The following is a 288,358-nucleotide window of genomic DNA, read 5'->3' on the forward strand; positions in this document are numbered from 1 at the left end:
TGACAGTGTACCTGCTCATGCAGCCCTCTCAGTGCATTAGATTTTGGCAAAAAGCAGCATGCCTCTCTTGCCCCACACACCTTACTCATGTGAACTCACTCCACGGGACTTCTTTTTGTTTCCGTGAAGGAAGAGGGACATGAAAGGACAATGATTTGATTATGTAGAAGAGGTGAAGAAAAAAACAAAGGAAATGCTGGTCACCTATCCAAACAGATGAGTTTGAAAAATGTTTCCAAGAACGGAAACACAAATTTGACAAATGTATTAAATGTAATGGATAATACTTTTAAGGTGATAAGGTTATTTTGTTTTAAAAAAATTAAACACATAGCTTTGAAAAAAAATCAATTGTGTGTTGGGGGGGTACCCCCTCGTCATGTGCGTGTGTTTGTGTATACAGTTTTTAAATTGTGATAAATTTTCATATATGCCGTATATACATGTGTATTTCAGCTGAGTTTTTCAGCACATTTTTAATGCACTTTTTGGGGTAAAATTAGGTGCCTCCGCTGATATTTGGGTTGGCTTATACTCGAGTATATACGGTAGATAAAGAAAGATTATAGAGTATGTGCCTGAATCACCTAGGATTCCTTGGACACAGTAACACAAACCAAACCAGATGAATGAGTAGAGATAGGGCACTACTGCAATTGTCCAAGAGGAGCCGTGGGAAGTAGCAAGGGACTTGGTGAGCGATGATTGGATTCTGGATCCAGTTTAAGGTGGTGTTAGGTGCCACTGAGACAGCTCTGACCCATTGCGACCCTGTACAGAACAGAGGAAACATTGCACTGTCCTGTGCCAGCCTCACAATTGTTCCTATGCTGGAGCCCATTGATTTCAAGGTAAAGCTGAGAACTTTGTTGATGGGTTTGCTGATGAGGATATTTGGGGTGGAGGGTGTGCAGGGTAGAACTGGATCCATTGGATCCATTCTCTACTCCCTGGTGTGGTCTGGAAGTTTGACCACCACAGACCATGTAGAAGCTTTAAAGTGGCTTTATCTCATTAAGCAGCCCTCAGGGAGCTATTGTCGAGAGCTAAGCCATAAAAAAAGAGATGGAAAAAAGATAGAAACATATGCTCCAAGTATGACAAATTTACCCCTCCCTCTTAGAAGTTTATTTGTCATTTAGACTGATGTAAATCATAGATGATTAAGCTCATACATTTAACTCATCATCCCGCCACACCCAAAGGTCTGTTTACATAATAAATAGTAGAACCCCACGTTCCTGATGGTTGATATCTGAGTCAGCATACACTGGTAAGCAGATCAGACTTTTTGTGATACAGGAAGTCACTACTGTTACCCTAAGCTGCTCTTTTCCTGCTGATCCGGATTCTAGGTGTGCCAAGAGCATCTGAATTTTTTCCATTTTACAGTCTGAATCTTGAACAAATGAAGTGACTGGAGTTACTTCCTGCAGAAGCCCAGCTTGAACTGGGTCTCAGTCTCTTATATCCGTCCAGCTTCCCCCCACGTTCTCTGATACAGGTGAAAAAGAGTTAATTTGCCTGAAATATGAATTTTTTAGGTCCATGGGGTTGGAATGACTTACCTAGGCCATTATCCTGAGATATTTTTTTGAACCTTGAGACTCAAAGAAACTCAAAGAGACTCAATAGCCCAGTAAATACTTTAGTGAAGACTATTTGAGTAAAGACATTGTGTTCTTTAGAAGAATCACCTACGTATAGTCAGTTTCAAGAAAAACCTAAAGGTTACCCCAGAGTTATGGTTAAGGGTAAATTAGTAATTATTGTAAACATTCCTTAAAAGAGTATATCAGTTCTGTTCTGGCCCTGTTTCCATGGCAATGTCAATAAGCTGGAGTGTAAGAATCTCGGGAAGATTTCTCATCTTTGCAACACATTGACTCATTTTGCATATTGATTATTAAATTATCTTCAAGTCTACTTATATAAATTAGCTTATTATGATTTCTAAGTTAATACAGGTAAGAACACACCCTTTCTACTCCATCTTCCTGTGCTGCTTCCCAAGAGTAATACTTCCTCTTTGTAGACTTAGATGCTGTTGTAAATTGAATTGTGCCTATCAAACACAAGTGTTATAAATCCTAACACAAGCATATCCTAATTATATGTGAATATAATTCCATCTAGGAATGGAGTTACCATTGTGTTAATAAGACTTTATCAGTGTAGAATGTCACCAACCAATAACATTTGAGACATATTTAAAAAGTCAATCTACTAGGGTTTGCCAATCAATTTTGAGATAAGCAAACAAATAAACAATAGACCAGGCTCAGTATTCACACTAGGTAATTGAGTGTCAGCAGATACAAGGTGAATCAAAATTCATATACAATGATCAAAGTTGTTTCCAACTACCATCTGAGGAAGAACCTGATCACAGGCCACACTCGCCTACATTGCACCAACGTTGCCTGATGCAAGGAAATCCTTTGTTATGTACTGAAGTGGGCCAACTTCAGGACCTTCCCTTAGCTCAAAGAGAACCAAATTCTTAGTCATGAGCTTTTAACTCTGTACCAAGGTGACTAATTGTTAAAGAACTTAGCATGAGTCAGGACAGTCTGAACTCAGCCTCAGACCAAACATTTTATTTTACTCAAGTGCTTTGATTTTGGGGGACCTGGTTTTAGACTCCCACAAAGAGTTGTTTTTGTTGTGAGGAGCCACTGAGTAGGTTCCATTCCATCGCAACCGTCTGTACAACAGAATGAAACATCGCTTGGTCCTGCATCCTCACAACTGTTCCCGTGCCAGAGCCTTTTGTTGCCGCCACTGTGTCAGTCCATCTCCTTGAGGGCCTTCCAGTTCTTTGCCGCCCTCTACTTCACCAAGCATGACGTCCTTCTCCAGAACCAGTCTCTCTTCACAACATGCCCAAAGATCTCCATTCTTCTGAGATAGAAATGTTTTTAGATACACACTTTCCAGGCCGAAAAATGTGTTCCCCATACTAGCTCTCCATTAAGGAGCCATCCTAAGGGAGCTACCCTAAAAGACATCTCATACTTGCATCTGGCTACTCCCTGTGCCTAGAGGTTATCTGCAGATAAGAGCAATCAGATTCAACAGCCAACCCACCATAAAATGTAGCAAACCCTTCTGCCATTTCTTGTTGATAAGCACCATAGATTACTCCCCTGGGGAGGGCTCAAGGGTGTTCTAGGTCAACTAGCACTAGGTCAAGATGATGAGTCACCTCATTGCTTGTTTATTATGTTACCCACTTACGATCTTACCCATCAACTATGTAATATGTTTGCTGGATGACGTGTATGCCTTTTGAAAGATCTCTCTTGGTCCTGATAGAGGGACAAGGAGTTTCTGTGCCCTGCAGCCTGTCTGCCTCTAATATTTTCCACAATCTCAAAGTCACTCCTGAGGACCCCCACAACCATACACGCGGACCTTGACAGGTTGCATATACAGGAGTCAAAGGATAGAAAGTGATGATAGAAAAAGTCAATGTTAGCCAAAATGAGGACAGGAACCTACCGTGAAATAGAACCATCAATTACTCATATGCAAGTTCAGGTTGAAGCTGAAAAAAAATTAAAACAAGCCACAAGAGACTTCGTGTCTACCAAGTCCTTAGGGCCCCAGATGAAACCATACACAATACATTCATATATGTCATAAGAAAGCATGAAGGACCTTAAAATATTGTATTCCTGAGCCATCATTCATTGAGCATGCGCAAAGCAATAGATCTGCACCAAAGGCCAACAACTGCCAATCCCATAACATTGGGGTCATAGTCATTTGCTTCTTCGCACACTAGGGTGTTTCAGCTGTTTTTCCAAGGGATTATGTCAATTCCTTCAATCTGCTCCAGGTTGAATTTTAGGTAAATTCCAATTCTCTTAGTGGGGTTTCTACATCAAATTCTTCAGATATGGCCTCTAAAGGATGTTGTGCACCTTAAAAGGACAGAGTCTAGAGGCCCAGTAGTTTACAGCACATGGGTTGGGCCCTAATGACACTCTTAATAGAATTACCTTATGGCCCAGGGGGATGATTGATAATGTTCTCTAGCATGACCATGAGGTCTCTAAAGTGAGCCAGACACATTTATAAACTGTAAGTATATGAATGGATTGGGGGCTCTCACTTCATTTGAGCCTCATTCTAAGGAGAACACTGAGTTATATGGCATGGCCATGCTCCACGTTCACCACCATGAAGGAATTACTGAAGACATGGTGCTATAACAAAGTATAGTGAAGAAACTAAATGCTTGCTTGTGTTTCATGGATTATTCAAAAACGTTCAACTGTGTGGATCATAACAAACTATGGATAACATTGTGCAGAATGGGTATTCCAGAACATTTTATTGTGCTTATGCAGAAGGGCGTGCTGCATGGTTTACAATCAGGAAAAGCATGTGTCGGTGCTGTACCCTTTTACTCTACTTATTCAATCTGTATAGTGATAAAATAATTCCTGGAGCTGAATTTATAAAGAAGAATTTTTCACCAGGATTGGAAGAAAACTCAGTAACTACAAATATTATAATGAAATGTGCAAAGACCTAGATTTAGAAAACCAAAAAGGAAGAATTTGCTCAAATATCTTAAACTAAAGGAAAAACTCTGGCCTCAACTTGTAATACTGAAAGATGCTATGGGCAAGACATTGAATGATGCATGAAGCATCACAAGAAGATGAAAGACTACACAGAACAACTGTCCAAAACCAAACAAACAGAAAAACCCCAAACTAGTGGACATTCAAACATTTTAAAAGGTAGCATATGAGCAAGAATCAATGTTACTGAAGGAAGAAGTCCAAGCTACACTGAAGACATTAGCCAAAAACAAGGCTTCAAGAATTGATAGAATCCCAACTGAAATATTTCAGCAAGCTGATGAAGCACTGGGAGCACTCACCATTTTATGCCAAGAAATTTGGAAGATCGCTGCCTGGCCAACTAATGGAAGAGATCCACATTTGCACCCATTCCAAAGAAAGGAGACCCAACAGAATGCTCAAATTATGGAATATCACTGATATCACATGCAAGTAAATTTTTGCTGAAGATCCTTCAACAAGAGTTGTAGCAGCACATTAACACAGCACAATAACATATGGAGGCCGGATTCAGACGAGGAAGTAGAACAAGGGATATCTTTGCAGAGAATAACAGAAGATGTTTACTTGTGTTTTATTCATTCTGCCAAGCATTTGACTGTGTGGATCATAGAAAACCATGGATCGCTTTGAGAAGAACGAGAATTCCAGAACACTCGATTGTGCTCATGGGGAACCTATGTATGGACCAAGAGATGGTTGGCCAACAGAACAGGAGAATACTAAATGGCTTAAAATAAAGAGACTATGTACCAGGGTTGTATCCTCTCACCAAACTTATTCAATTTGTTTACGGAGCAAATAATCAGAGAAGCTGAACTCTATGAAGAAGAAATTCGTATCAGGATTGGAGGGAGGTTTATTTACAACCTGTGACATGAAGATGGTACAACCTTGTTTGCTGAAAGGGAGGACGTGAAGTACTTGTGGATGGAGATTAAGGACTACAGCCTTCAGTGTGGATGACAGCTCTATGTAAAGAAAACCAAACCTCACAGCTGGGCCAATAGGTAACTTCATGAGAAATAGAGAAAAGAGAGAAGTTGTCAAGGATTTTATCTTTGTTGGATACAGAATCTGTAGATGCTATACTCATGGAAGCACAGTCAAAAGATCAAACAACACATTGCATTAGGTAAATCTGCTGCACAGGACTCTTCAAAGTATTGAAAAGCAAGGATATTACTTTGAGACTGAGGTGTGTCTGACCCAACCCATGGTATTTTCAGTGACCTCATACGCATGTGAAAGTTGGATGCTGAATAAGGAAGTCCATGCAGCTGCTTGATGGTGCTGGGGAAACACTGAAATCACCACAGACTGCCAAAAGAACAAACAACACTCTGCCGGAAGAAGTTCAACAAGAATGCTCCTTAGAAGCAAGATGGGGGAACTAAACCTGTCCTTGGGACATGTGATAAGGAGAGACCATAACCTGGAAAACGACATCATGCTTGGTGAAGTGAAGGGGCATGGAAAAAGAGGAAGAGCCTTGACAAGATGGACTGACGCAGTGGTTGCAAGGATGGGCTCCAAGAAAACACCTGTGAAGGTGGTGCATTCCTGGGCTGGGTTGCAATCGGTTGCACATAGGGTTGCTCTGAATTGGAACCAACTCGATAGCATTTAACAGCAACACGGGGTTGCTATTAGTTGGAGCCGACTCTAGCAACACACAATCTCTTGGACAGGAACGTGTAATAAAATGAAGTCTGAGCAACTCTTAGGCAAACAATTCTATATGTGCCTGGCACCTCTGTTCTGAAGCTCTTATTCAGTTTTTATGCAGGGGTGTGGAAGATCACTCGAATACTAATAAAGAATGGTGCTAAACAAAAAGGCAGTCTTCCAACAAAATCTAAGTAAATATTGTAAATAGATCCAATTGCGGGTTCCTGATCTTTTCCCTCTTCTAAACTTTGTTTTCAACTGACCAAATCAAAATCCAAACTCCCTGCCATCAAGTCAATTCCGACTCACAGCGATCCTGTAGGACAGGACCGAACTGCCTCTGTGGATTTCAGAGACTGTAACTCTTTCCAGGAGTAAAAAGCCCCAAGAAAACAGAAAGTCCCTTTTGCATACATTCTACATTTTAGGTCAACATTCTTCCAGAACAGATGATAAATAAAGTTTATCATGGGAAGAAATGGGCCCAAAGTTTTATCTAGAGCTCTGCTCCCCAATACAATAGCCACTAACCACAGAGCACTTGAGATGTGGTGGATATAAATTTAGTGAACTGTTTTGAACTATTTACCTTGCGGTTAGCAGCTCAAAGTGTAACCATTACACCACCAGAGCTACCCAAAATATAAATTAGGTATTCTCTTTGGTTCCATGAGCAGGAAATATAAGCTATCATATATACTTGAGGATAAGCCGACCAGAATATCAGCCGAGGCACCTAATTTTACCACAAAAACTGCATTAAAAATGTGCTGAAAAACTCAGTTTATTCATGAGTATATACGGCACGTAGGCCCTGGGCACGTAGGCCCTGGAGGGACAGGAAATTGAAGTATGGGTCACTGTGGGGAGCAAAGTTTCAAGATGGTCGTGGCTCAGTGGGTGACCAGAAGGTAGGGCTAAAGGCCTCTATGAAGCAAAAGAACCCAGGAAGTATCCATTTCTCCCAGCCTAAGAGCCTCGCAGAAGCGGTTTATCATTCACAGCTATCTTAAGTGAGGCGGCAACTAAGTCCACATGGAAGAACACCAGACTGTGTGAGCCAGAGATGACAAAGAACAAAATCCAAATACAATTCAGGGAACGGTATCAAAGAGTAAATTGGGAACAATCAATTTTTGGAAGGCTATGGAGGACCGTGGGTGCCCCAAAATCCCTCTAAGCCTCTGATAGATCCCCTCTGACCACAGTCGACGACGGATGAGAATAACCTTGTTCTCAGGTAGAGACTATTGTAAACTTGACAATGGTGGAGAGTGCCATGGATTTCTGAGCCATCTGTCTGCCCTCCTCCTCTAGAGAATGCAGCCTACACCCCAGACATGCTTTTGTACTTATACAATGACGGAGCTAAGAACTTGGGCTTGGCATAAGGCCAGGTAGGCACTGATAGCAGATGAACAAGGAGAACTATGCAAATAAGCCTGTGAGCCTTGGGTTTGGATGGCTTAGTTCTGTGCCAACATTCTGGTAGAGCTGTTCTTGCTACGGTAAAACATTTAAAACAAGCGAGCAAAATAACTCAGACAAAAGAGGAGCGCTGTAGACATTGGGTAAGTAATGATGATATCCACTTTAGAATATACTTAATAATGAAAGTAAAGTGAAAGAACTTCAGAGAGAGAGAGAAGTGAATCCCACGTAAGCATCAGTATATTCATAAAAGGAAATTACCTGAAGCCCAGAAAAGAGCTACTTTAAAACCTAGGTAGAGCAACCTCTAAAGCTCAGACAAGCCTGAGAATAATTCCTATTCTCACAAGCCTGAGTGGAAAGCCCCACGACATCTAGCAGAGATGCCGCGGTAGACCAGGACCTAGAGACCAAAGTTTATTTGTGGTAACCAAGAACGGAGGGAGGAGGAAAGGCAGCCATCCCTGGGAGGGTGACTGAAAACTCTAGAAATGGTAATAGTTGCAAAACATAATGTAATCAATGACACGGAACTGTCCATTTTTAACTGGCAAATGTCCTGTAACATATATGTTTTCTAAAAATAAAGAAATAATACACTAAGAAAGCCCGAAGGTCACATGACTTCATCATAATAAAACCAAAAGTATGATGATTACATGGTTTTTCCCATTTGGTTTCATTACCTCTGGAAGTCCCCTCAACTTATTTAATCGTATTTCCCTTAAACCCTAAAGTCAGGGAATAATCTTTCCCTTACTTCAGAAATGTTTCAATATGTAAATTTGAATTTTACAGAGATTGTATCTGAGTGTGACACTATCTTGGCAAAATTCATTTTAGCCTGTCATATTGGTTCAGTAATTTAATTCACCAAATTCCATTAACTGATTTTTAATACTTTTATTGGCATATACTTCAAATATACAGTTTAATCATTCAATCACATTAAGAAGATTGTGCAATCATCAGCACAATCAATTTCAGTGATTTTGCTTTTCATTTAAAAAATATATATATATTATACGTTCAATATGTAGCATGTGTGAAACTTAATGTGTATTAGCAATCAGGTAATAAGACCTACAATTCACTAAAAAAAGTATTCTTAGCTAATTGAGTAATGAAGAATTAATTATACAATTATTAAATCTTTTGGAGACAGATGAACATTATGTATATATCATAAGTTCTTTATAAAACAAATAAGTATGTGATAAAATATTAAATTGTGATATCTGGAATAATTTTTAATAATTTTGTTATTATTATCTTTGGGAGTTTCTGATTAGCCTTCTCTTTATTGATTTATTCTTTCTGATTAAAAATAATTTAATAAAAAATATTATGATTTCCAGTTGAATTTTGGATACAAAATTTGTTTTCCTTCCTTTATGAAATAAGAATAATTAGAAATCTTTGTAAATGCACAAAAATAAGAGAAAGAATAGCGTTAGAATCTAATTAATCTATCAACTTAGTTTATTTTATAATATGGTCTTCAGACTACCTTGGTGTGGAGAGGGGGTGCCAACTAAAATACAATTCTACCTTAGAAATTCTGATACAGTAAGTCTAAAGTAACTCCAATAATGTGTGTTTTAATAGGATTGTCCTGGGTTTATATATATTCAATGAAGTTTAAGAAATGCCTATCTTTTAAAATAACTTATTGTATTATTTTTTTCATTAGAAATAAACAATCAGTTCCATACCAACTTTTATCTTCAGAATTTTAGTCTCTCTCTCTCTCTCTATATATATATATACATATATACATACATACATACATACATATACTCTATCTCTCTCTATATCTATATCTATATATCTATACACACACACACATACTCAAACTATAAATGTCAGGGTCCAAAAACCTCAAACGTCTCCTGCTACAGTAAATTTGCTGCCTAGAGTTTTGTGTTTCTAAATGCTGCTCAGACATCATGCTGCTCAAACAAACATGAGGCAAATACATGAAAGACTTCACAAGGCGGTGTGAAGAAGCTATGTCCAAAATAAGAGATCAAGCCAGTAGCCTAGATATAGCACATCGATCCAACTGCCGAAGAGCCATTAGCTACCAACTTTTGAACATGAGCGGATACAGCAACGGCCAAGAAGTCACTTTTGTGATGGTACCAGCTGCTCTTTGTGACACCTCTTGTGATAGCAGTGATGATATTTGGCCAGGCAGCATTCTAAGAAGCTGAGCTTTCCCATTACTACAGCACTGACCCTGCTCATCCAAAATTTGAACTGGGATTAAAATATGAATATGCAAGATCTGAAAATTGTAAATAATATAATCCAAGTCTAAAGGAGGGAATGACATCAGAACTTACATGGTGAACACGTTTGCAGAAGGTTATGGATGACAGTGGAAGCCCAGCATCCATTTGCATAGTCAACACATGGATTTCCCCTCTGGCAAAACCCCTCTGACCCTAGTTGAGGGACTTGAACTGCCCTGTTATCAGAGAGAGAGTGTTGTAAAGTGGGTTATGGCAGACATAGTTAGGTCAAAGTGTGATGTCTTATCATTTGATCTCCCTTTTGACGGGTTTCAAAGCTGTTTCAACAACAACAAAAGGTGGGGCAAACATGTGAAGTAAGCCCCTGGGGAATCCCCTGTGACCATGGCCCAGGGATGCGAATAGCTTGCTGGCATGAAAAGTGCATTGGAAAGTAGATCCCTGAAGATACAGTTAGGTAACAATGTGGCATGTGTCATTTGATCTTCCTTATGACCCACTTACATTTGTTCTAGGTTTTAATATTTTCTGCTTTTTTTCAATTGAAGTTTTTATCTGTTTTACTTTGTTATTCTCCCTAGTTTGTTGATGTTTGGTGTTTTAAAAATGTTTTTCCTGTTTATGAAATCCAGGATAGGTGAAATCTATAGAAACTCGATGAATGGTTCCCTGGGAGTATGGCAGGGGAAGTTGGGGGGAAAGGGAAGTAATAACGATAGTACAAGATGGAAGAAAATGTTCTAAAACTGACTGCGGTGATGATTTGCAGCTCTTTGAAGTGAATTGTATGACATGTGAATTATATGTCCATTAACCTGTTGGAGAATATATATATGAGATAATATATTAATACACTGGATGTATCAATGATCTCCTTCCCAGTCACTACCCACTCTAATGGGATCTATCTGCTACCTTTATTTATAGCACTAGTGGTCACGTTTGACTCAAATATTCCCAGCTTCCTGCCCATAAATGAAAGCTGGGAGCAGATCCTGATTTAAATGGAACCAGTTAGCTATTCTTTTATGAGCATTGGGATCCACATTCAGATATTGAGACTATTTTACAGAGGAACCCTGGTGGTGCGATCAGGTAAATGCTGGACTGCTAACCACAAGGCTACCAGTTCTTCTGCAAGTGGAAGACTAACAAAGTCTGGGAAATCCTCTACCGCGTCGCTATGATAGAAGTGGGTGGGATATTTCCCATCGGAGTTCTGAGAACTGGAAACATTGGGACAAATCTAACACTATGGCAAACCATGGTCTTGCATCTAAAAATTAAAACAAAAACAAAACAAACCCACGGCTAGTGCCAGAGCAGTAAAGGAAGGAAGCCCACATCCTGCATGCTATGCTGAAAAGACTGCAGCACTCCCTGTGGGGTGCAAGATGGGAAGGGAAGCTCCGACTCATAGGCACCAACAAACTTGAAGGCAAAGGACCCACAGGGTGTGCTGTGGATGATTAGGTCCCTATGCAGGAAGACTTGACTTTCAAAGAGTATTGAGATTTTACCTACACAGAAAAGGGATACAGTTAGTTTTGATAACTTGAATAGTGTCAATTATATTGTTGTATATTTTAATGTAATGTATGCCCAAATTAGGTGATGAGAAAGGTCATCTATCTGGTCCTCTTGTCACCGTGGAAGACCTTACATTTTTGCAGTGACAATATCGATATACCACTGCACAGTGGGTTTCTATCAGGAGCTGCTCCTAATTATCTTCCTTTACTTTTTCCGACAATTCCACTCTACCCTGGATACTGATAGGAATTTCAAGGGAGCAATGAGCCAGCAAATTACTAACTACTGGTTATTGCTCTTTATCCCCTAAATGAATAAAAACGCTCTCCTAACTCTAACCCAAAGCCTACTGATTATTTTTAAAAGGAGATCTGGACCATATCCAAGAATGTTTGATGGTTGTTCCCTCTCTATACTTTTTTCTCTCATTCTAATGGTAAGTTAAGTTGCCTCCAAATACATCTAGGGCGAATAATAAGGGAATGGGAGCAGAAGTGAGGTATGTAACACCTGGGCCAGGTGCTTCCCTCACTTTTGCCCTTTAAGTGAACGGAAAGAGGATGTAGTGCTTGAGCTGATTTCAGATTCAAAAAGGAAACCAGTACCCTATGGCTGGGAAAGCAAGAAAGTGGCCCCTGGATATCAGAGTTACCATTCCGGGATCTCTTTATTTCTTAGTCTCATTACTAGCTCCTGCTCTAGGCCATCAGGGTATAGACTGTTCAAATCTCTCTCTCCACCTATTGAAAGCTGACATAACTCCATGAGAAGAGCACAGAAGGTCTTTTAAGGACTGATATGTGAACACAGATAGGGACAAGTAGAATCCTGGGGAATGAGTTGTTTTTTACTGAAATCCCGTGAAGGAGCGGGTTTGAGCTCAGATACTTAGGAAAGTGAAAGCTAAGTGAGAAGAGAGGTAGGATTGTAAATAAGCTCAGTGTAAGGAAAAATAGACAAATGCACAGAAGAACTGACAAGAAACTGTTTTGGTGGTGGACGTGTTTTGATTTTTTTCCCTTCATAGGGGAGAAATTATTTGGGTTTTCCAAAAACTTAAAGCCAAGTAAAATCTATAAGCTGTTTCAAAGAAAAAAAAGCATCAAGAAACGTTTTATTCTAATTGTGTTCAAAATGTCATACCGTTACCCCTGAGAAATGATGGAACAGACTAGGAGGTGTTGGACATTTGCTACCTTTGCATTTGATCTAGTCTAATCCTAAAAATATATTAAGCACAGCCTAATCCAACACTGAAAAAGAGCCACTGATCTTTGTCCTCTGAATTAGTAAGTGCTTTGTGACTTAGTAGCATCATGAGTGCTCGGATGCTAACCTAAAGATTGGCCATTCACACCCCACCCTCAGCAGCTCCGTGCAGAGGGGCCTGGTGAGCAACCCCTGTGAAGATTACCGGCAGGTAATCCTATGGGGGCATTTCATGAATTGCAAATCAATTTGAAGGCACCTAAGAACAACAATATGACTTCATGTTGCTCCCGTTTTCACAGTTATTCCCAGTTTCCCCTTCAAATTATGATCTCTGTAAAACTTCTAACACAAATACTGATCTTTGTAACATCCTTTCCTGTTTCTTTGATCAGATTGACATTTTTAATTCAGTCGAAGGCACAGTTAATGCTCAGTAAATATTTGAATATTTATTGAATCTAGTCACACAACTCTGGCTTCTTGAAAACACGACTTGCAATCACTCAGCTGATATCTGCATCCGTCTGCATGACGCACTGCACCATGCTATGTTTAATTAGGCCTCGGGGAAGCATGGATTGCATATGGGTTGTAAAAAAGTGGAAAGCAATCACTTTTTATAATGTCTAATTTTTGGAGAAGAAATAGGGTGTCTCTACTGAAAAGGCAGGATTCCATCAACTTCTTGGCAAATACAACATAGAATGATGTCACTCTGGCAGGATGCTTTATCTCAGGAAACAATTCCTCCCTGCTGCTTCTTTGTAAGCGCTCTTCAGAACAAAGGCTTCTTAAGATAAGCAGTATGCATCGCTGAGATCACTCTAAAGAGTTGCATTGGTTGATCGAATAAAATACAAAAATGTTTCTGATAAGAAAAGTAGAACTTGCAAAAGTTAGTTATAAAATCTGATTTCAAATATAGTCTAAGATAGTCTTCTGTACCTTTTTCCTCATATCTCTTAATTAACCACATATTAAATAAATATTTTAGTACTTATTCAATAGATTTTATGTTTTTTTCTTTACTGACATAGGTACATTTCTCTCTTAAAAAATAAAAGTTACATACATGGAACATGGGGACTTGGTCTTATGTATTTTGTAAATAAAACAACTTGAAGCAGGTCTAATTTGAAGAGGCTCTACTGGGTCCTTGGAAAGGGAAGAAGGAGAAATGAAGGAAGAGAGAAATAGAAAGATCACACTTGTGAATTCATGGTAGACTTGAGGAATGACAAAGGAATCAAGGCTGCCTTTTGATTTCCTTGGAGTGAGCTGGAGCAGGAGGGGACGCACTCCACAAAAACCTGTGAGTTGTCAGAGTCCATTCTGACTGACTCATGGTGGCCCCATGTCGTCAGAAGGTAACTGCTCCCAGAGGGTTTCCTCGTGTGACATTCTCAAAGTACATCTTCAGGCCTTTTCCCCCCAAGGCATTTCAGTTAGCAGGCCAAGTGTTTACACTACCCAAGAAGCCTGGGTCGGTTGGGCCCTGTGGAACTGGGAGGGTGGAGACAGGGCTGAGGTTCGAGGGGAGGAGCCCCAGCTGCCAGGGCAGCAGCGCCGCAGAGAGTGCAGTCCTGTTTGCAACTCAAGCCAAGAAAGTGAAGAAGGCCACCGATTCATGGTGCATGTAAATCATGTCCCTGTGGTCACATATTTATTAGCAGAAAACTTTTAAATGAAAGACAGAGCAATCTCCTTTTTCTACAGAGAAACAGGAAAAGGAAATTGACATCCATACTAACCACTGATGAAAAGGCAAGGCTTTGGGGTTTGCCGTCGCCTTGACAGAAATAAATAGAAAAATTATCAATCAAAAACGTATTCTCTGATAGTTGTCTGCAAAACTTTCTGCAGGATTACATCATCGGACTCTCAAACAGCTGTCGACTCTCAGGAGCATTCTGAATGCATCAATAAGGGCCATTGGTTGTTTCTTTCCCTCTAGATCCCCTTGTGCCACATTGGAAGCAAATTTCTCGACTCCAACTGTTCTGGGATTTCCTTGTTTACTAAGGAGCATTGTCAGTGCTTTGTGTTTGGGATGTAAGTAAGTGTGTTTACTTTTTAAAAAATGCTGGATGATGTCAAGGGTAAGGGGCTCAGGTAGGGTTGGAGGGATGAAACTAGAGAAATAAAACACACGATAATTTTCAGGTTCGAACATTTTAAATAATATTAAAAAGAGTAACTTTTAAATATATATTTCATCAGATTTTCAGCATTAACAAATCACAACTTATTTAACTTTAATAAATTGTCAAATAATACATTGGATGGGAATTAACATGAACTAAATAAATTTTATCTGAAATTGATTTTTCCCCTTGACCTCTATATTTATGACTTATGGCATAAGTCTTTGGTAGATGACTTCTAAACATTTTGGAAGTTTGGATACTATATGTAGAAAAAATAAGATAAACCATACTTCAGATATACACACCTTGTTTTCTTGAATGTAATTTATTTATTATAATATGCTCCCTAATCTCAAGATGGTTCATGTTAACCTAAACATAAAATATATTTATTACATATAAAATATTTCTTGGCCACTTTTATGCAGTAATAGTTTATCTGCATCAATAAATTATTATCCTGGTAATTATTTAAATTGTTAGCTAACATCACTTTTGAAGAAAAAATAAATAATAATATTGAAACTTAAATTAAAAAAAAATTGGTGTCCAGACATTCCAGGGGTGGAATGTGTAGTATCACATTAAATGTTACCTGACCCAGTACCAAGGAAGTTGACCAAAAGAAGAGTATATATCAGCATAAGGTTTAACACTGCAAGCTCTGAGAAACAGAAAGTAAGGCCATCCTATTTAGGAATTTATAGCAAGAATTGTATCACTGGTAGAGAGAGGGCCCCACTTCATCCTACTTCCATTTTACAAAGAACAACGTACTTGTTGACCACAAGAGTCCTCATCCAGCACCAGAAACTGCCATCTATTCTATATGATTGGTGAACAAATTACTAGGCGATTACCCCAAAGTGCCATGATAAGGTCAGCACACATTCAAAAAGTGCCAGCAGGATAGCTGTGTCCAAGCAACCAGGCAGGTATCAGAGATCAACTTTCCTTAATGACTATCAAAGAGATTACATAAACTTCGTAAGACCGACCAAGGGAAAAGAGGGCCTAAGAATACTGAGTTCCAGCATTTAGACAAGGAGAGGCTCTGCCAGAAATTCCTGAAGTCCTGTCATTTGGGCTATGAGGTGTACTCCATGCTACTGTGGAAGATGAGGCTATAGTAGTTATAGCAAATTTTTCTTTTAATGTAAAAAAATAGTTGGTTCTTAACATGAAGTAAGGTCCTCTATTATAAACATATTGTGGAAATATGTCCTAAAGATATCTTTCATTTTAACTTAACTTCAAATCTTAGGAGTCCTCTTAGTACTATAATAAACGATCCTGGCTGTAATCTTTGTTGATTCTGCTGTCTACCTTGTGGTTGTTAGGTGCTGTCGAATTGCTTGTAACTCATAGTGCCCCTGTGCACAGCAGAAGGAAACAGTGTCCCGTTCTACAGTCTCCTCCTATTTGCGGTTATGTTTAAGCCCATTGTTGTAGCTACCGTGTCAGTCTGTTTCCTCAAGAGCCTTCTTTTTCATTCACCTTCCACTTGACCAAGAGTAATGACTGGTCTGGCCTGATAGCATGGCCAAAGTATATGAGACAAAGTCTTACCATCCTCAATTCAAAGGGACATTCTGGTTGTATGTCTTTCATGACAGATTTGTTTGTTCTTCTGACAGCCCATGGTACTTTCAATAGTCTTTATCCACACCTAATTCAACTGCATCATTTCTCTTCCCTTGTCTTCCTTATAATTGTCCAGCTTTTACACGCATACACAACAGGCTTGGGCCTGGCCCACTTTAGACCTCCAGGCGACACATTTGCTCTTTAACACGTTAAAAAGACCTCATGCAGAAGATTTGCCCAGCCCAATACGTTGTTTAATTTCTTGGCTGATGCTTCTATGAGCATTGAGTGTGGATCCAAGGAAAATGAAACCCTTGACCACTTCAGTCTTTTCTGTTTATCACAATGTTGTCTACTGCTCCAGTTGTGAGGATTTAGGTGTTCTTTACCTTGAGTTGAAATCCATACAGAAAGCTACAGTCTTTGACTTTCTAGTGTTTCAAATCCTCCTCGTTTTCAACAAGCAAGGTTGTCATCTGTATATTGCAGGATATTAATAAGACTTCCTCCAATCCTAGTGCCTCATTCTGCTTCACAGAACCCAGCTTCTCAAGTTATTTACTCAGCAGACAGCCAGAACAGGTATGGTGAAAGGATACAGCCTGATGCACATTTTCATAACCATGTAGTATTTCCTTGTTCTGTCTGAAAAACGTCCATTTAGTCTCTGTGCAGTTTCCACATGCGCACAATTAAGTTTAGCTTAGGAACCTATATTTTCTCTTGGTTCTTTTGTTTAATGCACACGAAAACTTTAAAAGTCATTGTATATGACATCATATTTATAATTCAATTTAATTGGGGACTAATGAGAACTTAGTAACTACTTGGCTGCTAAATATACGTAAGGACTAAAGAAGTGATACCTTTGAAAGGTAGAGGCAAATAGCTATTGATAGTACGCTCACTGCCGTGGAGCCTATTCAAACTCATAGTGACCCTACAGTAAGGGGCAGAACTGCCTGTGTGGGTTTTCGAGACTGTAATTCTTTATGGGAATAGGACGTTTCATCTTTCTCCCGTAATGATATCTCTCACAATCACTGCCATCAAGTGAATGCTGATGCACAGTGACCCTCTGTGTAGTTGTCAAGACTAGAACTGTTTACAGCAGTAAAGGAGAAGCTCCCTATCACCACTTTTCCAAATTGTTATTTTGTAGTTATAAGTTTGGGTTTTAGCACAGTTCAAATGAGTAACCTGGTAAGAAGAACTTCCTGAAATATGCAGACGTGCATGATTAAAGGAGGATAATGTTGGCACGGAACGGACGAGTGCATTTACAGAACATATCCTCTGGAAACCGTTCAGAGCATTGCGAATGAGGGGGAGTGTGCAGTAGGGACACAAGGCCCATCTGTAGGCAATTGGACATTCCCTTACAGAAGGGTCACAAGGAAGAGATGAGCCAGTCAGAGTATAGTATAGCACCAATGGAACATACAACTTTCCTCTAGTTCTTTAATGCTTTCTCTCCCCCTCCCCCACTATCATGACCCCAATTCTACCTTACAAATCTGGCTAGAGCATGTTCATGGGCACATATAAGAGCTGGAAACACAGGGAATCCAGGAAAGATAGACCCCTCAGGGCCAATATTGAGAGTAGTGGTACCAAGAGGGTAAGAGGAAGGTGGGGGGAGACAGGGAGAACTAATCACAATGATCTACATATAACCCCCTTCCAGGGGGACAGACAACAGAAAAGTAGGTGAAGGGAAACATCAGTCAGTATAAGACAAGAAAAAATAATAATTTATAAATGTTCAAGGGTTCATGAGGGAGGAAGGGGAAAAAATGAAGAGCTGATATCAAAGGCTCAAGTAGAAATGTTTTGAAAATAATGGCAACAAATGTACAGATGTGTTTGACACAATGGATGGATGTATGGATTGTGGTAAGATTTGTATGAGGCCCTAATCAAATGATTAAAAAAACACCTTTCAGCGGAAAATAGGAAAAAATGATTTTTCCAGAGTGGTGTAGGTTTACTTTTATTCAAGACAGAAAGGTAAATTAAGTTATTATGCACCCCTCCGTATCAATGATACAATATGCATTTGTGTTTATAATGCTAGAAAATAAAATAAACTGGTTTTGGTAAACCGTTTTTTTTGCCTTTCACAGTATTTACAAGGTCCCTCTCCTACAGGAAACCGCCCCAACTGATTCTAGGGATATCAGCAGAGCAGTGAGGGAGGAAAGAACACAGAGTAACACTGACACATCCAATTTTCCCCTTTCCAACAAACTAGTATCTTATGTAAGTAACAGCATTACTGTCGTTCTCACTCACCCACCAATCTGCTCATTTAATCAAATGAACAGAACAACCAAGTGTTATCCACACCATGGGTGCTTTGGACCCACACTGCATATCAAGCTGTCGTTACGAGGAAAAGTTGAATATAAATTGCATAGAAAACTAACCCCCAAACCACCAACTTATCTTGCTTTGTGCACGTCGTAAAAACAAACAGGACAAAACACCAAAGAGTAGCACTATTTCATGGAGTTTTCTTGATTATAATTTTTCATGAAAGCAAATGGTCAGGCTTCTTTTTCCTCTGGCACCGCAGGATGGGGTCAGTTTTTCCACCTTTCGGTTAATAGTCCGACCACTCAACTGTCAGTTTGCCTCAGTGTCGTGGCGTTGTGTTGCTGAAAGCTATGTCACCAGTATTTCAAACACCAGCAGGGTCACCCATGCTGAACAGGTTGTAGCAGCACTTCCCAACAAAGAGCAGCGTAGGAAGAAGACGGATTGGCACAGTAACTCAGCCCTAAAAACAATAGTGAGGATGGCACAGGACCAGGCAGTGTTTCAGTTTTCTGTACACAGGGGCACAGTGAGTCGGCATCTCCCAACAACAGGCCCTTTGGGGCACTCCAGGACCTGTGCTTGTTTGGGCTCCCTTTATCAGTCTAGTTCTGCTCTCCTGTCCACCTGGAGGCAGCTTGGGCACTATTTGTTTCTCTCTCTCGTGGTAGAGTGCACCCACAGGTTTATAAGCTCTACTGGATAGACCGCTTCTGGGTGTTTTCACAATGTTCTCCATGCCACCTCAATGTATCTGTGCATTACGCTCAGTGGGACCCAAACAAGAGTAGGTCTGAGGCCCCAAGAAGATTTTCAGAGTTTTCTGCTCTGCTTGCTCAGTAGCTTTTCTTTCATATACTTTCTAGTGTGTGTGGGGGCCGGGAGGGGAGGGGAAATGCATGAGCAATATTTATACCTCTGAAATCACCAGTCCAGTTGGTCTAAAATCTGGGTCATTAAATGCCACCTGCATTTCTGACCTCTTTCCTAATTTCACATTTCCCTGTGGTAGGCAGCCTGGCTAAACGGAAGCCTTGAAATGAGGTATCAAAAGAAAGAAAAAGGAAAGAGAGGAAGGGGAGGGGATAAATAAGAGAGAAAAATAGTTTTGAAATCCAAGTTATACTTTTTAATGTGAATTGTATGGGAAAACGATAAATACTATAATATGGGAACTGAAGACAAAAAGTATTCAAAGAAAAAATGTCATTAAAATGCCAGATTTGTCATTAATCAAAACAGAATAGAATTCATTCCAGACATGAAAGGTGATAAAGGGCCAGAGCCTCGGGGTTCCACCAGTCTCCATCTGACCAGTAAGCTTTTTTTTAAAAAACAGTTTTATTGGCACTTAATCCACAGATCACACAATCCAATAGCTCAATCATATCATGAGTTGGACAATCATCACCACAATCAATTTTAGAACATTTTCTTCCCCACCTTCCCCCATGGTCAAATTGCTTTTAAAATCAGTTGTGTAACCACCATCAGTTCTGGTGCTTCCCCGGGCACCCCTTCCCACATACACTGTTTGCTCCCCCAACACCCTCATCCTTTCTATCTCCCACTCCACCCCCTCCTCCCCTGCAAGCTGGGTCTTTTTTATGATTGTGAGTTTTGTTCCACATTTTTTCTCCCACTCTTTCCAGGCCCTTCTAAATCGCTGAAAAGAAAATTGGCCTGTTTGACCTTCACCTAATTCACAATAAAAGTATTTTAACCTCCCTGGCGGTCTAATTGTGTCAGTAATTTTATACCCAAAGTGGTACATTGTTTTGCATAAAATTTGTTGTTTTATATTGTACGCCCATAATTCTTAAGAAATTACTCATTTTAATCTCTTTAGTAGACATTCCAGGTATGATCAACTTTAATACACAAAATCATAAATTATAATATAATGTAAAAATAATATAATTTTCCAATAATGTAATCAAATAAAAAACACTGCGATTTTTCAAAAATGGTGCACCATCAAGGGTGCATTCAATAAAAATCCTTGGTGTGAAAAGTTTTGGAACATGGGACTGTACAAAATCCGACGTCACAATCAGGACAATGGACCCTGGTTTCCTTTTGTATTCTCTTTCCATCGCCATCTCGCTTTGAGCAACAAACCACACACATCCTTGTCGGTGCTGACTCTTTTTCAGTTGGTGGGATCTAGTCCATGAAGTGATGACCAGTCAGGCGTCTGGGTTGACAACATCAACAGTGCATCGTCCATGTGTATTCACAGCCATTGATGGTGTTTGGTGGTTCACAAAGATCCGTTCAGCAACTTTCCAGATGAAGCCAGAATGAACCAAAAGCTTGTCACTCTTTGCTCTGTGCAAAATGTAGGCATTCCGCAAGCATCGCTCGAGAAGATACCTGAAGATCTCCTTGTAGTATTTCTTTCGCTGTTTCCGCATTGCTGGGTAGAATGTTAAGTGCTTGGTCGGCTCTGTCGACACCTCCCATGCTTTATTGTTGTCTAGCACTACTTGTGGCTTCACGATTCTTTCCCACCTTCCTTGCGCAGTTGAGGGATTATGAACTGTGCTCATTAGGCACACATCTTTCCTGTCACACCACCGCAGTACCGTCATCTTGCCTTTCTGCCAGGCAACCATTTCTCCAGTTTTTACCTTCTTCTTGCCAAACATCGCTGGCATGTCACGCCAGTTAGCCCTGATGGTTCCATAGGCATTGGTTTTGTTTTTTATAAGAAACTCATAAAGTTCAGGGGATGTATAAAAGTTGTCAGTTGTAACGCAATAGCCCTGATTTAGCAATGGCTCAATGAGTGATAGAACAGAAGATGTTGCCATGCCATAGTCACTGTACTTTGCATTGAATTTTGTGCCTTTTCCAGTGTATATGACCGAACTGCACATGTAGCCAGTTGACGATTCACAGAGCATATAGGATTTTATGCCAAACTGTGCTCTCTTTGATGCAATGTGTTGTATCCAGCTGAGCCGCCGCTTACAGGTCAGTAGACTTTCATCTCTGCTGATGTCTCTTTCTGGCACATAGGTCTGCTGGAAGTTCTTTACAATCATTTGAGATACTTCCCAAATTTTCTTTAGTTTTGGTGCCAGATGAGTAGTTTAATCAATTCTTGTTTGTGAAGTGAAAAAATTTCATAATCAGGGAAAATCTGTATTCTGACATGATGGTGCCAAAAAATGGAGTTGCAAGTAATTTATTGGTGGTCCAATACCATTTTCACAGGGTTTTCCCACCACTTCCTGAAGTATTATTAGGCCCAGAAATTTCCAAATGTCATCTTTGGTCATTGGTTCCCACTTTCTGTTTCTTGAAAACTTATAAAGCAGAGTAGCAGATTGTTGCTCTTTGTACCCGTTTGTCTCCGTAACAATTTTTTCAATGACCTCATTGGTCAGAAATAATTGTAGGTACGCCAAAGGGGTGTTGTGGTCAATGTCTACTTTCATACCAGTTGCTCCAGTAAATGGGAATCTTCGGGGAGCTGCCTGATCCGGACCGCAGACAATAGAGCACCAAGTTTGCACATGGCTGAGTTCCGGTGCGGAATCATCACTGTTGTCACTTATCTGATCAGTGTCAGTGTCGGATGATGAATTTCCCCATGAACTGCTATTGCTCAATTCTCTGAGTAATTCTAAGTCACTGTCGCTGATCTGGTTTAAAACTCCTTTCCTGCTAAAGTGACACTTTTTTGATGCCCTGGACAAAAAATTTCCAGGCAAAAATTTTTCCAAATCACAGTAAAAGGGCAGGCAGGGCACTGAGGTGATTTGCTTAGATACAATGTAATCCTCACAGGTTACACTGTATCACTCTGTGTGTGTGTGTATGTGTTTGTATGTTTCTTTTAGACTTGCAGTTTGGAAAATACCGCCCCCCCCACAGTTCCGCACCCCCACTCCCCCTTCGTGCGACACTGCATGCAGAGAACAGAACACAGAATGAGGAAGTCAGATCGCTCTGCGGTCACAGCAGAGGACACTGCTGGAACTGCTGGACGGGGAGCAGATAAGGGACTTCTCTGCAGTGTAATCGGGCGGGTCACCGCTTCTGACAGTTAACATTGACCCCGAGCCACATTCAGGATTACCACCAGGGAGGTTAAACAAACAGGAGACATATTCTCGGGTTCATTCTCTAGAGATATTATAATAGCCCATGGAACCCCCCTCCCCATATCAGATGTTGTATAAAATGACTCCCTCTGAAAAAAATGTATTGGAATAAAAAACCCTGTGGTACTTCACCCACAGACTGCCATTGAACTGATTCTGACTCAAAGCAATGAGTTTGATATTTAAGTACCATTTTTCTAAGCCCTTTAGAAATATTATCCCATTTAATATCCAACTCGATGAGATAGGTTTACTATCTCCATTTTACAGATGAGAAAACTGAGGCTGAATTATAGAGAAGTTGAGTAACTTGCCAAGGACACATGACTAATGAATGTTGAATTGAAGAATGAATATGTTTCTTAGAAATGGGACAAAGGTTGGCTCACGATTCCTTCCTGTGCCGAGCCCAGTTTACAGTTGGGACTCAAATATTTACTAAGTCACCATCTGGTAATAAAAGCAGTAAGAAGGAAGTCTGAAAAACCCTGATTGTGGATCATTTAGTTTCCAAAATATAATTTTTCTTTACTGAAGAGAAATATTACAGTAAACATCTGTTGTGATGAGGCTAAAACTAAATTAAAAAGAATTTTACCTTTTTCTTGAAATCTCCCCCATAAATGCTTGACAAGAAATAAGTAAAGGGATGCTTTGATTACATAAATTATTTTCAACTTTTTCTTTTCTCCAACAACAACAGAATAAAATGAGAAAATGTTTCCATTGAAGTCTTTTTGAGAATCAGATTTCACATCAGTGGTTGTATTTGTCATGAATCCATAAGCATGGTTCCTCCAGCTGATGTTTCCAAATCAGTACCTGTAAGGAAGGACACTAGGTTGGCATTCAAATCCACTGGCCACACGGTGATGAAAAGGTCTCAGAAACCACACGGGGCAGTTCTACTCTGTTTTATAGAGTGCTTATGAGTTAGAACTCACTTACAGGGTGATTAGAGTCAGAATCCACCTGATGACCATCTGTGGGTTAAAGTGAGTTCACATTCATTGTGGATTCAAGTCTGGAAAGCTGTGTGATCCTATTTTCCTATTTTTTACTTCTCCTCACTGAGCATGTCTTTCCACCGTTAGTAACAAGTAAAGGCCAGTTGTTGTGAGTTGATCCCAATTCATGGCAATGCATGCATGTTGGAGCTGTGTTCTATAGGGTTTGTAATGTTTGTGAACTTTTGAAAGTAGGTCATCAGGCCTTTCTTTCGAGGACTCTGTGGCTGAACCTCCAACCTTTTGATTAGCAGCCAGAAAAAGACTCCTGACAGTAGGTAAGAGGTCTTCTATTACTTAGTAAGTGGTGGTTCCTTCTTTCTTGATGTCTTGATGATGGGTTTCAGAGCCTTACTTTTCTGATTACCCACCTGTGAGGATGTTAACGAACACATATTTGGGAGAGCATTAACAGAATCCTTAAGCATAGGCAGATGCTAAAGGTAAGTAACCATAGTGACAGTCAATCATTTGAAGAAATAAAGACAGAAAATTTCCTTAATCTGAGAAAGGATGTTAACATACAAATGCAATAAAGTCCAAGAACTTCAAGTAGGATAAATCTGAAGAGATCTACAAAACACATCATAGTCAGGTCTCACTGCTTGGAACCAGTGAGAAAAAAAGGAAACAGTCACACACAAAAGATCCCCAATAAAATTGAATGCAGATTTCTCCTCAGAGACACTGGAGGCTGGAAGGCAATGGAAGGATGTATTTAAGGGCTGAGAGAAAAAAAAAAAAGTCAACCAAGAATACTTCACCTAGTAAAACTGTCCTTCAGGAATGAGGGTAAAATTAAAAGAATTCCAAACTGAGAATTTATGTTCACCAGACTGGTCCTACAGAAGTAACTAGAGGGCGTTCTGCAGATTGAAGGAGAAAGACATGAGAAAATACTTCAAAGTCATATATAAAAAGAAAACCTGAATGCAGGAAATGGCACAGAAAAGAACTGTTTTTGCTGAGATGCTATTGAGTTAGTTCTGATTCATAGTGACCCTATGCACAACAGAATGAAACACTACCCAGTCATGCACCGTACTCACAGCCATTGTGTCATCCCTTTGTGCCAGTATATCTCACTAAGGAGCTTCCTTTTTCAGCTGACCCTGTACTACAGATTCCTCCTGATGACAAGTCAAAAGTACCTCAAAGTCTCACCATTCTTGCTTCTAAAGAGAATCCAGCTGTACTTTTCCCACAACACACTTGTTAATTTTCCTGGCAGACCACAGTATATTCAGTATTTTCCACCAATACCATAATTCAAAAGCATCAATTTTCTCTGGTCTTCCTATTGGTTGTCTAACTTTTGCATGCATCCCTGTTATTGTTGTTGTTAGGTCCCATTAAGTCAGTTCTCACTCATAGTGATCCTATGAACAACAGAACGAAATACTGCCCCTTGCTACACTATCCTCACAATTGTTATGTTTGATCTCATTGTTGCAACCATGCCAATCCATCTCATGAGTCTTCCTCCTTTGAATTGACCCTCCACTTTGGCAAGCATGATATCCTTTTCCAGGGACCATCTCTCCTGATAACATGTCCAAAGTACATGAGATGAAGTCTGGTCATTCTCACTTCTAAGGAACATTCTGGTAGTACTTTTTCCAAAATTTGCTCTTCTGGCAGGCCAGAGTACTTTCAATATTTTTCACCAGTATGAGAATCAAAAATGCATTCATTCTCCTACGGTCTTCCATATTCATTTTCTGGATTTCACATGCATATGAAGCCATTGAAAATCCCATAACTTGGCTCAGGAGCACCTTAGCTCTCATATTCATACTTTAAAGAGCTCTTTGGCAGCAGGTTTTCCTAATGGAACACATAGACATTTCTTTTTTGGGGGAAAATGTTTACTTATTTATTGATTGATAGTTTTATTGGTAAGCATGGTAAACTTTAAAGTTATGAAGTCAAAGTTCCCCTCATTGTCCCAACCCCACTCTAGCTCCTTCCGTAACCCCCACCTCTACTACCCCTTGGGTGAGCACTGTGATTTCATGTTAAATATAATTAAAAATATAACTTTCTGATATGAGTATATTTCTCTCAGTACAAATAGCCTTTTTCTAAATGCAGCATATATGAGGTAAGTCAAAGAGTATTGCTACAAAATCATAGGCGATTTAAAAAAATCATTTTATTAACTCATACAACTCATCACAATCCACACATACATCAATTGTGTAAAACACATTTGTACATTCATTGCCCTCATGATTCACAAAACATTTGCTCTCCACTTAAGCCCCTGGCATCAGCTCATTTTCCCCCTTCCTCCCCGCTTGCCCCTCCCTCATGAACCATTGATAATTTATAAGTTATCTTGTCATGTCTTACACTGTCCAACCTCCCCCTTCACCCACTTTTCTGTTGTCCGTCCCCCCAGGGAGGTTATTTATATGTAGATCCTTGCAATCAGTTCCCCCTTTCAACCCTATCCTCCCTCCACCCTTCCAGTATGGCCACTGGTCCTGAAGGGATCATCTGTCCTGGATTCTCTGTTTTCAGTTCCTATCTGTACCAGTGTACATCCTCTGGTCTAGCCAGATTTGTACAGTAGAATTGGGATCTGATAGTTGGGGTGGGGGGACATTTAGGAAATAGAGGAAAGTTGTATGTTTCATTGTTGCTACACTGCACCCTGGCTGGTTTGTCTCCTCCCCACGACCCTTCTGTAATGTCCAATTGCCTACATATGGGCTTTGGGTCTCTATTCTGCACTTTCCCTTATTCACAATGATATGATTTTTATTGTTCTGATGATGCCTGATACCTTATCCCTTCAACACCTCGTGATTGCACAGGTTGGTGTGCTTTTTCCATGTGGCTTTGTTGCTTCTTAGCTAGATGGCCACTTGTATACCTTCAAGCTTTTAAGACCAAAGACACTATAGCTTTAGATAGCCAGGCACCATCAGCTTTCTTCACCACATTTGCTTATGCATCCTCTGTTTTCAGCAATCTTATGGGAAGGTGAGCACACAATGATATGATTTTTAGTTCTTTGATGCCTGATAACTGATCCCTTCGGCACCCTGTGATCACGCAGGCTGGTGTGCTTCTTCCATGTGGGCTTTGTTCCTTCTGAGCTAGATGGCTGCTTGTTTACCTTCAAGCCTTTAAGACCCCAGATGCTATATCTTTTGAAATACAGGCACCATCAGCTTTCTTCACATTTGCTTATGAACCTCCTTTGTCTTCAGCGATTGTGTTGGGAAGATGAGCATCATGAAATGCCAGTTTAATAGAACAAAGTATTCTTGCATTGAGAGAATACTTGAGTGGAGGCCCAATGTCCATCTGCTACCTCAATATTAAATCTATACATATATGCACATAGATCTATTTCCACATCCTCATATTTACATATGTACATGCCTTTATTTAGACCTCTATAAATGCCCTTTGCCTCCCAGCTCTTTCCTTTATTTCTACTTTCCTCTTGTCTCACTATCATGTTCAGCCTTCATTACGGTTTAATTCCTTTTGGTTATATTACCCTTGGTCACACCCTACCAAGCCTACTACACCCTCATCACCACCGATTTAGATCACTTGTTGTTCCCTTGACCCTGGGTTTGTTAACACCACTTCCTTTCCCCCCACCTCCCCCTCTCCCATGTGCCCCGGAACTGTTGGTCCCATAGTTTTCTCCTCCAGATTGTTCAACCAGCCTATTTTATTTAGATAGAGCTGTGAGGATAATAACATACACAAAAACAAGACAGAGCAAAACCAAGCAACAAAAGAAAACAAGCCAATGACAAAAACAAAACAAAACACAGTAAGAAAGAAAAGCTTGTAGTTAGTTCAAGGACTGTTTGTTAGCCTTTAGGTATGTTTTCTGGTTGAGTCTGATGGGGTGCCAAACCCTGGCTCCAAAGTCTATTTTTGGTATTCCCTGGGGATTTCATTGTTCTGTTCCCCTTGCTGTTCTGTTCCATGCCCTTAGTGTTTTGCCTCGGTGTGGTGGGATCAGATTGGGTAGAATTCTCACACTGTGCCTCCAGTGTTGTCCCCTGTAGGGCTATGGGTCAGTGAAGGGTATCATGTCTCATAGTGGGTCAGGTCATATGGTCTTCTCTGTGGATCAGCTGCTCTGAACGGAATCTCCTCATCAAGGCTTGGTGGGCCAGTATGTGCTCCATTCTCTCTTCCTCCCCCTTCATTTGTTCACATGTGCTCTGATCAGACATGTCCCTCTCCCAACAGGCGATTTTACTAAACAAAAACCTCACTCAAGTTACTGCTTCTTGCCAGTATCCCCCATCTAGGCCTAATCACTTCTTTCTTTTTCTTAAAAAAAATGCAGTTATTTAATGTTTTGAATTAATTAAAAATTTTTCTTTCTTTTGTCTTTTAAAAAAAATCAGTGTATCGGGGGCTCGTACAACTCTTATCACAATCCATCCAACTATCCATTGTGTCAAGCACATTTGTACATATGTTGCCATTATCCATCATCATTGTCAAAACATTTGCTTTCTATTTGGTATCAGCTCATCATTTTCCCCCCTCCCTCCCCGCTCCCCAGTCTTTTTAGTTCTTTTAATTTGAGAACTGCTAAACATATTCTTCCCTTTTCTTTTTTTACATTTTATCAGGGGCTCATACAACTCTTATCATAATCCATAAGCCTTTTAGTTTTCTAACTCCAAGTTTTGACTTCTCAATTTGCCCTTTTAAATTTTCAAAAATAATGGTGATAATCTGTCGATGTATTTTGGACATGTCATAAGGAGGGCCAATTACAGTGTTTTATTTGGTTGTATATAAGACTCAGAGTTCACTCAACGGCACCTAAAAACAGCAGTATGCTGCATATTTTCTCAAAAGTAAAAATAAATTACAAATAAAAAATACAACCAAGGGACAAATGAAAAAGACTAAATATATAATGAAATTGCACCTCTTAAATATGTGGTTACACTTTAATTGGGTCCCAATATTCATAAAAACCATTAAAATGTAATTACCATTAGACTCATAAAGAAATTAGAAAAGGTTATACATGAAGATGCTCACTATTTTATTTTGTTCTTTTAACAGCTTTAGTTTTTTTTTAAACATTTTATTAGGGGCTCATACAACTCTTAACACAATCCACACATACATCAATTGTGTAAAGCACATCTATACATAAACCACCCATAGAAACTGAAATTTGACCATTTTTAGTGTATATATAGAGCTATGCAAACATCATCCTGTTATGACATATTGGTCAACTCAAAAAGAAACTACCATTTTGCTATAACCTCACAATCATGTATCCTTATGCCTACCCTACTCCTAGCCCTAAGCAACCACTCATCTTTGTCTCTGTAGATTTGCTTATATTGTACATTTTATACAAAATGAAATCATACTTGTATAAGGTCTTCAGAGATTGGCTTCTTTCACATAAGCATTAAGGTTCATTTATGTTCTAAAAAATAACAATGATCGTGAGGATACCAGACTGACAGGGTTTTTCTGGTGTACACAGAAACACTTTAAGTTGGCACCTAACAAAAAGTTCCAACACATATCAGAACTTCCTTTATAAACCCAAATAATATTCCATTGTTTAGATATTCCACCTTTTGTTTCTATAGTCATCAGTTAATTGACATATGGATTGCTTTTACCTCTTGGCTATTATGAATAATGCGGCTATGAACATTTGTGTACAAATTTTTATGCAGATGTTTTCATTTCACTCAGGTATGTACCTAGGCATAGGATTTGTATTACTTACATAGGAATAAAAACCGGAAGCAATTTCATGGTTTAACAATTGAACTATGCTACATTTTCAGGCATATTATAGGGAAAAATGTTTGCTATGGGAAACAAAGTCTATATAGTAATGTGGAAATTGTTATAATGAGAAAAGGAGGATGCCATCCATTTAGAATCCTCTGGGGCCTCCTAGTCCCTACCTGTACAATGGAATCTGCCCCTTGCCTTTTGATTTGGCCTCTGCTCACTTCTGAGGCCTGGATAGATACACTGGCTTTCAGAGATTTGTAGACTGCCTCAGCTTTCAGGGCCCTTTTGTTTGTTGTCCCTCTGCCTGTATTAGTTTTTCCCAGCTTCTGTGCCCTGTGGTTTCAAGTCTCTTCTTAAATCTCACTTCCTCAGAGAAGCCTTCTCAGATATCCCTATGTAGGACACGGTTAAGTGTTTCCATAGCCACCTGCAATTTTCCATCTTAATACTTTTGATACTAGCAATTATTTATTCAGTCAGTAATCGAATCGTAGGAAGCTTTTATAGGCAAGGATGCAGGGTGTAAGAGTGCATACAAGAGTCCTGCCATTGAAAAGATTATATTCCAGGGAGGGGATAAAAGGTAAATAAATTAACATACCGGGTAATTTTAGATAAAGATCATCAAGTTCAATGGTTATTCTCTTCGTTTGCATTATAAACAGGGGACAGAGCAATGTCTGTCTTGGTGACTTAGTTTGGGAGAGCTTGGCATTGAGTGGCCTGCTGAATAAGCTCAATAATTTCTCCCCACTGACTGTTAAGATAGATTGATAAAAAGTAAAAATGCAAACATTAATGAGACTACTTCTGTAAATGGCTGAGTTGGGAGTCCCGGCTTCCCCCTCCCCCTGCATCCCTTTCAGAACTTTCTGTAATGCAACAAATTCCTCCCATATTTTATTTTCCTCCCATAATTTTTTTAAAGGAACAAAACCTAGCACAGGTAAGCAAAAGATGCCAAATAAAGACACATTTATATGTCATCACACACTAGTTAAGGAATTGATAATAAAGCTCACGCTGAAATACTCAAGGTGTGTTTGTTAATAGAATTCCCTTGGCGTTTGCACAAAGCGATTCTGGAGCTCAGCTGCACAAATTACCCTTTCAAATGGGGCCTTAAATACCTAAGGAGGCCCCTAAAGATATGATCCGCAACCGCTTCTATTTCCATTCTTACAGGGCTACATATCGGCCTTCCACTCATGTTAGCGAAAAAAAAACCAAAAACAATAACCCCCCACACAAAAACCTCCGCAGATCTACTTACAGATCACTGATAAAACAACAACAAGAAGGAAATTTTTTGGTGAGGTCCACAAAGAATGCCCTGTCTTTAGAGAACGGACAACCAATCAGGTTGGGTAAAACCAGGCGGCTCTCGGACGGCCAAAGCAGCAAGCGGAGGGCGAAAACCCAACCCCCAAAGCGGGCCCGGAGCCGCGTCTGCTTCTCCTCCCTGCACGCACGCGCGGCGCGCTCTCCGCCCACCGCTCTCCCCTTCCCGGGTGAAGGGGCCTTTACGTCATCAGCTCGCGGTGTGGTGCCCTTCCGCGCCTCCAAGGAAAAAGAGTCCTCGCATCTTCGGCTTTTCTTTGTCCACAGTAAACGCCCGGACGTCTCCCAACCCAGCCCCCACACCTTCATCCGTCTCCAGCTGCCCAGATGTTGTCTGGCTTTTGCTGTATGCTCGTTAGACTGGGGAGGCTGCAGAGAGAGAAACGGGGAGGGGGAAGGGTGCGAGAACAGGGCTGCGTTGTTTACAAGGCGTGTGATAAAGTCGAGATCGGTCCGCGAAGGCGGAGCCGAGGAGCCGGCACTTCTTCCTCCCTTTCCCTCCCTCCCCAGCGGTCCCCGCGAGCAGAAGCGGCAGCGCCTCTGCCTCGCTTTTTCTTATTTTTTCCCCCTTTTCCCCTCCTTTTTTTTCTTTTCTCTTTCCCCCTCCCCCCCTTTCACCATTTCCCCTCGGAGGCACATCCCCCGGGCAGGGGCAGAGCCGGTCTCCCCCTCTCCCCGGCCCCCGCCGCCCTATGGCGAGAGGGAGCCCCCTCCCCACCCGGGCACAAGCGGCGGCGGCGGTTGGAGTGGGACCGGCGGCGGCGGCGGCCACAGGTTTGGGGTCATCATGGAACTAATTCGCTGACTGACCCGGCCCCCCAGCCGCAGCCGTGCGCCCCCGCCCGAGCCCCTGCGCCCGCGTCCCCGGCCCGGTTCCCCCTCTTCTCCCTCTTCAGTCGGCCCGGCCTGGTCCCGCGCGCCCCGCCGCCGCGCGCTGAGGAGAATGAGGTGGTAACGGGCCCGCGGATGACCCCGCGTCACCACTGTGAGGCCTACAGCGCTGCCGGGGAGGAGGAGGAGGAGGAGGAGGAAGAGGAGGATAAGGTGAGAGGGCGGGGGGACTCGACGCGTCGCGCTGCCCGGCGGTGGCGCGTGCCGCCAAAGCGCCCCCTCTTTCCCCACCCCCACCACTGGCCGCGCGCCTCCCTCGGCGCCTCGGTGACAGCGACTCGGCGGAACCCCACCCCCGGGGGCCCTGTCTTCCCTTCAGAGGCAGTCTGCAAGACGCCCCCGCCCCCTTCCGCAGCCAGCCCCGAGCGCGGCACCTGCCCCGCTGGGAGACGGCCGTCCGTCCGTCTGTCCGTGTGCACTTTCCGCTCAATGACCAGAGTCCCTGCTCGGTCGTGCGTTCTGCACCGTCCGCCAGGCTGTGTGGGACACGCCCCCGCCCACCCCCAAACTAACTCGGCTGGGTCCCGCGGGCGCCCCGGAAGGTCGTGGACGCTGCACAGCCGAGTGATGCTAAAGAAAGGGCTGGGGCGTGGGGGCTGGACGTGGTGGGATTAGAGGTCCACCCGGAAGGGCAGCTAAAGAAGCGGATTTCTGAGAGGAAGGCAAAACTTTGGTCCACTAGGGGTTACGGAGGCAGATCTCGGTAGGAGTTGAGTAGTTTTCCCTACATAGGATGGAATCGGACCGTTAGGGTCTTTTGAATATCACCAAGTCTTTAGATGTTACGCTGGGGCGGGGCGGCTGCACGCTAGGTCAGGAGAATGCAAGAACAACGTTATATGATGATAAATGACGATAACAGGTGTTGAGCCCTGCCATCGGCCAGATAACGCTGGTAAAGCGCCTTACCAGTCAATCGAGACAACTTCTTGAAACAATGTGCACCACACAGATGAGGAGGTACAAGTAATTTTCACCGTAGACAACTCAGAATGCTGTAACTCAGTGGTTCTCAACCTTCCTAATGCCCCGACCCTTTAATACAGTTCCTCATGATGTGGTGACCCCCAACCATAAAATTAATACCTTTGCTACTTCATAACTGTGATTTTGTTACTATTGTGAATCGGGTGACCCCCAAAGGGGTTGTGACCCACAGGTTGAGAATTCCTACCGGGGCAGTCCGACCTCTTTGTTATGTGGGTGTGTCTCAGAAGAAATTAATTGAAAATAGGGTAGTGTATTTGCTTTTACTTTACCCTCGTCAGTTGTATCTGAAGAAATGGATGGGCAGGACTTAGAGTCTGTCAGATGAGTGAGATCTAAACCCATGCACTAGAACAGTGGTTTCTTAACAAGTACCCACTGAAGGACAGACCAGTAGAGAGACTACCCATGCTGGGAAAGGGCAGTACAGGTGATTTGCAGCTCCAGCTGTTATTTTATGTGACATTGGGACTTTGAATAAGTTAGAATGTAAATAAAAATGTGTCTTGCTCAGGAATGGAAGGCAGCTAAGAGTGTATTATTTTATGTTCCAAAAAAAACAGTAAATTGCAACCTTCTGGGCATATTTTCTCACCTATAAATGGAATTGGTCCTTGGGTGGTCGTGCAAATGGTTAATTACTTGACTACTAACCAAAAGATTGGCTATTCAGACTCACCCAGAGATACTTGGGAATTTGCTTCTGAAAGGTTGCAAAGCCTTAAAACCCAGTGGAGAAGTATGGGTTTAATCAAGTGAATTAGAATTTACTTGAAAGTAACAACAGCAAAATGGGCTTAATGTTAGGTTCATTGGGGTTTGTGAGGATGAAGTAAATATGGCATAACACTTTGAATGTTTGGCCATGTAATAGACACTGGTTTTGCTTGTTAACCACTTAAGTGTAAACTATAATTATCAGACATAATATTAACCTCTGGGTATTGTTTGCCATTGCATAACTAAAGGTTAGAAGAGGAGGCTGGTCTACAAATAGTCATCACTGAGCAGTTAGCGCAAAAGTAAAGTTACAAGTAGAACCCCTGACCTTGACGCTAGTCCATTCTAGAAGGAGCATCGACATGGGATACATTCATGTTCTGAATCAATTTTTCCCATAAGAAATAACAAAACACATTAATCTGTTCACAACCACCAAGTTTTTACCCTAACCGTGCCTTTTTATACAAAACACTACTCAGAAATTTCTAAATACATAAGTTCAGAGTTAAATAATATAATTTAAATAAGAAAACATTTAAAAAGTTTTTAAACTACGGTATGGTCCACACCTTGAGCTTTTTGAGGCTCAGGATCTGTGGACACGGATGTGGAGAAGAGGTATAGACAGAGAATCATTGTTTGTAAAGGAAACCCCATTCCATAAAACCAACTGCTAGCTGCTTTTCAGGAGTTTTCCCCTTTCTTTTACTTTTTTCACTAGGACCTGCCTGGCCTTCTCTAAAAAAATTAATCTGTCTAATGTGGTCTGCTATTGGCATTTCCTTAACTGTTTTCTAAAAGGGTTTACTAAATGAACAATCTCCGTAACACAGTTAACCAGTTCCTTATCATGATCATTCTTCTCAAAAACCTTTTTCTTAGGACCCATGTTTTTATCTAAGAACAGTACCAAAAAACCACAGAAACTAAAATTTACAGCAAAAACTCTTGGAACACAGCCACAAAAGATTTAAACAATGTGTACTAACAACGACTGCCCAGTGACCAAAACCACAAACTGCTTTTGTGTCAAAAATCACATGCATCAGGTTGGATTCTGATGTTTTTGTTTGAGCTCTGATGCAATATTTTGTGAACATTTCATGTTGAAATCTAATTATGTCGAGTACTGATGCGGTCAAGTACCAGGTTCTACTGTATATACAATACACCCTGGGAAGAACTACCACTTCAAAGAAGAGTAGGCCTTAATGATGAGGATATGTTGGATAGAATAAAGCTTTTGAGACTTTTTTTCTGATAAGGCATGACTCAATGTAAAGCAAGAATTAAAATATTAAATGGAATGTGGGATATACAAAGTAAGAACTAAGAAAAATTGGAAATTGTCAGAAGTGAAATGGAATACTTTGCGATCACCATCCTAGGCATTGGTGAGCTGAAATTTACTGATGTTAACCATTTTGAATACAGTAATCACATAGTCTATGTTGGTTATGATAAATTGAAGTAGATCAGACTGGTGTCACATTCATTATCAAAAAGAATGATTTCAAGATCTCTTCTGAAGTACAAAACTGTCAGTGATCGGATAGGAGCCATACAGCTATAAGAAAAGCCAGTTTATTGGGCCCGTACTGGCTTTTTTCATATAACACATGTAGATAATGAACAAACTCATACAATGCACGTAACTTTTTTTAATATAAATCATTTTATTGGGGCTCATACAACTCTTATCACAATCCATACATACATCAATTGAGTAAAGCACCCTTACACATTCGTTGCCCTCATCCTCAAAATTTGCCTTCCATTTGGGTTCCTGGAATCAGCTCATTATCCTTTTTTCCCTCTCCCTTCCTCCCCGCTACCCCTCCCTCACGAACCCTTAATAACTTATAAATTATTACTCTATCCTATCTTACACTGCCCAGCGTCTCCCCTTACCCACTTTCCTGTTGCCCATCCCCCAGAGAAGAGGTTACACGTAGATCCCTGAGATCAGTTTCCTCTTTCTACACCCCCTTCCCTCCAGGTGTCGCCACTCTTACCGCTGGTCCTGAAGGGTTCATCTGTCCTAGATTCCCTGTGTTTCCAGATCCCTACTGCACCACTGACAATGCACATAACATTTAAGGTAACTAACATTGGAGGAAGTTGTGTACTTAGCCCCAAAACAAAAACAAAACCCTACATAATAACAGCATTTTTGTGTAAAAATACTGTATTCAAATTTACCCACCAATCATTAATGCCAAAGATGAGGATTGAAGATTGGAAAAATTAAAAAAAGATTTTTGCCAACTTTTGTAGTCTGAAATTGATCGAGCATATAGTGAAGCGACATTTATTATTACTGGTAATTGGAATGTAAAAATTAAAAGCAAATTCACTGCCATCGAATCATAGCAACCTTATAAGGCAGGATAGAACTGTTCCTGTGGGTTTCCAAGACTTTACAGAAGTAGAAAGCCTTATGTTTCTCACTTGGAGCAGCTGGTGATTTTGAACTGCTGACCTTGCAGTTAGCAGCCCTACATGTAACCACTATGCTACCTGGGCTTCTTGTAAGCAATTGTTGTGAGATCTTACTACTTTCAGACCAGCCAGATGTGGGCTTCTTGAAGAAGGATCAGCAGATGAAAAATGTGTAGCGGGTTACACATTGGGCTGCCAATTACAAGATCAGCAATGTGAAACTAGCAGTTACACCACTACTGTAAACAGTCTTGGAAACCCACAGAGGCAGTTCTGTCCTATTAGAATTGACCCAATGGTAGTGAGTTTTTGTTTCTGAGTGATGATAGAAAGGATTGGATGATAAAATTCTGTAAGACCCGTGACTTAATTGCAATTACCCCTTTCAACAATATAAATGACAACTATACACAACTTTGCTGGGTGTGATACACAAGAATCAAATAAGTCCACAGGAGCTAAAGTACAACCTTGAGCAAATACAGCCGTAAGAGACCATGTTAAGGATTCCATACATTGAGCCCAAATGACAACACTAGACAATTGTGGGATAGCACCAAGAACAACATATCAATTGTGGGATAGCACCAACAACAACTAGACAATTGTGGGATAGCACCAAGAACAACATATCAGGAGTGAAAGAAAAAAAGACTAAAGTGGATATTAGTACATATGCTGAAATGTGCTTTTGAACATGGACTAGCTAAAGTGAATGGAACAATTGGTAAAGTGAGATTACAAAAGGTGGCTCAAGAAGACAAAGTATTATATGCAAAGATCTGGAATTAGAAAACCAAAAGGGAAGAAACATGCTTAACATAGCCCAAGCTCAAAGAACTGGAGAAAAAAATTTAAAATTGATAAACAAAATGGAAGGATTCTGTGGCCAAATAGTTGAATAATGTAAGAGGCATCCGAAGGAAATGGAAGAAATATAGAGTCATTGTAACAAAAAGAATTGATCTACATTCAGCCATTTCAGGAGATAGCATATGAAGAAGAATTACGGTATTGAAAGAAAATTCCAAACTGCACTGAACGCATTGGTAAATACAAGACTCCAGGAATTGACTGTATACCAATTGAAGTCAATCAACTGTTGCAGTGCTAGAGGCACTCATTCAGTCTAGGCCAAGAAATTTAGAAGATAGCCACTTGGCCAGCTGACTGGAAGAGATCTATATGCTTGTTTTAGAGAAAGGTTGTTAAGCAATGCCAAAAATGGCAAGCAGTATCATTAATATTATACCAAGTAAAATTTTGCTGAAGATGCTTTAAAAGTGGTTACAGCAAAGCATCAACAGAGACTTGCCCAAAATTCAAGCTAGATTAAGAACAGGACATGGCATGAGGGATCTGATTGCTAATGTTAGATGGCTCTTGACGAAGAGGAGAGAATACAAGAAATAATGTTTTTATTAGGACCGTGCAAAGGCATTTGACTGTGTATCAAACCATAAATGACATTTTGACGAGTGGGAGTTCCGGGCCAACAAGCTCGAGCCAACCATAAGTTCAAGTTGAAAACACCAGCTGTTCCAGGGGGGAAAGGCTTCTTAGTCCTATAAAGAGTTATGGTCTAGTAAATTCATGCCACTGTAGGTTTTTTTGTTTTATTTTATAAATGTGCTCGTGCTGAACCTGTACATAGACCCAAGAGGGTGTCATTTGAACAGAACAAGGGAATAATGGGTGGTTTAAAATGAGGAAAGGTTTATTTGTCAGGTTGTATCCTTTCAGCTAACATACAGCTTTAGACATATTTTGGACATATAAAGAGGAACCATTTCCTGTAGAAAGGACATCATCCTTAGTAAAATAGATGATCAGAGAAAAAGAGGAGGGCCCTCAGTGAGATGGAGTGACAGTGATTGCAACAAGGGGCTCCTGACTGGGTGGCACGCAACAACAGTAGTTAAAACTCTAGTACTAATAAAGATCAGAAATCATGTGGTAGGAGAAACAATTGAGCACGATTTAAAATTGTATTAGTAAGGATAATATTCAGCATTCAAACATTTGAAGGATTGGCTTGTGAAAGGGACATTAGAATTTGGCTTGTGTTTTTGTTGTGGTTTTGGTGTTTTGGAATTGAAACGAACTATTGGTTGAATCCTTGTTTGTCAACATACTGTGCTGTGGGCATAGTGATAAAAACATAATGGTAGTTGTAACCTCAAAGGAATTTGTTTTAGTGAAATAGACACATAGACTTGCAGGAATTCACACCAGTTTCATACGAGGATGCAGAAGCTCTCTCTTTTTTTTTTTAAACGTTTTATTAGGGGCTCATACAACTCTTATCACAATCCATACATATACATAAATCAATTGTATAAAGCACATCCATACATTCCCTGCCCCAATCATTCTCAAAGCATTAGCTCTCCACTTAAGCCCTTTGCATCAGGTCCTCTTTTTTTTCCCCCCTCCCTCCCCGCTCCCCCCTCCCTCATGTGTCCTTGGTAATTTATACATCGTTATTTTGTCATATCTTGCCCTATCGGGAGTCTCCCTTCCCCCACTTCTCTGCTGTCCCTCTCCCAGGGAGGAGGTCACATGTGGATCCTTGTAATCAGTTCCCCCTTTCCAACCCACTCACCCTCCACTCTCCCAGCATCGCCCCTCACACCCCTGGTCCTGAAGGTATCGTCCACCCTGGATTCCCTGTGCCTCCAGCTCCCATATGCACCAGTGTACAACCTCTGCCCTATCCAGTCCTGCAAGGTAGAATTCGGATCATGGTAGTTGGGGGGAGGAAGCATCCAGGATCTGGGAGAAAGCTGGGTTCTTCATCGGTACTACCTCGCACCCTGACTGACCCATCTCCTCTCCTAAACCCCTCTATGAGGGGATCTCCAGTGGCCGACACTTGGGCCTTGGGTCTCCACTCTGCACTTCCCCCTTCATTCAATATGGTGTGTGTGTGTATATATATATATATACACACACACACACATACATACACACACACATATATACACATATACACATACATATATTCTTTTTTTTTTTTTTGCATGATGCCTTATACCTGGTCCCTTGGGTACCTCGTGATCTCACTGGCTGGTGTGCTTCTTCCATGTGGGTTTTTTTGCTTCTAAGCTAGATTGCTGCTTGTTCACCTTCAAGCCTTTAGGACCCCAGACACTATCTCTTTTGATAGTCTGGCACCATCCGCTTTCGCAGAGGCTCTCTTAAGAGGAGAATTCATCTAATCAAAAAAACAAGAGTTCTTAAATTACCTTTAAAATGGGCCTGTATGCTTTAGTACTATTTTACCTCTCAGTTGCTTACGTTACCCTTCCTTAGTATCAAAATATAGGAAATTTCTAAAAGCTCAGAAGGTTATAGAAAAAAATAGTTCACTGAGGCAATGTACAGTAAATTGAAAGTAAGATGCAGTATGTGGTGGAGTGATAGAGGAGTGAAAGTAGTAGCTAGAGAATTAAAGGCAAGATTTGGTGTTTTTGATTTTCATTTTGTTAAAATTCTTCAATTTTATATGGGTCTGAAATATCAGCTTAACACATGTATGATGTTGAAAATGTCACATCTTTTTATGAAATTTATAATGAAAACAGCATTCCCTTTCTATAAGTCTCCTTTACCTTTCTCTTCCTAGAAATTAATCATTCTCAAGTCTCAATCTGTTTCTCTTGTTTATGTTTATATTTCCAATTAACCTGCCCTACTATTTTTTTTCCCAGAGTGAGATTGCTGGAAGGATTAGGGGGGATGTGTTTGAGTATTGAGAGTGGTTAGACTAAGGGGCTAAATATTTTTCATCTTTCATGATAGGGAATTCCTAAGTAAAATTTAAAAGTATATTAAAAAATTATTAGATCATAATTGATATTACTAATTATTTCGCTGCTGTGAAATATGGCCCTCATTTTGCCCTCTCCCAGCACCCATGACCCTTAAACATTTTATCACAATGCTGGTTGAAATATGTATTCAGTGACTTTAATGCCTTGTAAATATTGAGATACGTTAATGATTGCATCTACTTGTATAATCATTTTCTGAAATTATCTTTTCATTTGCTTCCTATTGATCAAATGTAGCTTATCTTTTTCCTATTCTTCAGTCTTTCAATTTTCTACATATAGTCAACTCTTATATCTATAGTTTTTTTCTTTTTTATTTAAATAAAACCTAAAGAAATCTCTCTCAGACCCTTGGTTACTCTGCTTTGATTTGCACTGTTACTCTTTTGATTTGGTTTAGTTGGAATCCTTTTTTTTTTTTAACTTAGTTGTAATCCATTTCATCATAATTCTAGGAATTGCCTTTTTCTCCTGGGTTGGATCACTGTTTCCTGGATTTTGTGTCTTGATATGCTCTTATTTTGAAAGTTAGACATTCTTCGGTAGTTTGTTAAGAAGAGTATGCAGAAAATAAAATTTGAGATCTTGTGTATCTGAAATTTGGTTTTTTCTACCCTGTCTTTTCATTGAGCATCTATTTGGATATAGAATTTATTTTAGAAATTTTAAGGTAGAAATCACTTTCTTTCAGAATTTTGAAGACTTTGTCAATTTGTCATTTCGCTTTTAGTATTACTATTGAGAAATCTGATGCCATTCTGATATTCCATCATTTTATGCTACATATTTTTGTAGATTTTTTTTTCTCTTGACACTGGGAACTTTTAAAGACATTTGTGGTCTGTTATACTACAGTAAAGTGCTGTAATATGGATCTTTTGTCATTTATTATGTAGAAAATTTCATCTGAACACTGCCTAAAACCCATGGCCATCAAATCACTTTGTGACTCTTCGTGACCCTTATAGGATAGAGGAAAACTGCCCCTTTGGGTTTCTGAGACTAGTTTAGGAGAGCAAATACCCTCATCTTTCTTTTCTTTTTTTATTTAAATCATTTTATTGGGGGTTCATACAGCTCTTAATCACAATTCATCCATCCATCCATTGTGTGAAGCACATTTGTACATGAGTTGCTATCATTTTCAAAAACATTTTCTTTCTTCTTGGCCCTTGGTATCAGTTCATGTTCCCCCTTCCCCACCTTCGTCCCTCATGAGCCCTTGATAATTTATAAATTACTGGGTGTTTTTTATATTTTATACCAACCACTGACTGTTGTCTGTCCCCCTAGGGGCGGGGTTATATGTAGATCATTGTGATTGGTTCCCCGTTTCTCCCCCAATCTTCCCCTTCCCCTCCTGGTATTGCTGCTCTCATTATTGGTCCTGAGGGGGTTTATCTATCCTGAATTCCCTGTGTTTCCAGCTCTTATCTGTCCCTGTGTACTGCTCTGGTCTAACCAGATTTGTAAGGTAGAATTGGGGTCATGATGGTGCGTATTATTAAAGAACCAGAGGAAAGTTGTATGTTTCATTGGTGCTATACTGCACCCTTGACTGGCTCTTCTTTTCAGCCTCTTTCTCAAGAGTGGCTGGTGGGTTCAAACTGGTAACTGTATGGTTAGCAACCTTGTGTGTTAACATACTTCACCACCAGGGATCCTTAAATGGTGATGAATTATTTATTTTCTAGATGATTTCCCTTCAGTATGTTTCTTGACTTTTCTTTTGGAGCTAAGATTAATCCAGATATACTGGAACTACAATTTTCTTAACTGTTACCTTTTATATTTTCATTTATTTGTTTTTTTGTTCTACCTTCAGGATTGTAGTAAGTAGTATTTTGGATAACTGATTATTACAACATTGTAATATACATTTTAAAGAGCTGTAAATTCTGTACTGTCTCAGAACATTGTATTTTATGAATTGCTTAATATGTAACAATTTTTATGTGTGTATATATAAAATACTAATTCTATAATTAAGGGCATTGTTTGATTTTTATTTTATAGGTAGCTACATCAAACTGGGTGACAGGCAGATCCAAAGGATATCATGAAGTTTCCAGGACCTTTGGAAAACCAGAAATTGTCTTTCCTATTGGAAAAGGCAATCTCGAGGGAAGCCCAGATGTGGAAAGTGAATGTCCCCAAAATGCCTACAAGTCAGGTAATAATTTCTCTCTTTACTCTGTATTATAGGTTCCCAAACTTATTTGGCCTACTACCCCCCTTTTAAGAAAAAGAATTACTCAGTACCTCTTCTTCTCCCTGACAATTACAAACTTGTACTATAACACACAGTCCAGGTTAAAGTGTTAAATTCACAATCTTTTACAGCCCCCCTTTGTTCCAGTTCTTTCCAAGGGGTGGTATTCAGTTTGGGAAACACTGCTGTAGATAGTTTTATAAGATATATGTACCATATATATTTGAGTATATGCCAAGTTTTTTCAGCACATTTTTAATGTAGTTTTTATGGTAAAATTAGGTGCCTCGGCTGAGATTTGGGTCGGCTTATACTCGAGTACATACGGTATTTTTTTATATGGGCTTATACTCATATACATGGTATGTATTGCCAAGTATAATATCTTGGCAATGGCAGCAGAGGAATGTGTGCTGTTAAATAATATGCCCTGTTAGCCATTTCTTTCTGAAACAAAACATGAGTATGCTGCTTTGTCTGTCTTGTTTTCCGAGTTACAACTTTATGAATAGTTTTTCTCCTTTATCATGGTCTAATACTAATAGTAGTAAGTTTTCTTTATTTCTAGATATATATAGTTAGTTATTGGCTTGAAACAAAACCGGTACTGTCGAATTGATTGACTCATAGCAATCCTATAGGACAGGGTAGAATTATCCTGGAGGGTTTATAAGACTAGCAGACTGTCATGTCTTTCTCCTGTGGAGTAGCTGATGGGTTCAAACTGTCAACCTTCTGGTTAGCAGCTGAATGCTTAACCACTGTGCCACTAGGACTCCTCTTTAATTAAACCAAAAACTCAGTACCAATGAGTTGATTTGACTTATAGCAACATGTATCAATATTTATAAGGTATTGGCCAATGTTGAAAACTTTTTGAATGATATCTCACCTATGAATTCCTATTGGTTGTAGGTCTTTTTAAAAATTTTTTTTACATTTTATTAGGCGCTCATACAACTCTTATCACAGTCCATACATATACAGACATTAATTTTATAAAGCACATCCGTACATTCTTTGCCCTCATCATTTTCTTTTTTTTTTTTAACAATTTATTAGGGGCTCATACAACTCTTATCACAGTCCATACATATACATACATCAATTGTATAAAGCACATCCATACATTCCCTGCCCCAATCATTCTCAAAGCATTTGCTCTCCACTTAAGCCCTTTGCATCAGGTCCTCTTTTTTTTTTCCCCTCCCTCCCCACTCCCCTCTCCCTCATGTGCCCTTGGTAATTTATACATCGTTATTTTGTCATATCTTGCCCTATCCGGAGTCTCCCCTCCCCCCTTCTCTGCTGTCCCTCTCCCAGGGAGGAGGTCACATGTGGATCCTTGTAATCAGTTCCCCCTTTCCAACCCACTCACCCTCCACTCTCCCAGCATCGCCCCTCACACCCTTGGTCCTGAAGGTATCATCCACCTTGGATTCCCTGTGCCTCCAGCCCTCATATGCACCAGTGTACAACCTCTGCCCTATCCAGCCCTGCAAGGTAGAATTCGGATCATGGTAGTTGGGGGGAGGAAGCATCCAGGATCTCGGGGAAAGCTGGGTTCTTCATCGGTACTACCTCGCACCCTGACTGACCTATCTCCTCTCCTAAACCCCTCTATGAGGTTGTAGGTCTTTTCTTTTAGAAATCTTTATGTTGTATTATAATTATGGTTCTTTTTATAACTTAAGGTTCTTCCCTCCAAAACATATGCCTTACACATCTTTTTGGCACTAGTTCATAATACTACTTTTGACTTAGAATAGTGGTCATATGAAAATATGAATGAATGACAGGTGTCTTAAGTAGCTCTTGTGTTGGTTTAGGCAATTTTTTCTCAGGTTACTGAAGTCTGTATGAGCTCCTTTGTTTCTATAATTCTTTTGCACAATATGTAGAAGTTGGTTTTGTATTTATTGTCATTAATTTGTCATTTAGCACATTGAAGACCAGTTGACCTGGATGAGTACCTTCTATGCTAGGAGTATTTACATGTTGTGCTGTGTCATTTAATGCATGAGATCTTTGACATTAGTTGTAGGGTTCATAGGCAGTAGAATTTTGCTCATGGTTTTAGTGAGTACAAATGGTGGTATCTTGTTTCCATCTCAAGTGGAAGGCTTTCAGTATTTCTCTGTTGAATATAAGTTGGTTTTTCATAGATGCCCTGATCATCTTGAACTTTCCTCCTATTTCCTATATGTTGAGTTTTGTTTGATTTTTTTTCTTTCAGGAAGGGATGTTAGATTTTACCAAATTGGCCTTTCTACATTTTTTTCTGTGTGTTTGGGTTTTTTCTTAGTTGAATTGTGTTTTTTTATATAGATTTGTCTAACGTGAACTATTGTTTTTCTAGATTAAATTTCACTTCATCACGGTATGCAATTCATCGAATAGGTCTTAGGATTCTATTTACTAGTATTTTGTTGAGAATGTTAGTATCTATAGTAATGAGTGAAAACTTTTAGTATCTTTGTCTGGCTTTGGGAGCAGGTTAATGCTTTAGTTCTTCCAAGTTGGACTTGATTTGGGATTTTTTTCCTTTTTCAAGTAGGTGTTTATAATTTATGTAACTGTATCTCATAGATTTGGATATGCTGTGTGTTCATTTTTATTTAACTTTTTAAAAATGGGCTTTAAGGTTTTCTTCTCACTCTGGATTTCTTCCTGAATCACTATCTAGCCAATAATAGTTTTACAAACTGGTCTTAGAAAGTGATAATCTAATAAGATATCTTGTTATATAATTTGTATTGCAGTATATTGCTATATTACCACCAATCCAGTGTGTTTCTATATGTGATCACATGATAGTATCACAACTTCCAAGAAGTAACAAATCATACTTAGTACTTGAAAATGTGTATTGGTTTGCTCAACTGAGGATAATAGCTAATGTGGGGTTAGCAGTAAATAGTTTAATCGTCTTTGAACTTCTTAACAGAGTAATTCCAAACGATGCTTTTATGTTTTTGTTCTTACTCCTTTTTGTTCCTCTGCCACTCTCAGATTGGCCTTTTTCTTTCTTTCATTCTTGACTGCTGGCAGAAGAGAAAATACAGTCTTGTCCCCAAATAATCCATGTATATTTTCCCAACTTTCCTAATTAAGGTGTTTTTTTTTAAAGTGTTGATAAACCAAAACTATTCCCATCAAGTGGATTTCAACTTGGATGAAAAATGAAATGCTTTTAAGCTTCTTTTTTTTGTGTCTTTTTTTAGAGCCCCTCCCCCTTTTTTCTTTCCTCTACCTGAACCCTACTGTGAGATCATTCTTAAAGAATTTAATCAGCACCCCAATTTGAGAACCTTGGTGATTCAATTGGGTAAAGTATGACCAAAGGTCAGTAATTAAGCTCACCAGCCACTTTGCAGGAAAAGATAGGACAGTCTCTGCTTTTAAATAAAGATTAAAACAAATCCCCAAAAAAGCACTCATTGTTGGTCAGTTGATTCCAACTCCATAGTGTTCTATGGAACAGGATTGAACTGTTTCCTAAAGTTTCCAAAGCTATAATGTTTTATAGAAGCAGACTGCTACATCTTGCTTCCACAGAGTGACTCCTGGACTCAGATGCCAACCTATCAGTTGGTTTCTCTTAAATTGCCCCTAGGACAATTCTGCCTTGTGCTTTAGGGTTGCTAAGTCAGAATCAATTTGACAGTGGTGGGTTTTGTTTTGTGGGTGTGCGTGTGTGTACACATAAACACCTAGTACAGTGTGGCCAAGCCAAGAGTATTACATACCTACCACACAACCATTCAAGAGAAAAACAAGGCTTTCTACTCCTAAAAGGAGTTACAGTCTTGGAAACCAACAGGGGCTCCTGCCATGAGTCAGGAGCAATCCTACAGGACTAGATGGCAATGAGTTTTGAGTTTTTTATTTGATCACTCCCCTTAAAGAGGTAATGTAGTGGGTACAAGTTAGGCAGCAAACCACAAGGTCAGCAGTTTGAAACCACCATCAGCTCTAAAAGAGAAGGACAAGGCTTTCTGCTCCTGAAAAGATTTATAAGCCTTGGAAACTCTTGGAGGCAGTTCTATCCTATATGGTCACCGTGAATTGAATCAAGATTGGCTCAATGCCAGTGAATTTGTTCTTGTTTTTTAGTTTACCACGCTCCTTATATGTGTTCCTGTAATAATTTTTGCTTCCCTGAAGGTGATAACATTTATCACACAGAAAATTTGACTGTGAATTCCCTTGGGGAATAATTTTTGTTTACTGGCATAATAGACTTTCAGTCACATTTGCTTAGTGAGCATTGAATTTATCCAACTTTCCTATGTTACTTGGCATTTTGAGTTGACTCTAATTCAGTTATAATATGGGACAGAGAAACTGCTCCCTGGGGTTTAGAGACTATAAAACTGGGAGCAGACAGCCTACCTTTCTCTAATAGTTCGACCCACTGACTTTGCGGTTAACAGCTTAACCTATTCCACCACGAGGATTGTAAATTTGTACGTCAGTTCTCAATAATTGCAGTTGTGGAAAGTTCACTGTAATCACTAAATTAGAAAATATTCACCCATCTCCTAATTGGGAAATACAGGTTTAGACTCCTGTGAACCTCTAGTCACATTATTTTTATTAGCTCATCAATACATTTGTACTTAAAAGAAACTTCCTGTAAATAGTCATATAGTGTTGGTCCATTATCATTGAACTCATGACCTGTGTCACTATAATTCATGGCCCAACAAAACTTATCTAAAGCTTTCTCTGTAAGGCACATCACAACCTTCTTGGACTTAAGAACACAAGACAGCAGTTTAGTACTGTGCCTGTGGTTCATTTTAAAAAGCAAAATCAACAACAGAAAGCTAAAGAAATGTGGAAACCATGGCATTAAACAGACTAGGAAAAAGAAAACTTGTTTATATCATTAAAACAAAAAAGCTGCTCAAAATTTTTGCCACTGAGTGCATGACTGCAAATGACTTCAAAAGCCCTACTGACACAGTACAGCCTCTGAAAGGTGGCACCTATGCAGGCTGGGAATTTACCCGGAAGGAAAAGTACTTTCCACTAAGGTGATTACTTTATCCTGGTGGACATTTTCTGAAAGTTGGAACCTGTGAGTTGTAGACAGAAGCAGAAAATGTTGGTTTTGCATCCTGATTATGAAGAAGGGCAAATGCAAAAGTGGGAAATAGATATAGAAGTCAGAGGTGAAGGCTCAGTCTTGTACTTCTTTTACATTATTGTTGAGTGAATTATCTTTTTTGAATAGTGTGTGTATACTTATGTAATTTGTATAAACATGCAAATCATAAAAGTGGCTTAGTTTCTTTTCTCATCCTATAAAATATAAAACTTTTAGGTTGGAAATCTTGTGATATTTGGAAAATCTCAGCAGCCCCATTGAGTTTGCTCTCAGGTTTCACTATACCGATTTTGGTGTTACAAATAAATTTCAGTGTATAGGTGAATCTACAAGTAAAATCCACAAATAATGTAAACTTGAAGGGAAATTTAAAAGATCAAGCCCTACACAAATTGATTATATAATCTAAATAGCAAACACATGCTACACACACTATTTTTTTCCTCTTAATTATGTGAAAATTATATATAGTCTTCCACTTTGCATACATTTATGAATTCACAGACTTGTCTATTATTTCATGTACTAAAACTAAAAAACTCACTGCCATCAATCTTATGGGGCAAGGAGGAACTGCCCCTTTGCGTTTTGAGACCCTAACTTCTTAGGAGGAGAAGACCTCTTCTGACCACAGAGCAGTTCATGGTTGGAATTGCTCACCTTGTAGTTAGTAGCCCAAAGTATAACCCAGTACCCTACCAAACTCTAAAATTGGAAATTTTAAGTATTTTTGGCCCATTCTCCTATCTTTAAAATTATGATTCTTACCTAATACATTTGGACTGTAATTTTGGGATCATTTACAGATTGGCTAAATAAATCCTTTTTCCCTCTAGGCTTGGTTTTTTTTTCCCCCCACTTGTTTTATTATATAGGAAAATGCAAGTAGCACTTGTAACCGCCACTTTAGGCTGCATGCCAGAAGTCCTTCTTGTGGCTTCTTTTAGTCTACCACCCTCACCCCCTTAGAAGGAGAGCCTCATAAAATTTATGGAGAAATTTTATTATCTTTTAATTCCAGTGTTCTATTCCACAAACTTCTGAAGCCTTCTGAAGCCTCCTTATACTTATTAAAAATACTGTATATTTCTCCCACTACCCTGCATACACTTTGATATAGATGGAGTTTTTCTTTACCTGTTTCTGGAGCGATTTTTCATTCAGTAGTCTGTTTCCCTCTTGGATAGTTAATACCTCACTGTCTTAATATAACATATGCCTTTATATTTGGTTAAATAAATTTTGTTCTTTATCTTTAAGATTACCTTAGCTGGTTCTTGACCTTTTCCTCTTCAGTATGCAATTTAGGTTATACTTGTTACCTTTCAAATAGATTATGAGAGATTTGGGGTTTATTAAATCTGTAGGTTGATTTGAAGAGCAACTACTTTTTTCCGATGTGAATCTTTATCAATTGGTGAGCATAATCTATTTTTTCTTTTAATTGGAAGCACAGTCTTAGTAATTGATAGTTGATAGTTTAGATTTATTCTTGGGTAATTGAATCTTGTTGAATCAGATGGTATATTACATTTAAGTTTTATGATTTTTTTGTGTGCTGGTATATAGAAGTAAAATTAATTTTTATATGTCTATACCAAATTAAAGGAGCCCTGGTGGCACAGTGTCAAGCGTTGGGCTGCTAATCTCAAGGTCGGTGGTTCAAACCCATCTGCCACTCCACAGAAGAAAGATGAGGCTGTCTGCTCCCATAAAGATGTACAGTCTTGGAAACCCTATGGTATGGAGCAGTTTTCCTCTGTTCTTTAGGGACCCTATGATTTAGAATTGGCTCAACAGTGGTGGGGTTTGGATACTGACTTATTACTAGTAGTTTGGATTATGGTCATGTCAACTGAAAATAATCGTAGCCTTAATTTTTTCTTTCCAGTTTTTATGTTTTTTACTTATCTTTTTAAAAAACTTAGCTAGGACCTGCAGAAAAAGGCTAATGTAAGTGAGTATAGCAGTCATATTTTGTGTCGGTCTCAATTTGAGTGGGCAGACGTTTTTACTATGCTAATCATTAAAAAAAATATTTGCTAGGCATCTTTATATTTTAGGTAGCCTTTATACTAATTTCTTTCTTGTTAAAAGATATTAAATGGATAGTGAATTTTTATACATTTTTTTATTCTGTTACTATTTTTTCTACTATTTCAGCATTTGTGTTAATGGGTCAGATTGCTTTGTAATTCCCTTTTCTGGTTTTTATGATTTGATTATGCTGACTTTAAAAAATAAGTTGGGACTCTTCCTGCTTATTTAATGTTCTCAAATAATTAGTTTAGATTATTTCATAATGAATTATTGGAAGGGCTTCACTTGGGGAAATCATTGCAACTTAGAGGTTTATTTGTGATCAATGTTTGATCCAATTTCTTTGGTTAATATGAAAACAATCAGATATTTAAAGAGTGTATTTCATCTACGTTGTCAAATTATTTTTATAAAGCTGTTTATAATAGCCCTTTAATATTTAAGGGTCCAAAGTGATGTTCTTTCATTTCTGAGTTTATTTATGGTCTTGGGTTTTGTTTTTTCATTACTGAACAATCTTGCAAAAAGTTTGTCAATTTTATTAATCTTTTAATACACAACTTTTGATTTGATACTTCCTGTCATGCATGGTTGTTTTTTTAAATAAATTTTTAAAATTTTGCTTCTTTTTACTTTATGCAATGATCTGTTCTTTTTCCTGAAATATATGTTTAAATGTTTGATTTTTTGCTTCTCTTTTGAGATTATACACACTTAGTTCAGTAATTTTTTTCCTCCAAAAACTATAACTGTCCTGCATCCTCATCTAATTCATTGTTACACCCACATAGTGAGTTCTTAATTTCAGTTCTGGGGTGTGTTGACCCCTCCCACCCCACCCCCAACATACACTTAAAAAAAAGTTCATTGTGGAGGTTTATTTTCCTCTATAAGAGGGTTCAGTCTTCCTTCTGGTGGGCAGAGTTAGGAGACTTAGCATTGACTGACTGAGCTGACTGGAAGCCAGGTTGCAGTTGGGTAAGGCTTTTTATCTGTTTCTGCTTGCCCCAACTCCTAGAGTGAAAGCCAGAATTTGAGTACTTGGAATGTTCACGCTATCAAGTGTAATGTTGAACTGTCTCCTGCACCATGAAACTCATTTGAGCCCTTGTTTTCAGAGACTTTGTGCTTAGCATCTTAAATTTCTGCCCTACCCAACTTCAGAATTTCTGAAAGCTTTTGAAACTGCCCTAAAAGGAAAATTAGCTGAGTATCAGGCTGGTCTGCTCTGATTTCCCATCAAAGCTCACATTGTTCTACAGTATAGCAATACTCCTCAAAGATCTATTGGTTTCTCTGCCCCTTTCAGCACTATCCCTGTCCAGACTTTCAGGATCTTGCCATGTTCTCAGAATGGAAAAATGTTATAAGAACTAAGTACCAAAATGTTGACTCATCTCTTCATATCCCTTCTCCAGAAACTTGGCTCCTCAGAGCCCATTCCCTTTGTAACAGTTTTTTGTTGTTATGTTTATCCTCAGCTGGAGACTAGATTTGTTGCTATCCCCCCTTCATCATAGTAATGTAGAAAATGTAATTTTTAAAAGGTTTAACACAACTGGTCCGACATAGCAGACTGAGAACACAGAAAAGTAGTGACCATAGAAAAATCTTGAAGGCTATAAATAATACGGCAGGTGCAGAGTGTATTCCAATTAGAAGAAATGAAAGAAACAAAAGAACAGTGATGTAAATGAACTATAGAGCAGGGAAGCAGGGAGGGAAGGAGAGAGAGAGTATGTGTGTGTGTGTGTGTGTGTGTGTGTGTGTGTGTGTAGGGGGGTTGGATAGTTAACTACTATTTACAATGTGACTTTAAGGTAGAAAGGTAATAGAAAGAGGCTAGAAAGTTGGGTCAAAGAGGTTTATATATGCTATGCGTGAGCACTATATTTAAAATTTCAAGTAATGATGAACATTTTAAGAGTTTAAAGTTGAGGAATTGTATTTTAATGGCCATGCTAACAGCATGTGGAATATAAACCTTGTGTTTCACCATGTTGAATACGTCCGTTAGGAAGTTCTTTCTTGGCTTAGTTTCAACTAATTTACTAAATTATACTTGAGCAATCCTTAAGAGAGAGAACAGACCTCTTGATGAAATCAGGAAGTATTGTTAAAACATTCCTTTTTGATTGGTTGGTTTCAGGTTAAGAGTGGAATTTCATGTTTGAATTCATTTTAGAAAATAAAGTGATACTGGATTTTCATTTCATTAAGAATGAGCCAATCTATGGAAGAACACACCAGCCTGTGTGATCACGTGGTTCCGAAGGGATCAGTTATCAGGCATCAAAGAATAAAATAATCATATCATTGGATGCACACCTCCATGATATGATCGCTGAGGACAAATGGGTGCATAAGCAAATGTGGCGAAAAAAGCTGATGGTGCCTGTCTATCAAAAGAGATAGCATCTGGGGTCTTAAAGGCTTGAAGGTAAAGAAGCAGCCATCTAGCTCAGAAGCAACAAAGCCCACATGGAAGAAGCACACCAGCCTGTGTGATCACGAGGTGTCAAAGGGATCAGGGATAAGGCATCATCAGAAAAAAAAAATCTTACCTAAGTGAATGAAGGGGGAAGTGCAGAGTGGAGACCCAAAGCCCATTTGTTGGCCGGAGATCCCCTTACAGAGGGGTCTAGGGGAGGAATGAGTCAGTCAGGGTGCGATATAGCACCGATGAAGAATACAGCTTTCCTCCAGTTCCTAAGTGCTTCCTCCCCCCACCAACTATCATGATCTGAATTCTACCTTGCAAGTCTGGATAGAGCAGAGGCTGTACACTGGTGCAGATGGGAGCTGGAGGCACAGGGAATCCAGGGAGGATGATACCTTCAGGATCAGGGGTGTGAGTGGCGATACTGGGAGGGTAGAGGGAGAGTGGGTTGGAAAGAGGGAACCGATTATAAGGATCTACATGTGACGTCCTCCGTGGGAGATGGACAACAAAAAGGGGGTGAAGGGAGACGTCAGTCAGGGCAAGATATGACAAAATAATAATTTATAAATTATCAAGGGCTCATGAGGGGGGAGGGGGAAAAAGGACCTGATGCCAAGGGCTTAAGTGGAGAGCCAATACTTTGAAAATGATGAGGGCAATGAATGTACAGATGTGCTTTACACAATTGATGTATGTATGGATTGTGATAAGAGTTGTATGAATTCCTAATAAAATGTTTAAAAAAGAAAAAGAATGAGCCAATCCATCAGCTTGTCTGACCACAAGGTGTAGAAGGGACCAGTTATCAGACATCAAAGAACTTAAAATCATATCAGTGGGTGCCCACCTTCCTGATACGATCACTGAAGACAAACGTGCGTATAAGCAAATGTGAAGAAAGCTCATGGTGCCCGGCTATCAAAAGATATAGCATCTGGGGTCTTAAAGGCTTGAAGATAAACAAGCGGCCATCTAGTTGAGAAGCATCAAAGCCCACATGAAAGAAGCACACCAGCCTGTCTGACCATGAGGTGTACAAGGGGCCAATAATTAGACATCAAAGACCTAAAAATCATATCAGTGGGTGCCCACCTTCCTGATACGATCAATGAAGACAATTGTGTGCATAAGCAAATGTGGTGAAGAAAGCTGATGGTATCCGGCTATCAAAAGATATAGTATCTGGGTTTTTAAAGGCTCAAAGATAAACAAGTGGCCATTTAGTTCAGAAGCAGCAAAGCCCACATGGAAGAAACACACCAGCCTGTGTGACCACAAGCTGTCGAAGGGATCAGGTATCAAGCATCAAGGAACAAAAAAATCATATTGTAAATATGGGTGAGTGCAGAGTGGAGACTCAAAGCCTATCGGTAGACAACCGGACACCCCCTTACTGAAGGGTTGTGTGGAGGAGATGAGCCAGTCAGGGTGCAGTGTAGCAACGAAACATACAACTTTCCTCTAGTTCTTAAATGCTTCACCCCCCCCCCCCACTATCATGATCCCAATTCTACCTTACAAATCTGGCTAGACCAGAGGATGTACATTGGTACAGATAGCAACTGGAAACACAGGGAGTCCAGGACAGATAACTCCTTCAGGACAAGTGGTGAGAGTGGTGATACCTGGAGGGTGGAGGGAATGTGGGGTAGAAAGGGGGAACTGATTACAAGAATCTACATATAGCCTCCTCCCTGGGGGATGGACAGCAGAGAAGAGGGCGGGGGAGACGTCAGACAGTGTAACATATGACAAAATAATTTACGAATTATGAAGGGTTCATGAGGTAGGGGGGATTAGGGAGGGAGGTGGAAAATGAGCAGCGGATATTAAGGGCTCAATTAGAAGGCAAATGTTTTGAGAATGATGATGGCAGCAAATATTTGTACATATGTACTTGACACAATGGATATATGTATGGATTGTGATAAGAATTATACTAGCCCCCAATAAAATGATTTTTAAAAAAAGAATGAGCCAGTCACACTAATCTTTCAGGGTTTCTATTGGTAGTTTTGCCTAATAATACTAAACATGCAGAAATACTTTTTTAACCCTATCCTACTCTTAAATTTTAAATTAGGATATGCTAAGGTTCAAAGATACTGCCATGATTCTTTTCATGACTAATTGTATATTTAAAACAACTCGTGTGTGTGTAGTATGGTGGTGTGGTTATGCATTGGGCTGCTACCTTGCAAGGTAAGCAGTTCGAAACCATCAGCTGCTCCATGGGAGAAAGGCAATGGTGTTCTACTCCTATTAAGATTTAGTCACAGAAACTCACAAGGGCAGTTACACCCTGTCCTATAGGGCCACTGTTAAGTCAGCATTGACTCAGCAGTGAATTTGGTTTTTGAGTTATTAATATATAATAAAATTTTACAATTTTTTCTGTCATCAGATCATTGTTATTTTGAGAGATGAAAAAGTAGAAAACTAATATTTAATCTAAATGCTTTACATAAATTATATCATTTAGTTATTTTACATTATATTATTCTCCATATAACTGTTACTGTTTAATGATATACATCAAACAATGACATGAATGTAGTCTGTCATTTGGGGACGTTTTCTCCTCCATGTCCTCATGCATCTAGAGGTGGAGTTAGTTGTGATCTCTTCCTCATTACTATTCTAGATACATTTGCTCTCCACATAAACCCCTGGTATCAGCTCCTCATCTTTTCTCCCTCCCTCCCCACTTCTTACAGCTCTTATAACAATCCATATATCACTTGTATCAAGCGCATTTGTACATATGTTGCCATCATCATTTCCAAATCATTTTCTTTCTACTCTTTTTTCCTCTACCTCCCCACCCTCGTTGACCCTTGATAATTTATAAATTACTGTATACACTCGAGTATAAGTTGAGGTACCAAATTATTACCAAGGAAACCAGAAAAACTGATTGACCTGAGTATAAGCCAAGGGTGGAAAATGAAGAAGCTATTGGTGAGTTTCAATAATCAAAACAAATGAAAATAAAATTACTAAAAATTGGGACATCAGTGGGGTAATGTATTTAAATACTTATTTTAAATAAAAAACAAATAAAAGGACAGGTCATTTAACATTAGTAAACCAGCACAGTAAGTGGAAAATAGGTTCAACAAAAACAATAATTAAGGTATCAACAATGATTCCTTAAGAGTACTATTCCCTGAGCTCAATCAGCAACCAATCTAAAATGTAAAGAGTTAAAATCCTTCAAAACTGGATTCCTCCTCATCATCCGTATCCCAATGCAGAGCTTCAGCTGGTGTGAGGTCATCATAGACGCTGTCCTCACTGAGATCGCTGTCATCACCATCACTGCTGTCATTTTCATAAAAAGCGCAGTCTTCACTGCCATCCATAGCATTACTGATACTACATTTCTGTAAGGCACATCACACCATGTCTTCTGGAATGTCTTCCCATGCATCTCGAACCCACTTTGCTATTAACTCTAGTCAGGCTTCATGAGATTTCCTCCTTTTGTTAGTCGGGTTTGACCAGATGACATCCATTCATGCCACATCCTTCGCACACAGTCTTTCAAAGGCTTATTCAAAGATACACGTCATACATAGGACGGCCCTGATTAGTTAGATGTGAGTAAACAAACATTCAAAACCCTGCAGTGTCAGGGGGATTTTGAATGAACAGCGGAGCTAGCAGAGCAACAGCAATCACCTGCGAGATAACGGGTGCTCTTCCCGTTACCTTGGGGGGGGGGGCGGGCAGCGGCAGCGAGATGTTATACCTTGCTGGGGTACCACTGACCCGTGTATAAGCCAAACCCCAGTTTTTTAGCACAAAAAATGTGCTGAAAAACTCAGTTTATACATGAGTATATATGGTACTTTCATTTTCAGATTTTACAAGGTACACTGTCTCCCCTCACCCATGTTTCTGTTTGTCCCCTGGGGGTGGGATGTTGTATGAGGATCATTGCAATCAGTTCCCCTTTTCTCCCCCATCTATTTGCCTGCACTTTCCCCTTACTGCATTGTTACTCATTATTCATCTGGAGGGGTTTATCTATTCTGGATTCTCTGCATTGATAGCTGTTATCTGAGAACTGGGTTGATGATAGTGGTGTGGGTGGGGGCAGGGGAATGAAACATGAACTAGAGGAATGTTGTGTTTTCTCTGTGCTGTAATACACCCTGGCTGGGTCGTCCCTTCCTGTGATCTTTCTGTGAGGGGATGTCCACTTGTCTACAGTAGACTTTGGGCCTCCGTTCTGACCTCCCTCATTCTCAATGAAATGGCTGTTTGGAGTCTTCTGATACTTGATCCCATTTGACACCTCATGATCACAACGGTTGGTGTGTTACTTCCATGTGGGCTCTCTTGCTTCCTTCCTAGATGGCTGCTTATTTATCTTCAAGCTTTTAAGACTCTTTAGACACTATATCTTGTAATAGCTAGGCACCATCAGCTTTCTTCACCACATTAGCTTATGCACCCATTTTATCTTCAGCGATCGTGTCAGGAAGGTGAGCATCACAGAATGCCATGTTATCAGAACAAAATAGAGGCCAAATGTCCACCTGCTATTTTAATACTCATCATATAAATCAGGAGTCCTCAAACTATGGCCTGCGGGCCACATGTGGCTCACCAAGGACATTTATCCAGCCCGCCTCGTGTTTTTGCCCCGTTTGTTTTTTTTTACTTCAAAATAGATATATGCAGTGTGCATAGGTATTTGTTGATAGTTGGTTTTTAAACTATAGTCCAGCCCGCTAACGATCTGAGGGACAGTAAACTGGTCCCCTGTTTAAAAAGTTTGAGAGGACCCCTAATACAAATATATGTACATAGACCTATATACCTACTGTTTATATTAATATATTTACATATGCATGTTGACAGTAAACATGTAAATATCTTTGCCTCCTAGTTCTTTCCTCTATTTCTTTATACTTTTTCTCCTGTCTCACTATTACGTTTGACTTTCATGTTCGACGCTCTGTGCTTCCTCGTCTATATTGCACTTGATTGAACCCCACCAGGCATTCTGTTCCTTCCTGGCCATCAATTTTAGATCTCTTGTTATAGATCATGATTTCTTTCACCTTTCTATTAGTTGCCCATTTCATAAGATTATACCACTACCTTCTTCTGTGAATTTATTTCCTCTTTGATTTGTTTGGCTGCCTTACTAAGCATGACTTTTCCTTGTTTTGACATTTTAGATTAAGGAGCATGCTAATAGGAATTTCATTTCTTTTGAATGCTTATACCTCTCTTCATCTTGAAAAGTTTTGTAGCCACCTTTAACCTAGCCCCAGGAATCTTTAGGGATTTCTAAAGATGTAGTGCATTATGAGTTGGCTGTTTATCACAATGTCACCAGTGCAAACCTAACAGTTGCTCCTCAGAAGAAAGATAAGGCTTTTTTCGCATGCTCCTAAGGATTTACAGCCTCTGAAATCCAAGGGACAATTCTACTCTGTTCTATAGGGTCACTATGACAATGACTATAGCCAGTGAGGAGTTTTTGGTGTTCTTTTTAAAAAATCTGGAGCTGGTATTTTGGTGGCACTGTTGCTTAAGTGTTGAACTGCTAACCGCGAGGTTGGCAGTTTAAACCCACCAGCTGCTCCTTGGGAGAAACATGAAGCTATCTTCTCCTGTAGAGTTACACTGTCTTGGAAACCCTAAGGAACTGTTTACTCTGTCTTTATAGGGTTACTATAAGTTGGAATAACTTGTCTGTGGTGGATATATTAAATTGTGAACGGCCTTATAGCAAATGTGTTTGTCTCTTAGTACATTTCTCAGTGTATCAATTTCTAACAATTTCTTCCACCACCCCTAATTCTATTTGTAAGTTGGAGGAACTAAACATACGTAGTGCCTTGAAGTTGATATTTCTGTCTTTCAGAGAAAAGTTTTAAAAGGTAGCTCTTTTTCCTTGCTTCACAGTGCAGTGACAAACTGATTGGTTTACCTTTCTCTTGAGTTTTGTGGCCACTGATAAAAGAACAAGAGCACAGTGCTTCTGTTTCAGCTTGTAGTTTGTTGTCTGGTGCTTAGAATTTTAAAAGTAGTTATCCAGGACACAATATTTAGTTTCTATTTACTTCGAGCAACTGAGGAAAAAGCAGTATCAGGAAGACTCCTTGCCGAGTTGGTTCCGACTCATAGCAACCTTTTACAGAAGCAGACAGCCTCATTTTTCTTCAGCAGAGTGGTTGGTGGGCTTGAACTGCTCATCTTGCAGTAAGCAGCTGAGATGGTTTATTGTGCCAACCTGGCCGATAAACACAAGTGGGATTAATTGAAGGGAGGAGAGATAAATGGCTCGATGAGCCTTGCCTTTCTTGTCTCTCGCTCTTCAGTCATCGGACCAGTGGCTGTCTTGCTTTCTGTGCCTCAATTTAAAGGGGATACTACCTGTGGGACGCCTAGCCTGTGGACTGTGTCGCTGTAAGTTGAGGTCCCTTTAAGACCACACAATTGAAATTTACATCTCTGGAGCTAGGGACTGTGGGTTGGTGACCTGGCTGAAGGTTGGTGACCTGCCTTGCTGTTTGCTGCCTGTGCTGGGATAGCCTAGCTCTCTGCTCTCAAGACTTGAAGGACTGCCAGTGTCTCACAACTCTCACAGGAGTGAGTTGCACTGAGCCACTTGTACCGCTTTATAATTTAACTGTTCATTTATTGTATTATATCTATCTGTATATAATTTAACAGTTCATTTCTTGTGTTATCTCTATCTTTATACATACATATATATATATATAATTATCAGCAATCTGGTTTTATCTCTCTAGAGGAACCCTGTCTAATACAGCAGCCCAACACCTAACTTACAGCACCACTAGGGCTCCTCTTGTGTGGATAATTGCCTCCAGGAACAACTCCCTCCTTTGCCGTGATATTAGAAGACTTGGATGATGCACAGCTACCATTACTGAACATTTTGTCAAAGATGCTGTCGTAGAATCCTGGTCAAAAGGGGAAATTCAGTGTGGACCTTCTAAAAATGAAGCCTATTCTCAACAGTTAAGATGTAGAAAGATTTAAAACAACAGTCCTATCTTTCTGTGTTTGTGGAATTATCTTTCCAAATAGTAATTTAAGTTAATATTTTGTTGAATTTACCAGTAACTGTAATCTATCAGTTGTCCCTGATATATTTCATTTATTCCTTTTTTAGTTTTGTGTTTAATAGACCATTATCCTGTTCTTGAAGTATATCTATATTTCATAGGATAAATTAATGGCTATCTGCTGACTTATATGGGGAAGCTTAATTCCCCTTTTCATTGAATAATAGTGTTACCTTATCTGTAAAATGTTGTATCCCAGAAATAGAGTGCTGTCAAGTTGATGCGACTCAATGACCCTAAAGAACAGCAAAGAATTGTTTTCTATAGTGTTTTCACAAATCATAAAGTTTGGTAGTTGGATCATATTAAGAGTTGTACATTAATCACCACAATCTGTTTCAGAACATTTTCTTCGTGCTTGTACTCATTGTTATAAGCTCCCCATATTTAAACCATGGAATTCCTAGCCTTGTGCTTGCTTCAGCAGCACACATACTAAAATTAGAATTACCAGCCTTGTAGTTAACTTTCTGCATCACCAGAGTTCCTTAAAGATTTTATCATTAAGAAAGTAAGAGAATTTGGATATAGATATTAAATGCCATATCTACTACATAAAGTTTTGTTTTCATTTATCTAAAGGTAGATTTCCTGATAACCTTAAAGACAATTTTACTACACATATTCTATAATATTTGCTAACATTTTATGAGAAAATTCTACACATTGAAACATTGTTCTCTTTCATTTTTATTTATTTATTCCTTATAGAATGTTTCTCCATCCCAAAGAGATGAAGTGATCCAGTGGCTGGCCAAGCTCAAGTACCAATTCAACCTCTATCCAGAAACATTTGCTCTGGCTAGTAGTCTATTGGACAGGTTTTTAGCAACTGTAAAGGTAAATATTTTAAGATAATGTGCACATAATGTTTTGTTTGAAAGCTTACACACCAAACCACGATCTATTGGTAAACATTCTACAAAATAGAAGTGGAAAATCTTCCTGGAGAGTGTGTGTGCACTACAAGATATAATGCCTTTCGCTATGGCTATAAGTTCTCAGGAGTATTTCTTTTAAAATGAGTATTCATAATTTATACAAAGTCTTGATAATACATTTTTAGCTTCTTTGTATAAATTATGAATCAAGTTTTTATAATAAAATTTTAATCTCTTGATTTTAATAGAGATCATATAGCATGGCGGTCAGTCTTTTAGTAATTTCCAACAGATCAATATTTCAGATGTAGGCAGTGAATTCAGAATAGGCAAGTTTAGACCTATTGCATATTTTTTGTGATTGATTGATTGTCCATAATCTGTGGCTTTCCAACAATATATAAATACTTTATAGGGGGCATGCATTTGGAATAGAACGAGATGAACTTTGTCACATTTTTGTTGAATGACAGTCTGTAAATGCATGAATAAGCCTTCTGTTGTCCTTATTGGAATACATAACATTGATTATGTAAAACTGGTGGTAGTAGACACCCATGAGGTCTAAAGCAGAAAATCATTTATTTAACGGCAGAGTATGAAAGAACAGAAAAACAATTTAATTATAATCATCTGTATACCCAGAAATGTGTAAACTGAGAGAACTGTGAATATAGTGCTTAGGATACTATACTACTACTTATTGCGCATAAAAGATAGAGGTCAAAGAATTAAAGAATAGAAGAATGGAGTCTCTTAGTTAACTTGTTATTTTAAAGCTGTGTTCTTAAGAAACGTAAACCCTCTTCACTAATGTATTAGTCAAGGTAGACTAGAGAAACAAATCCATAGCCACTTGTGTATAAGAAAGAACTTTGTATACAAAAGCAATTGCATATTGAGAAGACAATCCAGATCAAGTCCATAAGTCTGATATTAGCTCATATGTCCAATACCAAAGTATAAAGTCCTCTCAGACTACATGCAATGACGCCAAAAGCAGGAAGATCACTGGCCAGTGGGTGGAAAGTCTTTGGATCCAGTGGCACTGGAAGCATATCAGTGCTGGTAAAGGTCTACAGGTGGCTCTTCCAGCTCCAGGGCTCTGGCTCCATCACTGTGTCTCCATGTGTCTTGTCAACAAGAATGTCTCGCAGAGAGTGAGTGTGTGTGTCCCGCCTCCAGGGAGCTATTTATCTCCTTAGCGCCTCCAAATAAGGTCATCAAGCTGTGACCTGATTGACAGGCTAGACTCCATCCCTTCACTCTTAAGTCTCAAATTGACAACTGATTTGTAACTACCACACTTACCAATGCATCGTGAACCCTGTAGGACATAAGTAGAATTGCCTCATAGGATTTCCAAGGCTGTAGTCCTTGCGGTTGCAGACTGCCATTTCTTTTTACCATGGAGTGGCTGGTGGATTTGAACTATCAATGTTTTAGTTAGCAGCTAATGCTTAACCACTATACCATTACCTTTATTTTTGATAGTAAGATCCTGAAATCTAGGTGATCTGAGATGCAAACTTTGATCTAAGCATCAAACCCCCCTCTCTTCCCACTGTCTCCCTATCACAGCTAACTTTCTCACAGTTAATTTCAGAAAAATTAGCTTAAGGTTAGTATGTTTTCATGTTATATATCCAAAAATTATTTATTAACACAGTTGTTTCTGTTATAAAAATATTATTTTAGACAAATTGAGCATTTATAGGAACAGTTAAAAATTCTGCCAAGTCTCATGCTTCAGGTTTATCAGTATTGGATACCCTTACTTAGAGATAGGAGATAGTCAACATAGGGATGGTTTGTTTATATAAAGAAAATCAAGGTAGAATAGTTCACTCCTTTCACAAGGAGTCACAGTCCTAGCTGTACAAAGAAACTGTGTGAAGCTTTTCACAGCACTAGAATCTGGACCCTGTCATCTAGGAGGTGAGATCTGGATGTGTCAGTATTTAAAGAAGCAATAATAAATTGTACAGGTAATTGTGACATACAGCTCAGGTTGATAACTGGTTTGTTTTGTTAAGCCTTTGCTATTTGATTCTCTTTATTACTATACATTTATTGATACTCTTAGTTTAGAAGTGGAGTTTAGGGATTGTATTGCTGTTAGGCTCCTGCTTTGTAATGAATGTAGATGACTTCAGGGATGGGGGTTTCAGATTATCTGCATACAAGGGAAATAAGGGAGCCTGGGCAACTGCCTTAATAATGACTGACTTCACCATCTAGATCATTTGTGGGGTGTCACGAAACTTCTTTGAGACTGTCTTATTAGGTAATAGATAATTATGAAAGTGTTTTCTAACTATAATACTTATATTACTATTAGTAATTTCAAAATGTTGATAATGTACTAGCTTTTAGAAGGAACCCTTGTTAAGGCAGTGGTTAGAAGTTGAACTGCTAACCACAAGGTAAGCAATTCAAAACGATCAACCACTGCTTGAGAGAATGATAGGGCTTTCTACTTCTGTAGAGTTTCAGTCTCATAAACTTGGAGGGGCATTTCTACCTGTCCTATATAGGGTCACTATGAGTCGACATCGACTCAATGGCTGTGAGTTTACTTAGGCATAATAATTGTTATGTTTGTTTAAATGTTATCTAATTAAGACTATATTCAGGAACGCATTCATGATTTAAGTTGAAATAAAATTGAAGTCCCTTTTATTTCTGTGTGTTAACTGTTACCTGTGATTCAATATAATTGGATTAAATTGTTCTAACTTCTCTGAAACGATGTTGCATTGGCCAAACACATTAAAAGTGAGTCTACTCTGTTAGAGATAACAGGCAAATTCAAACCCTCCTGTATATTTGAAAGCCAAGAACTTTTTTTAAAAGACTGATTTTGTAACAATTTAGGGAGCCTTTCATTATTACAATGAAACTTGAATATAGGATTCTTTAGTAGACATTTAATCATTGGATAAGTTCTATTTGCAAGTATCTCTACATAAGCATTTAAAATACATTCATCTTTTCATATTTTTTTCTCTTGAATCCCCTAGCACCTAGTATGTTATCTTCTGATAATTTGTTAATAGGTGAAGAGAGCAGTAGTTTAAATGTGCAAGTGTGAGCATGCACAAACACACACACGTAAATAATATGTTGTGTAATTTTGAGAATATTATTTATTAAATTGAAAATATCTAAAATCAATCTCTTCTCCATTGGATAGAACTTTGGCTGACATTGGTTGAACTTCCAGCAATGTAATAAGCTTTTTTCTATAGAATATCATATGGCAGCACCTAACAGCAGCATTGTATAGATAGAGCTGTGATGCTAAAGGTTAATTTAGATCTAAAGATCTAAGGATGGGCATCAGATTAATCAAATCCCATAGAATTTTGTGCATACTTAACTCATCTGAATATCAATTTTTAAAAAAAGTACACATTTTAAGACTTACTAAAATTGCTTTTTTTCCTCTTCAAAATTTTAGGCCCACCCAAAATATTTGAGTTGTATTGCAATCAGCTGTTTTTTCTTAGCTGCCAAGACTGTTGAGGAAGACGAGGTAATGTTTTTTCTTTAATGATTAGTTAATGTCACTAATTTTAATCAAATTGTTATATGTTTGTCAAAACAAAATTGAAAATCTGTTTATTTTCTCTTCTCTCCCTCCTGGCCTTATCTTTGAGCAGAGAATTCCAGTTCTGAAAGTTTTGGCAAGAGACAGTTTCTGTGGATGTTCTTCATCTGAAATTCTGAGAATGGAGAGAATTATTCTGGATAAATTGAATTGGGATCTTCACACAGCCACACCATTGGATTTTCTCCACATTGTAAATATACCTGAGAAGTCTTTACATTTTTTTTATGTGAATGCGTAGTTGTGTTTAAGTACCTTGAAATATAGACTGCCTGCTCATTTGTTTTGTCTTGTTACTTAGGAAAAGGAAAAACTATTGAAATTATTACTGCAGAGGTGTCATTGAGCCCGTTTTAGTTCATAGCCAAAGAAAAGATGAAGATTTCTGATACATGTCAAATCCCTGAATTGCAGGTTTAGGAACTGAAAAATGCTTCCAATGTGATATCAGTTTCTGTAGACAGTTTATTTTGGTGATGAAACTAATACAGTGTTTCTGTAATTTTCAGTTCCATGCCATTGCAGTGTCCACAAGGCCTCAGTTACTCTTCAGTTTTCCCAAACCGAGCCCATCTCAACATTTGGCATTCCTTACCAAGCAACTCCTCCACTGTATGGCCTGCAACCAACTTCTGCAATTCAAAGGATCCATGCTTGCTCTGGCCATGGTTAGTTTGGAGATGGAGAAACTCATTCCTGATTGGCTTCCTCTCACAATTGAACTGCTTCAGAAAGCACAGGTGGGTCTTAATCTAATTAAATAATGTTCATTTTATTATAGTACATAGACTTACCAGATAGTTTATGGTTATAGGATTAGGATGGATAATTTCTTTAAAATTTTATGGATAAAACCCTATAATGGCAAATCATAAGAGGAGACAAAAAGAAATTAATGAAAAAGTTATAGCTTCCAGTATGGACTACCATTTGCTTTGACATAAAATAAAAATCTTGTCTACTGGACCAAGAAAATACATCATGATAAATGGAGGAAAGATGGAAGTAGGCAAAGATTTCATTTTATATGGTTCCACATGTTGATTGTAAAACCAATCTATTTTGTAAACTTTCATCCAATTACAATAGTAAGTTAAGGTTCACTCCAGAAAGGCTTGATAACTGAATCTAGAAATATATGAAGGAATGCATGAAAACCCCAACATTAAAACAAAGTATTTTATTCCTGGTTTTGTCAAGCTCACTTTTTTAAAATCACAAGCTCATTTTTTAAAAATAAAAAATATATCCTATCAGAGGTTCTTACTTATTGTTATAAAAATGAATGAAACTACTCTAATTCTTATTCTACCTTATCCCTGATTTTTAATTTTTTCTTCCTTCTGACCTTTTCCCTTAATTCCTGCTCTTTATCTCTGAGGGAGCTCTAGTGGCATAGTGGATACACATTGGGCTGATAACTACAGAACCACCAGCTACTCCTTGGGAGAAAGATGAGGCTTTCTGCTGCTATAAAGATTTACAGCATCAGAATCCAATAATGACAATTCTGCTCTGGCTAGTCTGAATCAGAATTGACTTGATGGCAATAAGAATCTCCACTGAAGAGATGAAACAGAGAGAAGGATGTAAAGACCCTCTAAACTGGAGACCAGACTGAACAAAAGTAGACATTGGCTTTAAAGTAGTGAAAAAAAGAGAATGTACCTCTTCTCTTACCAACTGCTTCAATACTTCACACTTATGATAGTTTTTTAAATTTTATCTATTTTGTGCATCAGCAAAATTGACAATAATAAATGCCAAGATGTGTGTGTGGCAAGAGTAATGCTGACTTTTTGGTTATGTGTCATCTTGCTTGGGCTTGGATTCTCAGTGGTTTGGCAATTGTGAAATGAAGTAATTTGACAGTTCATAATGATATAGTCATGCTCCCTTTTGTGATCTGTTTAGTTATCCTTCACTTTCCCTCAGCACAAATTTTGTATAACCTTGTTTTTGGAATTTAAACATGTCAATAAATGGGGAGAGGGTAATCTTTCATGGCGATATACAGTGTGTATTTCCATGTAAGAATTCTAATTCCAAGGAGATTATATTAGATCTACAGATATAGGCATAATTAGTAAGAACTTAGTAAGTAGGCTGGAGAACTATGTGCGTTTGAAGTAGAAAATGTAGGGGGAGAAAGGGGAAATGGTTTTATTGAACACAAGGTGAAAGTGGCCAGCACGGACGACAGAGAAGCCTACATTATCAACTTTGTGCTGTTGTTTTGTTTTTGTTTCTCTTTGTGGCTCAGATGGATAGCTCCCAGTTGATCCACTGTCGGGAGCTGGTGGCACATCACCTTTCTACTCTGCAGTCTTCCCTGCCTCTGAATTCCGTTTATGTCTACCGTCCCCTCAAGCACACCCTGGTAACCTGTGACAAAGGAGTGTTCAGATTACAGTCCTCCTCTGTCCCAGGCCCAGATTTCTCCAAGGACAACAGCAAACCAGAAGTGCCAGTCAGAGGCACAGCGGCCTTCTACCATCATCTCCCAGCTGCCAGTGGGTGCAAGCACACCTCGGCTAAACGCAAAGTAGAGGAAATGGAAGTGGATGACTTCTATGATGGGATTAAACGGCTCTATAATGAAGATAATGCTTCAGAAAATGTGGGTTCTGTGTGTAGCACTGATTTATCAAGGCAAGAGGGGCATGATTCCCCTTGTCCACCTTTACAGCCTGTTTCTGTCATGTAGTGTCAACAATTCTTACCTTCTAGTGCAAAACTAGAATAGGACAGGCTATTCTGGGAATGGGAACATGCAAAACCAGGAAAGGATATATATAAGGGATTAATACCTTAAGAGGCTGAATTGAAATGAGCCAGACGGGGGGGAAAAGCCTTGTTTACTGTGTGGCTAATTATTCAACATTTAAATACTCAAAAGACCAAAAAAAAGTATAAAAAATTTAAGAAAAAAATTTATAGTGATTGCCAGTTCTTCTGTTTTCTCTGCTGACATAATATTACTTGCCCCATGTCACCAAGTCATGATTCATGTTTTTAAAAGTTCCAAAACTTACAACTAGCAAACCTTATACCCAGCATCTTAATGTAATTATCCTCTTTGCTTTCTTCTTCGTTGAATACTTAATCAATTTTATGCATGTTTATCTATATACCCTGGCCTCCACTAAGCAGAAAACAATCCCCCCATTTTTTTAGCAACTTAGTGAATAATTGTTTGGATGACTGTCATAAATAATTCATGATTCAAATCTAAATTAGTCTGAATAACTTTGAAATTGTTTTATTTGAATCAGGTGATAAAAGAAAGACCCATAATAACCAAGTTGATTTTTAGTGTTTATCACATTTCGATTTCTAGAGTCTAGAAATAAAATTGATGCTTTTATTTTTGTTTATCTTAAAGTGAAACTTAAAAGTGGTATGTAATAAGGACATGTTTAGATTTGTTGAAATCTTTTTTTTGACATTTGTATAAAATTATTTGTGATAAAGTTAATATATCCAGGTGCTCACCAAAGAAACATGTATGGAAACAACTGAGGTTAGATTTTGTAATTGATCAGAATCCCCCACCCCCAAATTTATAATCAGTAGAAAAGACTGTCTAGATGTTGGGGCAGTTCTATGATTTGAATCTGTAACATGTAATAACTGAATTCAGTACCCAAATTTTATGTTGCTAGGATTTTCTCTATAAAAGTTATTCTCCTTCCTCCCCAGTCTGTCTATATGTTTTTCTGAATGACTTCTGGATCCTGGGCTCTCTGTGCAGTCTGAGAAGGTATTGCAGTCACAACCATGGCATGATCGATGGTAAAAAGCCTCTGGTAGCAATAAAAACGTTGTCCTTACTATTGTATCTGCTGTGCTTTTTTGCTTATGAAAAGGGGAAGAGGATCTTGATTGCTGCTTAGGTAAAGGAAAATGATAGAAATCCTAAGAATATGCATACTGAAAACAGGCAAAAAGGATTTGAATATGACTGAGGGGTTTAAAGGCTTTTTAGAAATAAGGATTTTAACTTTTTGATGTTTTCTTGGTGGACTATGGACCTCCCAAACAGTAAATTCTCGTCTTTTGGGGTCTGTTTATAAGGGTTGTCAGAGACTATGTCATTTGTTAGCCTGCTTTGCAAGTTTATCAAAAGAATGCTGAGGTCAACATTTGATTTTAATTTTGGTTTGAAGTAGCTGCCATTGCAATCCAGTTTAAGGAAAATCATTTACCCATATGAAGAATGAGGGGTCAGAAGGAGTATTAAAATTGAAGATGTGAAGCTCAGGAATTGGTTTAAAAAAAAAAAGATGCAGCTACCCGAGCACAATTGGTCTTACTCTGAGCAATAGAAGTTGACCCAAGAATAGGAGAACATGGGATATGTGTGGCTAATAAAAAACTTTATGAACATGAGACCAGAAGAGTACATTTTGATCATTCTGTAGAGGAATCCTGATAAGTGGGGTGGGGGTGGGGGGGATGTTCATGGACTTTCAGACATCTCCTGGAGCCATGAAGGCTGAGTGAACTGAAACTTGCTATGAAGTCATCTTCACTAAAACAAAAATAAATAGTTTAACCAGTAAAGACTATGTTGGGCATTGTGCTATTTTAAATCTCATAAATGTTCACTTTCCATCTTCATTTAAATTCTCCTTTATAATAAAGAGAGGAACTGCTCCTGCAATGTTTAATATTGCATGGTATTTAAGTCTGATATTAAACTTACTGCCATAGCAACAGGAAAAATGCTACATATAAAATTGCTTATCTAGGGAACTGAATTTTTCTCCTGGCATTTATTGGGGGGGATGGGGGTGGGGGAAGGACAGTGCTCCCAAATGCTAATGGAAAGGTCAGGTGTAACAGGTGTGTCAAATGTTCTTGACTCCTGGCTCTGGCTTTGCAGGGTGGCTGAGAATCTAAGCCTACATCACCATCTTGAAGGGAATTAGACATTGGTGTTTGCCTCTTTTCTCCTATATTGCTAGAACCAACCACTTCCTGGTGTCCTCTATGTTTGCTTCAAATGCTGGGATTTTGAAGCTTCTAGATCATTCATTCTGGAGTTCTTGAAGAAGGTAGGCTGTGCTTGAGCACGCCTACCCAAAGTAGCTCAGTGGCCTTTCACTTGAAATATGGTTAGGCCACTGATGATAATCAGCCAGAGTGGCAGGGGTGGGAGTGAGGAAGTAGATCAACCTAAAGCAAGTCATGCATTTGCAACTTTAACAAATGTTCTCACAGCCATCCCAGGAAATGATCCACCCCCCCAACCCCCCAGTTTACATTAGCAAATGGAAGGTTAGGGGAGTTGTCTAATGCTGAGTTCAACTCTTAAGATCATTTCAAGCTTTTATTCTTCCTACTTGACACCTGTTCTAACAGGCTATAAAGCCGGTTTGGTCTAACATGTAAATGTTACATTTATAAAGCCTTGATTTTATGTGTGTATCTGAGTGAAAATTAGTCTTTATAGTGTGTTAATTGGAGGCTAGCTCCTAATCTATTAGTGCTTTGAGTTTTGGTCACTAGATGGTGCTCCAAACTCCTTGGTTTTCCTGTGAATTCCAGTGCATTGTGTGACCTTTATAGGACAGTGTAGAACTGCCCCTGTGGGTTTCTGAGACTCATTCTTTACAGGAGTGGAATTCTAAGAGAAGATGAATTGTTCAGTATCTTAAAAATTGATGACTCATTTTTTATTGCTAAGCCAACATACCACATACAATGAAGTTTGTCACAACTTAGGGGGCCTGTATGAACAGGGCTGATCTTTCAAAGAAAACCCCTTGGATGGGATAGAGTTTGGGGCTGTCAAGTTGGTTGGTTTCAACTCCTGGCAACACTGGCCAGCCCTGCACCTCCCTCACAATTGTCACCTCTTGAGCCCCTTGTGGGAGCCACTATGCTTGTCTCTCTCACTGAGATAATTGCTGCTGGTGATTAAATCTCATACAAAACCAGTTTTACAAATTAAAACCCCATGTGAACTGTACAGTCCTAAAAAGCTAGCTAAAGGACAAGCCCTCAAACCTACCTGTTTTCTAAAGGAATTGGATTTAACCAATTATTAGGGCAGAAAAGATGAAGTGCAAATGAATAGCACGTTAAAGAATTAAATCTCATCCTCACAGCATGATCAGCTTAAAGGTGGTTACTATGTAATACGTAAAACCTCTATCAGCAGAGATATAATCACCCTTGAGAAATGTCTTGATGATATATAAAAGTGTCCTAAAAGATAACCAAGACTTCCATTTCACTTAGTGTATCAAGTATAAACACTTAGGAGCTCACAACTCAGGCAATTTATTTCGCAGGAGCTACAGAGTGAAGAATGAAGCAAGGGGACCTCTCAAATTCAAACTCCCAGTGGATTAACAATGAGGTGGCTAGAACACTGGGGCCACTGTTTTCTTGGGCACTGAATTATTTTGTTAAGATGCTCCAAAAAGAAGGGTGACAGTAGGCAAGTCACCTGAAAGGTGATGGCTAAGGCAAGGGGATCCTTTTTCTTTTCAGTAGCATCTCTGTTCCTCGGACAACTTGGCACAGAAAGGATTTTTCTTTTACTCTAATAAATGTGCATATGGAAGCGGGAGGGCCATGAGCTGATACTAAGGGCTCAAATAGAATATGTTTTGAAAATGAAAATAGCATGTAGAAATGTGCTTGACACGATGGATGTATGTATGGATTGTGATGAGTTATACAAGCCCCTAATAAAATGGCTTTTAATTGCCTATGAGCTATTCAGAGAGCCGAATGTGATTCACAGGACAAGGCTCCATCCTAAACACCTAACCTAGGCCTGGTGCGGAATACAGAATCAGAAAGTAGTAGAGGCAGGGGCTCGGGCGGGGCGGGGCGGCGCGGGTAGATGGACATGAATAAAGGTAAAGGGGGGCTAAATTTTCAATCCTCGAGTTCTCAAAGCATTGAGACAAGGCCTGGGTAAGCCCAACTTTGTAGGGTGCCTACCCCTCATTTCACTTATTCTGGTGGTGGGACAGAGCAATCTTTTATAATAGCTTCTGTCTTCCTGATCGAAATAACCTATTTGGACAAGAAGATTCACTAGTGAACTGACAGCCAAACTATTTCATCTTAGAATCAGCTACTAGTCAGAATGCCATCATGCTTGGATCCAGTCACTGGTCATGGAAGCAGCAGTCAGGAGATCAAACGGTGCATTTTATTCAATGTGCTGTCCCAAACCTCTTTACAATGTTGAAGAGCAAGGATTGTTATGTGGAGGACTAAAGTGTGCCGGACTCAAGCCATGATATTCAACTGTCTCATGCTTGTGAGATATTGAATAAGGAAGACCAAAGAACAATTGATGCATTTGAATTGTGTTGGTGAGGAATCTTGAAAACACCAATGGACTGCTATAGGAACAAACAAATCTTGTCTTGGGAAAAGTACCGCCCGAATGTTCCTTTGAAGCAAGGATGGTGAGAATTCATCTCACATACTTGGACATGTCTAGAGAGACCGTCCCTGGAGAAGGAAGGATAGCATACTTGTTAAAGTAGAGGAAGATTGAAAAAGACTCTTGGCAGGATGGATTGCTTGGCAACAGTGGCTGCCAACCATGGGCATAAACATAACTGGAGGTGGTGCAAGACAGGAGGGCAGTGTTTTGTTCTGTTGTACATGAAGTTGCTATGAGTCACAACCAATTCTACAGTACCTAACATGTAGGTACTAACACTAGTAGTCAGAAAGAGGGAAATTGGAAAAGGAGGTGAACTCACAATTAAGCACATGTCGTCTCTGCACCAGCCCTGAGCTGCAAACCCAGAGGTACATGGTTTCAGCCTACCAGCTAGCTGCTCTGAAGGAGAAGGATGTGACTGCTGTAAAGGTTGAGTCTTGGAGACCCTGAAGGGCAGTTCCACTCTGAAAGTATGAGCAGAAACTGGCTTGATGTCAGTGTTGCTTTAATACCGTGGCCTTAATTCAAGCACAAGAACCTTGGCAATAAGCCACATTGCTTTCACTGTCAGCCTCCAGGGTGGGAAGATGATAGAAACCTGTCCAAAAATGCTGCTGTGGCAAAACTAGAAACCTGTACCTGATGCTCCATCTTTGAAGGTTACACACTCCTGGAGCATGTTCCCATCTCTCCAACCTCTCTTGCAGAGCCCTGCAGGCTGACTTACACCAGGTCAAAGCAGCAGCTGTGGCATCACGGGACTCATCATTTCAATGTTGAATTTGGGACAAATGACACCTGAAGAAGTAAGATCCAATCAAAGTCTTATAGGACGGTCTTTGCTATCTTCAAGAATGAACAAGAACATTGTCATAATGGAAAATAATTCCCTGGCACAACTTTCTGGTCTTTTTCCCACCAATGTAATTTTCCATTTTCTCAAGCCTTACAGTCAGCCTCTGTGGGCATTGTGTGTCCTTTGAGATCTATCAAGACTACCCCCTTTGGAGCATCTCAATAGCTACCACAATCTGAGCTGAACTCTATGCCTTGGAACTTAACTGGCCCAACAAATCCCCACCTTAGCCGGTTTTGATTGGATCTTTTTTTAAGGCACCCTAGAGAGAATAAGACAAGCATACTACTGGAAGAGCTTGTTTGTAGCCACCCATGGATCTCAGAGACATGCTTAGACATGTTTTGTTTGGGATACTTTCATCCATGTATGACCTGGAACTCCAGTAGCAATACTTTTTGGCTTGTCTTCGTAGTCATGAGAAGTAAAGTATTCTGTGTAAACCATCATTTAAAATGATTCACCATCATTGACATAAAGTGACACTGTGTACTTTTTCAGATATTAACTGCTTATCCTACCAATAAGCAAAAATACATACACTGAGAAGAGAAATGGAATCAATTTTTTGGTCAAACATTGAAAGATGACCTATTTTCCTCTACTCCGGCTCAGTGCAAACTGACTCAGCACAGTGCCAAGCTGAGCGACTCGACTACACCTGTAAGCAGGCAGGCAGAAACTGCACTGAAAGTGGTGTTTTCTAAAGGCTGAAAATTTAAAAGTCAGTTACCAATGCAACTGGTTCAGATGGTTCATTTCTTGCTTTCTTACAACTGATGGGATAAGCAGATTATCTTAATAAATTTAAAACGATCCGTGGAATGACTGGTCAGTCAAAACTCAAAAGCCTAACACCATCAACACTGAGAAAATGAACCACCTGAGATAAAATGGCAAGTCCATGGTAATCCATCCTTGGAGAGGTGGCAATCCAGTTAGCCGGTGGAGTTCATGACCAGCTCTTCCCAAGTAACTGCAGAGGCCAGCCTGCTTAATAGAACTTCTGCCCCACCTCATTCCCATCAAGATAATGGCTATACAACTCCCTCTAACCTGGCTTTCTTCTGTGAAGATTTACAGTCCTGTCCTACGGGATCGCTAGGAGTTAGATTCGCCTCGATGGCAGTGGGTTTTGGTTTTAATCTGGACTTAAGGAAAAACAGTAGGAGCTAGATCATACATTTCCCTACCTTAGAAAGGTAACTGCCAGATTCCTAACTACTACTACTACCAAAAAAATACCCTTACAATCTGATGTGGAATTTGGAGTGTTTACAATATATGATAGGATAAGGTTAGTACTAAAATGAGTGTTAGAAGACAGCTCACCGTACTTATTCACACTGTCATATGAAAGGGATGGATGGCTCTTACGTTTTGATGACAATGTTACAATTAAGATTTATTAGGTTCTGAGGAGAGAAACCTTGCCAGCTTGCTCCTCTCCAAGATCTTTCCAGGAACCAAATGATTCACGGGCAGGACTCGTGTCTTGCTGCCAACAGAGGCATGCCACCATTCTTACATAGAAATGCTGAGGATCGTGACTCAATGCAACCCCACAGTGCTTTCATGACACCTCAACCACCGGACTGAAAAGGGAAATGGGAAATCGGCAAAGATTATAGAGAAGCAATGGAATGAAAGGGTAACTTAAGCAGCAGGTGTATGTTCTAAAGTAGGAATAGGAAAATTGGTTCGTAACTCTGAATTCCTCAGCGGTTGGTTCGTAACTCTGAATTCCTCAGCGGTGACTGCTCAGTAAAGCAGCGCTGAATCTGAGGCCTCTGAAACAGAAGTGCATGATGAGAAAGCAGACTCCTCTAACTGGCAGAAAGGGGGGTGGGGTGGTGGTGGTGGTGGTGGTGGTGGTGGTGGTGGTGGTGTGTGTGTGTGTGTGTGTGTGTGTGTGTGTGTGTGTGCGCGCTTTCAGCGGTCTCATCATAAGACTGATTTCTAGCAGGGTTTCCTGGGTTGTGGTCGTTTCCAGCTCTCAGAAGAAAGCTATCTGTGGACTGAACAGACAATGCGGGTCAGAACTAGTTAGCAAGACTGCTGTGTGGGGCAGGAGGTGTTCTTGTTCAGGGTTCATTGCCTATGGTTCAGGACGCATCTGTACTGAGTTAAAAAAAAAAAAGACACAAGAGAGAGCTACACAATAAATAAAAAGGCAGGGATGGCCCAGGATGTTATTTGAAGGTATCTTTAAATATAAAGTGAGCCCTGGAGGCAAGAAAAAGACTCATCTATCAACATTGACACAATTTAAACATGATTAAGACTCGTAGGTCAAAACCCCAGTGACGACAAAGGGATTTGTTGTATCTGAGATGGAGCGAAATCTTCGGCATAATTCTGTCCTGTAATGTTCACTTACATTTTCTCCTGGAAGTGAGCTTAAGATGGGCAGAATTTTAATACCAAAATTAAATCCGAATAAGCAATACATAAAACAGAACTGTCTGGCTAGATTTCTTTTTCCTCCCTCCAAAAAAAAAAAAAATCCCAGACCCCAAACAACTTATAGAAGGATGGATGTGAAAAAATAAAAAGTCAACTACAACAACAGAGGTTCCCGAATTTAAAGGAAGGATGCCCACTTCTCTGTCAAGAGGCAGATGGTCAGCTGAAAAATAAGAACATTGCATCAGTAGAACACTCCAAACTTAGGGAAAAAGGCAGTCATCTGTTCATGCAATACTACGTTTTTTAAAAGAAACCCCCCCCCAAAGATTCAAAACCACCCCTGAAATCTAGTGAAAGGAAAATTTTGCCCAGAACTTATGATCTGATGTCTGAAGATCCAGATGAGGCTATTCTGAGAGTCGCTGCCATGGGGCCGAGAGGTGTGACGTCAGCATTAGATCAAGTTTATAGGCCCTATAGGGGTGACCAACTCAGGTTGGGGTACATGCTGTCTTCGGTCCCTGAGTTCTTGGACAACAGCTAAGCAAGAGACCTCAGTACACGACTACTTTAGGTCTACTCTTAGCCAAGTTCTTTGATTCAATTTTTTTTCTCCATTTAATTACTATCATGAAATGAAACTATTTTGGGTAGTGAGAAGACCCTTCAGTATCCACTGGGGGCAGTAGTTTGTAAACATGACAATTGACAAATGCGAACAGTAGTGCAATATTCAACCCAGACATTAAAAGAATAGGCGATGGTGGAAATGAGGTAACTCTTCCCCAACACGTGTGAACAGACAGCTCCTGCTCTTCTAATGCTCTATGTCCATTAGGAGAGAGTAGGGCTTGTCAACAGCATGGTTACATAAAGAAGAAGCTACAGAAGAAAAAAAAGAAAGATTCAGATTCAAATTTGATTCTTAAAGTCTTAAAAAAAAGTCAAATTAAAAAAAATTTTAAAGGAGAGTTTCTACAGTAAGCTGTGAACGAACAGCAATGTGTCAGTTACAAGGGCAATGGGACCCAACAGGGAAGAAGGGGGTCCCTCAGCAAGCCAGGGCAATGGGCTGTCGGGGGCAGAGGATGGGCATGGGGAAGAAAGGGTGGCAGAGGTGGTATGTGACACACAGAACACCACAATACAACTGTTTTGGAAAAGTGGGGGCTGCCCAGAGTCCCATTTGCGGTCCTCCGGGTGAGGCAGGGAAGCAGGAGACGCACGCTTAAACCGGCTGCTTTTCCCCAAGACAATCAGCATGTACCCATGCCCATCCAAGCAGCAATGCAAAGAACTCACAAACGGGCACACGGAACAATGTTTGGGTAAAAATATATTTTCCCCGACTTTATGTCTTGGCACTATTGATAAATGCATAGGTTACCTGTCCATCACGCTCCTACCTTAATAGACACCAAATTACTAAGCTCATTTGCTAAATGATTACTTCCATACTCGAAACAATGATATGTTTCACATCAATACAATTATTTGTTTTTTTTTAAAAAAGACAAGTCTAACATGCAGCTTACATACATGAAAATTCTGCATTAACATTGAAAGTAGATTATACAAGAGTTTTAGAAAACACAATGGTTATTTCCAAACAGTAAAATGACAATGATCTACAACTACAGTTTAAGGCATATCCGCATATTTGAAAGTAAGAAATGGACAAAGTACTAAGGCTGTTCACAGCTTAATGTTCAATTTGCTTTTTTAAAATTTCCTTCAAGACCTACATTCACTCTAGACATTGTAGGTCATCATTTCCACTAAAGAATCATCCCATCTGGGTCTTGTCAATGGAACTAGCGTGTTGGGAAACTGAGACTTGATGATTAACACACTTGCAAATGGCAACGCAGAGAGAGTTCTGAGTGGACAGTTTGGGTCGGACCACACAGACAGTACAATGTGGGTTGGTAGCAGCTGAAAAACCTAACGGACCAGTTTGCATTTGAAACACCTGCAGATACGGCAAGAAACCAAGTCTACTCTTTTGAGGTTGCCCCCAATACGGAGGAAGAGTGTTATTGCTGGTGTGATTCGAAGCAGAGTAGGAGGAGAATAAGTAATCGATGCCCAGTGCCACAGTAAATGACCCCCTTGGCTGGGATGCCCTTTCTTGACCAAACTTTGGCCAAGAGAGATCCTAGGCTGGGAAAAGGGTCTCTGAGCTGCCAACCAGTTCTCATCAATGTTTTCCCGTCATGCCCTTCAGCATCCAGTTGTTATCGATAGCTAGGCTATAGTCCAAAGCAAGTAAAAAAGGTGGCCTTTTTTGTTGAACAAAAGAACAGAATATGGGAGGGATGGGGAAGGGGGTGATCACTGCTAACAGCACAATGGAGAGGTCATTACGATCCCCAAAAGTGTATGTAGTCAAAATAGCAGCCTTGTATTAAAAACAACCAACCAAGCTTGCCTCTGGATTTCCTCCAGTTAAAAAACGCGCTTTCTGATTCCAACTTTATTTACATCACCAACCACGGTCATTACCAAGACTGACTCTGCAATATCCACTGTTGCCCAAGACACTGTGTAGAACGCAGGCGGGCAGTAGTAATTTCTGACTCACATTGATATCAAGGGAAAGATGACTCTGTGGTTCTTATGAAAATGATATAAATGTGGTCACTTTAAATGTATTTAGTTGGGGCTCTTAAACCATGGCTTCCTAAACCCCTTCAAAAAAGGAAAAAGAAAATCCACCATCCCACATTTGTTCTTATTTTTAAAAGCAGAGAGATCTCCACGGTTTCTCATACCGTACTTACATGCAGAGGCGAAAGCACATCCAATTAGCTTTGAGGGGATCATTTATTCCGTGCAGAGCCAAGGACTACTGTGAAGAAAGGCACAGACACAGAAAGAAAACGAGAAGAGCAGCAATAACAAACTAAACAGGGCGGGGGGGAGTGGTAGAAAGAGTTTAGAAGGAATATATTAAAAAACTAAAAAGGAAAGAAAAAGTATATCTTTCTTTTGGCTTTTTATTCCCTGGCTCTCCACGAGACTTATTATAAAAACTTAATGCAAGAAAAAAAAATGCAATCAATTAATAGTCATGGAATCAAAAAGTCAGTCGGATGCCTTCCGCTGCTAGGCCCATTTGAAAAAAGGCTTTAGTGGTGCAAGAAACCATTTCCAAGTCTGTCTCCCGGGGCAGGGGCACCAAAAAGCTCACGCAAGCAGTGACTGGAACAAGCAAGCAAGCCTTCAAGCTTTGGGCTGGTGCACAGCAGCGCAGGAGCAGATGCGGCCCGCAGTTCGAATCAGCATGCCACCTCACACGGGGCCACTCCAGCGCACGCCTGAAATCACGGAACCAATTTGGTGGCGTGACTCCCACGCCCATCTTGATTTCACTATCGCTAAGCAGTATAGTGCTTCTGCTTGGCCATTTCCATCCCAGTTTAGGTAGGGCGTCACTGAAACGGGGTTCCTGATTGTGGCTACTCAGGCCCACATCAGTGGATACGAGTGTGCTAGAGAACAGAGGCAATTACTGTTGTTTTCCAGCCGCCACCTTTGGGGTGAGCACGCGAGCAAGTCATGAAGAGGGGCAGAGAGTGGCCGCGGAGTGAGCGGATGGGCCAGGCACAGGTGAATTCCACCTAATTTGATGAAGCGCTAGCCAGAAGAAAAAAGGCAGAAAGTCGGGGTGAACAATCAGGCTCGTGAGCAACATTATCAGTTCGAGGTGATGATGGCGGAGTTGGAGAGTTGGTCTTGTTTGTTGACTAAGAGACCAGGCAAGGATAAGCGTCAGAGCGGAGTGACAGAGAGAAGGGGGATGTGCAGGGGCTTCATCGCCCACCCCTACCTCACCCCCCAAAAATGGATGGAAATGGCTCCTTATCTTTCAATTCCATTTTCCTACCCACTTTTGGAAACTCTCTCCCATGCCCTTCTCCAGACTAATCAGTATGGAGTCTACATCTGGCTGTGTGCAGACCATGATGAATGCGGCAGCGTGATGGGACGAAGGCTGGGTAACATGGCATAACCTTGCTGTGTGGCTCTGTCCTAACCGCCTTGATGAGGTTCCAATGCTTCATTTCAAGCGGCCTTGGATGCAAAGAGCAAGCGGGGCAGGTTGTGAAGGAAATGGTGTGGGAAATGACCAGGTTTGATTAACCTGGCTTTTCTACTTCTCTTTACAAACCCCAAGGGAGCTTGAAAAGGTTCGTGGAAAAATGCAATGAAGAGATCATGGGATTTTCCTATGAACTTTGTGAAGCTCTCCCCACGCCCCCTTCCCCCTTCCTATCCCCCCATATGGAATGGGCATGAAGCAAGGACACTGGATGTGAAGCTCAGCTTCCCACTTGCTGGAGTTGCTGCATTTGTTCTCATTTCTACCTGAAAAGACAAGGTCTTCCCAAGTGTGTGCTGCAGACGACACGCGGAGTTGGAGAGCTGTCGTCTAAAAAACCTTTTCCATGGGAAGAACTTATGGAAATGTTCTCCCCCGTGTGTAGGGGAACATTTGATTAGAACTTGTCCTGACTGCCTGGGCTTCCTCACAAGGGCCCTCTCCCCTCAAGCCTCTGGGAACCAACTCAGCTGTGCGGATGAAAGAGTCCTTCTCTTGGGTGACCAGTGGGCTCTGGAAATGCCATCAGCCCTAAGAGAAGCTTCTTCTACTAGGCAATTGTCTATGAGCCTCTGATCCGTGAAAAGATCAAGGTTGGTTAGTTCATAAGGGAACGCAGTCACATGGTTTTGTGGGGGGCAATCCTGCCCACCAGGATTTGTGATAGGGGTTCAGCTACAGGAGAACTGTTTAAGGAGATGATTGTGAAAAAATCTATAAATCCAGGCCAAATACTGCTCTTGATAAAGTCAAAAACCTCCCAGCGCATGTCAAATCTGCTTCTGTACTGATCTGCCTACGGACAAATCTACCTGTGCTTGGGGGCAAGTGGCAATGTGCATTCGGGGATTGTGCGTTGTCGGAGAGGAGCGATGGAGAAAATGCAAGATGTTGTCAGGACTATTCAGGTGTTTGAGTTCAGCTGCTGAGGGCTGAGGCATTTTCACGGTAGAGGTACCTCCTGTCCTCCTCCAAAGTCACATACTAGTGACAGGCATGCACAGCGCTGCCACTCTGAACAGGCAGAAGAGGCAAATCATTTGCATTCCAGTCCAGCCTCCCAGAGCCTCTGCTGCCATTCTCTCCGTCTACCACGTGCCGCCGCCCAACAACATCCAGCTCGAGGGGTTAATCGTTATTGGCATTGGGGGAAGGGGGAAAAAACACAAACCAAACCCAAAAGAAGCCATGTCTAGATCTATTGTAAAACAAAAGGGCACAGATGGCAGACACAATATTACTGCAAAAGCAGGTGAATGCGGGACCATCCTTGGCTTGCCAGGCTTTATGTGAAGCTTGCACTGCAAGTTAAAAAACAAAACAAACGTTAGAAACAATAACAAATAAAAAGGAAAGGAGAAACTCAGGGCGCCAGCACCAGCATTCAGTGACGGTGAATGCCCATGCAATGATGATGGAACGGACGGAAAACTTAAAAAAAAAGAATCCAAGGCGCCTGTTCTACGTGACAAGCAAAAGCAAAATTTTAAGATTGAATTAAAGGCCACGTGGTTAGTTTTCATTCGCACGTGATTTAGAATTCCCCCGTGACTTCTTGAAACCAGTGTATGGTCCTCAATGGGAGGATCCACTGTTGGATTTTTTTCCCCCAATATATACCATTATTTATTTGGACCTCTCCATCTTCCACTTCTGAAAGAGCTGCTGAAGGAGTCAGGGAATAAACAAGCGCACAGGAGAAACTGCAAAAGCCAGAACCTGTCAGAAAAGGAGATCTCAAATACTTCCCACAGGGAGAGAAGTGGTCAGCCTGGACCCGGGTCAAAGGCGCGAACCTCGAGACCCAGGAAAACACAGCAGTCCCATAGCGGCTGCTGCTCCCACCGGCTGCACTGCCCAGTAAAGGTCTTTGTGCAGTTAACGTGAAGGGATACTTTAAGTAGCTTGGAGATTGAAAAATAGCAGATGGAAAACATGCTATTAATCTACTTGGGAAGGGGGAAAAACCACAAAAGAGAGAATCATCACACGGTTAAAGCTACAGCCGTGGCAGGCGCCGTCTTCCTCGTTTAGGTAGAAAGCAATGCCAAGCCCCAGTTCACAGCATGACGGGTTCTAATGGTAGGCTAGGTACAAAACATGCACCTTTATTCCTTAGCAAGAATCAAACGACTTAAAAGAAAAAAGATGAGTGGATGGCAGAGCAAACGGCAGTTACTGGATGCTGGGAAGAGTTTTAAAATGATGTGTTTTACAACTTTCTTTTGGCGTGGATGCACTGTCACCAGCAGAGATCTGCAGGTGCCTGTGTGGGCCGTTTCCAGGGCGGATGAAGGCTGTCCACTGGACAACTTACCCTTGGCCAGAGCCACCACTTGCTGTAGCCGAATCAAGGGGAGTGAGTTGGTGGGCAGAGGTGGCAGGAGGTGGGGGCTGGCTAATGGCAGTGCCAGGATTAGTTCTCCTTGGTCTGTAATCTTACAAAATGTTACATGCTCTCAGGCCGCTACAGGTCAAGTAGAAGGGTAAAGTCTTACCTACATTAAAAAGGGAGCATTTCATTAGAACAGAAGGGGGTAGAAACAAAGCAGACTTTGTAAGTATTAGAACATCTACGTGGAGATCTGAGGGTGAAGCAAAGCAGGGAAATGTCTCAGCATCTCCTTTTGTCCCTTCCTAGCTAGAGCAAAACTACCCCCTAGGCGGCGCAGGTGGTGACTCTCGCGAGCTTCTCTTCCAGCTTAGCTCTAAGCTGCGCTGGTTACCCTGGTTACTGCCTTTCTGTGGTCCTCTCGAACCCAAGCGCTCCAACTGGCCCTGGCAGTAAGGAGTGCGGTTTTTAGTTTCCTTTCGTACCTAAGGCCTCCAAAGGATGTTTGCTACTTCCACGGTACAAATGGAAGTGTGTCTAACTAGAAGCCTAGAAGTTACACTTAAAAATGTTTTTAAAAAGAAAAGTGTTTGCTATCATGTGCCAGGCCTGTAACCTGTTTTGAGTCAAAATATGTTTAATTACATTAATTAGAAAGGAGACAACACATGCCTCTCTGTGTGTGTACGCAGGCACGCAGGCATGCATGCACCCATCTGTCGTTATCTTGGCTGAGTTTGGATCTTAACACTACAGTGCGCAATGGCAATATTTAGAAGTGGGCTTTCATGTTTTCCGCGCTGTTCCTTCTGGACCCCTCTGCTCGAACGTCAATTTTAGTCTCCAATACCCTCCCGACCTGTGTGGCTACCAAAGACTTCCCTGTACGGGATTAGAGTCTAGACCCAAAGTGGGTGGTGCTGCCCCCTGGGGGTGGGGCGCTGGAATGATTCCCCGGGGCTGCAAAAGCAGATAACACCCTGTCCTGCATTATGGGCTATTGTACAATTAAATTGCCAGGAGCATGCTGAGTAATTGTTTTTCCCTGAAAAGGGGTAGTAGACCAAATAAATTTGGGAACCCCTAATTTAGACCACAGGTCAGCAAACTGCGGCTTGGGCACATATATGTGGTTCTGAAGAAAAACAAGATGAAAATAAAACTATAATTCAGATCATGGTACTCTTATTTGTTTGTAAAAATGTATTTATGGCTCTCCAATAATTTTGGAATTGTTGTGAGGAACAGGTTTGGCTCTTCTGTCTCCAAAGTTGCTGGGCCCTGATCTGGACGTAACTCTCTGAAGCAATTCGGCCAGCAGAACTAAATGTCAGGCCCTTGGGCCCCTCTGGACACATTCCAGTCACACCTTACCCATCCACACCAACTCCCTCCATGACTGCTTGGAAACCATGCCTGCCCCCCTGCCCTCTGACACACGCTTGGTCTGCTGGCCCAGGCCTGGGAATGTCAGAGTCTGGAGGGCAGAAGCTAAACTTTCCTGGGCCTGTCCTAGTAGCCATGCATTTTGGCTTTGCCCATAGTGAGGTCCTGCAGGGGAGCTTCCTTACTGCACCCTAACCAACGCTACCTGTGCACCTGCTCCCCTGCGGACAGACTCCATCAACGTGCAGAGACTCCAGCCTTAGGGATTATATTTTTCAAGAATATACTCTTCTGCCTGCCAGAGTACCATCGTTTTTGTTGTTTATAGTGACCAGCTGTTTCGCTAGACCCTTAGCACACATGAGGAGGAAGCGCAAGGAACCTGCTACAGGTTGGAATTGCTTGATAGCTGCCCGAAGGGCACCACCCTCGATGCACACAAGGTCGGGCCGTGTGTCCGGCCGTGCCGCTGGGACCCTACGGAAGTGGTTCTCCACTGTGTCCTACTGCTCGTGGTGTTGACTCTCATACCAGTCGCCAGTGCCATCGCACTGCACTTCAGCCTTTAAAGGTGATTTGGTTCAGAGCTGCAAATCACAGGAGAATTTCAGGGACAGCCAAATCTCCCTCAGGATTCAGGGAGCTGCTCTTAGAGGATCATATTCAAAAGCAGCATCTGACTTTTTGGCACAATACACCAAGGCCGTATTTGAAAATACATGCATGTGTGCATGCGTGCGTGTGTGCATGCGTGCGTGTGTGAAGTGTGGCTGGAGGTCTACTGGGGGTGGCCTAACTGAAGAGCCAGTTTGTTCTTTGTTTGACAATAAAACAAACCATCATTTTGCTGCTTTTAATGGAAAACTAGTGGCCATTAGCAGCTCCTCCCAATATTTCATTTGGGGAACAAGCTAATTTTGAATGCCTGACTTTGCAAGCCTTATAACACAGAATAAGACAATGATTGGAACAATCACAATCTTAGGATGTTGCGTTAGCCAGACAGCCGGGAGCTGTGTTCAGAAGCAGCTGGAGAGAAATGGACCTGTCTTTTCAGAGACTCCTAGTGTTGGTGCAGCCGGTGCTACTGGAGAGGACAAACTCCTCAGTCCGGATTGCTTGGTCAGTGTGGTCAAAGTTTTATTATTGAATGTTTGTGTACCCTTTAAAAATATTTTTAAAAATCTTTATCGTGTTCCCTCCACTGTAGAGAAAATACTTGTTTTCACCTTTTTGGTAATAAACCAGTTTCCAGTCTCTAAATGGGGAAAGTAGAGACATGCAGGGGGAATAAATGGTTCGGGTCCCCAATACAGGGGGGTGACACCTGCTTACTTTTTCTTATCCTTGTCCTTCTTGGTTTGCTGGGCCCCGGACTGCTGGGCCTGAGGCTGTAGTAACTGAGCTGCCGTCTGTTTCTTCTGGAAGTTGTTCACTTCCTCCTCCAGCTCTTTCTTCTTTTCTTCCACTTTCTTCTTCTCCTCCTGGTGTGTCCGCTTGAGGAGATCAAACTTCTCGTGCAGCTGGAGAGAGGGAGGAGACAGGCTGGGTGAAGGGCATGGGCATTTTCCCGAGGTAATGCTAACTTGGGTCTGTTAAAGATAAGCTATGCAGCAGGATATCCTGTTGACCTTGAGAAGAGGAGTGAACTATCGTCTGGGTCACTTATTGGAGGAGGTAGGCTAAGATGCTGAAGAACACTCCTTGGATTTTTGTGTCAGATTTGGGTTCTTTGGGTCTGAGGGATTCCTTGCATGTATATATTTTTTTCTGATGATAAAGTACATACTCATTATTATTTCTTTCTTTCCACCGCCCCCCCTCAGGTGAGTTAGTGCCCAGCTTCCCCAGTGCCAAATACTCATTGTTAAAAATATAAATTAGAACAATAAAAGGTAACCCGAGTCATACTAAGAAATTCACCTGAGTGGTAAAGGTAGCTCTCTGCGTAGTCCTTTTTTGAAAGGCATCAGATACATTCACTTGGAAACACCTCCAATGACCACGCACATAGGCACACCTTGTTGTCGTTAGTTGCCATGGAGTTCACGGTGACCCTCCAACAACACAATGAAACCGGCCCAGGCCTGCGCCACCTCCCCGGCTGTGGGCTGCAGCCACTGAGGATGGTGTTTCCCATGTAGGGGCTCGTCTATTTTCCAGCCCTACATTGAACCACTTTCTGTTGTGATCCTGGGGCTGTAACGGTTTTGTGGTTGTGTTTTCAGAGACACTGGTTACCTTCTTCACAACGCTAGCACACTCTCATTATTTCTATTCTCACTGTTTCCTTAAGCCTCGCTTCCTGCCTCCTTAGACCGGAGGATGTCTTTTCGAGCAATTGCTGACTGTTTGGTTTCATCTGGATACTTCTTAAAAGAGCATAGCCCTTGTAGGTCAGACTCACTGTTTTGTGGGTCAATCTGTTACTGAGCTACAATGTGACGTCAGGGGTGAGTTTGGGTTCACGGTTGGAGGAGTATCTTGGGAAATCATCTCAAGGACTCCTCCATTCTCAAGAGTCCAGTAAGGTCTCCTTTTTGCTTTGATTTCATAGGAAGTTGGATTTCTGTTCCACATTCTTCTCCCATTCTCTCGGCCCCATCGACGGTGGCCCTGATGAGCATGGTCAGTAGTGTAGCCAGGCACCTCGAGGCCTTCTGCTCTCCAGGCAGAGGAGAACCCCGCCCGTGCTGTTACTGCATCAACTACCTTAACACTCAGGACTAGTTTTTAACATTTGGAGAACAGGGCTAACAGTATCTGGCCCACTTTTCTTGCTAAGTTGGTCTGCCACTCATGGAATATAATGTATGTATATGTTGAAGTGCTCCAAGTAGGCAGTACTATGAAGAATTAATGAAATCCAGGAAGTATTCATACAATCTATGGCCACTGAATCGATTCTGACACATGGTGACCCTTCCCTTGAGGACAGAGCAGAACTACTTCTCTGAGTTTCTAAGGCTGCAAATCTTGACACGAGCAGGAAGCCTCTCTTTCTCCTGTGTGGAAGCTGGTGAATTCTAGCCACTGCCCTTGCGGTTAAGCAGCTGAACATGTCCCTCATCCCGTCACCTGGGCTTTGTGAAGCCTTAACAAAACGCCTCCTTTATGCTGGGCTTTCTTGGACGAGGAAAGACTTACCTCTTTCTCTGCCTCTTTCAGTTCAGCTTCTTTCTCCTTCACTCTCATGACAAACATCTGTCTCATTTCTTCTTCTTTCTTCTGAAGTTCCCCCAGGAATTCATTCCTTTTTGCCTCGTATGTCTCCTGAAGACTATTTAAAAGATCAAACACACGAGCGTCATGATAAGAAATGCTGTCAGTTTATATAATTCCTACCTCATCATATTCCCAATGACTTACTCCATCATCACCAGATAGTTGCACAATGTTTTAAGCTATCCAGTGGTGGCAGAGAAAAAGGGTATCAGCACCAGGGTTGCGTCAATAACCAAACGCATGGTTCCTCGAGCGGACCTTCCTCTGATGGGTATTCATTGAGAGACGTCTTGGGCTGAGCATGCCCGGATCCTCCAGAGCCGACACAAGGCAGATGCCAAAGTCTGGCTTGAGAATTTTAGGAAATGGGGAAAGCATGATATAGGGGCAGGTGGGGGTGGAGGGGCTGACTAGGCTATAGAATCAGGTAGATCAAGGTTTGAATTCTGACCAGATACCAATTTAATGAGTGATCAATTTGCTCACGTATTATATACATATAGTATTGCTTGCCTTCCAAGAATATTGTGATCTAAATAAACTGGTAGAAACATGAGGAAAGCCTTTGACATCCAACCAGTGTTTAATCAATGTTACTCTTGCTCCCTTTAGCTCCCTCCAGGACTCAGATTCAGAAATTACATTTGGTGAACAAATTAAAGAGACGAGAGAATCTTAAGGGGTAGTGTCCAGAACTGCTACTTTTCAAGTGACATTACCAAGTACAGATAGGAAGGAATTTGATTTTCTTTTTCTTTCAGCATTCCTCTTTCTACAACTACTTCTTCCTTCCATTTTCTTTTTGGAATGTGATTTTTATTGACAAGCCCCTCTTCTTTCTGACTGTCTACAGAACTTCGAGCCACATATTGTCAACTACAAGCCACAACTCAGGTTGATCTCTAAGGCAGAACGAGCATTTTTACAGAGCAACACAACTCAAGAAAACACATAAACATATGCTAGTATTTTATAAGATGCTATTTCTATTTTGTTTTTGTAATTTCTCTAAACAGTAATTGTTGAAAGCACACATCAAAGCAGAATTATCCAGTGGTCCCCATGAACCAAATTTATCCAAAGGGCAGGCTACCGGCTGGATACCAGCCTTAGGCGACTCCAGTGCCACATGTCCCTTCAGAGGGAGGAGAGCAAAGGGATAGTCCAGAGGGCGGAAACATAAGTTCACATAGATACACAACTGTATAAAGAACGATGCCATCAGGAAATGTATTCAAAGTAAAAGCAGCGATCAAAACTTCAGTAACTTAGAATTCCCCGAATGAGTGTAATCATGAAGACTTTTTTTTAATTAAAGAAACCTAAATGTGGATATATGTTGGGTAATGCTACCAGAAGAATGGAAAACGCCCACAATGCGGCTGCCTTTTCCAGTCCCAACCACCAGGTACCTTGTGCTCCAGTTTCCAGAGACCACTTTTCATGGGTCTGAACCAGGATGTTAAAAGAAGGAGGTTGACAAGACTTGAAAATACCAGTGTATGGTGCAACCAATTAAGAATAGGCATTTTTTTGTGAAAAGTATCTATTGGACCATGATTTAAAAAAACAAAACAAAACTGTTTTACGAAGAAGGTGGCGCTCTGATGTGAGAAAGCCCATCCTTAGAAAAATTCTAAGAATCGACTCTACTGTTGACAAAACAACCTTCAGTTACAAATCTAGTCATTGTTTTGTTACCTTTGCCCAAAGCAGGAAAATGGGCTGCAAAAAATACTACTTCAGGAGTGCAGGTTGTGCAGTGTCAGACTACCCACCAAGTTCAAACCCTCCAGCCACTCCATGAGAGAAAGATGAGGCTGTCTGCTTCCATAAAGATAAAGACGTAATTTCTATAACCATAAGGAACACCTCCACTCTGTTCTTTAGGGGTCACTATGGTAGTTACATAGTCTGGTGTCAATTTGGGACTAGAGAAAATTAAGAGTAAAGGGGTGGAGTCTAGCCTGTCAATCGGATCATAGCCAGTGAGGCCTCTGTGTGGGCGTGGCTTCCTCCTGAGGATTCTGGGAACTCCTGTAGTTCCTGCTTGGAGGCGGGAGACAGACCCTCTCTCAGTCACTCCCTGGGAGCCATTGCAGCTGACAAGACACATGGCACTCTGCTGATGCCCTGAGGTGGAGAAGCCACATGGACCTTCCCTGATGCAACCAGACCTCTGAAACTGGAGAACCCACATAGAGACCCTGCCGGCGCTGAGATGCTTACAACACCACTGGATTCAAAGACTTTCTGCCCACTGGCCTGTGACTGTCCTGCATTCGGCATCATTGCATGTTTCCTTAGTCTGAAGAGGACTTTACAGATTGGTATCGGACATATGGGCTTGGACTAGACTGGGTTGGGATGCCTTCTTAATGTACAATTACCCTTTATATAAAACTCTCTCTTACACATGAGTTCCAATGGATTTCTTTCTCTAGTCGACCCGGCCTAACACAGTCACCATGAGTCCTAATCAACTCAATGGGAATAGGCATTTTGGAAAACTCTGTCATTTTATCCTAGAATAGGAACCCGTTTGTTAACTCTGACACTGGGAATGACCATCAGCAACAGAAGAAAAAGAACTCCACTTTCACCCTCTGTAGGACATTACTCACTAGGAACCCGACCCCCCACAGATGGCGCCCAGAGTTCCCCAGGCATCTCTGCCATAGGAGGTAGGAATTAGGCACACTAGACCTCCTCACTAAGGTTTCCAATCACTATCCATGTACACAGATACCAAATGAGCATGATTTCTTTTGCAGTTTTTAGCTCTTCCGACTGAATATTTTTAAAAATCATTTTATTGGGGGCTTGTACAACTCATGACAATCCACACATCCATCCATTGTGTCAAGCACATTTGCACATCTGTTGCTATCATCATTTCCAAAACATTTTCCTTCTATTTGAGTCACTGGTATCAGCTCATTTTCCACCCCTCCCTTCCTTCCTCATTCTCCCTCTCATGAAACAATAATTTATAAATTATTTTTTCATGCCTTACACTGAACAAAGTCTCCCTTAACTCATTTTCTGTTGTATGTCCCCCAGGGATGCAGTTATAGGTGGATCATTGTAATTAGTTCCCCGTTTCTCCCCCCACCTCCTTTCCCTTACCCTCCTGGAATCGCTACTCTGAATATTGGTCCTGAGTTTATCTGTCCTAGATTCCCCGTGTTTCCAGCTCTTATCTGTACCAGTGTACATCCTCTGGTCTAGCCAGATTTGTAAGGTAGAATTGGGATCATGAGAGTGAGGGGGTGGGTGGGGTGTGGGGGAGAGGAAGTATTTAATAACTAGAGTAAAGTTATATGTTTCATCATTGCTCAACTGCATCCTGACTGGTTCATCTCCTCCCCAAAACCCTTCTGTAAGGGGATGTCCAATTGTCTACAGATGGGCTTTTGGTCTCCACTCTGCACTACCCCTCATTCACAATGATATGATTTTTTAGTCTTTGATGTGTAATACCTGATCCATTGACACCTCATGATCACAGCGGCTGGTGTGCTTCTTCCATGTGGGCTTTGTTGCTTCTCAACTAGATGGCCACTTGTTTATCTTCAAGCCTTTAAGACCCCAGATGCTATATCTTTTGATAGCCAGGCACCATCAGTTTTCTTCAACATATTTGCTTATGCACCCGCTTTGTCTTCAGCGACCGTGTCGAGAAGGTGAGCATCATGAAATGCCAGGTTAATAGAACAGAGTGTTGTTCTTGCATTGAGGGAGTACTTGCATGGAGGCCCAATGTCCATCTGCTATCTTAATACTAAACCCATAAATATATGTACACAGATCTATTTTCCCATCATCATGTATAATTATATTTAAATATGTACATGCCTGTATTTAGACCTCTATAAATGCGCTTTGCCTCCTAGTGTTTTCCTCTATTTCCTTTTACTTTCCTCTTGTCTCACTATCATGTTCAGCCTTCATTTGTGTTTCAGTAATTTCTCTTGGTTATATTGCCCTTGATCAAGTCTTAGCAGACCTCCTACACCCTCCTTGCCATCGATTTTAGATCACTTGTTGTTCCCTTGTCCCTGGATTTGCTAACACCCACTTCCTTTCCTCTGTTTTGCCCTCTCCCGTGTCCCCCCAGGAACTGCTGGACCCCTTGTTTTCTCCTCTAGATTGTTTATCCCTGAGGATGATAAAGGGCTGACCCCACTACAAGACATGACATCCCTCACTGACCCACAGCATTAAGGGGGACAACACTGGAGACACAGTGTGGGAATTGTGCCCAATCTGACCCCGCCACACTGAGGGGAAACACTAAGGGCGTGCAACAGAACAACAAGGGGAGAAAAGCAACAAAGTCCCGAGGGAGTACCAAAAATAAATTTTGGGGCCAGGGCATGGCACCCCATCAGACTCGACTTGAAAACACTCCTAAAGGTCAACAAACAGACCTTGAACTATTTACAGGTTTGTGTGTGTGTGTGTGTGTGTGTGTGTGATTGTTGTTTTATTTTGCTGTCTTGTTTTTTGTGCATATTATTGTCTCTGCAAGTCTATCTAGATAAGATAGGAGTGATAAACCATCTGGAGCAGACTAAATTTTTTTTTTTTTAGCAGACTAAATTTTTAATGGCAATTAGCAACACTCTTCTAAGTGAGAAAGCTATCATTTTTCTCACAAGATTTGATAGTAGTTAGAAACTGAGATTTCTATCTTTTCATTGTCCTTTACAGCAGTGGTTCTCAACCTTTCTAATGCTGTGACCCTTTAATACAGTTCCTCATGTTGTGGTGACCCCAACCCTAAAATTATTTTCATTGCTACTTCATATCTGTAATTCTGCTACTGTTATGAATCATCATGTAAATATCTGATATGCAGGCTGTACTTCCAATGCTACAAGTTGAACATAATTGAAGCACAGTGATTAATCACAAAAACAATATGTAATTACATATTATGAAATAGTTCTAATTATAAATAGATTAAATTTTGTCTGGAAGCACGGTGTAGCATGGCTAACAGTCTTCACACTGGGTACTTGTATATGGGTGTATCTGCATGTGGGCGGACCTACCTGGAGACAGACAGAGGAGCGGTATCTTGGTTCCTGAGACCATTGGAAAGATGTGTTTTCTAATGGTCTTAGGCGACCCCTTTGAAAGGGTTGTTTGACCCCCATCAGGGTCGTGACCCACAGGTTCAAAACTGTTGTCTTACAGCATTTGACAGCGGCACACTTTTCTTCTGGAAGCCCAGGGAAGGGAGAATAGACACTTCTGTTGACCACGCATTCTGGGATCTCACACAGGCCAATTACCTCCCTCAGAATCTCCTGGAAAACCCAGTGGAGGGCATGCGTGGGTATGAACCTCACCACCGGCGACCTTATTTAATCCTCACAACAACTGAGCACAGCTGCTTTTACCATCATCTCCGCTGTGTCAGTGGAGACACCTGAAAGCCATCCAATGGATTCCTGTGCACAGAGAGAGACCCCTTGTGCCGGAGCAGAATGGCACCATGAGGTTTTCTTCACTGTACTATTTGTGGAAACAGGTAGCCAGGTCTGTTTCCCCCGGAGAAGTTGAAAGAAATTCAACTTCTTGAATGAAAGTTGAAATGCAAAACAAAACACCAGTTCTCAATAATTGGGATGAGGGGAGGCATTCAGTTTTTTAGGAGTTCTACTTTTCTCTACTTCTTAAATTTTTATAAAGGGAAGAAAGTAAAAAAGAAAGAAAGTGGAAGCATTGGTAATAAATCATATAGATGTACGCATGTGTGTACATGTTGTTAACTCAACTGCGACAGAGTGAAACTGCCCTGTAGGGTCTCCTAGGCTGAACTCTTTACAGGAGCGGATAACCACAGAACCCCTGGGCCTGGCTGCAGACCAGGCAGTCAATTGCTCCTACGAAGTGCAGGCTGAAGTTGAGGAAATGAAAGCAAATCTACAAGGTCCAAAGTGCAAGAGAAGCTTCCAAATGTTTGTGAAAAAAAAGCCATTATCTTCAGTGAACTTTTTTGAAATCCCCTTGAGCAACCTGAGTACACTCCACCCGAATTTAGATATCGTCTTAAGAATAAATTTGACACATTGAACACTAATGACTAAAAACCGGATGATGTCATACATGAAGAAGCAAAACAAAAGGCCAGTCGTTAAAAAGACAGGAAGAAAAGAAATCACCGAAATGAATGTTAGGAGAGACTGTGGAACTCGCTCTTGAATGTAGACGATTTAAAACATAAGTAGCAAACCAAAGAAAAGAGTGGGAACATTTCAAAAGGCTCCTCGGGAAGACTGCAGTGTTATAATGAAATGTGTAAAGACCCGGAGAACACAGCTAGCAGTTCTCCAGCTAAATGAATTGAAGAACAAGTGCAAGCCTCCAGTTGCAATACTGAAGAACTGTATGGGCAAAATTCTGAGTGAGGCAGAAACAGCAACAGAAATACACAGAATCACTGTACTAAGACTGGTACAGGGGTTGACGTTCAACGAATTCAGGACATTGTATGGCCAGTAACTGAAGTTATTGAAGGAAGAAGTCCAAGCTACACTGAATGTGTTGGCCAAAAACGAAGTCCAGGAATTATAGAAATACCAATTGAGACGTTCTATTGATATGCAAATGCACTGGCTATTCCGATCAGAACAAATTATAGTTAACAATTCAAAGAAAAGGAATTTGAGACTCTTTCATTGTGCCCACATAGAACCGGTATGTGGACCCAGGGGCAGTTGAGAAAGAATAAGGGGGCTCTGCACTGTCGAGAACTGGGAAAGTGAGCAGCAGGGCTGAGAAGTAGCATTTCATACGGTCGAAGATGTCTGTCTTACAAGCTCCCTTGGCGGGATTTAAGGAGGCACGCGCCATTGGACTTTCTAGGCCTTTGGGACGGCTGGTTTCCAACAAATACACGGGTGCCCACTGAGGAAGCACTGCAGCTGGGCACCACCCCATGCAGTGCTGCACCACCTCAAAGGGAACGCCAAGGAAACGCATGGCTCTGGCCCAGGGAGACAGCATAGCTGTGCTCTCTTGTGTCATCAGCTGGCTCCTGGACCTCAGTGTGAAGTGGAGGGGCTAGCTACCGAAAAGGATGACAACTGTCTTCTCTAAGAACTGTGTACCCCGATCACTTAATGGAGACACTGGGCCAAGAAACGGTTCTCCATTCAAATCCCCAATAGGGGGCAGCTTGGGTTCAGTTCAGATAAGTGTTCCTCTTTTGTACAAGGAGGTGGTGACCTGGCCTGACAACCCCCGTTTCCACCAGGTCCCAGGGCAGTCCCTCCATTCACCAAGCCTGGCCGCGGAGCAGCTATCCTGCCCTCTGGGTGTTACAGCTAGACATCACGTTCTCGGTAACACCCCCATTCTTCCTCTTCCATAGCCTGTCTCTCATCTCCAGCCATCAATTATGTGGGAAAGACATGTAAGATCTTTCTTAAAAATCATGTTTTCCCACGGATCCATTGGCGTTAGAATCGTACTGAACTGGTAAGAGCGACGACGAGAACTTCAAAAAGTTAGACCCCTGAGATCTTCTACCTGCTGGGTGAAAATGAATGAACAAACTGTGCTCGGCAGTGGAAGCTGTTTACAGGCCCCACGCCTCTGAAAGCTTAGTGGCTAACAGCCTGGCTCAGGAGCCAGGACTGCGAGGGCGCCAGCACTGGCTGCGCTTATTACCTGTGGGAAGCACCTGGGGCGGGTCATCTGCGTTCGCAGTGCCTTCCTCATCTCCCCTCTCAAAGGAGAATGATATTGGTGGCGTCTGCTGCATCCGTTGGCTCAGGAAATGAAGGTAGCTATCACAACGTTTGGCAATGCTTGCTATTAAGAATCCATCTTCCCCACCAGCTCCTTCATCATAGACAACCCCAGAAGGCATTTCTGTCATGCGCCAAGCTGCCACTCCGCAGGAGCCTCATACCTGAAGGGCTTGCTGTCAGGATCTGTGTCCTTGAAGCCCATCTCCTCGAGCTTACAGCGCCGATACAATTCATAGTGGCGGGTGTGCGTCTGCTCCCGCAGGTCTTCCATGTTCACCCGGATCAGCATCTCCCGCAGCTTCACAAAGTCGCAATGGTTTTCATTCTCAACTGTGAGACGGGAAAAGACAAGGGAGGCCCCGCAAATCAGCAACGACACTTCCTAGACGTTGCCACTGTCACTCCTTGTCCTCAGAGCCACCAGAAGGTCTTGTAACAGAACCACCCTACATGTCCTCAGTGGACCACGTGGACTGTACCGCAGATGGTGACATGAGTGACACGAGGGCCTGCTCAGTGCAGGGCACGATGGGAAGAACCCCACCGAGAGACTGCTCTTCACTCTGCAACAAGCCTGCACGCGGGCCTGGCGGCCCTCCCATGATCAGCAAGCCTCCGGTGAGTGATAGCAGAATGTGCACTCAAACATCGTTACAGCTGGCTCCAGACAGAGCGAGACCTATTTTCCAGTAGTCCATGCTGTCTGGAAATGATATAAGGTGGTTTTACATGTAATACCACCTTTAAGTTTTCGATAACCCTGCGAGGGAGTTTCCTTAGTGTAGAGAAATCGATATGATTCTGAAAAGTTAAGCATACTTTCCTGTGGCCGTAAAGGTGCTATGTGCCTTGGGCTTTATTAGAAGGCCCGGGCGGCATTGGGTTGTGTGCCGGTCAATAGTTGGAACCCGCTGGTCGCTTCTCGGGAGAAGGCTGAAGCTTGCTTTCCTCAAGACTTAAAGTCTCAGATAGTTAGGGAGCAATTCCACTTCATCCTCCAGGGGCGCGGGGCCAGAGCGGACCCAATGGCGGCGGATTTGGTTTTGGAAAAGGAAGGCTGATACGTCTTCAACCAGCGGGGCACTTTCTTCAGTTATGCACGGGTAGGTCGCAGGGTCTGTACCCTTCAAAGTAGCAAACGGGGAGCTTCTGTAGGTTAGAGACTGTGGTTATGCTACTCCGTGCCAAGTATTCGTCAGATATTCTCATAATGCTCAAACATTTACTGACACAACATTGAATTGGAAGATGTTACCAGAGATGGTGGAGAAACAAGTACCTTCTTGTCTGCCCAGAGCTCGGCTGTAGCATTCTCCTAGCTCCCTGGTGGAATGGGGAGAACTCTTTCTGGATTGCCTGCCGAACTTCCCACACCCCATCACATTCTTGAAGGCTTGCCTCACCGGCATGGGGGCTTTGCAGTACTTCTCTCCAGAGCCAACTATCAGCTCATCGCTTCTTTCTTCCTACCCCACTGGAACACACCATTGCCAGGTGTGCAGCCCCACCACTCCGTCTGCCCACCCACCGCCGAGGACCTCCCCCCAACAGGACAGGGAGGAAAGCAACGGGAACACTGATCACACAGATTAGTATTGCCCGTGATATGCACATACCCTGCACTACACCCCAAGGGTACTGTCGGGCCTTTGCCATCTTGTTGCCGATCTTCACCTCTTCGGTGCTGCCAACCACTGCGAAGGGGAGATGGACCTGCCAACCAACAGAAGCACAGAGAGCAGTTACCATCCTCCACTCCACCAAGGGCATGTCCTTCCCCAGAGACCATGCTCCCGCCCTCCTCCTGCAGGTTTCCGCTGCGTAGCCAGAGGAAAATGACAACTAGGAGGCCCCCCAATCTATGAGGGTGCACTGTACGTAGCCTACCCCCTACCAGCAAATACAAAAGCGATTCCAGGGGAAGCCTCGGTAAATACATGCCGGGGCATCAAGAAATTCATGGGGGGAAATGGAATGAAAAAATAAGAGGTCTTCTGCCAGCTTTTAGAAGCCCCTTTGCATGGTAAGCTTTAGACCTGTCCTGCCTAATATAGAAAGAAGCCCGGGTGATACAGTGGGTTAGGCAATGTGCCACTAACCTAACGATCAAAGCCAGCTGAAACCCGGGAGAAAGATGAGGCTACAGACTCCCACAGAGATGCACAGTCTTGCAAGCCCTCTGTGGGGAGACTGTGAGTTGGAACTGCTCGGATGGCGGTGGCTTGGGGTTGGGTTGGGGTTTTTTTTGGAGTGGGTGAAGGGAGGTAGCCATCATGGTTATTGATTGAGTACCTGAAATGAGACTAGTGGAATTGACTAATAAAATTTTCATTTTAATTAATTTTGTTAGTTTATATTTAAATTTAGAAACAGAAACCTATAAAACACAACTTTGTGGTTTTCCTAAGACAGTATTTCACTCTGCTTCAAAGTTATAGAAAACCTCCTGAAATGGAAGAACCTACCTTGTCAATGTGGATGGAAACATTGGTAGTGAATTTAGCACAACTGGGTATGTGAATCCACTTTTTCTATTGTAATCTGGTATGCATGTAAATGCAAATACAGATCAAGTATTTAAAATTAAAATTCAGCAGCATAATAGAGAAAGACTAAGGTTTAACACAAATGCTCAGTATAAATTAGATCCTGGATTTTAAAGGCCTGACATTAAAAAAAAGGATTTAAAATAGCTCATTACTTTTCACATTGTTTTTATTATATTAATTAAATACTGGAATGCTGGTACTATGGATCTATTTTGTGGAGTAAAAGAAATCATTAAATCCATTTCATCTGTTTCTTTTGACTGTTTTAATGAGGTTACAAAACAATGAAAGTTACTTATGTAATGAGTGGTAAGAGGCCCCAATAAAATGACAGGGGAAAAAAAGTTAACGTATGTAGCTTTTCTTATATTTCTATTGGATAATGCTGCTTTGGACAGCTGGTCATTGACAAAATCTAGTCAGAAATACATGACCCCAAATTCCTGGCTCAAGCCCTGAGCCGAGATTGACCTCCAACAAAGATAGTGTTCAAGACAAGTGACACTCCCATGTTGATTACAGGGTAGCTCTGGCTACGGTATAAGGGAAATATATACTAATTTCATATACATGAGCAGGTACACCCCCCAAAATGGAATACCCCCCAAAGCTATGTATTTAAAATTTTAAATATTTTTTGTATTTAAATTTTTTAAACAAAATAACTTTATCACCTTCAAATTACTCTCCATTACACTTAATACATTTGTCAAATCTGCAATTCCATTCTTAGAAACATTTTTCAAACTCATCTGTTTGTCTGGTTCACCAGCACCTCCCTTGTTTTTTCTTCACATCTTCTACATCATCAGATCACTGTCCTTTCATGGCCCTCTTCATGCACGGGAACAAAAAAAGTCCCGTGGAATGAGTTGAGGGGAATAAGGTGTGTGGGGCAAGAGAGGCATGCTGTTTTTGCCAAAAACTGGCTCACTGAGAGGACTGCATGAGCAGGTGCAATGTCTTGGTGGCAAAACCAGCTCCCATCTGCCACAAATCAGGCCTTTCTTGCCATCAGGCCTGTTTTGCAATCTTCTTAGAACCTCTAAAGAGCAGCTGGATTAACAGCCTGACCTGGTGGAACGATCTCAAATGCACTACAAGTCGACATTTTCATTCATTCAGAAAGCTGACGCACATCCAGAATGAGGTTTGTCACCAACTAACCTTTCACCTTTTTGGAAACAAGAAAACCACTCATACACTGGAGTCTTCCCATAGAGCTGGCCTTGTAACCTGTGTTCAACATCACAACTGTTTCTGCAGCACTTTTCCCAAGCAGGAAACAATTTTTTATAGCCGCACACTGTTCTCTGAAATCAGCCATCACAAAAAACGATGTTCGAGCAAAACTGCTTTTACAAAAAATTCACTGTGACCAGAGAGAACCTTCCCAGGAAACACCACTGGGTACAATAAGTCAGAGAGAGTTGTCCTACGCTTGCCCGGCGGGGAAAGTGCGTACTACAAAAGCTCCACCCAGCAGAGCATTTTCCCATTGTTTTGTTTTGTTGTTGTTGTTGGGGTGGATTCCAAATCACACGATAAAGAGCAAGCTTAGTTTGAATGTCAGAGATCTTCAGTTCTACTGAACTAATCAAGAGAGAAAGCACAGAGGCTCACAGATGTTTTTCCTTCCACGGTGTTTAACACAAGCATAGTTTCATGCCCCTAACCGTCTCTATCTATCTACATGGGTGGGGATAGGTATACAGGGAAAAGTCAATGGTACTTTATTTGTGGTATTCCCTGGCTCTATACTGACACCCCAAAATCAGTCCTGCAGTAGAAACCACAAGCAACAGCTAGGCCTGAGCTTCTGGCCATGCTGTCGGGTAGTACATGTAGCTCTGTGTGGGTGGCACGGAGTGGAAAGGCTGAGAAAGTGAGCTCTAGGCCCACCTCCACTCCCGAGAGCTGTGTAGCCGCAGACACTAGCCCACAGCTCCTCGGGGAGAGCAGGAACGGTATCTGTCGATGGGACTGTTGGGAAGGTAAGCTACAATGGCCTTAAATAGTGTCCATGCATAAGAAGTGTTCCACAAATGTCAGGAACTATTATTTTGGAAGTTCAGTAGTGCTCAGACCCAAATCCCTCCTGCTCTGTTGCTCAGTAGTCTTGGTCCTACCTTTTGAATAATTCTATTCACTCTCCCTTTCATAGCCTCTCATACCTTCTATTTCCCAGGAACCTGCTCCCTGGTTTCTCCCTGAAAGCCTTTGTGAGCCAAGACTTCCAGGGACTTGAGTGCCCCATGAGTGTGCCAGAGGGGCTCACAGTACTCACAGGCCTGCTGCACTAGGGCCGAGCGAGGCTGTCCCACCTCCGCATTCACAAGACCCGGGCTTTAAACTCCATACAACAACAATCTCAGGGAAGAGGGGCTTCAAAAAATTCATGGGAAAATTCCCTTTTTCTTTCATTCCATTTTTCCACGAGCTTTTTAAAGCCCTCATTTTATACAGGGACCAAGTGAAGGAAGACATTCCCCTGGAGGAATAAAGCGCCTTAAGGAAAAGTTCAGATGCTGAGCTGATGGAACAAGCAGCAGTGTTCTTGACTGACTCTGATTCTCCAAATTATGACAGCAAACCAGACAGGGCTGAAGACTGGGCTCTCATGACTGCTACGATCCATCTGACTTTGACTAAGTCATTTAACTCTCTAGGTGTAATTTAATTTATATGAAATATCTGAAATAGACAAATCTATACAGACGGAAAGTAAATTAGTGGTTGCTCAGGGCTAGGGTGGTGAGAGATGGAGGGTGAAATACAGCTGACTCCTAAAAGGTAACGGAGTCCTTTTCTAAGTGATGAAACTTTCTACAATTAAGGGTGCTAATGACTATGCAAATTGGTGAATACGCTAAGGTGGCTGAATTGTTTGTTTTTAAATTGGTGATTTCTCTATTGTATCCATTATATATCAGCAAAGGGGCAATTTAAATAAAAATGAAGTGTTTTATTATATTTAATAGTGATTGGATTCCACACAAGTTTTCATGATCGTATGTTCTGAAGAAAGCTAAACATATCTCAAACAATCAAAAAGTTGTAAAAATCTCTACTGGCTTCCTCTGTCACCATAGCCCACCTCTCCATCCTGATTCAGCTTATTTGGAGGGAATGCCAGGCTATTTCACAGCTTCTAATGGCATTGCATCGAAGCTAACCTTCAGTTCTAAGAATTCTACTCACCAGCCAATGGTTCTACCAAGTGCGGAGAACGGTGTATTTATAAAAGCTACACACTCACTCACTCACTAATGAACTAACTACCAAACAAGCTAACTCGCTAATGATATATAAGCACAACGGCTGCGCCAGACATTAAAAGGTCTCATGGGAGAAGACCCAGGCCTCGGTTGGCAGGAAGGGGCTCAACGGGAGAGATCATGGTCACAGGAGTATTTCCAAGAACTGTTGTCATATTGAGCGTTTCTCTCGTGTCCTGTTTTCTGTGACATGGAGAGTGTGCTCTCAGTGGCTCCTCGGCCTAATTCAAGAAAGAGCAGGAAAGATGGACACTCGCCAAGGAAGCAAAGTGAAGTGGGGGAACAAATCTCTAGGCAGAAACCACCAGAATGGTGTGCCCAGCAGGCATTCTCTCCCCATGATGTTCCTGGAAATCCTGTCAGGGCCCACAGGAAACCTGAGAGCGTCTTGTCTGGATATTCCAGGAACAGACGGGGAAACTGGAGGGCAGGGTGGTAAGTGACTTGAGGGAGCGACAGAGCTGGACTGCGACCCGTGACCATCGGCTTCCAAGTCTGCTCGGGGCTGTGTCCACTTGGCGATGCTGCTACGAAGCAAAGGCTTCAGGACCCGCCCTGTGGGCGCCCTCCTGCTGCAGGACTTACACTCATGGTGGCATTAATCTCCGCCACCGTTTCTTCATCTGTGGGGAACTGGTATATCTGGACGCCATTGCTGACGAGCTCACTCATGATCTTACTCTTGAACTTGTGCAATTCGTTCTTGGCAATGGTGTCAGCTTTTGCAATGATTGGAATGATGTTCACCTGTAACACAAACAAGTCTATTGTCCCAATTGCAACATTAAGGAAAACTGGACAAATGAAGAAAATGCACGACACAAAAACAAATGGCCAAACCTCGCTGCAAAAGAAACAAAACAAAGGTGAAAACCAGGCTTCTGACTAAGATGTGCAATTAAGGAGGCAGGCGATATTTGCTTTTGTTCCATCCCCACACGCTGACTTCCTCCAAGCCACCTTGTGATTTCCTCTCCTGTGCTACCACATTCTTCTTTACAGAGAGCGAGAGAGAAAAAGGAAGTGCTAATGTTTTCTGACGAATAGCAGTAACCAAGAAATATTTTCTCTGAATAACCAGCCATTCTCTTGGACAGCACCTAGCTACTCTCTAAATCCAAACGTATTGCCATCCCGTCAATGCTGACTCACAGCGACCCCCGCGGGTTCCCAAGACTGTGACCACGTCTTTTTCTGCAAAACTGCTGGTGGTTTCGAACTTGCCGACCAGGCAGATTGCAGCCCAGTGTGTAACCACTGCACCCCAGTGCTACCACCTTGTTCAGGTGCTTGGTTTCTGGATAGGCTAAAAGGTGTAACAGCCCAGTTTCATCAGTTGCCACAGTGGAATCTTCAGCACCCTTTGCAGGACAAACCCTTTCTTTGGCCGCCCATTCTGAAAATGACTGGGAGAGGGAACCTAAGCCCGAACAACAATAAAACCCGAAACAAAAAAAAACTAGCCACTTGGAAAAAAAAAAAACCCGAAACAAAAAAATGTTCCAAAACAAACAATTGTTTCATCTACGTTATTAGTTGTGCCAGCATGAGCCCTACTGCCAAAGACAGGGTTCAGTTTCAGAGCACAGGTTACAAAGAGCAGGGGAGAAGCCAGGATGTGACAATACTGTGACAAAGCCCAGGGACCCAATTCAATACAGCACAGGCTCCAAACTCCAAGGCAGGGCAGGCTTTTCCCAGCGCCCCAAGTCCCAGCTCTTGGATGCATTCTACCAGCTGATGTTTTAAGATGAATTCTCTTCCACTCCCTGGGAAGAGAATGGTTTTAATAAACTGCTACTCACACCAGCTACTAGGACTCTGCTCTCTACCAGGCTCAGTGAAAAGGGGATAGCATTTGGCGGGGAGGAGCAGTCAGGATGATTTAGGGAAGAGGGGCTGAGGTCATACCTGCATACCCCTGCTGCTTTTCATCCCCTGAGCCAACTCACAAATCCCTGACAAACAGGGAAGGGTGGCAAGTTGACAGAAAAGCTTATTCTTCAACCTATGCCTCAAGCCACTCTTAATCTCACCACACCTGGGCTTCCCTCAAGAAAGGTGTCACTAAGAAGGGCATTGTGTGGGCTGGGAGAACGTTTGAATCAGGACCCACAGAATGAAGAAGCTCCATTTTCTCATGCAGGCCATCTTTTGTACACATGGGATTCCATCACTATCAACAGACCAAATGGCAGAGACTCATCTTTGACGCGTGGCCGATATGATGAAAGCAGGCCACTCAACTCAGGACTGTTGATCCACAGTCTGTTATTCCTCAGTGGCGGGAGTTGGAGAGTCTCTTTCTACGATTATCATGCATCTGCCTTAAGTCTTGACCTCAATTGCATAAGTAAACCTTGACAAGACTTCAGTTGCTAGTTGGCTATCTGACCCTACTGGTATTAATCTTTTCAAAGATGAACTTGCATTGTGGGTTGTTTTTTTAACTTATATTAATTCTGCTTATTTTATTCCATTTCAAAACAATTTTACTAAGCGGAATCACCCACCACTCATCTGTCCATATGTTGTACTATGGTGACTAATGTACTGTTGGGGTACTCGAAATTAGGCCAACAATATTCCAAATACCATCAGGGTCATCAATGATGGAAAGCTTTCAGACTAAGACAGACTAGAAAGAAGGACCAACAAACAAAAATGGCAGCAGGACATTGTCTGAAAAGTAAGATGAGCCTCTCAGGTGAGAAGAGGCTCAAACTAGGGAAAGCACTACCTCCTCAAGGACAGTCCACTTTAATGACGTGGATGGACCGACCGAGACTTTTACTTTCCCATGTTGCAAAATGAGGAGAAACAGTTGCAAACATCCATTAAGAATTAGAAGGTGGAATGTATCAGTATGAGCTATAGAAAAATGGAAATCGGTGAAAATGAAATAGAACACACAGATCAATAGCCTAGGCATTAGTGAGGGGAAATGAGCAGTATTAACTGTTTTGAATCTGACAATCACATAGTACCCTGTGATGGAGATGACAAATTAAAGAGGAATGGTGTCGAGTTCATCGTCAACTAGAACATTTCCAGGTCTTCCTTGACGTCCAATGCTATCTGTGATAGGATAATATCCATATGCCTACAGGGAAGAGTAGTTAATTCAACTAGTTTTCAAATTAAAGCACCAACTGCTAAAGCCAATGATGAAGAAATCGAAGAACTCTCTCAACTCCTACAGTCTGAAATTGATCACACATGCACAGGTTTCTGGTGACTGGAATGTAAAGAGGGGAAACAGAGGGCCAGTGGCTGAAACCTGTGGCTTGGTGATAAAAGGTAAGCTGGTGATCACCTGAGAGAATTTTGCAAGATCAATAACTTATTCATCACAAGTACTTTTTTCAATAACATAAATGGTGACTGTACACATGTACCTAGTCAGGTGGAATACACAGGAGTCCAATCAATTAAATAGTTTGGAGAGAGACCATGGAAAGTTCAATACCAGTCAGAACAAGGCCAGAGGCCAACTGCAGAGCAGATAAGCAAGTGGTCATATGCAGAACAGGTCATCAACACACACAAGTTCAAGTTGAAGCGAAAGAAAATTAAGACTAGCCTACGTGCCAAAGGATGACCTTGACTATATCCCAACTGAATTAAGAGATCATCTGAAGAACCGATTTCATACGTTGAATCCGATGACCGAACAGCAGGTGAGTTGTGGGATGACCCCAAACACATTATCCAAGTCAAACGTAGAAAGGCACCAAAATGACAGGAAAGAGACCAAAACAGTTACAGAAGACGCTCCGAAACTTGTCCTTGAACCTAGAGTAGCTGAAATGAAAGAAATGATGAAGTCAAAGGACTGAACAGACGCTTTCAAAGGGCGGCTTGAGAAGACATGTGATAATGAAATGTGCCAACGACTCGGGGTTAGGAACCACACGGGAGGAGCACAACCAGCATCGCTCAAGCTGAAGGAAAGGAAAAACAAAACAGGAAAGAAAGTCAAGCCTCAAATTAGACGATTGAAGGAATCTGTGGGCAAAATATTGAATGGTGCAGGAAGCATCAAAGAAGGTGGAAAGAATCCAGTCCCTGTTCCAATTAGAACTGGTACACTCAACCAGTTCCGGCGGTGGCGTGTGATCGAGAGCTGACAGTGGGAAGGAAGATGTGCAAGCTGCAATAGAGGCATCTGATCAAAACAAGGCTCCAGGAATTGACGGAAGACCACTTGGGCCATTTTCAACAAATGACTGCAGCACTGGAAAACAGCTGCTAGAAGAAATCCATTCGTGCTATTTCAGGATCCAACAGGATATGAAAATGGTTGAACAATATTATTATTACCACACATAAGTAAAATTGTGCTGAAGATAATTTAAAAATCATTGCAGCAAAATACTGACAGGAAACTGCCAGCAATTCAAGCGAGATTCAGACGCTGTGGAATAAGGGATGTCACTCACTGCTGACATCAGGTAGACCTTGGCTGAAAGCAGAGAGTGCCACAAAGATGTTTACTTGTTTTCTATTCACTATGCAAAGGCATTTGACTGTGTTGGTCAAAACAAATTGTGGCCAGCACTGGAAAGCCTGGGGATTCTAGTACATCTAACTGCACTCATGTGGAAACTGCCCATAGATGAAGAGACGACCCTCAGTTGAGCAGAACAGATGGGCACTGAGTAGTTTAAAATCAGAAAAGTTATGTTCCTGTCTGATATTCTTTCACTATGCATACTCAATTTGTATACGCAGGCATTCACTCAAGAATCTGGACTGTGTGAACAAGAACTGGGCATTAGGATTAGAGGAAGATTCATTAATAACTTGTGGTAGCCAAATCAGATACCCTTGCTTGCTAAATGTGGGTGAGTGCAGAGTGGAGACTCAAAGCCCATTGGTAGCCAACCTGACACCCCCTTCCTGAAGGGTTTGGGGAAGGAGATGAGTCAGTCAGGGTGCAGAGTAGCAATGATGAAAATGTAACTTTCCTCTAGTTTTTAAATGCTTTCCCCCCACCTCCACTATCATGATCCCAGTTCTACCTTACAAATCGGGCTAGACCAGAGGATGTACATAGGTAAGATAGCAACTGGAAACACAGGGAATCCAGGACAGATGACTCCTATAGGACCAGTGGTGAGAATGGTGATGCCTGGAAGGTGAAGAGAATGTGGGGTAGAAAGGGGGAAGTGATTACAAGAATCTATGTATAGCCTCCTCCCTGGGGGATGGACAGCAGAGAAGAGGGTGGGGGGAGATGTCAGACAGTGTAACATATGGCAAAATAATAATAATAATTTATGAATTATGAAGGGTTCGTGAGGTGGGAGGAGTGGGGAGGGAGGGAGAAAAAGAGCAGCCAATATTAAGGGCTCAATTAGAAGGCAAATGTTTTGAGAATGATGATGGCAACAAATGTACATATGTGCTTGACACAATGGATGGATGTATGGATTATGAAAAGAATTGTACGAGCCCCCAATAAAATGATTTTAAATAAATAAATACATTTTTAAAAAGTGAAGATGGCTTGAGGTACCAGTAAACAAAGAAAAGATTGAAGGTGTCAAGGATTTCATTTTACTCAAGTCCACAATCAATACCCATGGAAGCAGCAGGCAAGAACTCAAATGACAAGGAAGAGAAACAGAAAGTGTGCCTCTTGTGAATGGAAACCAGGCCAGAATGTCCTGCATCACCCTCTTGTTCAACACTGTGCTGGAAGTCTTGGAGGGTTCAGCACGAAAAGGCATCCAAGTTGGCAAAGGAGTAAAACTTTGCTTCTCACAGATGGCATGACCCTATACATAAAAAACAAACAAACCCCAAGATGTGGCAAGCGAACGAATGGAAAGATTCAGCAAAGTGGCAGGGTACAAAATCAGTTAGCTCCGTTTCTACTACCAAGAAAACTCTGAAAAGGACAACCAGAAACATAATACCACTTACAAGAGCCACCCAAAAGGTGAAACACTTAGTACAGAGGAAACTCAAAACGATACACTGCAGTGGGCAAATCTGCTACAAAAGGCTCCTTTAAAATTTAAAAGAGCCAATATGTCATTTTGAACACTAAGGTATGCCTGACCCAAGCCATGGTCTTGTCAATCGCCTCGTATGAAAACATGAGCTGGAAATAAATAAGGAAGACCAGAGAAGTGACTCATTTAAATCAGGATGTGGTGGTAGAGGATTGAGTCCCACAGGCGGCCAAGGAAACAAGCAAATCTCTCTTGAAAGAAATACAGCCAGAACGAATGCTCCTGAGAGTGACGATGGTGACAGTGTGTCTCACATACTTTAGGCATGTCACCAGGAGGTTACCAGTCCCTAGGACAGCGGTTCTCAACCTGTGGGTTGCGACCCCTTTGGGGTTACCCCACAGGAGTTGCCTGATTCATAATAGTATCAAAATGACAGTGATGAAGTAGCAATGAAAATGTCATGGTTGGGGGGTCACCACTGCACGAGGAACTGCATGACAGGGTCGCGGTCTGAGGAAGGTGGAGAATCACTGCTCTAGGAGGACATCATGGTGGGCACAGTAGAGGGGCAGACATGCAAAAGAGGGCGCTTTTCAAGGCTATAGATTGCTAGCCGCTGGCTACAACGAGCTCACACGTGGCCACAGATGAGAAGCCGGTGTAGGGCTGACAATGTGTCAGGCTGCTGTACCAAGGGCCATCGTGAGTCCGAACTGACCTGACAACACCGACCGGCAGCAAGCACACACCTTCCCTGCTTGGGAGTCAACTGGCTGAGGGGCCACACCCTCTGCCCTTCCTTCAGAGCACGCTGGCGTTTACTTCAGGTTTAAGATGATTGCTCGCACAGGTCCTTTCAAGGTTTTTGGGTTTTTTTAGAACACTTTGGATCCAACATTATTTTCTATTGTACAGACCGTGCTTCATGTGTCTTGTAAAAACCCCAGCACTACAAAAGTACACGAAAGTCAAACTAAGGCCATGTTGGAACATGACCCTTCTTGAACCATGAGTCAGAATCGACCTAGTGGCCACCAGCAGATACGGAAAGACTCTGGTTTCCTAGACCAATCTTAGGTTGTTCTTCTCAGGCTTGTGTTTGGAGCTGCTTCCATCAAAGATCCTAAACAAGCATATCCTCCCAAAATTAAAAACTGAAGAGAACACCATCATGAAGTTGTGATTTCTGGAGGCAGGTAAAAAGAAAAAAGTTTTCATACTTGGGGAAAACTGGGTACTCCAGGAAATAGGGGGTGCTGGCAGGGTGAGGTGGCCCTGCTTTCCAAGCCAGCAGAAAGACCAGGCCCCCCGCTGGTGATTCCTCCCCTATGAAGGCTGAGCACGCAGCCCTGAGGTCTGAGTCACAAGGGCAGGAGGAGGGTTTGCATTTATTCTCCCAAGAGGGCTCTCTAGCCGCCTCAAACCCTTCAGGCCACTAGAATCTGTTTCTGTTAGCTAGCACTTCTGAGCGTTGTGGCTGACCACGCCAGGTCCCTTGGGCTCCTTCAAGCAGGGGTCTTTGCACAGGCTGATCTCCAGAGCATGCCATCCTCTCACTATTGTGAACCCTGGACAAAAGACACTAACAAAGTCCCTTTAAAAACTCAAAGTCCCTTCCCGTCCACCTGAAAAGGGGATTTAAGGGAAAATGCCACAGCCTGGTTTGGGGGTTGGCAATGGTTGCCATTTGATTCTTTGTTATTTAGAATGTGTAGACTCCTCTCTGTTTCAAATTGGAAAATCAAATGAATTGCAAAGTGGAGCACAGAAGTTTATCAGCTACATCAGCAGTCCATTTCCTTCAAGTGTTTTGAAACAGAGAGGTGATAAATGATAAAATCCCAGGGCAGCAGGGGGCAGGGAATGGGTCAAAGTGAAATGAAAACTTCTTTTGAACAAACATGTTCTGTTCGGTTTTAAAATCCAAGAAAGTGCATTGTTCTTGTCATGCAGTGGGGGGGGGGGCGCCCTTTTCATTCTGAACTCTGAACTAAAGCCAAACTTTAAAACCACTTTTTAAAGAGAGATTTAGAGAAAGTTAAAAAAGACACCCCCACTTCCACCCCCACCCCCCTCCAACAATAACCTCTTGAATCTTTATTTCAAGCTCTTGAAATTTAACCCTTCCCGTAACTATCTTGGCATCTTCTGGAGATAATTCCCCAAACCTATTAAAAGGAAACAAATTGTGTGCTAATTTAAGAGCTAAAGATATGTCATTTTTAAAAGCCACGTGTTTTGTTTTGGTTTTTTGCCTACTAACATTCAGAAATTACGAAGCATTTTTCTCACGTTGCTAGACCCCATGATTTCTAAAAACCAAAAGAGAAAAGAAAAAAAATTATGTTGAAAGCAGAGACTAAAATAAGGACTTGGAATGAAGATGGCCTAAAAGCAGTAAGCAGGCCAGCAGCGAGTAGTACCTTACTATCCAGCTTTTTCATCGTGACCAGGTCCAGGGACTTGAGAGAATGTCCGGTTGGGGCGATGAAGTAGAGGCACGCGTGGATCCTTGTGTCATGGTAATTGAAAAGCGAACGTTTGATCTTCAACTCCTCCTGCAGGTAGGCCTCAAATTGGGCGTCAATGTATTCCACTATTGGCTTATAGCTAGAACACAGAAGAACATTTTAAAAATACATTTTCAAATCAGCATGTGTCTAGTCTCTTCATGCTGAGAGATGAAGCCCAAGCTCTTTAGTTTGACCTCCAAGACCTTCCGGATCCTCCCACACCAGGTTAGGCTCACCTGTTGTCTCAAGAAGGCACACCGTTGGAGTCGCCCTCACTTGCTTCTGCACCTTTGCCTCTCTACTCTACCTGGACTAACATCCCTCTTCCTCTTATCCTCCTGGCTAGCACTAGTCCTTTCAAATAAAAATTATAAATATTACACGCTGGAATTCCCCTATGCGCATCCAATCACACCATTCTTTCCTGCTAGGTAAAAATGAGCCTCAAAGTCCTTCTCAGGAAAGTGATTTTGATAGACCCTACCGATGAACTGACGTTGGTGCACGGAGCCTGTCTCCACAGTTCCTTGTCCCATCCCCATTAGATAGAGGCAGGTTCTCTGGGCTCCACTGAAGCTCTGTGGCACATGGTCAGTCCATCACTCGATGAAATTAGATGCCTGGATTGTTGTGACCTTTTGCAGTCACAATCACTTCAGCTCCACAGGTGTGTGATTTAAAGGTAAATGTTACAATCTCTCCATCTTCCCAAGTCCTAATTCAAATCTGTTTTGGATCATCCTGGCTGATTCTATTAACTATCAACACAGTCATGAATAGGATATTGGAATCATATACACACGAAATTCTCTGGGGAATAAACAGTGAGTGCATTAGAGGTCACTGTCAAGAGCCCAAGCACTTTTTTAAGCTGGCAAGGGAATACTCAGGTGACCTTGGTCTACTAGGAATCCAGAGGGCCATTCATCTACCCCAATGCACTACCTTGTTGGGGAATGATTAACGCTTTAAGAAAATAAAAAGGCTTCCTCGTCCAAACCCAAGAATCATAAATTAAACCAAAATCCCTGAAAGAGAGTTACAAATCTTTTACAGCAGCAGCGATCCTAAGAGAGAGAAGAAAAATTATGACCAGAACTAAAAGGAGTCAGAGAAAGAAAGGAAGAGCTTGCTGATTGATTCTTTTTCTTTGGTTCTTTATCACCACTCATTGGCTCGATTGGAGTAGATACAATCTCTGGATGTTCAAAAGAAAAAAAAATCCTCTGTAATAAAAAGGTTTTATATCATACCAAGCAAAAGAGAAGATTGAGTGGCAAGAGTTCCAATTTTTCTGGGTGAAAATATAAGTAAGTATTACATAATAATTGTAATAATAGTGATACTGCTAAGAGTTCTATAGGATGATGGCTAGAAGGGTGAATTCAAAACAGGTTTCCTAAGTCCAAAACCCAGCTCCACAACTGAGCTGGCTGAATGAACTTTGGGCAAGTTACTAAACCTCTCTGTGTCTCAATTTCCTTAAAGGTCAAACAGGAACAAACACAGTACCTGTACCCAAGTAACTACTGTCACAAGCAAATAAATGAATAAATGTCAAGGACTGGCCCATAATTAGCGAACAAATATTATAAACAAAAGAATATTATGGCTGACTTTTTAAAAAGACTGAAAAAAAAAAAAAAGGAACTTGACACCCACCAGTTCTGTGGTAGCTGCTCTGCCACTGAGCTGTGCCCTCTAGGGCGGTGACCAGGCCACTCCCGTAAGGTCCTCCCAGGCCCTTCCGTGCTGCAGCTGAGCCTCCAGTCAGTCCCCGGGTTTTGTGGCAGATGTTTGGTAGAAGTGTCTTGTAAGACAAGGAGCTCCAAACACCCACTTTGACCTGACTGGGGGATGTGCAAGGGCTGGGGAGAGGGTGGAGAGGTGGGAGCTCATAGGCAACAGCTCCTTCCTGCTTCCCCAAGTTCTGACTGTCAGGTCCTCAACAGTTCCTTAGCACAAGCCCAGGTCTGTTTCTTGGACCATTTACATCTAGTCTTGGAAAGCAATTTTTTTAAGTCACTATGCTCTATAGAAAAGATTTAATTCCATTGATGAAATTGTTTCTTTAAAATAAATTCTTAGTTTCCAATCATGCTTCTTCCTTGTCTCTGGTTTTGACTGTTCCTCTTGAAATAATGGGAGGTATAATTCAACCTTTACCCTGAATTAATTCACTACAGCCAAGGAAACCCTCTTATATGAATGGAGGGGAATTAAAAGATAAGGACATTTTTCTAGGAACTTCTTGAAGTCCTCGTATCTTGGACCCCCTTCTGTTTGCTCCTCTTAGGTAGGGACCTCTGGCCAAATGTTCAGTCGCTCTTCATTGGACCCTACGTTGTCTCCTACAAAAACATACTTATTCCCACTTCCCAATTGCCATCCAACTGGTGACTCTTCACACATATTGACCTCTAGTCCAGATCTTTTTTTTAAAAAAACATTTTATTAGGGGCTCATACAACTCTTATACATATACATACATCAATTGTATAAAGCACATCTGTGCATTCTTTGCCCTAATCATTTTTTTCCTCTTTTTTTTTTAACATTTTATTAGGGACTCATACAACTCTTATCACAATCCACACATATACATACATCAATTGTATAAAGCACATCCATACATTCCCTGCCCCAATAATTCTCAAAGCATTTGCTCTTCACTTATAGTCCGGATCTTTCATCTAAGCATCGGATCCATCACCCAACTGCTTACTAGATAGTTCTACTTGCTCCTGTAACTAAAGTTAGTCTAAAATTGAACTCCTCCTGCCCCAAGACCCATAATCCCCCGTAGCTTTAGTATGATGAATGGTAGCTCCACCCACCCCAGTGGTCCATAATGGTGGCCCAAATCTCTTTCTCTCTTCCTTCCCACATCCAGTCAAGCACAAAATCCCAACCACTTTATCTCCCACACCATTATACACACATACCCACACACCTATTCCTGGAGAGTCATTCCTAAAACTCACTATTCCCTCTCTCAAAGATTTAATGATACTGATGAACACAAGCCAGCTAGCGGATTTTGCGTTCCTCTGCACAGTTTTCAGAACCGATACTCTCCCTCGTGTGCTAACTCAGCGGTTCTCAACCTGTGTGTCGTGACCCCTTTGGGGGGGTCAAACGACCTTTTCATGGGGATCACCCGATTCATAATCTGAGGAACTGTATTAAAGGGTCATGGCGTTAGGAAGGCTGAGAACAACTGGTCTACCTCCTTTCCACTACCAGTCGTAAAGAAGAAGAAAGCTTAATCCTGAACTTGGCATTTGCTAGTTTCTATGCCTAAAGGAAAAACATGGGTTTATATTCCATTTGGCCAATTCAAAATTCTCTGGATTGTCATGCTTTTATTCAGAGGAAGGGGAGCAAATAAAACCTGACTCTTACATATTCACACAGTTTCGAAAGAAAGAAAGAAATTAGCAGCAAAATGACAGTTAACCCTGTAACTGATGAAAAATGCACTAGGGAAAGTTAAAATTAAGGGGAAAATATTTTATACAATGTTGTCTACACAATGTATTTACGTGAAAGAACTCAAACTCACTGCCATCACGTCGAGGCCAACTCATAGCGATCCTATAAGACAGAGTAGAACCGCCCTGTGGGTTTGGGGGACTCTAGCTGTCTACAGGAATAGGAAGCCTCATCTTTCTTGCAGGTCACAGCTGGTGATTTTGAACTGCTGACCTTGTAGTTTGCAGAGCAAGGTATAATCGCTCCACTGCTGGGGCTCCTTTTGTGTTTACTAGTCATTCTTTATATAATGTCATCTTTAGGGACTGACTCTCCATTATGACCAGTTAACTAGATTTGCAATTAGCCGTGAACAAAAAAGATTGGTGGTTCAACTCCAATCAGTAGCACTGCAGAAGAAAAGGCCTGGTGATCCGTCTCTGTAAAGATTACACCCTGAAACCCCCCTGGAGCAGTCCCACTCTCTAACACCCAGCATCATGATGACTGTGGACCACCTTGAGGGCAGCTAACGGCATCCACAGTGTGGTGTGCTCTTGCTGTTAACCAAAGCCAATTTTCTGAAACCGTGGCCATCCTCAGCAGACAGTGTGATTAAGAAAAGAAGACGTTTAGAATTGAAAAGTCAAGCTGTCCACTTCCCAACTGTTTTAGAACTCCGAGAGACATTTGGAGAGTGTGGGGAGTCTTGCTCTGTGGACTGCAGTCACCCAGGCGTTTCTGAACTGTGACCACAGTGGGCCAGGAGCTGCCTTTCAGAGCCCGGCTCTCGACTGGGAGGCAAACTACAGTTGGTGCTTTCCCGCTGGGCAGGAAAACTTGCCCTCCTTCCTTAGATCCCTTTCCTTCTTCACTAAAAGTACAGACTGGCCAAACCAGGAAGCCCTTAAACAACAAAGAGTTAAATGTGCCATGACACATAACAGGAAACCTTACCAGATTTCTCTTCCTGCCTCCTTCTAGCTAGCCTGGTCAGAAGCAGATAAGGATGCAGGAATGCTGACGTGTCCGAAGCCTACAGAAACACACTGGGACTTTCTTGAAGTCGTCCATCTGTGGCAGAGAAGCCGGCCTACTCCCCAAAGTGGGTAAAAGTAGTGCTGGGTGGAGGGGAACACCAGCAAGGCCTTTCCCACACAGTGGAGGGCAGACACATGCAGGCAGACCCACGCCCGTTGTTTGATAGTAGTCGAGACCCTCTGGGCTATTTTTAAGCAGCGGTCGTCTGGGTTTCAAGTCAACCTCGTCAGCGGTGCCTTCTGAGGGACCAGGTAAAACCTTCCAAAATGCCATTTAAAAGGTTATGCAACAGCCGTGAAGACATTGCAGAAGGAAAATGGTATCTAGGTTAGGTTAATATTACACTTCCTCTCTTCGAAGTCTCCTTGGAAACTATTATTTGACCCAAATGAGTCAGATCACTTCTTAAAGAGCCCGACCAGCTGCAAATCGGAGGCTCAGCTGGGTAGGAGCCAAGTGCTGCTGGCTCGGTGCTGGAGGGAGAGAGCCCAGACTCGAGGCAGGGCAGAATCGCATCTCAGCCCCGAGGTGACCACTTGGAGCCGGCACAACACCAGATGCTGCACTAACAATAAGATGCCAGAGGGCATGTCTCATGCCTGCAGGAAGGGACCTGGAACGGATCCTTGCGGTCAGAGAGGGCACAGCATGACATGATCTCGAAACCCAGGGAGCAAATCTTTAAGGTGTGTGAGAGGCGAACAAAGCAGGGGGCTGGATGCGAGGGTATCAGTGACCGTGTAGTCATCATGAGCCCTTGCCTCTCTCCCCGGCTCCCACAATGCACCTGTCTTTTCTCCTGGGTTGCTGCTTCACTCACTTCCCTTGGCATTGCAAGCAGCCTTCAGGCAAGCACTGCCCCATGAATCCTTTGCACTGAGGTCCTAACTCAGTGGTTCTCAACCTCCCTAATGTCGCGACCCTTCCATACAGTTCCTCGTGTGGTGATGACCCCCCAACCTTTATAAAGTATTTTCATTGCTACTTTATAACTGTAATTTTGCTATAGTTATGAATTGGGTGACCCCTGTGAAAGGGTCGTTTGACCGCCCAAAGGGGTCACGACCCACAGGTTGAGAACCATTGTCTTAAATGAACACCTGCTCAGCGGCAGCAACAGGACTCAGCTGCCCTTTGCCCGACACCATATCCAGACAGTCTACTTTTCCCAGATGCAAAAGCACTCTTTCTCGTGGCTCTAACAACTGCTCCCCTTACACCACAGGGCGATGTGCACTGAAGGGCCTGCGCAGAACTCTGTGGACAGAATACAAAGGGGGAGGCTAGGCAAGCAGGTAAGTGATTCTCTACGACGCCCATGAGGCATGAGTTATCAGGGCTGTTGGCTTTAGTGATGGAACGCCCAGCTAGGCACTACACGTTGCCAGACAGAGCTAGTCCAAGTTCCTCTGTATAGAACACACACGACAATGCACTGCCACGGGGGCAATCCCAACCCCAAGACAGAATAGAACTGCCCCTCAGGGTTCCTGTGACCTAAATCTTTATGGGAGTACAAAGCGCCGCCCCCCCCCCAACCCAGATGAGTGCCTAGTGGGTTTGAACTGCTGACTTTGCAGTTAGTAGTCCAATGTATATATCCTACTGGGCCACCAAGGCTTCCTACACACATCCGAGGGGGCTTCAAGTGTTTATGGGAAAAGTTGATTATCTCTTCATTCCATTTTTCTGGGAACTTTTTGAAGGCCCGCCCATATAAACGGTTTCAAGGGAAAACACACAAGTTAACAAACACATCAGGAGTTGGAGGGAGAGGGAGAGTCAGGACTCAGTGGACACAGTGTGTGTCAATAGTGGTGGAATAACTAAGCAGACACAGTGATGAGGAGGACTACACAACATGACAAATGGCATCGGTGTCACTGGGTGTACATACGAGGCACTGAGTGGGCAAATGTTTTATATCTTTGACCACAGTTAAAAATAATAATTACCTTCACATCACCGTGAATGAGGAGGAGTGCATGATGGGGACCCAATGCCCATCTGTAGACAGCTGGACATCCCTTCCAGAGGGGTAGTGGGGAGGAGATGAGTCACTCAGGGCTCAGTGAAGCAACAATGAAACTCAAATCTTCCTCTAGTTCCTGAATGCTTCCTCCCCTCCCAATTATCATGACCCCAATTCTACCTTGCGGACCTGGTTATACCAGAGGATGTACAGCGGTGCAGTAGGGATCTGGGTTAATTTCCCAACCTCTTGTATGCAGATATTGTACCAATGAATCTAGAGTCTTTGATACATCCTCCTTAGTGGGTCCAATCAGCATAATGCCATCAATATAATGGACCAGTATGACATTTTGTGGAATAGACAGGTGATCAAGGTCCCTTTGGACTAAATTATGGCATAGGGCAGAAGAGTTGATGTACCCCTGGGGGAGAGTTGTGAAAGTATATTGTTGCCCCTGCCAGGTGAAGGCAAACTGCTTCTGGTGGTCCTTCGAGACCGGTATTGAGAAGAAGGCATTAGCCAGATCAATAGCTGCATATCAAATACCAGGAGAAGTATTAATTTGCTCAAGCAATAAAATCACATCTGGAACGTCAGCTGCAATTGGAGTCACCACCTGGTTAAGTATATGATAATCCACTGTCATTCTCCAGGATCCATCTGTCTTCTTTACAGGCCAAATAGGTGAGTTAAATGGCGAATGTGGTAGGAATCACCATCCCTGCATCTTTCAAGTCTTTGATGGTGGCACTGATCTCTGCAATCCCTCCAGGAATGAGGTACTGTTTTTGGTTTACTATTTTCATAGGCAATGGCAGTTCTAATGGTGTCCACTTGGCCTTTCCTACCATGATAGCCCTATTCCACATTTCAGGGATCCAATATGGGGTTCTGCCAGTTACTAAGTATGTCTATTCCAATGATGCATTCTGAAACTGGGGAAATAAACACAGAGTGGGTCTGGGGGCCTACTGGACCCCAGTAGGAGGAGGCCTTCAAAGGGACCCGGCCTCCTCATTCAAGGGGTTGTGGGTCTGTAAACTGGCTCAGTTCTGGGAATTGATTGAGTGATCGTGACTGTCTATTCTTCTGCCTGTATAGATCACGTAAATATTTAGTAGGTTTCCCATCTATTTCATTCCTAGGGACACCTAGGCCAATGCCATAATTCCACATGAGACAGGTTGCTTTGATTACTACAGAAGCTTTGTTGTCTAATATAACCATGTCCACCCTGTCTAACACATTTTGGTACCAGGAGTGGGGTATGTCTAGATATTCCTACTAAAGTGAAGGATAAGCTATTGCATTTGGCACTTACAGGAGGTATTAACTTTGCTATATTATGTGCACCAGGATTAACAGTGGGCACTGACCTAAGCGAACTCTGACATTTGCCCACAATGGGGCTGATTGGTCCCTGTGATGGTAGAGGGCAGGTGTCAGCACTGAATCAACAGAGGACTACCTGGCGGCCCTCAAGACTTGAAGGACTGCCAGTGTCTCACCACTCTCTCCCAGGACTGAGTTGCACTGAGCCATTTGTACTGCTTTATAATTTAACTGTTTATTTCTTGTGTCATATGTCCATCTATCTGTATATATATACATATATAATTACTAGTAATCTGGTTTTGTCTCTCTAGAGAACCCTGTCTAACACAGGCTGCTACCTAAGGACAGTTGTTCACACACACACACACAGCTGCTCTTCTGGGGAAAGAGGAGGCTTCCTGCTCCCATAAAGGCTTATTTAGAAATCCCAAAGAAGCAATTCCATGGCATCCTAGAGATCGCTGGAGGTCAACATCAACTCAGTGGCCATGGGTTTGGTTTTTCTATCATGTTTTTTTTATTTTAATGAATGGATCTATCAGATTAATTTGTAGCCTTGATCTATACACAAATTATAGGGCAAAAGTTTACGGAAAAAATGTTGTACTTTCTTAAGTACGTCAAATGTGCCATGGCTTTAACATATACAAAGAATTTTATTGGGTATTTTACCTAATTATCCTACAAAACTCTGAACAGAGAGAGAGAGAAAAAACTTAACTCTAAATCAGGGAAGGGGACTGTTGGGGCCTCAAGCCACATAAGACCAGAGAAATAATCGGGACCAGCCAATGTCCTACACCTCACTGAAGAGAAGCTGTTCCACCCACCACACTCTCACTCAGTGCTGTGGAGTCGATGCTGCCTCATTGTGACCCTATCAGACCGGGAGAACCACCCCTGTGGGTTCCCGAAACTGTAACTCTTTTTGGGAGTAGAAAGGCCAGTCTTTTTGCCATGGAGAAGCTGCTGGTTTCTAACTGCTAACCTTGCTGATCAGAGCCCCACGAGTAACCACTATACTACGAGGGCTCTTACAGCCATCACCTTAGGGGTGCGCTAATTAAATGTTTGACCAAATACAGCAAGTTCATTTTTAAGTTGATAATTTTGGATGGCCCCCAAATGAAGTCTTCAATACCCAAAAGGCCCTTGGCAGAAAAAAAGGCTTCCCACACCAGTTATGAATCAACCTGAATGCTTGAGAAGGGGTGACAGAAGTCACACTCATTTAGACTGAAGGGGGGATTGGACCCTAGCATGCAGCCTAACTCTGGTGACCCCAGAAACTTCACAATCGACCCCCAGTGCCTTGCACTGCAGCATGAACATTGATATGTAGAGCTGGGGCCACCTAGCAAGTAACTAAGATTCGCCCAATAAATCTTCCATAAAATACGGTTTCCTCACTATAGGATTTCAGGAGCTGAGCGTCCTTCTTTCCTAGGTCTCCGCAGACGAATAGGATGCTTCTAAGTATCACAGCAAGTTCAAGAAAGGGCCATGGCCCCACAGCGAGCTGAGAAATCCCAGACTATACACAGAGTCTTCTCGTTCCCAGACAACATTGGGCTTTTCGTACAAAACCATCCATTCAGTTTTCACCGAGCTCCGTAAGCACGAGGGCATCGAGTCAAATATTCCAATCTGCCACACAGAAGGAGTAGGGCTTATTCTCATTTCAAACTACTTTTTCCTATGATGCCTCTTAGGTTGTCAGGTGAGAACTCGGGAAACCACATTGCCCCGCCTTTTCTTGCAGCTGGTCCTCTAGATGTGACCTAGCTTCCACCTACCAGCGAGCAGCCACAAAACACCTGGCAGTAAGGAGTGAGCAACATAAGGTCACCCACAGAGACAGGGAAGGTAAAAGCATTTGGTTCTCTGGAACAAATTTGGTGGCAGTTCTAGAGACTTCTCCAGTATGTTAGGGAGAACCTCCAAACCTGATTCCATGACCCTCTTGAAAGAATATCATAAGCTATCCCCACTTCTACCAATCCCGTTTCTGCTGAAATGGGCGAAAATGGATTGTGTTGTCTGATTCCAATACAAGCCCCATAACCACTGACCACACAAACAACCCTTGAATTGACCCAGGATGAATTCTGCCACCTCCTCCTCCATTCACAGCCCCATAAAACCCCGAGATGCACCTGTCATCTTTGTTGATCTGGTCTCCAAAGCCCACGGTGTCCACGATGGTCAACTTCAGCCGGACGTTGCTCTCCTGAAGCTCGTAGCTCCGGGCTTTCAACCGGACGCCTGGCTCATTGTGCGTAGCTGGGTCACTTTCAAATTTGGTGTTGAATAAAGTGTCCATTAGCGTGGATTTGCCAATGCCTGTTTCACCTAGATGAACCAGGAGGGAAATATAAAGATGAGGCAGGTTATTGCCTGGTGGACATCACTTCATCCGCATTTTTTCCAATCACAGCTGCAACATTAAAAAAAAGTATCACCAGAAATCCTACCACACGTGATAATTAGCTCCTCATCTCAGCATCACCCATGGAATAAAGACCTCCCTGGAAATGCTGTAATAAATTCCAGACTCGATGGTGCTGGGGTTGGAATTTTATTTTTGGTGTGGAACGGAAGAGACCAGGCAAGATCGTTTCTTTACCTCTGGAGGGAGAAACTGCTCCTCCAGGTGTGCCTGTGGCCCGTTCACACACTGCAGCAGCGTGCACTGGGCTTCTCTCCTTCCACATGTTAGCATGTGAGTCTTTAGTGTCTGCTCCATAAAGAAGAAATGGATTCCATTTGCATTGAGATAAACATCTGGTGTTACCCAAAAGGATGGTTTCCCAAACAACACTCTTGACAACCACAAGATGTCACACCTTAAACTCACCTCCCTCGCAGTGTCTGTCCCACCCCCAGTGGAGTGCTTACTGAGCTAGGTCCTGTGGGAAAGCTGCCAATGCATAATCTCATTGAAATCCTACTACCACACACGCCCACGAAGTAGGGACCATTGCTTTCCCCACCTTACAGCCGGGCCACTGGGGTTTACATCGTGTTTAAGCAACGTGCCCAAAATAACACAGCCAAGTGGCAGATTGATGGCTCTAACCCAGGACCCCACATTTAACCAGCTCAACCTCTTGACTTTACTACCGTGGCGAAGACTGGTTACCAAATATTCCCCCTCGGTTATGGTGAGAGGTCTGTAGAACTCTGTCTCCATCCTCTCCCAATCCTCTCTCCCTCAGGTATGTAAAGGTTGGGAATTTGCACCTACCCAGTGGCACCAAGGAAGAAAGTCCTAGGGATCGGTTTCCATAGATTACAACCACTTGGACCCCGTGTAGACGTCATTCCCGCCGTACTTGCCCAGGACCTGCTGTGTACCGAACATGGTGCCAAACACTGTGGGGATGGCATTGAACTAACAACTGTATTCTCCCACAGCGTAGAATCTAGCCTAGAACATGCATGAATTCCAAGAAGGTTCTAATTGATTAGTATCCTAAGATATTCCAAGTATCTGCCATAACCACATCCGCTTTTAGGCGCAAAATCAAAATCATGCCTTATAGCCTATGGCCTTGCTGGTTCACTACAAATACTGAGCAGAGCTGGGTCTGACCAAGAGGCAGTCAAAGAGGCCTGACTATTCTTGGCAAGGGTAAGCCAAACTGAGGGTGATCAGTCTGTCTAATCAGTTGGGAAGGAGAGATACTCAATCTGCACATAACAAATGGTGACTTCCAGTAAAAAACAGAAGCCTACACCTACAATACAATGCCATTGAAAAGTTGGGCAGAAAAGTGTATGCGTAAGCGGTGAGCCGACTCCTGTTTTATCTAGAATAGCACTCCAGAGCCCCACCAATAAAAGCAGCATACACTCTTGTCTGCTGCCCGACCATTGCTGATTCCATGAGCCCGAGGTAGAGCGGTGCTCCCATAGGGTTCTCAGTGGCTGATTTTGCAAAAACTCGACTGCCAGATTCTTCTTCCCCGGAGCCCGGTATGTACTCAAGCCTCCCCTCCTCCCTTTGAGTTAGCAGCTGCCGAGCACTTCAACCATTTACTCTCCCCAGGGCAACCTAGCCTAGTGAACCTAACCTTAACCGATATCTCCTCTAAGCTCTTACTTTTGATCCGTGGCTTAGCAAATTCACTGAGCAAAACAAATACACATATGTAATGGATAAAGAAATAAAACACGGCTCCCACTTTCAAGACACTTCAAATCTGGTACACAATTCAATCTATAGAAGGCACACCGGTAGCCAATGTCCTTTCGGGAGTTATCTCTTTCCAGGAAAGGACAAAGGGGCACAGCAGAGCTAACTTATAATGTCCTCTCGGAGCAGGCAATGGTGTTGCTGTAGAAAACGGCCCATGTAACTTTCATCCCTTCCCTGAGCAGCAGCAGACGTAATGTCCGTGACAAGGATTCCACACTGGCTGGACAGGACTGGAAGGACCATCTCATCTGACCAGGCTGACCATCACTGAAGAACATACGGATCAGGAACCACCATGATCTCTTTAAAGGAAAGTTCATGTTCATCGTCATTGGCACGAAGATAAATGACCGGTAGATAAGGTAGAAATGATGGGCCATTAACAAGACAGGCCCTGCTTTAGCACAGGGCTCATCAAAGGATCACACAGACCATGGTTGCTCTACATTTTCCAGTGCTCTGCTTTCCATTTCTATCTGCTGTGCTTTGGAAAGTCATCATTTGAAACAGCAGCCGTGCGAGCGGCATTGTGGGTCACCCAAAGCAGTCCAGTAAGAAATGACAGCTTTTAAAATAAGAGACATGACAGGACCAGGGATTTCACAGACCAATTCTTATTTCCTTAATTTCTTAAAAGCTGCTGGAGACCCTTAGTGCAGCCATGGTTCTTCCTAACGAAGTAACTGATGGCTACAGGACCCAGGTTCCAATTCAGACCCTGATGCTGTTCTGAAACAAGGGAATGCCTCCACGAACTTTGAAGCATTCCAAACTCCTTTGCAGAGCTCCTTGGTACAGGGTGGGCACTTACCTTAAAAGCTGCTTCCAAAAATTTTAAATGATCACGGTGATAGTTGATACTGGTAGATATTGGTAGGTTCCTGATTTATCCGCGTCTAAGTGTATCTGCCCAAACACTCCATTGCCGGAGTGATTAGAATTTCACCCTGGGAGCTGCAGCTGCAGCTTCTGTTTGAGCTGTTCCTGCCAAAGCTGGTGAACACGCCGCCCACATCACAGTGGAAAACAGCCCTGCCTTTGCCTTTTTCTCTCGGGCACATTTGACCCACATGTTCTCAGGTGGACATGAAAAAGCCCGGAAGGATTGTATTATTAATTAGGCAGTAACTGTAGATGGATCAAACAGTTTCGCTATGATGTAGCTAAATAGACAGCTTCTCTTATTTTAATTGCCAAGACTGGCTACCTGGCTAATTATCCCAGTAATTATGCATGAAGGTCTGCTTTTCTCCTCTAAATACTCTAGATTTTATTCTTGGATGGAGCCGGGGAACTGTGAAGCTAAAGTATGCTACTAGAACTTCTCACAGAACCACCTCTGATGAATCACGACGCCATCCGCCATGGGCGGGACTCGACAGGGACAGCCAAGGGACCCTTGGCCTTGCAGAGACTGACTGAACCACACAGCCACATTTTGAAAACCTATGGACAGGTATTTTGAACTAAAACCATGTTTTGCCCAGAGAAAACTACACTAACAACCTGCTTTATGTTAAACTTTGACCTTGCATTTGACGGATAATAGGTGTTCCATAAATACCCATCGAATGACTAAATAAACGCGTTGCATCAGGCTCTGGCCAACAAAAGGTGCTGCCTCATGCGGTCGACGGCTGAAAGCAGCCCTGCCTTGAAGCTCTGAGTTCTCACTCGCTCGTCCTACTTTCTCCTGATTTTCTTTGCTTCATTCGAATTTTCATTCCATTCACTCACTTTGCCCTCTAGGCCTGGAAAGCGACGAGAGTAAAATGGGTGAGACGTAATGGTAATTTCCACAATCTGTGTCAGCCATGTGATAGCACTGGCTAAAACGGTCTTAATTTCGAGTGCTGGCTATTCTTCTTCCCCATCTCCTCAAGGATGGGTGAAATGTTGCTTTTTCAAAACCGCTTTCAAAATGTATGACTAATCTGCTTGGAGTCTACTCTCAAACTTCCCCCACCCCACCCCCTCCACCAAGGCGGGGCGCTATAATATCCTACTCATCTTCCGAGCGTCACAAAGAAGGGACCAACAGTAGAAGCTGGATCAGAGTTGATGAAGCTTAGCACAGAGTTCGTCTCCTTGTGCAGAGGACGGGCTGGAGCCACACCCACGTCATGGTGAAGAAAGGCCCCGCGACTAGCTCTCCTGGGATAAGAGCCTGTGACACAGCAATGGCTCCTGTAGACTGAAGCCCAGCTTTGGGAGTGACTGGCTGTGTTGTAAGCAGGAAGGACAGTGTGGGACATTCTGCAACGCTGAGTGGTTTGTTATCCGATTTAGTATCAGCGTTCTCTTCCTGGTGAAATGAAACCTCCTCTCCTCTCCCGTTCTTCTCAGCAGAGAGGGAGGTTCCACGAACAGCCATTGACTCCGGAGCGCCTGGAACAAGATGAAGCTCACGCCAGGCTCGATTTCTTTCTCACGGTTATTCCCTCGGCATCCAATCGAGAGGCCCCGGCACCAAGCCAAATTACTTATGACTTTTCAGGCCTTTTTGAACAAATCATCTGTTTCTCGCTAGAATCCCAATGCTCTTTTTTTTTCTTTCTTTTTTTAACATTTTATTAAGGACACATACAACTCTTATCACAATCCATACATATACATACATCAATTGTATAAAGCACATCCATACATCCCCTGCCCCAGTCATTCTCAAGGCATTAGCTCTCCACTTAAGCCCTTTGCATCAGGTCCTCTTTTTTTTTATCCCCTCCCTCTCTGCTCCCCCCTCCCAATGTGCCCTTGGTAATTTATACATCGTTATTTTGTCATATCTTGCCCTATCCGGAGTCTCCCCGCCCCCTTCTCTGCCGTCCCTCTCCCAGTGAGGAGGTCACACGTGGACCCCTGTAATCAGTTACCCCTTTCCAACCCACTTGCCCTCCGCTCTCCCAGCATCACCCCTCACACCCCTGGTCCTGCTCTTTTTTATGCTCAATCCTCTTCCAAATTTTGTCACATGAAACTAAAGCAATGCTGCAGTAAACTTCACACATGTACACACTGTGCTCTTGTTAAAAGAGAAAATAAAATACCAACGGGTATTAGAATGGCAGGGCAATCACGAGGTGTCCTACTAACTTCATTCAGTGTGCCCCTCTACTCATGCGGGTGGCTGGCCAAATACTCTGAATGACTGGCATGCCTCTTTACAGACTCTTAACAATAGATGGACTATGGAAGGATTGCAAGAATTTCTTTTCGTACAGATATTTGCTGCCCGAGGTTGGCGGCGCGAGGATCTGCGTGCTCCATCCTCAGAAGAGGCGCCTGGCTGGTGCACTGGTACGTGCCCTGCTGCTGAAAGGTCAGGGGTGTGAACCCACTGCACTATGAGCCCGTCTGCTTCCCCAAAGATGACTGTGCTGGAAACCCTCTGGGCGGCTCTCTGGCCGACAGGGCACCTCTGAGTCAGAATGGGCTTGACAGCAAGAGGTGTCTTATTTTTGGCTTCATCTCTGAGGACAAATTTGCTTAATATTCATGCTGACCCCTTTCCCAAAGAGCGAACGCTGGTTCCAGCCCCAGGCTTCCGAAGGGCTGTGGGAAGATGCCCAGGACTTTCTGTAGACTTTCTGTAGATCAACTGAGAGAAAACGCAGAAGAACCTCATCAGCTTTCTCTCGTGTGTGTACAAGACCCAAAGGTAGGGATGTCATTGCGAGAGAGCTGTTTGATTCCTTTTGCTGCGTGTCTTTTCCGCCGCCAGTCTTCTGGCTCCTAAAAATCATTGACTGCACACCTCCATGATAGGATCGCTGAAGACAAATGGGTGCACAAGCAAATGTGGTGAAGAAAGCTGATGGTGCCCGGCTATCAAAAGAGATAGTGTCTGGGGTCTTAAAGGCTTGAAGGTGAACAAGCGGCCATCTAGCTCAGAAGCAAATAAGCCCACATGGAAGAAGCACACCGGCCAGTGCGATCACGAGGTGCCCAAGGGACCAGATATAAGGCATCATGCAAAAAAAAAAAAAAGATATAAGTGTGTGTATGTATGTGTATATGTATATATATATGTGTATATATATATTATATTAAATGAAGGGGGAAGTGCAGAGTGGAGACCCAAGGCCCAAGTGTCGGCCAATGGAGATCCCCTCATAGAGGGGCTTAGGAGAGGAGATGGGTTAATTAGGGTGTGAGGTAGTATCGATGAAGAACACAGCTTTCCCCCAGATCCTGGATGCTTCCTCCCCCCAACTACCATGATCCGAATTCTACCTTGCAGGACTGGATAAGGCAGAGGCTGTACACTGGTACATATGAGGGTTGGAGGTACAGGGAATCCAGGGTGGATGATACCTTCAGGACCAATGGTGTGAGGGACGATGCTGGGAGAGTGGAGGGTGAGTGGGTTGGAAAGGGGGAACTGATTACAAGGATCCACATGTGACCTCTTCCCTGGGAGAGGGACAGCAGAGAAGGGGGGAAGGGAAACCCCGGGTAGGGCAAGATATGACAAAATAACGAGGTATAAATTACCAAGGGCATATGAGGGAGGGGGGAAAGGGGAGGGAGGGGAAAAAAAAAAAAAGAGGACCTGATGCAAGGGGCTTAAATGGAGAGCAAATGCCTTGAGAATGATTGGGGCAGGGAATGTATGGATGTGCTTTATACAATTGATGTATGTATATGTATGGATTGTGGTAAGAGTTGTTTGAGTCCCTAATAAAATGTAAAAGAAGAAAAGAGAAAAAAATGATTAGGGCAAAGACTGTACAGATGTGCTTTATACAAATGATGTATGTATATGTATGAACTGTGAAAAGAATTGTATGAGCACCTAATAAATTGTTAAAATAAAAAAAAAGAGGAAAAAAAAAAAGACCATAAAGAAACTCAATATTGGGCAATGAATGTGCAAATTTGCTTTACACACTTGATGTATGTATGGATTGTGATAAGAGTTGTATGAGCACCTAATAAAATGATTTAAAAAAATGTGTCTGTTTTTCCTCTCTAGGGACCTCTCGTATGTTTGGCTGGTAGCCCCCTGTCTCCCACCCAGGGTGCACCTATGACCCAGCTCTGGACACTCAGAGGGCTCGTGGCCGTGCAGTCCTGGTTGTCAGGAAGGACTTCACACACCACAGCTCGAGGCCACCCTGCTGCCGCCGTTAGAAACCCCAACCCAAAGCCGTAGAAGCAAGCAGGACCAAGAGCCAGGCACAGAGTCCTAACCTTTGAAAATGCAGGGGGGGAGGGGGGGGCCTGGAGTCAACCTTCTCAGCCACACCATCCAGTAAATTACATTTTGGGGATGTGTTTGGGTTGGGGAAGGAGGGCGCTTAATTAAGTTTAAACTGGATGTAGCAAGCTTCCCAATGCATAGTCAATCCGAGATGCAACGCTGCCGCCAGGAAGATGAAGCAGGGCCCCGGGCCGTGGCAGGAGGAGACTACAGAAGCAGAGAAAGACAGAAATGGGTTCTGTTCTCCAAACATGCCGACTCTAACCCTGGGAGACCCAGATGGGGCTTCCAACCCGCAAAACCGTAAGATAGCAATGTTTTGTGGACTCCAGGCACCAAAAGTAATTTCCCAACACCGGAAGTTATTGAAAGTTTCTAACTTCTAGAAGGATTCTACGGCTTTATCTCTATATTGAGTGGGAATGGTGTAGATGGGGAAGGGGCTTATATTTTTAACAAAAAGCATGCATTACATTTGTTATTTTGAGGGGAAAAACAATATTAAATGCACATAAGAGTAAAACTAGAATAAAATCTTAGAATCACAAATATTACTCAAGCAATAGCAAGTAAAAAAGTAAAGCAAGTAGCAAATGCTTTACCTAAAAAACCAGCAACCACCAGCCAGCATTAATGTGGCTTGTGAGGAATTTCAACTAGTGGCACAATGATGCTATTAAACCCAGGGGTCAGTCATTGCTACCCAACTCTGTCAAGCCAGACCCTTCCAGGAAGACCAATTCCCGGGGAGGAATGTTCCCTTCGGGGTGGAGGCCAGGGCAAACTAGCGGATGTGTTTCCAAGCTGATTTGGAGAAAGAGTTTGAGGAGGCCGGGATGGGAAATCAGACTAGGAATGGGCCTAGGCTTACGATTTAGCAAACTCTTCCATAGAAAAATCCACAAACTGCCAACAATTGCTATGCTAATGAAAAGCGGCCCTGTTCTTCATTGAGCATGTACCATTTAAGAAAAAAGAGACCACTCCTTTGTCCCATTCTGAAGTGCTAGCTGCCACTCGGAGGTTCCTGCTGAATTTTAAAAGGGAAATTCATGTAGAGAGAAAAAAATGCAGGGGAACTGGCTGCCTGGCCCTTGTTTCTCTTGGGTCATTCTCTGGCCCACAGCTTAAGACATAATTCCAGACACCAGGCTGGCCTCGCGGCTGCACCCGTGAAATGCCCAGTGCAACGGCTACTCTAAGGATAACCCTGAAGGAGTTTTTTTAATGAGGAAAATATCTGCCTCCTCCAGACACCCCCTCCCCCGCAACTAACAAGAGGTGGGTCTTACATGGAACACATGCTCTTCTAAACTGAGTTCCTCAACCTAAGCACACGATGCTCGGTGCCTTCCACCTCGCCGAGGACAAGGGTGCTCCACTTGGCTAGAGGCACAATTCCACTGGGTTTGTCTCAGAGTGAGAGCCTAGGAGTATATGCCCGGGGCAGTCACGCAACAAAACAGAGCAGGCAAACTCCTCCACTGTGCAGTGGTTTCTCATAAGTGATATGGACAGCAAAGAACAAGGTCATTTCGGTTCTGGGGACAGTTTTGCTTTAAACCTGTGGTCCTCCATCTTCCTAATACTGCTACCCCAACCATAAACTGTTTCCGTTGCTACTTTACAACTGTAATTTGATACTGTTATGAATCATAATGTAAAATCAGATATGGAGGATATGTGTTCATTGTTATAAATTGAACATAATTAAAGCATAGTGATTAATCAAAAGAATGTAATTATATATTGTGAAATATTGATTTCTAATGACAAATAAAAAATTTTGTCTTGAAGCATGGTGTAGCATGGGTAACAGTCTTCACACTGGGTACTCTATGTGGGCCTATCTGCATGTGGGTGGACCCTCCTGGAGGCAGATAGAGGAGCGGTGTCTTGATTCCCAAGACCATCAGAAATATGTGTTCTCCAATTATCTTATTCGACCCCCAAAGGGGTCACAACCCACAGGTTGAGAATCGCTGCTTTAAACAAACTATCTCATTGCTGTTGAGTCTATTCTGACTCCTAGGGACCCTCCAGGATGGGGCAGCACCACCCCGGGGAGGTTCTGAGACTGTACATCTTCCCGGGAGCAGAAAGCCTAGTCTTTCGCCCTCAAACAAACAGGAGACCGTTTCTTCTATTTTCATCTTTGTTTTCTCCCCGCCTTCTTCTCCACCCTCCTCCTCTTGGTGTAAAAAGAAAACCATCAAGGTCAGAAGTCTGGGGCAAAGTACAAGGGTAAAGGATGTGAATAAAACGAACTAAAGATGTAAGCAAATGGCACCTCTTTGTCGCCTTCCCCTCCCGCCCCCCCTTGTCTACCAGGAATAAACTAGAGTCAATTTTAGGTCTCAATTTAAGGACTGAAGGTGAATTCAACAATTCTGGCAGATAATTTATTTTAAATATAAAAAGGAGCTTCAAGTTGTTTTTGTCCTAAAAGGAGCGGCAGTAATTCGGGGCTTTCTACCCCGTTAACAGTTACAGTCTCAGAAACTCACAGGCAGTTCTACCTTGTCCGATAGAGTCACCATGAGTTGGCATCAACTCAATGGCAGTGAGTTTGGTTTTTTGGTTTTGCCCTAAAAGCAAGTTTTTAAACATTGTAGTTTTATTGATGTAGTTGTGGGTTTTACTTTAGATGGCATATTTTGAAAAGATAGTTTTTTGAAAAAGATTTTAATGTAAATTTCTATCATACCATCGTCAGAGACCCTAGAAACAAATTCTTAAAAAGGTCTTGAACAACCTTACTATGAACATCTCAGTTTTTACTTTCAACTTCCTATAGTTCAGACAGGATCTAAGGCCAAAGAGGGCTCTTTCTGTCCTCTCACATAGATGCCCCACCCCCAGAAAAGGCAATGGGGGCTTTCATAAAAACAGCATAAACTGATCGTTGCACTGACAAAAATTAAAATAATAATCGGAGGATCACCATAAGGTTTACAAAGCACTTATCCAAATAGACCCCTCGAGCTTTGCAACTGCCTAACACCTATCTGTAAAGCAGGGAAAGTTCCTGGCTACATGGATGGAGCTCAATCCCATCATCTCCTTGGAGTGTGCTCCTGGAACCACCACGCGGCCCTGTCCTTGCACAGCAGTCGCCATGGCTCACTTACCCACACAAAGGATGTTAAAGCAGAATCCTTGAGAAGTAGACTTGTTGACCAACTGGTCAGGGAGGCTGTCAAATCCAACATGGCCAGAAAGGGACAAGTTTCGAAGCTCTTCATTCTGGAATGTCAGAGGGGAATATTTGAGAATCCAAGCATTACGTCACATGCATATCAGACATTACTGCCCTTAACCCTCTCCTCCTTTTCTCATGGAATAAGAGAAATCCCCCCTGTCCCTACACTACACGAGGCACCGACAACTCCAAAGCCATGTTCTTTCACAAAGTCGCACACTGCTTCCCAAAGCAGATGATATAGATCCCAGGGGGACTCATTCCCCGTTACTAGTAAGGGTACAGGGAGGTTTTGAACTTCTAGAAGTGGCTGTACCTCCAAAAATGACTAGAGTCGGTTCCTTCAGTGACACGAAGGACTAGCCATCTTGACAGCTTTAATCACTTATGCAAAGCTTTCCATTTGCTTCCAACACACACCAAAGAGAACTGAATCCACTGGACTCTTCCTGCTACATAAGGAAGCTCTGAGAAGACCACCATGGAAGACAAATGCTCCTTGCACTTTTAGAAATGTTGGAACCACCATCGTACGATAACCCTAAAACTACTCAGCACACGATATGGTTCCTGAAGACCATGGAATAACGGATGCATTTGATTTACGGCACTGGTGAAAAATATTGAAAATATCATAGGATACCAGTTGTTGTGATGTGCCGTCTCATTGTTTCCAACCCATAGTGACCCTCCATACAATAATACACAACACTGTCGTGTCCTGTGCCATCCTCACAATTGTTCTTATGTTTGAGCCCATTGCTGCAGCCACTGTGTCCATCTGCCTCGCTGGGGACCTTCCCTTTTTGCCGCCCCTCCCTTTTACCAAGTATGATGTCGTTCTCCAGGGACTGGTCTCTCCTGAGTGGGACACCAGAAGACCTAACAAATCTGCTTGGAAGAAGTGCAGCCAGAGTCTTTCCAGGATGGAGAGACTTCAACTCGCGTACGTTGGCTATGTGATCAGAGAGACGAGACTGGTCCCTGGAGAAGGACATCGTGCTTGGTAAAGTGGAGGGTCAGTGAAAAAAGAGGAAGACCCTCATCGAGATGGAGTGACACAGTAGGCTGTAATAATGGGCTCAATTGTAACAATTTTGAGGATGAGGCAGGTCTGGGCAGTATCTCAATCAATTGTACGTAGTCATGACATGTCAGAACCAACTTGACTGCTCCTATCAACCACACTAACCACCACCACCACCACCACCATTAGTTACACAGTCCCTCCCAGCCCAGATCTAGCACCGTTTCTACACTCAATAAGTCTTCTCAATAAGTGACACATGAGTTTATAGAATGGCATTCATCTTCTGACCAGTTAAATGGCAGAAATATTTGATATAAGGTAACTACAATACATTGAAATGGTGGCAAGCATCCATTACAATGATTAGATGACTGATGTCCTTCTTATAAGCTGGTACTAAATGCTCCCAGCTTTGAATGTGTCCCTGGGCTGGTAGTACCAATCTGTGACTCTCATTCCCACATATAATTCCAGGGTGTGGCTTGCATTTCGAAAAACTAGATATTGAAAACCTTTCTGGTGACAAAACTCCTGGTGTTCTGGTTCTGTGGCCATGAACTTTATAGCCACACAACTGAATTTTGGTGACACAAGGGACCTCGGTGTTTCTTTGTTCTCCCTTTTTAAATTAAAAAAGCAGGGGTGGGGGAGGGAGGTTTTGCTTAGGATCCCTCAATGTTTTCACGAGATCAATTCTTTTAGATCCACGTGTCCAAATGTCTATGCTCACTCTATCTGCAGAGAAGTGTGACTGCATAAATATATTGATTTCAATAGGACGCTTTCTGGGCGACACCATTCCTTGCCAGCTCTAAAATTCTAATTCTGCAAAATCTGACCAAAAACGACCACACTCTTAGAACACCATGGTGGCAGCTGCTGGTTCGAGGTCAAGGGGGCAGAGAACAGATGCCTCGTCTATGAATAGTTTCCTTGAAATCTGCCAGCAGTGAATATGAGACTCCAAAGTAGGCACTTCTACTGGAACAGGATGGCATGGCTGACAGCTCGCTGAATGGCTTCCAGAACAGGTTCTAGTGGGCACAGTGCTGGTAACTGGCCAAGCCTCTCCCCTCCCAACAACACCCCCTCCCCATGCTGGTACCTCCCCCTTCCTCTTCAGATACCTCAAAGATTCTGACAGCAGGTATTTTTAGGGTGTTTACCACAACCACCAGGACTTGGGGGTGGAGGACTGAAATGAGTCCTGGGTTATATTTAGAACTCTTTCCATCACAGCTGCGCGGTGGCCATGGTGTATCAGACAGGAGAAGCCACCGCACCACCTCCATGCCTGATGTGTCCCTGGCTGGAACGCTCAGGGAGGCGAGGGAAAGGCAACCGGGCAAGGAAGGCCTGTCATCCGACGTTCCCCACCCACTCGCCACACAGTCCTTTGATTTCCAGGGCCAGGAAGTTATGCTCTAGATTCCGGATGGTTGGGGATTTTAGATCCCAGATATCCCTCCATGAGCCAAGCCTGGGAAGGAATCAGAGCTAGTAATTATAGCTCTCATCCCAGAACCCAGTGCTCAGCATCTCATATTCTCACTATTTCCAAAACACAAGAAACCACCCACACACCCACCAAGTATTTTTATACCCATTGAAAACCACATGCGAAATGAAGGGTTGGGTCTTGGAATTTCTGAAATGTGCAGTTATGTCTTTGGAGTCTGTCTTCTAGCTCGGTGATATGAAACATATAGATCTGACCATGCAATTATTTAAAAAGCATAATTCTCTGATCAGGACTAATGGTTCCCTGAGAGTCCTTGCCTACTGGGACACAATAAGGAAGGGGGAACTGGGAAACACTGCTAACTAAATGCAGGAAGCCATTCTGAGCGACTAACCCCGTGACTCATGGGCAACTGAATTGGATTCCTATAGCCTCTCTCGTTCTGGAGCACTTGTGAAACTAGATTTGCCTTAGCCATCACTTGCCAATGGTTCGGATCTCTCTTTGAGTGTAGAAGCCTGTTCTTGGGGGGGTCACATATATCCCTGGGTCATAACACTACCACACATCTGGAAAAGACTCCCTGAAGTTTATCTTCAAATGGTCTCCATTTCAATCATGTGGGCAGCTCTCTTGGGGTTGTCCTGCCTGTACCTCAAACTCATGTGCACAAAACTGAAATCAAAGCCCACTACCCTAAACCTGCTCCTTCTCCAGAAGTCCCCATTTCTGTTCAGTGGTGCTTGAAACCACCCTTCCTCACAGCAATTCCTACATCTTACCGATGCTCCAACCCCCTCTCAACCCCTCTAATTCCACAGCTTCCTGACTGGGCTCCCTGCCTTGCTCCCACTCTGCTCTAATCAGGGCTCTCTGCTTGGCCACCACAGGGTTCTCAGGGCTCAGAGGCCCTCAGTCTGAACGCCCTGGCTGCCATTTCAGACCTTCCATGGTCTGAACCCAAATCTCCACTGAATGTACCATTCAGCTACTCCCCCTCCCCCCCCCCATCTTAACAGCAACAGCAACTTACCTGCTGGTAAGATGCATTACTACTTCATGTTCCTGGGACAAACCTAGGCCTCACCCTCTATGTCCACCTCAGAGTTCACACTATTTCCTACATCTGGAAAGATCTGATATTCAATGTTTATATAGCCTCACTTTCAAGATTCATCTCAAATTTTTATCTGATGCTATCTGGGAAGAATTTCAGCAACATGCCCCATACTAATAAAAGAAATACTGATTGGATCAAGATAGCTCAAGTTATCTGGTATTCCGTAATCATGCTCAAACAACTAACATTTACTGCACACTTCCACTCTTCAAGGCAAATCCTACACATAAAGGAACTAATCCTGTTTCTCTTAGCAATTCTGTGAGGTAGCAGCTGTTATTACCAACCTCAGTTTACAGATCAGAACATGGAGAGAGGTTTAGTACCTTGGCCAAGTTCAAACCAGCTGTAAGTTGAGAAACTAAAAACTGAACCCAGGAAGTCATGTTGCTGCGTCCAGAGCCCACCTGCTTAGGTCATTTCTTTCTTGCTGTCTCCCGGGCATGGAATCAACTCCCAGGCAGCCCGTGACAATATAACAATTTCAACTTCTACAATAAACCCAATATGAGTCTTAAAATGCTACAGACTAGAATGCCAACATTATAACGTTCTGGAAAAGGCAAATACAAAACCAAGTATGTTGTATTGCTTATGGCATCAAGTCAGTTCCCACTAATTTCAACCATAGAACCCAATAGAACTGTCCCACACGGTGGCCTAGGCTGCCATCTTCATGGGAGCGGATAGATCAGCAGGCCTTTTCTCCTGGATTATTCCAACTGACAATCTTTCAGCTAGCTGTGGCTCTGGGGCAAACCAGCCAGACTGTGAAAGGATCGCTGTTTCCCTGAGGTTTGGGTAGAGGGAGATGGGGTGACGAGGGGGAGCACACGATACTGACCAATACTGTACAGATAGCACATGACACGAAGTCTTTATCAGAACCCGACAACAGACACCGTTAATAATCCGTATCGGTATTGGTTCATCAAAGTGACCAATGCCCGGCACCAAAGCAACCGTGAACAAAATAGCCAACTGTGGGCAGGAGGAGAAAGCTATATCTGAGTTCTCCGTACTCTTGCTCAATTATTCTGTAAACCTAAAACTGCTCTTAAACAAAAAGGAAAAACAGGTCTATTTAAAAGAGAAAATTCGATGTCGAAGTAGAAAGAAAAAAAAAATCCCTGAAGCTGTAAACCTTGACAACCACAGAGCTGGTGGTTGAGGATTGGAATTGGCAACACGGCTGAAAGCATATTTTCTCTGGCCTTGGCAATACCAAGGGCAGGCCTGGACTCTGCAAGCTGTGGCACATGAAGCCCATAATAGAAGGCAGCACAGATACTAAAAGGCTTAGTTCTGACCATTTTGGAAACAAAATGCCAGCAGGGAGCCACTAAATAAGTAACGAGAAGGCCTGAATGGATTCTGCCCTTGATAAGCTAATCTGTTCAGTAAGGGGCTGTCCTTACTTTCTATAGCCCAGGCCATCAGAAAACAACACTTTCCCAACTGGTTACTTTACTATCTCAGCTTTCTCTCTCTAGAACTGCTCTACTATGTGGATACAGTTGCTTATTTGTCCATTCAAAAAGTTCCACAGCAGAAAAGGCCAAGGCACCCAAAAGATGTTACTTTTGTTATTCATTGATAAACAGCACTCCGGCCCTTAGGAGGTTTACAATGTTTCCGTACAGACAGACCATACATCAATGTAACAGTACTAATGATAAAAGTGATAAATGCAGGAAGCATTAACTGGTAGCAGGGGCTCTGGGCTATTAGAGGGAAGAAGGACTTTTGACTAAGGACAGTCCAGAGACAGTTTTCTGAAAGGGTTGAACCCCCATACCCCCCCAGACCTACCAGGAAAAACCAAACAGACAGAAGCTTAGCTGGTGAAAGCCTTCCAGATGCCCATGCCCAGAGATGCTTTATTATGACTGTCCGCTCTGCAGTCAATACTCAGATCGCTCAGTGGCCCCGCAGACTTCATCTGTGCACTCATTACACAACAAATGATATAAGGAGGCGTAGCAACACCTACGCTCTGTGTGCTGCTTTAAAATGCACCCAGGTAAGTCGTGGTCCACGATTCCAGATGGGGCTTCAGCAGAAACAGGGCAGTGAATTACAAGGCTTGGGTTCACCAAGATTGGTTTGAATCCCAACTTTGCCTCCTACTTCAGTCCAGTCTTCCATTTGTCAAAGGAAAGTATTAGGTAGGGCTGTTGGGAGAAGATGAGGAAACGATGCATCTGTGACAGTGTGGAGCATTTAACAAAGGAGTCCTGATGGCATGATGGTTAAGCACTCGGCTGCTAACTGACAGGTCGGCTGTTTGAACCCATCTAGAGTCTCTGCCGCTGGGAGACCTGGCAGGAAGACGAGAACTCAGGAAAGCCTGCGGGGCAGTTACATTCTTTCACAGGAGAACCCCAACAACTCCAGGGCACCAAACAGCACCAGCAGCACTGCATAGGTCCTCAATAAACCAGGGTGTTCTTTCTCCAAAGTAGAAAGAGTCAAGTTTGACATGGGAAATGAACCAGAAGCTACTGTCATTGCTGCTATTCTTCCAAGTTTGCTGAGCTGTTGGGTATCAGAACCTTTTCATGCAGGAACCAATAAAGTCCAGCCATCCCTCATTTTATCAACATCGCTCAGTTCCAAAGATCAGGGCATTTGTGACAACCGGCAGTACAAGAACACTGAGGATGACCACATCAGCTTACAGAATGGAGGATGCTTACATTTGAGTCATTTCACATCAAATAATGTCACTGCATAATTGCTAAACGACTGAGAGTCACGGCCACCCAATGTGCCATGCACCCTGAACCATTCCAGTCAAGTGTTGCTTGAGTCACATCTCTGTGTTCACGTGGCCAGCAGATGTTGTTGCCAATAGGCAAAATGGTGGGAGAGGTTTGTTTTTTATTATTGTCGGAAACTCGAGGTGTCAGATAACAAGATAGGAGAAAAGTGAGCAGTGTCTGAAATCACTATGGGAGGAAAAAGGGAAAGAGACAGAGGAATGAGGAATCCATCACAGAGAAGCTCCACCATAAACAGGAAACTCATTTAAGAAGCTGGGGTGGGGGTGGGGGAACCATAGAATCACATTACTTCTTACAGAAAGCAGTGGGGTCAATAGTATCAACCTCCTCAAGGCTGGAAACCATTCTGGATTCCTTACCTTTACCTTTGCTTTTAATTTCAAAATCATTTTTTAAAAACCTCGCTGAGTCACTAAAATGAAAAAGCCAAATATTTCTAAGTGGATTCCATTCCCCATTCTCAACAGTGAAGCCATCCACGTAGCTTCTCTTCCCTTTGAAAACCGAAGTCCTGCAGTAGATGTGGTTTTAGGTAGCCTGTCACCTCTGATCCTTATCAGCAACCGGAAAGCAAGAGCACAGCAGGTTACCTAGGTGATGTGTGTTTTCATTTCAAAACACGTAGATTTTAATTTTTATTTTTGACCACAGATGTTATAATTTTTAAAATACATCCCCTATTAGATGTATGTTTTAATTTAAGAAAAAACTAATTTTGTGGGGTTCCCCACCCCCCACCCCCCGGAAAGCTAGAGATTTCTATTTATAGGAAATGGCGATCACATTATTCTCAAAGCCTCTGGATATGAATAATTTTAAATTATATTGATCCAAGCCACTTAATCCTCAGGCTTATGCTTCCTCATCTGTAAAATGAGGAGCTTTAACCAAATGACCTCTGAGCAAAGTCTCTGGTTTTACTGCCAATTCTACGGTTTCTGGTGTCTGGAAATCAGAGAGCCGGCATCGGGGACAACTTTTCTGTGTTTTCTCTGACCAGATCAAAACTGACTACATTTGTAAGGGATGCTGCGAAGAAGCTTCCACAGGGAACCCTGGAGAACTTTGACCTAACAGACCCCCGATGTTTGCCCAGCTTCTCATTTTTACTCCCAGAATGAAAAATGATGGCTACATTTTTATCTGCTCCCACTCTACAAATGTCTGCTGAAAGAAATATCTATTTAGTTATATCTGCAACATTCCACAAGATGTTGGTGGGGGGGGGGGGGGGCAAATGATTCCATATCTCCAAAACAAACCTACGAAATAACGCCTCCATTTCAGTTAGCCCATCTTCAAGAAGCAACTGGGTATGCATGTTTTCCTTCACCCAACAAACACTTAGGATGCACCAAGCACTGTGCTAAACACTCAGAATATGATGTGAGAAACCAGAACACCCCTAGCTCTGGTGCCCAGAGATGTGTATCAAATAGTCACAATGTGTCATCATTCGGGCGCCATCCAACGTACAGGATGCTATACAAGTCGCCTAATCAATCGTTCTGTTAGCAATGAACCAGCCTGGAGTAGATTAGGGGAGGGGCTCCGTGATGATGTTGGGTAACCGTCAGCCTGCTAACCGCAAAGCCAGGGGTTGCAACCCCCAGCCACTCTGTGGGAGAAAGATGAGGCGATCTGTTCCTATAAAGATTTACAGTCTTGGAAACGTGACCGTATGGCTGAGCCAGGATCAACTCAAAGGCTTGTGGGTTCAAACATGCACATGCACCGTTAGATGTTCATTTAGTAGATCGCTCCTAGGGACAGTTGATGTGCAGGTTTTAAGTATTCAGAAGAAAGCCAAAAGGTCTTTCTCAGCTGCGCTGCCTGATGGAATGAGGGAGAAGTGATTAAGACTCGAGTCTTAAGTAAATGTCTAACTCTCTGGTGTTAAATGGAGCTATGATGGGGCAGGGGGACTTAGATGGCAGAATTCCTTTGCTCTATATGGCTTTTCCCCATAAAGAAGTTGTCCATTTGGGCAAAGAGATGGGGCACTTACCTTCCTCATCTTAGGACACGGATGTTTCGAGGTCCTGGTTGTGTGGTGCTTATACATTGGGCTGTGACCCGCAAGGTCAGCAGGTAGAAACCAACAGCAGCTTCAGGGGAGAAAGTCACAGAAGCACTTCTACCCTTGTCCTGGGGGGCTGCTAGGCTACAGGGGCTCAACAGCAGTGCACGTGGTCGTTGTTGGTTTTATTTGTGTAGATCCATCGTGCAGATGTCACCAAGCCAAGGAGAGACACCTCTCCCCAGCCAACCTCCCTCCCAAACACAAGCTTGCTGCTTCTCACTCAAAATCCTCGACTGTTTTCTGAAAAGATTCTGCCCCACAATTGCCAGTGAAGTTTTAGCCAAGTGAGCTGACACATAGTTTTTGTAAATATGTTCACTTAACAATTACTTTCTCAATTGTGTCCAATTGGTTTCCTATTGCCTAGTACAGAAAGAAAGCTTGGTGGGATGATAGGAAACGCCCTTTGTTCCCATGCAAAAAGGAAAACACTGGAATGCAAACCCAAACCACAACTATGAAGCCTGCACCAGGGCTGCTTGCAAGGCTCAGCATTGCTGGGGAGATTTTCACAGTCTAAAATGTCCGGAGCATCTCATTACCAATGGGGATCACATTCTTGCAGGATGACTTGGACAGTGTTTGCTACTCTGCTTCTCATCTATACCATGAAATTCCAAGATCTGTGCCAAGAAAGCCCCTAAGGATGTCTCGAGCAAGCAGCAGGGCAGAGGGGGCCAGGAAGAAGAGAACAGACCGGAGAGAAACCATATGGGAAGAAGAATGAGCGGGAGGGAGGCACAGTCAGGCTGCAAACCAGCAGCCACTCCACAGTCAAAAGATGAAGCTTTCTACTGCCACAACTAATCACAGAAACCCACAGGGCCAGAGGGAGGGGGCTGAGGTGGGGGAGAAAGGGCCACAGGGAGAACCCTGGCAGACCCCTGGTGGGCCTATAGGACAGGGTAGAACAGCCCGGGTGGGTTTCTGAAGCCTCATCTTTCTCACTCGGAGTAGCTGGTGGGTTTGAACTGGGATCTTTTGGTTAGCAGCCTAATGTACAGTCCACTATGCCACTGGGGCAAAACAGATGGAGATGGTACAAACTCCAAGGTGAACAGAGCCCCAACTGCTCCATTACAAACTTAGTAAAACAAACTTTTACCTTTCCCCTCACCCCGCAAAAAGCAAACAAACAAAAAACCCCAAAAAGCAAAGAACCACCCACATAAGGCAATCCCAAAACTGTAAAAAGTGGGAACACTTTTCTTACAGACAGAATGGTTTTTTTTCTAAGCCAGTGTAAACTCTGAGAGGTCCAATCTAACCAACATGCCAAGGATTAATAACGACAACAAAACGGACATTTTCCTAAGTTTCCGAAGGCATAGTCTTTGTATTTGAGGCAAAGTGATTCATGCGCCTGACAGCCTAACGCTACAAAACTGCTGATTCGCAGAGAGCCCAATGCTGGGGAACAGACAGAGGTCTGCAAGGGCATTCCAGCGACGCACTCAAATCCTGCCGCTCAGAGCAAAGTGGGGGCAGGGCGGACGCAATGTGACAAAGAGGCAAAAGTATTTAGAAAGGCCTGGTCTGATCAGAAACAGATGCGCCGCCGGCTGTTCTCACACCCGTCAGCATCCGAGCAAGGAAGAGCCGGCCTGTGCAGTGTGCCGAGCCACCTAAGAAAGCTAATGAGAAAAATATGGGCTAGGGGAGGCCTAAGAAATTGTTTCAAACCCTCCCACTTACCGGTGGGATTCCAGATGTGCCGGTTCTGCAGAACCCTATCACCTCCCTTACAATGGGGAAAGCCACCAATTGCCTCACAGTTCCGCCCTTGGGCCATTTTGGTTCCTTCTGCCCTGCCTGGAAAGTCCCTGGATGAAGCAAATGGTCTGCACTTGGCTACTAATGGAAAGGCACCACAGAAGAAAGGCCTGGCCATCTGCTCAGGCAATGGTGACAGCCAGAAGCCCTCTGGAGTTCTCCGGAGGTAGAAGGGACTCAGGGCTATGCCGTCAACGTGTGATGTATCTTTCTGACACGTTTCCCCCCCCAAAACAGAGTGACTCTCTTATGATCCAGTTTACATTTGTTCTGCTTGTTAGTATTTTCTGCTTGTTCGCCAATTGAGGTTTTTCTGTTCGACTTCGTTGTTGTTGTTAGTTGGTTTTTGTCTGTACATGAAATCCAGAGAGGTAAATCTACAGAGACAGTAACTGGATTCATGGTTCCTTGGGGCAGGGGTGGGGGTGGGGGGTGGGGAACAGGGAGTGCAGGGGAAGTTGGAGGGAGATGGGGAATTGCTGACGAGAAGCCCAAGAACAAAGAAAATGTTCTGACACTGATTGTGGAGATGATCGTACAGCTCTGCCTGATGTGGTGGAACTGGATGTGAATGATATGCCAATAAAACTGTGAACGCGAATTAAGGGGCCCGAATCCACTTAGAGGCCCCGACCCGATATGTTTGTTGTACACCGGGTTCTGCTCCTTGCTGCCAACACCACTTTCTCGGTGCTTCCTAGCTGAGAAATACTGTGGCATAGGTCACATATTTCTGTTTACCGAATGCATTAATCAGCAAATAATGAACGATGGACAGGCCACTTCCTTCCCTATGGCCCCAATTCTATCACCGGATAGAAATGAGACACTTCCTTTCAGAAGATGCCATCTGTTTCTGTCCCTCCCTGAAAAGGCAGGGGACTTCCAGTCTCTGAGAAGAAGGAAAAGCCCGTCTCCTTTGAGTCCCCTCAGCACAGCCGGCTGCTTGGCTCGGCTGACTGGGAGCACCTCTGGGCACAGCGCCCTGTTTCAGATATTTGGAAATGGAAGGCACTGTCATCAAAATGACCAAAGCTGTGGTAAAGGCGCTCTTAGAAAATAAACACCAAATGAACATTTGGCATCACTCTGCAAATATTGCTACACAATCCTGGCCCAGATTCTCCAACCTAAGACTTCCACTTCATCCGAATCCCAGCCTTGGGGACCATCAGGATGAAACACTGGTTGGCTCCAGAACTCGGGAGTGTGCACTCACGTCCAATCACCATGTCATCTATTACCACGGACTTCGTGGCATGAAACCGCACCCGCTTGTTAGCGCTCTGTTCTGTGGGTCGAATGTCTGAGCGGACTGGTGGCCAGATTCTCTGCTCGGGGTGTTGGAATTTGACATTGAAGCGTGGGCCAGTGTGCAGGCTGAACTCTCCCAGCTAGAGTGGCGGGGGCTGGGAATCCACTTGGAAGGTGCTTCAGGTAGTTGGGGGCCTTCAGTTCCCTGCAATGGTTCAAAGGGCATGATGTCCCGACATCATGTCCAAAGGATGTGAGACGAACAAGGGGGTTACTTTGAGGACTAAAGGTACAGCGACCCACGCCATCGTATTTTCAATCACCTCATATGCACATGAACGCTGGACATCGAATAAGGAAGACTGATGAAGAATCGATGCATGTGAATTACGGGGCTGGCGAAGAGTATTAAAAGTACGGTGGACTGATACAAGAACTCTGTCTTGAAAGGACAGCGTGTTCCTTAGAAGCAAGGTTGGCATCACTTCATCTGACAGACTTTGGACATGCTGTCAGCACACCATGCTTGGTGGAGTCAAGGGCATCAAAAAAGAGGAAGGCCTTTGACAAGATGGATAGACAGAGTCGCTGCAACAAGGGGTCCAAACATAAGAACAGTTGTGAGGATGGTGCAGGCCCGGGCAGTTCTGCTGTACACGGGGTCAGTATGAGTCGGAACCGGCTTGATGGCACCTCACCACCACAAGATGCTGCCCTTCCTACTGCTGTAATGATTTACAGTCTTGGAAATCCACAGGGGCAGTTCTACCGTATCCTGTAAGGTCACCGTGAGTCAAACTCAACTCAATGGCAGTGAGTTTTTGAGTGTTTCCAAACCACCAGCTAAAGATACAGCGGTTTATGACCGTAAGACCCCAAACTCAGCTCACTGCCAGCCAGTTGATCCCAACTCATGGCAACACTATCGGACAGAGTGGATCTGCCCCTTTGGGTTTCTGAGATTTTAAAGCTTTACAGAAGTAGACAGCCTCAACTTTAACTTGTGAGAGGGGGCTGGTGGGTTGGCCGTGGGGTCGGCAGCTCAATGTCATACGTAAATGTTGCTGCCTTGGAAATCCCCTGGGGCAATCCTACCCTGTCCTAGAGGGTCGCTAAGGGTCGATATGAGTCAGAATCAACTTGAAGGCACATAGCACCCACCATTATTCTTAATAACAAGGATTCCTAAGGAACTGAGATGTCTTCTAAGGGAGATAAATCATCCAGATGACAAAGAAGACAACTGCCCACTGTTTGATGATAAACTATAATACAAAATCGAGCCAGAGGTTAGATCAACAAAGGCCAAGGCAAAGAAGTACAGTTTTCTTTACAAACTCACTGCCATTGAATGGCTAAGGATTCAGAGCAACCCTATAGGGCCCTTAGGGGAGGCCACATCTGATCTGGGTCCTGATACAGTGAGAGCAGCTGTGGACAGTTGCAAAGGAGAAGTGAAGAGTGGAGAAGGGAAAGAAGTACCATGTGTCAAGGAAGACAGCAGGGAAAGCAACAGGCCGCCCCCAGGGTATCCAGACCAATGAACCAGAAGAAAGGACAGCATCATTAAGAGTGGAGTTGATAAGTTCTTGAAAATTAGTGTAAATTTGTTTTCTGGAAATATTCCTTAAAAAGAAGTGCTGCCTGTGTGATTACGAGGTGTCGAAGGGATCAGGCATCAGAAGACCCAAAATAAACAAATCAATGTCAGTGAGGGTGGTGGTGGAAATGGAGACCCAAAGCCCATCTACAGACAATTGGACATCCCCTCACAGAAGGGTCACGAAGAAGGGATGAGCCAGTCAGGGTGCAGTGTAGCACCAGAAAAACACACAACTTTCCTCGAGTTTTTTAATGCTTCCTCCCTTGTCGCTATCATGGCAGCAGTTCTACCTTACAAATCCGGCTAGACCAGAGTATGTGCACTGGTACAGATAAGCGCTCTCTACACACAGCATCCAGGACAGATAAGCTTGTCAGGAACAATAATAGGAGCAGTGATACCATGAGGGTCAGGGACGGGTGGGGGAGAAAGGGAGAACCAATCACAATGATCGACGTTTTAACCCGCACCCCAGTGACAAACAACAGAAACATAGGTGAAAGAAGACCGCAGACGGAGTAAGATACGAAGATAATAATAATTTATAATTTATCAGGAGCTCACGAGGGTGGGAGGCTGGAGGACGGGGAGGGAGGGGAGAGGGAAGGAGGAGCTGATACCAAGTGCTCCAGTAGAAAATGTTTTGAAAATGATGATGGCAACCTATGTACAAATGTGCCTGATACAATGGATGTACGGATTGTTCAAAGAGCTGTAAGAGCCCCCATTAAAATGATCTATTAAAATAAAAAAGAGAGAGAGACGTGTCATGAAAACACTGCTGTCCCGACCCTCGTATAAGCAAAGTGTAATTCAACCCTTACAGGCCCAGGATCTGACACTGGGCATTTCGGGGTGGGAGCAGCCAGGTCATGAAAGGCCTGGCTGTGCCTTTCTGAACATACCTTCCAAGCAGACCAGCAGGCAGAGGGCCCAGGGATAGAGAATTGCCTTGAAGTCATGGCTTTCTTCCACCCAGATTACTAGCCCGGGCAGCCCTCCAAGTGGTAAACTATTGGGTACAAACCTCTCTCAGAGCATTAATAAAAAAAATTTTTTTTTAAGTATCTTGCAGATAACCTAATAGGTTGTCTCCATTCGTTATGGCAGCTATGTCTGCAGATTTCCGATCTAGCTACAGCTCTAGTCTTCCCTCCTTGCTCTGGTCTTTTCAAGAAGCACCCTAAGAATGCTCCCACTGGCCGAGCAGGCAATTTTCCACCTTACGGAAAGCGAGCTGCACCCATACATACTGGTGTGCTGGGGGAAGCAGACCGGACGGGCTACATTACAATTTTCCTCTTCTCTCAAAGTTTCCTGTTGATGGACGATGGGAGATGCTGCCTTTCTTGTCTAGGTCAGCGAATGTAAAACAAACCTTCTTTCACATGCTACGGGCACAAAAGAATGTCCCCACGGTGCCCTCCACCCCCTTCCATTGTCCACTAAAAATGTCTCTTAAAGAGACATTTTCATGATCACTATGACCATAGGGAAGTTTGATGCCACCCAACCCCTTCTGAACTCCCAATCCACTCTCAAAAACTGATGGCCCATCAGGTGCCACAGCGGGACTTACATTTCCACACACGGTGTGACCTCAGGACACAGAGGGGCTGGGTAAGCCACTAGGACCTCTCAGTAGAGCGGGGCTGTGGCTGTACCTCATTGCTCCCAGATTCAGGGTAACGGGGCATGTGGGTGGGAACATGTTTCTGACCGTCTCTGATAGCATCATTACAGGGCAGCATCAAGCTGAAATCAAAACATGAAAGATTATAGCTTGGTGGAAGCTCCTTTCCGTAATTCATACATTCTGCAGAAAGGGGAAACTCCAAAGTTCAATGAAACCCAGGCGGAAAGAAAGACTGGAATTAGCGAGGAGCTTAGGCACTGAGCCAGGGAACTGCCATTCAACTCCTCCAAAGTCTAATAGTTCATTAGAATAATTATTATACCCTGGGTGAAAATAAAAGGCAAGGAAGAGAAACTAGATGATAATTATCCTGGCAAAAACAAGAAGAGCTACTTTGGCCACTTGGCCTTGAGAAGGTTCCAAGCCTCAAACCCCTCCCCGCAGAGCGGGGCAGACGGTGCACCCTCCTCCTGTAAATCATGGCTGCACAAGAGTAAAACCCGTTTGACCACAATTGCACCAACTGTACCCACTAGGTTGGTTATTACCCCAAGAGTGGGTTGAGCGCGATGTGGCAGCTGTAACCACCAGTGTAGGAAACCAAGCCTTGGCAGCTGCCCCCAAGATTCCTTCTGAGTCCAACATCCAACCAACTCTTCCACCCAGTTCTTAATAATTCAGAGGGGAGCGTGCCAGCCACAAGTCATCTTGCTGTTCCTATGCGTGCCTGCCTGTGAGAGAGGGTGCATGCGTGCGTGCGCACACACAGAAGAGTAGTTGCAAAAACAAGCAGAGGAAGTAACGAGGCGTCAGACCAGTCCCCATGGGCAGTAAAGCAGACAGAGTATCTGCAGCAGTAAACGTACCTGATGGTCCATTTCATATTCTCAGCGCAGAATGAAAAAAAAATGGAGGGGCATCTTTTACCAGTATCAGCTCAAATATGTCTGCAGCAGCTCCAGAATGAAGGTCCGAGTGCACCAACGAAGAGGAGGAAATGAGGAAATGGACTTCTCCCTCTCTCCCTCTCTCTAACACAGAAACTAAACAAAACCAAACTCACTGCCAGTCAGCTTATTCTGACTCAAAGAGACCCTATGGGACAGGGTAGAGTGGCCCCTCTGGGTTCCTAAGACTGTGACTCTATAGGATTTCATCTTGCTTGGATCCATAATCAATGCTCATGGAAACCGCAGTCAAGAGATCAAAGGACACAATGCATTGGGCCAATCTTCTGTACAAGACCATTTTTTTCCTTTTAAATCATTTTATTGGGGACTCTTACAGCTCTTATCACAATCCATCCATCCATCCATCCATCCGAGTCAAGCACATTTGTTCATATGTTGTTGTCATCATTTTCAAAACATTTTCTTTCTACTTGAGACCTTGGTATCAGCTCATTTCCCCCCTCCTTCAAGATCCTCGGTAATTTATAAATTATTTTTTCATGTCTCACACCGACTGCTGTCTCGCTTCACCCATTTTTCTGTTGTCCATCCTCCTGGGTGGAGGGGGTGGGGAGTTATATGTCTATAATTGTGATTGGTTTCCCCATTCTCCTCCCACTTTCCCCTTCCCTTTCTGGTATCACTACTCTCATTATTGGTCTGGAAGGGGTTTATCTGTCCTGGATTCCCTGTGTTTCATGTTTCCAGCTCTTGTCTGTACCCACTGTACAAGACCGCTTAAAAGTGTTGCTGAGCAAAGATGTCACTTTGAGGACTAAGGCGCAGCTGACCCAAGCCAAGGTATTTTCAACTGCCTCATATACTTACTAAAGTTGTACATTGAATAAGGAAGACCAAAGGAAAAAGAAAATCAATGCACTTGACCTATGGTATTGGCAAAGCATATTAAAAATACCACGGGCTACCAACAGGACAAATAAATCTGTCTTGGAGGATGTACAGCCAGAATGCTCCTTAGAGACAAGGATGGTGTACCTTTTTCTCATGTCCTCTGGACATGCTCTCATGAGAGATCAAGGAGTCAAGAAGAAAGAAAAGGTTTTGAAACTGTGTGGCAGCAATTGTACAATACTGCTTGATGTGATTGAACTGTGGAATGTTAGGATATCTGTAAGAGCTCCCAATTAAAAAGAAAGAGAGAGAGAGATCGGTCCCTGGAGAAGGACATGATGCTTGGCAAAGTAGAGAGACAGCAGGTAAGAGAAAAACCCTTGGCGAGATGGATGGAAAGAGAGGCTGCAACCACGGCCTCAGACGGGGAACAGGATCAGGCAGCGTGTCGCTCCATTGTACACAAGGTAGCTGTGAGTTTGAACCGACTTGTCGACACCTAACAAAGAAAGCAACAACTCTTTATGGGTGTGGAAGGCCTGTCTTTTTCCCTTGGAGTGGCCTGGGGTTTCGAACTGCTGACCTTCATTGAGGTCAGCCGCCCACCACGTCGCCACTAGGTCACCAGGGCTCATTAAACTAAACAAATGGTTCTGATTGTGTCAGAGGCCCTGGGTGTTACAAGTGGCTCAGTGATCCAGCTGTGAGCCCAAAAGGTAGACACGGGAGCTCACTCCTCGGTATCGGTAGCACCTAAGAGGAACGCCCTGGTGACCTGCACACTCCTACTCTGTCAAATATGAGCTGCAATCCATTTGATGGCAACTGGGGTCAGTCCTTTCCCCGCAATCCCTCAACCGAAGAGCAATAACTGACCGTGTATGTAAAGACCCAAGCTAGGCGCTATAACAAAAATGAACAAGACCGCAATGCCACTGCAACCACTTTAACCTTGGTTAACCTGTAAGAGTCTGAACACTACTCTCCTCCGACTCCAACCATCCCATTACCGTACCGGGCACTTTTGTGCCAGGCACCACACCTGCCCCTGTCTAAGATCTTCCCAGGCCATCCAGTAAAATGGATGGCTGGGTAATGCAGATGGGTAACCGTTCAACTACTAGCCAAAAGGTAGGCGGTTTCAACCTGCCCTCAGGCACCTTGAATGAAGGGCCTGGAGATCTGCTTTGAAAAGGTCAGAGCCTGGAAAACTCCCTGGAGCAGTTCTGGGGTGGCCCAGGGTGGCCAGGAGTCAGAAACGACTCAGCAGCAGCCAACAATACCAACCCAGTGGGGCAGATAGACTCCCAAACTCACCGCGATTGTGCGGATGCTGACCCATAGCGACCCTCTGGGACAGCATAAACTTCCCCTGTAGGTTTGAGACGGTCACTCTACGGGAGCAGAAAGTGTCATCTTTCTCAGGTGGAGTGGCTAGTGGTTTCAAACGGACTTTTTTTAGTCAATCATTTTATTGGGGCTCATACAACTCTTATCACAATCCATGCATGCATCAATTGAGTGAAGCACCCTTATACATTCGTTGCCCTCATCATTTTCAAATTTCGCCTTCCACTTGGGTTCCTGGAATCAGCTCATTTTCCTTCAAACTGCTGACTTTGTGGTTAGCAACACAACATGTAACCCACTGTGTGGAACAGTGTTGGCCCCATTTTACATGTCCTCAGTTAAATGGAGAAAGTAGTGTGCAAACCCATTTTGCCAGATTCCAAGTCCATACTTGTTTCTACCCAGACCCTAAACTGGACAACCGATGCTTAAAAGCATGTCCATCTGTGCAGTGGGAATGCCGCTGCTCTCCATTCTTCCAGCCAAATCCACTCAAGCTTAACCATTCGCGCAGAATGCTCTGGTCTTTGGTTTGCCTTCTCTGGTTCCTGGGATTGCCGGTGGTTAAGCAATCGGCTGCTAACCAAAACCTCCACAGGCGAAAGTGGAGAGTCGGCTTCTGTAACAGTTACAGCTGTGGAAACTCTAGGGAGGCATTTCTACTCTGTCCTAGAGAGGCCTGTGAGCTAGAATCCACTTCTCAGTGGTGGGCTTGGTTTTTCTTGTTCCTCAAAGGAGCTACCACTGCTTTCTACTTAGCAGTGTCTGGGCGGAGCCCTGGCAGTTCTCTGGTTACACTTGGAGCTGCTAACTGCTCTCTCCTCAGGAGAAAGACAGGCCTTTCTGCACCCGCAAAGGGAAACACGTGGGGCCAGTTCGATGCCATCCTAACTAATGAGTCAGCATAGGCTCAATGGCAGTTTGGTTTTGTTCTAGGTGGTGCAAGCAGTTAAATGCGCTAGTATTACGGTTGATGGTTTGAATCCACCCAAAGGCACTTTGAAAAACGGCTGAGTGCCGCTCTACTCCGCACTAGATGGCATCACTCAACTCACTGACCACTGGTGGTGGTTGTTGTCACCGCTGTTTTCCAGGCGCCTGCCACACTGGGACCTTCTGTCACATTCTACACCCAGTACAAGTTACGTTTTCCATCTGTCAGGTCCTCTGAAGACTGGAGGTGTCGTGAGTTCAGGCCCTGCTTACTCATCTTGCTTTGAACTTCACTTCACACAGCGTCACCGGTGGCCAGAACTGGGCGATTAGGCTGAAATGAATGCTGAGGACGCCATTCTCAGCATGAGCACCAGGGACCTGCCTTCCTTTCCTGAAGGCTGCCAGTGGGCAGGTCAAAGGAGAGCGCCCACAGCAGGGTGAGCTGCCTGGCTATGTGTGAAGAGGAGGGAAGACTTAGCAGGGGCCTTGACAAACAGGAAATGAAAGAAACCACAATTCTGGCCCTGTGTTTGGATGGTCCCTTCTTCACACTGAGAAGTAACCAACTGGGTGGGAGAGGTGGGAGGCATGGCAGTTGGGGGTCTGACATCACACGGCAGCTGCCTGCAGAAACTGTATCACCTTCCCGATCCAACCACTGTGATTTCTAGGGTTTTCATTGGCTGATCTTCAGAACTCACTAGGACTGTCCTCCTAACTTTAGAAATTCCACACCAGACCAACACACTGTCCTCCAAAGACAAACCAGTGACAGATAGGTAAGACATCCATTGGCCCAGAATCGAACCCGGGTCTCCCACATGGAAGGCAGGAAATCTACCAGCAGTGCCTCCAAAGCAGTGGTTCTCAACCTTCCTAATGCGGTGGCCCTTTAATACAGTTCTTCATGTGGTGGTGGCCCCCAACCATGAAGTTATTTTCCTTGCTACTTCCTATCTGTCATCTTGCTACGGTTATGAATCGGGCGACCCCTGTGAAAGGGTCCTTTGAGCCCCCCCCCAAAAGGGTCGCGACCCACAGGTTGAGAACCACTGCTCTAAAGTTAATGTTTATAAAGCTCTTATTAGACGAGGGAGCTTCAAAAAAATTCGTGGGGAAAACCGGAAGTAGGAGGTAAAGTAATGATTCCATGAACTTTTTTTTGGAAGCCCCTTCGAATCCATGCCAGGCGGCGCCACCCTCGGTGTTTGCCGTGGATCTCATTCATCTGTCACAAGCACCCTGGAAGACACGTACCACTACTGCTCCCGCCGTGGAGAGGAAGCCATTGAAGGAGAAGTGATAGGGTTGCCCCGTTATGCCTGCCGCACGCAGGCGGGATGGCTCCGGAGGCCCGGGCACCGCGTCGGGAAGCCGGGGAGTCTGAGGAAGCTACTTCCGAACCAGAGTGTTGTGAGCGTTAGGCACCCGGGGACCTAGCCCCGCACTGGGGGCAGGTCACCACAGGACGCATCATCGTCCAGGGTAGCCTACCGTGAGGCGCCCTGGTGGCACACTGGTGACGTGCTCGGCTGCCGTGAGGTTGGCAGCCAAGAAGACCCTCAGGGCAGTTCCACTGGCAGTCACATGAGGTTGCTTTGAGTCAGAGCCACGTCAAGGGCACCTCGAAGGAGCCCTGGTGGCACAGCAGTTAAGTGCTCGTCTGCTAACGGGAACACGCTGCAGGGGCAGTGAATCACTTAACGTCGCTCTTCAAGCCGAAGTCTCTAATTCCCACCCAAAGCACCATGCCCTGCATGGGTCTGGCGAGAAGGTGAGGGGCGCTATTGAGGGGATTCATCCACTAAGATTCCCAAGCCTGCTGTCCTGAGGAGGAGAAAAGTTGCCCTCCGAAAAGCAGAAGGAGGGATCTCATTACCAGCCAGAGGCAGGCAGGAGGAGAGCATGTCCTGTGGACCGAGTTCCCTGCAGTGCACTGCCTGGACCCAGGAGGACAGCTACAGCATGGGAGCAGCAGCAACAGAAGCGGCAGCCAGAGCCCGAGGCAGACTGATGGACTTCCCAACCCACGGAGCATGTGAAGATAGATGAGCAAGCGTGGGCAGGATGCTGGCGTGTGGAGTGGGCTGCCTCTGGGCACTTGATGGGGAAGTCGGTCTTGCTGACTTACAGAAGTGGCGCTGAGTGCCTTTGGGCTGAGGCTTTACTGGAGTGAGGCACCTTTGGACACAATTCAGGGAGCTAGGTTTGCTGACCCCCAGAACTTGAGCTTTCTGGCTGCGGTGTACAGTAGAGTGGCTATGCCTCTTTGGGCATTTATTAGCAGACCTGAAACCTCGTCACATGTCCTGGTAAACAAGCACCCTGAGCATCTCCCTGGTATCCCATCTTGTTAACTGCCTTAATGAACTCTTTCATCATGAATTTTGTCTGTGAGTTCTGTGTAGCCATCGCAATAGAGAGTGCTTTGGAGCGGTGGTGTACTGATAAAGCACTGGGCTGGGTGGCCCACCACCCTAGAACTGGGAGGGAGAAATTATATTCTTTAACCAAGTCAGAACCAGAGGTCTGCTTCGGTAACCATCGCAGCCCAGAACACTCCGTGGGAAGGGTCTACTCAGTCACGGGCGGGGGGGGGGGGACAGGCACTGTGAGTCAGCTTGTCAGCACCCACCCCCGCCCAATACCTCCCTGTGAGAGCATCCGACAATGGCAAAAGCAAGTCGGAAGTTAAGAGAAGTGAGGGCAGGAAGAAGAACGAGGAGGAAGCAGCTGAGAAGAGATGAACTCCCAGCACCAACGGCTGGGGTGGGTCTCCCACACATATCAGATAGAGGGAATGGCAGCTTAACTGAAGGCAGTGCGCACCCTCAAGTTGAGTGGCTGGTCACCATCTCTCGTACTTTCAATCCTCTAACAGGGAAGATGATTGGTCGCCTGCCCTGCTTCCCTCCAGCATAGCTGTAAGAGCCAGCATGGAGCAAAAAATAAAAGAGGACAAAAGAAAACAAGAAAAAGTGGGCCAAACTTTCAACGGAAGAGGCAGCAAACACGCAGCAGAGATATAAGGACAGGATGCAGTTAGCAATCCTGACTGATGAGAACCACATGACGAACACACCAGACATTCCTGCAACTTCCTCCGCAGCCTTTTGTTCTTGCACACCACTGAGGAGCAGATGTGTATACAACACACACACACACACACACACACACACACTCTCTCTCTCTCTCTCTCTCAGGATTCAGGAAAAGGAAAAACTTTCTCTAGTCCTACCTCACGCAAGACATTTTAGAAAATGTAATGATCCTTTTAAAAACATATATAGCTTTGGGGATGGGAGAGAATTTCCAGATTCATTTCCTTATGATATCCAGAAGGCAAGATTCTTCACCAGGCACTTAAGATGACTAAGGAAAAAAATACACGCCCGTGCAGATTGATGGATGGAACATCAACCGTGCCTGAGCTTCTGTCAAACAAATAGACCTCTTAAAATGCATGCTTTTAACCCTCAGAGAAAATAACAATCATGCTTCTAGGACTTACCGGGGCATTTGGTGGCAATTTCACTTATATTGTTTCACTAAATAAAGGTAAAGTTTACTTAGACGCCCATCTCTGAGGCATTTTAATTGCTCTCACATTCCTTCAGTGGCACCCTCTGCAGTCTGAAATGTGTAACAAACGTGCCAGCCACTAAGTACTGTGGCACCAACACTCACAAAGACGTATGTGTGGATTTCCTAACACTCCGTGAGAAATGACAAGTCAGGTCATGCAAACCACACGCAGATGGCATCTACTTAGGCCATCCTATCTCTGCCAGGGCAACAAATGACGAAGCATCCTACACCCAGCTTTAGTCAATACAGAGTTACATATCACTTAATACCTTTTCCCATTCCAGCAGAAATTGGTGATTGCTTCTTCTTGAGACAAGGAGCCAAGTGGCATCGTGGGTTATGAATGAAGTCACTAACCCCAGAGTTGACTGTTCAAACCTACCAGCAGCAAAGAGGGAGAAAGATGAAGCTTTCAACTCCTGTAAAGACTTGCAGTCTTTCCGATGAGGCAGTCCCATTTGCCCTACAGCATCGGTTCTCAACCTGCAGGTCTCGACCTCTTTGTGAGTCGAATGGCCCTTTCACAGGGGTCGTCTGATTCATAATCATCACAAAACCATAGTTATGAAGTAGCAACAAGTAATTTTGATGGTTGGGGGTCACCACACCATGAGGAACTGTTTTAAAGGGTCATGACATTAGGAAGGCTGACAACCACTCTCCTACAGGATTGCTATGAATAAGAACTGACTCGAAGGTTGTGGGTTTTCTTTTGCGACTAGAGTTCCTCTGTAGACCAAATGTGCTCTCTTCAGAATACTGCACTCTTCTCTCCCCACTTCATGTTACACTGTACAGTCAAAACAAATACACACGTACACACATAGCTACTTTAATCACTCCATTCCCCAGCTACCCATCCGACAGCACTTCCGATCCCTTTCCAGCTAGGGGCTGCTTCAATTGACGGGGCCCACTGCTTCTCTTGGTTTGGGTTCTATCACCTGTAAAACAGAGGGGGCGGCAGGCGGGAGTGATGGGGAGCGTTGAGTTAAGGTATGTAAACAGTCCTAGTTCTTGAATGATGGAATCTTCTCCAAGAGCCCCTGGGTAGTGCAAACACTTGACTGCTAACTGAAAAGTGGGTGTTGAGTCTACTCTTGTGGTACCTCAAAAGAAAGGCCTGGCAATAAAATCCCCATTACCCCCCTAAATCAGCATAATTCTACTGACTCTGACACACATGGAGTCAGTTTGAGTTAGAATCAACTCAATACAATGGTTTATTATTATTATTAATTTTCATTTTATGGTATTCACAAGGAATAAAGGAAGACGGACCTCCAGGGCGTACAATAGCAAGGATATCAGGCTTCACCTAAAACCTTTCTAGAAGCCAGAAGGTTGCTAGGTGTTGGAATTGACTGTACAACAAAGGGTTTGGTTTTGGTTTAGAAGCTAAAATATACTGTCTCCAAAACAAAAGTATAATTTGTTCTGGGTCTTTGATGCCTGGTACCTGATCCCATCAACACCTCATGATCATGCAGGCTGATGTGCTTCTTCCATGTGGGCTTTGTTGCTTCTCAGCAAATGGCTGCTTGTTTATCGTCCACCCTTTAAGACCCCAGATGCTGTGTTTTTGGATAACCGGGCACCATCAGCTTTCTTCACCCCATTTGCTTATGCACCCATTTTGTTTTCAGCGATCATGTAAGGAAGGTGTGCAGTACAGAATGCCGGGTCATTAGAACAAAGTGTTATGTTGAGAGAATACTTGAGTAGAGGCCCAATGTCCTTAATACTTAACATATAAAAGTATTTTTATATGTTACCTTAATACTTAACATATAAAAATATGTACATAGATCTATTTCCCATCTGTAGAAAATTGGACATCCCCTTACAGAAGGGTAACAAGGAAGAGACAAGCCAGTCAAGGTGCAGTACAGTACTGATGAAACATATAACTTTCCTCTAGTTCTTTAATGCCCACCCACCCCACTACCATGACCCCATTCTACATTACAAATCTGGCTGTGTACACTGGTACAGATAAAAATGTACACTGGTACAGATAAAAGCTGGAGACACAGAGAATCCAGGGCAGATAAATCTCTCAGGACCAATACTGAGAGTAGCAATACCAGGAGGGGAAGGGGAAGGGGAAGGTAGAGGGAGAAAGGGAGAATTGATCACAATGTCTGCCCCCGCCCCCCCCCCCCAGCGGGACAGACAACAGGAAAGTGGGTAAAGGGAGACATGGGTCAGTGTAAAACATGGGGGAAAATTATAAATTATCAAGGGTTCATGAGGGAGGGAGAGAGGGAGGAAGGCTAAAAATGAGCAGATACCAAGGGGTCAAGTAGAAAGAAAATGTTTTGAAAATGATGGTGGCAACATATGTACAAATGTGCTTGACCCAATGGATATATTTATGGATTGTGATAAGAGCTGTACGAGCCCCAATAAAATGATCTAAAAAACAAAACAAAAGTATAAAATACTGAAGCCAAACAAGAAGACAGCATACAGAGGGAGAAAGGTTCCCAAACCAGGCAAACGGTGGCTTATCCTTCTTGAGAAGAACAACTCTGATACAGCTTTAAGAACACAAGACCAGCCTGTAATCTAGTCAAAACAACCGACCAGGCTTTGAGCATCAGGTCAACATGACACAGAGGGCGCCGAGCAGTGGGAAGCCATTTGTCCCCCAACTACTCCCAAACCAAGATGTCCCTTTCTCTGGCCCTACATTTATGATTGTCTCAAATTTCGTTTACTCCTACAACAATTAGGTGAAGGGGGGCGGGGGGCACAGACCTGAGACCCGATGCTCGGCACAAGTTAAAGAAATGACTGTTTGGCACAGCCACAGCCACGCATCAAAACAAAACTCCAGCTCACTTCCATCAGGTCGATTGCAGCTGTCACCGTGGGTCTCGGAGACGAACTCTTAGAGGAGTAGAAACCCCTCCTCTTTCTCCCGCAGAGCAGCTGGTGGTTTCAAACTGCTGACCTTGTCCAATGTGTGCAGCCCACCATGTCACCACACAGGACTGTCTTAAATCAGGTCTAGAAAACAGTCAAGCAATCCAGCCCCACCCCACCCCACCGCAGTCAAGCAGAAAAGACTGAATGAGAGAGGGGGTAAAAATCATGGCTTTCCCCTAGTACTTGAAACCGTAACTCCGTGTCTCCATGTAGGAATGCTCCTAACATCTCCGCACCATGAATAAAGAAAAAACTCCACCACCCACTGCACAGCACTCGGTCCAAGAAGCAGAGCATTTGCCAAATGCTTGGGAGCCCAAGAGAACCCTGCTTGGTAGCCCCCACACCAAAGGCAAACACCACCCTGACTTTCCATGAAGTTACTCTGGCTTCTTTACCACGCAGCCCTAAACAGCACCATCGGCACAGTCACCAACATTCCTAGCTCTGAAATAATACAAGCCGTCTGAAGTGGCAAGAAAACCCCATGGAAATGGTGGGGGAAGGACTTTGTTTTGGTACAAAGGATGCCAACTGACCAAATGTCTCAGGGGACACTGTCACAGTCAGCACTTTGGGATGGTAATGAGCATTTTCAAATGATGCTCCATGCTGTTGGGAAAGGATTTATTCTTTAGTCCGCAGGCTGGAGGGACAAACACAAGGGCAAAAACCGTAACCCGAGCCTCATGTTACAGGAGCCTTTGAAAGGGCTCACATTTAAAAACAAAAAGCTTCATTGGCACATAATCCACACAGCACACAATTCAATGGTTCCAATCCCATCAAGAGTTGTACAATCATTACCACACTCAGTCTTTCTTATATTCCTTGTTGTTAGCTCCTGCCACCTCACCCCACCCCCACCGCAAGCCTCCCTTGCCATATCCCCAAGAAATCATTAATCCATTTATCTGTCCTGGATTTTCGTATACTGAAAAATATACAAAAAAATGACAACAACCAAAAAAAACCATGAACTTGTACAGGGCACGCCTCAGGTGGTTTTCAGGCAGATCAGAAACAAAGGCCGCTGCAAGGAGCCATGCAGTATCTTCCCAAAGGCTTTATCTCTTCAAATGGGTAACCGCCCGGGGCCTGGGGGGGTCTGAGGCCATGGAGAACGGGCTCAAATTCTGGCTCTCCCATTGACTTACCAACCCTGTCCAACTGGGCAGGTGATCTGACTTTCAAGCACTCTTATGATTACGTTTGATGCGGGAGAAAGACAGGGCTTTCTGCAAAGAGGCTCAGTCTTGGAAATCCACAGGGGAAATTCCCCCTGTCCTAGAGCGTCCCTGGGAGTCAGCACCGGGAGTGAGTGAGAGTGATTGTGACTGACAAGAGAACTTTCATTTCTAAAGCAGGAAATGACCCAAACAGTCAAAGTAGACGAGCACTCCCGCCCGCCCCCCAACCCCTCCAACCCCAATCAAGAAAATGGAGACCCCACTAGGCATGTAGGGCTCGCCTTGCTCACCTCCCACGGAGATCAGCTAATTCCAAGTTAGATGTTAATTATCTCAACAAGTTCCTTCACATCTCAGACTATTAAATAAATGCCTGCCCCTCTCCACAAGGGCTGGGAGCTCACTTCCTTGTTAGGGCCTGGGTTTCACACTCTTCCTTAGCTGGCTCCGCTTTGAGACATTTCTCATTTATTAGCTTGATGCCTCTCCCACTGGATGAATAAACTCCCGTGTTCCTTAACAGTTGTTACATTCTTGTCTTCTCCAAACCCCTGAGCAAAGGGCCAACAGCTGCTGAAACATAATTAGCCTTGGTAGTGTCGTTGTTACATGTGAACCTCATGGTGGGCAGTTTGAAACCACCAGCCACTCTCCAGGTGAAAGACTGGAGTTTGGTTTGGGTTTTCAGTGAAGAGTGAATTAGATTTCTAAAACAGGAATATAAACTACGGAGAGACGATGGCACATTTAAAGTGTATTTTTTAAAAAGTGCATGCCAGCTAGGAGAAGACTCTGACATGTATAATGAAGGATGGAATTCAGTAAGAGAAAGGCAAGTAGCAAAGTGGAGGAAAGGAAATAAGAACAGGAATAGGTTATTCAGAGAAATAACTCTAAGAGCCAATGAACAATAATTCGGATGGTAAGCCTCACTAGAATCATGGAAAACCAAATGAAAGTAGTCTGTAGACTGTTGAGTTATCATAATCAGACAGTGGCCTTTTTGCTTTCTTCCAAAATTACTTCAGAAAACATGTTCTCAAATTTTAATGGGCCTTTTAAAAAAAGAGTGATGAAAATCAAAACAATCAATCCAATGGACAAATGGACCACGCAAACATCAGTCTCCACAACCTGAGACCACAAGAACTAGATAGTGCCCAGCTGCCAACAACAACAGCTCTGAAACACATCACATAAGAAGGTCCTGGAAAGCGGGTGTGGTGGGGAGGAGAGGGGGATTGGGAAACAAAACTCAAAGTCATAAAAGTGACCAGGCGTATTGGTTGGATAAACTGGTGGGACGCCCAAGGTTATGAACGCCTGAATCATTTTCCAGTCTAGAACTAAACTCACCCGTTAGAATAAGCAACCATTTAAGATCAAAAGGACAGTATTACCCAGGGACAAAGTTTCCAGCTTAAGAAAGGAGGAGGAATGAAAACAGGAAGCCCGGGAGGAAGTGGGAGAGAAGCCATGGTCCACTGAAGGGACTGCAGCGGAGGAGCTGAAACAAAAGGTGCCTCTCGTGTTGAATGCGAAACTGCTGACCTGCTCTGTACACCTTCAACTAATCACAAGGACGCATTAAAACACACACGCAGCACAGAAGTGGGCACCATGATAACCCACTGGCACGTTCAGACCCAGGGCTTGGCTGGCTCTTCCAGACCTTCTTTTAAAATCACCGCACCCACCCAAGGTTGTGTCCACTTCAAGGTGGTTTTCTTTTTCTTCAGTTACCCAAGTGACCACTACCCTGCTAAGAGGCTCACAAAAGGCGTGGCATACTCTTATGTGTGTGCTACCCCCAGGCAAGATTCGATAGTCATAATTAAGAAGTAATTGAAGCAACCACCTCAATAATCTGTTCCAGAGCAATACATAAGATTACCTAAAAAATTTTTTCTTTTTAATTAGTGTTTCCTTTCGCCATGTCCAGCTAAGTAAGGCATGTATACAGGAGTGGATGTACCATTCTCGAATTTAAAACTTACTAAGTGATAGGTTTAGGGGGGAAATACACCATCATTAATATTTTTAAAATAATAAAGCAGCAGGGGAAAGTTTTATAAGCATTGGCTGGGCATTAGTCAGGAGTGAAATTTCCAGCTTAGCCACTTTTTAGCTGAATGACTTTGGGGCAAGTTACTTCTAAGCTTTTCTCTCTCTCTTTTTTTTTTCCCTTCTCTAATTGCAAAGTGGAGACAGACTCTACATCAGAGGTTTGTTATTGTTTTAATGAGGTCATATAAAGCACATTAGCATACATAAACTTAATATAGCCTTGCCCACACTAAGCAGTTCCATAAGAGACAACATTTAAAGTGTTCTCTATCAAGTCAGCCAGGAGCCCTGGTGGAGTAGTGTCATACATAGATTGTTACACAGAGGGCTGCTAACTACAAGGTCAGCACTTCAAACCCACCAGCCACTCCTCAGGAAAAAGAAGGGGCTTTCTGCTCCCATAAAGAGTTGCAGTGTCAGAAACTCACAGGGTCAGTTCTACCCTGTCCTATATGGTTGTTGACTCAGCATCACTCCATGGTAGCAAGTTTGAGTTTTTTTGTATCAATTCAATGTCAAGTCTTAGTCATGTAACTGTTTCTCATATATATATATATATATATATATATATATATATATATATACACAATATATATTTATATACACACAATATATATTTATACACACAATACACACACACACACACACTAGCCTCATCTAACCCACTGCCATTGAGATTGAGTCAATTCCAACTCACAGGGACCCTATGTAATGGGGCTTCCAAGGCTGTAAATCTTTCCTGGAGCAGACAGCCTCATCTTTCTCCCATGGATCAGCTAGTGGATTTGAACTACCAACCTTGCAGTTGGCAGCCTAATGAGTATCTGACAGTATTACAAGGCTCCTTGGTAGCATACACACACACACACACACACACACACACACACACATATATATATATATATATATATTTTTTAATTTAAACACTTGGTCTTCCCATAACACTTGTCTCCCACTTCCGCAGGACAAAGCCATGTAACAATAACTAATTCCCACATGATTATTTCTGAAACTTCACCAAGCGAGTGCTGGCAGGTCTGGAAGGTAACAGTAATGAAAATGAAAGCACTGAAAGCAGCCTGCAATTTCTATAGAAGAGCGTGCCAGGGGTCATTGCCGTACATGTAACTCCAATTATCAGGTGAAATCAGCCTGCGCAGAGTCCTGAAAGCAGCAGAGAGCGTCTCCCCCACTACTGTACAATGTCTTCTGATGGACACAGGGGTGAGTGACATGACAGTCAGCTCCGACCGGCATATCTCTGACTCGGACACACGGAGAGCCTGTAACCGCCGCACAGCGTTCGTTACAGAACTAGACTACATCTTTCTCCTGCAAGCAGCTGGTGGGTTTGAACCACCGGCCTTTTGATTAACAACCGAACACTTTAGCCCCCATGTCACCAAGGCTCTTTCCAATTAGTACCCTCCAAAAGAAATTGGGCTGGGGCAAGAAACGGGTGAAATGAAAAAGTGAATTCTAAAGCCACCGTGTTTGTGTTCATTTCTCAGACCTCTGAAATTCCCGGCTGTCAGATGCTCAACCATTAAATACTGACAACTGTGAGGATTCTGGGGGAAATGCAGCAGATGGTTACATTCTTTGTTCTGCAAGCTCCCTCTAGGACGCTGTGGCAGTGATTCTCACCCAGGAAGCCCTTCCACAGAGCTAGAAGCATGGGACTCCGAAGGCAGTTAATGGTAAGTTGCTTCTTTGTGTCAGACACTATTCTCTGTTGTGTTTAGGGGACACGGACACGCGCGCGCGCGCGCGCACACACACACACACACACACACTCTGAGAAGGATGGCTGCACTTACTCGAAATGTGCCTAAGATTAACGGGAACTCAAACCAAACAGCCTTGAGAATTCAGCCCGGGCCGGGAGAAACCCAAGAGGCCTGGGCAGTTCTGAAGGAGAAGGTGGAAAGACGGCTTAGGAGAAAGGCCTTGTCTGCTGTGGAAAGAAGAGAGGTGTGAGCGGATGAGAGAGCGCAAGGCCCTGGAATTTGCCTACCAGGGCTTTTGGAAAGAAAAGCATCAAGTCATAGGCCCTCAGAGGGAGTTCTCCTTTTATCCGCAGGGACAGAGCAAGCAGCCTATGGAGGGAATGTTCACTGACATACATAAGAAGTAAAATAATAATAATAGATGGATCCTCTCCAGTATCCTGTTTTCCTTTGGGAAAAAGCCAATAGACTTTTGCCATCAAAAGGACAAAAGAATTCCTGCCACCCAGAAGACTCTGTGGTTCTATGCTTTGCGCATAAGCATTAGCAAATGCTTTTGAAGAACTGGAGGAAAATAGGCAGAGTTAACTGATGGCCAAAGGGCGCCAGAAAGTGTGAATTTCGAAGGACGCAGTGGTGCAAGGGAGTGGAGACAAGCCCAAGCGGGGAGCTGGTGTTTGTGAAGCCACTGCAGTGATGTCCCCTCAGCGGTGGCAGGCTCCGGTCACAAGGAGCCACCAAGCTGCCACAGGCCAGCTTTCTCCTATCCATTGGGTTTGGGAAGACGTCTTTTTCAAACCCTTCATGAAGAAAACAAATATGCACGCATGTATTATTTCAGTCCCGATGCCTAACGTCAGGAGATCTTTCTGGGTAGCGGCCTGAACAATTCAGTGGTCACAATGTCTCTCAAATCATGTTTGCCCGAACTTTCACAGGTAAGCTCCAAAGGGTCTTCTTTCAGATTCTTTGAAGGTTCCAGAATGTTAGAACACTTCTGGATAAATCTACATCTTTTGCAAACGCTGGTTTAGCCGGGTCAATGTCCAGTGGGCTGGTTTTAGAGAAACAGCAGAACAATAGCTTCTGACATTGCTTTCCGTGGGCCGACTGGTCTGCTCATCGCCACCCCCACCCCCACCCACCCACACCACCACCACCACATCAGAGGGCAGCATGCCAATGCCACAGCAGTGTCGTCAAGGGTCCGCGATCCTCAAAAACAAGTTGTAATGTTCACAACGGCAAAGAAAACTCTTATGTGCTTGGCGGTTGGAAAGCACTTCCATCCTCAAGTGTTTCTATTGGCCTGAAAAAGCAGAAACAAACCCCGCATCTGGATCTAGCTGGGGAGTCTTTATTTTTTTGAAGGACAACAAAATGTAACACAGGGAACAGCAATCACTCCATTTGTGCACACGGAGCCGCTGCGTGTTGAACGCCACATTTCCCAGTAAAAAGACGCCCAGCCTAACTAACAGTGGCCAGCGGGGTAGGGTCAATGGGGCTGAGTGGCCAACAGCCATGCAGACTGTCAGGGAAGTCGCTCGAAGAAAAGAAAGGAATGCCTCAACATCCCTTAGCATCCCATTGCTCATGCTACTATCTCGACTCACATGATATCACCATCGTTTCCCTCTTCAGAAATGGCTAAATCTCAACTATTCCGTGCACTGCAATGCAATACTGGAAAGTTCTACAAAATTAAGGCTCCATAGGCCATATTTGTCCACGGTTCACACTCTAACTGCCATGTGCTTAGAAAAAGTAGGGAATTCTGGTCCATATTTCCCCCAAGATTTTGACCCTTAGACAGCCTGCAGAAGTGGAACGGACCCCCCCCATCCCCCACCCCACCCCATCTTAAAATCAACCTCTGAAGATCAAAAGATGGCACCGACCCAAGGCTGGGAAAGAAGGAAGGAAGACAACAGGGAATGCCGGGAGAAAATAGGATACTCAAGGGCACAGCAAGGGGATTAAAATGGAGGAACTGAAACAAAATGTGTGGGAACTGTGGATTGCAAAACTGATCACTCACTTTGTAACCCATCACCCAGAGCCCTGTTTCTTAATTATGGGCGAGTGCTCTCAAAACATATGCAAGAACAAGAGAAATGTTATCAATGAAAATTTTATTCTAGTGTCCCACCATAGAGAGGCGTGGCTAAATCCACCTCTTAGGAAGATTTTTCCTAAGTGTTTCTATTTATGAAACGTGATTTTCTTTTGCCAAGACTAATACTGTCACTAGTAGTTCCCGGGAGACACTGTCTATAGGCAGCAAGAGGAAGGGAGGGAGAGAGATCCCGGCTCCTGCTGGATGATGTCTGCCACCCTCTACACGGCTCCATGCACAACAGAACAAAGTGAGGCCCGGGCCTGCACCATCCCCATACTTCATGCCCATGACTGGTGGCTGATGAACCTTTGTGATCCATGGTGCTTTCACTGGCTGATTTTTGGAAGCAGATCATGGGGCCTTTCTCTTCCCAGTCTTAGCACCTGCTGAAACCTGTCCTCTTTACAGCAGCATGCAAGCCTCCACTGACAGAAGAGTAGCTGCACCCTTGACCAAGAAACAAACCGAGGCCACCCACCAGGAAGCTAAGAATGCTACCACCATTCAATCATCATTTCCCCTCTTATTGCCAGACAGGTAAGGGTTACTAGGGAATCTCAGCCTGATAATTCCTCAGTCCCAGTTTGCTTATTTTTAAAGCGGAGCTGGGATGAGAGAACCTCTAAAGCCCTTCTCAGCTCTAACGATTTATTGGAATTTGGTAACAGATTCTATTCTGCCTATATCCCCTTGCATTTTACATTATTTCCCTGCCAAATTCATAAATAATTTCACAGCCTGTAGGAACAGCCATTAACTGCCATTGGAGCTCAACCAAAAAGGGGGAGTGAGGGTAGGGGGGCGGGCTATCCAGCCCCACTCACTATATATAGCACGTATCTTTGCGAGGCCCATTTGCACTGGGAATAGTGCGCACGCTGGAAACCCTCTGCTGCTCTCTGAATGTCCCCCTCGCCCCGCTCCGTACAGCTCTGGTCCTACCTGCAATTCGATCTCCTCAGGCCCACATTTCTCTAGAAGCATCCTGCAAAGAAAACACAACTTAAAAGCTTTGATGCTGCCCTCGAATAACCAAGACACGCTCATACCACAGTTCAAGCAACTGGCTTTCATTTTCTCTCACTTTTTTAAAAAAGCACTTTCGCACAAAAAGCACTTTAATCCTTCTGATGTTAAAGCTTTCTAAAACGCACACCAAGAAAAACTGTAATGGCTACTTTATTCTAACACAAGAAAAATTTTGTTTTTTTTCTTTTTCTCAAAATGGAAATCAGATTGCAAACTGGCAGGCTCACCCCGAGAACATGTTTGTGTGGCCCACACAGTGTTTAAAAAATACTTGGGTTCGCTGTCGGCATCTTCAGATCAGGAAATTTCACTTTAAACTTAAAATAGCCATCTTCTCTTGAAAAATATGGCCCTAATGTGTGTTCATTTCTCCAGCCAAAGTAAAACTGCACTGCTATCAAGTCCGTTCCGGCTCATGGGGGCCCTTGAGGGCAGGGAAGAACTGCCTCCTTGGCTGTCCGAGGCTGTAAACCTTCCCGAGAGCAGAAAGCCTCATCTCTCTGGTCAGTTCGCACTGCTGACCTTGCAGTCAGTGCCCTAACACTATACACACCAGGGTGTGAGGCAACATATACTTACCGATTTGTGGCCAGTTAACTAACAAATCGGAGAGTTGTCGCTTTGGGTGTCTTTCTGCCTCAAATAAATGACCCCAACAATAAAGCTCAACCAGGTCACAGATGGTCTATGTCCTTGACCTTACCATCTTAGCTCACCATAGGAAACGCAATCAACAGTCAGAGAGCTGCCCAGTGGACCAACCCAGACAGATTTGGCAAGAATGTTGACCCAGTGTGGAAAATGGAAGTGATGCCATCGATCAGTCTGTGTGGGCTATCAAAGGGGAACTTAGCTTGCTGGGTACAACTTTCACCCAAAACACAAGAAAGTATTAGGCTTTAAAAAATCATGACGTGAGCAAGGCTACGCGTTAAGGCATCGCTCATTAACCATTTCAGAGAGGATGCTTAAGGGGACTCTCCATTACTTACTAATTCTACGGCTACATCAAGGTAACAGATTTTTCTAGCTGTAAGGCATTGTACTGGAGCCCTCGTGGGGTGGTGGTTACGCATTGGGCTGCGACCGCAGAGTCGGCGGTTCAAAACCACCAGCAGCTCTCCGGGAGAACGACCGGGCTTTCTACACCCGCAAACAGTCTCCTTCTCGGAAGACCCTCGGCCAGTGGCGATGAGTCAGCATTGACCTGACAGCAGTGAGCAATACATTCTAAGTTCTAGATTCCATGAACCCTTTACTGAGGCTGCCATTTGACGTGTGATAAAAGCTTTCAAAGCTCTGCACGTTGACACATTTCATGGGAAGAATCTGCTCTTCAAACTCACCTTGGTATGCCCTCTGCTGAAAACAGTGGCCGCATTTTCTAATCAGGTCAGTCACTTGAACACCCTTAGTAGCTTCTGTGTCGACCATACATGAAAAGGGCAGGGCAGCTTACATGACCAAAAGAAAAAGACTCACTGCCGTTGAATCAATTCCAACTGAAAGCTGGCAATAGAGGGGCCCTGGTGGGGGCGTGGGCGACAATTTGGATGTTACTAACCGAAAAGTCAGCAGTTTGAAGCCACCTGCCCCCAAATGGGAGAAAGTGGCGGCTTCTCCTCCTGCTGTAAAGAGGTAGTTTCAGAAACCCAGGGGTCAATTCTACCCTGTCCTATCGCGTCGCTGTGAGAAATTGACAAAGCGCTTCCCACCTCACACGCGAGAGACTCGGGCTGAGTTCAAAGCAGTGAACCACACATCGGCGGGGCAGGTGACGTGCTGCTATGCTGCGGAACATCAGCTTGCAGAGTGACGATGAAGGCAGGCGTAGAGATCCATTTCTAAAACAGCCACTGCAAACCCTAGGAAATGCCACGGCCTGGCATCAGATTGTGGGGATGGCCCAGGACCAGACAGCGCTTCCGTCTGCTTACCCACGGTCACCATAAGTTGGTGCCAAGTATTGTGTTCGGCCCTAGCACGAATGCACGTGACTGGCAGGGGTCTCCCAGGTGCTGATAAGAATGCTCATCACTTCCTTCCTCTCCCTCCCCCGCTATCACGATCCTAATTCTACCTTGCAAGTCTGACTAGACCAGAGGATGGACACTGGTGCAGATAGGAACCAGAAACACAGGGAATCCAGGGCGGATGATCCCTTCGGGACCAGTGGTGTGAGTGGCGATACTGGGAATGTAGAAGGAGGGTGGGTTGGAAAGGGGGACCCGATTACAAGGATCTACACGTGACCTCCTCCCTGAGGGACGGACAACAGAAAAGTGGGTGAAGGGAGACGTCGGACAGGGCAAGATATGACAAAATAATAATTTATAAATTATCAAGGCTTCATGAGGGAGGGGGGAAAGGGAGGAGGGAGTGGGGAGGGAGGGGAAAAAATGAGGAGCTGATGCCAGGGGCTTAAGTGGAGAGCAAATGTTTTGAGAATGATGAGGGCAATGAATGTACAAATGTGCTTTACACAATTGATGTATGTATGGATTGCGATAAGAATTGTATGAGTCCCTAATAAAATGATTCTTTAAAAAAAGAATGCTCATCAAGGCGTAGTATTTGTAAAAAGGGCATAAATCTTGCGTTGTGGCCAGATTAATACAGAGTGCTAACTAGCTCTTCATTATCTGTACTAACTGAAACAGAAGCAAAGCAAATTGAACAAAACTGCAGCATAAACGATGAGATTAGACATTCGCCTCCTCTCTCTTCCAGGCACGTGGCAAATAAAAGTCTCACAAACAAACGTACTGCCATGGAGTCAGTGCTGACTCCTGCTGAGCCCAGACGACAGGCGAGAGCTGTCCCCGGCAGTTTCTGAGACTATAAATTGTTATGGGAGTATAAAATCCCTCTCTCTTCTACAGAGCAGCTGGAGTTTCGAACTACTGACCAACACAGAACCACGACACCACCAGGACTCCCCAGCAAAAGACTAAGGTCCAGACTCCACTGGCGACCTTCCCCTGGAAGGGAAATGATGTTCTGTTGGGACTATTGGCTTGTAGTTCATTCAGAATATTGCTGAAGTCGTTATTAGCTCTTCTTCTAAAGCACACCGCCTTTTCCATCGCTAAGACAGCTGAACCAAAGCCTGGGAGCGCTGCTGATAGAGGATCTTTTTACCATCACAAGTCCATTCCCCTTCTGTTCTGAGGCCCTGAGCACAGGGCTCCGGATTTAGAATATACACACCCTGCAGTCCCTCATCAGGACGATTACAAAAAATCATTATTTGCTACTGAAGTTCGACAGTCACAGTTCTTGGCTCTGTGTTGTACAGGAAATAATGCACATTTAGATATCACTGATACAAGCATTATGTCCTTCAGTGTCTCCACAAGACAAAAACGTGCTTGCTACAGGGGTTTTTTTTATAAACAGAAACAAACAGGAATCAAACAAGCATTTTTTTATAATGACCTTGTTGTTGTTGGCCATCAAGTTAATTCCAACTTCTAGTAAGGAGCTAACTTCTTAGCCCCAAAGACCAACTAAACAATTCCTTTATTCTAGTAATTACAAAACTATTTCTCTCCAATGAAAGCTCAGTAATACCACAGGTAGCCTTGCATGTGTCCCTATCCACATTTCTGCTCTAAGTCATGTGACTCTGCCTAGGTAACCAAAAACCAAACCCATTGCCATGGAATCAACTCCAATTCTCCTCGGCAGTAGTCAGAATAGAACTGCTTGTGCGTCACAGGGTTGTCAATAGTAAAAGGGTCCTGGGTGATGGAACAGGTTGGCTGGAGTACTCATCTGGTGAGCTGTTCCCTTACAACCTGTTGCTGTTAAGTGCCGTGGGTCAGCGCCAACTCATAGTGACTCTATGCACAACAGAACTAAACACCAAGTGGTCCGGCACCAGTCTCACAATTATGTTTGAGCCAATTGTGGCAGCCACTATGTCAAGCCATCTTGTTGGCGGTCTTCCTCTTTTCACTGACCCTACACTTTACCAAGTGCATTAGGCAGGGCTGTCTAGAGAAACGAAACCAGGACACTTTTGATTATATATATATGGAATGCAACCGCTAATTAATCCACACAGCAGTACAGAGGGTTCAGTTCAACTCACTTCCATGGAACAGTTAATCAACTGGAAGTCTTTCAACTCACGTTGGCTGCCGGGCCCAAAGTCAAGGAAGCAGACAGCAGAGTCTGCCTTTGGGCAAGGCAAGCAGCAGGGTGGGTCACCTACAGTCAGTAGCTCAGGAGCTTGGCAAAGCAGGCCCAGAAGGGATAACAAACTCAAGCAAGTCAACAGGCTCCACCAGCCTCAGACTCAAGCAGCGTGGTGAAGCAGGTCTCGAAGGAGCCTCGAGCTCTAGGAGCCACAGATTGGCCTAGCCCACAGGTAATGCAGCTCACAGGTTGAGGCAGACTAGCTAAAGCAGCAGCACGCTCCAATCACCAGAGAGTAGGGAGGTGAGGGGGAGATGGTGGTGGGCCTTGTGGAGTCATTTATCTCTTTGTCCTCCAATCAAACTGTGAACTGATTAATTCCACGTGTTCCAATTGGCCAGGTTGGCACAATAAACCTATCACACCAAGTTTGATGTCCTTGACCAGGGACAGGTCTCTCCTAATGTCCAAAGTACGAAGTTTCACCATCCTTACTTCTAAGGAGTATCCTGGCTGTACTTCTTCCAAGACACATTAGTTTGTTATTTTCAATATTCTTTACCAGCATTATAACTCAAATCCATACAACCTAGAAAACCCTATAGAAGTTCTACTGTTATGTAGGGTCACTATGGGTCAGAATTGACTCAACAGCACCTAACAACAATAAAACCAATCAAAAGGTTGTTGGTTCAAACCCACAGAAGCACCAGTGAAGAAAGGCCCAGAGAGCTGTCCCCATACAGATTACAGACAAGAAGACCATAGGAACCAATTGTTCTCTGTGCATATGAGGTTACTGTGAGTCGGAAGCTACCCTGTGACAGTGAATCATCTAATGGAAGCATAAACTGCTAGGTCTTACTTCCACGATGCCACTTGGAGAATTCCCACCACCAACTTTCTGGTCACAAGCTAAGCACAAAGCATTTGCACCACCCAAGGGACTAAAATCAAGGTAAGAGTCGCTGTAAATTTTAACTCAGAGATTCAGTCAATCTGACAAGCGCTGATTTAACAGCAATCCCTAAGCCCAGCAATGAGCTCAATTCAAGCAACCTGGCTCTGAAACTAAGTTTTCTAAAGAGATTGGCCTACAGATAAGCTTCAGCTTTCTTACTACCTTAATAACCTGGTGAATATAGCACTGCTCATTCGATAAAGCTGAATGATAAATATTGCATACAAAAAGTGGTCAAGCATTTTAAATTATACATAATCCCAAATGTTCAATATGTTGTCACTGTTGGGGGACATCAAGTCAATTGAGACTTACAGCAACCTCACTCGACAGAGTAGAACTGACTCATACAAGTTTCTTGACTGGTAGCCATGAAAGCTGATGTGTAGGTCATTCCCCCAGGGAACTGCAGTGCGTTTGAGCCCCAGCCTCTTTGTTAGCAGCAGAGCCCATGACCATTGCTAGGACTTCTTAGATTTGATGGATACACGGTAATCCGAGCCTGCCACAGTGACACCCCATCTCTGGGTTCAAACTTGGCTTTTATAATGATAATGACATTTTATAATAATGACAGCAATGAAATGTTTCAGACACACAAAATCTCACACATCTATGATCTCATTACCTATCTTTGTCAAGCCATAACTTTGACCATCCATAAACTCAATGCAGAAGAGCCCTGGGTACTTCTCCCTAATGCCAGTGTCCTCCTTCTCAGAGGCCACTAGCTCAGCTCTTAAAGCAAAATGAGGTCAAGCACTGCCTGGGGTAGAGTTCTGTGACAGTTACATAATCTCCTGTCAACTTGAGGAATGGGTGGAGTCTAGCCTGTCAATCAGGTAGCTGGTTAATGACCTTTTTTTGGAGGTGCAACAGAGATAACTAGCTCACTGGAAGCCAGACACTCTCTCTGCTACACATTCCTATGGGAACGTTGATGCTGATGGAGCCAGAGCCCTGGAGCTGGTGGAATCCCATGGAGACCCTTTGCCAGAGCTGAGATGATTCTACCGCCACTGGATCCACAAGACTTTCCACCTATAGCCTGTGATCTTCCTGCATCGTTGCATGGGCTATGTTTGTCTGAAGAAGAATTTATACACTGGTATGAGACATATGGACTAATATCAGACTTATGGACTTGATATGGACTGAGCTGGGATGTTTTCTCAATATACAATTGCTCTTTTATATAAAGCTCTTTCTTATCCACATATGAATATCTCTGGATTTGTTCCTCTAATCATCTCAGACTAACACAAGTTTCAAGTAATCTGGGGGGGACGGGGAGGAGAAAGAGTAGAGAGAAAAGAGACAACCTAAGATTTGATAGGAATGGATTATTGGCCTGAGTGATGGGATAGGTCAGGGGTCGTTGGAGTGGACTCATGTGGCTCTTTTGGTAGCACATGTGGCTCTGAAGTAAAACTGCAATGTTTTTTTAAGGATTTTATTCAGATAATGGTGATTTTATTTGTTGGCAAAAACATATTTATGGCTCTCAAATGATTTTTAAATTGTTGTGAGGGACAGCATTGGCTTTTCCTTCTCAAAAGCTTGCCGACCCCTGGGAGAGAGGATCATATAATTTTCTCTACTTTTACATAAGTTTCAAATAATTTTTTCTAAAACAAACAAAAAGAGTTCAGACTGTACATACTTCTTAGGCTATGCTATTCAAAATGGCAGCCATCAGTTATAGCCACATGTGGTGATTTGAAATTAAATATCTTAGTTACGTTTTGATAAAAATCCAAATTCATTTCCTTGTGTACGAGCAACATTTCAAGGATCAGTTACTACCTATGATTGTTGTCAATGGGTGCTGTCAAGTCTATTTGGAGTTCACGGCAGCGCACAGAGAAAGAATGACGAGACAATCCGAGTCAAGGAAGATGCAGCATTGACAGCCTGGAGAACAGTGCTAATCTGAAGCAGATGGGCTGTCATGCGTGGGAATCAACTAGGGCTTGGTTTATTTTGGTTTAAGAATCGGTGTAACTAAGAGGCAGAAGATGTGGCCTTGGGATCATTGTTGACCAGGGACATGTCACTTCACTCAACAGGCCCAGGTCATGATCCACATGAAGGAATTAGGTCAAGAATCTAGTACACCAATCCCACAGAGCTACAAAGATCAACTTTTACCCACTGAGATCTAATCAGGGGAAAAAGATGTAGGAATTACACAATTCCTATTGGGACAGCCACGTGGGATATGGCATGAGTTTAGGGGCCAAGCCAACATGCAAGTTAGCAATAACATTCCAAAAACTATTTTTTAAAGACCAAAAAAATCCTCAGCAGTTTTCCTTCGTGGAATGGAAACATCACACATTTCAGCTTCCAATTTGTTTTCTCCACCCACTCCCTTTCTTTTGGAATAGGAAAACAACTTCTTCTACTAGCTAACACGTACTTTTCTCTTGGTTAGGATTAAAAATTAAATCTAACTGCCTATATAAGATTATTCACGGGTAGCTGGAATGTACCATTTGGGCCAAAACACCAAGGTACTTGCATAAAATGTACGCCAAGAAGGCTGCTACCAGGACTGAGGTCTGTGGGAAACAGAAACGCGAAGAGAGTGTTTGTCAGTGGTTCTCAACCTTCCTAATGCCTCGACCCTTTAATACAGTTCCTCATGTTGTGGTGACCCTCCCCCAATCATACAATTATTTTCATTGCTACTTCATAACTGTAATTTTGCTACCGTTGTGAATCGGGAGACCCCTGTGAAAGGGTCATTCGACTCTGTGCTAGTCTGGGTACTTTAGAGAAACAAATCCACAGAAACTCGTGTATAAGAGAGAGTTTTATATAAAGGTTAAGGGCACATCAAGTAAACATCCCAACGCAGTGCTGCCCAAGCCCACAAGTCCAACATTAACCCATATGTCCAACACCAATTCACAAAGCCCTCCTCCATCTCACAAAATACACACTATGATGCCGACTGCAGTAAGAAAGCCAAATCTGTGAATGTGTAAATATATCAGTGCTGGCAGGGGTCTCCACATGGCTTCTCCAGCACCCAGGGCTGCATCGGGGTATGTCCATGCGGCTTCTCCTCAGGGATGTATTGCAGGAAGTGAGCCTTGCCAGCTGAAGCAGGGAACTGGCTAAGGCAGCTGCATCCTGGTCCGACCATCACAAAGCAAGAGACCTGAGAACTAGAAAGGTGAGGCTCACCAAGCCATTTATCTATCTGCCCTTCAAGTAACCCCACATGTGCTTAACAGCCAGGTTAGCACAATAAAACTTAGCTATATCAGACTCCAAAGGGGTAGTGATCCAGCGGTTGAAAACCTCTGGTGTATGTGAACAAACTCAACATTCCTAAGTTAAGGAGTCTCGGAGGCCAGGACTCCCATGGAGGAAACCCTAACATGTGTGGGTTGGAGATGCATCTCACTCACATTCTCATAATTAAAAGTTATTCCCCACAATGCCACTCACCTCCCACCCACCCCCCACAATAATGCCAATTTTAGGGTGCTACTTGCAAGCATATGGCTGCTGCTATGTGCACTTAAAGGTCAACTACTTAAAGACTATCTGCCTAAAGGGTATTGCCATCAAAAGCAATCAGATTCTATTGTCTGTTCCATTCTAAGTAGGGTCCATTCCCTGATGAAAAGGACAATGAATTGTTCCCCTGGAGGAGAGCTCAGGACATCACAAGTCAGCTCAAAGTGATCAAGGTTAGACTGCCATCTTGATTCTGAAGTCCACCCATCAAATTATGTGTGTGACTTCCTGCCACATGTGTGTCCCTAGTCCAACCCCTTCCGATTGTGTATATACCCAGTATTTCCCCCTAGCTCCACCCATTTACGTGATGCGTTTGCCTCTTGTACAACCCCTTCCTGTTACGTATGTGGTTATTGGCTTGCATGCCCAAGGTTACATAAACTCATGAGATTACATTATTCTCTCTCTGCTCAGCCCTACATCCTGAAGTCATGACTGAGAGGTGAGCCCTTGCATGCTTTATCTTGTCTGATGCCTCTTTAATCTACCCCTCAATTACACAACCGCCCCTTAGACCCATTCAGTTGTGGGAGACTGGTCCCTTACAGAGGTCTATGTGTCAACTACAAAAAAGAGATGGCTTCTGCTTCTCCAACAGTTTGAGTACATCTCCAACTAACAGCACGTGCGTGAGTGTCTGTATCTCCAGACAAGAATACATCCCGCATGTGCTGTACTGTTAGCTTTCATGATGTGATGCTGGAAGCTATGATATCAATATTTCAAATACCAGCAGGGTCACCAAAGGTGAAGAGATTTCAGTGGCATTTCCAGACTAAAAGCAGAGTAGGAAGAAAGATTAGGCTGTCCACTTCTGAGGAATTACCCACTGAAACTTATGGATAGTATTGATACACTGCTGAAGATGGTGCCAGAAGATGAGCCCCTAGGGTTGAAGACACTCTAAATACTGCTTGTTGAAAGTAAGAAGGAATTGAATCACTTCCTGATGAAGTTCAAGGATTGTAGCTTTCAGGGTGGCTAACAACTCAATATGAGGAAGACCAAAATCGCATAGCCAAAGAATGTCGAGACAATCCGAGTCCAAAAAGATGCAGCATTGACAACTTGGAGGGCAGTGCTAATCTGAAACATATGGGTTGTCATGAGTGGGAATCAACTAGGGCTTTGTTTATTTTGATTTAAGAATTGGGTGTAACTAAGAGGCACAAGATGACCAGGATCACTGTTGACCAGGGACATGTCACTTCACTCAACAGGCCCAGGTCATGATCCATATTCCTCACATCTGGAATCATAGGTAACATCATGACAAAAAGAGAAAGGGTTGATATTTTCGAGGATTTTGTCTTACTTGCCTCCACAATTAATGCTCACAGAAGCAGCAGTCAAGAGATGATACGACGTAGTACATTAGGTAAATCTGCTGTACAAGATCTCTAGAATATGGAAGACCAAGGATATTATTTTGAGAACTTAGGTGAGCCTGACCCAAACCATACTATTTTCAATTGCCCCGCATTCATGTAAAAGTTGGACACTGAATAAGGAAGATCTAGAAGAATTTATGCTTTTGAATTGTGGGGCTAGAAAAGAAAATTGAAACTACCACGGACTGCTAAAAGGGCACATCGATCTTATTGGAAGAAGAAAGGCCAGAATGCTGCTTAGAGGCAAGATGACCAGACTTCATTTTATATACATTGGACATATTGTCAGGACAGACGAGTGCCTAGAGAATGGCATCATGTTTACTGGACTGGAAAACACTCCTAAAGGTCAATAAACAGTCTGTGAACTAACTACAAGCTTTTCTTTCTTGTTGTGTTTTGTTTGATTTTGTCGTTGGTTTGTTGTTGTTTTTCTTTAGTTTTATATTGTTCCTTGGTTTTTCTCTGTCTTGTTTTTGTGCATGTTATTATCTCAACAGATCTGTCTAAATAAGACAGGCTGGATGAACAATCTGGAGGAATAAACAATGGGACCAACAATTCTAGGGGGACATGGGAGAGGGGGAGGTGGGGGGAAAGGTAGTGGTGTTAACTAACTCAGGGACAAGGGAACAAAAAGTGATCCAATTCAGTGGTGAGGATGGTGTAGGAGGCCTGGTAGGTCATGATCAAGGGTAAAGTAACCAAGAGGAATTACTGAAACCCAAATGAAGACTGAGCATGATAGTGGGACAAGAGGAAAGTCAAAGGAAATAGAGGAAAGAACTGGGAGACAAAGGGCATTTGTAGATGTCTAGATAAAGGCATGTACATAATCAAATATATTTATATATGAAGATGGGGAAATAGATCTATGTGCATATATTTATAGGTTTAGTATTAAGGTAGCAGAAGGACATTGGGCCTCACTCAAGTACTCCCTCAATGCAAGAATCCTTTCTTCTATTAAATTGGCATGTTATGATGCTCACCTTCCCGACACAACCGCTGAAGGCAGATGTGGTGAAGAAAGCTGATAGTGCCCGGCTATCAAAAGATATTACTTCTGGGGTCTTAAAGGCTTGAAAGTAAACAAGCGGTCATCTAGCTCAGAAGCAACAAAGCCCACATGGAAGCAGCACACCAGCCTGTGTTATCACGGGGTGCTGAGGGATCTGTTATCAGGCATCAAAGAACAAAAAATCATATCATTGTGTGCTCATCTCCATGATACGATTGCTGAAGATAAATGGGTGGGGGAGTGCAGAGTGGAGACCCAAAGCCCATTGGTAGACCACTGGACATCCCCTTACAGAAGGGTCTCAGGGAGGAGACCAGTCAGGGTATGCTTTAGCAATGAGGAAACATACAACTTTCCTCTAGTTCCCAAATGCCCCCCCACTATCATGATCCCAATTCTACCTTACAAATCTGGCTAGACCACAGCATGTACACTGGTACAGATAGGAACTGGAAACACAGGGAATCCAGGACAGAGGATCCCTTGAGGACCAGTGGTGTGAATGGCGATACTGGGAGGGTGGAGGAAGGGTGGGTTGGAAAGGGGGAACCAATTACAAAGATCTACATAAAACCGCCTCCCTGAGGGATGGACAACAGAAAAGTGGGTGAAGGGAGACGTCGGACAGTGCAAGATATGACAAAATAATAATTTATAAATTAGCAAAGGTTCATGAGGGAGTGGGGAGGGACGGGGGAAAATGAGGAGCTGATGCCAGGGGCTTACGTGGAGAGCAAATGTTTTCAGAATGATGAGGGCAATGAATGTATAAATATGTTTTACACTACTGATATATGTATGGATTTTGATTAGTCGTATGAGCCCCTAATAAAATGATAAAAAGAAAAAAAAGAATGGCATCATGTTTGAGAAGGTGAAGGAGCAGCCAAAACAGGAGGAAGGCCCTGACGAGACAGACTGACATCGTGGCTTAACCAATGGACTCAGGCATGGCAACAATGGTGAGGATGGCGCAGAACCATGCAGTGCTTTCTTGTGTTGTGCACAGGGTCGCTATAGGTCGGGGCGTACTCAATGTCACCTGACAACAGGGCAAGAGAATTCCCAGACATATGAGTTGAACATCATCTGAGTCGTAAGCTCTTCTTCCCCAATTAAATGACAGGCTTCTTAAGAGTGAGACTAGTCGGTCTCCACCTGTGTATTTTCACCCGGCTAGACAAAGGAGAATCCCAAATATCTGATGGATTAACGATATACCATCATGAATGAGGCTACTAGTGGCTGACTTGTTGCCATCAAGTCAGTTCTGACCCAGAGTGACCCTAGAAGCCAGGGTAGAACTGCCCCTGTGGGTTTCCAAGTCCACAACTCCTCACAGGTGTAGAAAGCCTCATCTCTCTCCCGCAGAGTTGCTGGTGGGTCTCAACTGCTGATGGTGTGGTTGGCAGCCCAGAGCTTAACTCACTCACTGCGCCGCCAGAGCTCTTAGTCCCTTCTGAATCAGGTTTATAAAAGCAGACACACAGGAGGCGATGAGTAGACAAGGAGCCAAAGAAAATTAAAAAATGACAGAAAGGGCCCTGAAAAGAGAGATCCATCCACCCTCTCCCCTCCAGGAGGAAGTCACCCAACTGACACCAACTTGGGCTTCTACCTCCCAGAATGATGAGATAATACCCCTTTGCTCTTTAAAGTCACCCTTTTTGGTGGCGTTTTGACCCAAGCCTTATTCCAAGTCTTTGAACTCAATAATGAAGAAAGAGCATCTCACGGCATTTCTGGTCTGCTTTGGTGGGAGAGTGGGAAGGAACATGGTTTGGACATCTTCACTCATAAAGCTGGCTGGCATTCAAAAATCCTTACTGAATCAATGAACTGGAAGTAGGAAAAGCCACGGAGGACTGAAAACAAGCTCTTGATTCCAGAGGCTAGCCATGGTTTAGCCATAATCCCACCCCCTCCCATCAGCGCCCCAGACCCCCTGCTGTCCAGTCAATTCTGACTCACATGACCCTGGCCCGGCCCATGCGAAGTTCCTTACATAAGAGAATCTTCTGAGAATCCCAATACCCTGTATGAGCTCATTAAAAGCTAGTTTAAAAGTTAGCACCTCATTTTTCCAGTTTTAGCGCTCTTAGTATAAGCCTATACATTTCTGATTTTTTTTCTTTGTTTCAAGGAGGTTTTAAAGCGTTGGCTTAGGTATCAAAAACATATTTGAACGAACAAATTTATGTTCTCTTACACTCCATCTCTAGCAGGCAGAATATAAAATATGTAACTGCCATGAGATGGATATGAGTCCAGTAACATTCGCACTCCCATCCTGAGAGGCAGATGGAGGGGGAGATGGCAGTTCCCTGGAAGTAGAAACGAAAACTACAGAAAGGTTTAAGTGACGCATAGTTGTTGTTTTTGTTTGTGTGTTTTCCTTTTCTCAATCTAGGCTCTGCAAGCCTGAAATCTGCTTCCAATACATAGTTATCAAAAGCTAGGTAAAAGATCAGCTCGTTCTGGGCATATATTTATTTTTTGTATCCAGTATAGCTTAGTATATTTCAATAGTGAATTCTCATAAACCCTTATTTGAATAATACAGCAGAGAGCCCTTGGATAGTACACCAAGGGCTAATGGACTTGGTTCCAACCCACCCAGCAGAGCCCAGGAAGAAAGGTCTGGAGATCTCCTCCCACAGAGCCTAGGAAGAAAGGCCTGGAGATACCTTTCTAAAATATTCAGCCATTGAAAACCCTCTGGACAAGCTCTATGGCAACTTGAGTCAAAATCAACTCAACAGCAACTGAGTGGACACTGTCCCTTCCCTTAACGTCTGGCAGTGCAGATGAAGAATGCATGCATGTGGGCAGGACTAGCAGAACACAGTGCTGCATGATAATGAGAGGGTTTTTTAAATTTTTAATGTGCACAATTATATTTAAATTCCTCTTTATTAAATATATACAATAGTTTAAAAGAGAAGGGGACTCCAAAGCACTATGAGGGTGACCCATGAGGGCCACAGGCAGGCACTGCTACAGTAACTCAAAGAGAAGTCTCCACACACAAACGTGGAGGCTTGGTGCACAGAGAGCGTGGATTTGATCCGTGTGCCTCCCACACTCTCACCGAGCATGTCTGATTGGAAGAAGGGAAGGCTGCACTACCGAGAACGAGCAAACGCTCCATTGTCAGGGAATCAGCTCCTCTGACGGGAACAGCTAGGTGCTGATGTGGCTGCTCGTGCTGTCAAGTCAGCTCCGACCCATATCGACCTCACATGCAACAGAGCGGAACCCAGCTGGAGCCTGTGCCGGCCTCACAATTACTGTCCTGTCGGAGCCCGGGTGACAGCCACCGTGCCAGCCCAACTCCATGAGGGTCGTCCCCTTCCACGCACGGGGTGCTTTTCCAGGGACCAGTCTCTCTGGATAAAGACTGCCAAAGTGCGGGAGCGAAGCCCACGGTTCTCGCTTCCAAGGAGCCTTCTGGCTGTCCTTTCAAGACAGACGCGTGGATTCTTCCGGCAGGCCGTGCTGCTTGCAGTAATCTTCTGTCCAACCATCATTCAAATTGCAGCAATTCTTCAATCTCCTTTCTTCATTGCCCAACGTTCACGTACATGTGAGGTGAACGAAAATACCAGGGCGTGAGTCAGACCCACAACTATGTGGTAAATCTCTCTTGAAGAAAGGACTGCACCTTGCTCTCTTCCCTCCTGGCCTCTCTCCACCCCTAAGGAAAGCTAATGTCCCGGCTACAAGGGACTTCTTTAAGATGCCCTGGTGGTGCTATTGGGTAAGCATTGTGCTGCTCCCTGAGACTGGCATTTCAAAGCCACCAGAAAGATGCGGCTCTCGGCCCGGGTGGTGACTGACGGCCAAGGAGACTCTTATCTAGGGTGGCTACCAGTTGAAATTGACTTGGTGGCAGTGCTTTAACATCTGCCGGGTGGGCAGTTCTGATCTGAGCCCAGTCTTCAGTATAATTACCATGTTAACTTCTCCGCAATAAGTAACTTTACTGAGGATGTGTGTTGCAGGAGTCGCTGGAAGAATTTTGTATGTACCACCTCAATAAACCCCAGATGAGAAACAGGAGCTATACAAAGGAAGTAACCTGCCTCAGGTCACAGAGCTTGTTGGACGGCAGAGCTGGAAGTCCACAGCCTGAGAAGTCCGGCTTCAGAGCCCAAATTCTTGACCAAAATGCTACAAATTACTGCCCTTGGGGAGACGGGAATGGTGTCCTTCAATGCATCTGCTGATAGGAAGGGACAGTCTGGGAACAGTTTGATTTGGGAACATCTCAGGGGAAATGATTGTTAAGCAGCCGGAAGTCCTAATGGGCTCAAAGCCATTTCCCAGAGAGTACAGTTCCACTGCTGGGGCCACCACAGAGCAGCCCAGAAGGTCTGCCAGAAGGTCACCACCCATCACTGGCCGAGGATGCCATCACGAGTGGACAGGAGGCAGACCCACACTCTGCCTGTAATTCCTTCTGGCTGTTTCTCTCGCTCTCTTTCTCTCCCCCCCCCCCCCGCCCCCGCCTGCCCCACTCTCTTTCAAAACCACTCTAAGAATCAAGAGTAGGAAGAAGAGGAGAAAAATCATTACAGGCAGACAGGTTTGGTTGGTTGGTTGGCTGGTTGGCTGGTTGGTTGGTTGGCTGGTTGAAAGAGCGTGTGAGCTTGGCTTTGTACAGCAAATTCCCGGACTACAACGGTGTGAAATATGTTATTATTTACAGCACTCATTAGTCCTCCGTCGCAGAGGATTTGACTCGATGGCCGTGAGTTTTATGCACAGCTTCCTGTATGCTTTAAATAACTTCTGGGTTACTTACAATACCTAAGACCGTGTGAATGCCACGGGACGGCACTTTCTGCCCCCACTCGACCTTGGCGGGATCTCTCTGACCATTGCATTGCTTAGTCTTCTCCCCTGGGTGTTTCTGATTCGCAGTTGGTTGGATCTAAGGATGCAGAGCCCAAGGATGGAGGCGGCCTCTGGTGACGCATGCAGATGTGCTGACAGCAGAGTCCTTAGTTCTAATGACCAGCTCACCCGCTAATGCGCCGCACCAGATTAGGTAAGTGCCCACCTCTTTGTGCCTCGGTTTCCTTGTCTGTATCAGTCACTTCTCAGGAATGTTGTGAAGACACGGTAAATGGTCTTGACAGTGATTTGAGCAGCAAAATTAAAATGCAAGGTTCTAAACAGATTTCCTTCACCCAAAGGTTTATGGCCCAGCCTTTGTTCTCCCAACAGCAGGTCTAAACAACTGTAATGGGCACATGTCGTAAGATGCGCAGGGTTGATAATGGCCTGAACCTGGTTCACTCACTCACTGTCCTGGAGTCCATTCGGACTCATAGTGACCCTATAGGACAGGATAGAGCTGCCCCTGTAGGTCTCTGAGACTATAATACTTTACAGGAGTAGAAAGCCTCATCTTTCTTCTACAGTGCGGCTGGTAGCTTCAAACTGCTGATCTTGAGTTAGCAGCCCAACATGTAACCACCACCTCGGCAGTTCCCCAAAGATGAAAATGAATGTTAAAGGCGTTACATCTCTCAGGAGGTAGGAGGGCGAGGAGTTTATCCTAGCTTTTAACCGATGTCCGCCCTATTCGTCTAGGTCCCAATGGCTTTTCATTTTCTTTTGGGGGCTGCACTGACGGCTACCTGATGTCCAGCCTGAGAGGGGCTCCTGCTAGCGCCGCCCTCTCTAGGTCTCGCTTATTACCAGAGGAGACTTTTCAGTGCCACAGCGTGACGCAGGGCTCAGCGCACGCCGTGGTACAGGGAGAAGCGCGAGCCGGGCAATGGCCATGCTGTCTCCTGGTCACACCGCCTCCTCAGTCTTCAGAGGCTCTGCTCCTTAAGGCCTCACCCTGAGGATGAAGACCATGAACTCCTCATATTCTTCCTCGTCAGCCCCCTCTCCGCTACTGGGTCGTGACAAATTACAACCCTGCCTGCAAGGTCTCAAGATCTTCCGTCAACCAACTTCGAGGTACATACATGATGAAGAAGGAACCCTGGCTACCTTCCCCTGGAGTTCGGGGGCTGCTCTTGTGTGTCGCCAGAAGCCTTCCACTCCTGGCACCTTCACTGGTGACAGAAGGGAGCGTTGCTGGGGCCTGTGCCGTCCCCACGGTTGGCTGCAGGCAGGGCACTTGTGATCCACCTTGCCTTCAGATGAGACTGGGTGCCTTCCAAGTGGTACGGCCATTTCACTCACTGCCTTGCAGTTGCTGCCGACTCCTGGTGACCCAACAGGACAGAGTAGAACTGCCTCTGTGAGTCTCTCAGACTAACTCTTTACATGAGAAACGGTTGGTGGTTTCGAACTGTTGACCTTGTGTTAGCAGTGTAACCACTACACTACCTGGGCTCCTTGGTATGGCCACAGACTGGCAGATTATCAGAAGCTGAGCTAGCTCCAGGTCTTTCTTCCTTGTCTTACTGCGCAAGCCCTGCTAAAACCTCTTCAGAAACACACACCTCGACTGCCAGGCGGGTGGCAGTAGCATATGAAATGCAGGGCCTAGAATTGAACCTGGCTCTCCCATGGAAGATAAGAATTCTACTATCAAACTACCAGTGTCCCTGGGCACATGGGTGCATCGAAAACAAAGTGTCATGACGGGTTATGTAATAAACATGCATGTTTTAAAGAACCCACTCCATCATCTGGTCACTTCTCTCCTGTCTGCCCACTCTCTATGCTAATGTCCCAGCAATGCTCCAAGTCTTTAAAATGTTGTCCTTTCCCTTGGCATGGAATACTTTTCCACAGCTACTTTCTCACCTCTCTTCCCATGCTAAGTCCGATCACTCACTCATCTTCAAAGAAAAGGGGAGCAGCAGGGACTGGGTCTCAAGCACTGACCATTATAACTTCAGCACGTGCACATAGAAATATAAGAAATAGCTGATCATACAGTCAGATTCCTAAAAACTGAACTTACTGCCATCAGCTGATTATAATTCACTGCGACCCTACAAGACAGAGGAGAACTGCCCCTGTGGGTTTCCAAGACTGACTCTTTATGGGAGTAGAAAGCCTCAGCTCTCTCTCTCAGAGAAGCTGGGAGTTTAGAACTGCTGACTTTGAAGTAAGCAAACCTGAAAATGATTACTGATGTGTTCAAGGGTTGAGGCTATTTCGATTTTCAATTTCTAACTCTTCTATAATATTGTGATCCAACTTCTTTAAGAAACATTTAGAAATAAGACATAGTAAAATGACAACTATTAGAAGCAATTACCAGAAACAAGCAGGACCCACTTATATAGACTTTCTAGGCTAAGCATATACATATTGATCAAAGTGTATTAGTGGCTGTCAGAGTGAGTGCTGAGGGTGAGGAGGAGCCCACTACTTCTAGGATACTGAGCTTCTGTGAAGGATGATGGAGAAAAATGGAAACGATCATGGTGATGGTTTAAACATGATAAGCGTAAACAATGCCACAAATTGTACTCCTTAAGAATGCTGAAATGGCAAGTGCTTTGTGGGATATATGAGAGGCTTCAGAAAGTTTATGGAAAATGGAATTAAAAGATAGTGGACAGCCATCGAAGTTAGGCGTCAACTAAGTCCCCACGGAAGCACATCAGCCACGGAGAGGCAAGGATTGTAAATAATCTGAAGGCACAGTATCAGAGCTTAAATTGTGAACGCGCGGTTTGCAGAAGGCTAGGGAGGGCAGTAGAAGCCCAAAATCCATTTGCCAGGTCCCCACAGGGATTAAGCCTCCGGTGAACGCCCTCCGCCCAAAGTCCCGGGATATAAATGACCTTGCTATCAGAAAAGAGCATTGTAAAGTGGATATGACAGATGTAGGTGAGTTAAAATGTAACACCTTATCATTTGATCTCCCTTTGGACTCATCTGAAAGTTGCTTCAGTTTTCAATGTGTTCTGCTTTCTTTTTTCCCTACTTTTTGATTGAGTTTTTTCCCTCTTGTTTTGTTTTGTCGGTTTGCTTCCTATTTATGTTTTGTGTGACTTTCTGTAAACAAAATCTAGGATTGGTAAATCTAGAGATAGTGTCTGGATTAATAGTTACCTAGGGGCATGGCAGGGGTGGTGGGAGGGAAAGGGAGAGCTAACAGTGTGTATGAGAAGAAAATATTCTGAAGTGGATTGGGACGGTGATGGCACAACTCTTGTTAATACAACTGAATGATTAAATTGTTTGATGTGAATCATATGCCAAGAAAAGTTTTTTTTTAAGATAATGGAATTTTTTCATGAAGTTTTGAAGCCCTCTGGCATATTTACCACAACAGAAAGGGTGGGGGGGGGGAGGTGTGTGTGTGGGAAGGTGGGGCTGTTCCTTTTGGTTTGTGAAGTCTACCCTAGACTCCACCACCTAAGCCCTCTAATCACACATCACACTGTCCCAAAAGGCCACAGCTCAGCAGTCAGACTCAGAGTGCCCGACAACTCCATTTCCTGCGACCTTTGATTTGAACATGGTATGATCTCACTCACTAGCACAGAAGATCTTAGGGGCCATAAAAGTGGCTCTAAGTTGGCTGTTCAAACCCACCCATGGCATCATGGAAAAGAGTGGGACACATGGTCGTCATGCACCCGAACTGGCTCCGTGGTGTTGGTTTGTTTTTCCGCTTTTTTAAAGTCTCTCTGATTTTTCCCCAGCAGGGGATAGACTACTTTATTTCAGAGCACCCCCAAAAATTCTCTTTGGAAGCTTGTCTGCATCACTTTAGCCCAAGTATTGTGTTTACGATTAACAGCAGCGGCATTGATGGGCTGCCAGCAGGGCCTGCCTGGGTCAGGAAAGGTATTGTTTAGTTGGAAGTGAGCTTTCTGTCCATCTGTATTAAAAGGGGAGGGGGAGGGGCAGTATCAGTTATAGTGTAAAGTAGGTCTTCTTGGGAGAAACACAGAAGCTTTAGCTGTGTGGGTCTTTGTTTATATAATGGTTCAGCTTCACTGACCCGTCGAGCTGGGTCTTGCTGAGTGTCTGAGAGACAGTTCCCAACAGAATGATCCACTCCAAGAACACCCCTTCCTCCTCACTCCTGACCAAGTTTAAGGTCCTCTAAAAGAAACACAAGCCCAGAAAACTCTGATCCTAGCCTGCTCCGTCCAGAGCCTCCACTCCAAGACCATTAGCGGCTGTGGCGTCCTCAGTGCCTCTACACACTGAGTTTTTCGGCAATCAGTCAGAGCAGGCCATCCAAAATAGCGGCGTCACATTCATTCTCTCCTTTGTCTGGACACAGACACGAAGCATCCATTTCCTCCATTATTAGTGTCCAAATGGTGAAATATGGCCCATCTAGGCAGTCTGGTCTGTAATTAGATGGGTCATGCTTGCTGTAAAACTAAAGAAGTTGATGAAAATACATTAACAACCAAAAAACTGTTGTCCTAGGATGGTGAGATATGGACATCTCACCGCACTCACTGCCATCAAGTCAATGCCAACTTGTAGCAATCATTTAGACCAGAGAGCTGCCCCTGTGGGTTTCCCAGATGGTAACTCTTTATGGAAATAGAAAGCCTCCTCTTTCTCCCACAGAGCAGCTTGTGGTTTCAAACTGCTCACCTTGCCGTTAATAGCCCAACGAGCAACCCCCTAAGCCACCAGGGTTCCCTGGGCTACGGATAGTTTTGTTTTAATCACTTGATGGGATATCTACATTTTCACTATAAATAGACACAGCATTTTAAAATAAGACAGTTAAAAAGATAAAAAGTTAAGATGCCATTTTCAAGATTCAAAAAGGAGGGAATAAGATACCTCAAATATTTCTTGCGTTCCTTATGGACCCTCAAGGCATCATGTAGCTGCCACGCACTAGAGTGTGCGTCCTTTGCAGACACCCCCACCCCTCCACCCCGCCCCGATCCCTACGCTTTTTCTCATTTCAGAGACCCTCCCCTGGACCTTCTGCAGTTTCATTCATCTTTCCCCAGAGCAGGGCACCAGGGACCACACCCTCAAGTCAACGCCAGGCTTAACAAGAGGAAAGAAGGTTCCATGATCATCTGAAACCCAGAGCACCCCTCAGGAACGGTACTCTAAAATGACCAAATCATCCCTCTTGGACTCAGACACGGCCACATAATTCCCCTTTTCCCTAAAGAGCTTACATTTTCCACTGCCGCTGTCACCTTAATGCACATGCATCCCAAATCTCTCAGAAAAGAATTTTTGTATTCCTTTTTCTTTATTCGTCCTCCAGATGTGCCGAGAAGTCGCCCTTGTTGGATCACCAGCACCTCCAACAGTCCGAGGGCAGATACTCACCACCAAGTCCCTGCTGACTCGTAGCCAGGCCTACAGTTTCCAGGGCTGTACATCATTCCAAGCGCAGACAGCCCAATCTTTCTCCCAAGGAGTGGCTGGTGGGTTTGAACCACTGAACTTGCGGTTAGCAGTCTAAGGCTTACCACAAAGGGCCACACTCCCAGGGCTCTGCTGTACTTACACGCTCAATTAACAACCACACCAGCAAACTGCTGTTCCACTGAGTTGATTCGGACTGAGAGCGACCCTGCAGGGCAGCGGCGAATTGCTCTCTGGAGCTTGAAGTGTAGCCCTTGAAGGAAGCACAGCCTCATCTCCCCTCACATCTTCCTCTGTCTCCTTCAGAGCCGGTGGACGTGCCGGGCTGACCTCATGGTCAGCAGCCCAGCTTGTAGCCCACCTACTGTGCCACCTGGGCTCCTTCAGTGAGTTCCAGTGTTAACATGAGCACGTGAATGAACTCAACAGAGAACAATGAGAGATTGCTTAACAGAGATCATAACGGATGCATGGCCATTGAGTAAGTTCAAAGACGTACATTCTGCTAGAAGAGAAATAAATATTTCTGTACTTGGGAAAAGGCCTAGGCAAATGACCACCCAAGTCTGTTTAACCTGTAGACTCTATACTTTAATAAAGACCACATCTAGAAATGGGACACTAAGTAAAGGAGAGTGATCAATTACATTAGGTATCTGATTCCCAGGCTAGAGTAAATTAGGAAGCCCTGTTTAAAATAATAGCTGTCCGGGACATGGAGCCAACAGTACTAATTCATCCAGAGTAGGGAACCAGCCCTGGATGGGGGGTGGGGGAATGTTCCTATTGATCATTGATACTGGTTTACTATCCGGTCAGCACTGGTCACAAGGTCGCCAGTTCAAACCCAACCCTCCAAAGGAAGAGGAGGAGGCTGTCTGCTCCAGTAAAGATGTGCAGCTTCAGCATCTCTAAACAACCATGAACATCATCTTACTATCAGTATTCTTAAGATTACTGAAAAATGGGACTGCTTCTTGAGAGTTTGTATCTCTGTGGGAAGCACTGTATGTTCATATTCTGCCCATATGCTTTTAATCAGAGTAGTTTTAATGTGACCGAGGCTTCAAATAGTTCATGAAAAATGGCATTAAATGATAATAAAAATCTCCCACATACACAAAAAAAGTTTTACAGCTTCAGAAAACCGAACCTGGGTCACTATGAATCAGATTTAATGGCACTAGGTTTGTGGGGTTTTTTTTAGCTCATCAGTATCACTCTGGAAAGCAGCTGGGCTTATTTCAGAGTCTTCTTTGGGCCAACCCCTGAAGTGAAAAAAGCTCTTATTTTTCAGTGAACATATCCACTTAGGAAACATTAACTGAATTTGGTCTCCAGGTTTAAATGATCAGATCTACTCACAGCTAGGTAACATGGCATTTGATATCAACTGATTCTTACACAGGAAAATGGATTATTGCCCTGGGACCTAACACTAAGATGGGAGGACTGGTGGCGAAGTAGTTACAACTTGGGCTGCTAATACCAAGGTCAGCAGTTTGAAACCACCAGTCGCTCAGTGGGAGAAAGATGAGTCTTCTCTAAAACTCACAGAGGCAGTTCTACTTTGTCCCCTAGGGTCCACATGACTTCGAATCAAGTTGATGGCAGGAAGTTTTGTTTCATTCAAGAACATCTAGCACTGGATGGGGAGTCATTTACAGAGAAAGATGGCATCCTCATGGCTTTGTTCTTCTTTTAAAAACCCAACTCTAAATAAGTAGTCAAAGACATTCTGTTCACAGGTAGGTCAACTGTGGAGGCCTTCTTTCACCAGAGCACACGTCTCCCTTCTTCTGTTCAAACCACAGACCAGAGAAGAGGGCAGGAGGGGCAGAGAACGCTAAATCTGAGGAGGCTGCATAGGTCACTGCGAGCTGGGTGAGTGAATTTCTTCAGGCGCTCGGGTTGTGATTTGAAGACTTGTGGGCTACACTGAAGGTAGGCGCCACACTCAGCCAGTCAGCCAGTGAACACAGTCAACGGGTTCAACAGGTCCAGAAAAAGGTGTCACAAGTTAGCTGTCATATTTTAAAAGACCGGTTATGATAGTGGGGGGTTAAGAGGCCTCAAGGGATCAGAGGTACATTGTGTGATCCATTAGTGCTCTACTGCACCCTGACTGACTCATCCCCTCCCTGCGACCCCTAGGTGGGGGGGATGTTCCCTTGTCCACAGGTGGGCTTTGGCGCTTCACTCTGACCCCCCTCCATTCTCACCAATTCATTTTTGTTTGTTCATTTACTATTTGTTGAGAACCTTCTGATGCCCGTTGCCCGGTCTCGATGACACCTCATGATCCCACCGGCTGGTGTGCTTCTTCCATGTGGGCTATTGCTTCACTGTTGGATGGCCACTCTTCACCCACCACTGTCATGACCCCAGTGCTGTATCTCACTCTGGTCTAGACAGGAGCATGTACATAGGTATAGGCAAGAGATAAAACTCACAACCCAGGAACAGGAATGAGCACGGGGGAGTGGTGGGGCAGGAAGAGGTCACCAATCACCATGAATGACACACAACTACACACCCCAGCCAGGGGGAAGAACAACAGAAACCAAAGGGGAAGGGAGACAGCAGTCGGTGTGAGATTTGAAAATAATGAACAATCTATAATCTGTCAAGCGGTTGGTGGAGGTGGGGGGAGAGGAGCTGATCCCAAGGACTCAAGGGAAAGTAAATGTCTAGAAAAGAACGATGGAATATAGGTACTAATATATCAGATACAATTGATGTATGGATTGTAATAAGAGTTGTAAGAGCCCCCAATAAAATGATCTAAAATAAATAAATAAAGACTTGTCAACTTTGTGGTCACTTCTGGATCACCCATACTATAACGCGGTCAAAGAGATTCCTATTTTTAAATAAATTACACATAGACTTTTAAAAATCAGCTCCTCCAATCATCTGAATGAGGAGAGGTTTTACACCCGCATTCTGCGGGATTAAGCTCACATCTGGTGGACAGAGCTGGTGGTGTTGGATCTGATTATGGCCACATGCTGTTTCTATTTAACTGACATATATGAACCGAACAAATTTATTGAAAATGTGCGGCAAATTATTTCTTCCACCTCCCCCACACTCAAGAATGTGTCCCCAGTAGGTGTTCTTGAAGAAAGGCACACACACACACACACACCCCACTCCACAGAAAGGCGTCCCATTCCCACGCGTTCTCTAAGTTATCTGGAGAAGTTCCTGTTCGGAATCTGCTCCCTGGAAATAAACACGGGGAGGGGGTGGGGAATTAAGCAAATACACTTGATCTCTCTGGAAAATACAGGGACCAGCCCAGAGACTGTTACCAAGTCTGCCTAACCATGATCCACGCTCACGAAGGATCACAATTTGTGTGGGAGGAGACCTGGATTCCTAAGGGTGTGTTCCTAAAGAATAAAGACTTTGAAATGCCTAAACGCCACACCGTTACACTTCAGTAGTGGCCACTGCACATTTCTGACCCTGGAGAGGCATCTTTGAAAACACAATGGCAAGCCAGAAGGCAAAGTGACCCCAAAGACCTCCTGGTATGGGGATGGGGGTGGTAGAAAAGGCGTGGGAATGTGGGGAGGGGCTAGAAGTCACAGAAAGAGCCCAGCGTCAATGGCCTGGGCTTCCTAACTTGTCCTGGCTTCCAAAGGATTTTGGTCTACGATGACAAAACCTCACACCAGGCCACCTGCAGCCGCACAGGGAGGCCGGAGGAAGAGAAAAGGAAGACGAGGAAAGAGGGAAAGCCCAAGGACGGACCATCACGGCGCCTCCAAAGCTGATGGGCCAAAGTGGACTTTGAACATCAACAAAGAGATAGAGAGAGCACTCCGCCTTCCCTACCAGGCGCGGGCTTTTAATAAAAAGGAAAGACCACAGCAGCCGCCGCCCGGTCAGCCCCCCGATTTCACCCAGGGATGATGCGACGCACTCACTGAACCGCACCCCAAAAGTCCGGTTCCCCTCCCTAGACAGCCCTATCTCCATCCGGGACCGACTCCTGCACTCACAGCCAGCAGGCGCGCCCCCTGTCCGGCCCCCAGTTCCCAAATTCGAAGCCTGGGCCTCCCTTCCTTCTTTCCATCCCTCCCGGGCGTGGGGCACCCGATTCTCCACGCACCCGCCCTCCCTTGCCCTTCTAGGACTCCCGCCTCCTCTGCCCGCTGCCCCCGGCCTCCCAGCTTTTCCATTCCCACCCGTGCGGACAAGGGAGCCTTTTGAAAACTTTGTCTATCTGGGGCTTTTGTCCGCATCCTAGGCTGGGCAGTCGCCCGGGTCGCACAATGAGCTGGGAAGCCACCCCGGAAAACCCACCCTTTTATTTTTAACCCGCGCCCACCACCGGCCGCTCCTCGGCGTTCCGAGTGACCGGCCCCATGCCCGGCCCGCGCCCTGGGCGCCGGGAGCGCGGGAGGAAACCCCCGCAGCCCGCGCCTCTCCGGCTGTCACGAGGGGAAAGGTGTGCGCGGGCAGAGAAAGGCGGCCGCGCGGCACGGTGGCTAAAAGAGCCCCGGTGCCGGGCAAACAGCAGGGGTCCTTCCCCTGCCACCGCTCGGGGAAAGGGGCGCGACGAGGCGAGCACACTGTTGCATCGCGTCGTGGACGAGCCTCGGGGCTCCTCGCCTTCCCCGCAGCGCCGGCACGCGCCCCGGTGCCTGCACACACCCACAGCCACAGCAGCCGCGGCCCGGGGCCCCGCGCTGCCCGCCCGCACCCTCCCCGAAGCGGGGACCCCCCGCCCCCCGGCGCCGAGGAACGGGAGGCCCCCGGCACTCACAGACGGTCTGCCCACGGCCACGGCCATCCCGGCTGCGGCTCCCGCTGCGCCCGGGTGCTCTCCGCCGACACTGGCTGCTGCTGCTCGCGCTCCGCCGGCCTCCCCCGCGCCCCGCTCGCGGCTGCGCCCTGCTCGCGCCCGGCTCCCGTTCCCAGCCAGCGGTGACTGCTCCCCCTCGCGCCGCCGCCCCGCCCGCTTTATTCGAGCAACATGGCCACCCGCCCGGAAGGAACCATTGGCTTCCCCAGAAAGGGGTGGGCGTCTGCGAGACCAGACCCAGCGGGAGGGAGGAGGGCGGTGCGCGGGCTCCGGGTCCCGGCCAGACGGACCCGGACTCCCCGCTGGTACTCCCCGAAGCGACCCGCTGGTCTCCAAATACCCTCCGGGGCGCTACCGAGACGCCCCCAGCATGCGCGGGAGCCGCCACCCCTTGAGTCCAGCAAGTGCTGGAGGCCGTGTAAAAGCCTGGGCGCGGAGGTCCCGCCTCGGTCCGGCCACGCGTTTTCGCCGAGCGGGCTGCTGGAGCGGCTCGGGGGCGGCGAGCGCCAAGCTGCGGGGCGCGGGTGCTCCAGGGGCGCACCGCTCAGGCCGCTCGGCCGGGCGAGCGCACCGAGCCCGGGAGCGCGCGTGGAAGGGGCTGAGCGCCAGCAGGGAGGGTGGCGGGGAAGGGCAGGCCCGCCAGCGGAGAGTTGCCCCTCCACGAGCCTTCCCTTCCTAAGGGGGAAAATCAAAGACAGCAGCTGGAGGCTGTCACTGTGGCGTGCGGCCGGGGAAGGGACCACATGGAAGAGAAAGAGGCCGTCGGTGGCTTCGGCTGCCTGCGACCCAGCCACCGCCTGCCTGCAGGGAGACGGGAACAAACGCCCCCGCTGGAGACTGGAGGCAGCTGTTGGCTGCTCTAGAGCGTGGGGGCTGAGGCCTCCCTCGGCTATAAATGGAGACCCCCTGCTCACACTGTCACACGCGTGGGGACTCCGGGACCTTGTTTGATGGCTGGAGACAACCGACCTACCCAAAGCGCGCGCGTCGGGACAGAGTAGGGAAGGCGGCGCTGCCACGGCGCCAGGCAGGTGACCATGGGGGCTGGGGAACGCCACCGTGGGTTAGGGTTTTTCCGGCAGATGGTTGAATGTCTGCCCATCCACGTGGCCGGCCCAGGGTCTGAGGACTTGAAGGGCCAAGGGGACCAGTGTCCACAATGCTGTAGATTGCCCGCGGCCCCACGCGGGGGCCCCAGGGGAAGACCGTGACCGTGACGAGGTGATTAGGGATTTCGGCCTGTCGGTTTGAAGCGCACAATGTGTAGAGGCGATGAAGGGCAGTTGGCCAGCTTTAGCACTGCGCCCTGGGAGGGGTGGGACAGGCAGGCAGACTGAATTAGGGAAAAGGCAAACCCGCCTTTTCGCACCAGGGCGCCTCCAAGTCGGCCTGTGACTTCACACACCCGGGCCTTGTGTCTTCCGCTCCCGCTGTCTCCGCCTCCCGGGGGCCACGGAGTTCAAATGTGCCTGGTCATCTTGGCTAAGGCCAAGTAGCCTCTGGGCGGCGGCTGGTCCCCCGGGCAGATGACAGCCACCGACTCTGAGGTCCACTGGCAAGACAGCCCGTGGAGAGGGTTCTGAGGTGAAAAAAAAGGTGAGGGGTTAGGACTCAGGTGCCTGCCCCGTTTGTGGTCAGACCCAGACTTGCAAAGCCACCAACCTCTGAAGCTTCCATCAATCCCCGCCCCCCAACTGCATGCTGTGGAGGGAATGCCATTTTTTGCCTGTGTGTTGGTTTTAAGCAAACGAAAGGGAAAAGAGGAATATTGTCTTTCATCTGCAATTCCGTCTCTATTAGGGGCATTTTGTGCCTTCCCCTATAGGGGAGATTCAACAGCAGTATTATCAGTGCCCATGGTCCAAAGTCTCACGCCATTCCCAGGCAAACTACACATTTCTTGTTATATTGACAAGAGCAGACTACAGGATTTTAAAAGTATATATGCATTGACTGGTATTGTTTGCTTGTAAATGTTTATTTTGAAACTCGGTTGATTAGTGATATGGGCTTTGTGGGTAGACGAGTTTATTCTGATCACAGAAGTTTACAGTTTTCTCTCAAACTGCTAAGAGAAAAATCACTGAGAGTTTACTCTGTGTGTACCTTCACATGGACAACGAACAATGTTTTGTTTTTAAGTTTTATTGACATGCAATTTATATAACATACAGTGCAATGGTTTGAATATATTTAAAAGAGTTGTGCAGTCATCACCACAATCCATCTTAGAATAGTTCCTTCATTTTTGTACTCACTAGCTCCCCATTTTCTCCACCTCCCCTGCCATCATTCTAAGAAACTAGTAATCTAGTTATTGTCTCTATAGACTTACCTATCCTGGATTTCATGTAAAATAAAAACAAACATGCAACGCCATGAGCCTCAATAACAATAACAAAATAAAACACAGAAAAACTTTGATCCAAAAGAAAGCAGAAAATAATGACTGGAATCAATTAAAAAGGAGTCGAAAGGGAAAGATGCTACATTGTAACCTAATCATATCTGCATTAGGGGAGTCCTGCTGGCCTGGTGGGTACATGTTGGGCTACTTTCAGCAAAGTCAAAACCACCTACTGCTTCCTAGGTAGACTCAGTGATTCAAAGGAATTCAATAGAGGCTTAATCCACTGGGGAATCTGCAAATGGATTTGGGCTTTCATTGCGGTTCATAGCCTCCTGAAAACCTGGAGGGACAATGTGATGCTTTAAATGCTTTACCCTTTCCTTAAATGTCTCCCCCTTTTCTAAAAGTCCTTGGGGAAATGGAATTAAAAGATAGTAGAATTTTTTTCCCTAAACTTTTATTGAATAAAAATACTATTTAATACTTCTGGCCCAGGGAGATAATTTCAATATGCCAACTCTCATTGGGAAGTAATTGGAATACTCATTCTCCAGCAAAACTACTAGTTGCCACAGAGTCTTTGCCACCTCGTGGCGGCCCCAGGTGTGTCAGCGTAATACCGTGGGGCTTTATTGGCTGAGCTCTAAAGTCAAACACGAGACCTGAGACCTTTCTCCTGAGGCACTGCTGGGTGCCAAGGACAGCCGGATGGAACAGCTAGGTTTGAAAACCTGCCTTGATCAGTTCCTACCAGTGCAGCCTTATTGAAATTTCTTAATCTTCCAGTTCTTCAATTCCCTTATCTTTAAAATGAATTAACCGGGTTGTTAGGAGGACCAAGATAGTGCAAACAGTTTACTAAGTCCAGCTGGTAAACAGAGGGATGGAACTTCAAGTTCACTCACCTGTGATGCAGAAGAACGAAATGGTCACCTACCACTACCACCACCCCCAAAAGAAAAACCAATCACTGACAATGCCCTGGAGCACAACCCAACTCTGGCACCCACTGGTTCACCGTGAATCAGAATTGACTTGGCAGCATTTGGTTTTTAGTGATCGGGTTGTTAAAAAGATTTAGGAATCTTGGAAAATATGTACTCAGCATTGTACTCAAACCTAACCAAACCAAATAACTCACTGCCATCGGGTGATGCCAACTTATGGAGACCTTATAGGACAGGGGAGAGTAACCCCTGTGAGTTTTAACTCTGTACGGGAGTAGAAAGTCCTGTCTTTCTCCCTTGGACCAGCTGGTGGTTTTGAACTGCTCACCTTATGTTTAGTAGCCCAACCCATAACCACTAAGGCTCCTCGTAACCAACGAGGGACTAACAACTAAAAAAGCCGGGGGGGGGGGGTGGCTCTGTTATCATTAACTAGGGCATAGTCTGCTGAGAGAGTCTCATAAATAAGCCAAATCCCAGAGGGAGTGAGGGAAATGTAAATAATGGGATTATGAAACACAGCCGAAGGAGCTATTTATTCTTCCTATCAACATTGGAGAGGTTTTCTCAAGGAAGTGGAACCAAGGGAAGCAAGGTAGATGATCTAGACAAGGGAGTAGAATGAGCTCAGGCTCATCAATCCCCAGGGGGATGATAGGACTTGAAGGAGTAATCCTGTGACAGTAGGAGTCTTAAAGGGAGCCTGGTAGGTTGGAGAGAGCAAGATACTTCAGCTCTGTGTCCTTGTTAGGTGCCATCGAGTTCCCACTCATAACGACTCCATGTGAAACAGAACTAAGCACTGCCCAGTCCTACACCAGTCTCACAATTGTCACGTTGGAGCTCATTGCTTACAGCCACGGTGTCAACCCACCTCCTCCAGGCTCTTCCTTTTATCGCTGACCGTCCGCTTTAGCAAGCATGATGTCCTCCTGAGACTAGTTTCTCCTGACGACATGTCCAAAGGATGTAAGATGAAGTCTCATCATCCTTGCCTGTAAGGAGCATCTGACCATACTTTTTGTTTAATTGGGGCCTCATACAGCTCTTTTCAAAATATAAATATACATCCATTGTGTTAAGCACGCGTGTACATTTGCTGCCATCACTTTCAAAACTCCTTTCGACCTGAGCCCCTGGTATCAGCTCCTCACTTTTCCCCCCACCCTCCCGTTCTCTCCCTCCACGAACCCTTTGACAATTTATAAATTATTATTTTTTCATGGTCTACATTCACCGATGTCTCCCCTCACCCACTGCTCTGCTGTTCATCCCCCAGGAAGGGGGCCATACACAGACCATTGTGATTGGTTTATCTTTCTCCCCCCACCGTCCCCTTCAGCTCCCCGGATCACCACTCTCATTATTGGTCCTGAGGAGTTTATCTGTCCTGGATTCCCTGTGTTTCCAACTCGTATCTGTAACCGTGTACACGCTCTTGTCTAGCCAGATCTGCAAGGTAGAATTGGGATCATGACAGTGTGGGCGGGGTTGGCGGGGGAAGCATCAAAGAACCAGAGGAAAGTTGCATATTTCATCGGTGCTATACTGCACCCTGACTGGCATGTCTCTTCCTTTGACCCTTCTGTAATGAGGTGTCCAAATGTCTACAGATGGGCTTTGGGTCTCCACTCTGCAATCCCCCTCATGATTTCTTGATGGCTACTCCCATTAGCATTGATAGTAGATACAAGTAAAATGAAATCTTTGATAACTTCAATATTTAGCTGCGTATCATGATGTTATCTATAGGTCCAGTGGAGAGGAATTTTGTTTTCTTTACATTGAGTTGCAGTCCGTACTGAAATCTGAAATCCTTGATCTTCATCAGTAAGTGCTTCATCATCGCTTGCTTTTAGCAAGCAAATTTGTGTCACCACATATCACAGATTAATAAGCCTTCTCCAATCCTGATGCTGCCTTCTTCATATAACCCAGCTTCTCAGGTTATTTGCTCAGCATACAGGTTGAATAAGTATGGTGAAAAAAACAATCCTGACATACTTTTTTATTTTATTTTAAGCCATGCAGCACTACCTTGTTCTGTTGCCTCTGGCTCCATGTACAAAGTTTTGCATGAGTACAGTGACGTATTCTGGAAGTCCCACGCTCAGTGTTGTCTATCATAGTCAATTGAATGTCTTTACATAGTCAATAAAACACAAGTAAAAAACTTTTCTGCTGTCTTGGTTTGAGCCCAAATCAAGTAATGCTATCCCTCATGCCACACCCTCTTCGAAATATGGATTGAATTTCTGACAGCTCCCTGTGAATACACTACTGTTATACTGCTGTTGGGTGATCTTCAGCAAAAATTTACTTGCATGTAATATTAATAATCATTCACGTGTGCTAATTTCCACATTTTGTTGGATCACTTTTCTTTGGAATGAGCACAAATAGTCAGTTGGCCAGGTAACTGTCTTCCAAATTTCCTGGCATAGCCCAATGAGTGCTTCCAGTGCTTCATCAACTTGCTGAAACATTTCACTTGCTGTTCCATCAGTTCTGAAGCTTTGTTTTTTGCTAGTGTCTTCAGTGTGGCTTCCTTCGGTATCAGGGCTTCTTGACCATATGCTACCTCTCAAAACAGTTGGATGTCAACCAATTCTTTTTTTGTACAGTGATACTTTATCTTCCTTTCATTTTGTAATGCTTTCTGAATCTTTCAATCATGTGCCCCTAGAATAAGGATTCTTGAATATTACATCTGGAGGTCTAAATTTCTCATGACTAATCCCTCAAAAATGGATAGTTCAGTCCTCCTTTGTAGTCTGTTCTTAGTCTGGAAGTTCTGCTGAAATCTGTTCACCTTGAATGACATCCTGGATGTGGATATTTGAAATACCAGTGACATAATTATAGCCTCACAACAGCATTTGTGTCACGATGGTATGACAAACTGACAAGCAACATGGTGGTCTGACATGCAGAAATTAATTTGAGATGGCTAAAAGACCTAAATGTAAGAACTAAAGCTATCAAGCTTATAGAATAAAACGAGATTTTGTAGGACTTTGCAAAAAATGAGATTTTTAAGAAATAGAATGTGGAAAGCACTAGCCATAAAAGAAATACCTGATTTATCTAAAAAATGAATAAACTTTTGGTCATAAGGAGATACTGTGAAGGATGTGAAAAGATAAGCTGCTGATTAGATGAAGATAGTTAAAATACAAATGTCTGACAAAGAACTCATGTTCAGGGTGTGTGTGTTCAGATATCTTAATAAATCATAAAAAGGCTAGCTAATTTAAAAATTAAGCAAAAGATACAAATAATGATGCTTCATCAGGAAAACAGCCACATGGTCTATGAGTATATGCAGAGGCAATAAACATTATTTTCAGTTAGAAAATGCAAATTAAAACTACAATGCTATACAGTACACATCCCGCATCTGGGCTATATTAAAAAAAAGACTCAAGCTCTTCCTCTTGCCCCCTAGCTCACTCGCTCTTTTCCCCCCTCTCCTCTCTGGTCCTCTGTTCTGTTCCCTTTGTCCTTGCCCTCTGTTCTGTTCCCTTTGCCCTTGCCCTCCTTCCCTTCCCCCTCTCTCCAAGTGGACCACCAAGTGGCTGAGGGGGGAGGGGGGTTCATTGCATATTCCAAGCATTGTGAGACCTGGATTCATCCTGATGGTACAATTTTGTCTCTTCTCTGGAACACGGTGCACCTCTGCTAAGGGCACATTGTGCTCCTGACAGCGGGAGACTGTAGCCTTTGCCACAGAGAGACTTTTATCTTTCTGCTTTACGTAGCACCACCACCATTGAATCCATGGGCCCACAGTTGACAAACTCTTCACCAGCTTCAAAAGAGGCAGGGCACGCCACGAGAAATACATACACCTACCTGAGCATGGACAGCTATTTACTTCCAAGTCTGAATTAGTACTACAACGATGACATTACTTCTACCCACTGCTGTTTCCGTCGATGGCGTTGGCCTTGTGCTCCACTAGGTAATGCTGGGCAACAGGCCCCGCTCTTCATGACTCAGTAAAAGGAATGTCATCTAATTCACATCAAACGTCTATAAAAATTTGTAGGTTAAAATTTAGTACCCTATCGTTTGATCTCCCTTATGATCCATTTAAATTTATTCTAGTTTTTAATATTTTCTGCTTTTTTTCTATTGAGGTTTTTAATCTGCTTCACCTTGTTGTTGTTGTCAATTTTTTCTTTTACTAATGTTTTCCAGTAGATGTGATCCAGGAGAGGTAAATCTAGAGAGACTGGATTCATGTGTTCTTAGGGGTATGACAGGGGAGGTGGGGGGGTGGGGCAGGGAATCGGGAGCTAATAATGATGAGTACAAGAATGAAGAAAATGCTCTAAAACTGACTGTGGTGATGATTGCAGTACTCTCCTTCATGTGATTGAGCTATTGTATGATATGTGAATTATATGCCAGTAAAACTCTTAAGGAGAAAAAAAAGACTCAAAATACCAAGTGTTGATGAAATTGTGGATCAGCTGGTGGGAGTATAAGATGGTAAAATCACTATGGAAACTTGGCAGGTTCTATTATAATTAATGTATGACTATCCTATGGCTGAAAAATTCCCTCTTAGGTATGTGAGAAACAAGAAACAAGCTGCATATATCCATTAAAAAACTTGTACATGAATATTCAGAGAAAATTTATTCATAATCGCAAAAAGCAGGAAAATACATACAATAAATGGTCTGTGTTCATAGAATGGTATGCGGCTTAGCAACTTCTTTTTTTAAAAAGAGCATTTCTTTTTCAGTACAACATCACCTCAAAAACATTATGCTGTACAAATGAATGCATGCATCCTATGGATTTCAATATATAGGAATTCCAAAAATAGACCAAACAAATGTAAGGTGAGAATATTCAAAATAGTAGCATCCTCTAGATAAGAAGTTCTCACTAAGAGAGACCATTGATTTTTCTAGTATGATTGAAATGTTCTGTCTTGAGTGGATGGTGCTCAAAATAAGAAAATATTACTAGAAATTATACACTTAAGATTTTGGCTGCTTAGTGCATAGAAATTACATGATTTTTATAATAAGGCATTTTTTAATTAGATCATTTTGAGGGCTCTGACAGCTCTTATAACAATCCATACATCAACCGTATCAAGCATATTTGTACATATGTTGCCATCATTATTTTCTAGACATTTACTTTCTATTGAGCTCTTGGTATTAGCTCCTCTTCACCCTGCCCCACCCCCATAATGAGGTCTTTATAAGCCTGTCTAAATAAGATAGGCTGGATGAACAATCTGGAGGAAAAAACAATGGGACTGGCATGGGAGAAGGGGAAGTGGGGGGAAAGGAAGTGGTGTTAACAAACCCAGGGACAAGGGAACAAGTGATCCAAATTGGTGGTAAGGAGGGTGTGGGGGCCCTAGTAGGATGTAACCAAGGGCAATGTAACAGAGAGGAATTACTGAAACCCTAATGAAGGCTGAACATGATAGTGGGACAAGAGGAAAGTATAAGGAAATAGAGAAAAGAACTAGGAAGCAAAGGGCATTTATAGAGGTCTAAATAAAGGTATGTACATATGTAAATATATTTATATATGAGGATGTAGAAATAGATCTATGTGCATATATGTATAGACTTAGTATTAAGTTAGCACATGGACATTGGGTCTCCACTCAATGGTGACCAGATGTCCCACTTTTGGCAGGATAGTCCCAATTTTTAACAATTTTTCCCGCATCCCGCGATATTTTTTTAAAGTCCTGATTTTTGGAAAGAATGCACGACAATGTAGGGTATACAGTTTTCGGCTGCCATGTGGCTATTTTGCGAGGAAATGAGTTTTATCAATGCTGTCCCGCTGGTGTCCTGCTTTACCAATGTTAAAAGTCCCTCAATGCAAGAATAATTTGTTCTAGTAAACTGGCATTCCATGATGTTCACTTTCCCAACACAATCACTGAAGACAAAGTGGGTGCATAAGCAAACATGGTGAAGAAAGCTGGTGGAGCCTGGCTATCAAAATATAGTGTCTGGGGTCTTAAAGGCTTGAAGGTAAACAAGTGGCCATCTAGCTGAAGAGCAACAAAGCCCACATAGAAGATACACACCAACCTGTGTGATCACGAGGTGCCGAAGGAATCAGTTATCAGGAATCATCAGAACAAAAAATCATATCATTATGAATCAGAGTGGAGACCCAAAGCCCATCTGTAGGCAATTGGACATCCCCTTAAGGAAGGGTCTCACGGAGGAGATGAGCCAGTCAGGGTGCAGTGTAGCAACAATGAAGCATACAACTTTCCTCCCTGCTGCCCCACCCCACTATCATGATCCCAATTCTACCTTACAAATCTGACTAGACCAGAGAATGTACACTGGTACAGATAGGAACTGGAAACACAGGGAATCCAAGGTGGGTGATCCCTTTAGGACCGGAGGTGAGAATGGTGATACCGGGAGGGTGGAAGAAGGGTGGGTTGGAAAGGGGGAACCAATTACAAGGATCTACATATAACCTCCTCACTGGGGGATGGACAACAGAAAAGTGGGTGAAGGAATACTTTGGACAGTACAAAATATGACAAAGTAATAATTTTATAAATTATCAAGGGTTTAGGAGGGAGGGAAGAGCAAGGAGGGAGGGGAAAATGAGGAGCTGATGCCAGGGGCTTAAGTGGAGAGTAGATATTTTGAGAATGATGAGAGCAATGAATGTACAAAGGTGCTTTACACAATTAATGTATGTATGGACTGTGATAAGAGTTGTATGAGCCCCTAATAAAATGATAAATAATTTTAAAAATGAAATGGGGTAATCGGTATGGTGGTTTCAGGAATGTTTGCTTCGTAGTTATTTATTATACATATGTCATTCACTTTTCTCTGTGTTACATTTTGAATTTTTAAAAAGAAAAAAGAATTGAAAAAATAAGGAATATGATATAATGCATGACAGACATAAATAATAAATCCATTTATGTTCATATATTTAAAAACTCAACGGACTAGATTGACCTATAGCTTTAGAATTCTAATAAAAATTCTAGCAAGTATTTTTAAGTTTGTCAACAAGGAAATTTAAAATGTTGTGACTTAGAATAATAAAGTAAATTTGCAAAAGAAGAATGAAATAGAAAGTGTCACTCTGTCAATGTTAGCACTTACTTTAGAGTTATAGTTATCAAGATGTACTGGAGGAGTGATTGACATAGAGTAATGAAATCAAATGGAAGACTCACGAGTTACTGCACACATATGTCAGACTGGTTTTATACAAAGATGCAAAAACAGTTGAGTGCAGGAAAGAGAGCCTTTTCCCCAAGTGATGCTGGGGCATCTTCAGGCACATGCACACACACAAATAGCCTCACACCTTATAAAAAAATCAGATGAAACTAGATTAAGGATTTGTAACATGTAAAACTTTTAGAAGACCACATAGGAGACTATTTTCCATTGTATTGACACCAACTATGGCTCAGCACATCCACATGTCTTCAGCATCCCGCCTCCTCTCTAAAGAGTCTCCCCTAGATCCTGCCCCTCAGTTGGCTGATATTGGAAGCAGAAGTTAAAGAAAAGAAAAAGACACTATTTCATTTTCCTGTTTTAAATTTTTATTAATCATTTTATTGGGAGCCCTTATAGATATTATAGCAATCCATAATTCAGTTAGTTCAAGAATAATTTTACAATTACTGCTACCATCATTTTCAAACATTTTCTTTCTTATTGAACTCTTTGATATCAGCTCCCTATTATCCCCTCCTTCTCCCATCCTAGCCCCAGGAATAGATAGATAGATAGATAGATAGATAGATAGATAGATAGATAGATAGATAGACAGATAGATAGATATGTCCATACATATATCCATATCTTACACCATCTAATGTATCCATTCACCTACAATTCTGTTATTCAAGTTGGATTATACCAGTCCCTCCCACCCCACTTCTTCCCATACCCTCAGGAAATCATTACTCCCATTACTGTTTTTTTTCTTTATCTCTTTTGTATTTCTTTCTTTTTTGTGTTAAGAGATCATTTTATTGGGGGCTCTTACAGCTCTTATAACTATCCATACATCAATTGTATCAAGCATATTTGTACATGTGTGCCATCGTCATTTTCTAGACATTTACTTTCTATTGAACCCTTGGTATCAGTTCCTCTTTTTTTTCTCCCTCCCCCCACCTCGTGACTCTTTGATAAATGAAAAATTATTATTTTATATCTTCCACCGACTCTGTCTCCCTTCCCCCATGGTTTCTACTGTTCATCCCCCTGGAAGGGGTGTGTGTGGTTATGTGTCGATCATTGCCATCAGTTCCCCTTTCCTCCCCTCCTTGTCCCATCTCCCCCCTACTCTTCTGGTATCACTATTCCCCTTCCAGTTCCTGGATTCTGTGTGTCATGAGCTCTTATCTATACCTGGGCACATGCTCTGGTCTAGCCTACAGGGAAAGGCTGTACTGGCTTCATGATAGTGGGGGTGTGTATGTGTGAGTGAGTTAGTTTTTTGTGCCAACCTAGCCCATAAACACAGGTGGGGTTGCGTGAAGGGAGGGGAGATAAATGGTTTAGTGAGCCTTGCCTTTCGAGTTCTTGAGTCTCTTGTTTGCTGACAGTTGGACCAGGGTGCAGCTGCCTTAGCAGTTCCCTGCGTCAGCTGGCAAGGCTGACTTCCTGCAAGACATCCCTAAGGAGAAGCCACATGGACCTCCCACGAAACAACCCTGGGTGCTGGAACAGCCATGTGGAGACCCCTGCCAGTGCTGAGATATTTACACATTCACTGACTCGGCTTTCCTCCTGCAGTCGGCATCATTGCATCTGTTTTGTGAGATGGAGGAGGACTTTGTGGACTGATGTTGGACATATGGGTTAATGGATTATTGTTGGACTTGTGGGCTTGGGCAACACTGGGTTGGGATATTTTCTTGATGCGCACTTAAACTTTATAGAAAACTCTCTCTTATACACGAGTTTCTGTGGATTTGTTTCTTAAAATATCCAGACTAACACAGTAAGGAAGACGCAAAGAACCGGAGGAATATTGTGTGTTTCATCTTTGCTTTACTACACACTGGTTGACTCATCTCTTCCTTGTGACCCTTCTGTGAGGGGATGACCCACTGTCTACAGATGGGTTTGAGGTCTCTACTCCAACCCTCCTCCCTCTCAACAATATGGTTTGTTTGTTTGTTTTGGGTCTTCTGATGCCTGTACCTAGTCCTAACAACGCCTAATGATAGCACAGGCTGGTGTGCTTCTTTCATGTGGGCTTGTTGCTTTTCTGCTAGAGGGCCACTTCTTTAGCTTCCAGTCTTTAAGACCCCAAATGCTATATCTTTTGACAGCTGGGCACCATCTGCTTTCTTTACCACATTAGCTTATGCATCCATTTTGTCTTCAGTGATTGTGCCGGGAGGGTAAGCATCACAGAATGACAGGTTATGAAAACAAACTGATCTTACATTGAGGGAAGGCATGAGCAGAGACCTGAAGTCTGTCCACTACCTCAGTGTATTGCCATATAAATATATGTACCTAGGCTAATGCCTCTATTTTTACGAATTAATGTATTTACACATATGCACACCTATGCTTATGTCTCTCTCTATAGCTTTGCTTCCTAGACTGCCCCTGTTTCCTTTGACCTTCCTCCTGCCCCACCATCATGCTAGCCCTACTTCCACCTCTTAGTAATTCCTCTCAGCTAGATGGCTGTTGCTTCCCCTGGATCCTACATCCTCCTTGTTGCTGATTTTAATTCCCTAATTGTTCCCCTCTCTATGGTGTTGTTGGCTCACTGCTCCTTTCCCAAGCTTCCTTCTCCCCCAAGTCCCTCCAGGACCATCCCTATTGCTTTCTCCTAGAGCTTGCTTCCCACGCCTAACCCCCTGCAGTGGGGCAAACCAAGAAGGGAACATAACAGATGAACAATGGGAGGAAAGCAAAGCCACAAAGCCCCTGAAGAGTCCCCCATATAGACTTCAGGGTAGGAGGGCAGCTCCCAGAACCCCTCCAGGACCAGTGGGGAGATAGTCATAAAGGTCAGTGGACAGATCTGGAATTATGTATGTTTTTTTTCCTTTTGATTTCTTTTCATTTGATTTCTGTTATTGTTGGCTTGCCTACTTATAAAAGATAGCCATTACTATTTCTGAAGGGTTTATCCATCTTGGATTTCAAGCATCGAACAACCTTACTTATACAAATGAATATACACAGGTCTCAGAAGATTAATCAGGTGAAACAAAGAATATATCATCCCTTCTGTGTGACCTTTCTGTGAGGGATTGTCCAATTATCTTAGAGGTGGGTTTTGGGTCTCCACTTTGTCTCCACTCCTTCACATCCATCTGATTGCTTACTTTTGAATTTCTGATATCATTCCCATTGACACCTCATGATCACACAACGTGGTGTGCTTCTTCCATTTAGGCTTTGTTGCTTCCCTGCTAGGTGGCCGCTTGTTTATCTTCAAGCCTTTAAGACCCCAGGCACTATGTCTTTTAATAGCCGGACACCATTAGCTTTCTTCACCACATTTGCTTATGCACTAATTTTGAAATACACTATTTTTTGAGCATCTACTGTCATGGATGTTACATTGAGGCAAAGGTACACCTGACCCAAGCCAAAGAATTTTCAGTAGCCTCATACGCATGGGAAAGTTGAACACTGAATGTGGAAGGCCAAAGAAGAATCAATACATTTGAATTATGGTGCTAGCAAAGAATATGAAAAGTTTCATAGACTGCCGAAAGACCAAACAAATCTGCTTTGGAATAAGTACAGCCAGAATGGTCCTTAGGCGCAAGGTTGGTGAGACTTTGTCTTACATGCTTTGGACATGTTATCAGGAGAGACCAGTCCCTGGAGAAGGACATCATCATGGTAAAGTAATGGGGGTAGTGAGAAAGGTGGTACCCAATGAGATGGCTTGACACAGTGGTTGCATCAATGGGCTCAAGCATAAGAACATTGTGGGGATGGTGAAGGACGGGCAGTGTTTTGTTCTGTTGTGCACAGGGGTACTATGAGTTGGAAGGGACTTGACCACATTTAACAACAACAGCCCTGGTTGCACTGCTGAGTAAGCAAGGAACATCTAACCACAAGGCTGTTGGTTCAAACTCACCAGATATTCTTCAAGAGAAAGATGAGACTGTTGCTGCCTAGATTAACAGTCTTAAAAAACCGTTTGTAAGGTTGTAATGACTGGAAATCGACTTGTTGGCAGTGGGTTTGCTTTTTGGTAGACTCCCAACAGAATGTATGTTATCATTACTACATAACTGCATGAAACTCAACAAAACTTGTGTCTTCTAATAATCTATAATTACTATCTTAGATTCAGAGGGTCAGAAAATCAGAAGCAGTTTACTTGTGTGCCTCCGGCTCTTGGTCTCCTTTGAGGCTGCAGTCAACTGCAGACGTGGAGAGGCTAAAGATTCAGCTTCCAGGGCCATACACTAACATACCTTGCAAGTTTGTGTTGGCTGTTGGCGAGTGGACCCAGTTCTTCCCCACTGAGCCTTCACCACAGAAGTACCTGAGTGTCTTTGCAACATGCCAGCTGATTTCCCCCTTTAAAAAGTGGTCCAGGAGAGATGAAAAAGCAAAGTGGAAGCTGCAAGGATTTTTTTTTTAATCACCTGCCCTAGTAACATTGGGCTGCTAACCAAAAGGTCAGCAGTTCAAAAGCACCAGCTGCTCTTCAGAAGAAAGATGAAGCTTCCTACTCCCATATGGAGTGACAGTCTCAAAAACCCACAGGGGTGGTTCTACCCTCTGCTATAAAGTCGCTGTGAGCCAGCATCCAGTGGATGGCAGTGAGTGACCCTTTGAAAAGATCACACTATATCATTTCCTCAATATCCTACTCAACCTGCACCATACAATCTCATACCGTAAAGATGATTCAGATCCACAGAGCCATAGTGATCCTAACAGAAGGAAACGCTGCCCGGTCCTGCCCCATCCTCACAATTGATCCTCTGCCGGCGGAGCCCTTGTTGCAGCCATGGTGTCAGTCTCCTCCAGGGAAGAGCTGCACAGGGGCTGTTCTACTCTGTCCTAAAGGGTTGCTATATGTCAGAATCGACTTGATGGCAGGGAGTGACTTAGAAAGAATTCACCTTAGGATTTTCACCCCACCCCACTCCGTATCCCTGCTGGCGCCTGATATACCTTGTTAGCAGAGCAGAAGAAAAACCCTACTTCCCAACAAGGTCACGTTTACAGTTACAGAGGTGAGAGCTTCAATACATGTCGCAGGTGTGGGGAGGAAGCAAAGGAGGAGACGCCACCGGATTCATAAAAACAACCTAGGAATAAATTCCTGGGTGTGGGATTGGTGGCTGTGGTAGAAATTTTGAGAAAATCCTTGTTCTTTGACTGCCTCCCTCTAGCTATCACCACTCTTCAATAACTTTAAGTTTCATGGGAGATGTAGAAATAGCCTTTATTGTATGGGTTGCTGTGTGTAAAGTTTATAAGGTAGAAATATGAGAGAGCTTTAAAAAAATTGTAGGACTCTTCCATGATCTTTTAATTCCATTTCCCCCAAATATTTTGAAGTCCACTTATATATCAAGGAGATGGTTTATAGCTTTTGTATGTTTGATTGATGTGTTGGTTGGTTTAGTTCTGATTCAAAATATAGATCGACACAATGTAGCAAAACAAATATTTTCCTAAGAATCTAAGCAGCTCACACAGAAACAAACCCGGGTCAAGCCTCAGAGAGCAGGCACTATCGTTCATGCATCGCCCATACACGGGTTAGCCTGAGTTTCCTACATCCCACCTTCTGTCTTTCTGCGTAAAGCGCAAGTTCCTAAGAGAATTGACCTGCATGTTTATTCTGTAGCCGAGAGAGAAAGAGAGAGAGAGAGAGAGAGAGAGAGAGAGAGAGAGAGAGAGAGAGAGAGAGAGATCACATCCGCACATGTACCTTGATTGATCTCACCAAGGTCCCAAGCCATGGACAAGAAAATTGAAACACTTTTTTTCCAAAAGAGGGGACAAACTTGAAAACTTGTTGCAAACAAAAATAGTGAGGATTACTAAGAAGCTATTTGTATCAGAGTATGTTTATAAAGTAAGGATACAATTTTACATGTTTCTTTAAACAAAAAAGAAAAGACACATTGACACATGAGAGCCCAAGCAAAGCTCACAGGGAAGTTATCCTCGCTGCTGTTGTTGCTGCTGTTGTTGGATGCCCTTGGGTCGGCTCCAACTCATGGCGACCCCATGGACAACAGAATGAAGCATCGCCTGCTCCTGCACCACCCTCCTAAGTGCTTTAAGTTTGAGCCTATTGTTGCAGCGACTACATCCATTCATCTCCTTGAGACCTTCCCTTTTTCACATGGCTCCTCCACTGTGTTAGTCTGGGTTGACTAGAGAAACAAATCCAGAGACACTCCTCTGTATGTCAGGGAGAACTTTATATCAAAGAGTAATTGTGTATTAAGAAAACATCCCAACCCAGTCTAGATCAAGTCCCTACGTCTGATATTAGCCCATATGTCCAATACTCTTCAGACTCACTCTATAATTTCCTCTTCAGACTCACTCAACACATGCAAGGATGCCGAATGCAAGAATATCACAGGTCAGTGGATGGAAAATCTTGTGGCTGCAGTAGCGGTGGAAGCATCTCAGCACTGCCGTGGGTCTCTATGTGGCTCCTCCAGCTCCAGGGCTCTGGCTCTATCAGCATAGCTCCATGTGTCTTGTCAGCAGGAGGATGAAGCAGAGCATGTATCTGGCCTCCAGTGAGCTATTTATCTCCTTCGTGCCTCCAAATGAAGCCATCAAGCTGCAACCTGGTTGACAGACTAGATTCCACCTCTTTGCAAGTTGACAGGAGATTATGTAACTGCTACATTTACTAAACATGATGTCCTTCTCCAGGTCTCTCCTGATAACATGTGGACAGGTAGTATTGGTCCATTGGAGCAAAGGGAAAATGGAAAACCCTCAAATGAATGGAAGGTCAATAATCAGAAAAAACAGTTCAAGCATCAGGCCAGCAAGGTTCTACAGTAAGGCTGCCCTGAACAAAGTAGATCTAAACCTTGAGCAAACCAACCCAAAATGACAGCCATAGGGAACTCTCCATCTTGGCACTCCATGAAAGAAGCCCCTGCCAACCCTTCTTCTGCATTGGCCTCCATCCGCCTGGACTGTCCGGCTGTCAAGGGGCTCATTCATTGCCAGCATTCTGGTCTTCTTCCCCTCTGTTTACTCTTCTTAGCTTTTCTGTTTTAGAATCAAAAGGAGTTACTTAGAGTCATCCTACCAATTTGATTCTCTGGGAACAGACGTTAAAGTAGAATTGGGGGTACAAGGCACTTACTAGGGATCAACAACTGAGAGGAAGAGGATGAAGCCAGATTGGGCAGAGCGAGAAATTGAACTGCATGTGCTTCGGGCCAAAGAAAACCTTAGTCAACCCAGCAGTGAACCCTGGAACCGATGCTGTTCCCACGCTGAGAGAATTGTCCCACTTCCAGCAGAGATGGCCTGACCTTCATTTACCTCCTCCCTCAGTCATTGGATGCAGCTTGCCGCTGGAAGGGCATGACCTAAAGAGGGGCAGCTCTGTAGCTGAGAGAGACCGGAAACAGTGGTAACCGAGGCTGGTTGAAGTCTCCTTGAAGGGGAAGAAAGGGGGCTGTGCCGCTCATCCCTCTATGTACCTCAACACACAGTTCCTTTTTGTCGGTTTCCTTTTTCAAAGTGAATTTTTATTGTCTAACATCAAAACAAGAGCTTTGGTGGCATAGTGCTTACATGTTGGGCTCCTAACCATGAGGTCAGCAGTTTGACACCACCAGTCACTCTGTGGGAGATATACAAGATTGTCTACTCCGGTAAAGAGGTACAGTCTCAGAAATCCACAGGAGCAGTCCTACCATGTCCTATAGCGTGGCCATGGGTTGGCATCGACTGCACCATGGCAGGGAGGCCTTCGTTTGGTTTGTTTTTAAGCACTGAAATGGACTTAGAGGCTTGCTGATAGAGATAGATGACACCTGAATGTACTGATAAATATCATCCAGTAAATAAGAAGACAGTAAGTTGTCCCTGATGATTTCATTCCCCTTGGATCTGCCATGCATGAAAGCAGGAGTCAAGAAATCAGACAATGGGGAAATTGTTGCAAAAGGCCTTTTAAAAGGCAAATAAAAATGAAAACAAGGAAGAAGAAAATGCTCTAGAATTTAATGTGATAATTATATAACCCTTCTTGATATGATTGAATTTTTGAATTATATGACACATAAATGAAGTGCTAATAAAACTGTTTTTTTAAAGTCTATAGATTTTTTGATGACTACAATATGCCGTACCCAAGGCGTGGTGTTTTCTTTTTCTTTTTTTTTTTTTACATTTTATTAGGGGCTCATACAACTCTTATCACAATCCACACATATACATACATCAATTGTATAAAGCACATCCGTACATTCTTTGCCCTAATCACTCTCAAAGCATTTGCTCTCCACTTAAGCCCTCTGCATCAGGTCCTCTTTTTTTCCCCCCTCCCTCCCCGCTCCTCCCTCCCTCATGAGCCCTTGATAATTTATAGATTGTTATTTTGTCATATCTTGCCCTATTCGGAGTCTCCCTTCCCCCGCTTCTCTGCTGTCCATCTCCCAGGGAGGAGGTCACATGTGGATCCTTTTAATCAGTTCCCCCTTGCCAACCCACTCACCTTCCACTCTCCCAGGGCATGGTGTTTTCAATCTCCTTCTAGACATGTGAAAGATGGCCAATAGAAAAAGAAGACAGAAGAAGATGTGATGCATTCTAATTGTGGAGTTGATAAACAAGCCCGACTGGATGTGAATGGAGTTTCAGAAGCATGAGCAAATCCATCGGCATGCTCTTTAGAAGAAGGATGGTGAGACTTCCCTAGTTTGTTTACTTGGGACACAACGGCAAAGATGAAACCTAGGAAGGGACGTTGAGCTTGATTAAGTTGGGTCCGTGACATAAATGAGATGAATGTTTAAACGATAGCTGGCACAATGAACTGGAACATACCAAGAGTCATGATGCTGGGGCATGGTTGCTTAGAGAGTATTCCTTTCTGCTGTACACCAAGTTGCCATGCCTGGGAGCCGACTTCAGGACAACCAGGAGCAAATTATTTTTAACAAGAGTTCTGAAGTGGTTGCAGAGTTACCGAAAATTTGCAAAAATAGTAGAGACAGAGTCCATGTACTCAGTTTATCATTAACATTTTGCATTATTTACATTTTACATTAGAAGGGTACATTTGTCATAATTAATGAGAAAATACTAATATATTATTATTGACTAATGCCCTGGAGGGATTGTCGGGGAAGCACTGGACTGCTAACCACAAGGTTGGCAGTTCAAACCCGCCAACTCTCTGAGGAAGAAAAATGAGGCTATCTGCTTGTGTACAGACTTGACAGTCATGCACACCCTACCTGGAGCTGCTGTGATTTAGGATAGAAGTAGGTTTGATTAATTAAAGTTCATATTTTACTCGGATATCATATTTTTATAGATTTTATTTTTGAGCCATTTTAGGTTTATGGAAAAATTGTGCAGAAAGTAAAGCAAAAAACCAAACACTTCTATCAAATCAATACTGATTCATAAGGAACCCATAGGATAGGGTAGAAGAGCCCCTGTGAGTTTCCAAGACCATAACGGTTTAAGGAAGTAGAAAGCCCTGTCTTTCTCCCTCAAAAAGCAAGGAGTTTTATTTACCCTCGCCTCCTGCATGCACATTGTTTCTCCTAGTAACACCTTGGATCCCTGTGGTGCCTTTGTGACTATGGGTACCAGTACTGACACAGCGTTAATAACTAAGCTCTGTTTCTACATTGAGCAAACCTGGCAGCATAGTGGGTTAAGTGTTGGGCTGCTAACCACAAGGTCAGCATTTCAAAACCACCAGCTGCTCTGCAGGAGAAAGACCACTGGAAGCCCACAGGAGCAGTCCTGCCCTGTCCTAGTGAGTTGGTATTGACTCAATGGCAGTGAGTTTGGGTTTTAGTTTGGTAGTTGACATTAACTCTTTCTGTTTCACAGTTCTTATGGATCTTGACAAATGCTTCCAGAGTAATTTTACTGCCCTAAAAATGTCCTCTGTTCTACCCATTCATCTCTCTACCCTGTGCCTGAGCCCCTGACAATCACTGTCTCCATAGAAAACCAGAAATCACATGTTTGCCAGTATACCATATGTGGCTTTCCCCAGACTGGCTTCTTTCACTTAGCATATGCACATGAGATGTCTCCATGCTTTTTGGGCCTGATAATTTATCACTGAATAGTTAATTTGCCACCAATTAAAAGAAATGTTTTTAATCAAAAGATATCTTGGTTACTGCCAGTTGGGGTAATTATGCATAAATCAAATTTCAACGTTTGTGTTTCTATCTCACTTGGCCAAACCTAGGAGTGCTATTGCTATGTCAGATGGTGAGCCGATGTTTAATTTTGCATGAAACTGCGAAACTGTCCTGCAGGTGACTGACCACCACACTGCATTCCCGTGGCAGTGAATGGCAGTTCCTATGGTTCCACATCCCTGCCAGTATTTGGTGTTAGCAGACCATGTAACCAACCCACTGCCACCAAGTGATGCCAACTCATGGCAGATTTATCCAGGGTTTCCGCAACTGTAAATCCCTATAGGAGCAGATCGTCCCATCGTTCTCCTGCGGGGTAGATTTGAACCTTGGACCTGGCCACAGCACCGTGAGGGCTCCTTTTGGTGTTAACAGTGTTCGGGATTTTAGCCATCCTAATAGTGCATGTAAAACTGGTCTCTTGCAATTTCCTAGTGACCTGATAGTGATCATTTTTATACACTCATTTGTTATCTGTGTCTATTATTTGATGATATTTATATTCAGACCTCTTGCTCATTTTATAATTAGGTTGTTCATTTTCTTACTGTTGAATGATAACAGTTCTTTGTACATCTTGGCAGGAGCCCTGGCAGCGTAGTTGGGCTGATAGCTGCAAGGTCAGCAGTTTGAAACCACCAGCCACTCCTTGAAAAAAAGATGGATTTTATCTATCTATCTATTTATAAATCATTTTATTGGGGGCTCACACAGCTCTTATCACAATCCACACATCTATCCATTGTGTCAAGCACATTTGTACATTTGTTGCCATCATCATTTTCAAAATATTTTCTTTCTCTTTGTATCAGTTCCTCATTCCCCCCCTCCCTGACCCAACTTCCCTGCTGATAATTTATAAATTATTATTATTTTTTCATGTCTTACACTGATGTCTCCCTTAACTCACTTTTCTGTTGTCTATCCCCCTGGAAGAGTGTTATATGTAGATCATCATGATCAGTTTCCCCTTTTTCCTCCCACCTTCCCCATACCCTGCTGGTATCGCTACTCTCATTATTGGTCCTGAGGGGTTTGTCTGTCCTGGATTCCCTGTGTTTCCAGCTCTTATCTGCACCTGTGTACATGCTCTAGTCTAGCTGGATTTGTAAGGTAGAACTGGGATCATGATAGTGGGGGGCAGGGGGAAGCATTAAAGACCTAGAGGAAAGTTGTATGTTTCATCATGCTATACTGCACCCTGACTGACTCTCTCTTCCTTGTGACCCTTCTGTAAGGGGATGTCCAATTGTCTACAGATGGACTTTGGATCTCTACTCCACACTCTCCCTAATTCACATTGATATGATTTTTTGTTCTGGGTCTTTGATACCTGATACCTAATCCCATCGACACCTCATGATCACACAGGTTAATAGAACATAATGTTCTAGCATTGAGGGAGTACTTGAGTAGAGGCCCAATGTCTGTCTGTCTGCTATCTTGATACTTAATATATAATATATGTACATAGATAAATTTCCCTATCACTATATATAAAATATTTCTATATGTACCTGCCTGTATTTAGACCTCTATGCCCATTTGCCTCCTAATTCTTTCTTCTATTTTCTTTGACTTTCCTCTTGTCCCACTATCATATTTGACCTTCATCTGGGTTTCAGTAATTCCTCTCCATTACATTGCCCTTGATCAAGTCTTAGCAGGCATCCTATGCCCTCCTTGCCATCGATTTTGGATCACTTGTTGTTCCCTTGTCCCTGGATTTGTGAGCACCCATTTTCTTTCCTCTGCCTCCTCTTCTCCTGTATCCCCGTGGAACCATTTGTCACATTGTTTTCTTCTCCGGATTGTTTATCCCGCCTATCTTATCTAGATAGACACGCAGAGACAATAATAAGCACAAAAACAAGGCAGAGCAAAACCAAACAACAAAAGAAAACAAAAAAACAAGGCAACAACAATACCCAACTACAAAAAAAAAAAAAAGAGAAAAGCCTATAAATAGTTCCAGGTCTGTTTGTTGACTTTCAGGAGTGTTTTCCAGTCAAGTCTGATGGGGTGCCATGCCCTGGCCCCAAAGTCCATTTTTGGTATTTCCCTGGAACTTCATTGCTTTGCTCCCCTTGCTGCTCTGTTGCACGCCCTTAGCATTTTGCCCCGATGGGTTGGAAGGCGGGGCTTTCTACGCCTCTAAAGAGTTAGTTGTGGAAACTCTCAGGGGCAGTTCTACCCTGTCCTGTGGGGTCACTTTGAATCAACATTGACTCGCTGGCAGTGAGTTTATTTGTTTGTTTGTTTGGTTTGGGTTGTACATCTTGAATACAAATCCTTTCTCAGATATGTTTTTTGGAAATATCTTTGCTTAGTTATGGGCTTGTCTTTTCATTCTCTTAATGGTAATTTCACAAAGCGAGAGTTTATCACTTTTTAAAGTAGGTCATGCTTTTAGTGGTGTATCTGAAACAACATCACCAAGCTCGAAGTCACCTGGATTTTCTTCTAGAAGTTGTACAGTTTTGTGGATTACATTTAGGTTTAATGATCCATTTTGAGTTCAGTTTGGTCAAATATGTGAAGCCTATGTCTCAAGTGTTTTTGTTTTGTTTTTTACATGTGATGTCCAGTTATTTCAGCACTCATTCTTGAAAAGATAGCCTTTTCTCTATGGAATTGTCTTGTCACCATTGATGATGAGTTGATTACATTTTTGTGATCCTATTTCTGGGCTCTCTATTCAGTTCTGCTGATGTAATTGTCTGCTCCCACAGCAGTCTTCCACTGTCTTTAGCACTGTAGCTTCATGATAAGTGTCCACATCGGGTATTATCGATTTCCCAAATCTGTTCTCAGGATCGTGGTCACTATTCTTAGTCTTTTGTCTATACGTGTGGACTTTAGAATCAGTTTGCCAATGCCCACACAATCACTTGCTGGGATTTTATTGAGAATACACTGAATCTGTATGTCAAGTTGGGCAGAAATGGCATTTTAATAATAGTGTCGTCCTTTCCATGAACATGGAATGTCTCTTCATTTACTTAAATGCTATTTAGTCCATCAAAGTTCTTCCCATATTGTTATATTAATTCTATTTCCTTTTTTAAAGTTTTGGTGCTAATAGGAATGGTGTTTCCTGCTTACATGTCAAGTTCTAGTTGTTCACTGCTGTAGGTGATGAGTTGGCACTGACTCAATGGCAGTGAGTTTGGTTGGTTTGGTTTAAGACAAGGGGATCTCAAACATGTCTGCAAAAGTTCTATTATTATTTTATTCCATGTTTTCATGAATGTTCCTTTTTCTGTACTAAAAAACAACTAGCTTTTGTATGTTATTAGCTTGCATCCTGTTACCTTGCTATAATCATTTATTAGTGCCAGGATTTTTTTTTTTTGTGGAGGGGTGGTCAATTCTTTGGTATTTTATACATAGATGATCATGTCATTGCCAAAGGCAGTGTTAATTCTTCCTTCCCAATCTATGTACCTTTTATTGTATTTCCCTCTGTAATTGCATTAGCTAGGACTTTCATGTGGTGCTGAACAGGAGTGGCGAGAGAGGGCATCCCTGGCTTCGTAATTTTAGGAGAAAACAAAACAAACTCACTGCCCTGGCATCAGTCAGTCCTGACTCGTAGCCATCTTATAGGACAGGGTAGAATTGCCCTTGTGGGTTCCTAAGAGAGTAAATCTTCAGGTGAGTAGGAAGCCTCATCATTCTCCTGCCGAGTGGCTAGTGGTTTCTAGCTGGCCTCGTGGGTCGCAGCCCAATGCATGAAAGCATTTCATTTCTCACCATTAAGTGTAATGTTAGCTGCTTTGTATGTTTTTTTCATTTTATTTTATTATTATCTTTAAAATCATTTTATTGGGAGCTCAGTTATGTTAGCTGTTTTGTAGGGTTATTTTTTTTTTTAAGCCAGAGAGAGGTTTTATTAATTGTAGGTAATCTTTATCAAATTGAATGAGTTCTAGTCCTTGTTTGCTGGGAGTTTTTCTTCATAATTAGGCATTGAGTTTTACCATTAAAAAAATCATTTCTTGGGGCAGGGAATGTATGGATGTGCTTTTTACAATTGATGTATGTATATGTATGGATTGTGATAAGAGTTGTATAAGTCCCTAATAAAATGTAAAAAAAAGAAAAGAGGAGAAAAAAATGATTAGGGAAAAGAATGTACAGATGTGCTTTATACAATTGATGTATGTATATGTATGAACTGTGATAAGAGTTGTATGAGCCCCTAATAAATTGTTAAAAAATTTTTTTTAAATGGGTAAAAAAATGATCATACAATAAAGTGTTAGTTATTTAAAAAAAATCATTTCATTGGGGTCTCTTACATCTCATCACATTCCATACATCAATTATATCAAGCATATTTATACATATGTTCCCATAATTTTCTAAACATTTACTTTCTATGTAAGCCCTTGGTATCAGCTCCTCCTTTTCCCCTCCCTTCCACCCTTGTCACCCCTTGATACATCATAAATTATTATTGTTTTCATATCTTACACAGACCACCGTTTCCCTTCACCCATGTGTTTCTTGTTCAGCCCCATGGGGAAGAGGGAATTATGCATCAATCATTGAGATCAGTTCCCTCTTACTCCCCTCCTCCCCTTATCTTCCCCCTAACTTCCTGATATTGCTACTCCCATTTCTGTTCCTGAGGGAGTTATCTGACCTGGACTCCGTGTTTTTTGAGCTCTTATCTGTACCAGTGTACATGATCCAGTCTAGCCAGAAGTGAAAGGCAGGACTGGGGTCATGCTAGTGGGAGTGAGGAAGCCTTAAGGAACCAGAGGAATATTGCGTGTTTCATTGGTGCCTTTGTTCTTTTTTCTACCTAGTATCATTTTCCTATTCCAGAATCCCATCCAGAATATCACATTACAATTCATTGTCATGGATCTTTAGGTCCCTCATGACTGTGATCCCAAACCCTAAACCAAGTTCATTGTCATCCTGTTGATACCAACTCACCGTGATCCTATAGGACAGGTTGGAACTGCTCCGGTGGGTCTCCCAGACGGTAACTCTCTATGGGAGTAGAAGGTCTTGTCTTCCCCCCTTGGCACGGCTGGGGGTTTCAACTTGCTGACTTTGGTAAACTGCAGACCACTGTCCCACCAGGGATCCTCCTTGGCTGTGACAGTTTCTTAAAATGTCCTTGTGTTTGGGGATGTACTTTGAAAAGTGCTTCTCAATTGTAACTTTTATCGTGCTTTTCTCAAGATTAAATTGTGGCTATTGAGGACCACAGAGGGAAATTGCTATTTGTATCCCATCACATCAAGTGTCCATCCCAGGGTGAATCCCAAGACCATCAAGGAAAACACATGGATGAGGAGAGGTGCTGCCGGGACAAAAGACTGCATCTTAAGTGTTTTCTGATCCTGACCTGTGGCGATCTGCTTGCCCCTGGATTCACCCCCAGAACTGTGGTTATTGCCTGGGAGTTTTGTGGGGCCATTGCGACGGACCATGAACCCAGCAGGGAAGTCGAGTGCTGTTGAAGAATGGCTGGTGTTGGAATAGGGTAAAAGGACAGAGGGTGAAGGTATAACTGACCTTTGCTTTGTGGGAATCCGCCTGGGACAGATCTAGAGTTGGATTCTTGTTCTCCCTACTGAAACCAGAGAGGGTCAGACGTGGACCTCACATCATTTCCTCAGTGGTGACTACAGCCCTGGTATGAACATTTCCTGACTTTAAGCCATGCTGTATCCCCTTGTTCTGTCCGCATGACTGACTCTGGGTTTTTGTACAGATTTCCTATGAGCACAATGAAGGGTTCTCAAATGTTCATTCTTCACAGTGGTATCAGTGACAGTTTGTTACGTCCACACAGTTGAAGGCCTTTGCATAATCAATAAGCACAAGCAAGCATCTTTCTGGTATTCTCTCTCAATTGAGATCTGTCTGGCATCAGCAATTGTGGGGGAGGTCAGATGCTTAGAGACATCCTCCCTGAGGGCAGTTAGTCACCAGACTACCGGGTAGGCCTGCTCCCTGCTGCTGGGGACAATCAACTATTTCTCCTCAACCAAGCTTTCTCACCCTACCAATAATGGTCTCTATCTGTTGAGCCAGAGAACAGGCCAAACCAGCTCTGTGACATCCAAAGTTAAGTTGCCGTCATAAATCTAGGATCTGCCCATCTTGCCACATGTATGCCCCCAATCTCTCCTCTTCCTATTGCGTGCATACCCCCAGGTCACCCCCTCTCATTACTGTATTCCCAGTAGCACAGCCCCTTCCTGTGATGTGGGTCCTCGCCTGTAATTAGGGGGCTTTCATGTCCCCAGAGAATATAAAAGCCTGGGTTAGCATTAAATAACTCTCCCTCCCTCCACGTGGACCACCAAGCAGGGCTGAGGTGAGCATGCTACCATGAATTGCGTCTGACTCCATTTATTTCAATATTTCTCTTCTATCTCTCATGCTCTCTATAATTTTACTATAATCTTTACTTATTATTGCTATACAATTGTGCCTACCGGACCCATAATGATGTGTTAGGTACTGGCTTCCCCTGACAAGCAATGATATCTTTAGTTCCACAAATTCTTCTGAATCCACCTTGAATTTCAGACAGGTTCCTGTTGATATGCCGCTGCGCCTATTGTTGAATTATCTTATGCAAAATTTTACTTCTTTGTGATATTAATGATATTGTATTATTCATATATATGGGGTCACCATTCTGTGGAATGAGCACATATGTTCACTTTCAACTGTAGGCTAGCTGTCCTCCAAATTTATTGACATAGATTAGTGAGTGCTTTCAAGGCTACATCATGTTTGGGGAAACATTTCTATTCGTATTCTGTCAGTTCCTGGAGACCTGTTTCTCATTAATGCTTTCAGTGCAGCTTGGACTTCGTCCTTCAGTATCATTGGCAATTTAAAAAACAAACAAGCAACAACAACCAAAAAAACCCAGCAACAACAACAAAACCACTTTTGTTGTCATATAATTCACAAACTACACAATTAAGTGGTTTCAATACATTTTTAGAAGTTGTGCAATCATTGCCACAATGAATTTTAGAACATTTTCTTCATTATTATATGCTCCCCATTATCCCCCAAACTCCCCTAGTTACTGCTCTACAGATTACCTATCCTGGATTCATGTAAAGAAAATCATACCAAAATCCCCAACAATTACTGCAAGCACAACATAAAAAGACTTCAGTCAAAGATAAAGCAGAAGATAATAGGAATTAGAACTAATTATAACGTTACGTTTTATCATAACTGTATCTGCAGGAATCTGCTTGTATTGTATTGTTATAAAAGCTTAGAAACTTTTAGTAAGCAAATCTCTCTCGACATAAGGTTATTGTAACTTCCCTGTACTCTTCTATTTTCACCCTATGAAAATGACAGTTTGAAAGAAACATAAAGTGACAGTTTGGACAACCTCAAGAGAATCAAACTGTTAGGTCAGGAGTTCAAATCCACAAGCTGCACCAAGAGGAAACGATGAGGCTATTTGCTCCAGTGAAGATGGACAGCCCTGGAACTCCTGTGCAGGAGTGCAATAGATCTGAATTGACTTGATGGGAGTGGGATCAGAAAGAAGCCTGCAGGAGCAAGGCCAGGGTGGCAGGGTGCCGAGGTTAGACTTCCCATTGAGGTTCTGGTAGGACGGCCCTTGTGCTCTCCAGAATGTGTTCTTGTGGTGGAAGAAAGCTGCTCAGCACGACTTCCCTAGACTTTTCCTCACCAATGCCGTTTTTAATTTTCTGGATTTTTTTCGTAATAATTTCCCATGACCAACCTGTGTCCTTCAAGAACTTCTTTCAAGATTACCCTTCACGGAATCCAGGAACAGGGATGGGAGTGTCGATACCGGGGGGGGGGGCGGGGGGGAGAAGGTGGGGAGAAGAAGGGAGGAAGGGGAACCCATCGCAAAGATCGACACATAAAATGCACACCCTCTCCAGGGGGATGAACAACAGACACTGTGGGGGAAGGGAGACAGCAGTCAGTGTAAGATATGAAAATAATAACAACTTATAGCTTATCAAGGGGTCACGAAGGGTGGGGAAAGGATCTGATACCAAGAACTCAATAGAAAGTAAATGTCTAGAAAATAATGATGGCAACATATGCACAGATATGCTTGATACAATTGATGTATGGATTGCTTTAAGAGTTGTAAGAGCCCCCAATAAAATGATCTTTAAAAAAAAGAAAGAAAAGATTACGCCTTGGGCATCCCCAAGTCACCATACCCTTCCGAGCTGACCTCTTTGTCGTGAATTGAACTGGCCCAGCAGAATCACTCCAAAGTCACTGTTCTGATGGAACTTTTTCTTTTTAAGAAACCAGTTGTGCAATGGTTATGTGCTGGGTTGACATCTGCAAGGCCAGCAGCTTGAGACCACCAGCCTCTCCTTGGGAGAGAGCCAGGGCTTTCTAACCCCATGAAGTAGTTGCGTCTTTATGAACCCACAGGGGCAGTTCAACCCTGTCCTACCAGATCGCCATGAGCCAGCACCAACTTGACGGCAGTGAGCATACATATATGGTACAGAAATTAAGCCAAGTGCATCCCTGAGAGAGCTTGCTGCAGCAGCACTCCCGAGGGCAGAGACATGTCTCAGCGCTTGTGTGGTGTGTCTGTGTGTGGGGGGTACATCTGTGCAAGTATGAACAGGAACTCTAATAACAATATTTTTACTTACCCTCATATAGAGAGTAACAAAATGTTTATTTATTTGTTCCACATAGGTGGAACAAAATAAAAAAGAAACCGAAGACGGTGGATTTAAAACAAGAGCACTAATTTCACATCCAGCATTTACAGAAATGATTCTCAAAGTATGGCTCTAAGCCTTGCTGGCAGACTGTAAACTATGTTTTTAAAGTTTCCATTTTAACAGTTGTGTAATCATCACCACAATCAGTTTTAGAACACGTGACTATGATTTAAGAACACACGTTCTTTATTCAATACTTCGAAAGATGTGTAATTCCACACACTTGAATTTTCACTATCTCTGAAATGAGCTATGAAAATGTGATATTTATAACTACAATTGGCACCTATCTCGAGTGCAGTGGGGCGTCTAACTTAGCAGTCTAGTAGAGTCTGGCAGCCATGAGCAGGCTTGGTACATGGACATATGCAGGTTGGATTTCCTCTGAATTCCAGAAGGTCAATTTCTTGCCAGGCATCATCGCTCTTCCATTGAAGTAGTTGAGGTTCCAATGATAATTTTTCTTGCTTATTAATTATAATGACCGTCTGTTTAGTTTTGCCATTCTCCTTTGGTTTGGGTTGGCTCACCTGGGGGTGTCTCACAGGACAGTGACCTGCATTGAGCTCTAATGGCAAGTGTCTGTGGTAGTCTATGTACAATTTGTGTGAACTTGGTCTAGTGACTTAATTTTCCAAGTCCCAGCTTCTCCACTGAAAATGGAGAAAGGGTCACTTGATTACTAGCGGGAAGCTTGGTGATTTGAATCCACCCAGTAGCCATGATTGAAAACAAGAAAACTGGGGGATAGGGAGTCATGTTTATTTCATTGGTTTGAGGTAGGGAATGGTGGGATTAATTCATGTGCTCCAGGTTCTTCTTTTCACAGACAATCCTGGAAGTCCGTCCATGAGTCTGCCACCACCTGTCCATGTTCCTCTTCTCCTCCGCTGTTCCATAGTCTGAACCAGGGGTCCTCAAACTTTCTAAACAAACGGTCAGTCAGACCTGTTGGAGGGCTGGACTATAGCTTAAGAAAAAAACGATGAACAAATTCCTATGCACACTGCACGTCTTACACTGAAGTTAAAGGGGGGGGGGGCAAAACACCTGCGGGCCAGATAAATGTTCTCGGTACACCTCATGTAGCCTGCGGGCTGTAGTTTGAGGACCCCTGGTCTGGTCAATTGCTGCTCCGGCACCAGCCGTGGTGGCTGCCTTCAAGCTACAAGGAGGTGGTTGTTCTGACCCAGTGACCTCATTCACACCAGAAGGAAACACTGCCAGGTCCTGCACCGTCTTCACAATGGTTCCTATGCATGGGCCCGTTGTTGCAGCCACTGTGTCAGTCCATCTCCTTGAAGGGCTTCCTCTCTTTTGCTGACCCGCTTCTTTACCAAACATGATGCCCTTCTCCAGGAAATGGCCTTTCCTGACAACATGTCCAAAGTATGTAAGAGGAAGTCTCGGTGACGCACAACAGAAACATGGGTGAAGGGAGACAGTGGTTGGTGTAAGATATGAAAATAATAATAAATTGTAACTTATCAAGGATTCACGGGGTTAGGAGGTAGGGGTGGAAGGAATACAATGAGGAGCTGATATCAAGGGCTCAAGTAGAAAGAAAATATTTTGAAAAAGATGATGGCAACATATGTACAAATGTACTTGACACAATGGATTTATGGATTGTTATAAGAGCTGTAAGAGCCCCCAATAAAACCATTAATTTTTTTAAAAAGACAGAAAGTCTCACCATCTTTGCTTCCAAAGAGAAATCTGACCATACTTCTCTTAAGACAGATTGGTTTGTCCTTTTAGCAGTCCATGGTCCGTTCAATAGTTTTCTCTGTCACCACAATTCAAACACTTAAATTCTTCTCTGGTCTTCCTTACTCAGTGTCCAACTCTCACATGCATATGAAGCAATTGAAAAGACCATGGCTTGAGTCAGGCTTACCCTAGTTAATTCTCAAAGTAACAGTCTTGCTTTTCAATACTCTAAAGAGGTCTTGTGCAGCAGATTTAACTAATACAATGCATATTTTGATCTGTTGACCATTGCTTCTATGAACACTGGTTATAGATCCAAGCAAGACTAAATCCTTGACAGCTTCAACCTTTTCTCCATCTATCATGATGTATCTACTGGTCCAGTTGTGAGGATGTTGGTCTTCTTTACATTGAGTTGTAATATATTCTGAAAGCTACACTCCTTGATCTTCATCCACAACTGCTTCAAGTCCTCTTCCCTTCCAGCAAACAAGGTTGTGTCAGCTGCATATCACACGTTAACAAACCTTCCACCAATCCAGATGCCACATTTTTCTTAGCACAATCCAGTTTCTCTGATGGTTTTCTCAGCATACAGACTGAATAAGTATGGTGAGAGGATACAGCCCTGACACACACCTTGCCTGAATGTCAACCATTCCGTATTCTCTGGGACTTAATATAAAAGCAGCAAAATTTTGAATATCGATAAAAGGTAGCAACTGTACTACAGCTATGCTGTTATTATGAGTTGCTGTTGAATCATGTCTGACTCAGTGACATGGTGGACAACAGTGTCACATTGCCCAGTCCTACGCCATTCGTACAATGCTATACATACAATGCTACGCCATTTGTACAATGCTATACATACAATGCTACGCCATTCATACAATGCCATCGTTGCAGTCACTCCATCTCACTGAAGCGCTCTCTCTCTCTCTCTCTCTCTCTCATTCAGCTCCTCTACTTTACCGAGCATCATGTCCTTTTCCAGAGACTGATGACATGTCCAAAGTCTGTGAGATAAGTCTCACCATTCTTGTTTCTAGGGAGCATTCTGGATGAACTTCATAGACAAATCTGTTTGTTCTGGCAGCCCCCAGTACTTCCAATATTCTTCACCAATACCATATTCCAATAACTCAATATTTATTTAGTCCTCCTCATTCATTGCTCAGCTTTCATACACACATGTGGCTTGTCAAAAGCCCTCCACAGTCCTCAAAGAGACTTCCCCGCCCTTTCACATGTTCCAGAGGTCTTTTGCAGCAGATTCTCCTGGTGCAATTCTGCCCGCACGGGTCAGTTGGAATGGCTGGGAAGGGTGGCCTCTGCTAGGTGGACAGTTATCGTGAATGTTTGAGAGCTATTTTAGGCTTGTACTTAGCACCAGACCTTGAATATCGACAGAAGAAAGCAACTGTACTACCTTGAGGCACTTCTTAAAATGAGCGATAAAAGTATTGACATTCTTAGATTTGAGTTGTACTTAACAATACAAATGTTTTACTAATGGACACTCAAGGGACACTTTTTCTTATCAGCCTTTTCAAAGATAACGAGGCCTGGTTACCCAAAATTATTTAGAGTAAAACTGTCTGAAAGAGAAAGAATGGAATTTAAAACTCTCCTTAAGCCACAGAATGTACACAGAGTTGCTGTCGAGTTCCCTCCCAAATCACGGCACCTCAAGTGTGTCGGCGTAGACCTGCGCTCCTAAGGTTTCCCATGACTGTAGATCGCCAGGCTTCTTATCCAAATCACCTCGGGGAAACCTGAGCTGCCAACCTTTTGCTTAACAGTGAGCACATTCACATCTGCACCACTCCGGGTCTGCATCTGTCAGCCTCACTGACCAGACAGTCTTTCTGGCTGCAAAAAGTTGGAAAAATTCCATTCTATTTTAATCTGTTTTCCATGAATTCATTGACATCCCCGTGTGTGTGTGTGTGTGTGTGTGTGTGTGTGTGTGAGAGAGAGAGAGAGAGAGAGAGAGAGAGAGAGAGAGAGAGAGAGAGAGAGAGAGACGATAGATAAGAACATGCATGTAAATGGACGGGTACATATAAATCTACCAGGAGAACTAGTCATAAGGTCTTTCAGTGGCTAAGCCCTCAGAAGCCCTAAGCCTATTCCTTCTTCATGCTTGGTCCCTCTAGGACAGTGGTTCTCAACCTGTGGGTCAAGACCGCTTTGGGGGTCAAATGACCCTTTCACAGGGATCACCTGAGTCATAACAGTAGCAAAATTATAGTTATGAAGTAGCAACAGAAATAATTTTATGGTTTGGGGGGTTCACAAGAGCATGAGGAACTGTATTAAAGGGTTGCAGAATTAGGAAGGTTTAGAACCACTGCTCTAGAACAGGGGTGTCAAACGCAATTAAAACACGGGCCATTTGGTGCAGCAGGCAAGATTCATGCAGGCCACAGCACATTTATAAATTTTGTTAAATTTATATTTTGGAGTGAGGATTCAGGAATATAGATAGTATAATTTAAATGTCATATAATTGCTTTTATTTAATGTATTTATAACACTGAAATTATTTTTTACCTGAAACTTGCCAGTGCTTCCTCCTACTAGTTTTTACTTACTACTACTAGTTTTTACTTATGTTGTAACTGGAAAATATAACAAAGTAACTAATAAAAAACACAAAATGTTGGACAGCTGACAAACGTGACACACAATCGTAATGGCTTCCTTCTAAGAATGTGAACTAGCGCTGCCGCTAGGTATGATTCATAACAGCACAACCCAGAGTGCTCTTTTTAACCTTCTCGCTATTGGGATCAGTTTATATTACGTGACACTGAGAGTCCCGGACATATCGTTTCCAAACATCGTCGGAACTGAGTCAGTGCATTTTTACATGTCCACGGGCTCCCAGGAAAGGCACGGGGCCACATGGTGTATACTTGTCTTCAGTAGTTAAAGGGTTAACCGGGGAATTGTGTGTATGGCATTGCCTCCATCTCCCCTAAGTGCTATTTTCTTCATAACTATTTTTTCTACTATCATTTTATTTCAGAGCATCGTGGGCCACAAAAAAATTACCTTGGGGGCCGCATGTGGCCCGTGGGCCACCAGTTTGACACCCCTGATCTAGGAGATGGATTTACACAGTGGCTACAACAATGGGCTTGTGATAGGTTTATTGTGCCAACTAGGCTCCCGTAGGAACATGTAGGCAGAGTTTATTCAGGTTGCAGCTTGATTAGAGAGTGACCAAGCTAAATGGCTTTCCGATGCTGGCCGCCTTCTCTCTTTCTCTCTGGTGAAAGCACCAGGGTGCTGCCTAAGTTAGCTGCTCTGCCTTAACCTGTGCTGTGCTGCCTGTGGGCCATGCAGTGCTCTGCGCCACCTGGCCAAGGCAACCCATGAACCATGGTGGACCACATCACTGTGCTGTACTGCTCCGTGCTGAAACACCACCCTCCTTCTGGTACCAATCGTGTTAGGCAATTCTCTGCAGAAACATAACGAGGACACTTGGAACAGCAAACAATTGTGAGGATAAGGATGGCCCAGGACAAGGCAGTGTTTCCTTCTGTACATAGGGCCATTGTGAGTCAGAACCTAACAACAACAATCAGAACAACTCCACGGATCTATAAACAAAATAGCTGCTGCGTCCAAATGAGAATGAATGATGCTATGAAGGCAACCTATTTCCTTGAGTAGATACTTTTATTGCATTGATTTTTGGGGAAGAGTTAGTTATTTCTACACTTGCTCTGCACCTTCCGCTCGCTCCCCTTTAGTCTCCTGCATTGTTACATGCCATCCCTAGATAGGAAGAAGGACATTCTTGGAATTTCATTGTCAATGGCTGGAATACTCAGGACAATAAAAAGACAAAGAACAATCCTATGAAAAAAGTATATCAATCCAAGAGGTTGGTATAAGGAACAGCATTTTCTTGTCTTTGGAGTAGGAGAGAAAAGAAAAGGGACTGATGCTTGTAGATTTGGACAAAAACAAAGCTTCAGAGTCATTTATGTGGCCTTATGTAACAGTGCTGTCAGATAAGTGGAGGACAGCCAATTTCAAGGCTGGTGGCTCAAGCCTATTGCATGTGGGAGGATATCTGCTTCTGTAAAGACTCACAACGTCAGAAACAGCTGAGAGTTGCTATGAGTTGAAATCAACTCAGTGGCAGTGTGTTTGTGTGTTTATTTGTTTGGCAATCTAATCTAAATATTTATAAAATAAATATAAATCATGAAAGATACTTTTTAAAAAAGAAACGGCAAAGGTATTAAAGAAAAAACTGGTCAAAGTGTGCACAGAGAGGTCTTCTCTGTCAAGAACAATATCACTATGTGTGCGGCTTGGATCTTATTTAATCAGAGTTCCCAGATATGGCATTAACTCACTGGTTAAAATTTTAATAAACAACTTGCTTACTCTCTAGGTAAAAGTAATTTTAGAATTCTTTCAAATGAGAATATTTAATGTCCTTCATCAAATTAACTCAGCAGATCATATGACAATAGACAATCATGCCATCATTTTAAAAGATCATGAAAAATCAATTATTTACTTTATTGAATCTATTCTTATGGTGGTCTTTAGAGACTGACTTTTCACTAGAGAATGAACATCATTTGTTTTTCATAAAAACCAAATGATTTAATTCCAGCTGTAACCTGTTTATTTAAGAAATTACTTCCTAAGGAAAAGTTAGGCAGCAAGAAGAAATCATCAAATATGTAATTGCCTTTCACATTCCATCAGATGTGGTGCTCTTGAGACCGTTCTGTCCCCGCCCCTTCGTTCTCCTCAAGAAGGAGAACAGCATAAAGACACAGAAGCGGAAACTTCTCAGGAGTAGTTATAGGTATGACTGGGGTCAGCGTGGGGACAGAGAAACAGAAATGCTCCCGTGAGGTGGCTTCCCATCTTCCCCTCCCCTCCCTTGGTGACTCAGTTGCACAGCCGCGTGGCGTCCAGCGTGGCCATCTCCTGTGTGTGTGTGCATTGCCCGTTTGGTCTTGCTCTCCCAAAGCAGGACGGAAACAAGCAGCAAGGGAGGATCCACCGCATTCGTCAAAGTGGGCCGAGACCGCCTTTAATGTTGAAGAGACAACATGTCACTTTCCTGAAACTACAGAAACAAAGAAAATGGGAATCAGTAAGTCTATAGCGATAGTAACTGGATTAGTAGTAGACCGAGTGTTCTATTCCTGTAAAGAGCTAGAGTCTCAGAAACCCACAAGGGCCGTCCTACCCTGCCCTGTAGGGTCACTAGGAGTCGCATGAACTCAATGGCAGTGAGTTTGGTTTCAGAGGGGCATGGCAGGAGAGACTGGAGAGAAATGAGCTAACAACGTGCATCCAAGAAAGTAGAAATGTCCTAAAATTGATCATCCTAAGATGACCAAACTATTAAAATTTATGATATGTGAATTACATGTCAATAAAACTATTTGAAAAAAAAAAAGAAAATGAATTCTGTAGCGGAGCTGCTGTGGCCCTGTTCCACAGCCCTGGGCCCACTGCCCCACAGGGGACCCTCTCTGGGCTGCTGTCCTCGCCTCTGGTCCTGGGCCATTCCTGCTACCCCAGAAGCTTGCATGGCATAGAAGTAATAGGAATGTCAGGCCATCTGCCCACCCCGCTTCAGGCACAGCGCCTGCTGCCTCTACTGCAGGAACACCTTCACCAGGGAGGCAAGAGCCTTCCGGACACAATTCAGAAGCACACTTCACACAGGCCCTCAGTGGGTCCCCAGCAGGATAGGGCCCCACTTGGCTACAGCAGTAACCTGCTCATTAATTTACTCTACGTTGGCTTTTCTTGCCTCTCTGCCTCAGTTTCCCCACTCTTTCATATGTGATTCCTGGATCACTTCCTGTACTGGAGTAATGCTTTATGGTAACTTGGCTAAGGTATGGTTATCAGCACTATCTTGCGGTCTGTGATCTGACGCAAGCCCTACCCATTTTGCGATTTGATATGATTATGCTCCACTTCATAATGTGCTGTAGGGAGTTTCTTTTTGGACATAACCTGCATTCTTTTATTTATGTATACATCATTTTATTGGGGACTCTTACAGCTCTTATCACAATCCACATTCATTGTGCCACGCACATTTGTACATATGTTGCCATGGAAACATATGTTTCCAAAACATTTTCTTTCTACTTGAGCCTTCGATATCAGCTCATTTCCATCTCCTTCCCCCCTCAGGAAGAATCCTTTATAATTTATTTTTTTTTTTCATGTCTTACACCAACTGCTGTCTCCCTTCACCCACTTTTCTGTTGTCCGTCCCCTGGGAGGGGGTTATATATCAATCATTGTGATCGGTCTCCTCTTTCTCCCCCCCCCCCCACCATCCCCTTACACTCCTGGTATCGCTACTCCCATTATTGGTCCTGAGGGGTTTATCTGTCTTGGATTTCCTGTGTTTCCAGCTCTTATCTGTACCCATGTACATGCTCTGGTCTAGCTGGATTTGTAAGGTAGAATTGGCATCATGATAGTGGGGGGAAGGAAGCATTAAAGAACTAGAGTAAAGTTGTATGTTTCATCAGTGCCATACTGCACCTTGACTGGCTCTTCTCCTCCCAAAAACCCTTCATTAAGGAGATGCCTACAGATGGGCTTTGGGTCTCCACTCTGCATTTCCCCTCATTCACAATATGTTTTTTTTTTGTTCTGGGTTTTTGATACCTGATACCTTATCCTTATGATCAACACCTTATGATCGCACAGGCTGGTGTGCTTCTTCCATGTGGACTTTGTTGCTTCTCAGCTAGATGGCTGCTTGTTTATCTTCAAGGCTTTAAGATACAGATGCTGTATCTTTGGATAGCTGGATACCATCAGCTTTCTTCACCACATTTGCTTATGCACCCACTTTGTCTTCAGTGATCGTGTTGGGAACGTGAGCATCATGGAATGCCAGGTTATTAGAACAAAGTGTCCTTGCACTGAGAAAGTATTTGAATAGAGACCCAATGTCCATCTGCTAGCTTAATACTAAACCTATAAATATATGTACATAGACCTATTTCCCTATCGTCATATATAAGTGCATTTACATATGTACATGTCTGCATCTAGACCTCCATAAACGCCCTTTGCCTCCTAGTTCTTTCCTCTATTTCCTTTTGCTTTCCTCTTGTCCCACTGTCATGCTCAGCCTTCATTTGGGTTTCAGTAATTCCTCTCAGTTACATTGCCCTTGATCAAGCCCTACCTGGCCTCCTACATCCTCCTTGCCATCGATTTTAGATCACTTGTTGTTCCCTTGATTCTGGGTTTGTTAACACCATTTCCTTTCCCCCACATCCCCCTCTCCGGTGTCCCACAGGAACCATTGGTCCCATTGTTTTCTCCTCTGATTGTTTATCCTGCCTATCCTATCTACATAGACATACTGATTCTGAAGTTTGCTACCATCTGAAGTCCTGTGAGCCAGTAACCACTATCTGATTTTCGAATGTTGTTATTCACCAAGTCTCTTGAGCAAGTAGCCTGCTACCTCGCCATCATTTTCAGTGTTGTCAGCCTCTTTCACCACATGAACCAGGAAAAGCCTCCAGCCTGATGTCTGATCCATGCATTTGAACTTGCCAACCTTCATAACCCTTTGAGCCATTTCACACACATAGATATAAAAAGATTGTAACAAAGTCATAGAAAGCTTCATTAAACAAAAATATGAAGATGTTTGTTCTCCATATAAGCTGCATCTGTGCACTTCTGCAGTGTGTACATCTCTGATGCTATTGTTTCTCTCTCATCCTTCTAGAAAGAATTGAGGGCTCTTCAATTCACATTGTGTCAAAATGGCACCTTTGGAATCCTTGAGGGGCTCAAATTGTTTTCCTATGACATGTTTTTGAGTTTGGGAAACAAACAGAATTCTGAAACGGAAGAGTCAGGGTTGAGGGTGAATGGAGTCAAGATTCCCAGTACGATTCTGGGAGGATGTCATTGCTACCCCCAACAAATAAGCAAGTGCACTTCCCTGATGGAAAACATCTCTTGGTATAAGTTTCTTGGATTTGTGATGCAGTTTCAATTTCTTAAAAATTCTTCATAATAAACCCACATGATTTTCCTGTGTCTTTCAAGAAAATCTATCAAAATTACCCCTTTGACTTTCTTAAAATAATCACCATACCCTTTGAGCTGATCTCTCTGCCTTAAATTTAACTAGCCCAGCAGTTGCCCTTACAGGCCAATGATTTGATTGGATTTTACTCTAAATTATACTGAGAAATCCAAGAACCATCCCACCTATGTTTTATTCCACACTGGCATTAATTAACTCTAGTTTTGCTTGAAAAACTGATAGAAGGATCAGCTCTTTAAGGTAGCTGATCTTTGCTCAACACTGTGGGCACCACTGAACCTGAGGCTTGCCGAGGCCAAGTTCTCTTAAAACAGAAAATGTTAAAACATGTGACACCCAACTCTACTAGATATGACAGCAATGATCTTCTGTGGTCTTCTTTCACGCATGGACTTGACCCCAGTTTCTTCATCGTCAAACCTGATGGTCTTCCCTCTCTCCACTCATCTTTGAGGTCTTCCCCACCTTCCTGCAACCACCCGATCCATCTAGAAACTGCTGTCGTATGTGGAGCAGCATTCCCACACGCTTTTCAACATTCCCGCTGAAAAGCTTCAGTGATTTGGAAAGATGTCCACTCAAGGCTTTTGGTTTTTTAAAAATTAGATATTAGCCCTGTATCTGAAACACTAACCTCCACCCCCACCACCTCCTTTTAAGGTACTCCAGTGGGACAAATGATTGACCACCATATCCTTGACGAAATAGATGGCATACCGGCTGCAACAATGGGTTCCAACAGAACAACAATTGTGGGGGTAGCGGGGGACTGAGCAGTGTTTCACCCTATTGGGCTGAGGATCATTGAGAGTCAGAACTGACTTGATGGCACCTATCAACAGCAGCAGCAGCAGCAATGAGACTATGATAAGACTATGACTGGGAGAAGTTGTCTTTCATCATCTAGTAACTGCAGAGACACGCTTAAACATGTTTTGTTTGGGATAAACCTGTGCACATATGAACTGAACCCCTAGAAGTGCTTTTGACTAAATGATCAAAGTCGATGGCTAGGGTTCCCTTTCAGACATGCAAGGGTTTATTCCAAACAAAAGGTGCTTAAATATACCTCTGCTGTCGCGGTCCAGCTGCAGCAAGGTCCGGGGGTCCCTCAAGGTGGGTCACGCGTCGGCGAGTGGGAGACAGAAACCACACGATTCAAAGGTTGCGGGTGACTGTTCCTATTTTATTCATGCAAAGATTCAACTTATATATTCTTTTTCTTGGCTTAAAGCTTATAGCCTGAGGTCATACATCAGGAAATTCTCAGGCCACACGACCATGACAAGTTACATAATCACATCATGATACTTGGTTAAAAATTAGTACAGCTTGAAACTAAAACTTTCTCAACTACAGAGGTGATAGACATAAACCTTCTAACAATAACTGAGCACACTTCATCCAACTAGGGCGCATTGTTCTAACTATGAAATCAATAAAGGATTAATACATTTCATTATCAAACATTACTTGACAGGCTCTGACTGTTCTTTCTGTTCTTTCTTAGGCTGTTCCTCTAGGGCTTTCATTTCTTATTCTTTCTTTTCCACTAAGTTCCCATAAATGAAATTCCCAAAAGTCTTTCTGTACCAAGGTATGAGTTGCCTCACAATAGGTAGCTTTGCTTCAGTGGACTTCAGACATCACGGAGGCCCTCTTCTTGCTAACTGTTCCATAAAACTTCAACTACTAAAAGGAACTTGTACACCTTCTTTGTTAACTATTCTTATGCCATTTTCATTATAAGCCCTCGTATAAGGTAAATCAGGGCCAGGAACTCTATTTCTCTTTGGGTTATTTCCTGGAAGGGGATGCCATATTCTGCCCCCTATGCGGTAACCATTATAAGGAAAGGGAAAAACCGTGGGAAGAGGATGATAAACTTTTTCAGAGTCTTGCACAAAAGCTTCCAAACGAGCCTCTGAGAATTCCATGGGTTTCAGTTCCAATAGCTCAGTCTGCTCAAGATCTAGCATAAATTCCTTAAGGGGGGTTACTGGTTTCCAGTTTCTAGTTTTATTATACAATACACTTTGCACGCAGTCAGGACATGGCTCTTTCAAAGCCATAGGAAGGGGAGTAACCTCAACTTCTGGGAAATATTCCTCAGTTGACATCAGTTGTTTCCTAAAAGGGGAAGTGATCAAAATGATCAGGGACCAGGGAGCAGCTACAATTATCAATAATGATATCAGACCAAGAATTCCAAAGGGTTCATGGAAGGGAACCTTCCTTGGTGGCGTCTTCTTTGAATGCTCCTCCTCCATGCGCTGCCTTTGTCAAGGCCCATGGTTGGAAGTGGTCTCGGCACTCTGCAATCCGTGATGGCTGCCGACAAGTTCCCATGGTGATCCGCTTGTTTTAGTCACACGCGTTCACACCCACTGCAATCGAGTCTACTCTGACTCAGAGTAGCCTTACAGGTCAGAGTAGAACTCTCCTTGTGGGTTTCTGAAGTTACAGATCTTTAGGAGATCAGAAAGCCTCATTTTTTCCTGAGAAGCTGCTGGTGGTTTTGAACTGCTAATGCTGCAGTTAGCAGCCCCATGGGCAATCCATTACACCATCCGGATCTTATTTAGTCTTATTAGGATACCTTACAAAAAGGTTCAAGCAAAAGCAATGAATCCCAAGAGGAATCAGCTAGGATACTTAGATTCAAAGCAGAGAGGTCAATTTAGGGGCTTATGGAGATACGTTTTTTTTAATTCCAAAAGAGTAGTCTTTTAAAAAAATTGTTCTATTAGGGGCTCATACAACTCTTATCACAATCCATACATACATCAATTGTGTAAAGTACATTTGTACATTCATTGCCCTCATCATTCTCAAAACATTTGCTCTCTACTTAAGCCCATGGCATCAGCTCCTCATTTTCCCCCTCCCTCACCACTACCCACTCCCTCATGAACCCTTGATAATTTATAAATTATTATTTTGTCATATCTTGCCCTGTCTGATGTCTCCTTTCACCCACTTTTCTGTTGTCTGTCCCCCAGGGAGGTCACATGTAGATCCTTGTAATCAGTTCCCCCCTTTCTAACCCACCCTTCCTCTACCCTCCCCGTATCACCACTCACACCACTGGTCCTGAAGGGATCCTCCGCCCTGGATTCCCTTGTTTCTGGCTCCTATCTGTACCAGTGTCCATCCTCTGGTCATGACAGACTTGCAAGGTAGAATTCAGATCATGATAGTGGTAGTGGGTGGGAGGAGGGTGGTGGTGGTGGTGAGGAAGCATTTAGGAACTAGAGGAAAGTTGTAGTTTTCATTGTTGCTACACAGAACGCTGTCTGGCTCGTCTCCTCCCTGAGACCCCTCTGCAAGGGGCTCGCCAGTGACCTACAAATGGGCTTTGGGTCTCCACTCCGCACTCCCCCCTCATTCAGTATGGTAAGATTTTTTGTTCTGATGATGCCTGATACCTGACCCCTTCAACACCTCGTGATCACACAGTCTGGTGTGCTTCATCCATGTGGGCTTTGTTGCTTCTGAGCTAGATGGCCGCTTGTTTACCTTCAAGCCTTTAAGACCCCAGATGCTATATCTTTTGATAGCCGGGCACCATCAGCTTTCTTCACCACATTTACTTATGCACGCACTTTGTCTTCAGCGGTTGTGTCGGGAAGGTGAGCATTAGAGAAAGTCAATTTAATAGAAGAAAGTGTTCTTGCATTGAGGGAGTACTTGAGTAGAAGCCCAATGCCCTTCTGCTACCCAAAAGAGTAGTCTTGATAGGTTTCCTCAGAGCACAGAAGATGCTCATGTGGGCTTATAATGAGGAGGTTTTAAGAAATGGAAAACTTCACTGCATGTTCTGAGTTGGTTAAATCCAATTAATACTTATTATCTGATTATACGTAATGTATAAGACTTATTAACTTATTATCATTACTTGATACCGCATGGCATTAGAGACAAAAAGTGCTAACTTAGAATGATCCTTGCCCTACAGAAACTCACAATTCACAATTTGGGAGAAACAAATAAGACAAGTGTCCTCTGAGATGAGATGTGGCACAATAGAGGTACAGTCTGAGGGAGGATGGAGGAGAGAGTGAGGATTTGTGCCTCTGAGTGTTGGGGAAGCTTCCTAAAGAAGATGAGCTTTTTAGTCCTGAAGAATCACCAGGATTCTACCGAATGGAGCAGAGGGAAACCAGACAGAGACTACATGGTAACAAAACATGAAGTTGTAGGGGAAAGATGGGCAAATGGCTCAGGACAGTTTATTTACAATCATACGTATGCACAACTATCCTGATGTTCATTATAAAAACAAACACACACACACACGATGGATAGGAATGCGGGTAAAATACACTATGCTAAGCACCCTTATCATGCATACTTTTTATGTTATAATCACTGAATACTTAATCTCCAGTGTACACATAACAAGGGACTCATAGTTAGAGATGGACAATGTAAATCTCAATTTGAAACAATATTTTCCATCATTTTGAATTTGGGACCCAATTCCTGTCAGATATTGGTGAGTGGCAATTGTTTTAAATTTAATTGGTGAAGACTCCTACTGAATCTAAGGGTCAGCCCTGCTGGATTCCCATTGTCCTCTTGGTCTGGGAGTCTCTGATTTATCTCTAATCCATGGGATCCCCAAAAGAGTTTTTATACATCATTCCCCTGCTGGTGAAAGTTTGTTTAATTAAAACTAGAAAGTATTACATATACATCTTCTCAACTGGCATTCAAGGAGGCATATGGTTACACTATAGAGAGCAAGCAGATAATGGTGCTGCTCACTGCCCCTTCCAACTGTAGCATCTCTCCTTGAGACACTTCCCCCATTGCCTATGACATAGGTTCATAAATTTATTTGACTCAAACACCCCCTTTTTAGAAAGAAATTATTCAGAATCCTCCAGCAATGGAAAACCTTTTGTACCACAGATCGTAATCTGGGCCAAATTGTAGGTGTCTGATTTGCGGTTCCTCTGGACTGTTCCAGCGCTCCCCAGGGGGCAATATCGCCCACTTTGGAAAATACTGGTCTGTAACTTGAGGTCTTCCACGGGAGAGCACTCATGTCAATCTGTATAAACATATGAGAACCCTCTTACGAGTATATAGAGGCAGCAAACGCAGTATTGGGGACATTTTCATTTTGCAGTATACACACATCTTATCAATTTAAGGTTTTGGATGAGCAGTATACACACATCTTATCAATTTAAGGTTTAGGACGAGAGATGATTAAATTTCATGGACATATGTCGTGCACTGCTTCATATACGCCCACGAGTGAGCAAAGGAAGTAATAATGTAAAGGTAGGTTGGAGCCAGATCCGATGGAGTTTGACCTGGCAAGCAATGCTGAGCCATTGCAGAGGCTTTGGAGTCTTTGTTTGCGGTTGCATAAGACAGTGACATGACCAGATCTGGTTTTAACACGGCTAAGAAGGGGCAGCAGAGTGGCGGATAGGAGGGAGGGAAGACCACAGGGACAGGGACACTAGGTAAGAGGCAAGTGCAACTGAATCCAGAGGAAACACGCAGAGTCTGAAATCCAGCAGTGGCAAAGGGAATGCACATGGACCAGTGTGTTCAGCCAGGTGGTCTAGAGAATCAAATTCAGTGGCACTCATATATGTATAAGAAAGAGCTGTATACCTAGAAGTAACTGTGTCTCAAGAGGCACCCAGTCCAGTTCAACTCAAGCCCCCAGTCCAATGCTAGTCTCCAAGTCTCTCTTCAAACGCAAGTAGCCGTGGGGGACCAGCCTCCCTCCAAGGGGTGTTTGTGTAGTTGAGGGGTAAATTAAAGAGACATCACACAAGACAAAGCAAGCGAGAGCTCACCTCTGCTTGATGGCCGGATCCAGAATGAGACCGCACTTTATTGACTCACAGACGTATAATCTCAGGCAAGAGAGCTACAATGGAAAGCTCATACGTAACAGGAAGGGGTGTGATGAGAGGCACAAAGATACCTTAGGCAGACAACCTTCAGGCCGATAGCCTTTAAGCACTTGACTTAAAAACAAAACCAAAGCAGTTGACCTTCAAGCACATATAGTAGCAGCCATGCGCTTGCAAGTAGCACCTTGAAATTGGCATTATTGTGGAGAACATAAGGGGAATGACTTTTACTTAGGAGAAAGTGAGTCAGAGGCATCACCAAAGTGAAGGTTTACCCCAAGGGAGCCTGGGCCTCCCAGACTCGACCTATGAGTGTTGAGAGGTTCTCCGCATACACTCTCTTCCCAGTCCTGTTTCCCACAAATAGCCACCTGCCCGTGACACAGCATGGTGAACCTGAATGCTAAACAGGAAGATCAGTGACTCACCACAGGTGGAGAGATGGGTGGATCCAAAGATGGTGGACCTGTGGTAGGACATCAGCAGCCCTCAGCATCAGGTGGCCGACATGGGGCTGACTCTGGCAGCAGGCACCAAGTCCCAGCGAAGTTCCAGCAAGGAGGAAGATGCAGTGCTGATAAGGACTTCTCAGGGCCTCTCACTCCCATAGCAAAGGCCACACCCCAAGGAGGGGTCCTCTAGCTACCACTTGATGACAGTTTTGACTCCTCCGCTAGCAGAGCTGATGCATCATCACAGGGAGCGTTGGGGAGACGGAGGTCACAGGATTCGATGAGTGACTGCAGGTGGGCATGAGGAATGTTGTGTGCAGTGCACTCATGTCTACTTTGGAATGCTGATCTCCATCAAATAAGAGTGACCCTGGGGGAAGGGAAGAATAAGGAGAGGTGGCTGGGTGGACACGCTAAATGTGGGTCTAGGGGATTGAAATGTGAGAGACTAAGCTCAGGATTAAGGTCCGAATGAAAGGACATATTTGGAGGTTGTAACTAAAATAATATTTGCTGAGAGTTCTCACAAGGAGAGGAGACATTTGAAAAAGAAGTCTACGGTGTGTCCCCCCACTTTTTTTTTTTTACTTTAAAACTCTGTTAACCACCTAGAATCTAAAAGATAATTCAAAAAAACAAAAGATAAATTCAAATTTGTGCATTTGATCATCAAAACCCTCTGCCATCTACCAGGATGCTTTCTGATGTTTCTTAGGTCAACCAGGAGCCTCTCTGAGCAGCCTACATATGCCAGATACTCAGATGTGCACAGGGACAGAGAGCTGACTAAGGCTTGGATGACAACGTGACATCCATGGGGAGGGAGAGTGGGGAAGAGAGATAACAAGAAGACAATTGGAATTCAATAAAATAAAAATAGTAATAGTCAATACATAAGGTTCTTCTAGCCACAAATCCTTATGTGATATTTAGTCATTCTGGACTGTCCATGCCCGTGGCTCTCACCCCACATCAGAGGGCACTCTCTACTACCAGACAGGAATAAAATGGCCCTAAGCCCTGACTGCAGTAGAGTGTGTGGAGCACGCCACGCCCTTTGGTTTCCTTGCAAATTTAATGGTGCCACCACCCAGTCCTACACACGTCGCCTCACCTGGAAAACCAGACCTCTATTCCCCGACTGGGCTTCGGTAAAAGCAAGAAGTCCTGCTGTCACTTTTGGGACACTGACCCTACGTTTCGCTCACCTCTGCATGGCCTTCAGCTTTGGGGCTGAACAGCCCCCACCACTACGTGAGACATTTCCTCATTTCTGTGGGCTGTGGCAGTAATCCACAGATCCCAGGAATGTGATGGAATGTGCTTAAGGGAGGAGTTGGGGGAAAATGAAGCAGATTAGCATCTTGGAAGAGTTGGGCATTTGGGATCGCATTAATCTGCAACTCCTTAGGGCTAGTCTGATACTGATTCTTCTAGGAAAAATTATTACCACAAGTAACATGACCTATCTCATATGGATACAGCAAGAATTGAGTTCATATTTGCAAAGCCCTTAAAACAGTGCTCCGCCAACTGTCGTATATTGTAAAGTAACTATAGTATTATGATATATATATAGTGGGGCTAGGCGTACAGGTCAGGATGACTCCTTTGATGGAGCAACTGAGCTGAATCTTGGAGTTATCGAACAAAGAGAGAAGGGCGGGGTGAGAAAGACATTAACTATCATCTGTGTGTCCCTTTGTTCTGCTGTTGTTTGTTGTTAGCGCTGTCAAGTCGGTTCTGACTCATAGTGACCTCCTGAACAACAGCACAGACACTGCCCAGTGCTGCATCACCGTCACATTGTTCTGCCTGAGTCTGGTGTTGCAGCCACGGGTCCATCACCTCCTGAGGCCTTGCCCTCATCACAGACCGCTGCTTTACCAATCACGATGTCCTTTCCCAGGGACCTCTAGCTCTTGGCAACACGTCCAAAGCATGCGAGACGAAGCCCCACCACCCTGGCTGTGAAGGGGCATTCTGGTGGCACTTCTTCCACGGCAGATCTGGGTGCTCTTTTGGCAGTCCATGCCTCATTATTTTTCATCGACATCACAATTCAAATGCCTCAGTTCTTCTGGGGTCTTCCCACTGTCACATGCATATGAGGTGACTAAAAACAGCAGGGTTCGGGTCAGGCGCACCTTGGTCCTCACAGTGACACCCTTTCTCTTCCACCCTGTAAGAGCTCGTGTGCAGTAGATTTGCCCAATGCAACCTGTTACTTGATTTCTTGAGTGCTGCTTCCAGGAGCATTGATTGTGGATCCAAACAAAAGGAAATCCTGGGCAACTTCAGCATTTTTTGTTTTTCATTGTGTAGTGGTTTCCTTGAGAGGACGTTGGTTTTCCTGACATGGAGTTGCAATCCACACTGAAGGCTGCAGACCTTGATCTTCATCAGCAGTGCCTAAGGGCTTCTTGGCTTTTCGCCAGCAAGGCTGTGTTGTTTGCATATCACAGGCTGTTGGTAAGCCTTCCTCCAATCCTGATTCCACGTCCTTCATTTTCTCAGGTAGTTTGCTCAGGATACACATTGAATAAACATGGAAAGGAAGGATACAACCCCGATGCACACGTTTCCTGACTTTAAACTGTGCGGGTTTCCCTGGTTCTGTTTGAACACTGCCTCGTGGCCCATGTCCAGGCGCGGAGTGAGCACAATGATGTGTTCTGGCGCTCTCAGCTCAATGCATGACCCAGGAGGCAAAGTGAACAAATACATGTATGGCTAATAGTGCAGCGGTTCTAACCTGTGGGCCGCGACCCCTTTGGGGGTCAAAGGACCCTTTCACAGGGGTCGCCTGATTCATAACAGTAGCAAAGTGACAGTTATAAAGTAGCAACGAAAATAATTTTATGATTGGGGGGGGGGGGTCACCACACACGAGGAAGTGTATTAAAGGGTCGCGGCATTAGGAAGGTTGAGAACCGCTGTAATAGTGGAACATTCTGTACCAGTCCAGGACTTACTTTCCAATTGCCCACTTGTTATTTCTCTTGAAACGTCTACTAAGTGTCTCAAACTTAATTATCCTGTGTGCCTGGAGGTGAGAGCTGCTTTAGCCATAGAGGTCAGGAGAGGTCTCCGAGAGGATGTGACTATTGCCATACTGCATATTACAATCGATCTGAGACAGTGATTGGAAAAAGTGCAGGGTCAAATCGAGGCGATTTTCTTGTGTTTTGTTTTACTTCAGAAGGAGAGAGGAAGACGGGTTCTGGCAGGGACTGGGAGGCTTCAGAGGAGGCAGAAGTGCAATGGAACAAAAGTGAGAAGGCGGAAGAAGAATCAGAGCCTTTGAAGGGAGAAGAATAAGTGAGCAGAGTCGAGACTGAATGATCCCGATTTGAGACTAGAACTATCTGGGTATGAATCCTGACTCTGCCACTTACTGGTTATGAAACAGTAGGAAGTGACATCATATCTCCTGGGCTTGGTTTCTTCAGTTATGAAATAAGGGCAATCATAGAGCCTATTATTTTGCTTGGATCTTACAATCAATACCCATGAAAGCAGTAGTCCCCAAATCAATGATGCATTGGGCAAATCTGTTGTAAGAGACACCTTTTAAAAATTAAAAAACAGCTTTTCAGAAGCTGCGAGATTCAGCCAGACTACAGTTGTTGGATCTCTCAGCAACTATTCAGTACGGTGATTTTATCATGTGTGTGTGTGTGTGTAGTGTATATATATATATATATATATATATACATATAGATGTCACTTTGAAGATGAGCATGCGCCCACCTCAATCATCTCAAATGCATGAAAAAGCTGGAGAACAAACAAGGACACTCTGAGAAGAATGGGTGCACTTGAATTATGGTGTTAGCGAAAAATCCTGAATGCACCACGTGCAGCCAGAAGAATGAACAGAGCTGTCGTGAGGGCACAGCCAGACTGCTCCTTCACATGCAGCTGCCGAGCCTTCACCTTTTGTACTTGGGGCTCGTTACCAGGAGGGACCTGTTCTTGGAGACGGTGGCATGCTTGGTAAAGTGGAGGTTTAGAGAAAAAGAGAAAGATCTTCAATAAGATAATGTGTTAGTTTGGGCTGACTAGAGAAACAAATCCAGAATCACTCATAAGTGTGTATGAGAGAACTTTATATCAAAGAGCAATTGTATTAAGAAACACCCCAGCCCAGTCCAGATCAAGTGCATAAGTTTGATATTAGCCCATAGTCCGATACTAGTCCATAAGTTTCCCTTTAGATTCATGCAGCCATGCAATGATGCCAAATGCAGGAAAATCACAGGCCAGTGGGTGGAAAGTCTTGTAGCTCAGTGGCAGTGGAAGCATCTCATCACAGGCGTGGGTCTCCACGTGGCTCTTCCAGCTCCAGGGCTTTGGCTCCATCAGTGTGTCTCCATCTGGCTTGTCAACAGGAATATGAGGCAGAGAGTGTGTGTGTCCCACCTTCAGGGAGGGAGAGAGGAGTTTCCAGAATCCTCAGGAGAATGTCATGCCCACACTGAGGCCTCATTGGCTGTGACCTGATTGACAAGCTAGGCTCCACCCCTTCACTCAAGTTGACAGGAGATTAAGTAACTGCCACCGATGGACTGACACAGTGGCTACAACAATGGGCTCAAACACTGTGAAGATTAGGTAAGACTGTGAGGATGAGGTAAGACTGGACAGTGTTTCATTCTGTTGTACATGGAGTTGCTATGAGTGAGAACTAACTTAATGATGCCTAACACCAAAACAGCAACAATAGCTCCTACCTTGTGGGTGTTTTTAGGAGAATAACTATGAGGAGGCTTCAAAAAAGATTATGGAATTTAGCTACCTCTGGGTAGGGTTGAACTACCAACCTGATAACTGAGTATTTAACCATTTGCATTACCCAGGGACCTAATAAAAGCAATCCCATTGCTGTTGAGTTGATTCTGACTCCTAGTGACACTAAAGGCAAAGTAGAACTGCCCTGTAGAGTTTCCAAGATCTTTTGCTTCACAATCTAGAGATGGACCAGGCTTCTTTAATGAAGGTCAAAGGGGTTCCCTTGCTGAGGTAGTTTATTGTGCCAACCTGGCCGATAAACATATGTGGGGTTAATTGAAGGGCAGAAGGATAAATGGCTCAGTGAGCCTCGCCTTTTGAGTCTCTTGCTTTGTGATGATTGGACAAGGGTACAGCTGCCTTAGCCAGTTTCCTGCTTCAGCTGGGAAGGCTAACTTCCTGCAAGACATCCCCGAGGAGAAGCCACATGGACCTACCCTGATGCAGCCCTGGGTGCTGGAGCAACTGTGTGGAGACCCCTGCCAGCGCTGAGATGCTTACACATTCACTGACTTGGCTTTCCTCCTGCAGTCAGCATCATTGCGTGTATTTTGTGAGATGGAGGAGGACTTTGTGGATTGGTGTCGGATATATGGGCTAATGTTGAACATGTGGGCTTGGGCAGCACTGGATTGGGATGTTTTCTTGATGTGTACTTACCCTTAATATAAAACTCTCTCTTATACATGAGTTGCTGTGGATTTGTTTCTCTAAAGTACCCAGACTAACACACGTGCATAATTAACTCACCTCACTACATTCCTCAGCCACAGAACCTGACCCTCGTGTGCCTGAGACTCAGAAGAGGCTGAGTGAGACCAATTCAAACAAGCCCATCTGCTTGGCAAGGAACTGTATGAAGATAGTGGATGGGCCATGGCATGGCATTATGGGATCGATGGAAAACCACAACTGAAGAAATGAATTACTTGTCACTGGTGCAGGACTAGTGACTTCTCAGGTGTTCCTCCTTTTAACTTTGTCTATCTCAGTTGGGATCTCTTGGTCTATGTGTGATAGAGGGAGGGAAAGAATTAGCCTGCTGTTAATCAAAATACAGAAAGATAATTCAATATTTAGTTTGTGAGAAATCCAAAATGTAACAGGCCCCTGGCCTTGCAGTCAAAAGCTCTGTAGCTGAATCAGTAGGGCTGTTCTAACTCAAGAAGGAGGTCAGTGCGGTATGAGTTGGGGGGAGCCAGCCCCCCCCCCCACTAACCACGGGTTCAGTAAGCACAGTCGCATGATTGAGATATAGAAGTATTATATTAAAGTCATTGAGAACATGAGAGATAGAAGAGTCAAATAAAGGAGTCAGATTTCGTGGTAGCAATGTTCCCCTCAGTCCCACTTGGTGGTCCACATGGAGAGAGGGGGAAGGGAAGGAGGACAGGGAAAAGGGAACCAAGGAGAGGGAACTGAGGAGAGGAGAGGAGCTGAGGGAGCAAGGGATCTCTATTTGCTAACCCAGGCCTATATACCTTTTGGAGGTGTGCAAGCCCACTGTGAAGATTAGGTCACAGGAAGGGGTTGCACTATAGGTTATACAGCAATGAGAGGGGTGGTCTAGGGACATACACACAATAGGAAGAGGAGAGATTAGGGGTATACAGGTGAGGAGATGGGAGGATCCTAGAGTCAGGATGGCAGCTGGACCTCCAAAGGAACCATTATCAGTAGGGTGTGAACCCCACCTACAGGAACCAAATCAATGACTGCAGGCCTGTCCATTGTCCTCAACAGCAGGAAGCGGGTGGGGGGAGCACTTCAGTCTGGCAACTCAGGGAGGATCCCTGCAAGCATCTGACCTCCCCCGACAGGTCAGCAAGGCCATTCCAACAAATGAGGAAGTATGGGAAGCCCTGGAGAAATGTGGGTATAGAAATGCGTTGGGATCACTGTGAAACCTGCCTTTTGTCACATTGTTTGGATTATCAATAATTCTTGTGATCATTATAAACTCAACTTTTTTGTCACAATAGTTTGGAGTATATAAATGGCTTGATTTTCATTGGATTTTTAAAGCAGTCTGGAGGTAACAAGCCCCACAGTTTTCTTCAGTTTCATGATTACAGGATAAAGTTAGGATTTATTGAAAAACAAAAGAAGATAATGAGAGATTTCAATGGTATTTTTAAATGCCTTCTTTCATTAATGAGTGTAACGCACTTGACTCAAGGTCAGTAAAGCAAAAAAGCTCACTGCCGTGGGCCAATGCCAACTCCTAGTGTCCCGTAGGTCAGGGTAGACCTGCTCCCGTGGGTTTCTGAGACTGTAACTCTTCATGGGAGTAGAAAGCCTCATCTTTCTTCCAAGGAGTGGCCGAGGGTCTTGAACTGCTAGCCTTCCAGTTAGCAGCCCAACATGTAACCCTACACCCCTAGGGATCTATGGAGTACAAAACAAGGGTCACTGTTTCTATTTTTAGGATTAGACGCATAATAGAATCAGACTCTGAGCATTGGAAGGAACTCCAGCATCAACCAGTCTAATTATGTCCATGACCAAATGTGAGACCAGTGATACTGCAAACTGGCCAAGTTTGAACAGTACATGTCTTTAGGGTCAAGATAAGAGCAATTGGCTCGAAGTCTCTGCTTTTTCTAGGTCAACTACCGACATAGGTGTGGGGGGTCAAAAGGACAAAGATTGTATTGAATCTGTGGAAATAGTTACTCAGGTAGAATCCAGAGAATGAGTAGTGTGTGTGTGTGTGTGTGTGTGTGTGTGTAGGGAGTGGGGAAGAAGTGGAAAGAAAAGCTAATAAAGAAGATTCAGAACTGGGCCAAGAAGGTAAGAGAAGAACCAGAAAAGAGTGGTTGAAGCCAAGACGGAGAGATTTCCAAGGGAGAAAGTGGCCAATTGGACCAAATACTCCAGAGAAGCAAGATAAGATTATGACACTAGTGCTAAACAATTGCTGTTATATTGACTTGATCCAAGAATCAGTTCTGTAAGACATTAAACTCCAAGTCTTGGTTTCCTCATATATAAAGTCAGTACTAAATGGAATACCTACTGGTTCCTCTAAAAGCTTTTTTATAATAGTTTTATTGGCATGTAATTTACATATCATACAATTTACAAGTTGCACCATATTAATAAGAGTTGTACAATCATCACCACAATCAATTTCTCACAACTTTTTTTGAACAGCTCATTGCTGTTAGTTTCCCATTTCGTCCCTTCCAAGCCTCTTCCATGCCTCTAAGTACCATTTCCCACTGAGTAATTATCAATCCAGTCACTGTCTCTACAGATCTACTTACCCTGCCTTTCATAGACAGAAGACCATAGAAAACAAAACAGACAAAGCAGAAAATACTAAAAACTAAAACAACTTTACAATGGGTCAAATGCAAACCAGGCCAAACATAACGCTGTGGGGACCACGCTGGAGCCACTGTGGGGAAAGTGTGCCTGGTCTGCCCCACATGCAGCGAGTAAAATGTGAAGGGAGTGCAAAAGGGCAGCAGGGGAGCAAGGTAACCAAGTCCCCAAGGAACCCTGAAAATAGACTTCTGACTCAGGGGACAGGGCTGGGCTCCTCATCAGACCTGATTGGAAAACATCATATGGGTCAGCAGACAGACCTGGAGCTGTCTTTTTTCTTTCTTTCACCCTATGTCTAACCATATAAGATCGGCAGGACAGGACAAACAATTTCAAGGAGAAAACAATGGGACTGGGAGTCTCAGGGGGACATGGGAGAAGAAAGGGCTGGGATGGGGAGTGGGGATCCAACAAACTCCAGGATGAGGGAACAACCAGAGATCTAAAAATGAGGTCAAGGAGGCCTGGTGTGGTTTGATCAAGTGCAGTGTATCCAAAAGGAATTACTGAGAGCTGAGTGGAGGGTGAGCACGATAGTGAGACAGGGGTAAGGTGAAAGGGAACAGAGGAAAGAAGTAAGAAGCAAAGGCGATTTGTAGGAGTATAGCTAAAGGCATGTATGTATGTAAATATATTAATTTATAATGAAAGGGATAGAGGCCAATGTACATATATTTATGTGTTAAAGTATTATGATAGCAGAAAGACTTTGGGACTCTGCTCAAGGGCTCCCTAAACACAAGAACACATTGTTCTAATAACCTGGCACTCCTTGATACTCACCTTCCCGACACAATTGCTGAAGACAAAATGGGTAAATAAGCAAATGTGGTGAAGAAAGTGGATGGTATCCAGTTATCAAAAGATACAGTGTCTGGGGTCTTAAAGGCTTGAAGTTAAGCAGCCATCTAGCAGGGAAGCAAATAATTCCACATGGAAGAAGCACACCAGCCTGTGTGATCATGAGCTGTCATTGGGATCAGGCATCAAAGATTCAGAACAAACAATCATATCAACGGCAATGAGGGGGAGTGCAGAGTGGAGACCCAAAGCCCATCTGCAGTCAGTTGGACAACCCCCCACAGGAGGGTTACAAGGAAGGGACAATTCAATCAAGGTGCAGTAAAGCACCGATGAAACACATATCATTCCTCTAGTTCCTAAATGCTTCCCCCCAACCCCAACAAACCATGACCCAGTTCTACCTTAGAAATCTGATGAGACCAGAGTACACACATTGGTACAGATAAGAGCGCTGGACACATGCGATTCAGGACAGATAAAACCCCGAGGAATGGTGGTGTGAATAGCGATGTCATGAAGGTAGGGTGATGGCGAGGTCGGGGCAGGGAAGGGGAGAAAGGGGGAAACGTGGTTAGATATATAGCTCACCCCACAGAGGGACGAATAACAGAAATGTGAGTGAAGGGGGACCATGGAACAGTGTAAGACATGAAATAACAATAATACATAATTAATCAAGGGATTCACAAGGGTGGGGAGTGGGGGAGGGAGGGGAAAAAGAGGAGCTGATACTAAGGGCTCAAGTAGAAAGAAAATGTTTTGGAAACGATGACAGCAATATAGGTACAAATGTGCTTGATACACCTGAATAACGGAGTGGCATAATATTTGTAAGAGCCCCAATAAAATTATTTTTTTAATGGGTCAAAAGGGAGATCAAATTATAAAGTGTTACATTGTAGCCTAACTATATCTGTCATAATGGACTTTACAGTGTTCTCTGAGTGAGGGAAGGCTATTCAGATCCCTGGACTTCGGTCAGAGGGGACTCATTGAGGCTTTACCCATGTGGGGACCCTACATATGGATTGTGGGCGTCCACTGTCACCCAGAGCCTTCTGCTAACCAGGTGTTCACAATTTAAGCTCCGATATGGTTCCCTCCTTCAAATTTGGATTTTATTATTTACAACCCTTGAATCACACAAGCTGGTGTGCTTCTTCCATGTGGACTTAGCTAGGCTGCATTTTGGTGGCTGCTTATTTTAAAACAAGCCTTTAAGACCCCAGACACTATTCTTTCATAGCCAGGCACCATCTGCTTTCTTCATCACACTTTGCTACAGGATCACATATCTTCAGTGACCTTCTGAGGGCAAGCTTTGAGTAGGGCCATGCCATATAAGAACTCAGGTGGGGGGTACGATTAAGTAAGATCCCAAATGTATTCTTATATCTATGGGTTATCTGTCTCAGCTTCACTTTAGAGACAGCATTATCACTTTATAATATTATAATAATAATATCACTTTATAACATTATAAATCATCCCCATGGGGCATAAGGTATTTTTATTGATAGCATCATTAACTTAATCAATGATATAGAATTTGAAACACTTGAGAAAGAGGAGTCCTGGTGGCGTGGTGGTTATGTGTTGAGCTGCAAACCTAAAGTTCAGAAGTTTGAAACCACTTGCCACTCCACGGGAGAAAGACGGGCCTTTCTATTCCCATAAAGAGTGGCCCTCTCAGAAATCCGCAGGCCAGGGCAATTCTACCTTGTCTCAGAGCTTTGCTCTGCGTCGGCATTGAATTCAGGGCAGTGAATTTGGTTTGGGTCAATCACTTTTCTCACTTATTATTTAGTGTCTGTTTTTCTCTACCAGAAGAATGTAAGTTCCCTGACACCAGAGAGCTTGTCCCAAGGAAAGTGCATGCACACATTGGGCTTTGAATTTTTTATTAATAAATAAAGCAATAAAGACTCAGAAGAGCAAAGGGAAATCAATCCAGGCAACCCTCTGTAATGAAATTATCTGGCTGTTCAGTTAGAGCCCCTTACCTTCGGCATGAATGTATCATGGACTGCCAGGAGAGGGAAACAATCTGTCTTAGAAGAAGCATAGTCAGAATTCACCTGAGAAGAGAGGCTGGCGAGACTTCGGCTTGTGTACTCTGGACATGTTATCAGGAGAGACCACTTCCTAAATAAGGGCATCATGGGAGAAACAGCTAGAGGAGAAAACATGGGACCGATCGTTCTGGGGGGGCAGGGGACATGGGAGAGGGGTAGGATGGGGAAAGGAAGTGGGTGTTAACAAACCCAGGGACAAGGGAACAACAAATGATTTAAAATCAATGGCGAGAAGGGCGTAGGAGGTCTGGTAGGACTTGATCAAGGGCAATGTAACTGAGAGGAATCACTGAAACCCAAATGAAGGCTGAACATAATAGTGAGACAAGAGGAAATAAAATAGAGGAAAGAACTAGGAGGCAAAGGGCATTTATAGAAGTACAAATACAGGCATGCACATATATAAATATATATATATGACTATGGGGAAATAGATCTATATATATATATATATTTATATGTTAAGTATTAAGGTAGCAGATGGACATTAGGCCTACTCAAGTACTCCCTGAACACAAGAACACTTTATTCTAATAATCCGGCATTCCATGATAAAGCTATCAAAAGATATAGCGCTGGGGTCTTAAAGGCTTGAAGATAACAAGCGGCCATCTAGCTGAGAAGCACCAAAGTCCACATGGAAGAAGCACACCGTCTGTGTGATCATGAGGTGTTGATGGGATCAGGTATCAGGCATCACAGAGCCAGAACAAAAAGTCATATCATTGTGAATGAGGGAGAGGGTGAGTGGAGACCCAAAAGTCACCTGCAGACAATTGGACATCCCCTTACAGAAAAGTCACAAGGAAGAGATGAGTCAGCCAGGGTGCAGTATAGCACCGATGAAGCATACAACTTTCCTCTAGCTCTTTAATGCCTCCTACCCACCCACCCACCCCATCATGATCCCAATTCTACCTTACAAATCCTGCTAGACCAGAGCATGTACACTGGTACAGATAAGAGCTGGAAACACAGGGAATCAAGGACAGATAAACCCCTCAGGACAAATATTGAGATTAGTGATACCAGGAGAGTAAGGGGAAAGTGGGAGTGAAAGGGGGAACCAATCACAATGATCGACATATAGCCTCCTCCCAGGGGGATGGACAACAGAAAAGTGGGTGAAGGGAGACAGCAGTCAGTGTAAGACATGAAATATTAATTTATAAATTATCAAGGATTTGTGAGGGAGGGAGGGGCAAGTAGAAAGAAAATGTTTTGAAAATGATGATGGCAAAAAATGTACAAAAGTGCTTGACACAATGGATGTGTGTATGGATTTTGATAGGAGCTGAAGGAGCCCCCAATAAAATGATTTTTAAAAGAAGATTAAGAAGAAGGGCATCATGTTTGGTAAAGTAGTGGGCCAACATAAAAGAGGAACACCCTCCGTGAGATGGGCTGACACAGTGGCTGCAGCAATGAGCTAAAACATGTCCATGACGGCCCAGGCCCAGGCTGCGTTTGTTCTTTTGTACGGAGGAGGAGGATCGCTAGGAGTTGGAGCCAATGTGGTGGTCCCTAACAACAGCCTACAGCTTGTAGCCTGCCACAGAAATGCCTCCCTCCCCAATCAGTGACCCTGTCTTTGTGGCTGAAATGTCAGAGTGTCTTAGAGAGTGCGCTAACTTAGGGAAATGTAAAACGAAGCTAGGCAGAGGTGGGGGAGAATGACTGTTTCCACTTCTGTCTTTGTAAAGTCCACCTTAACTCTGGCTGCACCAGGCGTTGTATCATCCTACCTGGCTTGCTGCACCTTCTTGGATAGATAGCACTTCGTCACCACAGCACAGGTTTACCCAAAGACAAAGGATAAAAGCACATCAGAATGCATCCTACAGAAGAAGCCCAGAATCAGCAGAGAACTCCTCAAGAAGAAGGACACCGTGGGAGGGCTCGCTTTACCTGACTTTAGCACATACTATACAGTCACAGCAGTCAAAACCGCATGGTGTTGGTACAATGACAGATACTCAGAGCAATGGAAAAGAACTGAAAACCCAGAAATAAAATCAGCAGTATACAGACAACTGATCTTTGAAAAGGGTCCAAAAAATATCAAATGGGAAGTGGATGCCCTCTTCAACAAGTGGTGCTGGAAAAAATGGATATTTGCCTGCAGAAAATGAACCAAGACCCTTACCTCACAAGAATAAACTCAAGGTGGATCACAGACCTTGAGGTAAAACCCCAAACAATTAGGGACATTAATGAGAGAATTGGGACAAACCTGAGAACTTTGGTGCAGGAAAAACACAGGCTATTTAAAATAGGGAAGGACACAAATACAGATGAGGCACAAGTTGACAAGTGGGATATACTGAAGATAAAACACCTGTGTACATCGAAAGAATCCACCAAGAGTGTAATAAGAGAGCCCATGGGCTGGGAAAACATCTTTAGCAAAGGCCTTATTACTAAAATCTACAATACTCTGCTAGCTTCCAAAAAGAAAAAGACTGTTTGCCACTGAGGAGGTGGGCAAAGGACCTGAACAGAAGGTTTCACAAGGACAGAAATCTGAATGGCCAATAAACCTGAGAAAATGTTCCCTATGATTAGCCATAAGAGAAATGCAAATTAAAACAATTATAAGAAACCACCTAACACCCTCAAAGATAGGCCAATTCAAAAAATCAGAATGTAACAAGTGTTGGAGGGGCTGTGGTGAGATATGAACTCTTGTCCACTGCTGGTGGACCTGTAGGTATGTACAGCCACTTTGAAAATCAATTTGGCGATATCTAAAACTGATGGAAATAGAGCTACCATATGACCCAGCAACCCCCCTACTGGGCATACACCCAGAAGAGGCAAGAAACAAACCACGGCCAGACATCTGTGCTCCAATGTTCATAAGGAGTTGGAAACAACTCAAATTCCACCAACAGAGGAATGGATTAAAAAACTGGTACATTCATACATTGGAGTATTATGCATCACTAAAATGCAGTGATGAACGAATGAAGCACATCGCCACAAGAGAAGAACTGGAGGAAATTATGGTAAGTGAAGTAAACCAAGCACAAAAGGACAAATACAACACAAGTCCGCTGTGGTAGGCTTTAAAATGCAAAAGAGGCACAGGGGAAAAGGTACCCTGTACCTACATTCCTGGGGTGACATCCAGGTAGTATGGCAGGGGCTGGACCCAATCCAGGGGTACATATGGCAACCAACTAAAAAGGAGGGGGAAAGAAAGAAAGACAGACAGACATGGTTAGCTGGGGAACAGGGCACTAACCCAACCAAGGTGAGGGTATTGTTTATATCTCCACAGCAGAGGGAGAGAGGGACCAGACTTCAACCTGGTACACCAAGATGTGAATGCAACATACCAGCATGAAGCAGGGAACCAATAGAGAGGTCTGCAGGGCCTGCCCCAATCCCAACTATGTGGACACCCCACCCCTCCCACGAGAAGAATTCACTTTAGAGGAGAGCACTGAAGCCACAGCTCAGGGAGAGGGGCACGTCTAATCAGAACACTCAGGTGCAAACGAAGAGGGAAGGAGAGAGTGGAACACATCCTGGCCCACCAAGCCCCCGGGGATGATATTCCTGCTCAGAGCAGCCAATGCACAGAGAGGACTACAGGGCCCGCCCCTCAAGGAGACACGATGTCTCTCGCTGACCCATAGTGCTACAAGGGACAACTCTGGAGGCACAGTGCGGGAATTGTGCCTGATCTGAGCTCACCACACAGGGGTAGAACACTAAGGGTGTGCAACATAGCAGTAAGGGGAGCAAAGCAATGCATTCCCTGGAGTGGAAAACACACCTAAAGGTAAAAAAAAAACCAAAAACAACCAGACATGAAACTATTTATAGACTTTCTTTTCTTTTTTTAATCATTTCATTGGGGACTCATACAACCCTTTTCAAAATGTATACATATTAACATCCATTGTGTCAAGCACATTTCACTTTTGTTGCCATCATCATTCTCAAAGCATTTTCTTTCTACTTGAACCCTTGGTATCAGCTCCTCATTTTTTCCCTCCCTCCCCAACCCTTCCTCCCTGTGTACACTGAGAACTAGAAACACAGGGAATCCAGGACAGATAAATCCCTCAGGACCAATAATGAGAATAGCATACCAGCAGGGTAAGAGGAAGGTGGGAGGAGAAAGGGGGAACTGATCACAATGATCTACATATAATCCCCTCCCAGGGGGATGGACAACAGAAAAGTGGGTAAAGGTAGATATCAGTCAGTGTAAAACATGAAAAATAATAATAATCTGTAAATTATCAAGGATACAAAAGGGAGGGAGGGTAAAAAGTGAGGAGCTGATACCAAGGCCTCAAGTAGAAAGAAAATGTTTTGAAAATGATGATGGCAACAGATGTACAAATGTGCTTGACACAATGGGTGGATGCACAGATTGTGACAAGAGCTATACAAGCCCCCAATTAAATTATTTTTAAGAGAATATATCCTACAAGAAATGCATTTATATTAATAGCAAAGAGAGCACTTCTGTACAGTAATAATCTTGTTTACAGCCTTCTCATTGTTGTGAGGATCAATGAGTTAGCTGACAGTGGTTTGGGATGTGACCGACATGTAAGTCATTCTAATCTAATATTATACTTTTTGCTAAATGCAGCTGATGAGAGACAACTCCTGGCAGAACACCGTCTGTGTTACTCATCTCCCCACAATGAGGACTTTCACAGGCAACCCTTGGTGTCTTCTCCATCCTAGGTGATTTCAGTACGCCCTAGTAAGACTGATTCAACGCCCCGGTTCCTAGAGCCTTGACCTTGTCACCTTCAATCCTTTGCACTTCCACTTCGATGCAGTCTCTGCTCACACTCTGAACCTATTCCATCTGTGAAACCTTAAGACCAAAGATTTGAGAAATAGTTTATATTCTGTTCACAGGAAGCTAAGCTTCTGGCACTCAGTCAGCTACTCCCACTGTACATGTTCTTCAACACTACTTGCACAACCTTTGCTCCCAATCTTGTAGCCGCCCCCCTGTCCTGGTTTACTTAACTAACCACCAATATCACTGCCTTTTCCCATAGCTCTTCATTTAAAGGCCTCCCCAGTCAGCCTGGAACCCTAGTTCAATGCCTGACTTTCTTATTTCTAACAGTACTTGACCCTGAGAGAGGACGCTGCATCTTGGTTTGGTCTGGTGCTTCTAGAAACACTCAGAATCAGTTGGATGGCAATCCTGTATGCCTTTTCCAGGACCACAGACAAACGGAAGTCTTATTCATACTTTTTGAGCTTCCGTATTTGGACACGCAGTGGACGGCACGTTCTATCACCGGAAAAATGGAGGTCTTCATTTTAACAATGCTCCCAACTTCCTGTTCCACTACAAAAAATGGAATTAGTTTACATTCATAGCTGTGACAGAAATAGACTGCTCTCTACCAGATCAGCCCCTCCCTTCCCCGTGGACACACAGCGTGACTGCATTTCTCAGCCTCCTTGCAGTTAGGGAGGATCCCTGGCGCTGTATGGGTTATGTATTGGGCAAGGTCAGCAGTTCAAAATCACCAGCCACTCCTCCTGAGAAGGACGGGCCTTTATACTCCATTAAGAGTTCCCGTCTCAGAAACGTACAGAGGCGGTTCTACTCTGGCCTAAAGTGCTGCGCCGTCAGCATTGCCTTGATGGCAGCAGCTTTGGGTTTTTGTTTGTTTCTTTTGCAATTAGGCATTGTCCTATGACTAGGTTTCAGTGCAGCAATTTGAACGCTAAGATTGTGCACTACATGAGTATCCTACCCATAAAATGACCCGCATGCCCATCACCATGCTCATTTCCACATTGGAAACCACATCTGAAGGATGGCAGAGCTGAATCATTGCAAGGAAAATAGTTGCCTGCCTATTATGGTTTGCATTATGTGCCCCCAAAATACATGCCTTAACTCCTAATCCCTGGGAGCTCTGGCAGCCCTGCTGGATAAATATTGGGCCGCTAACCACAACATTGGCATTTCAACCCCACAGTCCCCCAGAGGGAGAAATATGAAGTGTAGTGCTTGCTGCTATAAAGATGTATACCCTCCAAAAATTCTATAGGCTTCTAAGTCAGACTGAAGAATGGATGCATTTGAATTAGGGCAGTGGAGAAGAATATTGAAAGTACCATGGACTGCCAAAAGACAAACAAACACATCTGCTTGGGAAGAACAGTACAGCCAGAATGTTCCCTAGAAGCAAGGATAACAAAGCTTCATGTCACATACTTTGTACTTGATATCAGGAAAGACTAGTCCTGGGCAAAAGGAGGGGCCATGAAAAAGAGGATGGATTGATGCAATGGCTGTCACCATGGGCTCACCCATAGGAACGATGAGGAGGATGACACAGGAGCGCGCTGTGCTTCCTGTTGTGCACAGGGTGGCTGCGTCAGAACTGACCCCACAGCCCCTCAGAATCACAGGAAGCAGAATCCACTAGAGGGCAGTGTGTTGGGTTGGGTTAGATCTGTGATGACAATACCACTGGGGAGTGGATTGTCTTTGTGACATTAATGAACAGTGATGGTGTCGAGTCGTCTAGTGTGCTTTAGAGCAGTCTCCTTTGAACTATGTAAGAGATTAAACTAGCGATGGAGGAAGCAAAGATGGGTGAAGACAGACGCCCACCACAGGAAGATCACCAAGGAACCAAAGAAGAGAGGTTGAAGAGACAAGGATCTTTCCCCAGCACCAACAGTGAGGGAAGAGCCAGCACCTGCTACCTTTCTGTGTGTGGAAACCACTGACCGGGATGTGTCTGCTGTACCAGAACTAGATGACTAAGACCCTGCCTATCTGGAAACACATCACAGGAGGGAGGGGGAAAGAGCAGCCACTGCGTTTGCGTGTGTTTCTGAAGGTTGGCTCACTCTGTTTTTATTCAGAGCCCTGGTGGCATCGTGGTTACAGGTTGGGCTGCTAAGGGCAATGCCGGCCGCTGGAAACCACCAACCAGTCCTTGGGAGGAAGTGTTCGGTTTCTGGAGTGGGTAACACCTTGGTTCTGGGCTTCGCATGCTGAAAGATTCACGCGGAAGCACGCGTTGTGTGATCCAAGTGGGTTTGTACGAAGGACGGGACAAGTTTCAGGTTTTAGAGTCTCAAAAGGCTTCACAACTGGGCATAAACAACCACGTGGAAAAGAGCACCCACATGTGCGGAATTTAGAGGGTACCCCGGAAGTCCAGAAGCCCCAGAACCCTAGAGGCTACGAGTATGTGGGTCCAGAGGCTGTGGGACCCAATAGTCCTGGAGAGGGCGCATGTGTGCCCACGTGGGGGAGGGAGACCCTCCCCCTCCCAGTGCTTGTGACCAGGAGCAGGTAAGAGAGAGGCCTTCCCACGCTCCGCCAGGATATTTCAAGTCTCTGACTGGGGAGCTGTGGTTGATGGCGCTGGTTCATCCTATTGGCTGAGTTAAGCCCACCTGGGTGATGTCACTAGCTTGGGCCTGCCTAGTTTGGACTGCCCACGTGTACCGCCCACCTGGCTCAGGGGCTTGAGTATGAGCATGCTCAATTTGGGGGTCTTCATAGGCATCTAATGGTTGCCTGGTTTCTTTCCAGCCTCCTCTATGGGGACCTTTTTAGGCATGCGAGGGACAACCCACCTGTCCCTAAACCAGCCACCTAACAAAAGGTGAGGCTTTCCATTCCTGTACAGTTCCAGAAATCCATAGGGGCAGATCTACACTGTCTACAGGTCTCTCTGTGAGTCCGCATCGACTCAAAGGCAGTTGGGTTTTTGGTTGCGCTGCTGTTTTTGGTGCGGTTTGTAGCGGCCCAGTCAATTCCTACTCACAGTACCCGGTGCCCCAGCGGATCGTGCCAGGGGGCTTCACGGCGGCACCATCTTTCAGGAACAGATCGCCAGGCCTGTCTCCTGAGGTGCCTTTGACCCAGACTAACTCAAAGTTACAAAATAAGACTTCGCACATACCCGTGACCCTGAAGACGCCAGAGCCCGGAACAACATTTTGTCCTCATATATGGCGAACTTGACGGCAACTAAGTCCCAAGGCGCCCTGGTGGCGTCGTGGTAACACGTCGGGCTGCGAGCCGCGTGGTCCTCCGTATGGAAACCGCCAGCAGCAACTTGGGAGAAAGACTGGGCCTTCTCCTTCCACAGACCGTTTCAGGCTCGGAAACCACAGGGCTCACTGAGTCAGGCTGCACTGCCTGCGGGTGGGAGGTGGGTTCCGGCTGGAACAGGAGCAACAACCAAGGCAATGGGCATTCTGTCTTTCTGTGCTCTGGCCCACCCCGTCTCGGGAAGTCCCTCTACCTGAACTCTGGACTCCAGCTCCCACCCCAAGCCGAGATTCATCAATTATTGACTGTCTCCTCCAAGACTTCAACTTACCCTCTCCTGGCTCTTTTCCCTCAGCGTGTAGACATGACCAGGTCTCTTCTGACCGCCACAAACAGTAATCACGATCATCTTCGTGACAGGAGTTTCTAATTTCCTGATGGAGCCTTCCTGCCCTAGTCAAGGTACGATGACGATGATTTCGTTGCCTTTACTATCTCCCCACCCCACCCCCGCCCCTCTGTGGCCTGGCTTCTGTCCCCACCACTGCTCCGTGACTGCTCCTTTTCAAGCCCCAGCAAGCTCACAGACCCTGCTCGCGTTTCACTTCTTATCACACTTGGCATCGCCTGCAGAAAGCTGTTCCTCCTTCTGCTTCTGTGCTTCTTTGATACCAAGCCCAGTGCCTTTCCACTGCCCCCTCATAGCCACTCCTATGCTTCCTGGCCGTCTTTCTAGTTGGTGAATGTGGATTGAATTGTGTGCCCTCCCCAGCCCCCACTAAATGTGCGCTCGCACCCAACTCTATGCTGTAACCCTCACCCCTATTCCCGTGGAGGTGATGATGTCTGGAAACTGTGTGTGTCCGTCCGGGTTGACTAGAGAAACAAATTCATAGATACTCATGTATATAAGAAAGAGCTTTATATAAACAGTAATTGTATATTAAGCAAACATCCCAGCCCAATCCAGATCAAGTCCGTATGTCCGAGATTAGCCCATATGTCTGATACCAGTCTAAAAATTCCTCTTCAGACTCACGCAACACCTGCAATGATGCCAAATACAGGAAGATCACAGGCCAGTGGGGGGACTGTCTTGTGGATCCAATGGTAGTGGAAACATCTCAACGCTGGTGTGGGTCTCCACGGGGCTCTTCCAGTTCCTGGGCTCTGGCTCCATCAGCGTAGCTCCATGGAGCTTGACAACAGGAATGTCCAGCATCAAGTGTGCGTCTCACCCCCAGGGTGGGAAGACAGGAGTCCCAGAATCCTCAGCAGAAGGCCATGCCCACACAGAGGCCTCATTGGCTATGACCTGACTGACAGGCTGAACTCCACTCCTTTGCAAGTTGACAATTATGTAACTGCCACACCGGTTTTACTTTATGTTAATTAGATTGTACTTGCATAAAGTAGGTTCTAAAGCCAGTCACTTCCTAGCTCGGAAAAGAGCAGATTGGACAAAATTAAGGAGGAAGACAGATGCCACCATGTGAAGATCCATAAGCCAAGGAATGTCTAGGACAATCTACCAGGGAGGAATCCAACTCTGATTTGGACTTCTACCCCCCAAAATTGTAAGGAAATTAATTTCTGCTCTTTAAAGCCACGACTTGTGGTTTTTCTGTTACAGCAGCACTAAGAAATGAAGATCCCTTCACCTCGCCTCTTTCAGTAAGGAATTTTATCTTCAACTGTGGTTTAAGTGACCATTTGCCTCCGACTTTCAGGTTATTTCTATGTGTACAGTCACTGTGAGTCAGAATCAACTTGATGACAGAGGGTTTGCTTTTGAGTTATGGGCACCTCACACTTAAAAACGAATTTATCATCTTCCTCCCTTCCCAAACCTACTTCTTCTATATGTATTTTTAAAATCCAGGTAGGTGTTCGTACCACCCTCTCGGCTATGTAGGCCAGACATAGGAAAATAAGCCAAGCGAGTTTCTCACAATGCAGACCACTCAGGTTCCAAATCCTGCTGAGTCCACCTCCTATGGGGTTCTCAAATCCATCTCCCTTGCTCTGACAGTGCTGAACACAGACCTTCTGCATCCCCTTGCTGGGTCATCTCAGGAATTCTTGGTCTGGTCTGTGCTCCCTGCTGGCAGCCTCATTTTTCTCCTCTCCTTGGAAGATTTGATGCTGTTGATTTCTTGGTTGTTGTTAATTGATTTAATTCTTTTTTTTTTCCTTTATGATTCCCTCCACCCCCAAACAAAAAGTAACATATTCTCATTGAAAAAGTCAAGTGGCTCAGAAGGCTGGAAAAAGGTTAAAATTACCTTCATCTGGTCCTCAGATCAGAAACACAACCACATGCACGTCCTTCTTTCTCTGAAAATAGAATGTGATCAAACACACTGTGTTTCACTCAGAGACATGTTTCTCTTCCCTCACATTTGACATCTCTGAAATCAGAACGAGTCGAAAACAAGGCAAAAGAAAACAACTTACTGCCTTGGAATTTCAACCCCTTATATTAGAGACTACAGCTGCTGTGGAGGATTTTCTTGGCTATGATCTTTCCAGAAGCATTTTTCCCCCCAAGCCAAACCCAACCCACTGCCACTGAGTAGCATCTGGCTCAGTGTGACCCTGTGGGACAGGGTAGAGCTGCCCCTTAGGGTTTCCCAGGTGGGAAATCTTTATGCAGAAAGCCTCATCTTTCTCTTATGGTGTGTCCAAAATTCTGGTTTCACTTGGCAGTTACCAGACAAAACTGCCAACAGAAAATGGTTTCTGTCCCCGCCCGGACCTACATGTGTCTTGTTGTTATTAGTTGCCTCAAGTTTATTCAGACTTCCAGCGATCCTGGGTGTGCCGCGGAAGCAGAGTAGAACTGCTCTGTAGGGTTTTCAAGGAGAACTGTGACCTGGTGCAAGCAGAGCACCAGGTTCCGTCTTCCCAGGTGCCTCTGGCTGGATTTCAACAGCCAATCTTTTGACTACTGGTAGACCAGCCCATGACCATGTGTCCACCCAAGGGTCTTCGAGTGCTACTGTAGATGGATTGGTTCACTACAATATCATGCTTCAATTGACTTTTAAAAGCCCAGTTGTATTGGCATATGATTCATATGCCATAAAATTCAATAGTTATAGACTATTAAAAAGAGTTGTACAATCATCACCACAATTTTAAAAATTTTAAATGGACTTCCCCGCCCCCCCCCATAAGGTCAGTCATGATTCCAAACCACTCCTTACTTCCAGGATTGTCTCCTTGCCCTCAAATTCTTCAAAGACCCTCCACAAGGTCCTTTGTCTTCTAACTCACCTACGTTTGCCATCTCCAGCATCTTCACTCACCTTGCTCCTTAAAAGAGAACAGAATTATTTGTAGTTAGTCTTTACTTGGCTATGTCTCTGCATTAGAGGCTCTTCCTTGCTTGTCGACGCGACGCAAGTTGCCGCCTACTGGACTCTCCCTGAGCCCTCAAACTGAGCCCTTCCTTTAGGCATGCTTCTTCAACTTGCCCAGCACCAGGTGCACATCTCTGCTAGCATACGCAATTTCTCCTGTCTACTGCTCCCCGCCCAGAGTGGGTCCCTGGAGCACCCTTGTTTATTCCCATTTTCCACGATGCCAGCGCAACATCAGACCAGCTGCTGGGGGGGTGATTCCAACTAAGGGTGACCCTGTGCTCCAGAGGGTGTTCCTGGTTGCCACCTTTTGGAAGCAGGTTCCCAGGCCTCTCTTTTGAGGCACCTCTAGGTGGGGTTAAACTGCCAGTCTTTCCATTAGTAGCTGGGTATTCTTTGGCGCTATCTGGGGACTCCTAAGGCAGGTAGGTGTATGTGTGTGTGTCTGTGTGTGTGTGTGTGTGTGTGTTGGAAACAACGGACTGCTAATGTGGGAAATGGGCAGGAAAATGCTTACTGGGATCAGGAAAAGAATATTGTAATGAATTATCCTTTAACTCAAAGACAAGAGAGAAAAAGTTTGGATGTTAAATTGGCTGCAGTTTCTTTTCTTTCTCTTTCCCTACTTTTGATTCCTATAATCCTCTAACTTCACCCTGAATTAAAGATCATCTGGCTTCAAAAGCCACAGCCCTGGTGACCACCCCTCCCCCATTCTTCTGTCCTTCTTACTGCTTCAGGTCTCCATCTCAATCTCATCACCCCTGCCCTGTGGAACCAGAGGTTTCACAAGTACCTGAGGGGTTCTTCCCATGATTGCTCCCAAATGCCCAGCAGAGTCTCATGCTTGAAGCACGCCACCCCCACTATTGTACCAAGGCTCAACATAGGAAATAAACACAAAAGGAGGCTGAAGTTTAATACATGCCTTTATTTTAATAACTAGACTGAAAGGCCGATATGATGCTGAGACTAGTGTCTCTCCAAAAACCATTGTCCCTCCCTCTCAGCCCGGCTTCTGGTTTCCATCACTTAAAAAAGGTCCCAAATCTGGGCAAGATAAAGTAAAGCCAAGGATCCCATTTCATTCTTGGAAAAATAACCAGGCACTCCTGGTGTGGACTATGTGGCGGTCACTAGCTGTGGTCCAGGTTGACAATGGTACGGACAACCTATTGTCAATGGTCTTTCTTGGCAAAATGGACAGGGAGGTGTGACTGGAAGTTGTGGAGGAAAAGTGGAAAGATGGGGATACAGAAGAGTGACTGGGAAGGAGAAAACAGGGGCTTTAGATAACAGAAAAAAAACAAAATTGAAGGATTCTGGAAAACAAAACCGAGTGGGGGCTGAAGGCAGCAAGGACATCTGTAACAGAGAGAAATGGAAAGGCAGTGCTGAAGAATGCAGGAGGGTTCTAGCCTCGGGGTGAGATGGATGAAACAATGGCAGTATCTTTGGAATGTAATTCGCACTGATAAGGAACAGGGAGAGCCACACACAAGACCTTAACTCAAAGGCCAGAGAAGAATGGGCTTGATAGCACAGAGTTGGGTTTTGGAAAGGTAATAGGTTAAGAGTTGGTCTGTTAGAACCACCAGTTGCTCCAAGGGAGAAAGAATGGAGTCTTCTACTCCTGTAGAGTCTTAGAAACCCAGGGGCAGTTCTACCCTGTCCTAGAGGAATCGACTCCCTGTCCCGCCATGAGTTTAGTGAAAGAAAGCTCACCATGAGGAGCCCTGCTGGAGCACCAGGCTCCACGTTGGGCTGTCCAATAGATCTGCAGTTTGAATCCATCATGCTCTTTCTCTGAAAATGATGAGGCTTTCTGCTCCCATAAAGACATACAGCCTCAACCCTCCCCAAACAGGCAGTTGTTGTCTGCCCTGTGCTCCCGTGGACTGTTGGACTGGCTGAAGAGTGACCTGGGAAGCTAAAATGCAAAGGGCAAAGACGAAGCACATGGGGCCCTTGGTGGAGTGGGCCAGTCAGTCACTGGGCTGTTGTGCCCAGGCTAGGTAGGTGACTTGGATGCACCAGCTGTTCTGTGGAGAGACAGATCTGCATTGGTCAAGACTGGCACCATGCTCAGCATTACATGCCCAGAGAAAAGACGTCTGCTTTCACCACATACGCAAACCCACACAGAGTGGACAAGCCCCTTACATACGTACATTTTGACATCGATCCTCGTCAGAGAGAATGTCCGGGTGGTTCTGGCTCACAGCCATGACACAGCAGAAGGCAGCGCGGTTGTTTTGGAGTGTGAGCTCGTTGCTGTAGCCACTGTATCAGTCCATCACCTTGAAAGCCGCCGTCTTTTGTCACTGCCCCCAAGCATCATGTCCTTTCCCAAGGCCCAGACTCTCCTGATCATGTGAAATGTTGGGCACGAAATGCCTTAGCTGCTGAGGCAACCAACAACCGACTAGAGAAGGCTCCCGCCACCGGGGTGTGAGACTAAAGAAAGGCCACACTCTGGTTGAGGTGGCAGCGGTCCAGGCTTAGCGTGAACTTAGGCTCCGGAACCGGTGGCCTAGGAGCCGCCGCTGGCGATGCATACCTGCTCTATCCACAGACTTCATTCAGATGCAGAGTGAGTTGCTCCAACCCCACCAACGCCCCGGGGATCCGAACCGCCTCCCGGCCGCCGCCTCGGTCAGTCCGGAACGCTTGCGGCTTCAGAGAGGGCAGGAACGGACCTGCCATTGTTTCGTTTCCTTGGTGGCGGAGACCCAAAGGAGCGGCCTGTCGCCTACCTGCCTTCCACTTTCCGGGCGGGAGCTGCGGCGCCCGCTTCCTCCGACCTCACCCAAGGGCGCTCGCTCTCTCCGGCTCGCCCCGGCCTGACGCATCTGGGATGGGTGGCAGCGGGCGGGGGGTGGGGGACCTCCGGGGGCGGAGGGACGGCAGGAGGCGGGCCGGGCCCTTCCCCGCGAGCCCGAGAGGAGGCGTGACCCGGGCGCAGGTGAAACCAACTCCGACCTATCCCGGAACTTTCGCTGCAGAGGCTGGCTGCCCAGGTCCTTGACGCGCCAAGGCGGCCTGGGAATCGCGCTCTCCCGCCGGAACAGTGCGGGGGACTGAGCTGGGGGTCGGGGTAGGGGCTGCCCCTCCGGGGACCCGCCGCCCGCCTGTCGGGCTCGGGGACTGCGGGCAGCGCCGGGCTCCGCGGCTGATGGAGGCGGGTGGCGCCACCCGGGGCGCAGGTGACATACGCCGGGCCGGGGTTTCTGCTGGCTGGGAAGAGCGCCCAGAGGGCGAGCCGCAGGCCCCCCGGGGCCACGGGACCAGGCAGCGATGGCCCAGGAGCTGAGCCAGGAGGCACTCCTGGACTTTCTGTGCCAGGCCGGGGGCCGGGTGACCAACGCCGCTCTGCTGAGCCACTTCAAGAGCTTCCTGCGAGACCCCGCCGCGCCCCCCAGCCAGCACCAGCGCCGCCGCGAGCTCTTCAAGGGCTACGTGAACTCGGTCGCCGCAGTGCGCCAGGACCCCGACGGGACCAAGTACGTGGTGCTCAAGAGGAGGTACAGGGACCTTTTAGGGGAGGAGGGGCTGCAGCGACCTGGCGCCCCGCCCGCGGCCGCCGCGGCCAGCTCCCCGCGAGGCGCGCGCCGGGCGGAGCCGCAGGCCCGGCCGCGGCGGCGTGACCAGGAGCCAGAGGAGGAGCCGGCAGGTGCCGCGGCCCGCGCCGCGGACGCAGGTTGCAATGGACTCCCGGCCAGCGGCGCCCGGGAGGCGGCCCCCGAAGGTGGCGGGCGCGGGGACAGCGCCGGCCCGATCCCGCCCGCGCCAGGGGCCGGTGACCAGGCCGGGGTGCCCTGTGCGGGGGCCGAGGCGCGGGGCCAGTGCTGCTGGGAATGCCAGCAGAGCTGCCCGAGGGGGCTCCCGAATGACCTGCCCCTGGGCACCTTCGAAGATCCCGCCAGCACCGGGGAGCAGCCGGTGCCCGCTCTGGCTGCTCCCGGCGACCACCAGGCTCCGGAGCCGCAGCTGGAAGGCGTGCCCGCGGGGACCCCCGAGCCCGCTCCCGCAGCTTGCCCCTCGCTGCCCGCCACCGTCGAGGCTGCAGGAAGCCAGGTTGACCTGCCAACCCTCCCGCCTCGCCCTTCGCCCCCCGGAGACCCTCCGGACACCCTCCACTATCTGACCCTGCAGCAGCAACAGCGGCGGGAGCAGCGCACTCAGGAGTGGGTGACCAGGTACCCCCAGATCCAGACCCGGGACGAGGGTCCCACCAGGATCTGGACGGTGGTGCCAGACGATTTTCTTCAACTGCCCTTGGAGCCGAGCTTTTTGGTGGCAGAGACTGACTTAGCGCCGCCGCTGCCTTCTCTCTTTCCTGGGGTTCATGAAGAGCCCCCCGAATCCTGGGCTGGCAACCTCCCAGTCTTCCGCAGCATCCGCTGCCAGTTGTCTCTCCAAGATCTGGATGACTTTGTGGATCAGGAGAGCCACGGCAGTGAGGAGAGCAGCAGCGGGCCCAAAGAGTCCCCGGGGGGCTCCGAAGATGGCCTGCAGGCTGCCCCGCGCACCCCAGATGGGGGAAAGATAAGGAGTCCAGTTGGAGGCATTTCTGTGTCCCCAGAGAAGGGCAGCCCCAGCAAGAGTCCTCCGGGCGGCAGGACCAGCGGACAGGGCCACCCCACTCAGCAAGTCCCAGCAGCGCCTAATGGCCTGGCAAACCACCCTCAGGAAGCTTTGCCCTGGCCAGCCCCCAAGTTACGGCGGTCCCTCAGGAGGACCTCTCGCACAGGGAGAGCCAAATTGTCCTCCTCCGATGAAGAGCTGCTTGAAGAAGACTTTCTGAAAAGGAGTCGCCGGCCACCTCGCTCTAGCTTCAGGAGACCCTCCAGGGCAGGGGCCATGCCCAGCCCAAGGGTCGATGCCGCCCTCGCTCCCAAAGCTTCAGACCGGAAGGCTCTTGTTCTGGCTCAGGGTGGGCCACACAGCTCTTGGGCCCCCTCTCAGGAGGGGCCTGCAGCCTTGAGCATACCCAGAGCTGAGCACAAGTCATCCCAGGTGCCCCTGGATGCCAGGGAGCACGAGTGGATTGTGACACTGGCCACCGGCTCCTGGGTTCAGGCGCTGCCCTTGTTCGGGGAGGACCCCCAGCTGGCTCTGCACAGAGATTTCTTGACAGGATACACTGCCTTGCACTGGCTGGCCAAGCACGGTAACCTCGGGGCCCTTCAGGACTTGGTCTCAGGAGCAAAGAAGGCGGGGATTGCTCTTGATGTCAATGCGAAGTCTGGTTGCGGGTACACCCCGCTGCACCTTGCAGCCATCCACGGCCACCAGGGGGTCATCAAACTGCTGGTGCAAAGGTTGTCTTCTCGGGTGAATATCCGGGACAGCAGCGGGAAGAAGCCCTGGCAGTATCTGACCAGTAATACCTCTGGGGAAATATGGCAGCTCCTGGGAGCCCCTCGGGGCAAGCCCATTTTCCCTGTCTACCCTTTAGTCCAAAGTTCTTCCCCCACCCGGAAAGCCAAGAACAAGGAAGTGTCTAGAAGTGTCACTCGCAAGACATCCTTGGCTGCGCTGCTCAAGAGTCAGCACAACAAATGGAAGTTAGTCAGCCAGTATGAGAAATTCTCCATTCCCAGGGAACTAGAAGAGTATAGCGACTGAGGTGGGCACCCCTCTGCAACAGGCACCCCCTCCCCCAATCCTGGAGCAACTCAGGAAGAGCATTCTGGGTGAATAGAGCAATTGCTGAAGAGCAGGAAGGAGACAATAGTTTGGGTGAGCTGGCCCAAGGGTTTATTTACCTCCCTGGATTTTGTGTGAGTCCATCCAGGAATTCAAGGGTCATCCAAGCTGGAAGGCTCAAGTCCTGGGGTGAATGGGACCTAGGTGAGGGGTAGAATCAGCTCCCCCAATCCCAGCTTCCTTTCCTATCCCTGCCACCACTGATCTGGGCACAGTAAGCCAGGGTGGGTCCTGAAGCAGCAGTCCCAGGCCTTGGCTCCAAAAGGGAACAGAGAGACTTCGGGGAATCGATGGAGTCAAAATCCTCTGGCTCGTAGATATCTTTCTGACTTTTGATCACTTACAGAATAAATCTTGGCTGAGAGTGGGAAGCACCAGGTTTGACATCAGATGGCTCCTCTTTTTGATGCTCACATCAGTCAAACAGGAATTCTGACAGGAGAGTGGGATAGAATTGAAAAGATTCCTTAGCTCTTTTGCTGAGTCTTTCTTTGGGGGCCACCCATGCTGGCTGGTGAAGAATTTAAAATGATGAGAGCCTATTTTGGGTCTCTTTTCCACTTAGCTCTGGTGGCATAGTAGTAACTCCTTGGGCTGCTAAACACAAGGTCAGCATTTCAAATCCACAAGCCATTCCCTGGGAGAAAGAAGAGGCTTTCTACTCCCATAAAGAGTTAGTCTCAGAAACCCACAGGGGCAATTCTACCCTGTCCTATAGGGATCAACCCAATGACAATGAATTGGGTTGTTTTGTTTTCCACTGGTCAGAGGACCCATGCTGGTTAAAAACATGAAACAATTATAGTGCCTATTTTGGGTTTCACTGATGGAGAAGCTATTGGGTAAAACCGACTTACAGACTTGCCCCTGTGTCCTAGAGAAATGGCTAGTAATTTAGTCTTGCTTTTTCTGTATCAACCCCAGGTGGGAGTTACCAAACTTAAGAGGGGGGAAAGGCTTATTTGCATAATGACTATAACTATTATTAATAGTTCAAAAACTCCCTGCGTAGCGAGCAATGGGATTTTGAGCGGCGAGCCTTAATGCTCATAAAAAAAGATTTATTTACTCTGGGGAGGCAGTAAGGGTTAAGAGGAGAATGGCTTCTCCATCATTACTTTCCTAAGCTGCTAAATACAATTTAATTTGCACTAAACTTGTTGCCAATTAAGATTAAATATTAGCCTTGAAGTACTGTACCTCTAATGGGAAGTGCTCCTTTTAATTGCGCATGTCGGGAGACCAGTCATCATCTGTCAGCGAAAGCAGGGAATGTCCTATAAAACTGCAGTCGAACCTGAGAATTGTCAGAATGCAGGTCTCGAGGGCGGGCGATGCGATAGGCATTTGTTTTATGGGACTATGCTCCTGGCCTCTGGCAAGGATGGGTGCTGCAGTTAAGAAGTATTTGTGTGTCCCTTCTGGTTCTTCTCTCCCGTTCACATATCAGTGGATCTTTATCATTGATCTTGCACATGTACTGATTGCCGTAAACATTCTTCCTGAAATGGTCTCTCAGTGTCAAGTATTGCTGTGTCTTTGTATTTGGCTTTATAGTTTTGCTGAAATAAATAGATTTATTCTACCAGACAACAAAAAGTAGACATGATTGAATGTAAGGGCTGTTCTCTCCCTGCCCCCCCCCAAAAAAAGACCTATTAAAGGGACATCACTTGGGCAAATCAAGGAAAATAAAAAGAAAGAATAGCAGACAGTGGAGCATCCTTAAGAAAAAGGAAGTTAAGAGACTAAGCATTTAATCCTACAAAGACTAGCAAATAGGTGTTGGTTTTTTTTTTCCAGCAAAAAAGAATACAACAGAAGTCAACTCATTTGAAAAGCCAAAGAGTTTTTAAAACCATATTGTTACCATCACACTAATTTACTCCTCAAGTATCCTGGGCTCAGTGCTGAGGGCTTGCCAAAGGAAAGACCGTGGTCTCAGCCATCTTGAAACTGAACAGAATCTAACACTGTTTGTTGTTGATTTATACTCAGTCTTGCTTCCAGGGTAGCTTTTAAACTCACATTACAGTTGATATTATTTATAGAAATAAGGCAGAGAGAGGGGACAGATGATAGTACGATTGAAGACAAACAACTGCAATGTGAAACACAAAACAAAAATCAAAAACAAAACTGCAAGGCAAGACCACGTTTTCAGTGCCCAACCTACAAAAATAAGTGTCCTGGAGGATTGTGAAGGAGAGATTCCTTTGGGCTGGAGAAATAAGGGGGTTTGGAATCCCAGAGTGATGCTAGCTTTAAAAAAAAACACAAAAACCTCCAAACCAGCTTTGTCAGTTCTACCGCATTCTTGACTCTGGCTTCAGTGTGTCATTTACAAAGCACTGGGGCAGGTGGACTGCTCACTGGTTAGCACACAGGCCTGGGTGTGCATGTTGGGTCTCATGTGGAGTCACCATGTCTCTCTGGACTTTGAGCAGATGTCATACTGTTGGCTCTGGACCAATCTTACATAGTCAATGTCAAGCAGGGGTGTGTGTGACCGGCAACTCCCTTCTCGCTCATGTGTTAAAATGTCCAGGCTCACAGGGCAGCCAGGCCATCCTGCCAGGCAAGGCCCGTCCTGTACCCTACACTGAAGCCACCTCAGACTCATTGTGGGTGCTGAGAGCCCTGCCCTCCCAGTTTTGGCCTTGGTGCTGAATGCCTTCTGTTTAGAATCCCTTTTACCTGCTTTCTCTCTTTGTTGTTGAAGATGAACTTGGTTGTCGCTAAAGACTCCAAGTCCAATTCCATGTTACTTTTCCTCTTTCTTTTTAGGCCACTCAAACAACAAAGAATTCTGAAGGGATTTGATTTTTTTTCTTTTTGGCTTTTAAAGAAAAAAAATATATATATATACTCATATATTATACAGCCCAATTCAAGAAATGAAATCAACAACAATATCCTGTTAAACCCTCTAATTTTTGCTCCTCCCTCCCCCCCCCTCTATCTGTCCCCGCCCCTCCCTGGCCTCCTGTATGGGTGTTCTTTTTTTCTTCTTTTAAAATTTTTTATTAAAAGATCATTTTATTGGGGGCTTTTACAACTCTTATCACAATCCATCCATCCATCCATTGTGTCAAGCACATTTGTTGCCATCATCATTCTCAAAGCATTTTCTTTCTATTTGAGCCCTTGGTATCAGCTCCTCATTTCCCCCCTCCCTCCCGCCCCCGTACCTGCGTTCTTAATGAACTCTCTTAACAGCCGTGGTCTATGAATGGAGATTTACAGAACTGAACCCCCCCCAAGCGAGAATGAACAGAGGCCTCGATAGAATTCTCACAATACTGTGCTCATACCACACGTTGCCCAAGAGCTGTTTGTTACATTATTTGCACGGTTGACAATTTCCTTGCACATTGAGAGATTTAAGCATGCGTATTTTATTGAAATTGAGCCAATATTATTGAGCATCTATTATGTGATAAAGAAGACATTATTCCTTGCCATCAACTGAGTGGTAGTAACTTTTTATTTCTCTCTCAAGAACGCAGAGGGAGGGGAGTGTGAGGGGTGGGTCACTGGAAAGAAACCATTCCGGCACAGCGAGGCAAGCGGAGAGAAGTACGTATGTGTCAGGAGTGCGGGATACGAAGAAGGGGCTAGTTATGGAACGTGCTCTACGTGCCTGGGTCTGTGTTTGGTTGGAAATACATTAAGTAAGATATACATGCTTTAAAAAATAGTTTATTAAGTTTCACTGACATACAATTCACATAACATACATTCATCAGCGTTGTCAATCATCACCACCTTCAATTCCAGGACATTTCTTCTTCCTTGGACTCATTGTTAGCTCTCCATTTCCCACCAGCCTCCCCTGCCATGTCCTTTGGGATCGATTAATCCAGTCTCTATAGGGTTACCTTTACTAGGTTTCATATACACAAAAACTTCAAAAGCAGAATGCAAACAAATGGTCCAACAATGACAGAATAAAACAGAAAAGCATTCATTGAAGACACATCAGAAAATATTAAAAATTGGAACGATTAGACATCAGGTGGAGGGCGGTCAGTGCCAAGCCATTGCGTGTTGACTTAACCACAGGTGCAGTACAGACCCTACAGTGTGATCTGTCTGCTCAAAAGGCAGTCACCATCTCTGATCCTCAGTCAGAGGATTCACCAGAAGATTAATCACATGTGGGACCCTGCCAAGGACGTTTGGTTTTCACTGCCATCCACAGCCTTCTGCAAAGTGGGTGTTCACAAGGTAAGCTCCAATACCCTTTTCCCCTTCCTGGTTAGATTTTATTATTCACAATTCACATGTGGGTTTTTACTGACATCTAGCCTAGATAGTTGCTTGTTTTAAGACAAGACTTTAAGACTCCAGACAGGATTCTGAAAGCCAGGCACCATCTGCTTTCTTCACTACACTTTGCGGTAGCACTTAGTTCTTCAGTGGTTACTTCATGTGGGTAGGTGTTGAGCAGGGCCATATCATAAGCGCTAATTTTTTTAAGATTAGGATGAAAATTATGTATGAGCTCAACGTCCATTCATATATCTATTTTATATATATTATATATATGTATATCTCCCTGGTTCACTTTAAAAACATAATCATTATTTTGTTCAAGCAAAAAATCTAAACCAAATTCACTGCCATCAAGTCAATGCTAACTCATTGCCACCCTACAGAACAGGGTAGAACTGTCCTTGTAAGTTTCTGAGACCATAACTCTTAATGAAAGTAGAAAGCCCCATCTTTCCTTCTTGAAGTGACTGGTGGTTTTGAACTACTGACCTTGCAGTTTGCAACCCAGTGTGTAACCACAGCACCACCAGGGCTCCATTTTGTTGAAGGACATTAAAAATTATCCCCATGATGTATACTATAGTTCAATTGATAATACCAGTAATTTAGCTACTAGTAGAGAATCTAAAACACTGTTAAGAAAAAGAAAATATACTTGTATAGGAGAGTGTTTTTAGACCCAAATACATGTTTTGTTGATTTATACAGATTAACAACTTAGATGACTGGACACAATTTACACAAAAAATGAGGTTGGAGATAGGGCATTGACAAAGACATGACTGGGCTAAACATGTCATTGAAAAGGAAAAGAGTATGGAAATAGCACATGGGTGGTAGTTTTGAGTTGTCACTTATTGGACACTTTCAAGGCAAAAATTCTGAACCAAAGTCCAATGACCTTGGGAAGGTAATCATCTACTTCTCACCCGAAGGCATGTGAATATTTGTTTTCTGCAACAAGTGTCTTTAAGATAAACTCCAGTTCACTTAGTGAGAGTTACAAATTAGATCCATCTAGTGTGGCTTATAAGGGATGTTGTGTACCTCAAAGGATAGAGTCTAAAGTCCTGGTTGTCTATAATACACAGCTTGGTTCACCGGGGGTGAATAAAAACTAGGTCACAAGTGCCTAGTTACTCAAGTCCTCCCTCAACACAAGAACACTTTGTTCTAATAACCTGACATTCTGTGATGCTCACCTTCCCTACATGATTGCTGAAGACAAAATGGGTGCATAAGCTAATGTGCTAAAGAAAGCTGATGGTGCCCAGCTATTACAAGATGTAGCACCTGGGGTCTTAAAGACTTGAAGTTAAATAAGCCGCCATCTAGCTGGGAAGCAACAAAGCCCACATGGCAGAAGCACACGAACCTGTGTGATCATGAAGTGTTGACGGGATCATGTATCAGGTATCAGAAGACCCAAAACAACCAACCATTTCCATTCGAATGAGGTGAGTTGGAATGGAGACCCAAAGTCCATCTGTAGACAATTGGATAGCCCCTCACAGAAGGGTCACAAGGAAGGGAGAAGCCAGCCAGGGTGCAGTATAGCACCGACAAAACACACAACCTTCCTCTAGTCCTTTAATGCTTTCCCCCTCATGTCCCATTACCATGATCCCTGTTCTAGCTTACAAATCCGTCTAGACCAGAGCATGTACACTGGTACAGATAAGAGCTCTCGACCCACTGAATCCAGGACAAATAAACCTCTCAGGATCAATAATGAGAGTGGCGATATATGAGGGAAAGGGGAAAGTGGGGGGAGAAGGGGGAGGAAGGAGGAACCAATCTCAATGATAGTACACTCCCTGCCTCCCAGGGGGATGAATAACAGAAAAGCAGGTGAAGAGAGATAGCAGTTGGTGTAAAATATGAAAATACTGTATAAATTATCAAGGGTTCATGAAGGTAGGAGGGTGGGCATGCGAGGGGAAAAAAGAGGAGCTGATAACAAAGGCTCAAGTAGAAAGAAAATGTTTTAGAAATGATGATGCCACATATGTCCAAATGTACTCGATACAATAGATGTATGGATTGTTATAAGAGCTGTGAGAGCCCCCAGTACATAATTTATTAAAATCATTAAAAAAAATTAAGTGCCCAGTTAAAAACTGATACTGAGTTTACTCTCTCATTGGCGATCTGCATACTTAATGTTGTGCTTTCATTCCAATGGCAGGCTGTCCCACAGACTGAAGCATAGTGGCCTTCTCTGAGATGGACATGCCCTCCACCCCGCCACTTCCTGACGTGGATTTTCTGTAAGGTTTATTAATCATGCTTGTAAGAATGTGCGTTACTTTGGGGTGACCATAGAATAATGTTATAGGGCAGAATCTGATAGGTCTTTTCCTCTCTCTGCTTCACGGGGAAACTTACCCAGTTGAGGTGAGGTCTCACTTGTTGAAGTGTTTTTTCAGCTGTATAAAGAAGGGGGTGGTAGTGGTCAGTGGCACCCCTTGTCTGTCAGTCTGTCATATGGCAGCTACAGGAATGACACTGCAGTCATTGTCGACAAGGACATTTCAAGAGGTATCGTGAAACCCAACGCTGTCTCTGACAGGGTTATGTCTATCTACCTCCAAGGAAATCCAATCAACCGCCATCTTTGTGAGCGTTGTCTGTGAGTTCTGGGTGGCCGTGGCAAGGAAGTGTCGAATCCAATGGAGAAGTCGAGTGTTCAAGACAGATAAGGACAGATGGGAGATGGAGGTATGTCTGGCTTCATTTCAGGACCATAGGGAAGCCAAAGAAGGCCACCGCTCTACAAACTTCCTCTCAAACCACAGTGGAAAGTTAACAAGTCAATAAAATTAACTTTGAATGGTGCTTTTAAAATAAAAAGTTAACAAGCAAAAGCAATTGCTCTGGAATCCATTCTGAAAAACCTAAGATTTATGATGAATTGATTGCATACTTGGGCGGGGCCATGGTTAACACACGGCAAGCCTGGAGATTCAGGTCACCCAGGGGTGCCTTGGTATAAAGACCAGCTGATCGACTTCTGAAAGGAGGCCAGCTGTCGAGAACTCTGTGCAGCACCGTTCTACGTGGGCACCCATGGCTGCCAGGAGTCAGAACAACCCCGTGGCAACTGGATGGCTGACTGTGCGCCAGGAATTTTTGGAGAATTTTGTATTTATTTGTTTGTTCCTCTAAAAGACCTCATTTTATATTAGTATTATTGTTAGTTATTATTCCCATCTTACAAATGAGGACACGGAGAAGTTAAAAGACAAACCATAAGTGGAATCAAGGCCCATGACTCATGAGCTTAAGTGCTCCTGTTTATTACATATTTGAATATTGATTGCGCATTGATTTGTTTTGAGTTCAACTTTCCTCAGCAAACAGAAGGACACGCACCAGCCCTCGTCTGCTACACAGCTTGTACAGAGACTGAATTTATCCTAGATGCAGGGCCACTATGAACCCAGATGGTCATCCCAGTAATGAGATGACCTCTGACCAAGAATGTTTTAGGGCTGAAAGGCAATGGAGTGACTCTTCTGGATCTTACCTAACATAGCCCTTGCATAGAAATCGACCTCCCACAAAACAAAAATTATCCTTCTTCAGGGTAGACACCAAGTGTTATTGAACGTATCCAGCTAAATGTGTAAAATTCCTAATATTTCAGATGTGACACTCGTGCACTACCATAGTGTGAAAATGATATGGGGGCAGGGAACAAATCAAGATTATCAGCCCCAGGCTGATCCTCACAAGGTGAAGCTACCTGACATCAGCATTTGTGAACCAGAAGGAGACAGCCATTGGCCCACAGCAACATTTCTCGGCCGCGGCCAGCTCCCCCGTCCTCAGCCTCCCAGCCATGCGATCCCTTGGTCTTTGCTTTGGGAGCCTGGCAGCTGGCCCACTGCTCCGACTCACAGTTGTACCCCTGTCCCTCCATCCAGTCTCAAGGTCTCTCCTTGCCTCCGCCTCTTCTCTCAGCCTGGCTCCTTTGCTCTGTTGCATAGCATCCACGCCCCAGACTCTGGTGCCTCTGACTTTGTTTTCCGCCACTTCAGTCGGGGACTTTCCATTGTTCTGAGATTTTTCTCCGTGCTCTTGCTTCTAAGATGGTTCATCGTTATAGCCAGAGGGGTGGGAACTGAAACTAACCAATCCCCTCTATTAGTGTTACACCGGACTTATTTGCATAGTCCCCCCTGCCCCTCAATCATTTAGTGGAAGTTACAAAGGACTGGATCCAAGCAAAAAGCAAAATCAACTGCCATCAAGCGAATTCTGAATCATAGTGACCCAATGGCACGTGAGTGGAACTGCCTCAGTGGGTTTCTGAGACTGTAACTCTTTATGGGAGTAGAAAGCCTAGTCTTTTCACCGGCGGAGCAGATGGTGGTTTTGAACAGCTGACCTTGCAGTTAGCAGCCCAATGAGTAATCATTACAGGACCAGGACTTCTGAGATATGGACATGAGAGCCATATTAAGAATTTTCACTCTCCCAGAGGAACAAATTGGTTTTCCATTCAAAAATCTATAGTTCACTTTTAAATTCCACCCATCTTGAAAAATCAACAACAAAAACAACAAAACCTGAACTAACTGCCACAGTCAATTTTGACGGATAGCTACTCCACAGAACAGTGTAGAACTGTCCCTGTGAGTTTCTGGGTCTGTGACTATGGGAGTAGAAAGCCCAGTCTTTCTCCTAAGGAGCAGCTTGTGGTTTTGAATCGCTGACCTTGTAGTTAGCAGTTCAGCACGAAACCATTATGCTATGGTGAAGACAAAGATATTCTCCAGTTTATTAAAAAGCTATTTATCAGACAAAACGTTACTGATAAAACCAAATATTTCCCCTAAATTTCTAGCCAACTGTCTCTATTTTGTAACAAACATTAGCTATTATGTCATTAAACAGAATTGTGTCTATTTGAAGGCAGATAAACTAACACAGTGGCATTAGCAGCTCTAGTGTGGCCCAGACTGAAACTTGGGCAAGCTCAGAGGGTGAGGCTTAGAAGGAGGAGCATTTGTAGAGTCTCCATTACGCAGGCAATCTGGAAAATTTCAAGTCAACGATGCAGCAAGCCGAGTCAAAATTCCACTCACCTGGTCAATGTGAAATCTTGCTGGACTGGATTAAACATGACTGACCTATTGAAGTATTCCACCTCTTTGGTATAGTAATACTCCTCTTGAGAAAATGAGGTTCCTGCTTCTGTAAAGATTGAGTGTCCATGGAAACCCTAAGGAGGAGTTTGACTCTGCTCTAAAGGGTCACTATGAGTTGGAATCAACTCAGTGGCAATGGGTTTGGGGCTTAAGTCTCCTGTGGACTCCAGTTCTTCTTTGAGAAGAGTGAACTCTGTTAAATCAGGCAACCGTTAACAGCCTTTATTAATAGTGTTTCTGTATCATCACTCGCCCGAAACTCCAAATTGTTCATGTTATAGGCCTTGAAAGACATTTGATGTGATAGAGACAAGTGTGCACATAAATCTATGCAATTGCCTTTTTCATGAACCCCAGTCCTCTGGTGTCACGAGAGGAAGTGCTTCGGGGACATGAACTCAGGGGATCAAGTGACTTGCCACATCCCAGGGAGGGGCTCATTGCCCTGGACTGTCCCACCAAGGCAGAATTTAGGACAAGGATGTCATTCTGTGATCTGGGAGCTGGGCGCCGAGCTAGACCTGTTTTATGGAAAGCTGGCGGGCTTTACAAGATTTGCTAACTCATGAAGAGCGTCTGGATGGGAGTCTTTGGAGTTTCTGATGAAAACTAACTTTAAAAACTGAGTACATAGTTGTTCATTAACTTGATACCAAACTCACTGCCATCAAGTCAGTTCTGACTCACATCGACCCGCTAGGACAGGGTAGAGCGGTCCCTGTGAGTTTCAAAACTGCGACTCTTCTCTTTACAGGAGTAGACGGCTCATCTTTGTCCTGGGGAGCTGGTGGTTTTGAGGGTTGAACTTGAGATTGGCAAACCAGCAAGTGACTGCGACACCACGGGGCTTCTCATTCACTTTATAGCAATTGTTTTATCCAAGCTGAGGGCCCTGGGACAATCACATTGGTTTTTCTTGCATTTTCAAAACAATGTCATTTATTTTGTGTGGGTTCTCTGGTTGCTGTTGAGAATAGACACAGCAAAAATATAGACCACTTCAACAGTTTCTGCACACACAGCTCATTGACATGAATCATCTTCTTTGAATTGTACCATTAACTTCAGCCCCCTTTTTGCGTGTCATCCTTGCGCAGGGGCCATGCTAATCTTCTCTGTATCATTCCAATTTTAGTATATGTGCCGCCGAAGCAAGCACAACTTCAGCCCCCTTTTTGAGCTGGTCCTCCTCCATCATTTTCCCGTGAGTCATAGTGACTCCATAGGACAGCCTACAACTGCCCTGTGGGTTTCCAAGAATGGAAATCTTAACAGGTATTGAAAGTGTCGTCCCTCTCCCGTGGAGTAGCTGGTGGGGTCCAGCTGGTGACCATGTGTTAGCACCCCAGTGTCCCCGGAGATCCGACCCCCTGAAGTTTCTATTTAATATGCGATTCCCTTAAACAGTAACCACACTGCTCACTAGTCGATTTCAACTCGTAGCGACCCTACACAGGGCTTCTGAGGCTGTGAAGGCTTTACAGGAGCAGTAGCCCCATCTTTTCAGGGGGATGACCCATGAAACAGTGACTCCAAAGGTCCAAACAAAGGTGCCACCCTCCCACCCCCCACCTGAGGTTGGAGAGAAGCCACCTCAATTCCTTTTTTTTTTTCCCCCATGAGGAGGAGTTAGCTATTAAAAGAGCGTAATGCTCAAGGCAGAGACTTTTTACTACTTAAGCTAAAATTATTGTTTGGTTTTAAAGACTTCAGGGCATATTTTTGCTTTAAGATAGTATTTCAGGGCAGTCATTTTGGGGTTCATCCAGCTTCCAGGGCTCCAGAAAGTTTGGAGTTCAGGAGAATTGGAAATTCTATTCTGTATTTTGATCACAACAGACGGTAATGGTAGCCTGGCACCATCCTGTTCATCTGGTCTCCTGGCAAACGAGGTCATTCCTGGGAGCAATTAGGCACAGTTTCCATTACCTCAGCCTCCTCCGAATGCTTCTTTCCCCTCTGATGTCTCAGGAGAACAGAGACCAATTGCTGTGTCTTGTATGGCTGCTTGCAAGCTTCTCAGGCCCCAGGCATGTGTCTATGAAGTAGGAGGCAGAAGAGAAGTACCAAACATTATTAAACCAGTCACCTGGGATGACCCATGAAACAGTGACTCTAAAGGTCACACAAGAAGCCACCGTCTCCTGAGGTTGGAGAGAGCAGCCTCAGTTCCTCTTTTGGGGGTCACGGTTGTCATTTGTGTATCACACAATTTTTGCCAGTTCAACTTTGACAGGCGCACAACTTATTGAAAGTCCTTACAATTGGTTGTGGAACCCTGTCCTTAATTAATGGGCTCTTTCCATCACCGTCGGCTCCTAGAGAAGACTTGGCGGCATAGTGGTTACTCATTGGATTAATCACAGGAAGGCAAGCAGTTCGAAACCACCAGCTACTCCCAGGAGAACGAGGCGACTTTCTACTCTAGAGAATTAGTCTTGGAAACCCCGAGGGACAGCCCCGCCCTCATCTATAGGGATCTAAGTGTCGACATTTACTCCATGGAAGGGAGTTTCGTTTTGGGTTTGGTCAACTGCCCAGGTTCTCCTCCCTATCACGACTCTTCTTTAGATATTTGCCTTTATCTTGTATTTTTCTTAAGTGAGGTTACACAATATGAGTGTTTGTCCTGTGATGATTGATTTTTTTTTTCACTTAGCCCAATGTCTCCCAGCCCCAGCAGTATTGTTATTTTGCCTCCTGGCTGAGCAGTATTCCCTGGTAAGTATGTGCCACACTGTTTTCTCCGTTCATCTGTTGTTGGATACGTGCGTGGTCCCAGCCTTTCGTTGTTGCCCAAAGTGCTGCAACGAGATTGGGGAGCACGTCTTCGCTTGTCTTATTTCTATTTCTTCAAGGACTGTAACATAGCCACCCACCCCCAAGTAACCATGTCTTTACCAAGTTTGGATATGAACTGACTATCAAGACCTTAATTCTCCACCTACTTTGAAATTTCTTTCCTGATTTAATTTCAAACGTGAAATCCCTCTCGTGGGTTTTGGTTTCTGAGGAAAGAGAAACCCTGTACCAACACCACCAATGGTGCCTCAGATTTCTGGCAAAGTCAGTGTGAAAATGCACGAGATTGCTACCAGGTAATGTCAACCGGGAGACGGTAGAGGAGGAAGACTTCAGGGCAGGTTTTGTTTCATTCTGAGGTCTAATCCTCTCACAATAAGAGATTTCAACTAAGAGATTTCAACTCTGAACCCCTAAGGAGTTTGCCAACTAAGTATCATTTCACTGAAGCATATACTCGACCTACCCGAAGAAACACATTTCTCTGCAGTGTAGAAAGATTATAGAGAATATGGCCCTGGATTAAATGAACAAAACCTCTGATTTGTGCGATAGAAGCTTGAGGAAAGTGAGCCCTGGAACAGCCGGTCAAATGTGGGGATAGGCTTCCCTATGTCCCACCCCGCCCCCAGCCAATGTGGATGATTTTGCCCGAGCATTTCCTCCGGTGGTCGCTGCTCTTCCGGGCCACACCAAAAGGCTGAAATTCAAGTCTACGTCTTGCTTCTTAGAATTTCAGGATTATTTGAAGTTTTCCTTTATCCATGGGATTGATATTCTACCTGCTCTCACTGTACTCTGTTCCACTGTCTGTATTCAAGATGTGTCCCAGTTCCTTAGTAAGAGAAAGCATTCTAGGAGTGATAAACGAGACACACTGAGATCCTTAATCAAGAGAACAGTTGGAGTTCTTTGAAAAGGGAAAAGAATTCGTTTTCCAGACACAGGGCAAAGACACACATCTGCAGGCAGAGGGTATATTGTGTACCTCCTGACCGCAACTCCCACACCATCCAATGTGTCTTACATGCATGTCATCTTACACCTTCTTGTGGTCAGTCGAGTCCAGGTGCCTTCCTTTCATAAGTCTCTTCAAGGCCACTTAGGGAAGCTCAGCGCAGAGCAGGTGGAGTAGGGTCACCGGCAGTCAGAGAGCCGTGGCTGCGCGTGCAGACGGGCTCCCATCTGCCCTGGCTAATGATTTCTCTGGGTCTGGGCCTCATGGCTGACTCAGTTGGGGAGGCTTTTAGGTAGTTTCTCAGGCTGAAAATCTTTATGTCTTCAGTAATTTTTAATGTGTTGACAACAGAAGATCCCTGTCTCCCTGGCAGCAAGTAAGTTCAGCATTAGGCTACTGATCAAGAAAGATCTGTGGTTCCAGCCCACCAGCCCCTCTGGGGGGAGAGATGAGGCTGTCTGACTTCAGCACCTATAGTGGCAGGGTGATTCTGTCTCGTCAGGTTGCTGTGAGTGGGCATCACATTAGGGCTTTGAATTTGCTTTTTCTCTCTTAAAACCTGTAAGTCACAGCATGAAAATAACCGCTTATGACAGAAAATCTCTTTGAAATAATCAACTGTTGACTTCCTAAAAGGAAAGAAAAAGTTTCTATCAGGAGAAGTAAATCCATATTTCACAATGGAAGACCTGCACTCCCACTATCTGCTGAGGCTGAGAGTAGATATCTTGATATGCCATATATACTGGAGTATAAGCCGAGTTTTCAGCACATTGTTTATGCAGTTTTGGTGGTAAAATTAGGTGCCTCAGCGGATATTCAGGTCGGCTTATTCGCAAGTATATATGGAAATAGATCTTACTATAAAAACAAACAAACAAAATCCTCCCTCAAACTCACTGCCATCGAGTCAATTTCAATGCAAAGCAACCACATGAGACAGAGTCGAACTGCCCTGTGGGTTTCTGAGACTGTAACTCTTTACAGGAGTAGAAAGCCTCATTTTTCTCCTGCAGAGTCGCTGGTGGTTTTGAACTGCTGATCTCACAGTTAGCAGCCTAATATACAGCCCACAATGCCACAGGGCTCCTTGGAATGCATTCAAGTAAGTAGAAATTTATCATCTATCCTTTACATTTTAAACACATAAGAAAAGCAAACGACAATGAAATACACTCAGCACTAAATCTAAGCAGAAAGTGATTTAATCTCAGCTTCCTAAAAGATCTTTCCATGTTTTTAAAATGATGAATATTAATAATGGCTTTTTAGATACATAGGACTAGCAGTTCATAAAAGGTTGTTTCACAGATTGACATACTTTTGTATTACAAAATTTAAGAATTACATAACTAATGCATGTTTACTTTAAAAAATAGATTTAAAATTTTAAGTAGGAAAATAAAATCACCTTTTTAATTTTATTACTTCAAACTAAGTGCTGAGAATATTTTGGTAAATATCCTTCCAGACTACATAATAAAGCCAATGCCACACTGCAGAGAATAATGCCCTGCAGAGAGTAATACCCAGCATTTTTATGATTTGGCACATCATTGGCATTTCCCCACTTGAATTGGGTACTATTTATGGTGATTAAGAGAAAGAAAGGTGTAGGTCTTCAGTTAGCTGAAAGTGGGGCAGTACAGGCTCACCTGTGAACCATACATTGGCTTCCACGCCACTTGCTTCTTCTGCTGTTAAGTGGTTATATTCCAAATGTGTGTGCTAGTCTGGGTAAGCTAGGGAAACAAATTCACAGAAACTCATATGTCTAAGAGAGATATTTATATAAAGGATAAATGTACATTAAGAAAGAAACCCAATCCAGTGCTGTCCAAGCCCATAAGTCCGACATTAGCCCATATGTCCAATACTGATCAACAAAATCCTTCTCAATTTCACAAAACACACGCAATGACACCAACTGCAGGAGGAAAACTGAATCTGTGAGGGTGTAAGCATCTCAGCGTTGGCAGGAGTCTCCACCTGGTTGCTCCAGCACCCAGGGCTGCATCGGGTAGGTCTATGTGGCCTCTCCTCAGGGATGTCTTGCAGGAAGTGAGCCTTGCCAGCTGAAGCAGGGACCTGGCTAAAAACCATTGTCTGACCATCAGAAAGCAAGAGACCAGAGAACTAGAAAGGCAAGGCTCACCAAACCATTTATCTCTCCGCCCTTCAAATAATCCCACACCTGTTTATTGGCCAATAAACCTTAACTATCTCAGGCACCCCTGCTGTAGATGAACTCTGTCCAGGTTAACTGAAACAAGCCTGCGAGGCAAGATCTGTGCAGCTATTGATCTCCGGCCAAAGAAGCACATGGATGGGTGCTTTGCCACGCTGCTAGTGGTGATGGATCCTGTTGCTGTGAGTTCATTGCTAGAGCTCGAGACCCCATGGGGCTTTGCTACACTTCTGCACCACTGACTGTTGCTCCCCCACCCTGCTGCCTGCTGCCTGCAGGCCGACTGCCTATCTTGCTAGAGTGCAGGCTCAGAGTCTGTTTCCTTGACCTTGGACTAGCAGCCTAAATGAGTTGAAGGACCTCCAGCATATTAACTGTTCCATGAAAGTGATTATATATATATCCAATCATAAGTGTTATGGTCTTGCTTCTCTAGAGAATCCTGCCTAACACAATCCCAACGAGGATGTTCCTTGTTTTCTCTGACTCGGTACCAAACATCATGTATTGTTCTTGGGACTGGTCTTTCCTGATGCTGTGTCCAAAGCAAAACAAAACAACCTTGATGTTAATTATCAGGGAAGCTGTGTCTAGATGGGGAGGGGAGTAGTATATGAAACTCTTGACTCTACCTATTATCTGCTCAGTTTTTCTGTAAATCTAAAACAGTTCTACAAAATAAAGTCTATTAATTGAAAAAAATGTTGAACAGGAGGGAGATATAAAGAGAGTAAAATGCTAAGATTGGAATAGTATGAGAGGGAGTCAGCCGTTCATGGTACAGTCCTCTTCCTTTAAAGTTAAAAACATCATTGACTATTCCTTTCTTGAAGTACATCTCATTTAAATTCCTACTAATAGTTAATCCTTTATTATTATAATGATAATGTCTTTATTATTTACTGGACATAGTTTTAGACAATGGAAATGGCATCTTAGTAGGCAGAATCTAGGCTCTGGCTAGAGTGGGAGACGATTAACTGATTGTGATCCAGCCACATAAATAAAGATGCAAATGCTATTCCTCCGTGGAATTAATGGTTTGTGTTCAGTTACTAATCATAAACACCTAGCCAGGAGCCCTGGTAGTATAGTGGGTTATGTGTTGGGCTGTCAACCACAAGGCCAACAGTTCGAAACCACCAACTGGTCCTGGGGAGAAAGATGAGGCTTTCTATTCCTGTGAAGATTTTCTACAGAAACAGTGGTACTCTGTCCTAAAGGGTTGCTATGGGTCTGAGTCAGCTTGATGGCAATGAGTTTGTTTCTTGCTTCTTTGGTTTTGAGTAGTGCCACAGAACAAAGGGCTGGTGGGGGCAGGGAATCAGTTTTATGTGGCTCATTTAGCTGTGGCATCTCACACCAACAAAATGATTAGTTAGGTAGGGCTATCTAAAGAAGATGTGTATGGTCCTGCAAGGGAATTAGGTAGTTTTGCTAAAGCAAATAAGGTGCATGGAATCCTTCTAAGGCAGTAGTTCGCAACCTTCCTCATGCTGTGTTCCTCGATACAGTTCCTCATGTTGTGGTGACCCCCCCCCCGACCATAAAATTATTTTTGTTGTTACTTCATAACTCTCATTTTGCTGCTGTTATGAATCAGGCAACCCCCATGAAAAAGTTATTCAACCCCCAAAGGGGTCGCGACCCATAGGTTGAGAACTGCTGTTATAAGGATAATCTTTGGGAGTTCCCCCCCTTTCATATCACTCAAAGCTTCAAGGGAGTCAATCACAGTTTGGAGGGGAACCTCACTACCATCAAGAACAGGAGAGCAACATACCTTCTTTGGACCCACAGTCCCTATTCTGAGAACAGTCTAAACCAGCGGTTCTCAACCTGTGGATGGCGACCCCCCCTGGGTGTCGAACGACCCTTTCACAGGGGTCACTTAATACATCCTGCATATCAGATATTTACATTACGCTTCATAGCAGTAACACAATTACAGTTAGGAAGTAGCAACAATAATAATGTTGTGGTTGGGGCTCACCACCACATGAGGAGCTGTCTGAAAGGGTCTCAGCATGAGGAAGCTTGCGAAGCGCCGCTCTAAACCCAGGAGAAAAGAGAGCTGTTCCACTGGAGCTGGCACAGGTGAGTAGGGACACAGGACAGACAGGCTGGGCTAGCTGAGTGCCTGCAGGCAGCAGGCTTACAGTAGGGAGGTGCCTCCAGGCACTTTATCAGCACAGGTGAGGTGCTTTATAACACCCAAGTAGGGCAGAAGCGGGCTAAGGGTCAAGAACAAGGCTTGCCTGTAGGCGCAGTCATGGAGAAGCTATCCTGTTGTAAGAACTGCACCCCAATGTTTCCTGAATTGTTCCTATTACTTCCTGTTGACCCTGATTCTGAATTGTAACCTTGACTTCCATCATAACCCCCACCATCATGAGTATGGTCTTTGAGTTTTACATGAATCCCCAAACCCACCAAGAAGTAGACGGTGCTGTGGGAGGAAGAGTGGGTGTCAGAATTGGTAGAAAGGGTGCAAGTGGAGTTGTAGCTGACCTCTGCGTTACAGGAATCGGTCTGAGCTGAGGTGGACGGAGATCATCTGCCCCCGTGTGAAGTTATCAGGATTCTGCCATCCCACTGTCTTACCCCTGGGGATCTAAGAGCTCAGCCAGGAAAACTACAGCCCAACCAACTCTACTCTCGAACCCAGGGGGCTGCACTGAAGGGAAATCAGCTCAACAGCAAATGGTTTGGGGTTTCTTGTTGTTTGGCTTCTAAGAGGTAGATCTCAGCGGTGTTCGGTTGGCTTGAGCCCCATCCGCTCTGTTGGCACATTTCCAAGGGCTTGCTTTCCCCATTATCTGTCATCCAAGGCTCTTGTCTGACGCATCCCCCTCTTCATCACTTTCCCAGGGGTGCCTGTGAGCAAGGTCCCAGGGTGGCAGACGTGGTTTGTACTATCCGGCCCAGAAAGAAGTGGTTGTGCATGCTGCCATTGACCTTTTAGCCCGTAGTTAAAAAGTTGCATTCTATGTGCATACTGTGGCAAAAGCAGTGAAAACACAGAAGTCAAGGGCAGGCTTGTTGAAGTAACGTGTCTCTTACAAGCTTTACTTTGTGACTGCGGTCTCTTGACCGTGCCTTCAGTGGAGGCGCGCATTGCAGGAGAACTCGAGACTGGCTCCACAAGAAGGAAACTTGTTTCAGAATGATACGAATGCTTCAGGCAGAGGTTTGTGTTTGTTTTTAAGGGGCTGGAGGTATTTGGGGATTTTGAGGGCATAGAAGGTGTGGGTGTCCCACTTTTGCTCCCTGGAACAAGATCTGGGAGAGTAATCCCTGCAGAGGAGGGATTCCTGCAACCATCTCTAAACCTTTGAAATGCAGATCAGACGCATTGCTTCTGTAAAGGTCCTGTGTGAACAGCGACTCAATGTCAACGCTTCTCGGCAGGAAGAAAGCTTAAGACTGTGCTTTGAAAAAAAAAAAAAAAGACTGTGCTTTGTCTGTGTTTGACATTGATGTGCAGCTATCAAAGTGAGAAAAGTGACCTCTCTACTCTGGTGTTATTGTCTTGAGGTGACAAGACACTCGCAAGACATTCTTTGCAAAAGAAAGACCTTTCCGCACTCTCCTAAAAGCCGGGTGCTGTGGAGTCTGGGTAGACTGATACCTGGGGGTGGGGGAGGAGGGCTTGGTTCAAGGACTGATCTTTTAGAAGTAGTAGCCAGGCTTCTCTTGTAAGGACCGTGTAGGTGGACATCATCTTCCATCCTTTCTGGTTAGGAGCTGAACTTGCTAATAGTTTGTGCGCCCAGAGATGCCTTGCCCTCCGAAGGGGAGATGTACATGATGCGAAGTGCACAGTAGCGCTCTTAACACGGAGTAGCTGGGTCAGCCGTGCTGCTGCGGCTGCGGTCAGATGTCCTCAAGCTGCTTCTAACTCAGGGACCCGACGAGCCGCACAAGGAAACCCGCCTGCCCTCACAATCATTGCTATGCTTGAGCCCACTGTTGCCGCCATTGTACCATCCAACTCATTGGATTGATCACTCTTCTTTAAAAACGGATCTTCTACTTTACTAAGCATTATGCCTGTGACAGTCCAGGTTGACTAGAGAAATAAATTCATAGAGCTTTATATAAAAGAGGCATTGTATATTGAAAAGACATCCCAGCCCAGTCCAGATCAAGTCCCAAAGTCCAATATTAGCCCGTATGTTTGATACCAGTCTATAAAGTCCTCTTCAGATGCACGCAGCACATGAGATGACACCCAGTGCAGGAATATCACAGGCTACTGGGTGGGAAGCTTTGTGGAACCAGGGGTGGTGGAAGCCGTTCAGCACTGTTGTGGGTCTCCATGTGGTTCCTCCAGCTCCAGGGCTCTGGTTCCATCAGCATAGTTCCATGGGTCTTGTCAGCAGGAAGATGAAGCAGAGTGTGTGTCCCACCTCCATGGAGGAAGGCAGGTGTTCCCAGAATCCTCAGGAGAAGGCCATGCCCACAGAGAGGCATCATTGGCTATGATCTTTTGATAGGCTAAACCACCCCTTCACAAGTTGACAGGAGATTATGCAACTGCCACAGGGTCCTTCTTTAGGGCTGGTCCCTACTGAAAATGTGTCCAGAGTACAGAAGATGAAGTCTCACCTTTCTGGCTTCTAATATCAACCAGCTTTCTGGTTGAATTTTCGTCCACACAGATTTATTCATTCTTCTTTGTTTGTTTACTAATTTAAAGTAAAAATGTATTTCATTTTTGTTTACTCTTTGAGATAGTTAGTTTATTGTGCCAGCCTGGCCGATAAGCACATGTGGGATTAATTGAAGGGCAGAGAGATAAATGGCTCGGTGAGCCTTGCCTTTCTTGTCTCTTGCTCTTTGATCATCAGACCAGTGTGCGGCTGCCTTGCTTGTTCTGTGTCTCAATTTGCAAGCTACACTACCTGTGGGACACCTACCCTATGGATGGTGTTGCTGTAATTTGAGGCCCCTTTAAGACCTGCCTCGCCACAGAATTGGAATGTATATCTCTGGAGTTGGAGACTGACTGTTGGTGACCTGGCTGACATTGGTGACCTGCCTTACTGTTTGCTGCCTGTGCCAGGATAGCCTAAATCTCTCTACAGAGGACTACCTGGCAGCCCTCAAGACCTTGAAGGACTGCCAGTGTCTCATAACTCTCTCACAGGAGTGAGTTGCACTGAGCCATTTGTACGGCTTTATAATTTAACTGTTCATTCATTTCTTGTATTATATATCTATCTATCTGTATATTATTTAACAGTTCATTTCTTGTGTTGTATATCTCTCTATCTTTATAAATAAATAAATATATATATATATAAAATTATTAGCAATCTGGTTTTGTCTCTCTAGAGAACCCTAACACACTCTTCTTTCTGCCAACACCCTAATTCAATGCCGTGATTGTACAGAATTTGTCTTCTGTAACAGAGGTCATTTCAACAAACCCAAACCAAACTCATTGCCACTTAATCAATCCTGACGTATAGCAATCCCATTGGATAGAGTAGACTGTATATTTCCCAGCATGTACATGTTTATAGGAGCAGAAACCTCATGTTTCTCCCATGGAGAAGCTGGTGGGTTCAATGGCTCTTGGGGGTAGCAGCCCAACACTCAACCTGCTAAACCACCAGGGTTCGAATTGTGAGATTACAGATATGGAAAATTTTTAATTCTCTTAGAAGTTAAGTTTCTTAAAACCTTAAAAATTTCCCCCAAAGACTTGAAACCAGATGTTCAAATACATATTTTTACACCAATGTCCATATCCATACTAGCCAAAAGGGGTAGGGAGGGGGTGGTGGGAGGGCATATGAAGGAGTACCTCAAAAAAAAACCCTGGAACTTTTTTTTTGAGCTATGTATTTAAATCTTTTTAGAAAACAACCTTATCACCTTCAAAGTATTCTCCATTGCACTTAATACATTTGTCAAATTTGTGATTCCATTCTTGGAAATATTTTTCAAACTCATCTGTTTGGATGGCTGACAGCAGCTCCCTTGTATTTTCTCTTCACCTCCTCTACATCATCAAATCACTGTCCTTTCATATCCCTCTGCATTTTCAGAAACAAAAAGAAGTCACACAGAGGGAGGTCAGGTGAGACAGGTGCGTGGGGCAAGAGAGACATGCTGTTTTTTTGCCCTGAGATGGCTGTGTGAGCAGGCGCATTGTCCTGGTGGTAAAACTAGTCCCCCATCTGCCACAAATCAGGCCTTTTTGTTGCACACGGTTATGAATCTTTTCAGTGCCTCTAAATAGAAAGGTTGGTTAACAGTCAGACCTGGTGGAATGAACTCCAAATGCACTATCCCCCTCACATGAAAACAAATGAACATCATCTTGATTTTTTATTTCACTTGATGAGCTTTTTTTGGGGGGGGGGCAAGGAGACGATGGCGTCTTCCACTGGCTTGATTGAGGTTTGCTTTCAGGATCGTAAGAACAGCACCCTGGCTCATCACCAGTACTGAGCTTGAAAATAAAGTCTGGGTCGCTTTGGAGCTGTTCTTTCAAAGCACAGCATGCTTCCACTCGAGGCCCTTTTTCCTGGTCAGTCAGAACTGGAAGCACAAATTTCACAGCGACCTTTCTCATTCCCAAATCTTCCATTAAAATTCACTGAACCAAACTTCAAGATTGTTCACATAAATTTCCCATCTCTCCAGCGGTTCATCGTCAGTCTTTGAGCACAAGTGCCGGAATTTTGTTGACATTTCGTCCGTTCGGGAAGCTGACAGAAGTCCAGATAGAGGCTTGTCCTCATTCTCCATGCCACCTCTTTTGAAATGAGAAAACCACTCATACACTTGAGTTTTCCCATAGCGCTGTCTTCTCACAACAGTTTCTGTGGCATTGTTCCCGAGCAGGAAACGAAATTTCACAGCCGCATGCTGCTCTCTAAAATCAGCCATCACAAAAACTGAGGTTCAAATGAAACCACTTTTAGGCAAAATTCACTGTGACCAGAGAGAACCTTCCCGGGCGAGAGTAGCTGGATGCTTGCCTAGCAGGAAAAAATGCATACTATGAAAACTCTGCCCAGTGGAACATTTTCCATTTTCGAGGGGGGGGGGCGGGGGTGGGTGGTTGGGTTACCCCCTCGTATGTCTGTCTTTTTCTAGCATCTGGGAGGTTTTTAAAACCATTACTTGACAAAGTGATTGGAAGAGATTCATAATTGTGCTCACTCCAAACAAAGTTGTTCCAAAAGGATGCAGACATTATTAAACAATACAATTGATATCACATGTGAGCTAACTTTTACTGAAGATAATTTTTAAAAGGTTGCAACCACACATGGCTAAGGAACTGAGAAAAAGTCAAATCAGATTCAGAAGAAGAGCTGGCAGAAGGATGTCAGATGGAGCTTGGCGGAAAGCAGAGAATACCAGAAAGATGCCTACCTGCGTTTTGTTGACTATACAGAGACATTAAATTGTGTAGAACATAGTACATTTAGGTTAATGTCGTGAAGAGTGGGAATTCCCGGGCACGTAACTGCGCTCATGCAAAACTTGTACACAGACCCAAAACAAGATTGGAGGAGGCTTCTCCAGCAATCTGCAATATACAAGGGACACAACTTTGCTGGCTGATAATGAAGGGGGTGGACATGAAGCACGTATTGATAAAGATTAAAGACTGTCAACTTCAGTGTAGATTATACTTCAACGTCCAACTCTCTGTCATCGAGTTGATGCCGATTCCCAGAAACCCTTTACAACAGGGTAGCGCAGCACCCGTGAGTTTCTGAGACTGTAACTCTTTACGTGAGTAGAAAGCCCCAACTTTCCCTTGCAAAACCCAAAGATCATCACAGCTAGGTCATCAAACAGCATGCTGAAAAATGGAGAAAATCTTGAAGTTGCCAAATATTTACTTTTATTTGTATTCACAATCAACACCCACAGAAGCAACAGTTACGAAATCCAGTGATGTGTTGCATTGGGCAAATCTGCTGCAAAAGACCTTTTTGAAATGTCTAAAAGCAGAGATGTAACTTTGAAGACTAAGGTCTCCTTGTGTGCCTTCAAAAGCTGGACAGTGAGAATAAGGAAGCCTGAAGAAAGACTGATGGTTTTGAATGATGATGTTGGTGCAGATTATTAAATATACCAACCCTAATCAAGATCTCCCATACCAAAATTGACTTCCAACCCATCTTTCCATCCACTAGCCATGAACATTCTGGCTCATGCTTTTCAATTCACCAATGAGATGTTTATTTTACATCTTTTGTAATTTCTGAAGTTCATACAATAAATATGTTAATACGTGTAGCAGCATATTATATAAAATGTAGCAGCTGTGTCTTAATTCTCTACAGTATTGTATTCACTTAATATGCATGCCAACCACCATTCTAAGAATTGGTTATACGGTGATGAACAAGAAACACAAAATGCCTGTCTTCAGGAAGCTTATAGTCCTTTTGAAGAATAGGCAATAAACAAAGTTAATAAGCAAAATATTCACTATGTATAAAAATAAACTATGGAAGAGGGTAGAGAATGCCAGCAAAGTGAAGCAGTTAATTTTTCAGTAGTATTGTCTGGAAAGGAGTGTGAGGAAACTAGAAATCCCTTGATTCTGTAATCTATGTTTATCTATCTGTATGTTTTATATAATATGTTATATATACATATGTGTAAAAAAGACTCACTCTCACTGCCATCAAGTTGATGCTAACTCATAGCAACCTTAGAAGACAGCCCCCTAAGAAAGACACACACACACACACATAAACACACACTCACACACACACACCGTAAGCCATGATGGTGGACTTTGATGTGCTGGCCATCAGGAAGATAATGCAGGATCTAGCAATGGTTCTGTTATACCTAAGGTTGCTATGAGTCAAAGCCAACTCAACAGCACTCATTTGTCTGTTTGTCTGTCTGTGTAGTTTTCTATCTATTTAACAATCGATCTATCATACCTAGGTGCATATGGCTTTGAACATGTTGTTTTTGGGTGTCCTGGAGCTTGTTCCGACTCAAAGCAACAGAATAAAACACCGACCAGTCCTCCTCCTTCTTCACAATTGTTACATTTGAGCCCATTGGTGCAGCCCCTGTGTCAGCCCATGTCTTTGAGGATCTTCCTCTTTCCTCTGACTTTCTTCTTTACGGAGCATAATGTCCTCTTCCAGGGATTGGTCTCTCCTGATAACATAGCCCAAGCACACGAGACAAAGTCTTGTCATACTCCCTCAGAAGGAGCATTCTGGCTATACTTCTTCCAAGACAGATTTGTTTGTTCTTTGACAACATCATATAAGGCCTTTAAAAGATACATTAAATTAAATATTTTCATACATTGACACTTTCTATAAAAAGCAAGCTAAGAGAAAATTATTTCCTAAAAATGGTCCTGGTGGCACAGTGGTTATGTGTTGGGCTGCTAACCATACATCAGCTGCTCATGAAAGATGGGGCTTTCTCCTTGTGGCAATTACCTAACCTCCTGTCAACTTGTGAAGGGGTGAAGTCTAGCCTGTCAATCAGGTCGCTGGTTGATGGCCTTATTTGGAGGCACAAGGGAGAGAAATAGCTCACTGAAGGCCAGATCCACTCTCTCTCTGCTTCATCTACCTGCTAAAAAGTCACATGGAGCTACACTGATGCAGCCAGAGCCTTGGAGCTGAAGGAGCCATGTGGAGACCCACACCAACATTGAGATGCTTCCACCACCACTGGATCCACAAGACTTTTCACCCACTGGCCTGTGATCTTCCTGCATTCTGCATCATTGTATGTGTTGTGTGAGTCTAAAGAAGAATATATGGATTAATATCAGACATATTGACTAATATTGGACTTATGGACTTGATCGGGATTGAGTTGGGATGTTTTCTCAATATCCAATTGTTCTTTTCTATAAAGCTCTTTCTTATACACATATGAGTGTCTATGAATTTATTTCTCTAGTCTACCCACATGAACACACTACTCCCGTGTAAAGTTACACTCTTAGAAACTCACAGGGCAATTCTATCCTGTTCTACAGGGTTGCTATGAGTTGGGAACAACTAGATGGCAGTAAGTTTGTTTTTTTGGAGTGTAGAATCCAAAGGATTGTTGAATTTCCATAAAGTTAGGCAGGTCCTAATTTTGAAATACACAGATAATTATTTTCCTACTTACTTCTATTTTTTGTTGCTAGTAATTCCATCGTAACAATTGTGGATAGATTTGTTCGATGTTAACATTAAATGAGAAAGAAAACTATTTTGATAATTGGTAGAACAATTTCCATACAAAGCTTAGGTTGAGCTTCTCTTATGAAATGCCATGTAATCAGTTAGTGTGACTTCTCTGCAGATAAAATGGAAGTACTTTCCCCAGAGAGTAATTAAAAATAACCCTGACAAGCAGCCTCTGTGGGAAGATTTTCTATCTAATTTTTCTAGAACCACCAGCACAGCCTGATTCCTTGGTGCATTTCTCATTTCCACCCGAGCATTCCGAGGGAAAAGGGACAGCAGTTAGACACACAGGAATTTGTTAAACACATCTTTCCCACCAGCTTTTCCTCTGTGGAAAGCAAAGATCTAGTTCATTGACACAACTAGCAGATATATATTAAGCACTCACCAGGTGCGGGTCCCAGTGTGAGCTATGCTAATTTAAGAGCACAGTTGGAGCGCTATTAATAGCCGTCTTGCAACTTCTCAGGCCTGTCATCCAGGAAAAAGGGCAAGCTCCCTTCCATTCTGGGTGTCATCATCAAGCAGGTGGCAGCGCTGCGCACACTGTCATCGAGGTGGTGTGCTCGAGTTGGAGTCTCACAGTTGACATACTTCTTGGTTCCATCTCTATCTTTTTTCTGTAATTAAAAAATTGTTATCATTCACTCTTCATAAAGTACATTCTTTCAAAGTGTATAACTCGCTGGTTTTTAAATATACACAGAGAGTAATACAACCACCATCACCCCCAACCCTCCAAAATCTCTAGATGCATAAGCAATCAACTCCCAGTCTTCGCTTCCCTAGTCTCCGGCAATCACTAATCTACTTTCTGTCTCTCTGGAAACGTCATGTGAACACACAATGGGGCTTTTTGTTTCTGGCTTCATATACTGAACATACTGTTTTCACGTTGCCTGTCTCCACATTATATACATGCATCAATCCATCATTTACTCACTTTGTGACTGAATAATACCTCAAAGTATGGATATACTATATTTTGTTGATCCATTTATCAGTTGATGGACATGTGCATGTCTCATCTTCAATCTCTTGTAAATGATTCGGTGATGAACACATACATACATACTTTTTTGTACACCTGTTTTTTCATGTGCTGTGGTTTATACCGAGAAGTAGAATTGTTGGGTTATACAAGAATTATATGTTCAGCTTTTTAAGGAGACTGCAAACTCCTTTCAACAGCGGCTACTCGGTTTTTTAAAGTAACCAACAAGTCACCAAACTCACTGCCATCAAGTCAATTTTGATTCGTAGCAACCCTATAAGCCAGGGCAGAACTGCCCCCGTGAGTATCCAAGACTTTGTTTTTTACAGAGTAAAAAGCTCCATCTTTCCCACAGAGGGAGCTCTACCCTGCCCTGCAGGGTCACTATAAGTCAGAACGGACTCCCTGGACGTGATGGGAGTGTTTCCTGGGGAACACTTGGTGGTCCCAAGTTGTAATCTTGCAGTCAATAGCCCCGCACATAATCATCGTGTCACTAGGGTTTCAGTCTGTCTTGGTCCTTGTCTAAAACATTCTCCGTTTTGGGTCTTTTTAGCAGCCATCTTCGTAGGTGTGGAGTGATAGTTCATTGCGGATTTTGCTTTGTATTTTTCTCATGACTAAGACCTTTGCTCATTTTTTATGCGTGATTTTCCATTGTCATATCTTTGGAGAAATGTCTACTCAGGTTCTTTACCCATTTAAAAAGTAAGCTAATGTTTGGGTTTTAAAAATACCATTTTATTGGAGGTTGTTACAGCTCTTAGAACAATCCATACACCATTTGTATCAAGCACATTTGTACATAGATTGGCATCATCTTTTTCAAAACATTTTCTTTCTACTTGAGCCCTTGGTATCAGGCCATTCCTCCCCCTACCCACTCCCT

The 288,358-nt window shown here is 43.9% G+C and overlaps 3 protein-coding genes and 1 non-coding gene across 10 annotated transcripts; 2 read left to right on the forward strand and 2 right to left on the reverse strand.

The window, feature by feature from the left end:
* Positions 1-31,484: 31,484 nt before the first annotated feature.
* CCNI (cyclin I) lies at positions 31,485-67,137 on the forward strand. Of its 4 annotated transcripts, none has more exons than XM_075544164.1 (7): positions 31,485-32,038; positions 41,890-42,046; positions 59,514-59,642; positions 63,147-63,221; positions 63,349-63,489; positions 63,806-64,036; positions 65,560-67,137. In XM_075544164.1, the coding sequence occupies exons 2-7, from the start codon at positions 41,933-41,935 to the stop codon at positions 66,001-66,003; spliced, it is 1,134 nt and encodes a 377-aa protein (XP_075400279.1). In that variant the 5' UTR covers positions 31,485-32,038; positions 41,890-41,932; the 3' UTR covers positions 66,004-67,137. The 4 variants fall into 4 exon arrangements, with proteins under 4 accessions (XP_075400279.1, XP_075400282.1, XP_075400280.1 ...); XM_075544165.1 differs by lacking the exon at positions 31,485-32,038 and adding an exon at positions 35,680-35,696; XM_075544167.1 differs by lacking the exon at positions 41,890-42,046 and having other exon boundaries at positions 31,486-32,038.
* Positions 65,866-187,334, reverse strand: SEPTIN11 (septin 11). 4 transcript variants are annotated; one of them, XM_075544159.1, is made up of 10 exons: positions 187,163-187,334; positions 127,468-127,582; positions 117,089-117,284; positions 107,018-107,204; positions 99,214-99,375; positions 94,418-94,514; positions 92,963-93,131; positions 84,955-85,087; positions 83,143-83,330; positions 65,866-71,517 (listed from the first exon to the last, which is right to left on the reverse strand). In XM_075544159.1, exons 1-10 carry the CDS (start codon positions 187,187-187,189, stop codon positions 71,490-71,492), a joined length of 1,302 nt encoding a protein of 433 aa, XP_075400274.1. In that variant the 5' UTR covers positions 187,190-187,334; the 3' UTR covers positions 65,866-71,489. The 4 variants fall into 4 exon arrangements, with proteins under 4 accessions (XP_075400274.1, XP_075400278.1, XP_075400276.1 ...); XM_075544163.1 differs by lacking the exon at positions 65,866-71,517 and adding an exon at positions 73,738-74,204; XM_075544161.1 differs by lacking the exon at positions 65,866-71,517 and adding an exon at positions 74,280-74,866.
* Positions 187,335-258,473: 71,139 nt separating this feature from the next.
* On the forward strand, positions 258,474-260,807 carry SOWAHB (sosondowah ankyrin repeat domain family member B). Its single transcript, XM_075544920.1, has one exon. The coding sequence runs from the start codon at positions 258,474-258,476 to the stop codon at positions 260,805-260,807; it is 2,334 nt and encodes a 777-aa protein (XP_075401035.1).
* Positions 260,808-271,379: 10,572 nt separating this feature from the next.
* Positions 271,380-271,481, reverse strand: LOC142444008 (U6 spliceosomal RNA). The gene has a single exon (XR_012783703.1). It is a non-coding gene; the product is annotated as a U6 spliceosomal RNA (small nuclear RNA).
* Between the last annotated feature and the right edge of the window lie 16,877 nt (positions 271,482-288,358).

Source organism: Tenrec ecaudatus, chromosome 3 (assembly GCF_050624435.1).
Source record: "Tenrec ecaudatus isolate mTenEca1 chromosome 3, mTenEca1.hap1, whole genome shotgun sequence".
Classification (NCBI taxonomy): domain Eukaryota; kingdom Metazoa; phylum Chordata; class Mammalia; order Afrosoricida; family Tenrecidae; genus Tenrec; species Tenrec ecaudatus.

Bases quoted from the DNA above. Each gene is read 5' to 3' on its own strand.
- CCNI (XM_075544164.1), top strand. From the start codon at position 41,933: ATGAAGTTTCCAGGACCTTTGGAAAACCAGAAATTGTCTTTCCTATTG. The intron at 59,643-63,146 runs GTAAATATTTTA...TCAAAATTTTAG, and splicing joins GGTTTTTAGCAACTGTAAAG to GCCCACCCAAAATATTTGAG. The intron at 64,037-65,559 runs GTGGGTCTTAAT...TTTGTGGCTCAG, and splicing joins AACTGCTTCAGAAAGCACAG to ATGGATAGCTCCCAGTTGAT.
- SEPTIN11 (XM_075544159.1), bottom strand. From the start codon at position 187,189: ATGGCCGTGGCCGTGGGCAGACCGTCT. The intron at 107,205-117,088 runs GTGCATCTCGGG...TCTGTGTTCTAG, and splicing joins CAGATCAACAAAGATGACAG to CTATAAGCCAATAGTGGAAT. The intron at 71,518-83,142 runs GTAAGCAGGTGT...TTACTTCTTCAG, and splicing joins AAGGACAAGGATAAGAAAAA to GTGTCATTTGTCCCAAATTC.
- SOWAHB (XM_075544920.1), top strand. From the start codon at position 258,474: ATGGCCCAGGAGCTGAGCCAGGAGGCACTCCTGGACTTTCTGTGCCAG.